General features: G+C 32.4%; 16 protein-coding genes across 22 annotated transcripts; 7 read left to right on the top strand and 9 right to left on the bottom strand.

Annotated features, from left to right (window-relative positions):
- Positions 1-37767: 37767 nt before the first annotated feature.
- LOC102606669 (T-complex protein 1 subunit gamma) lies at positions 37768-42617 on the bottom strand. Of its 2 annotated transcripts, none has more exons than XM_006464126.4 (14): positions 42456-42617; positions 42091-42338; positions 41867-41928; positions 41634-41706; positions 41441-41508; positions 41241-41310; positions 40933-41001; positions 40765-40836; positions 40378-40451; positions 39313-39975; positions 39113-39238; positions 38874-38978; positions 38612-38686; positions 37768-38422 (listed from the first exon to the last, which is right to left on the bottom strand). In XM_006464126.4, the coding sequence occupies exons 2-14, from the start codon at positions 42113-42115 to the stop codon at positions 38231-38233; spliced, it is 1674 nt and encodes a 557-aa protein (XP_006464189.1). In that variant the 5' UTR covers positions 42116-42338; positions 42456-42617; the 3' UTR covers positions 37768-38230. The 2 variants fall into 2 exon arrangements, with proteins under 2 accessions (XP_006464189.1, XP_024955222.1); XM_025099454.2 differs by having other exon boundaries at positions 42091-42346; positions 42456-42564.
- A 2135-nt stretch (positions 42618-44752) lies between these two features.
- Positions 44753-61863, bottom strand: LOC102606974 (uncharacterized). Of its 2 annotated transcripts, XM_006464127.4 has the most exons (21): positions 61288-61861; positions 61046-61108; positions 60533-60879; positions 60342-60441; positions 60183-60260; positions 59998-60057; positions 59767-59871; positions 59121-59231; positions 56814-56855; positions 56548-56661; positions 56292-56470; positions 55439-55728; positions 55234-55355; positions 55033-55075; positions 54848-54939; positions 49161-49209; positions 48312-48382; positions 48038-48157; positions 47018-47118; positions 45557-45602; positions 44753-45024 (listed from the first exon to the last, which is right to left on the bottom strand). In XM_006464127.4, exons 1-21 carry the CDS (start codon positions 61453-61455, stop codon positions 44974-44976), a joined length of 2352 nt encoding a protein of 783 aa, XP_006464190.1. In that variant the 5' UTR covers positions 61456-61861; the 3' UTR covers positions 44753-44973. The 2 variants fall into 2 exon arrangements, with proteins under 2 accessions (XP_006464190.1, XP_024957971.1); XM_025102203.2 differs by lacking the exon at positions 45557-45602 and having other exon boundaries at positions 61288-61863.
- A 438-nt stretch (positions 61864-62301) lies between these two features.
- LOC102607472 (uncharacterized protein At5g08430) lies at positions 62302-72340 on the bottom strand. The gene is made up of 9 exons (XM_006464129.4): positions 72177-72340; positions 71161-71967; positions 69953-70065; positions 69147-69206; positions 67943-67993; positions 67216-67286; positions 63384-63628; positions 63086-63130; positions 62302-62822 (listed from the first exon to the last, which is right to left on the bottom strand). The coding sequence occupies exons 2-9, from the start codon at positions 71819-71821 to the stop codon at positions 62401-62403; spliced, it is 1668 nt and encodes a 555-aa protein (XP_006464192.1). The 5' UTR covers positions 71822-71967; positions 72177-72340; the 3' UTR covers positions 62302-62400.
- Positions 72341-78787: 6447 nt separating this feature from the next.
- LOC102607968 (potassium transporter 7) lies at positions 78788-85373 on the bottom strand. The gene is made up of 10 exons (XM_006464131.4): positions 84801-85373; positions 84410-84638; positions 84051-84299; positions 83860-83910; positions 83418-83678; positions 82620-82672; positions 82354-82468; positions 81870-82124; positions 80006-80528; positions 78788-79644 (listed from the first exon to the last, which is right to left on the bottom strand). The coding sequence occupies exons 1-10, from the start codon at positions 85077-85079 to the stop codon at positions 79122-79124; spliced, it is 2538 nt and encodes an 845-aa protein (XP_006464194.1). The 5' UTR covers positions 85080-85373; the 3' UTR covers positions 78788-79121.
- A 4358-nt stretch (positions 85374-89731) lies between these two features.
- LOC102608254 (zinc finger protein STOP1 homolog) lies at positions 89732-91050 on the top strand. The gene has a single exon (XM_006464132.4). It carries the CDS (start codon positions 89864-89866, stop codon positions 90857-90859), a length of 996 nt encoding a protein of 331 aa, XP_006464195.1. The 5' UTR covers positions 89732-89863; the 3' UTR covers positions 90860-91050.
- A 3208-nt stretch (positions 91051-94258) lies between these two features.
- LOC102608544 (SUN domain-containing protein 3-like) lies at positions 94259-97782 on the bottom strand. The gene is made up of 5 exons (XM_006464133.4): positions 97542-97782; positions 97197-97308; positions 95641-96905; positions 95453-95538; positions 94259-94529 (listed from the first exon to the last, which is right to left on the bottom strand). Exons 2-5 carry the CDS (start codon positions 97297-97299, stop codon positions 94298-94300), a joined length of 1686 nt encoding a protein of 561 aa, XP_006464196.1. The 5' UTR covers positions 97300-97308; positions 97542-97782; the 3' UTR covers positions 94259-94297.
- A 5667-nt stretch (positions 97783-103449) lies between these two features.
- Positions 103450-110126, top strand: LOC102608832 (probable LRR receptor-like serine/threonine-protein kinase At5g10290). 5 transcript variants are annotated; one of them, XM_006464134.4, is made up of 14 exons: positions 103450-103703; positions 104064-104125; positions 104303-104391; positions 104467-104578; positions 105126-105258; positions 105396-105467; positions 106165-106308; positions 106418-106489; positions 106591-106656; positions 106823-106893; positions 107006-107146; positions 108008-108349; positions 108865-109259; positions 109549-110126. In XM_006464134.4, the coding sequence occupies exons 4-14, from the start codon at positions 104500-104502 to the stop codon at positions 109861-109863; spliced, it is 1830 nt and encodes a 609-aa protein (XP_006464197.1). In that variant the 5' UTR covers positions 103450-103703; positions 104064-104125; positions 104303-104391; positions 104467-104499; the 3' UTR covers positions 109864-110126. The 5 variants fall into 5 exon arrangements, with proteins under 5 accessions (XP_006464197.1, XP_006464198.1, XP_024953305.1 ...); XM_006464135.4 differs by lacking the exon at positions 104064-104125; XM_025097537.2 differs by lacking the exon at positions 104303-104391.
- Positions 110127-115398: 5272 nt separating this feature from the next.
- On the bottom strand, positions 115399-117458 carry LOC107175907 (uncharacterized). Its single transcript, XM_015527841.1, has 3 exons — positions 117076-117458; positions 116813-116961; positions 115399-115973 (listed from the first exon to the last, which is right to left on the bottom strand). The coding sequence occupies exons 1-3, from the start codon at positions 117456-117458 to the stop codon at positions 115399-115401; spliced, it is 1107 nt and encodes a 368-aa protein (XP_015383327.1).
- A 1220-nt stretch (positions 117459-118678) lies between these two features.
- On the bottom strand, positions 118679-119087 carry LOC127898906 (uncharacterized). The gene has a single exon (XM_052431411.1). The coding sequence runs from the start codon at positions 119054-119056 to the stop codon at positions 118679-118681; it is 378 nt and encodes a 125-aa protein (XP_052287371.1). The 5' UTR covers positions 119057-119087.
- Positions 119088-122477: 3390 nt separating this feature from the next.
- Positions 122478-125285, top strand: LOC127898905 (protein FAR-RED IMPAIRED RESPONSE 1-like). Its single transcript, XM_052431410.1, has 4 exons — positions 122478-123424; positions 124523-124625; positions 124862-124930; positions 125199-125285. The coding sequence occupies exons 1-4, from the start codon at positions 122478-122480 to the stop codon at positions 125283-125285; spliced, it is 1206 nt and encodes a 401-aa protein (XP_052287370.1).
- Positions 125286-129333: 4048 nt separating this feature from the next.
- On the top strand, positions 129334-131114 carry LOC102610100 (tyrosine decarboxylase 1-like). The gene has a single exon (XM_052444166.1). It carries the CDS (start codon positions 129353-129355, stop codon positions 130892-130894), a length of 1542 nt encoding a protein of 513 aa, XP_052300126.1. The 5' UTR covers positions 129334-129352; the 3' UTR covers positions 130895-131114.
- Positions 131115-145835: 14721 nt separating this feature from the next.
- LOC107176344 (uncharacterized) lies at positions 145836-146174 on the bottom strand. The gene has a single exon (XM_015528729.1). The coding sequence runs from the start codon at positions 146172-146174 to the stop codon at positions 145836-145838; it is 339 nt and encodes a 112-aa protein (XP_015384215.1).
- A 3443-nt stretch (positions 146175-149617) lies between these two features.
- Positions 149618-152431, top strand: LOC102620806 (protein FAR-RED IMPAIRED RESPONSE 1-like). The gene is made up of 4 exons (XM_052431409.1): positions 149618-150564; positions 151663-151765; positions 152008-152076; positions 152345-152431. The coding sequence occupies exons 1-4, from the start codon at positions 149618-149620 to the stop codon at positions 152429-152431; spliced, it is 1206 nt and encodes a 401-aa protein (XP_052287369.1).
- Positions 152432-156479: 4048 nt separating this feature from the next.
- LOC102609509 (tyrosine decarboxylase 1-like) lies at positions 156480-159372 on the top strand. The gene is made up of 2 exons (XM_052445106.1): positions 156480-157171; positions 158097-159372. Exons 1-2 carry the CDS (start codon positions 156499-156501, stop codon positions 158975-158977), a joined length of 1554 nt encoding a protein of 517 aa, XP_052301066.1. The 5' UTR covers positions 156480-156498; the 3' UTR covers positions 158978-159372.
- Positions 159373-174769: 15397 nt separating this feature from the next.
- On the top strand, positions 174770-176690 carry LOC112497549 (tyrosine decarboxylase 1-like). The gene has a single exon (XM_052445105.1). The coding sequence runs from the start codon at positions 174780-174782 to the stop codon at positions 176319-176321; it is 1542 nt and encodes a 513-aa protein (XP_052301065.1). The 5' UTR covers positions 174770-174779; the 3' UTR covers positions 176322-176690.
- Positions 176691-204860: 28170 nt separating this feature from the next.
- On the bottom strand, positions 204861-206323 carry LOC102627389 (transcription factor MYB93). The gene is made up of 3 exons (XM_006464192.4): positions 206143-206323; positions 205906-206035; positions 204861-205813 (listed from the first exon to the last, which is right to left on the bottom strand). Exons 1-3 carry the CDS (start codon positions 206273-206275, stop codon positions 205069-205071), a joined length of 1008 nt encoding a protein of 335 aa, XP_006464255.1. The 5' UTR covers positions 206276-206323; the 3' UTR covers positions 204861-205068.
- Positions 206324-218773: the final 12450 nt, after the last annotated feature.

The raw sequence follows: 218773 nt of genomic DNA, 5'->3' as shown, positions 1-218773 counted from the left end.
CCTAAACCCTAAACCCTAAACCCTAAACCCTAAACCCTAAACCCTAAACCCTAAACCCTAAACCCTAAACCCTAAACCCTAAACCCTAAACCCTAAACCCTAAACCCTAAACCCTAAACCCTAAACCCTAAACCCTAAACCCTAAACCCTAAACCCTAAACCCTAAACCCTAAACCCTAAACCCTAAACCCTAAACCCTAAACCCTAAACCCTAAACACCCTAAACCCTAAACCCTAAACCCTAAAAACCCTAAACCCTAAACCCTAAACCCTAAACCCTAAACCCTATACCCTATACCCTATACCCTATACCCTATACCCTATACCCTAAACCCTATACCCTATAAACCCTATACCCTAAACCCTATACCCTATAAACCCTATACCCCATACCCTATACCCCATACCCTATACCCTATACCCCATACCCTATACCCCATACCCTAAACCCTATAAACCCTAAACCCTATAAACCCTAAACCCTATAAACCCCAAACCATAAACCCTAAAACCCAAAACCCTAAAACCCTAAACCCCTAAACCCTAAACCCTAAACCCTAAAACCCTAAACCCCTAAAACCCTAAAACGCAAAAACACTAAACCCTAAAACCGGAAAACCCTAAACCCTAAACCCTAAAACCCTAAACCCTAAACCCTAAAACCCTAAACCCTAAAACCCTAAACCCCAAAACCCCGAACCCCGAACCCCGAACCCCGAACCCTAAACCCAAGCCCTAAACCCTAAAACCCTAAACCCTAACCCCTAAACCCTAAACTAATTTTACCATTAAACATTTAGTTAATTGGAATATGAAGTTTAGGACCGCCAACTTCATATTGTAATGCTCTAGTTAATAATTAAAATTTTATTAAGTTAGTGATTGTAGATTTCATGTTAACATTAGAAGGGTGGAATTATTTTAGGTTCAATAATAATGGTTTCATGTTATAGTCAATGATTTTAGGTTAAACATTTAGAATATTTTTAGTTAATGGTCTGTAAATATACGGATGTGATGTTTCGGGTTCAGTGTCGTACTCAAAGTAAGACTGTAATATACTTTGTTCTCTAGTATATAGTGATTATACATATATCAATGCATACTAAGTTAAACTCTATTAAAAAATGCATGGAACAAGCTCGTGGATGGTGCAAGGTTGTATTGCATTAAATTACTTTTCATGTTACATAAATATAATATTGTAGTCGACGTTATTATCCTATATTATAATAACTAATAAAAATGATTATTCAGTTTCTTATAATATAATAAGCTTAAACTATATAACAACATATTGTAATATTTAATTATTTATTAATGGTTTAGTATTACGTTAAAACATTTCGCAAGCCAATAGCCTAATATAACTATTTGTAGGTTTAATTAAAAAATGAATAACAAACCCCGCAAATATTAATGCATCTAAAATAGTATGAATTTAATTTGAACGGTATTATATAAACTATAAATATAGCATAAAATTTAATTTGTTAAATAATACAGTTCATAATTATTCGAAAACAATGATATATCATAATACAATTCAAGATAATGCAATATAGCCAAAAAAATTATGTTAATAGTCCACAGTGCTTACAATTGAATATGTTGTAATGTTAATTGTAACTGTCTCATTTTTATTTTTTTAATGATTAAATACAATAACATAAAATTAATATATTTAAAAATGGATATTATATTTCAATAATGATTTCAAATCTATTTGTTACTATGAAAATAATTAATGGACTATGAATTGTAGGAATTGAATTACATAAAATATAGTTACTCTAATTACTATCTTATTCTAAAAAACAAAATTAGAATTATTTTTCTTTAAAAAATGCTATAACTTTAAAATCCAGCTTATTTGCCAAAATCTTCCCATTTTTTGGTTCGCCCTCCACAAAAGGGCTTCAAGCCTGTTGATTAGGTTGCCCAACATTCTAAACAAAACAATTCAGCCGTTGTTCCATCCATTATCACTTCTGGACATATTAAATATCATCCATTAGATAAGATTTTAACATATTCAGTGGTTGAGATTTTGTTGACTGTAAGTTACATTTAACGTAACTTAGGGATTGCCTACAAAAATGAAGCTATTATAATGAATGATATGCTAACATATAATCGAACATAATGGTAATAACATATGCTTTGTAATATTACATTATTGTTCCATTAGTTTTTTGTTGATTATAACAGTTACCAACTGTAGTTGTTCATAACAATAGAAACAATTAGTTCATCAATAAGTTTTAATAAGATTATTCATCGTTTTATTATTCTTCCATGTATACAGCATGTGTGTTAAGATGGACCATGTGTACATAACACCAGCAACGATACAATGGGTCGTTCGTACATAACATTCATGCCAAGGATACAATCGGCCATGGGCCTAACGAGAGAGATGGCAAGGATACAATATCTTCGTTGTGTCCACGACATTGGCATAAGCACAAAAGTGGAAGCAATATATCATTGTCATGAAGGAAAACGACGTTGTTTATGTACAGTGATGTTATCTTAATAATAATAAATCGATAGGTAAGACAAAATGTCTATATCTGTAGTCATTAATATCGAAACCGTCGTCCACCTCATTGTTGTTGCCAATTCGAAGGTTGAGACGATCTGCAGCCATACGTGCTTGGGAGTGCATTCTTAAATTCAGGCAAGTGAATCGCTAGTCCGTTTTTCTTATATACCCAATATTGAAGTGTAAATTAGATTATTTACCCATTTTTTACAGAAAGGGTTCCATTTCTAGGGTTTCCATTGTGGGGTTTACCTATGGTGCAACCGTGGTACCATACCACAGTCGCACCATAGCTGAATCCTCAATTATGCATATATGCGTATATTAATCGATTACAGCCCGAAAAAATTGTTTAAACTCGTTTATTCGGTATTTTTGTGCAATCCAGTATATTGTTGATTAATGTTATAATTTTGATGTTAATTTCAACGGTAATTTAAACTATTGCATGTTTGCTTGCAACAAAACATCAGCTCTTTCTTGGGGATTATACTATGATCATTTGGTATGTTCTGCTTGGTGTATGTGTGTGGTTGCGCGTGTGCAAATGAAAAATGATTTCTGAATAGCCAATTTTCGTCATACAAGTGTATGTATGAATATACTTCGTTGCTGGCATTGAAATTATTTTGTTTTGTATTTTCGGCAGAATTGATAACTAAAGTTTTATGATGCGTGGTTTGAGATTCAGTGGTAGGAATATTAAGAAATTCAAGAGAGTGGCACATTAACGTGCTGTGGATAGAATTAGCACCTTACCCTACTTACTCATGTGCCATATTCTTTCATACATACCAACGAAATATAAAGTGGCAACTTGCATTCTATCACAAAGGCGGAAGCATGTATGGACTTCCCTACGAAATCTTTCGTTTAATGATAGGCTTTGCATGAACCTTGAGAGTTCCACCCACAGTACAATTGCAGGGTTTGCTGAATTTGTGCATACAATTTTCCGTCGCCCCGACCTAACAAAGATCGCCAAGTTATTTATCCATTGTAGTAGACCGATTGATTTTTCGAGTTTGAAAATTTGGATCACTTCGGCACTTTTACAGTTTGTTGGTCAGATTGAGCTGTATCTTGGGCAGCAAAGTTGCATTGAGTTACTGGACCGAATTGCCGCTTCAGAGACACTTGAAGTTCTTAAGTTCCAATCAGATTGGGTGATTAAAATTCTTCTAACTGGATACTGTTTTCCCAGTCTAAAGGTTCTGCATATGTACCTACTACATCCGGAAAACAACTTCACGAAGAACATCATACTCAATTGCCCTAGGCTGGAAGATCTATGTATTAAGGCTATTTTGCCACTTGCCGAGGATAAGCTAAACTTCCTCATTTCATCGTCTACACTGAAGAAGTTTGTCTTGACTGTAGCAGTAGAGGATTTGTTTTTAATCAGATCGACTACACAGTGACATCACAACGCCAAATCTGTAATGTCTGCATATTACTGCTGACGTGTTGGGACAGTTTAAGTTACACGATGTACATTCCGTGAATGAAGTTAAATTCGTAATATCTTATGGGGAATTGGCACAAGGCGATCCGAACCATATGGTATGGCTTCTAAAGGGTGTGACTGCAACCAAGTCTCTGACTGTATCTATCGGCATCGTGTCTGTAAGTATGCCCTATAAAGTGCACTTCGGTACATGTGCTGTGTATTGATATGGCCATATCATTGATATTGTAATCTTTGTCTTTCTCATATCAAGCATGAAGACGAGATAATATGCTCATTATACTTGGGTAAAATAGTTTGTATCCGTTATTATGGTCGACGAAGTAGGAAAAAAAGTTTAGAAATTCTAGTTGGCACAACAAAGGCCACTACTGATAAGGTTTATTTGTATAACGGTTCATTAATAAATTTAACAGCATAAGTTCTGTTCTATGTTGACAGGCCCTGAATTTATGTTACGAGAGCTTCAAGCCCTCCTTCCCTAATTTGACAGAGTTGGAAGTGACAGTTGGACCATTTGGATGGTGAATTCTGCCAATCATCCTAAAGAGTTCACCGATGTTAAAAACTCTTGTCTTACACAAGGTGAGGGTGTCATGATCGTTGATGGCGTTCAACTGTTTTTCTTACTTTAAGTCGTGAGTTTATGATATCTAACTGCATTGCAACCTCATCATCTACACCAACTAACTACGCCCGCATTTGGAATATGTAAAAGAATATTGGCGCAACTCTAAAAAGATCTAGAGGTTGGGAATTTAATAAAACTATTTTTTGGCTCCCACTGTATCTGTTTATTTTGTAAATAAAAGAATATTTAAGAGGCACTGACAAGTAAAAAATTGGACGAGGTTGCATGATTATGTTAAGGGTGAACTAATATGGCAGTTGAGAAACAATTTTTATACCTATGCCAAGCATAAATAAGCAAAACTTGCATAACTTCAATCCATCTTTGAGTTCAATTAGTACAAAAAGCATTGGACTAGGACTACAAGATAAAATGAAAATTTCAGGTCCAGGCCAAAGTATCAGTATCATAAAATATGCAAAGTTCAAAGGAGACGTTATTTCAGCTAACACCATGCACCGATATAATATTTCAGGAACAACCGCTAACAGAAAAATTAAAAATTGACGGCAATGTAAACTCATAAATGATAAAGTTCAGTAGTGAGACACTACGACATCCACAATGGAAACTTGATTGTTCTATGCCAGCAACAAAACATGAGTTGTTTATCAGTGACGATTGTCAGTGGTTGATTATGTTTTTTCGAATGATGAACTGCAATTGTCAAACCCAACGTTTTTGCTTTTCGAAAAGCATAGATGTACTTATACAATAGAACGTCAAAGCAAATCCGGCTAATGGCGGCGACCATGGCCCATTTGGCTCGCACTCCAAAGCTGCTGTAAGCGTTTTTTTTCAATCGCTTCATAAATTGAATGGGCTTCATCGTTAAGACGCCATCGATGCTTCTCAGCCTTGAAATGAACCTTGTCCTTCAAACAGTTGAAATTGTATCTCATGAGATCTATCACAATGTGTGCCCTCTCACTATCTGAATCAAACTTTATCTGAATGAAATGCACAAACACAATAATTATAAGGCGGCAAAAATTGCTCCAATATATAAATATTATTAACGGCATGGGTTATAGCATTGAACAGTTAAAAATTTTACGCACCTCTGCCTGAGAAAGGCACGACCAGATTTGTTACATATACTGGCATGTCTGGTATAAAGTTAGATTACGAACTCGCTCATGTTTAACCTTCCCGATAAATAATTTGAGCCACAATGCTACAACGTCATCTCAATGAATCGTAGCTACAGGAACATCCGTCAATCGGTAGATTAATGTAATAGCAAAAGTAATATTTGACACTTCCTTTTAAAACAAAGGAGGATTATTTGTAGCAACAGTGGTTCATTTATTTATTTATTTACTTTTGCGAGAAAGTACACTCCATTGGCAGCTAGATTGGTAACTCACCGCTCGTTTGCATTCAACAACGAACATTTATGACTTCATTGCACTGGGCAGTGGATCTCATATCTCCACCCGCATTTCATATATTAATACAACCAATAAGTGCCAGTATGTAAAACCATGGTTCACCGGAACAAAAATCTACTAATGATTGCAAAACCAGTGTGAAATAAACTGACAGATAACATCAAAATTAACTAAAAACGAGGTTTGATGATTGCTTAAGTAAATAATGCTTACTTGCTTACACGAACCAATATGCGACGGGTATAAATCACCACTAATAAATTGTTTAACACCAAAAGTAAGGTCGGCGAGGTCCCCACTAACGTTATCCTGTAATTGTACAGTTTATAGAACATCAATGTTATCATATCCCAAACAAAAATTGTAGGCAATGGAAATAATAGGTTGCCAAACTTGAAAACCAAATTTCGTTTAAACTTGTAAATGTAATTGCAAGCACAATTTCTCAACTGACATGCATAGTACACAGATGCACCATACTGAATGAACACACGAAATTTTATGTTAAATTATCCCTTAGGGGATAAAATTCCAATATTGCAATATAACAGATAGTCCTTACAACAGAATACGCTGGCAAAAAAAAGCTGAAATTACACTCGCTTTCGTAGATAACAATTCTAAGACAACAGAAACAATTTGAAAAGTATGAGTATTAACACTTTCATGTAAAGGGTATCAACTTCATTCAACATATAAAAAAAATAACAAAAACATCAGACCCCATTAAATTCCAAGAGCAATCATTATTCATATATATTATTCATACAAGTACAACACTTGACAGAAGGTGGTTGTACCTTCACATTGATTGTACTTCTAGGAGATAGAGATATAATATCATGTCTGATGATGCAATTAAAGTTCGTCTTAAAAACTATTTCCCTGCGATGCAAATTCTATCATCAAGACATTTTTGCCACATTATTGATTTCCTACAATTAAGTTCGTTTATTCGAAGCTCGAACACAATCAAGTAACTTTTTATATGCATGCAAGTATTAGTTCAACGTCATAAATAATACGTTACCCTTTATTCAAATTTTCATCCATGCAGAAGTTAATCAATATATCGTCATCAGTACTCAAAGGTCTTCGCATCAGATATAGTCCAACCCGATAACGTGCTCTGCCTGTGCCTATCTGAATAAGTGGTGACTTTGGATGAACTACATTCCTAATCTTTTTATTCGGTTCTAAACACTTCTGCACCACAGCAGGTGACCAAAAGAGACATGTCGAGCATCAATTTGAGTGGAGCACTTAAGAGTTAATCAACTAACAACCTTTCTAGTCAAATTGTTGGCTCCAGTAGCATGCTCTAATTAGCTGCATACAAAACACAATGAAAGTATATTTTTCTAGTATGGTCATCCTACTCTATTTTATAGGTTTCACTCTAAATGAGTGGAAAACGACATCATTAGATAAACAGCAAGTTATATGCAACATGAAGCCAACCGTGATAGGAGCTCTTTTCTTATCAGAGATAATGAGTAGATGTTCCAGTAATATTGGATTTTTAAATTTTATAGTAGTTTCTTATGCACTTAATTTTTTTTAAGATTAATCTTAAGTGACCATAAATTGTTGACCTTGAATGGAATGCTTGAATTATTTAATAAAATAAGAGGTGATAGTAGAGTGAATAATGAGTGGAGGTATGTGATGATTGTGGTAGGGGGGAGTAAGGGGAGGGGAACTTGAAAAAGTAAGTAAATCTAATTTGAGATCAATGCTGAGAAAATAAGAAAACAAGAGAAAAGTATTAAAATACATAGAATTTAAAAATCCTCATATTGTTGGTTTTGATATTGAAAGCCAAGCAACAATGCCCCAAGTACGAACCATCATCAACATGTACTTGTTTTTTTTTAAGATTAATCTTAAGTGACCATAAATTGTTGACCTTGAATAGAATACTAAAATTATTTAATCGGGTAAGGGAGGAGTAAGGGGAGGGAAACTTGACAAAGTAAGTAAATATAGTTTGAGAGGAATGATGAGAAATAAGAAAATAAGAGAAAAGTATTAAAATATATTGAATTTAAAAGTATCTCTATTGTTGGCTTTAATATTGAAAGCCAAGCAATAGGTTGTGCATGCTTTAATGTCAGCTATGACTTAAGGAAAATGAATATGCAAGATGTATGTAGAGATGTAATAGGTGTAACAACGTTTTTTAATAGTGATTTGGGTCATTATATTAAAAAAATTAAAAAGAAATGTAATGTGCAAGGGTGATTACTTAGTGTTCCACTTCTACTAGCTAAGAGAAATAGAACATGTTTAATCGATTTTGAAGATGTAAAAGCTTTTTTTAAAAATTGTTGATGAAAGTACCATCGATGAAGAATAATCTTTCGTATAAAATTTACTCAAATAATGGTCATATCCAGTGTTAAGTATCTAAACCGCAAAGTACAATTAATAAATGATAAGAACATATGGTAAAGATGATATGTGAGGAAAGGATTAAGAGCATAAATGTTTGAAGCTACTGTATACTTTCCCAACCATTGTTATATTTCCAGTCTTAAACAATTGCAAAAAAGTGCAGTTTTAAAAAACAAAACAGCAAAATGTGTTCACTGCTGATCATCTTCTCCATCGTCTTGCCAATCGTCTTCTTGATAATCCTTCACATAAATTTTTTCGCAAATAATCCTGAAATTGAAGACATTATGTTAACAAACAACACGCTAATAAAAAAAATTGAAGAGTAGACCGTATAATTAAAATGTGCTTACATAATAGTCTTTTTTCTTGCATTCCATTCTGCATAACCTATCATTAAAGAATATAAATAAGTACTGACAGTTCATCAGTGAATACATAAGTAAAGTATAAAGATGATTTTACCAGTGATGTCTTGCAAGTAGCATTCCATCTGCATAATTGAAGCCTTCATATGCGCACTGTCTGTCTTCTCAAAGTCTGCAGTGCACTTGTTACGAATCACAAGATCCCTAGGACGGAGATGTCTACTTCTTTTGGATGAGAGATGCTCATTCGTGAACGCAAAGTGATTATTCCGCAGCGACTGTACTTTCTTCAATAATTGTACAAATGCCTTTATATCTCCAAAATTCATTGAACATTCTCTATTTCTTTTAACTAGGAGAAATGGAACACTGAGCAACCACCCTTGCTCATTGAATTTTTTTTTATCTTTTCAATATACCAACCCAAATCACAGTTAGAGAAAGCCGCTAAACCTATTACATTTATATATACATTTTCTATGTCCATTTTTCATAAGTCCTGAGTCACAACAAAACACGAACAGCCTGTTTTTTGGCTTCCATTGTCAAAGCTAACTATGTGTGGATTTTTAAATTCTATACTTTTTAATAATTTTCTCTCATTTTCTTGGTCTCTCAATATTCCCTTAAACTTATATATACTTCTTTTTTCCAGTTCCCCTCCTCCTACGCCCCTCTCATCACTGTCATCACCTCTTTCCCTCTTGAATAATTCCATTCTTCCATTCAAGATTAATGGCATGTGGTCCATCAAAATTAATCTAGGAAAAAAAATTCAAGTGTGTAAGAAACAAAAAAACAGCTAAAAACAATGGCAAAAAATAGTTCTCTTATACATTCTTTAGTATTTTTCTAATTTTGTCCTTAGTTCAAGTATTAGAACATTAACGAAAAAACAGCTAAAAAAGAGAGCCACTACTAATTTTTATATAGTCAAGATTAATTGAATGAACATTAAATTATTTATTTTCTTAGCTTTTAGATCACTAATATCACATCAATGAGGTCCTTGGCTGCTAATCATTCCAATAAAATAAGAAATGATCAATCTTAATAAGGAGCCTTAATCAAATGGGCATTGATGTAACCATTGAACAATCAAATGGGCATTGATGTAACCATTGAACAAACCCAAGGCCACAAGAAAAACAACATGATGTGTTGTTATGTGTGTGTGTGTGTGTGTGTGTGTGACGGAGAGAGTAGCTTGGAAGTAACAATTTGACTTTTTCTTTTTCATTGTCCTCAAAACGCAGTAGCAGAAAACAGAGTGAGGCAGTAGATAAACTTTGAAATTTTTTCATAGACGTATACTTACTCCTGTACGGCTTTATCATAGGGATTGACATGGTAAGACGGGAAGTACTCCTCTGGTTTCTCCTGACATGCTGATAGACATAGTGATTAGATTATAAACATAATGTCACATGGATTTAACATATTAATAATTCAAGTACTTACCATGTAATAGTCGAAGAAATAATTTAGGAGAATGCCGGGTGAATCTCTTTGCCAAGTAAATTGTCAATCTGCATTAAAATTAAAAAAATTTTGGACTCACTCAAAGTTGCGATAATACATAGTTTCAAGTAAATGAAACAATATACAAATCAAGTGAAAATGGACAAGGTATTTAAGAAAAGAAACAAAGCAGTGTTTTTAAGTAGCATAGAGAGCAGATATAGCAGATAAATTATACATTACAATTATCAATTTTGTAATTTTATAGATGCTAATAAAAAAAATTATTTTGAAAAGTAAACATTATAATTAAACACAGTATAATATCCATGAACAGTGACGTATGCCCCAAGTACGAACCATCGTAAACATATTATAAGCCTCTTGGAGTATACGTCCTTGTTCATGTATACTACATTGTGTTTAATTATGTTGTTTATTTTTCAAATTTTTTTTATTAGCATGTAATTTGTTAACATAATGTCTTTAATTTGTTAAAAAAATGTTTAATGGATTATTTGAAAGAAAATTAATAAGAAAGATTATTCTTCATCGACGGTACTTTGTTCCACAATTTTAAAAAGCCATTTACATCTTCAAAATCCAGTAAACATTTTTTTATTTCTCTTATCAAGTAGAAGTTAGATGCTAAGGAACCGCCATTGCACATTATATTTCATTTTAATATTTTAATATAAGGACCCAAATCACTATTAGAAAAGTTGTTACACCTATTACATCTTAACATATAGCCTGTTGTAAACTACCATTATTCACTAGTGTTTAATCTACAGCTTCTTGCAAGTAGCATTCCATCTGCATAATTGAATCCTTCATATGCGCACTGTTTGTCTTCTCAAATTCTGCAGTGCACTTGTTACGAATCATAAGATCCCTATGACGGAGATGTCTACTTCTTTTGGATGAGAGATGCTCATTCGTGAACGCAAAGTGATTATTCCGCATCGACTGTACTTTCTTCAATAATTGTACAAATGCCTTTATATCTCCAAAATTCATTGAACATTCTCTATTTCTTTTATCTAGGAGAAGTGGAACACTGAGCAACCACCCTTGCTCATTGAATTTTTTTTTATCTTTTCAATATACCAACCTAAATCACAGTTAGAGAAAGCCGCTAAACCTATTACATTGTTATATACATTTTCTATGTCCATTTTTCCTAAGTCCTGAGTCACATCAAAACACGAACAGCCTGTTTTTTGGCTTCCATTGTCAAAGCTAACTATGTGCGGATTTTTAAATTCTATACTTTTTAATACTTTTCTCTCATTTTCTTGGTCTCTCAATATTTCCTTAAACTTATATATACTTCTTTTTTTAAGTTCCCCTCCTCCTACGCCCCCCTCATTACTGTCATCACCTCTTTCCCTCTTGAATAATTCCATTCTTCCATTCAAGATTAATGGCATGTGGTCCATCAAAATTAATCTAGAAAAAAAAATCCAAGTGTGTAAGAAACAACAAAATAGTTAAAAACAATGGCAAAAAATAGTTCTCTTATAAATTCTTTAGTATTTTTCTAATTTTGTCCTTAGTTCAAGAATTAGAACATTAACGAAAAAACAGCTAAAAAAGAGAGCCACTAATAATTTTTATATAGTCAAGATTAATTTAATGAACATTAAATTATTGATTTTCTTCGCTTTTAGATCACTAATATCACATCAATGGGGTCCTTGGCTGCTAATCATTCCAATAAGATAAGAAATGATCAATCTTAATAAGGAGCCTTAATCAAATGGGCATTAATGTAACCATTGAACAATCAAATGGGCATTGATGTAACCATTGAACAAACCCAAGGCCACAAGAAAAACAACATGATGTGTTGTTATATGTGTGTGTGTGTTTGTGTGTGTGTGACGGAGAGAGTAGCTTGGAAGTAACAATTTGACTTTTTTTTTTCATTGTCCTCAAAACGCAGTAGCAGAAAACAGAGTGAGGCAGTAGATAAACTTTGAAATTTTTTCATAGACGTATACTTACTCCTGTACGGCTTTATCATAGGGATTGACATGGCAAGAGGGGAAGTACTCCTCTGGTTTCTCCTGACATGCTGATAGACATAGTGATTAGATTATAAACATAATGTCACATGGATTTAACATATTGATAATTCAAGTACTTACCATGTAATAGTCGAAGAAATAGTTTAGGAGAATGCCAGGTGAATCTCTTTGCTAAGTAAATTATCATTCTACATTAAAATTAAAAAAATTTTGAACCCACTCAAAGTTGCGATAATACATAGTTTCAAGTAAATGAAACAATCTACAAATCAAGTGAAAATGGACAAGGTATTTAAGAAAAGAAACAAAGCAGTGTTTTTAAATAGCATAGAGAGCAGATATAGCAGATAAATTATGCATTACAATTATCAATTTTGTAATTTTATAAATGCTAAACAAAAAAATTATTTTGAAAAGTAAACATTATAATTAAACACAGTATAATATACATGAACAGTGACGTATGCCCCAAGTACGAAACATCGTAAATGTTGAATGTTAGAAAATGCATATTTATAAAGGAGAAAACCGTCATTTTACATTTCAAGTCTTACTAACAACCCTTACTTTTATGTATTTAACCTTCTTGTTATTTAATTACATGTGTTTTATTTTAATGAAGTATTTTATGTATTTTAGGGGCATCATAGTCATTTCACAATAAACGAGAAATCAGATGGCAAAACGGACATCACTTTTGAACTCAGGACGGTCGAAAACCTTAGGAGGAGCATAAAAGGAAAAATGACACTGTTCACTTGTACGCATATCAGTGGACGAAAAATCTCGCATACGGTGCATGCATCACACAGGATTATTTTCAACCAAACCGCGTTACTGTTCATCCGGGTCAAACCGCGTTACTGTTCAAAGACGGGTCAAACCGTGGACTGTTGACTGATGACGTGGCGCAATCCTGAGCGTCCAAACTGTTTTTAATCCGATTGCCATGATTTACTCCATGTATCTATAAAAAGGGGGCCTCCCCCCCTAATTTGATATCTCTGAATCCATTTTTGGGATCCATTTTCTGTAATTCCCTCTCCATCTTGTATTTTCTTCGTATTTTAATAAATTCCCATTTTGCCCCTAGTTCAACTATGAGTGGCTAATTTTCTTTCAAGCTTGGGTTGAAGGTGAAGTCTCAACATGTGTCATGGGCTTAATTTGGTAAATTTATTTTCTCTTCCCCTCTAATTTTTGTGGATGTTTTGACTTCTCGTCGACAAATAATAATAGTCTTGTCTAGATACCGCCTTGGTTACACCGGCTCTCTAGTATAAGGTTATTATTATTTGGCACGATAAGCCCTTAGCACCATATTGATTAGAGCGTGGTTCATGAGGTGTGGATTCCCCCCTCATGATTTAATTGGCATTAATACGGATTATTTAGCCCATGATGCATGTTGATACGGATCCAGATACCCAAGTACGTCATTTCAATAGAATTCTCTTCAATTTCTTCTCGCCATTTCAATACCAATTTTAGAATTTATTCTCGCCATTTTAATTTAAGTTGTAGCATATTTCAAATCATTTCCACCATAATTCCAACCACCCATTTACAAAATTAATTCTATATATAATTAAAATCCACCTCCTCGTGGGATCGACACTCGTCACCATTGATCTACACTACAATAGATTCGTGCGCTTGCGAGTACATTAAAATTTGCACAACAATAAACATATTATAAACCTCTTGGGGTATACGTCGTTCATGTATACTACACTGTGTTTAATTATGTTGTTTATTCTTCAAATTGTTTTTTATTAGCATGTAATTTGTTAACATAATGTCTTCAATTTCTGGATTATTTGAGAGAAAATTAATATGAAATATTATTCTTCATCGACGGTACTTTCTTCCACAATTTTAAAAAGTCATTTACATCTTCAAAATCCAGTAAACTTTTTTTATTTCTCTTATCAAGTAGAAGTTAGATGCTAAGGAACCGCCAGTGCATATTATATTTTATTTTAATATTTTAATATAATGACCCAAATTACTATTAGAAAAGTTGTTACACATATTACATCTTAACATATAGCCTGTTGTACACTACCATTATTCACTAGTGTTTTATCTACAACTTCTTACAGCTTCTTGCAAGTAGCATTCCATCTGCATAATTGAAGCCTTCATATGCGCACTGTCTGTCTTCTCAAAGTCTGCAGTGCACTTGTTACGAATCACAAGATCCCTATGACGGAGATGTCTACTTCTTTTGGATGAGAGATGCTCATTCGTGAACGCAAAATGATTATTCCGCATCGACTGTACTTTCTTCAATAATTGTACAAATGCCTTTATATCTCCAAAATTCATTGAACATTCTCTATTTCTTTTATCTAGGAGAAGTGGAACACTGAGCAACCACCCTTGCTCATTGAATTTTTTTTTATCTTTTCAATATACCAACCCAAATCACAGTTAGACAAAGCCGCTAAACCTATTACATTGTTATATACATTTTCTATGTCCATTTTTCCTAAGTCCTGAGTCACATCAAAACACGAACAGTCTGTTTTTTGGCTTCCATTGTCAAAGCTAACTATGTGTGGATTTTTAAATTCTATACTTTTTAATACTTTTCTCTCATTTTCTTGGTCTCTCAATATTCCCTTAAACTTATATATACTTCTTTTTTTAAGTTCCCCTCCTCCTACGCCTCCCTCATTACTGTCATCACCTCTTTCCCTCTTGAATAATTCCATTCTTCCATTCAAGATTAATGGCATGTGGTCCATTAAAATTAATCTAGAAAAAAAAATCCAAGTGTGTAAGAAACAACAAAATAGCTAAAAACAATGGCAAAAAATAGTTCTTTTATAAATTCTTTAGTATTTTTCTAATTTTGTCCTTAGTTCAAGTATTAGAACATTAACGAAAAAACAGCTAAAAAAGAGAGCCACTAATAATTTTTATATAGTCAAGATTAATTTAATGAACATTAAATTATTGATTTTCTTAGCTTTTAGATCACTAATATCACATCAATGGGGTCCTTGGCTGCTAATCATTCCAATAAGATAAGAAATGATCAATCCTAATAAGGAGCCTTAATCAAATGGGCATTGATGTAACCATTGAACAATCAAATGGGCATTGATGTAACCATTGAACAAACCCAAGGCCACAAGAAAAACAACATGATGTGTTGTTATATGTGTGTGTGTGTGTGTGTGTGTGTGACGGAGAGAGTAGCTTGGAAGTAACAATTTGACTTTTTCTTTTTCATTGTCCTCAAAGCGCAGTAGCAGAAAACAGAGTGAGGCAGTAGATAAACTTTGAAATTTTTTCATAGACGTTTACTTACTCCTGTACGGCTTTATCATAGGGATTGACATGGTAAGACGGGAAGTACTCCTCTGGTTTCTCCTGACATGCTGATAGACATAGTGATTAGATTATAAACATAATGTCACATGGATTTAACATATTAATAATTCAAGAACTTACCATGTAATAGTCGAAGAAATAGTTTAGGAGAATGTCAGGTGAATCTCTTTTGCTAAGTAAATTATCATTCTACATTAAAATTAAAAAAATTTTGAACCCACTCAAAGTTTCGATAATACATAGTTTCAAATAAATGAAACAATCTACAAATCAAGTGAAAATGGACAGGGTATTTAAGAAAAGAAACAAAGCAGTGTTTTTAAGTAGCATATATAGCAGATAAATTATGCATTACAATTATCAATTTTGTAATTTTATAAATGCTAAACAAAAAAATTATTTTGAAAAGTAAACATTATAATTAAACACAGTATAATATACATGAACAGTGACGTATGCCCCAAGTACGAAACATCGTAAACATATTATAAACCTCTTGGGGTATACGTCGTTCATGTATACTACACTGTGTTTAATTATGTTGTTTATTCTTCAAATTTTTTTTTTTAGCATGTAATTTGTTAACATAATGTCTTCAATTTCTGGATTATTTGAGAGAAAATTAATATGAAATATTATTCTAATCGACGGTACTTTCTTCCACAATTTTAAAAAGTCATTTACATCTTCAAAATCCAGTAAACATTTTTTTATTTCTCTTATCAAGTAGAAGTTAGATGCTAAAGAAAAAGCCAGTGCATATTATATTTTATTTTAATATTTTAATATAAGGACCCAAATCACTATTAGAAAAGTTGTTACACATATTACATCTTAACATATAGCCTGTTGTACACTACCATTATTCACTAGTGTTTTATCTACAACTTTTTACAGCTTCTTGCAAGTAGCATTCCATCTGCATAATTGAAGCCTTCATATGCGTACTGTCTGTCTTCTCAAAGTCTGCAGTGCACTTGTTACAAATCACAAGATCCATATGACGGAGATGTCTACTTCTTTTGGATGAGAGATGCTCATTCGTGAACGCAAAGTGATTATTCCGCATCGACTGTACTTTCTTCAATAATTGTACAAATGCCTTTATATCTCCAAAATTCATTGAACATTCTCTATTTCTTTTATCTAGGAGAAGTGGAACACTGAGCAACCACCCTTGCTCATTGAATTTTTTTTTATCTTTTCAATATACCAACCCAAATCACAGTTAGACAAAGCCGCTAAACCTATTACATTGTTATATACATTTTCTATGTCCATTTTTCCTAAGTCCTGAGTCACATCAAAACACGAACAGTCTGTTTTTTGGCTTCCATTGTCAAAGCTAACTATGTGTGGATTTTTAAATTCTATACTTTTTAATACTTTTCTCTCATTTTCTTGGTCTCTCAATATTCCCTTAAACTTATATATACTTCTTTTTTTAAGTTCCCCTCCTCCTACGCCCCCCTCATTACTGTCATCACCTCTTTCCCTCTTGAATAATTCCATTCTTCCATTCAAGATTAATGGCATGTGGTCCATTAAAATTAATCTAGAAAAAAAAATCCAAGTGTGTAAGAAACAACAAAATAGCTAAAAACAATGGCAAAAAATAGTTCTCTTATAAATTCTTTAGTATTTTTCTAATTTTGTCCTTAGTTCAAGTATTAGAACATTAACGAAAAAACAGCTAAAAAAGAGAGCCACTAATAATTTTTATATAGTCAAGATTAATTTAATGAACATTAAATTATTGATTTTCTTAGCTTTTAGATCACTAATATCACATCAATGGGGTCATTGGCTGCTAATCATTCCAATAAGATAAGAAATGATCAATCTTAATAAGGAGCCTTAATCAAATGGGCATTAATGTAACCATTGAACAATCAAATGGACATTGATGTAACCATTGAACAATCAAATGGGCATTGATGTAACCATTGAACAATCAAATGGGCATTGATGTAACCATTGAACAAACCCAAGGCCACAAGAAAAACAACATGATGTGTTGTTATATGTGTGTGTGTGTGTGTGTGACGGAGAGAGTAGCTTGGAAGTAACAATTTGACTTTTTCTTTTTCATTGTCCTCAAAACGCAGTAGCAGAAAACACAGTGAGGCAGTAGATAAACTTTGAAATTTTTTCATAGACGTATACTTACTCCTGTACGGCTTTATCATAGGGATTGACATTGTAAGACGGGAAGTACTCCTCTGGTTTCTCCTGAGATGCTGATAGACATAGTAATTAGATTATAAACATAATGTCACATGGATTTAACATATTAATAATTCAAGTACTTACCATGTAATAGTCGAAGAAATAGTTTAGGAGAATGCCAGGTGAATCTCTTTGCTAAGTAAATTATCATTCTACATTAAAATTAAAAAAATTTTGAACCCACTCAAAGTTGCGATAATACATAGTTTCAAGTAAATGAAACAATCTACAAATCAAGTGAAAATGGACAGGGTATTTAAGAAAAGAAACAAAGTAGTGTTTTTTAAGTAGCATATATAGCAGATAAATTATGCATTACAATTATCAATTTTGTAATTTTATAGATGCTAAACAAAAAAATTATTTTGAAAAGTAAACATTATAATTAAACACAGTATAATATATATGAACAGTGACGTATGCCCCAAGTACGAAACATCGTAAACATATTATAAACCTCTTGGGGTATACGTCGTTGTTCATGTATACTACACTGTGTTTAATTATGTTGTTTATTCTTCAAATTGTTTTTTATTAGCATGTAATTTGTTAACATAATGTCTTCAATTTCTGGATTATTTGAGAGAAAATTAATATCAAATATTATTCTTCATCGACGGTACTTTCTTCCACAATTTTAAAAAGTCATTTACATCTTCAAAATCCAGTAAACATTTTTTTATTTCTCTTATCAAGTAGAAGTTAGATGCTAAGGAAAAAGCCAGTGCATATTATATTTTATTTTAATATTTTAATATAAGGATCCAAATCACTATTAGAAAAGTTGTTACACCTATTACATCTTAACATATAGCCTGTTGTACACTACCATTATTCACTAGTGTTTTATCTACAACTTCTTACAGCTTCTTGCAAGTAGCATTCCATCTGCATAATTGAAGCCTTCATATGCGCACTGTCTGTCTTCTCAAAGTCTGCAGTGTACTTGTTACGAATCACAAGATCCCTATGACGGAGATGTCTACTTCTTTTGGATGAGAGATGCTCATTCGTGAACGCAAAGTGATTATTCCGCATCGACTGTACTTTCTTCAATAATTGTACAAATGCCTTTATATCTCCAAAATTCATTGAACATTCTCTATTTCTTTTATCTATGAGAAGTGGAACACTGAGCAACCACCCTTGCTCATTGAATTTTTTTTTATCTTTTCAATATACCAACCCAAATCACAGTTAGAGAAAGCCGCTAAACCTATTACATTGTTATATACATTTTCTATGTCCATTTTTCCTAAGTCCTAAGTCACATCAAAACACGAACGGTCTGTTTTTTGGCTTCCATTGTCAAAGCTAACTATGTGTGGATTTTTAAATTCTATACTTTTTAATACTTTTCTCTCATTTTCTTGGTCTCTCAATATTCCCTTAAACTTATATATACTTCTTTTTTTAAGTTCCCCTCCTCCTACGCCCCCCTCATTACTGTCATCACCTCTTTCCCTCTTGAATAATTCCATTCTTCCATTCAAGATTAATGGCATGTGGTCCATCAAAATTAATCTAGAAAAAAAAATCCAAGTGTGTAAGAAACAACAAAATAGCTAAAAACAATGGCAAAAAATAGTTCTCTTATAAATTCTTTAGTATTTTTCTAATTTTGTCCTTAGTTTAAGTATTAGAACATTAACGGAAAAACAGCTAAAAAAGAGAGCCACTAATAATTTTTATATAGTCAAGATTAATTTAATGAACATTAAATTATTGATTTTCTTAGCTTTTAGATCACTAATATCACATCAATGGGGTCCTTAGCTGCTAATCATTCCAATAAGATAAGAAATTATCAATCCTAATAAGGAGCCTTAATCAAATGGGCATTGATGTAACCATTGAACAATCAAATGGGCATTGATATAACCATTGAACAAACCCAAGGCCACAAGAAAAACAACATGATGTGTTGTTATATGTGTGTGTGTGTGTGTGTGTGTGTGACGGAGAGAGTAGCTTGGAAGTAACAATTTGACTTTTTCTTTTTCATTGTTCTCAAAACGCAGTAGCAGAAAACAGAGTGAGGCAGTAGATAAACTTTGAAATTTTTTCATAGACGTATACTTACTCCTGTACGGCTTTATCATAGGGATTGACATGGTAAGACGGGAAGTACTCCTCTGGTTTCTCCTGACATGCTGATAGACATAGTAATTAGATTATAAACATAATGTCACATGGATTTAACATATTAATAATTCAAGTACTTACCATGTAATAGTCGAAGAAATAGTTTAGGAGAATGCCAGGTGAATCTCTTTGCTAAGTAAATTATCATTCTACATTAAAATTAAAAAAATTTTGAACCCACTCAAAGTTGCGATAATACATAGTTTCAAGTAAATGAAACAATCTACAAATCAAGTGAAAATGGACAGGGTATTTAAGAAAAGAAACAAAGCAGTGTTTTTTAAGTAGCATATATAGCAGATAAATTATGCATTACAATTATCAATTTTGTAATTTTATAGATGCTAAACAAAAAAATTATTTTGAAAAGTAAACATTATAATTAAACACAATATAATATACATGAACAGGGACGTATGCCCCAAGTACGAAACATCGTAAACATATTATAAACCTCTTGGGGTATACGTCGTTGTTCATGTATACTACACTGTGTTTAATTATGTTGTTTATTCTTCAAATTATTTTTTATTAGCATGTAATTTGTTAACATAATGTCTTTAATTTGTTAAAAAAATGTTTAATGGATTATTTGAAAGAAAATTAATACGAAAGATTATTCTTCATCGACGGTACTTTTTTCCACAATTTTAAAAAGCCATTTACATCTTCAAAATCCAGTAAACATTTTTTTATTTCTCTTATCAAGTAGAAGTTAAATGCTAAGGAACCACCATTGCACATTATATTTCATTTTAATATTTTAATATAAGGACCCAAATCACTATTAGAAAAAATTGTTACACCTATTACATCTTAACATATAGCCTATTGTATACTACCATTATTCACTAGTGTTTTATCTACAACTTCTTGCAAGTAGCATTCCATCTGCATAATTGAAGCCTTCATATGCGCACTGTCTGTCTTCTCAAAATCTGCAGTGCACTTGTTACGAATCACAAGATCCCTAGGACGGAGATGTCTACTTCTTTTGGATGAGAGATGCTCATTCGTGAACACAGTGCGCATATGAAGGCTTCAATTATCACAGTTAGAGAAAGCCGCTAAACCTATTACATTGTTATATACATTTTCTATGTTCATTTTTCCTAAGTCCTGAGTCACATCAAAACACGACCAGCTTGTTTTTTGGCTTCCAATGTCAAAGCTAATTATGTGTGGATTTTTAAATTCTATACTTTTTAATACTTTTCTCTCATTTTCTTGGTCTCTCAATATTCCCTTAAACTTATATATACTTCTTTTTTCAAGTTCCCCTCCTCCTACGCCCCCCTCATCATTGTCATCACCTATTTCCCTCTTGAATAATTCCATTCTTCCATTCAAGATTAATGGCATGTGGTCCATCAAAATTAATCTAGGAAAAAAAATCCAAGTGTGTAAGAAACAACAAAACAGCTAAAAACAATGACAAAAAATAGTTCTCTTATACATTCTTTACTATTTTTCTAATTTTGTCTTTAGTTCAAGTATTAGAACATTAACGAAAAAACAGCTAAAAAAGAGAGCCACTAATAATTTTTATATAGTCAAGATTAATTGAATGAACATTAAATTATTGATTTTCTTAGCTTTTAGATCACTAATATCACATCAATGGGGTCCTTTGCTGCTAATCATTCCAATAAGATAAGAAATTATCAATCCTAATAAGGAGCCTTAATCAAATGGGCATTGATGTAACCATTGAACAATCAAATGGGCATTGATATAACCATTGAACAAACCCAAGGCCACAAGAAAAACAACATGATGTGTTGTTATATGTGTGTGTGTGTGTGTGTGTGTGTGTGACGGAGAGAGTAGCTTGGAAGTAACAATTTGACTTTTTTTTTTCATTGTCCTCAAAACGCAGTAGCAGAAAACACAGTGAGGCAGTAGATAAACTTTGAAATTTTTTCATAGACGTATACTTACTCCTGTACGGCTTTATCATAGGGATTGACATTGTAAGACGGGAAGTACTCCTCTGGTTTCTCCTGAGATGCTGATAGACATAGTAATTAGATTATAAACATAATGTCACATGGATTTAACATATTAATAATTCAAGTACTTACCATGTAATAGTCGAAGAAATAGTTTAGGAGAATGCCAGGTGAATCTCTTTGCTAAGTAAATTATCATTCTACATTAAAATTAAAAAAATTTTGAACCCACTCAAAGTTGCGATAATACATAGTTTCAAGTAAATGAAACAATCTACAAATCAAGTGAAAATGGACAGGGTATTTAAGAAAAGAAACAAAGCAGTGTTTTTTAAGTAGCATATATAGCAGATAAATTATGCATTACAATTATCAATTTTGTAATTTTATAGATGCTAAACAAAAAAATTATTTTGAAAAGTAAACATTATAATTAAACACAGTATAATATACATGAACAGTGACGTATGCCCCAAGTACGAAACATCGTAAACATATTATAAACCTCTTGGGGTATACGTCGTTGTTCATGTATACTACACTGTGTTTAATTATGTTGTTTATTCTTCAAATTGTTTTTTATTAGCATGTAATTTGTTAACATAATGTCTTCAATTTCTGGATTATTTGAGAGAAAATTAATATCAAATATTATTCTTCATCGACGGTACTTTCTTCCACAATTTTAAAAAGTCATTTACATCTTCAAAATTCAGTAAACATTTTTTTATTTCTCTTATCAAGTAGAAGTTAGATGCTAAGGAAAAAGCCAGTGCATATTATATTTTATTTTAATATTTTAATATAAGGATCCAAATCACTATTAGAAAAGTTGTTACACCTATTACATCTTAACATATAGCCTGTTGTACACTACCATTATTCACTAGTGTTTTATCTACAACTTCTTACAGCTTCTTGCAAGTAGCATTCCATCTGCATAATTGAAGCCTTCATATGCGCACTGTCTGTCTTCTCAAAGTCTGCAGTGTACTTGTTACGAATCACAAGATCCCTATGACGGAGATGTCTACTTCTTTTGGATGAGAGATGCTCATTCGTGAACGCAAAGTGATTATTCCGCATCGACTGTACTTTCTTCAATAATTGTACAAATGCCTTTATATCTCCAAAATTCATTGAACATTCTCTATTTCTTTTATCTATGAGAAGTGGAACACTGAGCAACCACCCTTGCTCATTGAATTTTTTTTTATCTTTTCAATATACCGACCCAAATCACAGTTAGAGAAAGCCGCTAAACCTATTACATTGTTATATACATTTTCTATGTCCATTTTTCCTAAGTCCTAAGTCACATCAAAACACGAACGGTCTGTTTTTTGGCTTCTATTGTCAAAGCTAACTATGTGTGGATTTTTAAATTCTATACTTTTTAATACTTTTCTCTCATTTTCTTGGTCTCTCAATATTCCCTTAAACTTATATATACTTCTTTTTTTAAGTTCCCCTCCTCCTACGCCCCCCTCATTACTGTCATCACCTCTTTCCCTCTTGAATAATTCCATTCTTCCATTCAAGATTAATGGCATGTGGTCCATCAAAATTAATCTAGAAAAAAAAATCCAAGTGTGTAAGAAACAACAAAATAGCTAAAAACAATGGCAAAAAATAGTTCTCTTATAAATTCTTTAGTATTTTTCTAATTTTGTCCTTAGTTTAAGTATTAGAACATTAACGAAAAAACAGCTAAAAAAGAGAGCCACTAATAATTTTTATATAGTCAAGATTAATTTAATGAACATTAAATTATTGATTTTCTTAGCTTTTAGATCACTAATATCACATCAATGGGGTCCTTGGCTGCTAATCATTCCAATAAGATAAGAAATGATCAATCCTAATAAGGAGCCTTAATCAAATGGGCATTGATGTAACCATTGAACAATCAAATGGGCATTGATGTAACCATTGAACAAACCCAAGGCCACAAGAAAAACAACATGATGTGTTGTTATATGTGTGTGTGTGTGTGTGTGTGTGTGACGGAGAGAGTAGCTTGGAAGTAACAATTTGACTTTTTCTTTTTCATTGTTCTCAAAACGCAGTAGCAGAAAACAGAGTGAGGCAGTAGATAAACTTTGAAATTTTTTCATAGACGTATACTTACTCCTGTACGGCTTTATCATAGGGATTGACATGGTAAGACGGGAAGTACTCCTCTGGTTTCTCCTGACATGCTGATAGACATAGTAATTAGATTATAAACATAATGTCACATGGATTTAACATATTAATAATTCAAGTACTTACCATGTAATAGTCGAAGAAATAGTTTAGGAGAATGCCAGGTGAATCTCTTTGCTAAGTAAATTATCATTCTACATTAAAATTAAAAAAATTTTGAACCCACTCAAAGTTGCGATAATACATAGTTTCAAGTAAATGAAACAATCTACAAATCAAGTGAAAATGGACAGGGTATTTAAGAAAAGAAACAAAGCAGTGTTTTTTAAGTAGCATATATAGCAGATAAATTATGCATTACAATTATCAATTTTGTAATTTTATAGATGCTAAACAAAAAAATTATTTTGAAAAGTAAACATTATAATTAAACACAATATAATATACATGAACAGTGACGTATGCCCCAAGTACGAAACATCGTAAACATATTATAAACCTCTTGGGGTATACGTCGTTGTTCATGTATACTACACTGTGTTTAATTATGTTGTTTATTCTTCAAATTATTTTTTATTAGCATGTAATTTGTTAACATAATGTCTTTAATTTGTTAAAAAAATGTTTAATGGATTATTTGAAAGAAAATTAATACGAAAGATTATTCTTCATCGACGGTACTTTTTTCCACAATTTTAAAAAGCCATTTACATCTTCAAAATCCAGTAAACATTTTTTTATTTCTCTTATCAAGTAGAAGTTAAATGCTAAGGAACCACCATTGCACATTATATTTCATTTTAATATTTTAATATAAGGACCCAAATCACTATTAGAAAAAATTGTTACACCTATTACATCTTAACATATAGCCTATTGTATACTACCATTATTCACTAGTGTTTTATCTACAACTTCTTGCAAGTAGCATTCCATCTGCATAATTGAAGCCTTCATATGCGCACTGTCTGTCTTCTCAAAATCTGCAGTGCACTTGTTACGAATCACAAGATCCCTAGGACGGAGATGTCTACTTCTTTTGGATGAGAGATGCTCATTCGTGAACGCAAAGTGATTATTCCGCATTGACTGTACTTTCTTCAATAATTGTACAAATGCCTTTATATCTCCAAAATTCATTGAACATTCTCTATTTCTTTTATCTAAGAGAAGTGGAACACTGAGCAACCACCCTTGCTCATTGAATTTTTTTTTATCATTTCAATATACCAACCCAAATCACAGTTAGAGAAAGCCGCTAAACCTATTACATTGTTATATACATTTTCTATGTTCATTTTTCCTAAGTCCTGAGTCACATCAAAACACGACCAGCTTGTTTTTTGGCTTCCAATGTCAAAGCTAATTATGTGTGGATTTTTAAATTCTATACTTTTTAATACTTTTCTCTCATTTTCTTGGTCTCTCAATATTCCCTTAAACTTATATATACTTCTTTTTTCAAGTTCCCCTCCTCCTACGCCCCCCTCATCATTGTCATCACCTATTTCCCTCTTGAATAATTCCATTCTTCCATTCAAGATTAATGGCATGTGGTCCATCAAAATTAATCTAGGAAAAAAAATCCAAGTGTGTAAGAAACAACAAAACAGCTAAAAACAATGACAAAAAATAGTTCTCTTATACATTCTTTACTATTTTTCTAATTTTGTCTTTAGTTCAAGTATTAGAACATTAACGAAAAAACAGCTAAAAAAGAGAGCCACTAATAATTTTTATATAGTCAAGATTAATTGAATGAACATTAAATTATTGATTTTCTTAGCTTTTAGATCACTAATATCACATCAATGGGGTCCTTTGCTGCTAATCATTCCAATAAGATAAGAAAGGATCAATCTTAATAAGGAGCCTTAATCAAATGGGCAATGATGTAACCATTGAACAATCAAATGGGCGTTGATGTAACCATTGAACAATCAAATGGGCGTTGATGTAACCATTGAACAAACCCAAGGCCACAAGAAAAACAACATGATGTGTTGTTATGTGTGTGTGTGTGTGTGTGTGTGTGTGTGTGTGTGTGTGTGATGGAGAGAGTAGCTTGGAAGTAACAATTTGACTTTTTTCTTTTTCATTGTCCTCAAAACGCAGTAGCAGAAAACAGAGTAAGGCAGTAGATAAACTTTGAAATTTTTTCATAGGCGTATACTTACTCCTGTACGGCTTTATCATAGGGATTGACATTGTGGTAGGGGAGAGTAAGGGGAGGGGAACTTGAAAAAGTAAGTAAATCTAATTTGAGATGAATGTTGAGAAAATAAGAAAACAAGAGAAAAGTATTAAAATACATAGAATTTAAAAATCCTTATATTGTTGGTTTTGATATTGAAAGCCAAGCAACAATGCCCCAAGTACGAACCATCATTAACATGCACTTGTTTTTTTTAAGATTAATCTTAAGTGACCATAAATTGTTGGCCTTGAATAGAATACTAAAATTATTTAATCGGGTAAGGGGGGAGTAGGGGGAGGGAAACTTGACAAAGTAAGTAAATATAATTTGAGAGGAATGATGAGAAATAAGAAAATAAGAGAAAAGTATTAAAATATATAGAATTTAAAAGTATCTCTATTGTTGGCTTTAATATTGAAAGCCAAGCAACAGGTTGTGCATGCTTTAATGTCAGCTATGACTTAAGGAAAATGAATATGCAAGATGTATGTAGAGATGTAATAGGTGTAACAACGTTTTTTAATAGTGATTTGGGTCATTATATTAAAAAAATTAAAAAGAAATGTAATGTGCAATGGTGGTTACTTAGTGTTCCACTTCTACTAGCTAAGAGAAATAGAACATGTTTAATCGATTTTGAAGATGTAAATGCCTTTTTAAAAAATTGTTGATGAAAGTATCATCGATGAAGAATAATCTTTCGTATAAAATTTACTCAAATAATTCTAAAATTAAAGATATTATGTTAACAAACTAGATGCTAATAAAAAAAATTATTTTGAAGAGTAAACATTATAATTAAACATAGTATAATATACATGAACAGTGATGTATGCCCCAAGTATGAACCATCATAAATATACTATAAGCCTCTTGGGGTATACGTCATTGTTCATATATACTACACTGTGTTTAATTATGTTGTTTACTCTTCAAATTTTTTTTTTATTAGCATGTAATTTGTTAACATAATATCTTCAATTTCTGGATTATTTGAGAGAAAATTAATGTGAAAGATTATTCTTCATCGACGATACTTTCTTCCACAATTTTAAAAAGCCATTTACATTTTCAAAATCCATTAAACATGTTTTATTTTTCTTATCAAGTACAAGTGAGACGCTAAGGAACCACTCATGCACATTATATTTCGTTTTAATTTTTTTAATATAAGGACCCAAATCAATATTAGAAAAAATTGTTACACCTATTACATCTTTACATATAGCCTGCTGTATACTACCGTTATTTGCTAGTGTTTTATCTACAGCTTCTTGCTATTTTCTACTACTATTGTGTCAACTGTTTTTTGACACTGTTTGTGTTGCTATTTTATAGTAGTTTCTTATGCACTTGATTTTTTTTAAGATTAATCTTGAGTGACCATAAATTGTTGACCTTGAATGGAATGCTTGAATTATTTAATAAAATAAGAGGTGATAGTAGAGTGAATAATGAGTGGATGTTGGTGATGATAATGGTAAGGGGGGAGTAGGGGGAGGGGAATTTGAAAAAGTAAGTAAATCTAGTTTGAGAGGAATGATGAGAAAATAAGAAAACAAGAGAAAAGTATTAGAATATATAGAATTTTAAAATCCTCATATTGTTGGTTTTGATATTGAAAGCCAAGCACCAGGTTGTGCATGTTTTAATGTCGGCTAGGACTTAAGGAAAATGAATATGGAAAATGTATGTAGAGATGTATTAGGTGTAACAACGTTTTTTAATATTGATTTGGGTCATTATTTTAAAAAAATTAAAAAGAAATGTATTGTGCGAGAGTGGTTACTTAGTGTCTCACTTCTACTATATAAGAGAAATAAAACATGTTAAATCGATTTTAAAGATGTATAGGACTTTTTAAAAAATTGTTGAAAAAAGTACCGTCGATGAAGAATAATCTTTCGTATAAAATTTTCTCAAATAATCCTGAAATTAAAGATATCATGGTAACAAGCTACATGCTAATAAAAAAATAATTTTGAAAATTAAACATTATAAGTAAACACAGTGTAATATTCATGAATAGTGATGTTTGCCTAATAATTCTATAAAATGAGAGTTATCATAGCACTTTTAGACTTAAATTAATATTAGTTAGAGAGTAATTGATGTGATTCTATTGAATTTTTGTTACATTTTGCATAAATATTCATTTTAATTTCGTCTTAATGAGTTTTGCTTAATTTAAAGTAATTCATGCTTAAATTGTGTGCATAATTATAAGTTTCCATAAGCTTATAATTCATAGAAGGAAGGTCGATGCAATAGACTTGCAAAAATGAGGAAGAACTTAGCTAGAAAAGAATTAAAACAAATCTGGAACAGTGCAGTTGTTGTAGCTGTTTCTATAGCAACATTACTATAGCCGTTGTTATAGTAATCCTAGAACAACGACAGAGAAAATTTTGCGTAGGATACTTACAAAATTGTGATTTGTAGTTTCCTAATCTGATTTATGTGTACCTTAGGCTATTGTTTACCCTAATTTTCAATTATATAAGAAGTACACATCATAAAGAAAAGAGGGAGCCGTCACCCAAGGACAAAAACACAAAGAAATAAAAGAAAAACAAGATTCAAGAGAGAGATTAAGGGCTGCACAAGAGGAAAAATTACAGAGATCAATTGGGAACTCAATCCTTCTTATTCTTCTCTTGTTTTCTCGTTTTCTATTTATTTATGGAGATTGTTTCATTGCTGAAACTTTGATCTTTTTTTTTTTTTTTGCAAATCATGAACTAAATTTATTTGTAGTTGAGTGATGAACAATCTTAATGGTTTATTAACTGAAAATATGTGTTGCTGCATGTTTACTGTAGCAGTTTGTTTTGATAGTATTTATTTTATTCGTTATTTCGATTGATCACCCATTTAATGATACTAGCTAATAAAGAGCCACAAAAGGGCCTATCTTAGTAGAACATATTAGAACAATACTTGATTCTAGATTGAATTTTCTATATTGAGTTTTACTTGAGTCCTAAAAGGGTCATACTTGATTTAAGATTAGTGATGAACTAGACATAAGGATTCACCTTGTAGGGTAAATAGAACCCAAGCGTGTAATGCTATATCTTATGTTGGCATAGCAACTGATCACTGTTAGGTTGCACATAGATATAAGATATCCAGCATGCGACGGCTGAGGATACATAAGGATTCTGCCCAGTGCTGTTGCAAATGCTGTAGCAACTGAGCCAAATATTAGAAAAATAGTCAAGACCATTAGGAGAGTTTATTCACTCAACTACTTTATATTCCTATTGATTTTATCCTTGAGATTGACATGATATTAGAGTAAACATTTTACTTAATACTTTATATTCCTATTGATTTTATATCTATTACATCTCTACATACATCTTCCATATTCATTTAAAAGATATTAGAGTAAACATTATAGTTAAACACAGTGTGGTATACAGAGCAATGGTTGGGAAAATATATAGTATCATCATACATTTATGCTCTTAATGCTTTCCACAATGATTAGATATTGAAATATGAACGAGACATTATGCAACCCACTTAATTTTAAATGATGTCATTTTATTTTTTACTTAATACTCATCATTTCTGCAATCATCTATGTAACAATGTGCCTAAGTGATCTTATATACTCTACTTATATCTGAGAGGTGTGTATGCTTAAGTTTTCTTTTTTTTTGTTTGGGGTAGGGGATAATGTGTGTTATAGCCTTAGGCTTTGGGGCTTGAGGAGCAAACTTGAGTCTTTCTCCGGAAAAAAAACTCATTTTTTCCCTTAAAACAATCTTTGAGTCGGTAAGAGTGTACCTAAGTAGTGCCCTGCCACCGTCGAGAAGGTTTTATAGTTTTTTGGAAATTTAACTAAACACTAAGTTTTAGGACCCAATTTTGATAAGTAAACATTATAATTAAACACAGTGTAGTATACATGAACAGTGGCGTATACTCCCAAGTACGAACCATCATAAACATACTATAAGCCAATTAGATTTTTCATCATTTAGCACTATATTTTTAGTTTTAAATCAACAAACATAACTTTTCTTTAGTTACCAAATAGATGCATTCAACAAAAACTACTTGCATGCATATTCCATTAGGGTAAAACTCTTATATTTTACTTTCAAGTTGAAAATATTGAACACATAAACTTAAGAAATATCTTATTTATAAGAACTCAAAGAGAACATTCATGTGTTATGTACAGTACAAAGATGGTTAGTTAGTGTTCCACTTCTATTGAATAAGAGAAATAAAACATGTATAATTAATTTTAAAGATGTAAAGATTTTTTTAAAATTGTTGAAGAATAATCTTTCTTATAAAAGTTTCTCAAATAATCTGAAAATTGAAGATATTTTGTTAACAAACTACATGCTAACAAAAAAAAATTAAAGAGTAAACATTATAATTAAACACAGTGTAGTATACATGAACAATGACGTATACCCTAAGTACGAACCATCATAAACATACTATAAGCCTCTTAGATTTTTGATCATTTAACATTATATTTTTAGTTTCAAATCAACAAACAACTTTTTTTTAGTTACCAAATAGGTGTGTTGAACAAATACTACTTTCATGCATATTTCATTAGGGTAAAACTCTCATTTTTAACTATAAGTTGAAAATATTAAATTTTCATAAACTTAAGAAATATTTTATTTACAGGAATTCAAGGGGAACATTTGTGTATTTTGTATGGTACAAGGGTGGTTAGTTAGCGTCTCACTTCTATTGGATAAGAGAAATAGAATATGTTTAATGGATTTTAAAGATGTAAAGGCTTTTTAAAAATTATTGAAGAAAATACCGTCGATGAAGAATAATATTTCTTATAAAATTTTCTCAAATAATCTTGAAATTGAAGATATTTTGTTAATAAACTACATGCTAAAAAAAATTAAAGAGTAAACATTATAATTAAATATAGTGTAGTATACATGAACAATGACGTATACCCCAAGTACGAAACATCATAAACATACTATAAGCCTCTTAGAGTTTTTATCATTTAGCATCATTTTTTTAGGTTTAAATCAACAAACACAATGATAAAAAAGAGATGAGATTAATGGGATGTCTGCCACTAGAGTTTAAAATGTCTGCCACACCAATGGGGATTCTCAAACTCCAAATCAGACACATCTCTTTTCAGAAGAGTTGATAATCAGATTATACTTCTTCTAGTATATGTTGACAACATCATTATTATAGGCTCAAATCCTTCTTGAATTGATCAAGTTGTTATCAATTTACAATCTACATTTGCTCTAAAGGATCTTGGGGAGCTTAACTACTTCTTGGGAATTCAAGTCACCAAGAATTCTGCTGGTCTACTTCTCTCTCAGTCAAAATACATTTCTGATTTGCTCACTAGAGTGAATATGCAGGAAAGCACTCCATGTTCTACACCTATGGCATCTGGAGTTCATTTAACAAAGGATATTGGTCAACCATTACCATATGTTACCTTATACAGAAGGATGGTTGGTGCTCTTTAATATGTCACTCTTACTATACCTGAAATTGCCTTCACAGTTAACAAACTCAGTTAGTTTCTTAATGCCCCTTCTGATGTTCATTGGCAGGCCTGCAAACGAGTGTTTAGATATTTAAAAGGCACTATCAATCTTGGTCTTTAATTCTATTCTTCAGGTTTTGTTAATCTTGAGTGTTTTTCAGATGCTGACTGGGCAGTAGATAAGGACGATCATAAGTCCATTGTTGGTTATTGTGGTTACCTAGGTTCTAATCCTGTTTCCTAGTGTTCCAAAAAGCAAGCTGTTATTTCTCGTTCCAGCATAGAGTCTGAATATCGTGCTCTTGCCATGGCTGTATCATAATTGTTGTGGATGAGGTCACTCCTAATTGAACTACAAATTGAGTTTCTTTCCCCTCCTATTATATGGTATGACAATCAGAGTGCCACTACTTTAGCCAACAATCCTAAATTTCATTCAAGAACTAACCATATTGAGCTTGATGTCCATTTCTTGCATGAGAAAGTGGCAAACAAAAGCTTACCAATACAGCATGTCATGATCAAACAACTGATATACTTACTAAGGCTTTGCCATTTGAGTCCTTTCACTATCTTCGTTCCAAGCTCAACATTCTTTCTACTGTTGAGCTTGAGGGGCGATGTTAGAGTATATTCCAGCACGCTCCAGATTGTCCCAACAAGTTCTAGAATAATCGAGATGCAGTTGGTGATTATTGTTAGCTCAGCTGAATAGTTAGTTATCAGTATGTGTGAGTATTTGCCAGCTTGGCATTTAGGTTGTTATAAGTTGTACAGGTGTCAAGCTGCTATTAGTTAATGATTAGCTGAGTTAGTTATTCAACTTTGTATAAATAACTAGCACTATATCCTCACGACGATTGATGAAAAGTTTATAACGAAATTCTTCTTCATTTACTTAATACTTTCTCTCTGTTTTTCTTTTCTTCCAAACACGTTTACTCTGTCATTTTTACACTAGTGCATACTCATAGTCAAGGCTTTCAATAAGGCAAACATTGGCACCAACAATGGCAATCTAGGAAGTGGTGTTGACCCTTCTAGACAGAAGTTGTTGGGCGTAAGTTTCAGTACTCTCCTTCCAATCCATAAGTTCATCATTTTCAATGTCATGACAATGAACATCTACTCCATGATCCCACTGTTTTCTCTATCCATATTCAGTAATTAGTATCTATGTCCTCCTCTCTACTCTACCTGCAAGCAACAACAACAGATTCACCAAAACTAAAGATAGTTAATTTGATCGAATTCAAAAAGAAAGAAGAAGACAAAACAAAATAGGAATAGAGAAAGAATCAAAGAAAGAAAGATGAAGCCAAAACATAACAGGAACATAGAAAGAAAGAAAGTTGAATGAAAGTATAAGTGTACAACGACAATACGTTGATGTTGTATTGTTGTGCATGTCTGTCTTTGTCTAACTAAAAGTGAAAAAGGCAAAATGAAGGAAGGATGAGGAGGGAAGGCACAAACCCGATTAAACTCACTGATATATTGTTCTACTTCTATAAAGAGAAGAAGAGTATCGAATGAAAAGTTGTTGTAAAGTTCTCAATAATACACATGATCGATTAATTGGTCATTCATATCAGACCCTTATCCAGCCTTGTGAAGATTGTTAACAAAAATTATGTATTTATATTATTGTTTATTCACACCAATGAATGAACCATGTACATTGTTATTATCATTATTATTTTACCTTTCTTCTTTTGGAAATCTATGGAAATTACTCTAAATTAAGATAATGGACAAAATGACCTAATTTAAACTTTACTTACTAATGTAACTTGAAAAAAAATAAGAAAAAGACTTTTTTACACAATAATGCTTCTTACTTCTACGTAAGACATAAATAATGTAAGTCGATAGATATTATAGTATACTGTTTATTGAATAAATGTCTTCATAATTAAAATTATTATTCTCTAAAATCATTCTTTTAGGTTTAAAAAAACAAGTAGAAGAAGAATTTAAATTATGCATTTTATGAATTAGTCTTAATTTTGATTTTTTTTTAATTTTCTTTTTTTTTTTTTGGCTGCTGTGTCTAGGCTAGGTCTGGCCACTAATTTTCAATGTTACCTGTTAGTGCAGTACACGTGATTCTTTCTTGACCATGCTCCATATAACATTATGATTTTCATGCGAGCAATTTACTTTTTATTTTATTGTGATATCTGCTGATGTATATGCTTAGTTCTCTTGTAGTTTCTTCTTAAAAAAATCATTATTATTATTAACAATAATTATTTTGAATAATAATAATAATCATAATCATAATCATAATCACAATTATTATAATAAATAAGGACAATAATTAACTAAGGTCATTTTAGTAACTGATAATAATTCATTCCGATTCCAAGACAAGGTAAACACATGAAAACTATTATTATTATTATTATTATTATTATTAATGATAAAATTATTATGATTAATTAACATATTAATGTTAATATTATTATTAACATTATTATTATTAACAATTATTAATAATAATAATCAAAATAATTAAAATACAAAATAATAATTATGAAATAATTCAGGATTTTTTAATAACTTGAAATAATTTAACTCATTCAAACATTAATTTTTCCAACTCAAGTAAACAACTTATTTTGATTCTAATTCTATCTCATTTCAATTCCCGTTTAGTAAATGCATCATTAATGTAATTTACTAAAATTTTATGTTACTAAAATAACCTTAATGTAATTTACAATTGTGGATAATTTAATATAACTTAATGAAATAATAATAACTCTTTACACACAATCATCTTGTCTTCAGCCCTATTTTTATATAATTTGACAGAGTGTAGCTCAATTCCTTTTATTTATTTATTTATTGGTGACTTGAGTGTAGCTCAGTTCGCAATTTACCTTCTTTTTTCTTTAATTAAATAATAGAGAAACAATCAAAAAATGACGTGTGTATCTTCTATATCTTCTAATATAAAGCTACGTAGGAAATGAAATGGGACGGTAGTGTTACTAATATAATGAAATTATATTGACATTTTAAATTTTTTATCAGATGAGAGTCCTAAAACAGCACCTTCCTTTCAAGTCATTTGCAATTTTGTCTCAGTCAAAATTTTGTAGTTATTTATTTATTTATTTATTTTGACATAGGTGACGTAGTTATCTTAGTCTCACATATGACATATGTAATTATTTAAATGCAGAATAATTAAATAGATTCTCAAATGAAAAAATTATTTTTTCTTTCATCATGAATCCTGGAGGTGATAGCTTACAAAATAAGGTTATGCATTTATTTTATTAAGGCATTGGTTATGATAGAGTTATTCCACTGTAAAATAAAATAATGACTGTCAAATTATAACCGCATGTGCAGAAATAATAGTAATAATAAAATTATTATTATTAAAATAATATTAATACAATAATAATGATATTAATAAATAACAATGATGATGATGATGATAACAATAATATTATTATTATTATACTAATAATAAATAATGCACCTATTTATAAATATTATAAAACTTCTGTAGGGACTAAAATGCAAAGTAGCAAAACTTAATTAAGGGTAATTGAAAATCATGAAGATTCAATAGGGATAAAATGGGGAGGTCAAGGAATGAAAACTTAATTCTTTATCCCCGAATCAAGTTTTTATTCCTTTATCCCAAAAATATGTGGATCCCATATATTTTATTTCTACTGTTTCTTTTACTTCGACAAGTAAACACAATTATTTTCATTTTGAATTTTGAGTCTCTAATCCTACAAGTAAGTATACCGTAATACTATTATTTATTCAGGGTTCAATTTTTCCTTTTCCTATTTTTCAGGAGGTGGACATAACTTAAAATCAAATTTGATTTAATTTACAAAGTTATAATATCTAAATTTGTGTTGCTAATACACTCACTTATGTGATATGTTGTCATATCTTTGTTTTGCAATGTAAGATGAAGTGCAAGATACACTTTTACATGCATGACAAAATACAAGATAAAGATTTTTATACATTAAAATGCGTGAGATGGAGGCTATCATGTATGGTAAAGTGCAAAATAAAGATTTATGTGTAAAACGAAGTGTAAGATGGAAACTTGTATATTTGATTTTCTAAAAAGTTGAAAACGAAGCATTTATTATTCAAGGGATTTTTAGTCTTTTTATTGTTAACGGTTCTGGAAAATATGATTTTAGTTAAGGGATCGAGACTCATGGCAAAGGGTTGAATATCATCCTTTTCATTCTTAATTTCTATTTGCTTTTGTAGCCATCAGTCTGTCAACAGTGAATGGCCATCTTTTGTGTCAAGTCCAATTTCTTTGACAAAATATTAAGTTACTACCCAGAGTAGACAACCGCAATTTTCGTAATAGAGCCATTTTTAATGTTATAAAAAAAGGAAAGGAAAGAATGTTATAAAAAAAGGAAAGGAAAGAAAAGAAACTAATATCTATTGTAAATTAATGTTAAATATGAGAATCTATTTAATAATAATGGTAATTTTTTATTCAAATATATAAGATTGAAAGCATGTTTCAAATTGCATCAAATTATTAAATAATCTTGTACTAAAAATATGTTTGGTAAACGGGAAAAAGTCATTTTCATCTTTAGGATTTCATGCAGTAGCCTTTTTCATCTCTACTTTTTAAATAATAATTCAAAATATCCTTCTGGTAACTCATTGTTGGTTTAATGCCGTTAACTAACAGTTCATTGAGGGCAAAATAATATTTTCATTGAAGTGATACAAACTATATTAAAATAATTTTTTTACACAATTAAATAACAATATAAAATATTCAAAATTCATTAATTTTTTCTTAAATGAAATCAACAATGAAATAGTTTGATATAACTACTGAATAATCATCATAAAGAACAAACTGTAATTAACACAATATCTTTAAATCATTAAAAAAAAACTCAAAAATACAACCAAATTTTATGTGCTTGCATGTGCTGAATATTTTCATAATCTTCAACTAATTTTTATTTTGAGTTTTACCATCACTCTTCTTTGACTGTTATTGTCTCCCCAAGTTCTGACTAGGGTTGGTAATGGGACAGGATAGGATGGGATTTACCAATCTCAGTCCTATCCCGTCTATGCAAGTGGAATAAAAAAAATGTCTCATTTCGGTCCCTATATTTTTTTTAGGACAAAAATATGTCCCAATCCCGTCCAAAAAAAAAAGATAGAATCCTGTGGAATCCCATCTCAATTGAAAAAATTCTCATTCATAGTTGGCAATGAGACAGGATGGGACGAGATTTACCAATCCCAGTCCTGTCCTGTATATGCAAATGGAATAAAAAATTGTCTCACTCTCGTCCCTATATTTTTTTGTGGGACAAAAATATGTCTCAATCCCGTCTCAAACGGGATGAGATCTCACAGAAAAAATTGACATCCTTAGTCCTTACCAATTACCACTGTCTCCCCAAGTCTGCTCATTGTGCAATTAAATAGTATACTTATACAAATATGAAAATTATGATTATTTTTTGTACTTAAATCTAGAGTTTATAGGACTTTCATACCGCCAAAATAGAGAGAAGCACAAAACAATTGCTTCAAATATAATCTTTTCATCTTTTCAATATTTATTGTTTAGAGAGATTAGATAAAAATCAAATTTACATATATGTCAAACTTTTATTTATTTTTTCTAATTTTCTCTTTAATGAAAAATCTTTTTTTGCTCTCAATGAATAACTAACAAACAACATTTAACTAACAGTAAATTAATAAAAAAATATTTTAAGCGATTATTTAAAAAGTAAGAACGAAATAAACTATCGCATGAAAACCTAGAAATAAGAAGGCTTTTTCCCTTAGTAAACCAAAATTGTTTTGCATTGACTTTTAAAAGTAACCTACAATAACTTTTCAAAATTTGATTATCAACCAATCAAATTCTAAAACATAAATTACTAAAAGTGTCCCCAATGAAATTATGTAATTTCAAAAGTACCATCCACAATTAAATCAAATAAATAAAAAATATTAAAATACATAATTTGATGGAAGAATAAAAATGGCGCTGCTCTTTGTTCTACTGCAACTCCCTCTTGTTCTAACCGATCATATCTATTGGCATTCATGCACAGAAAAACGCACAACTTGAAAAATTTAAACAAAAATTAGGCTGTGCCTACACAACACCTGAGAGTAGTAATAGGAAAAAACTTATCCAAAAACAGGATGTCCAAAAGGGGGGAAAAATACAAAGCATATCACAACTTCCCAGTTTGCCTACAATGGCTAAAACATCGGCGCAATTGCACAAAATTTGGAGGAAAAGCTCAGCAAAATCATTGGACCGCCAGCAGAACAAGAAGCCAACATTTTTTCAAATAATTTAACTGCATAGTCAGTTAACAGTAAAGTTGTCTAGTCCGGGAGTATTTGCTCACTGTCTGCATCTGCCTCCGTCTCAATCTGAGGCTTCGATGGAGTTTGGCCTGACCCAGGGGCCTGTTTCTTCTTAATGCCACTGACAATGTCATCAATCCTCAGAAGCATGCAAGCAGCTTCAATTGCTGTCTTAAATGTCTGTGCTTTCACATTATATGCATCCCAGATCTGTCGAAGAATAAACAAACTCAATTAAGTGCTAATGTAGTTAATTCCTATTTACTGGACACCTAAATAAATTGTCTTGTTACCCACATGTGGTAAGCTGGAGAAAACTTATAAGAGTGAAATAATAATAATAATAATAATAATAACAACAGAAATATGGGGAGAATTGAGCGACCATTGTATTCCTACCTTCCTCTCTTTCATGTCAGAAATTGCACCAGTGTTTCCATCTATGCCGATCCATGCATTTTCACCATTAGCGTGCTGAAGTAATAGTTTCATAGCAACAGAATCAAGATGGATCAGCATATATATATATATTGTTTTTAAGAAAAATCAAGTGATGCTGGAACACGAATCAACCTAGCACAACAAAAGAAAATAGAAGAGAACCCTATGCTTTTACGATTGAAAATATGTAAATGCAATCACTTTCCACATGGATTCATACTTTTCCTTGCAAGGCAGTCATGGTCCGAATTACATTAATCCCACAATTCTGAGCCAAAGTTCTTGGTATAGCCTCAAAAGCGATAGCAGCAGCTTCATAAGGCCACTGTTTTACAATGACGAAACATGGATGTCAGACTAATGAACAACCAAAAAAGGTGGAAAAGCCACTGCATAGTTTACATCTAATAATCATTCAATATATGTGATGAGAGAAAAATTGATAAATGAACTGCTCACCTTTTCGATGCCTTCGATTGAGGAACTCTTTTGTTTTAGAGTGGCAGATACTGTTAATTCTGTAGCCCCTCCACCAGGTACTAGTTTTGGATTCTTGATTATGTTTCTTGCCACAGACATTGCATCCTATAATAAAAGCAGGCATCAGAAAAAGATATCCACAAGAAAGGATAATTTTAAACAAAAGCTCTTTCAAATACCTGCAAATTTCTTTCCACTTCATTCAGGAGATCCTTACTAGCACCTCTTAAGAGTACAGTACAAGCTTTTGGATCTTTGCAATCAACAATGAAAGCAAAGAATTCATCACCAATTTTCTTAACCTCAAACAGCCCAGCCCCAGTACCAACATCAGATTCCTGCAATTCATCTGGTCTGTTCACAATAACAGCACCACATGCTTTGGCAATTCTATTATTGTCTGTCTTCCTTAGCCTCCTAATTGCACTAACGCCAGCCTTGCTTAGATAATGGCATGCAAGATCACTTAGCCCCTTCTCTGTAATTACCAAGTCTGGTTTAAACTTCAGAATCTGCATGCAGAGGTTTTCAATGTATTCCTCTTCCATTTTCAACAGGACTTCCCAGTCTTCTTCCTTAACCAACTCAGCATTTGTTTGATTCTCTCCTTTCTTGTACTCAAGGGGAGAATCAAGAAGGATAATACGGGGGTTGACAATTTTTCTTCTCATTTTCCCAGGGGCAACAACATCTTTGTTGAACATAACTCCTTTCAGAACCCTAGAATCTTCCAACTGGCCACCAGGAACCTTCTCAACTTTAATGTACTTCTTAATATCCACCTCTCGCAACCCTTGGCCAAGGTCAACACCAACAGTAGTGGTGGCATCAATTGCAAGATCCTAGTAGTAAACCAGAGATGCAAAAACATGTTAAATTAAGTAAAAACAAATGTTAGAGCAAATATCTGAAAGAAATGGTCAGTAAAATCGCTGCTTTCCCATTTGATTACTAGAAATTTTTCAAAACAATACCAGCATAAGAATATAGTTTCAAACTTTGCATATGCATACGTATAAGGAACTAACATACAATTGAAAACCTAAACCCTAAACACCCATAAAACAGGAAAACAGGAAGATGCAACAGATAAAGAAACCACAAAACCAGTGTTTTCCTCTTTAAGCACACAGATGATAAGCAGAGTTGACTACTCATTAGTAACAAGTAGATATGGGGGGAAAAGGAAAAGGGGAAAAGCACAGAACCAATGACATAGTCCTTATTCTAAAGCAGATACTTACAGCTATCAGATCCCCAAATTGGCTTGTGAACTTAGTTCCAATGCAACTCTTGACCAGGCCCAACATTGTTGCACCTGCCATCAAAATAAAAATCCTTAAACAACATAAAATTAGCCAAGATTTCAAAACAACACTCAAGCTCGCCCACCTAAAATTAATTTTACATCTTCCACAAAAATAAAATCTATAGATACTCTTAATGGATTTCAAGGGTTAATCAAGTGCAAAAAGCCTCCAAACCCTAAAACATTGGCAACCAGAAATCCGATTGTTCGCTATAGAGACAATAGTAAAAGATGCAAATCACCTTCAACTAAAAGCGCATGCCAAATTACAGAGAGATTCAAATGTTGTAAAATCAAAAGGGAAAGTACACAAGAAACTTACGATCATTTGTATCAATGGGCATTGCAATTTTATCAAGCACAGCAACAGCATCCTCCAAAGCCTTATTGTAAGCTGCAAATCAAAAAGAACTTACTTCATGACCTCCACGATACTCAAAAGCAAAGTTTTCATCAACAGTAAAATCAAAAATAGCAGTAGTACTAGTACCTCGGCAGATGACTGTAGGATGATAATTCTTGTCAATGAACTCTTCCGCAACATGAAGCATCTCGCCAGCTACAAGTTTGTTTAATTTTAAGAAATAAACAAAATCATTTTAGGATGTGTCAGCTAACTACACAGATTACAAGGAAGTATAGAATATGCATTAACAATTAATTACGGCTAAGCTGATGAACATACCAAAAGTTGCACATCAGCCAGAACATAAATTCTTTTAAGCCCCACAAAAAAAAAAAAAAAAAAAGGCCAGAATCCCGCATAAGTATCCACATTTCAGTGAGTTAAGAACTTACCTAGCACAATGACAGATGTTGTTCCATCCCCTACTTCTTCATCTTGAGTTCGACTTAACTCAATCATTGACTGTCAACAATCACAATCATAACATTTCAGAAGAAAAAAGCAAAAATTCAGTAAACCTAGAGAAGCCCCAAAAGATACTGTTTTTCCAAACACATAATGGAAGGTTAATCAAAGCAGAGGGAGATCATGCCTTAGCTGCTGGATGTGCAACATCAAGCTCACGAAGAATAGCATTTCCATCATTAGTTACTACAATCCCTGTTAAAGAAAAAAAATTAAAATAACCTAAATAATATTCTCAAACAGGACAGAAATAGGACAAGTACAAGCATTGTTGTTAAATGAAGATGTGATTTATTTTAAAAGAAATGAGTAAAGACTACCTCCGCTAGCATCAAGTAGCATCTTTAACATGGACCGGGGACCCAATGTTGTACGAATGATATCAGCAACAGCCTGTTAAACATTACACGAAAGATTCAACATCACCAAAATACCAGACAGAACAGCAAAAAAGAAAAGTTCCAAAACAAAAACATGGAACTAGTTACAAAATCCACTAAAACAGAAAAATAAAAAAGAGCGAAGAAAAAGTCCAGATGGAGGTTGGGGTTACCTTGGAAGCCTGGATATTGGCATGGTGAACCTTGGTTCCGGATTCACGCTTCAAGGAATCCTCTGTTCATTTCAATCAATAATAAATCAAATGCAAGGGCTTTTACATTAACATAACAAATAAAAATTAGCTAGCTTATACGCATCACGGATCACGTAGAAAAGTAACAGACGAATGTGAGGAAGGAAATTTAATTTTTAAAGAAAAAGAAAAAAAAAACTTACTGAGAACGAGAACTGGAGAGTGCATGATTGTATCAAGTAATAGATAAAACCCTAACTACTGATACCAACTCAACTCTACAAAACTAAACTCAGGGATCTTTTTCTTTCAAAGTAAAAGTGAAGTGAGACTGTTTAGCTTTTGCTGTTGTTGAAAGAAATTCCTCGAACCCTCCTCGTTGGCTCCTTTTTCTTCTTAAATGTTTTGTACCGAATATGCTCTTTAAAACCCTTTATTATCAGCAATAGACCTGAGATACTTTAAATTTTAAAAGCCAATAATTACACCAAAATACAAAGTAAATAACTAAAGTAGCCTGCCCAAAAATCAAAAGTAGTTTAGAGAGCGCCAGTGGTTCAATCCCTACCTTAAATCTGGGTTGGAAACGCGGACTGCTTTTCGGTATCCTGTAACTGGATTCGTAACCCTGATTGTTGGAAGCTTAAAAAAATTATTCATTTTTTTGCAATATTTAAATGAAAAAGAATAATGATAGAGTCACGGATACTATTATACAGCATTGTACAAATTAATATTATATATTACACATAACTCATCTAATTTATTTGTACCTTCTATATTTTTAATTAATCAATTATATCTTATCATATCATTTTGTACCAAATTATTTGTAATTTTTGTGACTTTGGGTAAGGTTTTTGGTTTGTTCTTAGAAATTGTATTTTTTTTTTTTTAATTTTTCTATTGACACTTTTCTTTTTCTTTTTTATTTTCTATTGACACTTTTCTTTTTATTTTTTGAAATGCATTTATCTCCAATTTTTTTTCTAATTTTCTTTTAGGATTCAGATGGGAAAACCCAGAGCCGGGTGACCCTTATGTTTTCGAATCAGGGACTCTTTAGTCATTCCAGTTCCTATCTTTAAATAGGTAAAATTATACAAGGCCTTCTGACCCTCTGTATTAAAAAACATAAGAGCATAAGAACATCTTCAAATGCCTCTATAAATTTTACTTTTCAAATACCTATTTGTTTACCTATGTGGTAAATAGAAGAATAAAAAAAATGATATTCTCCAAAAGACTCTTCAAATAGAAATAAATTAATATTATTTTAATCAAATAATTATTTTTTTAAAGGAAAAGTCACTAGCAATTAAAGCACTTCTTTCTCTTTCTTCAATGAAAAGTAATAAAATATAAATTGAAGAGGGAGAAATTAACTCTCTAAATTTGAAGAGAGAGAATTAATTCTTATTTGAAGAATTTTAATTGGAATATTTTTTAGAGCTTTAAATATTAATATAGCTCTTCAAATAAGTAATAAAATCTTATTTGAAGAGTATTTTGATGATGCTCTAAAATGGCAAAACTTCCGTACATCAGCTGTACGTTAAAGCTATAAATTTTTAGAACCTTAAAAAAATTTATAATTACAAAAAAGTCAATAAATTTAAAAGTTTTATTTTAAACCCCAAGCTACCAGGCTACACTGCAAGTACTTCAATTTTTTTGAAGTTTTCCATTTATATTTATAGCAAATTTAGTATCAAGTTTCTATTTTATCTAATTAAATCTCTAACTTATTTAATCTTATATTTATTGAGTTTTTATTTATCATATTAATGATTTTTTACTTTAATATATCATGATCTTTAATCTTTAAGTCTTTTATTAATTGTTTAACTTTATTAATTTTTTTACTCATTTGATCTCCTAACTTTTTAATTTGTTGTATGTCTTCGTCATTAAAATTATTAATTTCTAGTATTTCATTTTTTTCTATATCATTTATAGATAAATTTGGGTTTCATAATTTATTTGATAAATATGGTGAAATTCAATTTAATTGATTATTTCTCCACATGTCTGAATCATTGATCAAATCAAAGGATTGAAATCTTTCATATGAAAATTCTCTTTGTGTATAGCTAAAATGTGACAATTTATTAGTTCTTAGATTTTGCGAAATTATTAGAAGTTCTAATAATTTATTCATGGTACCATCTTTCTAGTAATTTATTAGAGTCATAATATATTTATGACATATAATATCTCTCATCTAAATTTAACATCTTGAATTATATAAAAGAAAAAAATCTAGTTTATATCTTAAGAGAGACAAGAAATTATAAATGTAGATGCAAATATATATTTAAATCTTTATAAAAATATAGTAAAAATTTTAAAATATTTTAAAAATAGATAAAAAAGAGGTGGACAACAAAATCATTTAGTTATGAAAAATTAATGAGGATTTATTTGAAAAAATAAGTAAATATGTGATTCAAAATTAAATTTTCTGTAATAGCCATTACACCCATACTTTGTTTTTCGTTAAAATTATTTTCGTCCATTAGATTAAGAAATACCAAAATCTAACAGCTCATGTGTATTGGCTGTTTGTTACAGCTGATGTAACGTAAGCCTTGCCACATAAAATAACCAAAAGAAAGTAGAAACGAAAGCGCTACAGGATAAGGAATCAATTGTGTTGATGCGACCCCGTAAGAGAACTAAAAAGGGTTTATTTGAGAATTAGATCGCAAAGGGTTTATTTGAGAATCAGATCGAGCTTTGCGATTGGAATGCATGCTTATATATACAGATGAGATCACTTCATCGTTCAATTCCTGTGCTGTGTGTGTTCCTTCCCAAAAACTTCTCATGTGCGCACAAATACAGAGAGAGACAGACAGAGCATTGAGAACCAGAAACGAAACATTATCACATGGAATTGCAATTACAACTCGAGCTGCCAATGATGAATCCTCAAGCAGCCAATGATGAATACTAATTATAGTACAAAAAGCCACTCAGGAGATCAAGGCAGCAGAACCAATTTGTGACCTATGTAATACAACATCATCCAAAGCCAATCTTCTTCCTAGAGCTGGCATACATTTACTAATAAAATGCCTGCATCACTTGTGAAAGAATAGACCCTTCTTCCTTCCTTTCCTCCTTTCACCAGCCTGCAAAATTAAGGGAAACCATAAACATGCTTTTCATACTGCAATTTGTTTCGTACTGCAAAATTAAGTCCAGAGCATGGAAAAATAATATCTAGAAAACAAACCCCCACCAAACCTAATATTCTTTCTTGTTTATGCGAGGAAGAAAGGATTTGAGCATAAATCTTTTCGTCTAAGCAGATATGACATCAAATTGATCACATGACACCACATACATAAATGGCACAAGGATATACGAACTAGAAATTTATGTTAGGTTAATTTATCCTAGCCTCAACATATAAGCAAGGCAATTTGGAGTTACACGCAACTATGGTGTACTCACTCAATGATAATCTATTTTGAAAAAAACAGCAAGAACATGAGGTGCTGAGAAAACAAATTCAAAGTATTTTGATTCCGCGCAGAAAATTTAACATGTATAATTTTTTCTATATCAAATGTCACCTATAAATATAATCAGAAGCCAAGAGAGTCTCATGTTAATTTATATAGAAAGAGAGGAAAACGGTTTAGAAGTGAAGAATTATACCCTTATGATAAATAACCTCAAGGTGAGCACAATTGTATCCCTTGAACTGCAAAATAGATAAATAAATAAATGAATAAAATGATAAAATGGAGCACAGTGTTACATAAAAAAGGGTCCATAACGAAAATCCATAAAACACTAGTCACGCCTTTAAAGAAAAATGAAAAAGCCTTTAGATTTAAGGTGTTTGAAGTATTTCACGTTTTTTAACGAGTCTGTGTACGCGTGAGATACAACATTTTTAAACCTTAGGGTTGAAAAAAATTTTAAGAGGAAGTTTCCTTGATCTTTCTTCACCAAATTATGTACCGAATTGGGTGGTTTACTTTTTTATCAATGACCTCCCATCCCATGATTTCTCTGTCTGAATTATTGTCCGCCATTACTATCAGTCAGCCACAATTATCTAGTTCCCAAATCTGAACTGTTGTTCCATTTTTTTGCTTCCTGCCATCTTGTTTACAGAAGATGAAGTCTTTTAGGGTATCTAGCATGATTTTAAAAGCGGCGTTTTCAGAAATCATTTGTGAAAATGAAAATGGATTTTCAGTTGGTGTTATGCAAGTTGAAGAACATGTTTGATAGTTTTTTTTTAAATAATCTATACTTTAAATAAGTAGTATTGTAAAGCTGAAAAAAACTAAAACCATCCCATATCCTTTCTGAAAATAAGTAAAAAGGCTGTGTTTTAGTGAAAAATTGTGCTCCATTTCCAAAATACATGTTCTAAGTTGTTTCTGTTTTCAGAAACAGAAAATTGTTGGAGAAAACATTTCCTAACAGTACTTTGTATCATGTTCTAATCCATTCGAACAGGAAGGCACTCTACTCCCTCTCTCGGTCACTCTCTCTCTATATCCTTCTCTATCTCTTCTATCTCTCTCTCCATCAATCCCAAAAAACTAGGCCATCTCATGTAAACTTGTTTTGCTCATTCCTGATACCAACTTAAGCAAACAAACTTAGCCCCTCTCAAGTAAGTATAATTTATTTATTTCTCCAATTTTACTTGACACACCCGGTCCAATTCCCTTTGCAAGCCGAAGCAGAAATTGAATCCCCTTCAAGGTTGGCATGAGGGGGTATTTATCTCTGAACATTTTACGACAATGAAAATCTAGCCAACTAAACTATCGCCATACAGAAACAAGATGGTAATTAATCGTTCAAACAAAAAGAAGGGGAAAAATATAAAAAGAACATCATGGATCCAATGCAAGCTTGAGTACTAGGGATTAAGATACAAAATTTCATAATTCAGGAAATTATCTATCCAAGTGTAGACACCCTCTCTATTAAAGAAGAGGGCAGTTCAAATTTATCAGAAATGGAATTGACCTAACCTTTGCATAACTATTAAAGGGCAGAACTTTTTCCGTCATCACAGACTATTACTTTTTAGAATTATCTCCATCCAATGCATCAAGCTTATACATAAAGTACATAAAAATTTGAACTTACCAACTAACATCAGTTGTACTACCATCCGCTCGTAAGAGATGCTCACTGCCATTGGAGCCAATTATGAAGAACTCCGTTGGGTTTCCATAAGGAATTGTAACCTACAAATTGATCCAAAAAAGGGTAAGGGGCTGGGCAAAAAGCTTCCACACCAGAGTCATGACTTCATCCATTAATGGCTCAAGACAAGACATAGTGTCCAAATTAAAAAAAGAGTGAAAAAGGAGGAAGAAGAAGAAGAAGAAGACTCCATTAAATTATAAACATATCAAGAATTCATTAAGTCAATGAGAGGATTCGGAGTCTAGTAAGTTGATTTCACAAGAATCAAATTATGTGCATGTATTAATGCAGAGACGACCAGTGACTCCAAATTAGTACTTAGGAGCATTCCATATAATCCATACATTTTCAAAATAAAAACTATCCTTTCAGGAAAAAAAACATACAAGCTGCATATGTGATGCTGCATAAAGCTAGTTTCAACAGTTTACGGTGCTATTACAAATTTTGATTTCAGCGTTTCTTAGCTATTATCACAGAAAACGTAAAATCATATTGTATTCACACAAGAAGCATTCTATCCAAGGTTCGATTTTAAGGAGATCCTTAAGACAGGAAAAAGATTTTTTTAAAAAAAATTTTTCCTTTATCTTTGTTTATTTATTTATCTTTGGGGAAGAGGGGGGGGGGGGGGGGGGGGGGTTAAGGGATTCATATACTAGTTCTCTTTGCTTTTCATGTAATGATAAAGAAAGCTACAAGAAAATCAAGCTTTAACTTGCCTCAGCTATGAAAAAGTTCAACCAAGCCTAGTATTTGACAGAGATTACATGCACTGTTATAAGTAAAAGGACTGTAAAACATTAACTGCATTCCACAAATGGGAGAAACCAACAAATTCTTCCACAATGTAACATGCTCAATTACTTGTTTCACATTAAAGAAAAAGAAAAAATTATAACGTAGTCAAGCTCCAACTACAAAACAATCAACTAATATTTAAATACGAAATCTTACAGTTGTGGTCGGTGAAAACTTTTCAGTGATTACAACACCACTGGGCCCGCTACACTTGATGGTAAAAGCTTCTCTCTTAATGGCCAATGTTGCCGGTTCCCAAATATCAAGATATCCAGTCTGTAACATTAAAAGCATATAAGTACTCACCATGCCTCTTAAGATGTGGAAACAGTAAAGGAAAGAAATTAAGACTAGTTTTCCTCCAAGAGATTGGTTATCAAACAGAAAAACAGAATATAGAATTTGGTCTTTCTTTAAAAATAACTCATACCGACAAGGAAACTTTGAATGATGCATGGCCACTATAAAGAGTCTTTTCTATGTGGTTCTGCATCTCAGGGTCTGTGAAAAGGAAAGGAAAAGAATATATATCCATTTAACAATATTGCAATATGTGATGCCCAGAAAGGACAGTGAATATGAAAAATAGATTAATCACACAAAAATTTGAGTCTAGATGCATAAAAAAATTAAAAAATTTAAAAAAAATTCAATCCAGTCGATGGAGAGAACATTTAAGTAAAATATGGTAGCAAGAAGCTGTTTTTCCTATTAAGGAAAAAATACGGAGAAGGCAATTTCTTTCATAGAAGATGGGGACAATTTGTACTCTAAGCGACCTCAATTTAATGGTTTTTTTTTTTCACCTCACAAACCCACGCCAGGATTTGGTTCAGTGTTCCTTGCTATCAACCCAAAAACTCGTGAAGCAATATGAAGTGCAAATATAAACAATTTTACACACAGGAATGAAGTAAGCTGATAATCTCAACCTAGTCAACAATCAATCCAAACCTTGGAATTTGAGTGAAGGAGTAAAGAGGTTGGGTTCATAACTGAAGTGTAAGATCCTAACAAATAGTGACAGCAACTATAGGCTTCAGTCTTTTGTTGTTACATTTGTATCATCTTTTGTTTGTCAGTAATGCAGTAACAGTGAAAAAAACAACTGATATGAAAGCAACGCTGACAACTGACTTCAAATTTGCAGTTTCCGTAAGGGATTTGCAAAGTTCTCAATTTTCAAACTGTATGCACGGTGATTAAAGTTGCCAATTGTGAAATGTTAATACGTAAACATACAACTGAAAACAGTAGAAATGGCAGCATAATCACTTACCACAAGTGATCTTTCTGTTTTCATTGGCAAAGACCCTTACAAGATCTCCCTAGAATCACCAAAGAAGCAAGTTATATAGAAATAAGAAAGTAAGATACTATGGCCACAATAGCTTTTGCATGTGAGAAGTAAATTGTTGTAACACACTAAAGAAAAATAGTCTGATCACAAAATTTATGCCACTATCTTTTATATAGTAGGTTCTTGTCAAATGGAAAGAGAGGAATTAAGGAACATTAAATACCTATTCATTTTTCAGTATTGTTCACAAAAATAAAGACAAAAACTATTTAACATGCAAGTTATGAAATCAAAAGAAGAGAATTAAAAATAGAGGTTCAATGGTTTCACTAAACATTCTGCACACTGCTATAAAGAATAAGATGGTGATTACAAGTAGAACCAAAGAAAGCACGAATGACAGTCACCAGCTGGGACTGTAATAGGGGATTCTGAGGAGGATTCTGACGACATTGAAGATGATTTCTATTGTAGAGCAACGAGAGGCAGAAATCAGTGCAGGATGAAGATCTGGGGTTGCAAAGACTGTTAACAGAGGAAAAAGAAAAGCACGAGGGCCAGAACACCAGGTCAAATGTTATAAAGTATCAAAGAAAGGGGAAAGGCAAATTAGGCAATTCAAGTAAGCTTACAGGAAATGAAGGGATACTGTCATGTCAAGAGGAAGGAAAGAAAGAAAGTTTAGGGGAATTTTTGGCTGAAATGGACCTGGTTCTTGTGTCGAACAAAAAGGAAGAATCAAGGCCGGGTTTTGAAGTATGATTAAGGAGAAGTTGAAGAAGGCAGCTATAGATGCTACAATTTTACAAGAAACAAAGAGAGGAGATTGACAGAAGGGTGATAGGATCATTGCGGAGAGGGAGATTCATAGATTGGGTCTATCTTCCCTCATCTGGGAAGGATGTACGAATTGTTGTGGCGTGGGATGCAAGGGTATTCAAAGCTGAAGAATCTCTTCTAGGGGAATTTTTTGTTTCAGTAAAAATTCAGAGAGCAGGGAACCAAGATTGGTGTCCATCTGGAGTAGATGGGCCTAACAATACTAGAGTTAGAAAAAGTTTTTGGGATAAACAGGCTGGTTTGGATGGAGTTTGTAGCCCGATATGGTGTGTAGGGGGAGACTTCAATGTGGTCAGATTTCTGTCCGAAGAGTCTTGGGGGTAGAATTACTAAAAAATGGAGGATTTTAATACGTTAATTCTCAAATCTGGATTGAAGGATATAGAGTTATTTGGTGCTAATTTTACATGGTCTAATCTTTGCTCTGATCCTGCTTGCTGTAGCTCAGACAAATTCTTGTTTTTGCCTAGAGGTGGCAAAATCCTCCATGGGTTTGGAGCCCCACCCCAAATGGGGAAAATTTTGAATAATTTTTGGGGAATGGGGTGGGGAGTGGGAGAAAAATAATCCCCAAATTCTTAACGGGGTAGGGTTTGGTTTTGTACTCCCCACCCCAATCCCCATTATATATAAATATGTTTTTAATTCTTATTTAATAATTTTTATTTTATCAACTATAATGTCAATTAATAATTTTTTTATTTTTATATAATATAAACACGATATGAATAAAAGAAAATCCTATAATATAATTCTTTTTCAACTCTAAAACATTGTTATGTTTTCTTTTCTCTTTTAAGATGCTGCTCTCTTCAAATATTTTTCAATTTTGATAGCATTTTAAGATATTGTTTCAAACTTCTAGAGATTTTTTTAAAATAATTTATAATATGATAATGATTTTATTTAAGTCTCTAATTTTTAATTTACTAAAATCATGTATTTATGCCTACTATAAAATAGGCAAATGGGGAATGGGGTGGGGATGGGGAAATCATTCCCCACACGGAGATTTCCCATCCCCACCCCACTAAATTTATTGGGGAATGGGGTAGGGAATGGAGCCAAAAAAATTTAATGGGGTGGGGAATGGGGTAGGCCTCCCTACCCCCACCTCACTCCATTGTCATCCCTATTTTTGCTTGAGTGAAAAGGTCGGCTGTGTTAAACAACCTACTTGGCCTAGAGTTACTGTAACACCCTAGGCAAATCCCACATCGGCAAAGCACGGGAGAGATGTTAGGTTTATAAGGGGTGATCCACACTTTAATTAGTAAGACGCGTTTTGGGGTGTATCGGCGCCCCAGAAACAAACCCGTGCGGGCCTTGTTAAGGCTCAAAGCGGACAATATCTTGCCAGGTCTAGGTTGGGTCATGACATTATGGTATCAGAGCGGCTCCGGGTATCCTCTTGAGCGATGGTGGGGCAAACCTCAACGAGAACGTTGAGTCCCTAAGGGTGTGTGTATGTAACACCCTAGGCAAATCTCACATCAGCAAAGCACGGGAGAGATGCTGAGTTTATAATGGGTGACCCACACCTTAATTGGTAAAACGCGTTTTGGGGTGTATGGGCACCCCAGAAACAAATCCGTGCGGGCCTTGTTGAGACCCAAAGCAGACAATATCTTGCCAGGTCTAGGTTGGGTCATGATAGTTACATCTGATCATTATCCAATTATCCTCGACTCCAATGTGCGAAGTGGGGACCTGTACCGTTAAAATTCAAGAATGTGCGGCTCCATCATCATCAATTTAAAAGCAGTACTGAGAAGTGGAGAAAAGAGCAGTTTGAAGGCTTCAAGGGGTACAAATTCATGAGAAAGTTAGGCTGAAAATGAAGGAAGAAAGAAGTCTTTGGCCATTTAAAGAAGGGAGAAGGCAAAATTTGAAAGAAGAATTCAAGAGATTGATAGATTAGAAGAGTAGGGATTGATGAGCATTAGCCTTTGTAGTGAGAAGAGACAAACCAAAATTAATCTGGAAGAATTGTTATTTCAAGAAGAAGTTGTGTGGAGACAGAAATCCGAGGCATTATGGGCTAAATAAGGGGACAAAAATACTAGAATGTTCCGTAGCATTGTAAATGGAAGAAAAAGCAGAAATCTGATTAGAAAGCTGGGATATTGTGAAGGCAATATTTTTTAAGATGAGCTGGTGTAGAAGCTGAAATAATCAGATACTTCTCTGTTTTGTACTCAGATGGAGGAGTTTCGAGGCCTTTTATTGAAGGGTTAAACTGGGTTCCTATTAAGAAGGGCAGACAAGCTGGTTGGAGAGAAGATTTGACAAAGATGAAATTAAAAAGGCAGTGTTTGAACGCTGCCCATATAAGGCTCCGGGTCCAAACGGTTTTTCCTTGCTTTATTCCAGAGTTGTTGGGATACAATCAAAGAAGATGTGAAGAAAGTTTTTGATGATTTTTATGACAAAGGGACTATCTATCAATAAAATCACCAATGTTACTCACATCTGCCTAATCCCTAAGAAGAAAGATTCCATCGAGATCTCTGATTTTCGACCTGTCAGTCTAGTGACAAGTCTGTACAAGTTAATAGCCAAAGTTCTCCCTTTGGTATTCAAAGAGGTGCTATCTGAAACTATATCCGATGCCCAGTCAGCTTTTGTTAAAGGGCACCAGATTGTTAATGCTGTTTCGGTTGCTAACGAAGTTGTAGAAGATTGTAGGAAGAAAAAAAAAGCGAGGATGGTTATCAAAATTGATTTTGAGAAACCTTACCATCACTTATATTGGAATTTTGTTGATCTTGTTTTTCAAGCAAAAGGGGCTGGATGCAAGTGGAGGCGATGGATAAAGGGCTGCCTACAATCAGTAAACTTCTCGGTATTCATAAATTGAAGGCCTAATGGAAAGTTTGGTTCGTCTAGAGGAAGCAGACAAGGAGATCCTCTATCTCCCTTTCTTTTTACTCTGACGGCTGATGGTTTGAGCAGATTGATGAGTAGAGCTGTTGAAGCCAGGTTAGTTAAGGGTATATCAGTTGGCAAAGACAAGGTTGAGGTCTGAGATGATACTCTTTTCTTTTCGGTGGGTGATGAACAAGCAATTGCAAACTTTTTACAAGTTGTGGACAGCTTCAGTTTGATTTCTGGCCTCGAAGTCAAGATGGCCAAAAGTGTAATAGTGCGAATTAATTCAGTTGAGGATAAAGTCAAAATCTTAGCAAATAATTTTGGGCTTACAATGGGAAGTTGGCCTTTGAATTAATTAGGGATAGTTTTTGGGACCCAGAGAATGAAAAATTTGAAAAGAGACTTGGGTGATGAAAAAGGCTGATCTTTCCAAAGGGGGAAGACTCACCCTAATCCACACCATACCGTCAGCCATTCTTATTATTTTCTTTCTCTTTTCAAAATTCCCTCCGGAATTGCGAAAAGAATTGAGAAGATGATAAGAGACTTTTTGTGGAAAGGTTATGAAAATGGCAATGGATCTCATCTTTTCAAAATTCCCTTCGGATAAGGTTGCAAGGCATAAAACAAGAGGAGGTTTAGGAATTGGCAATGTGGAAAAGGAAAATAGAGCTCTCTTAGCAAAATGCTTCTCAATGTTTCCCTTGGAGAGGACCTCCCTTTGGCACTTGGTTATCCACAGCAAGTATGGAATTCATCCAAATGGATGAGATGCAAACATGGCTAGGAAAGAGTCCAATAGAAGCACCTGGAAAGCTATATCCAAAGAGTACCACACGTTTCTTAGTTTTGTTGTCTTAGAATTGGGTACTGGGAAGGCTATTCATTTGTGGGAGGATAAATGGAGGGGTGATGGTTTTTTGTGTGAGAAATTCCCTCACTTGCACATGTTATGCCTTTCTATGAATATCTCAATTTTCTCTAGCATGGCTTTCTCTCCAGCCACTATGAATCCGAATTGGAAGTTCAATTTTAAATCAAATTGAATGATAGAGAGGTTAATGAACTTGCAATGCTGATGTCAAATATTGAAAATATCAATATTGATAAACTGGAGGAAGACCAGAGGAAATGGAAGCCAGAAGCCTCTGGACAATATACTTGCAAGTCATATTTTGAGAAGCTGCGCAATGATGATCAGCTGGAGAGTTTTTACCCTTCAAAATGATTTGGAAGGCTAGCATAACCCCTAAAATTCAAGTCTTCTTGTGGGCCTTGGCACAAGGAAAATTAAAATCTGGACAAGTGATACAAAGAAAGTTTCCTAATTTATGTCTCACTCCTTGGTGTATGATGTGCAAGACAAGTGCAGAAACTTCAAATCACCTTTTTCTTCACTGTTTTGCGGCTTCAAAGTTGTAGTACAAGTTGTGCAGAGAAGCTGAATCCAAGATGTACAATAAGTTTTCTTACTCGTCCCTACACATTAATTTTCTATTCTGGAAGCAGAATGAAGATTGTGGTAGGCTAGGCATGTTAAAAAGCAAAGAGCAAAAGGTGTATTTACTGTCTCTAACGTGTTCATCAACGGAAACAAAGGTCTGTATCACTATATAGATGTTCTTCGTGCTTCATAATAGGAGTCTTGAAGTTAACTCTACAACAGGCCCAAGAAAAATTGCAGGATTATTGTAGAAAACTTGCAGGAGTCTGAAAGCAATGTCAATATGTTTAGCTAACTGGAAAGATCTTGAACTTATTTTTTGTTAGCACCAAGGCTTGTTGTGGGCAACTCTAATATTAACACTACCTAATTTCTTTATATGTTTTCAAATATTTACCAAATTCAGGAGCTGGAAAAAATTAAGATATTAGATATACACAGATGCATAGAACATACAACAGATTGGAAAGTGCAATGAACTATCAATAATGCGGCTAAGAATTAATACCTTACGCTTCCGATCATCCAAAGGCTGCACTTCTATAGCAAGATATGTATCAACATCATCAGCAGTAATAAGATAGTTTGGCTGCTTTGCTCCTGTCAATATAAACAGCTTGAGACGCAGATTCTGTGACAAGAGCAGGAACAACAATGACAGGAAAATATCATAGATAACAATGAGAAGGGTACCCTCTATGTAATTAACAGATCCATCTTCCAGATGTCGTACCCACTGCCAATGCAATAAGCAATGCACAATCATGTAATTGATATAAACATCCAAAAAAAAGGATTGCTCATTACGAAGCAATTCACAGCATATTCAAGAATTTTATATTAACCAACTTCGCTAATCCACAAGACACAAGAGCATGGATGTCGTAAATGCACCTCAAAATTACAACTAGTAGTTCCATTAATAGAGTATCCGCATGCCTGGAGTTGTCGTCCTGGAAAAGCTTCTCCCGAAATTTGAAGGCCCTCTATAGCTGGCAACGGATCATCATCTGCGGCTGCATATAGCAGATTTTACAATTAGACATAGCCAACCAGTGCTACTATCAATACTAAGCTTTGAAGTACAAGAGGTCATTACCCTCAGAAAATGAGGAAGAGGGTTCTTCAAGAACAGGTGGCAGGTAAGGAGAATAAGAGGAATTGGGATCATCAAGTGTGGTTGTGTAAGCAGAATTTCCTGAAGCCCAATTGGATGAATGATCTCTCTCATTCTGGTTCTCCACAGCATCAGGTTCATCCATCTCACTGTTGCTGACAGGAACACGAAATTTAACTTGCTTATTGGCAGTTTCTTCACCGTACTCAGAAGCATGTACATCATCACGAGTACCAATAAGCTGCGCAGGTATATCTTGGGTAGCAGAATCCCTGAAAAATGACCAGGTCTCACTATCAGCGCATTCATTCAGTAAATAGATAAACACCATAAGCATTCCATAAAGCCAAATCTTGTATGAAAGCAGGATAAGCATCCAAAAGAGAACCGTGGACAACAACAAAATCAACTCTCATCCATCTTCATCTCCTCATATTTATTTCAGCTCAGCAACTTGAGCTGATTCTTCACTATAAATGTGGAAGTATAGGAAATCTTTTATTTCTAATTTCAGGAGACAAAAGCTAATACTAGTGCTCGTGGGAAAGTATAATTGAAGCAGCAGAGCACAATATCTGGAAGATTGCAACTGAAAAGGTCTAGCAGTTAATTTTAAGCAAGACTAAAAATTGCCAGTTACCATATATGGGAGAACTATGATGCCAGTATGAAAAGTATATCAGTTCCTCATGTTAACATGAACCTTTGAACAATGATTCATTCATTCATGCCAATGTACATAAGGATCCAATGAAAACAGAACCCACCAACAAATGCAGATGGTTGTAATTTGACATTCAGTTCACAGTAGCAGTCTCCATTTGACCAGGCTCACCTGCTTGCAAGAGGTGAATGCCTTCTCATGTCATCAACCAGAGTTTTCCCGATACCACCCAACTCACCCTGGTGGTGACCCAACAAATCCCAATCTGTGGTTGCTTGAGTCTCAGAGTTTGCTGGTATCTTTCCATGGGAATATGTTGGCTGCGCTACCAATTCAAGCCCCATTTTGTTCTGAAAAAGAGGAAAAAAATTAGAGGAAAATTACTATGAGACACCAGGAAAATATGTAGAAGACGACATGAGCATACTGAAGTATCCATGGCTGCAGTGGTAGAATGAGATGGGGACTGTGGAGCAGCATTAGAATGGTTCATATCTGAACGCCACGGTGCTAATTGATACTGTGACTCCTTAAGTTTTGACTGGGACCAGGGAAAGAACATTATCAACACAATCGATTCATTGTGGAAACAAAAAGTAATGCTGCATAATATATCACACTATCATAAACCAAACCAGCAGGAGCGAGACAAGTGATAAAAAGTTATTAACAAACCCATTCTGCATAAAGTACCTCAGTAAGTAAAAGCTTCTCCTGCAAATGCTTAAACAGAACCTGCAAGAGTAAGAAAGTCCCCGATGGTAAAATATCACGCATGTGACATAGTAAAAGAAGAAGCAGCTTTATAACAATAATTTTAAAAAAAAAAAATTCTGAATTAAAGCTTCCAACTGGATAATCTTTTTTTTTTTGTGTGTGTGTGTGTGTGGAAAAGAATGAAAAAGAAAAAGAAAAAGAAAACAAACTTGCAGAATAATGAATAAACAAAGTCCACAAGCATAACAATAATTTCCTCTAAATTTCCTTCTTACGAGAAACAAAATATTTTCTCCACATATTATTTGGCTGACTCAATCGTTTGTTTTCCTTTTTCGATAACCAAAGATCACCCAATGCGTGCCCCAGGTCAGAAACTAGGACTACTGTCCAACGATTAAACCTTAGTAGTTAGGAAGTCCAAGCAAATAAAATATCCCAAAAAAGTCTAGTCTCTGTGTTAGAATTCAATGATGATCATATTTGACCACTCCAAGGGTTACTATGTCATGTTAAAGACACTTACTCGATCACACCACATAACCCCACTAAAGTCTTCTCTCCAGTCTCTTAACCTCCAAGCCAGACTTCAGAAAATTATGGGAGCATAAAAGTACAACAGCAGTTATGGAGCTTCCAATTGGATGGTAGTGCAATTCTAACCACAGTCATGAATCCTGAAAGTTAATAAGTTTTATTTGGAGAACTTTGTTTCTTCTCTTTTTTAGCACTTCCAATTCCACCCAAAATTTGCAAAAGGAACTCTACCCATGATACCTGGATAAATTTACCACCTCTCTCAAGCCTGTTATTATCTTCATCGCAATCTCTCTTATGTAACTTGAAGGAACTCTTCGTCTCAAGCTACTTTTGGCCTCAATCCTGTACAAAAAAACTCGCCTAGCTCTTTTCACATAACTTTAACGGCACATTGCCGATGTTTGCTCTTTTCGCTATTAGCTATGATGTGAATACAGAAAGCCACAAGTCTGACTAGGATAATTTTTGCTCTGATAACAAAATCGATGTAATCTAGGGCTAAAATAATTGGACCTGAATGCAAATCGAACCAAGGCTGGAAAGTTGCGAATCCCAAATTGTGGATCAATTATAGCAAATTGCTGAAGAAAATAAAGAAAATGGCTTGAAGATCAGAAGTTATGAGGTTTAAAACCAACTCTAAGACTTCAGCAAGAATCTATCAGTTTAAAACTTAAACTCTTGGACTTTTGTTTGACTCAAAATCTGATATTTGAAAGGCTCTTAACAGCATCTCCTTATATGAGCCTGCCATTAACAACTTTCAGTTAAAGCATAAACAAACTAAAGTCTAGACCAAAATTCAACCCGATAAACTTATCCCAACTCTTGTCTTAATTATGCTATAAAAATGATCGTAGCAGAAGTTCAGTCATTAAACCTAAAACTACGTTTAGAAACTCTAATTTTAATCCTCAAGACACCAATTAACAGCCACAAACTTCTGCTCGGTCTTTAGCATCTAGGATACCTTGATCTGTATGGATTTTGACAGCAACAGTTTGTGACCACTTAAAGAAGTACACAGCAAAGTAATCAACACCACAAGTGTCTTGAGAAAGAGATGGTATCAGCAATACTCAAGTACAGAATCAGGGGAATGAAGTGCTAATCTCCAGATTTTCATTTTTCTTAGAAGGCGAGGTGTTCAAAGAAAAATAATGGATAGATAATGAAAATAGTTTCTTTGGGACAGAGAAATGATTGAAAGAAACTTGATAACTTTCTTGAACAAAGTGACGAAGGATTACATGTTTCTTTGGGACAGAGTTAACTTCTGATCTATCTCCTTAGAGTTCAATGATATGACTTTTTTTTTCTTTATTTTAATTAATTGGGAGGTAACTATGTGTAATACCAATGGGTAGAAACTAAGATCTCACTAGATTCGTAGTTTTTGGGCTTAGGGCTCTTTTGACTTTCTTTGTCGACTTCTTATTCCTATTCTATGTACATTTCCTACATTTAACATACGAATTTTGTTTCTGAGCAAAAGTATACGAATTTAGTCATAGCCTCACAAGGATTCTAGGTATCATGACACATTAAACGATTCATCAACACTAAAAACAGACAGATCTAAATATCTAAAGTTTGACTTTAGGATTCAATCATTTCAATAGGAAGCAAAATTGTGTGGGAGGCTACAAAAATCAGTTAATTGAAATAAAATCTTCCTTAAAAGATAACATATTAGAAGGCTAGCTACATTACAGAAACAACTTAAAACCATCTGATACAAACCTTGACATTGCTGACAATGGAATAAGCATCAACAACTGGTGGCTGCAGAGAGTATTCTGCAAGGAGAGGCAACAGAGACTGCACAAATGTTGTTCTTTCTTGTTGTGCAGCCTGAAGAAAAAATGCTGAATCTCAGAATTTGCTTCAGCTTCTAATTAATATGCATATGTGATTTTAAAAATGATAATCATACCCATGAAGTCAAGTTTACATTTACTAGTTGTTTATGATAATAATTATCTTAAAACTTCTATAAATATCTTACATTAATTTTTAATTGTTTATAAAATAAATATTCTGCCTAACATAAAAAGTACAGGAAGTCTATCTACCACAGTTAATAATGAGACTTTTACTACAATAGTATGCCAAAGGAAAGTGAGTACAGAAGGGGACATGCATTCTATTTTAATCCAGCAAAGTTAACATTGTTCACATAAATATAAATGGTCATCCAAAGGTGCATAAAATAACATGAATACCAAGAATTGTGCACGTAGTTGACTAAATTGACAATCACAACAATTTAAAAAACGTATTAAAGAAATTGGAAAATCATTTCATAAATTCTATCAACGCATACAATATCAATCTACTTGATATATGCAGGAAATATACCAATCTAAAGACTAAAGAGTAAATGGACCTGTAGTTGGTATGTGAGGTGGATATTCTCTTCAATTATATCTTGTCTATATGAAAGAGCTTTTGATGCAGCATCAACAAGGTCTTGCTGTTGTTGATCAAAGGCCTAGTTGCACGAAGTCCAGAAAAACTTATGATTAAACTCTGAACAAGCATAAGAAAGAGGAAAGGAAGAAGAAAGAACGGCAGCCTGGCAGGTGGAATAATGAAAGCTAAAGAAAGGCCTACGTACCAGACGCATGTAAGCAATGCGCTTTTCAAGAACATATTTTTCATTGCGTATTTGTGCTTCCTAGCAACATATATGTGTTATTAGCCACTTCAACTAAAAAGAATATTATGAGAAGAGAAGAGAAGAAAAAAGAATCAAGATATGTTACTCCTGGCAGCAAGAAAAACTGTCAAAACATAATTTACCTTGATAGAATATTCAGAAAGATGTTTACGTAACTGCATAATCTCTTCTTCATGCTCCCGAATCTTAAGAATAAGGTCCTAGCAGATGATAGAATTTGTTCATTAGAAATTAAAGCTTCAAACAGGAAAAGCACACCATCCAGAGCAATTTGATAATACCTGCTTCCACAGGCTTCTAGGATTATTTACTTCAGCCATTGGCATCAGGCCTTGTCCAGACAAATTAAACCGTGGATCATAATCCCCATCCATTTGGTACCTAAGAGAAGAATATTGTCTTAAGTTGTATGATCCTTCATAAATGTTGATTCAGTAATATACAATCAACAGGTGTACTTGATGTTAGATACCTGCTAGGCGAAAACGATGTTGTAGACGGTGAAGATAACTGAGAGGGGCCCGGAGTATCTGCATGTGCTTGCCCACCAGAAAGTACCTTCAATGTTCCATTGTTCTTGTTGCTCTCAGTGTGAACGTCAGAACGGCTTTGCAATGCAGCATTTTCATCAGTTGGTTTCAAATCTTGATGGAGAACCAGTGAACTGGATGGATCATCTGCAGAAGCGTAGCCCATGCTTTTGATTCTATCTTCTAGGTTATTGACAGAGGGAAGTGACTGATGAACTTCATAAGGTCCACGGAAACTCTCTTTCCAAGTATCAATATTATGTCTTCGACCAATTGATTCCTCTAATTTCTGCCAAATTTCATGGTTCATGAAATGAGAACAAAATATGAAAAATATTAATTAATTGCATCAGATAAAACAAGTCAGCTTTATAAAAATAAATGATAACAGAAAAAGGAAAAGCCGTTGTCCAGCAGCTACAATAAGAAAACAAAAAAAAACAAGAGGGACATACATATTTCTCGAGTTCCTGAATTTTTTTGTGAAGCTCAGTCCTCAGTAAATTGTTCTCTTCTATCTGTGAAAAAATAATCAAACCATAGCTTATAACAAACATCCAAATGATTTTTTTTTTTTTTAAAGAAATGACGGAAAGCTTACCGCTATATACCACACAATACATTACAATTAACTTAGTAAGAAAGCACATTGAAATTAAGAAAGAACAAAACAGAAAAGGAGAAAGAGGGAAGATACCTGTTGTTTGATGGTGGCCTCAGCGGCTTCGACAGCTTTCATAACCTGAAACAAGCTGTCGTTGTTGTTGTTGTTGCTGTTAGAGTTATTATTAGAATCATTACCTTTATCATTTAGCGCTAATCCCGAAAACTTATCAGCTAAATTGCCACCGTGACCGTTCTCCATTTCTCTTGATAAGCTCTCAATCTCAATTGCGGTCTCAGTTCAATTCATTGCATGTGATGTAAGAGAGAATACCTTTCTACTCTACTAACTAATATAATTATCGCAATTCGCAATCATAATATGTATAAAGAATTATTAAACAAAAAAAAAAAAGAAATACTGGCTTTTAAAGGAATTCAAATGAATAAATGAAACCCTAAATGATGAGTGAGTGAGTGTGCGTGTAATTTAAGACAGAGAGAGGAAGGAGACACCTTTTTTCTCAATTAAAAAAAAAAAAGAAAAAATATTTTTCGTGCTCGAAGCAACGCGTGCGTGACTTCTTCTCTCTTTCTTTCTTTTCTTTCTTTGGTCGTCTCCTCCCAGGTCCCAGCAAATCAAATTACCTTCCTCTCTCTTGCGCCTATTAGTTTCCTTTTTCATTTTTTTTTAATTTCCATTAATTATTCTCTTATTTTTATATATATTTTCTTATTTTAAAAATATAGCCGTACCAGTTTTTTTTGTTTACTCTTTAAAAACTCACTTTATTTCTCTCGGGTAATTATTGCTGTTGGATAATTAACGAATGATATTTGAAAAAAAAAAAACACAAAACAAAACAAACAAGACCCCACCCTTAGGAGAAAAGGACTGCTTGCTCATTCTGAATGGTATACTTAATGCTACACTTCCCAAAAGAGAGCAAATCTCATCACTAAAAGCTTAATTTTTCTTTCTTTCTTAATTTTACCATCTTATTTTTCCCAAGTCAATATTATTCCAAACTCAATGGATTCGTCATCTCCAGCTCCAAACACAAAATTAGAAGAGTAACTATTTCAGTTGTCAAATTTTGATTCCCTGTAATGAAAAGTCTCCAAAATTTTATTCACAGATTTCAATTTGTATGTTACAGAACAACTTGCAACTCTTTTTGACTACTAAAATCTTTATCTTCCAGAATTAACTGGGAAACGACCCCTGAAGAACATCAGATAATAATACAGCATTCTCTTGGCCCTGATCACTCTTCCAAACCTTGAAATCTGAAGGAAAATAATCATCATCCCACCAACGTTTTAGCGATGCAATAGAGAAGGGGCCCTGTATATCTCCTTGGGGATCTGTATAATGCCAAGCCAGGCATCGTAAGTCAGTCTCACGCGTCTGATTATCACCTCTCAGATCATCATTTTCTTCTCCATCACTTAAATCAATCACCTGCGTGTCTGCCAACCCCCCAGATATCTTATTATCCTCAATTTCCACAAGGGGCGTTACAACCTTGCTCTCACTTCTCCTTTCCGTCAGTACCTTTTGTGGTTCTGCAGCAAACTCAAAATGCAGCTCGTTCTCGGCAACAAACTCAAGATGTAGCCCGTTCTCTGCAATAAACTCAAGACACCGATCAGCAATAATTATCCAGAAATTAAATTAGTATCAGTCATATACAGTAACCCAGTAGAAAGGCTGAAAAGATTCAGATCACAGCAGTTATAACATAGGAGGAACAGGAAAAGGAATATTCTTCATCTTGTCTGCTATAAGACAAAATCCTTCTTTGTAAGCAATTTGATGATTTCCCTTTAATATTCCTTCCTCAATCTGATCCAGAATGAATCTGACTCAGAAAAAGATGATTATTTACCTTTTTCAGTCAGCTGTTCTGACTTCGGCAAGGCAGCTTGGATCCCTACAGAAAACAAACAAATACCAAATCAAGACAGGCACACTTGTACCTCAAAACAAAATGTAATTTTGCCACTGTGATAACTAATCCATTATCTTTACAGTACCATAGACATATCTGTGAATGTGTCCAAACAAGTGTTTCTGCACATGCCATGCACAAGCATAGACATGCAGTTAAAAAAACCTTCAATTTCGGGGACAACTTCATGGAAAGAAACCCAAAAGGAAGAGCAAACAAACGGTTAATTATGCACCTGCTGATCCTGTACTAGGAAATACCAATGGTAATCGAGTGGCATCCACTGCAATATCACCCTCTGAAGGACCATTGGGAATTGGTATCAAAAACCCACTATGTCCTTTTTCTGTATTATCAGGGCTCTCCAGTGGTAAAGCCTCCAGTTCTTCATCTCCAATAATTTTTGGAATTTCGAGCAAAAGTCGTTCCTGTTCAACCGGAGTCTGAAGCAACTGTCTTCTTTCCAGGTACTCAAGGAGTGTAAAGGCTCAACAAATTAAGGAACCCAGAACAATTAACTGCTGGATTAGTTTCAGTTATGCACTTACAAACAAGACCATCACTCGTCGTTAATATACGAAGCTACCATGATTATTTACTTTTCTGGCACAAAAGCATGCCACTCAGAGTAATCATAATAATGGGAATCGAAACATGAGCTCAGACCTCCAATAATGAACCAATTTTTATTTTCAGAATAAGAACTGATATTTATACTGCAAAAGAAGGCGACAGAAAACAAATAACTTGCATTTGTCTCCCTACAATTTTTTTTTTATTAACTTGCGTGCATATGTTATAAACTGAGATGACAATAAACAAATAACTTGCATAATTGTAGGTACCGGTTTATAAGGGAATCAAGCTTTGCCACGTGTCCCTCCAAACGATGAGAGGGAATTCATTCCGCAGACATCATACCCGAAATGAGTTCCCCAAGCAACCAAAATGGAAATAAACTTAGTAAATGGGAAATCTAATGACTAAAACTGGAATGATCAAACCCAGAAAAAGGACCAGGAATGTAAGAAAAGTAAGAACTGGGCACATATCTGGAAAGCATGTCAGCTTCATTACTTTAGCCAATAGGCACGTGCATTGGTCAAATAAGATGATGCATGTCCTTTGGAATAGGGTTCAGGACAAACCAAGTCACCAAAAGACTACAAATAAAGACCTATAGAACACTGTTCATCCAAAAAGAGAAAAGCCTTTATCTCTTCTCTAAGTTTTCCATTTCAGCCATAAACATCACACTAACTTGGGCACCAGAGTGTCTTTTGCAGGTACTCGCCCATTCGCTCCAAGAACAATCATGTAGGAAAGTTCTCCAGAGACTACAAATTCATCAAGATAAAATCTCAATTCCTTCAATTTGCATCACTAAGATTCCCAAATATCAAGGAATGCTCCCTAAACCATACAAATGCATTCTGTTAAACCTCCATTCACTGATAAGATGCTCATGCCACTCAGCATGGAAGACAGGAAAAAGGTGTCCTCATTAAGTTTTCAGCATTCTTCCACTGTTGCAGAGAGGAAAAAGTAAGCAATCCTCCAAACCAAGAACACTAGTTGTTAGGAATGCGAAGGCAACATGCAAAAATATGGATGACAGATAACAAAGCCCTTTTCTTTTCTCCTCATCTCTCTTCCCCTAATAAGTAACTTTAGATAAAGAGATGCACCTAGGATTTTTGCATTTTCGTGTGTAGAATACCTGTGTCTCAATAGCTGGGTGATCTACAATAAAATTTCATCCCAAATGAAAACAAAAATTGCAGCGATTGCTACCCAAGCCCATTCAATTAACAGAGAAAAGAGACAGAAAATATATACATACAAGTATGTATATAATAATTTTCCTATCAAGGATCCCACCATATTGAAATAGGGGTGGGCAAATAACTCAACCCGATCCTATCTGACCCAATCCGAACTAATCGAGTTCAAATCAGATGTGGGCCCTATCCAAACTAATGACATAAATTAAAGCTAAACTGTAACAGTAAAGCAAAATCCCTAACCTAAAGATTTCAATTCAATCAAAAGAAAGCACCAGTAGCCTCTTTTTTTCTTTAATTCCTTTCCTTCACTCATTTATTTCCTTCTCTTCAGATTCCAAATTCTTTAATTTCATAAAAAAAGCACGGCAGCTGCCTGTCCCTAAAGTTTGGCCAACCCATCCACCATTCGTGGTTCAGCCACCCACACCTCCCAAACCCAACAGGCAACAGCTTCAATTGGCATCAATAAGCTCCAATGTCCACCTTTTGGCCACTCAAAAGCTCCACCTAGCCAAACTGCCAATCATTATCGGATCCACCACAACATCCTTGCTAAGCCGCCAATATCGTTCATGGCAATTTTCTTCTCTCATTTGTTTCCACTTTTAGAAGTAAAATCGAGTAAAATATATTGTGTGTGTTTTAGAGAGAATGAGAGATGAAGTCCAAATCTTGCTTAAGTGAGGACAAATTAACAAGGATTGCTTGTAAAATGCATTTTACAGTCGTCGAAGTTTTATGATTTTGGATTTTGCAGCTAGGTCAACTTCTTCCTTTCGAGTTTATGATTTATGAATATCTGATCCAATCCGAATTCAATCCAAACTTTTGACCCAATCGGATTCAGATCCAGATCAGATCAGATTTAAGAGTCAGATTGAATACGGATGACTTTCTTCCTAACCTAAACAATCCAAAATCTGATCAGATTGATCCATACCCAATTTTGCCCACCCTGATATCAAAGTCAAGGACAAATTAAAAGACAAAAATCCACAGACTCTAATGCAGTGTATTTTGTCCTGTAGTATATTAAAATCCGTGTTATTTTGTCCTTTATCTTGTCCCTGACTTTATTCCTGACTGGAATTATTTTATATATGTATAAAATTACTCAAATGAAAAGAAGCAAAAATCATTCAATATATTTACATATACATAAAAATTTTTCAATCAGGAATCCAAGACCATATTACTGTCAGGGGCACACTAAAGAACAAAAGAAACACAGACTATGGTGCAGTATGTTTTGCCCTGTAGTACATTGAAATCTGTAATTTTTTTGTCTTTTAGACTGTCCCTGACTTTAATATAGTTAGAGATCCTAATTGTAGTATGTTCCCTTACATACTGCATTTGGCTATAGGAAAGATGCGTGAGAAATACTTAGGAAGGACAGCCCCACCAAATAGTGACATGGCGGGACTGTCCAACCAAACTTTTCCACCTAAAGGAGAGTTTTTAATTTTTAAATGATGGGTCTTTAAAATTAAGGAATGTTTCCCCCGTGTAGCAAAGTTTTGATGGACGGTCCTACCATATCAACACGGCGACATAATGGGACTGTCCTACCTAAATTTCTGTCAAGATGTGGACCCTAGAATAACTAGTTCTAGTTCTTGCAGGAAGATACATACTGCAAAATTCTCATCCTGCAATTTTAATGGGAAGTGCACATTTCCTACTAATGTTTCTTACAAACTAACACAAAAGAAATTTACTTTTCTTGATAACTATTTGTGCCTTTGTTGACAAACAAATGCTGACCAAGAGCCAGTGAACCTTAAATATTGCTCGTTCCTCCTCTAGCTAAAAGCCTAATCCAAAAGGACCAGCCGAAATCTCAAACCAGTCTTGAAATTCACCCTTTCTTCCTATGCCTAAAATCCTGAATCCAAACCCAATACCCAAGGCTGCTCTTACAGACTTTGGCATCCAGTTGCAGGCTCAAATATAGCATTTTAAAACATACATTCCCAATTGAAAAGCAAAGAATACTACTTTTGAAAACTTTGATTCAAAATCATTGCAAAATTTACAACATGAAAAAACATTGTACTTTTACTTCACTAAGTTGCGGTAAAACTTTTTAAGAATATTGCTTTGACAACTTGTCAAAGCAATTTTTAACTAGATCTACTTTTCCTAACAATTTTTAGTCATATTCACAATGTGTCTAGATGAAAAAGGATCATGGCAGTTCTTGTACTAGTAACCAAAAACAAACAGACTACACATGTATAAACAAACTAACCATTGTACACTAGTTATTGAGGATATTCTTTGCGCCATCCCTTTACATTGGCTCGGTCAATGAGCTTCTGCAGCAAAGCAAGTTCCCTCACAAGCCACTGAAATGTTACACAGCACAAATAAAGGATGAGAAACCTTAAGTTAAAGCCAAGTCTGGATCACATCTACGAGTGACAATGACCAATATATTAAATTTATGCCAGCAATTTGCAGTTCATGCTAGAATTGAAAATATACAAATAATCTTCCATAATACAAAACTGTTAATATAAGTGTCAGGGCACATTTGATGTGTTAAAAGTGAACAAGCCATTTTATATCTAACTAATCATAGACGTGGAAGATAATAATAAATGGAATGAATAGAAATATAATGGTAATTCAGGTCTCTAATGCTCAGCAACAACAATATCAATAAAATAAATTAGAAATAAAATTTGAAAAGGAAAAAGGAAAATAAAAGTTCTTCTCTCTACAGGGACGTGTCAACTCATTGAACAAATACAAAGATATGGAAGTACAGAAAAATGTTATTAATTACTTGTTAAAAGCCAAGAAACAGATTGTATTTATAGAAAATAGAGGTTTACACAAGGTGAACAAGATGTCCAAAGAAGGGTTCCAAAAATCTTCTAGCTAGCAGATCAGAAAAAATAAATAAAAAAATTCAAAAGGCATTTTCAAGCAATACCACAGGCCGAGCCAAACTACACAAAATGAACCTAAAATTAGTCAAACTACACAAAATACATACATGTTTTGTTATATCCTCATGCAAGATTTGAGTCTTTTCTTGAAGTTCCACCTGGAAAAGATTTGAAAAGTACATTAATAAAGAATAACTTATTAGAGAAAATTCACTCAATAGAAAAAAAGTTCGCCAAGTAGAGGTGGAAAACCAGAACACAAATCACTGCAGACTTTTGCCCGTGGTAAATCTGCAATTCTTTTTCCATGAAAATTAGAGCATTTAAACATATGTATTTTTATATAATAATAAATAAATAAAATAAAAACACAAAAATTATAACATACGAGCAAGTAACTGAAAATAATACGTTATATATTCTCAATTTTTAAGATGTAAAAAGTAATTACAATAATTTTTTCAGCAGAATGGTTGATTATAGGCATTATCATTTCAATAAAGACTCTACAAAGCAAAATGCATACTTTAAACGAAACCTTTTTCATTACATATGGGAAAAGAGTTATATTGTCTTTGTCTCACCTAAATGACACTCTAGGCTAGGTTTACCAAGTCACAAGCCTTTCTACCATAAAAGCCAAGCTATGATTTATCCAAACTTTCAATAATCAGATTCTTACCGTCAAAAAAAAAAAAAGAGTATTCAAAAGGACAAAAAACATAGAATCCCCAAAATAAACTTTAATCTTTAATCAAGCATCAGCATCATATGGATCAGATCTCTTTTAATATAATGAAACCTCACATAACCAGAGTCAGCCCCTAGTTAAAATCTATAAATATCATTAGAGAGCATTCCCTTGTATCATTGCACAGCTCTTCAACTTATATCTGTTTCCCAAACCCACAATTGGAACACATAATGACGTAGACAAGTAGAACATGCTGTAATTTTTGCACTCTCAAATGAAGGTAAGCCACAAGGCTAAATCAGTTCTACCAAAAACCTTGATGGGCATCGGTAAATCTCTTAATGGCATGCCAAACTGTCTAAAATAGGCGCATGCTTTTGATGTGAATACAAGCACAGCCACATACTCTACAGTTTCATAAATAGGCAAATAAACATGCCAAAACAAACCAAAGTGCTGTAAGCTTTCTTGTGCATAGACTACAGAAAATGATAACCTGGACGTCCTGATCATAAGTTCTTTCTGTTACCGTAAAAGCATAAGGAATGTGATCATTAGAAAAGATATGGAGAACAAAATAATGAATAGTTACGCATAAAAAGCAGTAGCGAACTTACAACAGTTGGCCTCTTAAGCAAACCATCTTTCACTCTCTGGCGCAAATCTTCACATTCTTCCTACAAACAAGAAAACAAATTGGGAATGCTGACAAGATATATCCACACACTAATAAATATACATTTTTTCTTGTAGGTGATACTAAAACAGAAACCAAATTCAAACCAAATAATGGACTTAGACAGGCTTTTAGTTGCTAATAAATGTTTCAAATAGCTCAGTAAGTGGCCTTATATAAGAAGAAATCATCCAGCACGAAAACAAACGCAACCAACAGCATACATTGTTCAATTTCTGAACATTAATCATACACCATTTACGGTGTATGATAGCAATAAAAAGAACCTACATGGTATAAAGGCCATTTTGAATTTCTTATTTATTCCTTGAAAATGAAAAAATTTCCCAAGATGAAGAAAACAAAATTAATTCAGTTCGAATAATTTTCATCACATGCACATCCTCGAACCACGAATATGTGCAGTTGCTGTTCCAATTTAACCCAAAAAAAAAAAAAAGCATTTAGGAGGAAATATTGCAGGTGCAATTACACTTTATCTTCACAGTTAGAAAAAGATAGTACTACCACAGGGGCAGAGGAGATATATCTTTTCCAAACAACTCTTAAAAACTTTACAAACATGCTTCAGCATTAAAGGGGAAGAAAGAAGGGGCATAACATCTATCAACATTTAAAAAAAAAAAAGTAAAAATCTGAATAATTGTTGCCTGGTAACTTTTTGGCTTCAGATCCATGACTATTCGGAATCAAAATAAATTAGCAACAGCCATATATGAAGATTACCTCAGAAAAGTTATCATCCGAAAGTGTGGCAATCCGAATATCTTTGACAAAATTTGAAACTTTAAGAAGTATTTCTGTACTCTTATCATCAGTTCCAGGGACCTTTTTTGTACCTAGACAATTGGTACTGAAATCATTAAATGTCAACTATCAAAGATAATAAAAGAACTGAAGAATTAGAATCAAGCTGATCATTATTATAATTGTTAACCTTCTCGTATAATTCAAAAAAGCTTTCTGCCCAAAAACAAAAAGACAGTCACATAAGCAAAAGTCTTTTGGAGATATTGTGTCAAGGAAATTTTATGGGTTATTTAGACAGAAAAAAATCAAATGATCTTTTAAATACACAAGAGAAGAAAAATCTGCATTTTATGGGATAGGTGCAGTACTTAGGTTCTCTATAGCCTTCAGTTTCCAACAAATTTGAGAATGTCCTATTCTTTTTCAATATTGACAATTAGCAAATAGTATGTTACTAGTAGGAAGACTCTTCTGTTTGGTTATTTCTTCAGTTTGTAATTGTCCTTTAACTATTCTCAGCAGAGTTCTGGTACAAATCTTTGTACAATCCGCTTCTAGCATTTTCTGTTTCTTGTAAATAAAAGGGCGACAGAGGAGAAGAAGAAGTATTATATCATTAAATGAACATTTAACTTGAAGCCCTAAAATGTCATCATTGATTTTTTTAAGTTTTAAAGCATATTTTGCCACAATACACACAGAACAGCTCACTTTGTTTAAGCCCAATAGTATCTAATTCAGCTTGAAACAGTACCCCTCAAAACAAACAGTGTCCATCATAACACAATGAAGCTCATCCAAATTGCAGGAATTTGATGGCACGTAATGAACTCTGAGCACACCCATGATAATGAGTTTCTGCATCGCCTCCTTAACTTATTTCCATAATCTGCACTTTAAAATTATCTTTCTCATGTAAAAGAAGTGACACCCCTGCATTCTGAATCTCCCATTGTAGCTACTATGTCAGATGAACCCAAAATCCCGGTTCCACCTGAACTAACCACTCGGATTCTCAAGGCTTTGTTGGCCCAAATTCTACATTAATTACTACTCTCAAAGATTAAACAAGTTTCTTTGTTTCCAATCCAAAGGTAAAAATGGATAGAGCAAAATGGACATGGTATATCAGAAAAGTAATGATTTCAAATGAACAGTTACTGAACAATAAAACATCAAATTACCTATAACTTGCAGAAGCTGGTGAGAGTTTTTCTGAAGGTAATCATTAGGATCTGATTTGACTCTTACAAAGCTTCCTACTACTTTGCATTCAAAAGTTTCAGAATCCTTGAGAAGATCCTGAACCAAACTCCTTTTTAAGTATACAAGCTTTATGTTATCAGGAACTATGGCAGCCCAACAGCTTTTGGGAGTTTCCAAACATAATTTCTTCAAAGGGACTTTTCTACTTTTTTGTTTTTCAGAGCTGAATAAATTATTCTCCTCATCTGAACTAAATAAAAAATCATCATCTGATTCAAACTGGTTCTCAGCATAGTGCGCTTCCAGCAGATCATAGATTTTAATTCGGAGAAACGATTTCTTTCCAAAAAGAGAAAGAAGCCTCTCATCAGAAACAACCCTCTTCTTCTTCACTGAGTGAACCAGTTTATTCTCATTAACATATTTATTAATAATGTCAGTGACATCATATCGAGAAATCTGTTGGGCGGTATCTTTACCAAGTGATTGAAGAAATTCAATAAGTGGTATTGATCCCCAACCATCAAACTTGACTTTCTTTGATCTGCCCCTTCGTTTCAAATTAGTTAGCTGAGGACTTAGTGGTTCATCATACTCTGGCACCCAAAGAAATGACTCTTGATCTGCTTTACTACCCATATTATTAAAGCATCAAAATTTTACTAATGGCAGCACACCCACAATGTTCATATTTTCAATTGAGCATAGGAAACGAAAAATTTCCTGAAAAGAGACAACGAGTCATAGGGCCACTAGCAACCACCAAGCAGCATTCCAACTCAAGTCTGAGAAATTCCAAAAAGAAAATGAAAATTAAGAAAAAAAAAAAGAAATTTAAAAATAGCATGCAAACACCGAATTCGAAAAATGATGAACTTTGGTGTCCAACATCGAAAAAAAAAAACAAGAAAACTTTTCTAACTTCAAACCCTAAACCTTCAAAATAAATAAAACCAAAAATAAAATAATAACATAAAATAAGGCGAAACCGTACCTTACTTTCTATTTGGCTTGATCATCAACGGTATCAGTGTAAGACTCTGAAAAACCGCTCATGCTACTGAGAGAGGGGGTCGGGGTAGACGACTCCCAACGTTACCAAATGGTATTTTACAAATTTAGCCTTATCCTTAATTCTGCCTAAAAGAGTTGCTTAGTTTGTAAATTAATCAATAATAAAAAACTTACAGTAACAACAAGTTATTAACAAGATATTAAGGTGGCGTTTATTTTTTAACTTAATAACTTAAAGTGATTTAATTTAATTAATTAAGTTAATTAGGGGTGTTTATTTTTATAACTTAATGAGATTTTTTAGATAATTTTGACTTAATAAAATAAGTTAATTTTTTTGACTTTTTACTTAATGGAGAAAGCTAAATTAAGTCAATTACATACTAATATCAAAAATATCCCTACTTTATAATTTATTTTTCATGTCTATTTCAAAACTCACCCATAAATATTTACCCCACATAAAAATATTACTGTTTTTTCTTTCTTATATTATATACGATAAAATTTGAAATTTATGGTATTTTATATATTGAAATTCTAAAATAATTATGTATTCACTTGAATATAATTTTACTTATAAATGTTAAAATATTGTGGTATTTAATATATTATTTATTTGACATTCAAATTTAATAAGGATACAGATGTAAAAGTACATATTTTCATCTTTTTTAAGTTGAAAAAACAAACAACTTAATACTAATTTTTGAGATTCAGACGAAAAAATAAACATATTATTCAGATTCAGACATTCAGATTTTTTCAGAATTCAGACTAATTAAGGTCTATTCAGATTTCAGCCAAAAAAACAAACGCCACCTAAAAGTACTTTTATTTACTCTAAAATTATTTTCGTTATTTATAACACGTGGGCCGTTTAATTTTTATTATTTATTTCTGTCTACACTTATTTCTTTTATGTTTTATTATTATATTTTTATAATTAGTTTATTATGTTATCAATTTAATTTTTTATAATAATTTTAATTTATATAGTTGGTTTTATAATACTGCCTACATTGTTATCATTTTGTTAATATGTTATTATTATTTTAATAAAACATATTTAATTTAATTGATTATATGTTTGTTTAACCTCCTATAAAAAAAATAAATTAAAATTTGTTTTTTCACATATTTGCCTTTGAATATTATTGTTGTACCCTGAAGTTTACAACGGAAATGAGGTAATGAGAACTTCAAATTTTGATCTTATTAAAAATTTGAAGTTCTAGTTATGATTTTAAAAATTAAAACTTGAGATTTCTACATATTTTATATTTTTGTTATATTTACATATTTAATATTTATATTGTAATACATATTTCTTTTCCTTTAATTATTAATACAAGGTTTTTTAAAATAACGAATTTCAGGATTCTACAAATCCCTGCTCTTGAAGTTTCTAGAAGAAATTGTCTTTCTTAAGTGTTAGATGCAAAAAAACACCTGAAGTTATTCGCCTAAAAGGCACTATAAAGGAAGAACATGAAACATCTTCATAGGAAAAAAAAATCAAAAGTCAAAGATTTTCCTTCACCGTCATTTATTTTAGAGCCTAAAATCTCAACATATGACGGTAGAGGATCCATTAATTTTGTGGAATAACCTCAAGAACATATTTGACTACCAAAATGATATTTTCCTTCAAAAAGCTAGACACAAGTGGCTAAACCTGAGGTTACAATACTATGCAATAGTCTATAACTACAATTCTGCTTTGTTCCACATCACTTCAGAACTAATATTGTGTAGTGAAAAAATTAATGATCAAGATATGTTTTAAAAGACAATTTTTACTATTCATACATCAAATGTTATCCTACAACAACACCAAGAGCGTCAATATAGTAAATACTTTGAGTTGATAACATTTCTTTTAATTGTTGAACAAAACAATAGGCTTCTAAAAAAAATCATGAAATAAGTCTAATTGGCTCTCAACCATTCTTCGAAGCAAATGCAAATACACATATAAAAGCGAATGCAAATACACATATAAATAGTGGATGTAATCAAGGAGGCAAAAAAGGTCATGGTAATTAACTTTGTGGTCTTCATAAGCATTCAGGACAGCTGAACAACAGAAATAGTCGCCACAAAAAATGAAACATCTGTGAGAGGCATAGTAAAGAAAATGATGCAGGAGGGGAAAATGTTAGATATGATGATGAACAAATTTGTTATTGATATAGAGGAAAAAGACATCAGTTGCATATCTACAATACAAACAAACATTAGTAGACCTCTATTAAGCATTCAAGAAACGAAAAAGAAAAATTGAAACTAATTTAGTCATTAACTCAGATCTTGTTGACCTAACTTACCTTGATATCTCTGACTTGTTTGAAGATACAAGTGGTAAAATCGACCATTTAATTAATGATAAAAATGTCTACATTAATTAAGTTTTTATTATTATGTTATAATTATTAAGTTACTAATATGTTCAACTTTTGTATTCTTTTTTTTATATCTAATCTTGATGTCTAACATAAACTTTTGTTTAATATAGGATTACGGATTTTAGAAAGAAATTATCTATTTTGGAATCAAAAGTTAAGGATGTATGCTTGGCTAAGAGTGAAATCATACAAACCATTCTTTAAGAGAAAAAATACTTCTTGGAAATAAAATTACTCGACAAAAAATTAAATGCTATATCTAGTCTTGTAGACCTATTAGAAGGCTCTAGAAGAGCTACCCTCTTATTAACAAGTGGAACAAAACTAATAATCCAAAATGCTTTAAAGATATTTGCCAAAATGGATATCATATTATGACATTAAATGAAAATAATGTGGAACATCTGTGCATTACTAAAAATTGTCTCAAGGAAGAAATACATATAAGAAAAGCTCAAAGCATTCTCATCAAGATTATATTACGCAATCATAAATGCAATTCAAAGCTATATTATGATGAACTAGAAGTTCACAAGTCTAAAAATATTTATATTGTGACATGATCGCCTTGAACATCCGAGATCTACAATGATGCGTAAAATTATTGAAAATTTTTATAGATATCTATTAAACACCAGAAGATTTTATTGTCCAATGGGATTGTTTGTACCATTTGCTCACAAGGAAAATTTGTGATTAGACTATCCCTTTCTAAAATTGGTCATTAATCTCCGTTGTTTTTACACAGAGTTCAAAAAGATATATGTAGACTAATCCAGCCACCTAGTGGACTATTTCATTATTTTATGGTTTTGACTGATATATCTACACAGTGGTCACATGTCTATTTATTGTGCATACTGAACATTGCATTTGTAAGATTACTTGCCTAAATTATAAGATTAAAGGCAAAAATTTTAGAGTATCCAATCAAAATCATACGTCTAGAGAATGATTGCGAGTTTATATTTAAGACATATGATGACTATTGTGTATCAGTTGATATTGATGTTGAATATTCAATTCCATATATACATACACAAAATAGATTGATATAATCATTGATAAAACAGTTGCAATTAATTGCAATAACTTTACTTTAGCGTACAAAATCACCAATATCTACAGGGGGTCATGCTATTTTACATGTTGTGGCATTAGTTCGTGTTAGACCCACTGCTTATTATTAATATTCTCCATTATTGCTTGTATTTGGTCAACAACCTAACATTCCTCGTCTACGCACTTTTGGTTGTGATGTGCATGTTCCTATATCACCCTTTTAACGCACAAAGATGGGACCTTAAAGACATTTAGGAATTTATGCTTTCTTCAACTCATCTTCAATTATTAGATATCTTGAATCCCTAATGAGTATCTTTTCATTGCACATTTTCTAGATTGCCACTTTGATGAGACAACTTTTCAATCAATGGTGAATGCAAAGCCTCTTAAAGTAAGCCATAAATTTTCCTAAAACATTTTTACTTTGTCTCATTTAGATCTTCGTATTAGTCAATATGAAGATGAAGTACGAAGAATAATACATCTACAGCAATTTGCAAATCAATTACTAGATGGATTTACGAATACAACAAAAGTAACCAAGTCATATATTCCTACTGTTAATACAGCAGCCTGAGTGATTGTCCTTGCTGAACGATCAAGTGTAAAAGTAGCCAATGAGTTATTTATTACATAAATATGGTAAACCACTTGGTTTTAAAGATAATGTTTCCTAGAAGAGAAGAATAAAAAATCAAGATTCTATTAAAAGTTGTGCTCGAGTTATAAATATACCTACATTGTCTGAATCACCAGTTCTAAATGAATTCATAGTCCCAGAAAAGGCACAAGTTATTGAAGAGACAGTAACTCCCAAAAAGGTATTTATACAAAGGAAATATGAGATTGTAATGAAATAAACATCGAAAATTTATTTTCATTTACAATAGCTATTGACATTACAAATGATTTTGAGCCCCAAAATATCGGTGAATCTAGACAAAGGCATGATTGGCCTTAAAGGACAGAAGCAATTCAAGCATAATTGACTTCTCTCGCTAAACAAGAAGTTTTTAGGCTTGTTGTCCAGACACCTAAAGATGTCAAGCCCGTTGGATATAAACGAATTTTTGTAAGGAAATATAATGAGTACAATGAAATCACTAGATACAAAGCGTGACTAGTTGCACAAGGTTTCTCGCAAAGACCTAATATTGATTATAAGAAAATGTATTATCCAGTGATGGATACTATTACGTGTCGATTTTTAATTAGTTTAGCAATCTCAGAAAGATTGAACATGTATCCTATGGATGTAATGATTGCATATCTATATGGATCACTTAACACTAATATTTACATAAAAATTCTATAAGGATTTTAAATGTTGAAATGTATAAATAAAAGGATCGTAATTTGTGTTCAATCAACCTACAATGGTCCTTATATAGACTGAAACAATTAGGATGCATGTGATACAATCGTTTAAGTGAATATTTGACTAAAGAAGGATATAAAAAGGATCGTATTGCCCATGTGCATTCATTGGAAAATCTGAATATGAATTTGCAGTTATAGCAATTTATATTAATAGCATGAATCTAATTAGAACTCTCGAAGAACTTCTAAAAACAGTTGAATATTTAAAGAGACAATTTGAAATGAAAGATTTAGAGAAAATAAAATATTGTCTCAACCTGTATTTTAAGCAAAAAAATAAACAAAGTACTTATCCATCAATATGCTAATATTGAAAAAACCTTAAAACTTTTCAATATAGATAATACTCATTCACTAAGCAATCATATAGTTGTTAAGTCTCTCGATCCTAAATGGATCCATTCTGCCCTAAAGAGGATGATGAAGAGATACTTGATCCAATGGTACCATATCTAATTGTAATTAGTGCTTTATTGTACCTAGCTCAATATCCAAGACCGGACATTGCATTTTCTTTAGATTTTTTAGCGAGATTTAGCTCAGCACCAACACGACGACATTAGAATGACATCAAATATATCTACCAATACGTTCACAGAATAAGAGACTTAGGGTTATTTTATTTAAATGAGCCAACAGAGAATCCTAGTTTTATTAGTTATACAGATGCATGCTACTTCTCTTATCTCTGTAAAGCCCATTCACAGACAAGATATGTTTTCACTTACATTGGCACGACAATTTCATGATAATCCACTAAGCTTACTTTCATTGCCACCTCCTCTAATCACTTCGAGATCCTTGAGTTATATGAAGCAAGCATAAAGTGTATTTTGTCGCGGTCTTTTATCTATCATATTAAAAGCATGTGCAATTTGACTTCCACAACAAATGTTCTAACAATTATTTATGAAGACAATACTACTTTTATTACTCAAATTAAAGGAGAATACATCAAGGGAGATAAAACTAAATACATTTCACCAAAATTCTTTTGCACTCATGAACTCTAACAGGATAAGAAAATTAATGTCAAGCGAATACGCTCCACTGATAATTTTACTAATATTTTTACTAATGCTTTGCCCTAATCAATATTTGAGAAGTTAGTTCATTGTATTGATATGCATAATAAATTAAATTTGATATATGATTTTTGCGAGGACATTTCATCAGAGGGAGCATATCTTTCACAAAAGAATTCTGTAGTAACAAAATGATAAATCCAAGAAGAATTGGTCTAAATGGTGGCTTCATATTTTGTGAAGAGAAAAGTCCCATATTAAAAAATTGATATCCCTCCATCCGTTGTTGCACCTGTAAGATACTTAGTTTGTGAAATAATCAATAACAAAAAGCTAATGAATAATACGCTAGTAACAAATAACAAGCTACTAGAAGTATTTGGTTTTATGCTAAAAAAAATTCTTTAGTTATAACAAAAATATCGCTAGCCAATTTTAGAGTTTGATTGTTGATCACTAGCAAATAACAATACGCATTTTGACGCCTTATCTCACTTCCTCAAGCTGTCCGTTTGAAAGACGTATCAAGTTTGCAAATGTGAGTTCATTTTTCAAGAAATTTGAAAGAGGAAGCCAGCCAAACTGCACATCGCTCGAACTCAAAAAAAATATATATTACGTCTTGGTCCCAAGCCCCATGCTATTATTTTACTAACTCTGTGTGCTCGGACTCGGAATAGCTAGGCTATAAGAAAGTCTATTAAGAACAGATCTTCCCAAGTGGACCTACATTTTGTGGAAAATCACATTCACATCGATTCCAATGGGTAATTACATGAGGCAATTTCATATGCACCTGTCGGAACAGTTAAAATGAACACATGAAAGACAATATGAGATAAAACTGCAAAACTTCCTGATCAATGAGGAAAACTTTCGACGATGGGCAGGTCTAAATGGGCGGGCATTATATGTAAAAAGAGGTAAACAAGCTTTGTAAGGTCATGGGTGTGCCTTGCAGGAGCATGCCATGGTAAAGACCCTCCAAACCTTAAATGCCCATATAGTGATTCAGATTTGCCAATTTTCTAAAATCAGAATCAACCATCAAACCATGTATGTCATTCCAACCTGCATGAGATTCGAGTGGGGTACGCTAAGATTTGCAATCCCTCTTCTGCAATTCTTTCTTAAGAAAGCATAGAAGTAATTTATAACTAGCTTCTTAATAAACCATGAATCCTTTCTTGCTCTAATGTCTCCATGACCGAGAAGATAAACAACCCCAGACTCTTTAGCCTTGCGAATAAAAGACAGCTCCCTTTCCAGACTCTGTTCAGAGTCTGCAGGCAATTCAGGCTTCACCTCTTCGGAGGTGCTTGGTTGCGAAATGGGCTCATTTTTTTCCTTATATTCAGCCAGGAGAGGAGCACCAAGTGAGTAGACACTTCCATTAGGTGCTATGAGAACTCTCGAGCAAGATAAATCATCCTCAGAGTCTATATCATCGTCTCCATCACTCTCCAATGACCGTTCCTGTGCTTCCCGACGAATGAATTTCTCAAGGCTCTCAATCAGCAGCTGCTCAAATGTCTGGTGATTTTCTTTGCGAACATCTTTGTAGCCATACCTGTTACAAGTAGTAAAATTCAATATTTAGGCCAAAGATTGAAGAAGGGAAAAGTACTATTTGAAGAAGGGAAAAATACTATCATCCCATGAATGTAATGTATATAACACAGGTACTCACTTGGACTGAATAATAATTTTTTTTTAAAAAAATACAAAGATATATGGGAGCAAGTAAACAAAGGAGAGGCACAGTTAGCCACTTAATATTTAACAGCAAATTCCTTTCTCCATATCATTAAATCATTTGCTACTCCAGTTGGAGATAAGGTTATGGAATAAATGGCCAGCTGTACAAGCATGTGAAAGACACACTCATACAGAAAACAACAGCTCTAAATTTGCAGGAATTGAGCATTTACCTGGCAATGCAACGAAATATGTGGTAGCTTTTGGGGCAGACTCGACGGAAGAGGAACCTTTCACTCTGAGGCACTACAGGAACTGGAACATACTTTATACACACAAATATAATCATCGAGTGGATTGCTGGAAGAGTGGTGAGAAAATGGCCAAAGATTGCGGGTATTCCCTTAACCAGCTCGTTGTAAAGCAAACCAATTCCTGGAGCTCTAATTGTCCCTAGGTTGCAGCCTAATTCCCGCATCAAATCCATAGACAGTTTTTGCTTAACTTCAGTTTCATACTTAAGCTTGCTTCCATAGTTCCAGACAAACATTATAAAAAACATAATTATGGCAAAAACCAGAATTATCCAACTACCATCTCCAACACTCCACAAAACTGAAGAGAAAAATGTCAGTTCAATCCCCAAGAAAACAACCACAAAACTCAGCACAATAACAATATTTATCTGCCATATAAGAAGCATAACAATTGTCACCAAAACTGTTGTCATCATCATGACTCCCAGCTCAGCAATACCTGTTAAAAGAATTCATATCATTAATTTATATTCTTGTATATGTTACAGAAAAAAAAAGAGAAGAAACAAAAAAGGAGAATAAAAAAGAAGAATCAATATCAAGATCCACTCATGCATTCAGTTTAGTGACAAGGTCTAGTTGCCATCTTATAAAGATGGCACAACTTGTCCATAATTTCTGTGTAAGACCACAAAATAAAGAAATTATTTGGACAAACTTACCATAAGGCATAGACAATAGAACAATCTGTTTAGTACATATCAAAAAACAGACAGCATCTACTCATCATGGCAGCTAAAGGAACTACAATCAACGAAAAATAAACATCTATCATTTGCTTAAAGTTCAAAATGTAAGAAAAGCTAGGCTCTCTCCCCCATTCACATAAACAAGTACTTAGAAACAAATAAAAGAAAAGGTACCACCCAACTAGCTTCAAAGTCATGACAATTTACCGATGCATCCAATAGCTTGCCAAACCATCTCTTGGCAGTCAACGAGCTGGAGTTTGCCTAAAGCCAGCTTACCAAGATTATGTTTCTTTTATTCAATCAGTTAAACTTTGATAACTACAGCACTTTTGTCAAACATTGAATAGTTATAATGATATAGGGAAAAGATAATATGTTCATCACTGTTAGCTTCTTTAAAAAAAAAATAAATAAAAATAAATTGTTGTCTCATTCACTTGATACAGTTAACTTGAACCATCTATCCTCCCATTTTACTAACCTTATCTCCACTCCCATATACTAATTTGTTGCATTAAAAAAGAAAATGAATCATTTGATAGTATTAAGAGTTCATAACTATTTTCTTCCAAATGAGATATGCAATATTTGACCAAGTCTTTAGCAATAAGCTAAACTAACATCAAGTACTTCTATGAACAGACAAATTTGTGCACTGTAACCAAGATAAAAGCATGGTCAGTGAATCTATAGCTGTAAACTATCAGAAAAAAGTGTCAAACACATTTTTCCCCTCCGATAAACAAATATGCAAAAAAGAGACATACATGTATGTACTGTTGGATACACAAAACAAGCCCCTTACATAAACAAGGTAACAATCAAACCAAAGCAGACTGCTAAATCTAGCATCAACAGGTAGAAGTCTGGACAAGGAAATAGTATGGTTCATGAATTTACAATAAACAGAAAATATTGTCTGGAATATCAGCAAGTTGAAGCATCCCTCAAGATCCCACATTAACACAAACAATTGGCAATTTGCAGAAGATAGGATTTGCAAGTAAACAAAATCAAAGCACCAACAATGTATAACACGAGATGCATACAAAAATTGTGAACCCAAAAAAAAAAGGAGGAAGCAGTACCATAAGCATTTCCCATCTCAGTGTTGCTTGAGATAGAGCAGACGAACACCAGGCAAACAACCAACAAAAACCAATTGATGACTGGGATATAAATCTGACCCATAAATTTTCGTGAGGTATGAATGATTTTAAGACGAGGGAAACAACCAAGAGCAGTTGATTGTTTTATACAAGAAAATGTTGCTGTTGTCATTGCCCGACTGGCAATCAGTGCAGCTATGTTGGCAATGAGAAGGACAGGCCAGAAAGCACCACCTGCAGCCATAGAAGAATTGCTTAACACAGACCTCCTGCTTCAAGAAGATAATAAGAAAATAGTCCCAAAATGACGAGGAAGACTAAGAAATCCCGGCATCACAGATAATATCTAAGATCCCATGAAATACATCAGGAAAACAAAAATCCTATAACTGCAAAAATTTGTCCCATTTTGAAAGCAATGAATGGATCTCCTTGATTGGCGGAGATAACATGTTAAGCTTACTAGGAATTGATGAAAAGAAAGATTGCTCAGCTCCAGCATGGTTATCCATAAGGTAAGCTGCTTGACCAAGATAACCCAACAGAAGACAAGGTAAAACGAGAAACACGAATGTAAGCTGCAAACAACCACTATCAGATGAATCAGAGATACAGCTATCAGAACGCCACTAAAGAAAAGAGCAGCAGCAAAAGTGCTGAGATATAACAAATCAGCAAAAAAGTGTAACAATGCTTAATCCATCTTTTTTTTTTTTTTGGCATAATTACCTGAACCGACCGCACTGAAAAATAACAAAGATCTGCAAACATTGCCTCAGAACCTGAAATGAAATCAATAAGCAGAAATTGTAAGGGTGAAAGAGATGGTTTAGGATTCATGTTTTCAACCATCAATTTCATATTTCAATATCGTATTGGAAAACATGCAAACACTCTTCATATTAGCATTGATTGTTCATCAGACACATTAGTGCATCAGTCCATACCGTGTTAATATGCAACTAGAAAAACATCAGCTCACATGGAGAATATTTGGCAACATATTGGTCCGACATATTTGTCATAAGTGGATGCACAAATATTGCAGCTCATGTTTGGCACAACAATGTATTACCAGTATAGACTTGGAGAGTGGCAAGACTGAAATCTAGCCAAACCAGTCATAAGATTTTTCCAAATTGTCCTTGTTGATATTGACACCATGTTCTAACTTAAAACCGGGCTCCATTACATTTCAATCTTGGTGATCCAGGTTTCCAACATGAATTTATGTCTTTATGAAAACTAACTCTGATAGTTTCTGCTTAGAGACAAAAATTGGAGCAGTTGATGCAAAAAAAAAAAAAAATACTCATATAAATATTCTCTTCAAATTAAGTTCCTTTTAAGATTATCATCAGAAGCAGGCCCTTAAGTTAAAATTCAGAGGGCTCCAGTGGCCAGAGTAATCAAAAATTAAGAAATGCCGCATAGGTGATGAAATGTCCCTCAATGCAACAAATCAATTTAAAAATCATATGCATACGACAAAATATAGCACGAATTTCATCTGGATTGCTATTTTACCTGTTGCACAAAGAATACAGCCCCCAAGGGCATACCAGGCCTTAGTTGAGTTCCTCTTGAAGAAGTAGTATATGTGAACGGGATTAAATGCCCTCCAGACACTGCTGTCATATTTGACAAGGTTGTAAATTCCAATGCCAGCAAGAGAGCAAAACCATACAAATAAAGCAGGGCCTACAGCCATTCCCACTTTGCTTGTCCCAAACTTTTGTACACTAAACAAAATTACGAGAAAGGCAACTGAAATCATCACCACTTGATCTGCATCAAAAATAGAAAAAGAGGAAGCAAAAATAATCAACTCAATAACGTAGCTAGTTTGCCTTAACTACATTCTGCAGATGAAAGATCAAAAGCAGCTCAATCAGGAAAAGAGGGGCAAATAAATAATTGAACAAGACAGAATTTGACACCAGAGATTCGGTTGAGGATATCAGATTACCTTGGTTAATTGCACCCACTCCAACCTTTAGACCACCAACAGCTGACATTACTGCATGTAGAAAATAAACATATAAAGACCAACGCACAAATGCAGAAATCCGTCAAGACTACATATTTCCTTTTATATAGCTTGTGGCGCTGCTAAAAGCAAAAAGCATAAGGAGAGAAAAAATAAAATAAAATAAAAACCTGACATTGCCGGCGTAACAACCCCATCAGCTATCACCATAGAAGTACCAGCTAGCACTAACATCAGAAGCAGCCGTTTAAGAGTCAGTGAAGTCTCGAGTCTTTCCTTGATTTTTAGTGATCTCTCGAGTTCAGGGGATGGCACCTTAAGTCTGAAGCTTGATATACGGGCATCAGAAGGAAGCTGATTTGGGAGAAGACTGACTTTAGCATGACGACAAATCAGCGAGTACAATGCAAAAGTACCACCTGCAAAGAGTTAAAGTAGGGTTCACACACACATTCAATAGATCACAGTTGAAGAGATGATGAAAATAAAATTGAAAAAGGAAGTTAATAAGTTACTACATCCAGCATACCTTCACCATCGTCATTGGCCCAAAGAACAACAAAGACATACTTCACGAGCGGAATCAAGATTAAGGTATAAAGGACGAGAGACAATGCCCCAAGAATGTCTTCATTATCATTAATAGGTGCCTTGCTGAACATCACATCAAAGGTATACAAAGGACTCGTTCCAACATCACCAAAGACAACTCCTAGGGTCTGAAAAGCGAGTATTATTTTCCTTCCCACACTAAATTCCTGTAGTTACACTTACAAAAATCAAAACACAACATAATAAAAATTACAGGAACACAGAGATGTGATGATAGATCAAGGGGTCACATAATTGAAAATAATCATCAAAGTAGCAGTGGTAGTATTGGCGAAAGAGAAAGAAAACAATGCAGATTGCAGCAGCACCTCATAGTCATTTCGTAGAGCGCCGGGGACTTCAAGAGCTTCGACATCAAAGGAGTCGATGCGGGGCCCAGTGCGAATCAGGCGTTGTTCGCCATTGTCTTCGTCTTCGGAATCGCCTCCAGTGCGATGTCCGGAATCACCATCCTCTACTTCATCCTCATCCTCATCGATCTCCGATTCGTCGTCGTTTTGGAACACCCACCTTGACTCCGTTGAGTCCATTGATGACAATCCCACTCCATTAGTGGCTTCCAATCCACCACTTGTCTCTTCCGCCATTACAATTTACACCGTCTCGCTCTATGTCTCTTTATCGATTCCAATTCCCAATTTCTCTCGAAAAGAAGATATTATTCTTATAATAAACAAAATCACTCTTAATTAACGCATATTTTTTTTACTTTACAACCAGATTGAAGATTTTAGGGTTTTTCTTTCTGTCTCCTTTTTTTTCCCCCAATTTCAGTGTAGAAGAAGAAGGATAAAACCCATCACGCACTCGGCACAGGGAGAATAGAAAGGGAAACGTTGCGTGTTGTTGCTTGTGTTTGTTTTGTGCGTATCTTCGAAAATTAACTGTTGTTGTTGGTTAACTGCGACATTACTTTGCTTCCCTTGAGAGGCAACACCGTAATTCCAATTTTGCCCTCCTTGAAAGTTCCTAATACCGGCATACCGCGGTCAAACTAGTCCAACTGTCGAAAAACTGAATATTTGGCCATGATCAGTTAAATCAAATACAATTCCCTTACGTACATCCATTAATTTCTGTCACAGTCTCAGTTAATTTGTTCAATCTAAATCTGTCAATCAAATTTTGTTGCAGAAATAATACTTTCTTTTAATGGAATAAATGAAAAATAAACTTTGATAACTGTAAACTTCTTAATTAGGATTTTGTATATCACCTCCATGATGCGCAATTGTCTAAGGTATCGTTTATTTTTTGGATTGGATTGGGAATTTTGGGGAGTGGAAATCCTAGGATTTGGAGTGTGGAGTGGGAGTGGGAGTGGGTTGTTTACTTACACTGGAATGGAAGTATGGAATGGAGATCAGAATCTAATTTATATGTTTACTTTGTTTTGGATTGGGAGTAAATAGTTTCAAATTACAATTTTATCTTTATTTAAAGAATTATAATTTTTAATTACAAAACTAATAAAAAATATATTTAATGAATAATATTTATTTTATTATATTTGTAAATTTATTATAATTATTAATATTCTTAATTATGAACAATAAATTATTAATTGTAATTTTAATATAAAATGAAATGTTATTTTATTTTATTTAATATAATTATATTAAATTTATTATTATATAAAATAATAATATAATATTATTTAGTACAAAATTAATATTTTCTTAGAATAAAGTATTTATTATTATTATTAAATAAATATAGTACTATTATTTTTAAAATAAATATAATAATATTATATTTATTAATTCTCTATTAATATAATAATATTATTTTAAAATAATTTTAACTTAGAATCAATGTAAATTATTATTTAGTTAAATATAATATTATTATTTAAATAAATATAATATTATTATTTTATTTTATTAATTATAAAATATAAAATAAAAAAAAGGGTAGAAATGGGAGAGGTGGGAGTGGATTCCCACTCCCACTTCCCACTCCAAAAATAGGTGGGGTCCACGGAGTGGGACTCCCAATCCCTCCTCATTTTAAGTAAGTAAACGTTGGAATAGGAAGAATTCACATTCCTCACTCCCACTCCAACAAATAAACACAACATAAGAGTTTTAGCAAAAGTTAAGAGACATTACAACGGTGTCCGAAGTGCTTTTAGTTGTGGCTATCAAAGGCCAAGAAGTGCTTAATTATTTGTAGGAAAAAGTATTAATTGTTTTACTTTTTTCTGTCAGGAATTGTGAGAAGGAAAAAATAAAATAAAATAATATAGCAGTTGAATTTGATGACAAGTTCCTCGGGCTTGGGCTTGTTTTAGGAAACGAACATCTTGGGACATGGTGCAGGAGTCCAGATACTTATGATAGTTAGCCCCGCATTATATCTCATCACTCTCCACTAATCATTTTATATTAACATTTATTTTATCATTATATGAAATGACTTAAAAAATTAAATAATTTTTATAACACCTAATTAATTTAATTTTTTAAATCTTAATTTCTTTCAACTTTTTAAATTATTATTATTTTCTCAAATATTGTATATTATATTTTTGTAATCATGGAAAAATAAATTTACAATACTCAATTGAAGATTATGAAGAAGTTTCAATTTTTTTTTAATGGTTATGGCAGTGATGGATAAAATTTTTTTTAAAAAAAAGAGAGATATAGTGATTATAAGATTTTTTTTTATTATGAGATTTTTTTATAAAAAGAAATAGATTTATAAGTTTTATGTGGTGGGTGCTTAGAAAAAAAGATAAAAATTATAATAAGGTAAATTCGGGATTAGGTGCAGTATGTTAAGAGATAAAGATTAGTTTAAATTTTTTAATGGAATTAACTGGCAATTAGGAGGTGGTGAGATATAATAAGAGATTAAATCTTACCTCTTACCAACTCATTGCATATTCTTATTTCTTAGGCCCATTAAAAATATTGTCTCGTATCCCAGGAGCCTACTTTAGAATATGTGAACGAGATTTTCTTTTTCTTTTTTTGTGTCAATACTAACATATTATAATCATATTTAGTTTTGATATATTTATAATTAGACATCTATGAAGCTATCAATTATATAGTGCGGCACAACCTCAATTTTTATTCTTATTAATTTAATAGAGTGCTACATTTACTCTATTTACAAATTTGTGGAAAAGAAATCTACTGTTATCTAATTATATTGAGAGAGAGAGAGAAAAAAAATATCAATACAAAGTTGAGAATAGAACTTATGCACTCATGGGTTAGGTGTCATGGACTCAAGACTTTTATTATTTGACATATAGACAAGGATCCTCTCCTTTATCTTATGTTTTTTTTTTAAAGCTATTTGAACCCACCAAATTTATGCCTATATTCATTCTAAAAAATAAATTCATTATAAAAAAAATTCAAAATCTCAAAATTATCTTTCACTAATCTTTTTCTCTCTATCTCACGACTGCATAGTCTCCCTTTACTTTCACATTATGTAAACTAAATTCTCAATTTTACTCTCTTTTGGCAATCTAATATGTTAAAATCAAACTCTGGTTTTGATATATTTATAATTAGATGTCTACAAAACTATCAATTGTATTATGTGACACAACCTAAATTTTTATCTTATTAATTTAATAGAGGGATACGTTTTCTCTGTTCACAAATTCGTGGAAGAGAAATCTACTCTTATATAATTATATTAAGAGAAAAAAGAATCTCAAATAAGGTTGAGAATAGAACCTATGCACTCAAGGGTTAGGTGTTAGTGGATTCAAGACTTTTATTATTTAATATATAGACAAGGATACTCTCCTTAATCATTTATTTTATTTAAAAAAATTTATTTTATGAGGCAATTTGAACCCACCAAATTTATGTCTACACCAATTTTAAAAATAAATTTATTATTAAAATTTTAAAATTTCAAAATTATCTTTCACTCATCTCTCTATCTCTCTATCTCACAATTACGCAGTTCCTCTACTTTCATATTGCCTTTATTAATAAATCATAGTCTCCATTTCATGTTTTCTATATCTAAGAATTTATTTTCTTGATATTCAGTAGCTTTTGTTGTTGGTAAAGATTAATTTTTTTTAATATTCATTACTTTTATGACTGAAAAAATTTGGTGATTTTCATTTTTGAATGATGAATTTTGAATCTTTTAGTTTATGATAGCCAATAATAAAACTAATTATTTTTTATTTGCAATTAAAAGAAAATACATGAAGAAATTGATGAAATAAGGAATTGAGAATGAGAAAAGAAAAAATAGTTAATTAAGTAATTTTATCAAAAATTATTTTAATAATAAAATTCTTAATTAAAAAAAAAGATATAGAGAGAAAATTAGTGAATTCAAATATTAACATTTTCATCTTTTTTTTTTCCGTCTCTCATAATTTAATGAGTGAAAAGATTAAACTTTATAATTAGTAAGATTAACTTTTATAATTATTTTTTCGTCATTTTATTTACAATTAAGCCCAAGAAAGAAAAAATTAGTAGAGGTAATCCTTGATTATATAGTCACGTTATTTCGTCAATTTTCCTTTTGGTTTCGTAAGCACAAACGTCAACAAATAGTGTCAAGCTCTTCAACTTTTGAACTTTTGAAACATTTCAAAAAAAAAAATAATTTCATCGTCGAGTTAGTTTTTATGAATCTTCTCAATTCTCATGCAAAACCAAATATGTAGCAGACACCAAGTTAGACTGACCAACTTTATAATGCTATTTCCATTTTAGAAAAACATACAAAATGAAAGCCAACTTAGTTGCAACACAGGACAGCCGCCATCCGGACCCACTTAGTGGCAACATAGGACAGTCGCCATATGCACTTACCTTGCAGAAGAATCTGTGTGGGATTACTCCGGCAACTTGGCATGAGACAGTTTACTACAAAGTAGTGGATCACAAGGTTCATCGACTTTTCAATATTAAAATTGAGACCCACTTTCATCTATGATTTTATTTTGAGACCCGCTGCTCTATCACATAACAAAACATTAATGTATTGCCTCCCACACAAATTTTTCTCATTTCACACAAATCACATAACCTTGATTTGTATTTGAATTTTTAAAACATTTTAGCTAGATTAAGTAATTCGTGTTTAACCTGCAATTCGAGCACCTAAATCTTCTGGAGTTGAACCGAACCTAGACGCGGATTTTGCCAGCTCTACTAAGGCCAATATTCAAATAGGACTAAGTACAAACGGCAGGGTACATTTCTGTTAATATGACAACGCTATAAATTTAAGTGTAAATACGTAAAACGTCATGGGAGGTCCCAAGAAATTAGCCGCAATAAAATAATTATGCAGGTCAACAGAGCTGAAATATCATCAAAATCAGTTTCTGTCTCGCTCCGTTGTTTTTAGCAATTCCGGAATACAAATGTCAAATCCCGACGAATCTCGTCCGATTCGGCCGGAATATCCTGTACAATACACCGACCCGCGTATTCCGCTCACGAATCTCTCGGCCGTACGCACGAGAATGGAATCGCTGCAGCAGTTCTTATTGGAATCGATAAACTCAAACGCTCTCATTAGTCAACATCAAATGAACATGGTCTCCTCGGAAATCGCCTCAGCCATCCACCAAGTTATCGTCAACGGTTCCGCTTTACTCGCCTGCTCGCCCCAACAACCAACCCTTCAACAGCTTCCCCCAGATCCCAAAAACCCGGAAACCGGTTCAGAGCATGATATCGAATCGGATTGCGAAATCGTAGAGATAGATGCGGTTGAGTTGCTGGCTGAACACATCCACTTTTGCGATATTTGCGGTAAAGGGTTCAAGCGGGATGCGAATTTGAGGATGCATATGCGAGCTCACGGCGACGAGTTCAAGACGCCGCAGGCTTTAGCCAAACCCGAAAAGGGAAGCGTTTCGGGGCGAAAAACGAGATTTTCGTGCCCGTACGATGGTTGTAACCGAAACAAGAAGCATAAAAAGTTTCGGGCATTGAAGTCAGTGATATGCGTGAAGAACCATTTCAAGAGGAGTCATTGTCCGAAAATGTATTCCTGCGATAAGTGCCACAAGAAGAGTTTTTCGGTTGTATCGGATCTGAGAAGTCATTACAAGAACTGCGGGGAAAGCAGGTGGAAGTGTTCGTGTGGGACGAGCTTTTCGAGAAAGGATAAGTTGTTTGGACACGTGGCCTTGTTTGAAGGGCATATGCCTGAAGTTGAGGTGGATGAGAAAATGAAGCATCATGATCAGGATGTTGTTGTTGTTGGCGATGATGATGACGACGATGAAATGGTGGATGATATCGATGATGATGGGTTATCATCATTTGAAGGGTTGCTTGGTCTTGATGGGTTTGGTTCATTCGACGATTTTTGCTTGCAAGATGTGTTGGGGGACGGCGGGTTCAGCTAATGCTAAGAGCAACGTACTTCGTTTTGGTAACTGAAATGATTAAAGGTGGGGTTTTGTGATTCGACTGTTATTGTATTTTGTTAATTCTTTGGATTACTTTTGAAAGACTTGCATCGTATAGGGATTTGATTTCTTTTTGTTTCTTTTGATGACTAGAAGAAATAAAGTTGTATCATGATGTTAAATTGCCATGGCATTAGTCTCATTTCCATCAACAGAATAGTTTGTGTCATAAATTTTTAGGAATCAAATTCTGAAGGGTAGCGCTTTTCGGAATGCCTTTACCGTCACATGCATAACTTGCATCTTTTTGGTGATGGAGATTCAGTTCAGTTCATATATACAGTACAGTAATTGTTAATTCCATATTTCCATTAAGCTAGAAAATGACTTTTTTAGAATCTATACTGCTGAGACCTGAGAAACAGATGCCAGTAATTTATCAGCAGAGTTTTGAAATAAAGATCAATGAAGTATGAACTACTTCAGTTCAGGGTCAGAAAGAAGTGTTATTTTTTTCTCCTTTTTGGGTATCATGGTCATAATATTGTTGAAGGATGTATGAATGGAAGGAAATAGTGGAAGAAAACCGTGACAAATGGTGGAAGCTGAGTAATGGAGGCGGAATATATGACCAGGGATGGCAATAGGTTAGACATCGGTTGAATCTACTATGTTTCAAATTCTATCTATAATAAAAATTGAGATCCGTATCCGCTCCATATCCATAATGGATTTTAAAACTCAATCATAAAATAACAATAATTTTGTTAGAAAGAAAAATAAATACTAGTATGTATTGGTAACAATTAAATTATATAATTTGTCTAAAAACATTAATAAATATTGTAACTTTTGCTTAGGGGTGTTCGCGGATCGGATTTTACGGATTGAACATCAATCCATATCCGATCCATGATTTTACGGATGATAATTTTTCAATCCAATCTAATCTACGGATTGATAAAATTCAATCCAAATCCAATTCATACATCTGCGGATCGGATGCGGATTTGACTCAATTCATATCCAATCCATACATCTGCAAATCGGATGCAGATTTGACTCAATCCATATCAAATTCACCATTTTGCGCATTAGTTTTCGAATTAAAAATTTTTAGTTCTCTCCAACTAATGAAATAAAAAAAATCTAATATAAAAATAATTTTGCTACCAATTAAATTTAAAATTGAATAAAATTTAAATAAATTAATTATTTAAATAAAGCTAAAATAATACATTTAAAGTTTCAAAATATAACACATCAAGACTAATTATTCAAATAAAGCTATAATAATGCGTTCAAAGTTTCAAAATATAACATACCAAGCTTAATTGTTCAAATAAAGCCACAATGAATTGAAATGGCGAAGTTTTGGAAACCAAACACAGTCTGATCCTTCACCAGGGCTGTTGCGCCTGTCGAAAAGTGGTGATTACGGAGCCGTCCACAATGGGAACCAGGAGAAGCCATACGGGTGGCGATCTTGAAGGTTGTGATAGTGAAATTGTTCAGCTAGAACTAGTGAATGTGAAGTGGCTCGATGAACTTGGGAAAGAAGATGGCTTACTCTCGCCGGAATCGCGCGGTCAATGTCCTTCAAATCTGTGTCGAGAGTGTATCCAACCAGTATTGAGTGTTGCTAGTGTGTGTGACGGCGGGAAAGTTTAGGATTTTTTGTTTGTAAATTGTTGGTGACTTGGCGTTATGTTACTTTGCTTTTGCTAGTGCGTGTGACTTTACTTTTATTTTATTTTACAATTTTTACAAGTTATATTTGTATATTTGATTATTTAATTATTTTTCATTTTATATTATTATTGGGTAATGGTTAAGATATGTTATAGTGCTTATGTAACTATGTAATGTCACATTTATAATTTTTTTAAATTAAATTTATAATAAATTTTTAATTATATATATATATATATATATTTTTTTTTTTTTTGCGGATTCACGGATTTCTGCGGATTTACAGAAGTAAATCCATATCCAATCCATCGACTGCGGATTTTTAAATTTTCAATCCACCAATCCATGGATTAGATTTATACGGATCGGATTGAGCGGATCGGATTGGATTCTGAACACCCCTAGTTTTGCTTTTACACCGAAACAAACAAATAATAATAATAAATATATATATACTTCAAATTTGAAGTTTGAAGAAAACGTTGCATTTGATATTATTACTTGCTATACCCGTGATTTTTTTATGAGGGGAATAGAATACTTGAATACTGTTGTAGCCTAATGCGTACTTTACTACTTTTCTCCATTCAAAGGTACGTTACGTACGTATCTACCTGCTATATACATATGCATATATATATATGTGTGTGTGTGTGTGTGTGTGTGTGTGTGTGTATAAATACTTGGAACTGCATGCACCAATTTAAAGTTGTATCAGATTAGAAGTGGTAGCTCTGAAAGAAGTTTTGCCAAAAAAATTAAAAATATATATATAATTAGCGCAATCTATGAATGATGTTGGTTTCATTAGAAGCACTAGCAATGACAGGAGCGGATTATGTTGAATGGGGCATGGATGCTGAAGAATGGGAACGAGACGATGACTTGACGCCACCACATTTGCTTGCTGAAGAAGAAGAAGAAGAAGAACATTCGGCGTTGCCATCAACCCATTTTTCTGAAGATGAAGATGATTGTGATAGTATTAATATTTTTGAGACAACTTGGTTGTTTTCAAGTAATAGTGCTGGTGATCGAAAGGATAGTGAAGGAAGAATTGTGGGAGAATGGGTGAGGTTAATTGTGAAAGCCGTCATCAAAATGTTGACAATAATTAATTGTACCTTGTGAGGATATATCTCGACTCCAGTAGTAATTTGTTAAAAGCTCTTTTGAGTTCATTTTTAACTCATGATCATGTGTGTACATAATAGCCTTGCAATTTTTGTTGAAGAGATTAAATGGATAGAATGCTCCCAAGAGTATGTATTGCATTTAAATTGTTTATCATTTTCCGACATCCTTCAAGGTTCAATCTTCCATTTGAATTCTTATGAGAATACACATGTATTGATCTGTGTGTTTATTTATATTAGGTACTTTTGAGTTCATTAATTCATTTACTCATGAGAATCATCAAATGATCAATAACCATGTGGGTATCAGCATATAGAAGCTTTAGTTGCGGTATTAAATGATAACTCGGAGCAGATTTACTAGCTACCAGGTAATGAATAAGAAGAATATACAAGAGAAACTTGGTGCTCCAATCTAGAATATACAAGAAACAGAGCTAAAGCTGTGAGAAAATAAACAGAGAGAAATCTGGAAGTGCTATTCCGATCCCAGATCATGCTCATCTTAATGTATGCTTCTGAAAAATAAAGATAGCAAAGCAAACATACTATGATAACCAACTCTGTATCAGCAGAAATCTATCTCAAATTAGTTCATAAATCTCCCCTACAACAAAGAAATGATTGCAATCGTGCCAAAACTTAAGAGCACAAAAATCAAGGCAAAATTAGTCCTCAAAACCCTCTTGAATTCTTGTTTTCCCCTACATACAACTCTCATCGTATCTACAAATAGCTTAACGGTTGCTAATGCACTACAAAACAAGCTTATCAAAAGAACAATGATTTCCTTATTTTCCATGTGTACCTGATTATCCAACATCCTTTCTGCCGTCATTCTGCAAAGCAATAAGCGTTTTGTCAGAACAAGAACACTCTACATGCTTGCTTGCAGTCAACACAGACAACCCAGCAAGTGTAGAGAGATAGAGAAAACTAAGAGGGAAGAGGTGAAGATAAAGCAGAAATGATAAATAGAAACAAAAATACAAGTAACACAAGATACCATCATGTGCCGTCTGTGAGTAATAAGCTTGTTATATGGGTGTGTTCAAAATATTTATGTCTCATTGACGCAAGCCAGGCAACATTTTTAATGTCGAGTCTAACTTAGGGTTAGGTGAGAGACCCCAAACCAGAAAAAATTAAACTAGGCTGAATTGGCCAAAGAAATTAGGTACTCGTATGTGCTTAGACTTCGTGAATTGTGATAAGACCAGCATAAGTAAGCATGATGATCAACTAGGCTTAACTCAGTTTAACCCTTTTGATCAAAGGTGTGTCCCACCTAGCATGAGTGCATTCCACCCACCCATCCCATGATGAGGAATATCTGCGCCGGCACGTTCATAGATATAGTTATTTTTAGTTTGAAGTACAACCCACAATAGATTAAAAAAAAAAATTCAAATCAAGAAGCATGATCTAGTTGGATAAATAATTGGCCCTCATCAAAGCTTCAGAGGCAGCAGAAGGCAACAATTATTTTGGGCCAAATTCAAAACCACTCAAATGTTGTTTAGTCCTTATGAATTCATGCCTAACTCTTTTACAGTTAACATCACGGGAATTTGTAAGACTAGAAACATAACTCTTAACACTCATTAACCTGCACTGCTATTGTCTTAGATTTGAAATTACTGGCCTCAACAGGTTTGATGAACTGCTTTGTCTACAATCAATTTAGCAAATACCAAGCAATACCTAGTTATCAAGTACCAAAAAGGATAAACAATATGCATCCAAAGTAAGCATCAGTTACCTGAGAAATGCGTTCTCCCTCTCTAAAATTTCCATTTTTGAGGAAACCAGTGATTTCCAAGACATGATATCTTGAATGTTTTTCCCCTGCAATGACAACAATATGTAACCTAAAAATAAAAATAAAGCACAGATGCTAATTCATTGAGTAACTCAAGAAAAGGATGACGGCATTGATGATTCACTTACATTGATGTCATTCTTATCACCAAGATTCATCAAATCTGATCTTATGTCTTTTAGTAGTGCACCCTTCTCAGCAAGTTCCTTCTCAAAATCAGTGAAAATACTCCCATACCTTGAGTTTAACTCTTCCAGATATTGCTCCAAGACAGACAAACTCAAATCCAGTGATCGCACCTTTTGCATTAATATTTTAAGAACAGAGTCCCCTGGCATCCTGCTGACAGGCGGCTGCCGCAGTTCTCCAACTGGATCACCCATGTCATTGACAGGAGCATTGTGTTTTGGTGCAGAGTCATCGGGAGCAAATCCGCTGTCACTTTCCTTAACAAGATTTTGATGCAGACCATCGAATTGAGAATTTGTCACCTGAGAAGCAATTGTCCTCTGCTCCTCGGTTGATTCCTCTGTTGCAAAGAAATTATCTTGAACAGAGATCAAATCCTCTAGCATGTGCTCAACAGCATCCACTCCATACACTTGCAAAGTACTCAGAGTACAGTAGAATTCTGAGCCATAATGGCTAAGCAAAATTAATTTCAGATAACGCACCCACTTCGGCTCCTTAAGAGTGAACCTCTGGGCTTGTTTTACATTTTTGGCAGTAAAATTCCCAAGTAAAACCCATGATTCGGTTGGATAAGCCAAACTACCAAATAACTCAAAATCCTTCAACTTGGAGGAATGATGCTCAAAACTTGCAATCTCAATGGTATCTACTAAAGTTTCCTCAGAAAGTTCTATGATCACGAATTTTCTTTCAGCAGAGCATGGATTGCGAAGGTACTTGTCCATGTCTTTACCCAGGATGTTAGATGCCCCCTTTGCTTCCTTGTTGACAGCCAAGACCTTAGCTCCCTTTGAAGCAGAAGCAAAATTATATTCTTTCCCACCAGGCTCTACTCTGAGGCCAGCTTGGTGAATTGCAGGCTTTCCCTTGGGATTAATTGCTTTATTTTTGAATTCATCTAAACGTACTGGAACATCACGAATGAATCTATCACTCTTAGGTATATCCTTTGCAGATCCGCCAGCCAAACTAAGATTCTCTGACTCAACTTGCAAATTGACTGTTGTAGTATAGTTTTCATATTCTTCTTTAGACTGCTTTTCACAGCACGAGTCTTTTGTATCAGCTCGTCCAGAGTATGGACTCCAATTCCAATCCGCAGCAGAGAGACAGCACATATCATCTCCAGGCAAAAGACCTTTGATAAATCTGGGCTCAACGTCTAGCCAGCATGTCTTATTGTTCGGAGTCTCCGATTTGCCTGCACCAAGTATTAGAGGGAATAGCTGATTGGTAAACTGGGAGCACATTGACTAGAATTCAAACAAAGAAAATCGTGCATCAGATGACTGCACATGTTAATCCACTTGCCAAGAGGACACAGAGTGTAAGCTATTAAAAAGTGAGAAAGCATTAGATCCTATGTAGCCTCCAGCACTAATAAAAAAGGAAATAGCACTAGCAATATTTGTTATATAGCCATTGTCAAGCATCAACTAAATGGTAAAATAAGTTAACGAGATTTGATTAAATTAGGAAAAGCAAAGCATACCTCTGCAAGCATGAGCAATGGAAAAGAAGAAGGAAGCCCAACAAAAGAGAAGTAGCAGATTAAAAGCTTTTCTCCCAAGAAAAGCTTTACGAGACCTCTGCATTGCTCATCACTGCAAAGGCATATATCTTACATATAGTTATATAGATCACAATAAATAAATAAATAAATAAAAACCAAGGGTAATCCATCAAATCATAACAATAATAAACAGAACCCAACCCAAGCGAGAACAGGATTTGCGTAAGCATTATTCGTGTTGAAAATTTGAAATTGAAACTTAGTAAAGAGACAAATTTGCAATTGCACCAGTTATTAAAGAGAGAAGTAGTATTTAGTATTTACCTGAATGGAAAGAGAGCGAAAAATCGATGATCTGCGAAATGGAGTAAAATTAGGGGGTCGGCTTTATTTCTTAATTCCAGTTTCAGACACGAAAGCAGAGGAGACGTTTTTGGCTTTGGACAAAAACTTGTTTGTTTCATTTTTGTGTTTGATTGTTCGTAGGTTATTTATATGCCGATGCGATGTTTTCATTTTAGCAATGGAGTGATGTAATAACTGAACTAATTTTGTTTTGGCACCAACAAATAAGCGTTAAGAAAGATAAGAGAATCTGTTTATGTTTGTGGCGTGGGTCTGTCACTGCCTGCCACGTGTTCGCCAAATTGGCATGGTGAATGTTGTGGTGGTTGAGTCTGATTTGGTAGTGGAAAAGCATATTATTATTATTATTACTATTTTAGAACTGCTTTAAAGTAACTGAATTTCTAATTAACTATTTTAGAGCATATTTTTATAATTATAATTTACACAATCAAAATTATAATATATTTTTTATTATTTATCACTTTATATATATTGTTATAATTTATACTTTACCTTATAGCAGCTCTAAAGTAGTCATTGCCTTATTGTTATCGTTATTATAAATTTTAAAAAATATTAGTTTGTTCTATGAATATGATGTTGTCGACTACCTAAAAGACTGTTTTTAGACAGATTTTGAGGGTAGAAAAAGGTAAACCTATCTAGAACAATGAATTTGTGTATTAAGGGGAAATATGTTACCTCACTAGTTTGTTGTGTACGGTGTTTTTGAAGTTCGGAAGAGTTGCGAAGGGAAGAGGGAAGTGGTAACAGTGGTGAGAGGTTCAAACCAAGAAAAATATCTTTCCAAATGAGATTAATGCCTACAAAATAGTGAAATAAAAGTTAGAGGTGAAGTCAGGGTACCCCGACGTTTACACTCCAACGCTCAAGTTAGCAACTCAGGTTTTTTTATAGAAAAGAGAGCTTTGTCAGCCCTCTGTAAATCAAGGTTTAAGGTTGAAGAAAATATATTTTGGAGAGTGTGAGTGTTCGTGAGTGGATGAGAACATGATTGAGAATAAAACATAGACACCTTTATATATGGAGTACTTCAGCTGCCACGTGGCGTATCTTTTTTGGCTATTGGCTATCCATTTTCAGGCTTTTCATGTCTTTTTATATTTTTATGATTTTTGGGCCGTTATGTGCATGCTTGGGAATCAAGAAGGCGTTCACGGCGTATCTCATCCTTTGGAAACGTGGCGCACGCTAGAGAGTGGTCTAGGGTACCTCTGCAATGGTTGTCGGGTAGGCGGTTGAGGACCACTGTCCTTGGGACAGTGTCCTTCACTTTTGGCAGAGGTGGCAGGCGGCTGTCCCCCCCCCCCTTTCAGTACGACGTTTTGGTATTTAATTCTAACAAAATTAAATATTATCCTTCAAGATATGGAGACATTTCCCATGGCGGACCTTTTTTAGAGGATTCTCCTGAATCATATTTGTCGAGTACCTCAAGTTATATGGAGTACCTCGATCTATGTGGGGTACCTCGAGTTACTCTCGAGTTATGCGGAGCATCTCGAATTAAGCGGGGTACCTCAAATTATGCCGGGTACCTAGAATTATACCAGAATTATTTTGTTCATCGACACGTGGCGTTCTTCTACCTTTTCTATTTTTCCCCCAAACAGACAACATATTTTGATTTTGTGGCAATTAATTTAGATGGTATTATTATATTCTATGTATCTAAATGTTCATTTTCTAATAATAAACATACATGTCATATTGCTATTAGAATATTGTTAGCTCATTATTGACCTTTTCAAAAATTATCTCTTATTCATATTTTCTTTCTACTTTAAAAATTTTATATTTTCTCTCTCGATTAACTCACTGGGCTTCTTGAAATCTCAATTTCAATCTTCTGACCATTGATCCCCCCCCCAAAGTAATTCAAATTCTATTTCTTTCTTCCTATTACCATTCTTTTCTTTTTATTCATCTTAGATTTGTTATTTCAAGGATAAATATGAAAAACCAAAAGAAATCTTTATAGTTTTCATGGATAGTGAAAAATGATTGATATTTTTTTTTTCTTTTATATGGTAAGTTTTTCTTTTCCCAATTTATAATTGTTGTTTTGAAACTGATTTTGAAAAGTTGAAATTGAGAGACAAAGTTTGAATTATCTACAGTAAAATTGAGCAATTGTGAGAGAAAGGGAAGAAGGACTATTAAGTAATTTTATCAAAAATCATTTTAAAAATGAAAACTTAATTTAAATAAAGAGTTTAAAAAAGAAATTTGTGAGTTCAAATATCTACACCCACTCTAAACGTACTCCATTACAAAAATTTTAAAATTTCAAAAATGCTAATAAAACCGCCGTAATAACGAAACAACCCTCATATCTCACATGATGATAGTTAATTACTTATTAAATGTCCTCATACTTGTCTAATAAATTATAAATTATTTTTTATCATTGAAATTCTTAGTAATTTTAATTAGTTTGTCTCTTGAATTACGGAAACAAGACGGTTATTAAGATTTTCATAATCTTATTTGAAGGACAAGACTGAAAATTTGAATTAATCATCGGTGAGAATCCTATAATGGCTCAACGATATATTCATATACATGATATAATTTAAGTTATAGAAGAGGAGCACAGGCGAGACAGTTATATATATATTTTCAAACTTGTTAATCTTGAATTTCTTTTGTCTTGTAATGTGTTCAAATTCTCTTATGATGTAAGCTAAATTTGATCTTTTAAAAATCTATCGATATGTGGCGGTTACCAAAAGCAAATATAATGGTTTATGCTCGCTTTTGTTTTGTTCATTGGCATTGCTAAAGATGAGAATAAGCTCCTCCGGAGTCTATGGAAGGCAACAATGATGGCAATAAGTAAAGTTAGGGGTTGAATTAATGGTCCTTAGGTTATGCTAATATCTATAATTGGTGTTGTTAATTTCATTGCCATCACATGTTAATTTCCTTTCATTTTGATAAGCTTTTTCAATCATAACCATATGGAAAACTATGAACACGTATAAGTGTATGTGTTCTTAAATTTTTGGAACATAAAAGGGCATTCAACATCCATGGGTTATGCACCCTTAACTTAAAAAGGTTAACAGACTATAATTGATATGTCGTTTAATCTATGAGCGGCGGAAAGTCATTGAAGGTAATCCTTATGTCCAGTATCTCTTAGAATAGAGAATGAACAAATGAAATATTTAGGCAATCTCTATAAATAAGAAATTATATTTATCTGAGAGATTTCTCTTTCTTATTTTTGATTGGGATAACCCCTAATTTTTACTCAGATTCAAACGGGTTTTTTTTTTTTTTTTATAACAAAAATTATAATAACAATTCTGCCCTTAAAGGAAAATTACACAAATGGAATACTGTATGCTGCAAATCTTCGATTATTTTATAATTGTGGGTTTAAATGTTATTTTTAACACAATGTATCGTTTCAACGTCTTTGAGATACAAATGGTATAAAATAGAAACGAATAATTTGTTTGGCGTTGAAATGGCTACTATGAACCAGCAATTGTTTATGGATATTATTAATGACAATGAAATTTACCAGAAAAGAATCCACAGTCTTGTTAGATGACAAAAGGATTCATCCGTTCATTAATTATGTATTAAAAGACCAATTAAATCAATGAAGAATTGGAGTATAAATAAAGTTGGGGGAGGGGGAATTTATCAATTTCCACTCTACATATTACTTATTATCTCTTTACTCTTCATTCTGTGTCATGTATGTATTTCAACTAACGATAATAATATTTACACACACATGATCATGATCATAAATAGTGAAGGAATAAGGAGCAATATTTTGAAGGTCGGGGCTCCCAAAACTTTTATAGAATTGTCAACCTGGAATCGAGTTTGGCCAAAACAGGATGGTCTTTCTTTCTTGCCGGAACACATTTATTATAACTAATAATTACGACTTTTGTGGTGCTTATGAGATTGAGATGGAGATGGTGGGAGCACACATGTCGGGTGGGTCTGACAATTGACGATTCCGCTCGCTCTATATGAGCAACAATTAAGAGTGATTACTATTGGTGAACTGATAAGTCGCAGCTCACATGTGATTACTTACAACTGCAGCTTGCAAGCTTCACGTTGGCTGCTTTTTGAGTGTTTTTTAACCACTTCTTAATTATCCTTTCTTTTCTTCGACGACTAATTATGAATGATTTATAATGACCCATGCACGCACATACATACGGATGCTTCCAACTCATTTTCATGTCTAACGCCAACGCTATTTTTAGTCAAATATATACAATTTATTTTAAATAGAGGGTTTTTGTAACTTTTTCAAATAAAACTATTTAAGTAGAGAGGTTTACCAACTCTCTCAATGCGGCCATGATGGCTATGGTGCTTACTTGTTCACCATCTCAGGTTTCGTCGTCAAGAATTGTTGGCACCTAAACTGCAAGCTACAAGAACAGACACACACACACACACACACTTTTCTTTATTCAATAAAGGTATACCCTTTTTTTTTTTTTTAAAAAAATAGAGGTTTTGTTAATAAAACTTTTACAAGTAGATTTTTTTTTTATCAAAAAAGAAAAAAATATATGTAAAATATTGTAAATGATATTTTAGATATTTAACATTTTTAAAAAAATTGTAACCTCTACACCTATAGGCCTAAAATTTAAATTTATATTAGTAAAAATAAAATAATTTATTTAATTCTCAAAAGTTCTACTCAAAAAAATTAAAAAGAGTGTATGCAATTAAATAAGTATTTATATCTATTAGATAAGTCAATAAATCATGCTAAACAGTGTAGCAGACGCTAAATTAAAGCATTCATTGTATCTTCTTTCTCTCTCTTTTGGAAGCAGTAAGCAAGAAAAGAAAAAAAAAAAGTTATTCGTTATTTGTTTCTTTAACCAAGCAATAAAATAAAATTACAATATATGTGAACAAATGTTCAGTTTGACCAAAATCAAAACTATGCAATATAAATAATCAATGACGAAGACCAAAGGCAAAAAGGTGAAGCCACATATGCGACCATTAAAATGTTCTTTTTTTTTTTAATGAATTATTGTTGAACGAGTGTGGGAAGATCTTGTAAGATCTGTATCACATCAATAACATTGGTCCCTTACAAAATTTTAATGTCATGTGGATGTGGGCCAAACATTAGAAAACTGAAAACTTGAGAATAATGTGGATATTTTTTTTATTACAGTCAAGATCTTGGAACATACTCTACTTAATGTAATGCTTATTAGTTGATCATTTAATTATTTGTTTACTGCCCCCATAAATAATAAAGGTGAAATGAAAGTTCGTTGAATTTTTATAATCGTAGAACACTACTTCAAATTTTAGTAATTAATTTTTATTTTTTGAAGGGAAGGTTTGGGGGTTGGGGAAGACAAAGTTAAAAAAAAAAAACTCATTTTTTTTAAAAGAAGAATTAAAGTGATTAAAAGTACCGAGATTTTTTGTTTTTGTTTTAATTTTGACATATCTAAACAGATTACAAAATTAAACTTAGAAGACAGAGATAGTGAAAGCACTATGAATTATGAGGGAAATTTGTGGTGTAATTATAATACTGTGCTATAATTATATCCGACCATTTAATATTAATGAATCTTACTAATTTAAATATATCCAACGACCGAATATAATTATAACACGGCGCCACAATTGTACCGTCGCCTGATCCTAAATTATGCCGCCCACCTGAAAAAAGTGCAAGTGGTAGCCAGCCACAGATAAGGATTAAGGATTGAGGAGGTAAGAGTGTAATAAAATTAATTACTATTTACTTCTTTTATTTCTTTCTCTTTTTCTAAACTAAATTAATTAATAATAATAAATAATATTTCCACGATTCATTCCATCTCAAGAGTCAAAAGCCTCAGAACAACCTCACCACCAATAAAACTTCACTTCTAGTGGCCAAGGAGAGCAAAAAACAAATGGACAGAACCTTCTCTTAGGCATTTTTGCTGTTATAATAATTTGTTGTTCTTTTTTTAATGCTCAATTGCTCATCTTCTTCAGCAGCCAGCTCAAACCCAAGAAACTCGTAAAGCCCATTTGAAAAAATGAAAATGAAACTCCCTTTCTTCTTTTTCAGCTCACATCTGATGATTCCACTCTGAAAAGGTACTTGTGCAAATTTTTAATCTTTTTCGGTTCTCATCTTGATTTGTTGTTTGCCAATTCTTACACTCCACACGATCTTGCTTTCTGTGTCGGTTGATTTCTTGTTTGTTTAAGGTTCTGAGTTTTGTTTGATTTATGAGAAAATGATGAAAAAACAAATGAACCTTTTGATTTCTGGATGATGCCCAGTAAAGCAAATACAGATTTTGCTTTAAAAGGTGGGCAATATTGATTTTTTTTTTTAATTTTTGGATGATTCCTATTGAAGCAAATACAAGCTGGTGAAGACTTAGTTTAGTTTACTATTCCAAGAATTATGTTCAATTTCTTAGTATTTAAGTTGAATTTCTGCTTTATCAGCTTTCGGGACCCCATGTGCCTGGGTGTTTCTAACATTTGTGGCAAGAGAAGCTTGGGCGACGGTATATATAGTCTTGTAATTTGATATTGTTCACTGCTAAATCCGTTATAACCAATTTTGCAATTACCTAAATGATGGTAGTTGATGGTTGTTTCTTTAATTTGTCTTTTAACTGTCAAGTTATTTCTATTAAGAATACGCTCACCTATTATGCCCCTTGTAAATTGCATAATGACAGCTAAAGACTGGTCAAACTCTTGTGATGAGTGAATTGTACGAGAGATAAACCTCTATGAGATTGATACATATGCTAATGCTGCTATTCAGGTGCTTGTTTGTCATCATTATTCAGGAGTCTTGTTGTTTTTCCAAATATGGATCTCAATTATGTGTTTGTTGCAGATCACATGTTTTGTTGTATTGATCTTTGGGTTGATGATGAAGAGCGTGAAATTGGTCCTTGTTGCTATAATATTGGATTGCTTGCATTATTTGGCGCTGTCTGATTATCAAGGTATTATTCATTTCTCATTTAGAAATCATGGATCCCAACAGCATATAGATATGTCAAGTATGGTTACTGTGATCTTGACATTATCGAGGTATGATTCATGTCTCATTTGTTTGCTTACTGTGATCTTGACATTTTCCAGGTGAGGTATTTTTGTTTGTTTTTGAAAATGATATGATGTTTCATATAACAATGTAGTCTTAAAAAGAGTGATAGAAGGACAAGAAGTGCTAAATTTTGCTGTATAATTATTTGCTTTTAAAGGTTACGTTTAGTCTACAATTAGTTCTTAGCAATTGATACTTTTGACCTACTGGAAGAACTTTCATTTCACTAGATTGAACAAGAAGATAGCTTAGATTTGAGCTGAGATATTGTTCTTTGGGCAAATTGAAATGCCTGTTAGGTCAGTATGGCAGGCAGTTCACTGTTCCTAAAGAGATGCTCCTGATAGATCTTCTTCTTTATTGTTTGAAATGTTTCAGGTTTTTTGATAATTTTGATCCTGATTTACATAATGGTTGGCTAACATTCTTATGTTCTCTTTCAGGAGATGCACTATTTGCATTGAGGACTTCATTGCGTGTTCCAAACAATCAGCTAAGAGATTGGAATCAGAACCAAGTTAATCCTTGCACTTGGTCAAATGTCATTTGTGATAATAGCAACAATGTTGCCTCTGTGTAAGATAATCTTAAATTTCATTCGTATGTCATTTGTGCATACCACATTATGTTATTATTTGCACTTTTTTTTAACCTCTTCTGAAGATGCGCTTCCTGCTTCTCTCTCTCTCTCTTTCTCTCTCTCTCTTTTGCAGAACATTGTCTTCCATGAACTTTTCTGGAACCTTGTCCCCAAGAATAGGAGTTCTGAGGACTCTTTCAACACTGTACGTATGGATTATATTGGAGCAATCAGTGTATAATTTGAGTTATAGTATATAGTTCACTTGCTTCATTCATTTTCCTGAAGTGGTTATTTTCAGTTTCCAAGTTGTGAAAACTCTTATTTTGTTATGATGCTATGCCATCATTATGGCTTTAAATGATCTCTGTTTTTGTTTGCTGCATTTTGTCTATTTCGGAGGTGACTGCATATATTCCACAGGAGTCAGAACATGTTGGTGTAGCCTTGGAATTCTTTCAGAATTATGGGAATATGTGATCTTTACTGTGCCATGAAACTAGACTTTAGAAAATGTGGCGTGTTTGTTCCTCTGATGGACGCTAACATGTGTTATAAAGGTCTCTGATGCTCTCTTATCATTGCAACTTCAGCAATAAAACTGATGAATAGTTCTAAATTCTAGATTTCTTTAGCAACAACAGAATATGATTGAAATATAGTAATTAGAAAGAGGTATGCCTTAATTGCTAAGATCACTGACGAACAAATTAGATTGCTAATGGGGAGGAAAATATAAACTTTATCTGTTTTTATTATTTATGGGAGAGAAACCTTTTGAGACTCAGTTATGGCTTTGTATGAGAAAAGAATGACCAGAGGAGATGTGTGTCTGTGTGTATTTGCAACCAAGATGTTTTTGAATGTATTCCTAACATATATAAGAGGCATTTGTATTGCAGCACATTAAAAGGAAATGGCATAACTGGTGAAATACCTGAAGAGCTTGGTAATCTTTCAAGCTTGACAAGCTTGGACTTGGAAAATAATCGCTTAGTTGGAAAAATACCACCTTCCCTTGGCAATCTTAAAAAGCTTCAGTTCTTGTAAGTGATTCCATCAATAAAAATTTTAGTTTTAATCTATATGGTTTTTCTTCACTTTTTTCATGATCTGGCACAAAAAGTCTCGATTTGTTTTTGATCGTTGAACCAGGACTTTGAGTCAAAACAATTTTAGTGGGACCATCCCTGATTCACTCACAACTCTTTCAAGCTTGATCAGTATGTAAGTTATACCAGCACTTAAAATTGACTTCTGCTCAAGTGTAAATAGATTTATCCTCTTCCCCATTGTTTCTGATTACATATTTGAACCTATTTTTGCAGTCAGCTGGATTCGAATAATCTCAGTGGTCAAATTCCAGTGCATTTGTTCCAAATTCCAAAATACAAGTATGGACAACTGTTATTAGTATTATTTCAACAAATAAAAGTAGTCAGCATAGCATACTGTGAATATTTCCTCTTTATTATTTTCAATAAATTTCTTTGGATTTGTTCTTGCTATCTCACTCATTTATTACCGGCACTAAACTTCGATTTCGTTGGCTTTTATCAGTTTCACGGGAAACAACTTGAACTGTGGTAAAACTCTTCCACATTCTTGTGAATCTAGTAGCAATGATTCAGGTAGCATGGCTTGATGTTGGTAGTGCTTTTATACTGTGGAAGATGTTTTCTAGAGTAGAGCCATTAAATCTCTTAGGCTGTCTAGTTGCTGAGTGTTTCCTTATATTGACAGGGAGTTCAAAGAAGCCAAAGATTGGAATTATAGTTGGAATTGTTGGAGGACTTATAGTTCTTATTTCTGGAGGCTTACTATTTTTTCTGTGTAAGGGTAGACATAAAGGCTACAAGCGTGAAGTATTTGTAGATGTTGCAGGTTGGCATTACTCTTCACTTTATTGATATGGATGGAAAGGATTCACTTTTCTTTAGTTTTGCCCCTTTTTTTTTAAATATATATTTTTAATATTGTTGTTCGCATATCTCAATGACTTGAAATTTTTTTTGATTGTCCTGGTGATGAACATTGTAGTTAATCTTTGCTACCTCAAATTGCCTAGATGTTTATAATATTTTGTAGTTCATATCATGACTGAGATCAAACACTTTTTTCCATGACGTCTTTGACATTAAATCATACATACAATCAATTATTGGAGCATGTTGTTCTAGTTTCCCTGCGCTCTTGTGAGTTATATTGTTTATCTTCGCTCGTTTAACATGCTAACAGTGCATGGAAGTTCGTCTTTGGGTTCAATTTGCAATTTGCTCAGTCCACAGACCGGAAAGAAATAGTGAGAAAGCATAATAGGGGAGAAAATGATCATGTTTGGATCATAAAGCAATTCTTTTTCTGACTTCTTTTACATGATCCCTACCAAAAGGCTGAATATTGCCCCAGTAGTAAATTGGTTTTACTTTTCTTCGTCATCTCAGTAGATCTTGACAATAATTCAATTTAAATCTAAGTCAGTAGATTTTATTGTTTTAGCCGGTGGTTAAAATGTGATTGTGAAAATTGTTAACTGCAGCTTATGTGACGATTACTGTGGAACATTGTAGAATCCAAATCACCGTGATCATATATTTGACCATGCAATAATCTCCTTAAAAATGTTAATTTGAGATTGTTATAAGTTACCCTTCATGACTTGGTTGATACATGGGTTATGAATACGTATAACGTGGTTCGTTAGAAAGTTTGTATTGGAAGCTTACTTTTGTATCATGATATCAGGTGAAGTTGACCGAAGAATTGCATTTGGTCAACTGAAAAGATATTCATGGAGGGAATTACAGTTGGCTACAGACAATTTCAGCGAAAAAAATGTCCTTGGACAGGGAGGTTTTGGAAAAGTTTATAGAGGAGTCCTTGCTGATGGCACAAAAGTTGCTGTGAAGCGATTAACTGATTTTGAGAGTCCTGGGGGAGATGCTGCTTTCCAGCGTGAAGTTGAAATGATAAGTGTAGCTGTCCACAGAAATCTATTACGACTGATTGGATTTTGCACAACACCTACTGAACGTCTCTTGGTGTATCCATTTATGCAGAACTTGAGTGTAGCCTATCGCTTACGAGGTATTGTTCTCTAAATCATTGATATTTGTATAAGTTTTTCAGTGCAAGTGGATCAATTAGTATTTTGTTTTCAAGATATCACCATTTGGTGTTTAATCTTATTATGGCTGGAGTGTGATGTCTGTCTGTCCACTATTATTGTACTGTAAGTAAATGCGTTGTCAATCACCCTATTGTCCAAGATATCTTGAGGCTAGAGGGTTGGAAGTAGTTGTTTGTAGCTTATGCAGAACCTTCTCTTCATTTTGGTTTGGTATTATAAAAAGGTTGATAAGATAATACTGGTGAAAGAGAAAATTATGAAATTTGAATTAGTTATGATGCCCCTGCTAATTTATCTTTTGTTCTTACTATTAATATGTTTTGTTCAGAATATGCCATGGAGAACACAAAAGCCCAAGACCAGTATTAAAACTCTTTTTTTTTTTTTTTTTCCTTGTAATATTTAATTTCAGTTTTCAACACACTTTAAGTGGCTGTTGTGATGGTGCCTGACTAATTTATGCATTGTGTAGAAATTAAACCTGGAGAGCCTGTTTTGGACTGGGTTACAAGAAAACGAGTGGCATTAGGTGCAGCACGTGGCCTGGAATATCTTCATGAGCATTGCAATCCTAAGATCATACATCGGGATGTGAAGGCTGCAAATGTATTACTGGATGAAGATTTTGAAGCAGTTGTTGGTGACTTTGGATTGGCAAAATTGGTGGACGTGAGAAAGACTAATGTGACAACTCAAGTTCGTGGGACAATGGGCCACATAGCTCCTGAGTACTTGTCCACTGGGAAATCATCAGAAAGGACAGATGTTTTTGGTTATGGGATTATGCTTCTGGAGCTTGTAACAGGTCAAAGGGCAATTGACTTTTCACGTTTGGAAGAAGAAGATGATGTCCTATTGCTTGACCATGTAAGCTATATATGATGGTTCGCCATCTTGCTTTGCATGCTTTCACTCGTTTCTTCCTTTGTGCCTTCCAATGATTAACTAAAGAAATACATGAGTTAAAATGTTTGAACATTTAATATTTGGTGAGACACCTTTTTCACTTCTTTGGCATGGACCCTTGACTACAGCTTGGGACTATTGGCCCTTTTGTACTTTAAGAGACCGATCTAATTAGCTATATTTTTCTTACCTTAAAAAAACCAATGAGTTCTTATTCCTTGCATCATACTGTGCTTATTTGTTTTTGAAGGTCAAGAAGCTAGAGAGAGAGAAAAGGTTGGATGCTATTGTAGATCGCAACCTTAATAAGAATTACAACATCCAAGAGGTGGAGACAATGATTCAAGTTGCACTGCTCTGCACACAAGCATCACCAGAGGACCGTCCAGCAATGTCAGAGGTGGTGCGGATGTTGGAAGGAGAGGGTCTAGCTGAGAGGTGGGAAGAGTGGCAGCATGTGGAAGTTACTCGTAGGCAAGAGTACGAGAGGCTGCAGAGAAGGTTTGACTGGGGGGAAGATTCTGTATACAACCAGGAAGCAATTGAATTATCTGGTGGAAGATGAGGTAACTATTTGGTTACATCATACTAGGTTAGCTTGATGTTTATCTTTCAGTTAACAAGCCTCGATATTTTTGTATATGATATGTTGTTTGTACCGGTTATTGTATTTAAATTTTGGTGGTTGAGCATTCTTAAGCAATCCTCAAATCAAAGCAAAGTCCCTACCTTCTTTTGTATCTTTTTTGAACCAGATTGAAACCCCAGTCTATAGGAGAGTCTCATTGATACATATTTGAAACCAGATTGAGTATGCTTAGTCTGTTATCTTGCCTGCTGTTCTAGCTTTGTTTGATTTTTGTGGTGAGTAATCAGCATAATGAAATATGTTTGCGGGATGTGCATTTGGACTGAACTGAGACACAACGTACAGACTTATTGAGTTAGAAATAGTGAGGAGCACCATCCCATTAACAATTGACACGATACTCTTAAATCATAGTGGTGAAAACTTTTCCGTACGTCCAAACTAACGTACATCCCAATTGGTTCTTTACGAATTTTTATGATAATTAATCGATTATAACTTTCTAACAATTTTGAAAGTGCTTCTATCAATACAATTCAGCCTGTACACACCAATTTATACGTCTATCATTACATAATTCCGATCTCTACAAACTTGATCCATCATCATCATCATTATCATGGTTATTATTATTATTAAATTTTGAATTATTTGTTTGTGAAATGATAAATTTCAAAATACTTCCAAACAACTGTAAATTTCAACTTACCTCAAATTTTTGTTCAAAAAATAAGGGAAAAAAAGAGGGTGGGTTAATGAAAATTGTTTTACCTTCTTTATAAAAACAGGTGGTAAATTGAATTTTACAATAAGTTTGGAGATATTTTAAAAATTATCATTTCACGAGTGTTAAAAGAAATTAATCCTTATTATAGGGATGATGATATATGTACTCTTCAAATTGTGCCAGGCTATGCGTACTTTAAAAAAATTAATTATTAAAAATTGACATTATTTTAAAAAAAATTCCAAATAAGAATAAATTTGAATAATTAACCAATTAAATCTTCACTATTATGATTACTAAGTCATAGTAAAACTAAGAAAAAACCAATCTAAATTATTTATGACATGATATATCACGAAATTTTTGGCTATGAAACTTATGTTATTTATATCATGAAATTTATTGGCACTAAGAAAGATCTAATTGATTAGCTGATTAAACTTTTTTCCCTAATTTAAGTTTTAAAAAATAATGTGAATTTTTTTAAGCAATTCTTTAAAATTGAATGGGGTGGACTTCCACAAATTACAGGGTGGAAATATCGTACCCTTAATGAAATCATAATTCTGGTTCCTGTAAGCCATAAACTAGCCGTCTTAAAGAGACAACATTTCTTACTCTTTCAAAATAATCTAGTCCTCAAGATTGGAATTCTAGCCACCCTCCCTTAATTAGGAATTAAATTTGTAGAAACAAACAGATGAACAAATGAAGAAAAAATTGGGAAGAGAATTAACAATGTTTATCTATTTTTTGTTATAAATAACAAGAAAAATAACACTAAATTACAAGAATTAAAGAGTTTCGAAAAGTACTGTAAAACATGATTCTTCATTGATCCACTTATTGATAGAAAGGCCGAGCTGCTGCTGCTTCTATAATTACGCACACATGACAACAAGAATTCAAATGTGGTGATGTCAACAACAACTTTCTATTATAACTTAGGTTAATTTAGGCCATGATGTAAGCTTGATAAATAGCCAGCATGTATCCTTCATCATTAATTATAAGTCATAAGATTCTGCAGTTACATTACTTAAGGTACGTGGCAACACGGCATGCATTAATTCAACTCTGGCATGCTTAATGCTTTGAAAATCAGAATACCCTATCTTTCTGTGCGAGAACCTCCCTTGAGTAGAAGCTACTTATAAAGTCCATTACGCACTTGGAGCTTTCCAATAATGTGCCGTGTGGATAATTATCTGAAGACTGAGGACAAGTTCTCCCCGGAGTCGGGCTTCATAATTATTATTCTATTTAGTTTTGCCCTAATTAGAGCTGGTAAAACGGGTCACTGGGTCGTGTTTGTGTCGTGCTAGCTTCGTGTCATGTTAAATTTAGGTCGACCCAAACCCGACACGGAAAAATAATCGGGTTACCCAATTACCTGCTTAATATCTATATATTAAACAAAATTTACATCAAACATTTACACACTGTCGTACATAAATAATTTATCGATATTATAAAATGTACATATGTACTAAAATATTACACAATTACACAATTGAAATTTTAATTATATATAAAAATAATATTATATATCAATATTATAAAATATATATGTCTAACAATATTTTACATATTTACATTATTCAAGCTCTAAATGTATCTAAAGTTTTATAAATAAAATACTGTGTTTATATTCATCTTTTCAAAAAATAAAAATAAAAGAGAGAATCATCTCTAATATTTAAGTATTGATAAAAAGAACCTATAAATTATTTTAAAATAGAAAATATAATCGGGTCATTGATCGGGTAAATGAGTCAAGAACTTTAACCCTAACCCGACACAGAAAAAAATCGTGTCAACCCAAAACCAACCCATTTTATAATTGTATTAAATTTGACGACCCATACCCATTTATCTGTGTCGTATTTGTGTCGGGTAATCGGGTCGTGTTAAATTTTAACAGCTCTAGTCCTAATCGTATAAATGGTTTACCCAGTTTGGGCCACTTACTAACATGTTGGGTCAGGTAAATTAAGGTACATACAATAAATTGATTTAAATACAACTCCTGAATTGAATTAATGAATTCTTCTGCCAGTGGAGGGCAAAATCTTGTTCTTGTTATATTAAGCATATTATCATGCAATGCATGCGCCTCCATCGTGACCAAAATCTTTCAAATATTATGTTGACTGTGTGTGAGAGTGAGACGAACCTTAATTGTATGGCATATGTACGTAATTATTTAGGTTGAACTGATAGTAAGAAAAATTAAGCTAGCAATTGATATCTGAGGACTCGACTAATTTTGCGTTTGTCTCAATTAGCACAATGACAAAGAACGCAGTCTGAAAATTGATTCCAAAGAAAGAATCATATTAACTAAGGACCAAACACCACTACCATGCATATTCATGCATGTTGCTGATTAATTAACAACCATTAATCCTAACAATTTTAGCTAATTATTTAATACGATGCATGCTTAAATCCCTAAATTGATGATTAATTTTGTTTGATAAATTTAATTAATTTTCTCTTAAGGTTATGCGTATTCTTCAGTATAAGTAAGATCTACAAACAAAATTTAAGAGTATTTCCATGCTAGTAAAGTACTATATATTCCAATATTTTGTTTTTTGACATAAAAATATGTATCTCATTGAACCACAGAAAAATTATAAACGCTCTAAAAATGGTTATCGTGCAATACAATATATCCATGCCAAACATTTACATTAAAACAAATTAATGAAAAAAAAAAAAACAAATTAGTGCTCAACAAAACAAAATCCAAGACACATTAAAACAAACGTGGTAGCTAGCTAGCTTAATCCCCAAAGCTGAATCGTATTCTGGTAAGTGCGGCTACTGATTTGAATAATTAATGGGTATCCATCCTCGCAATAATCAACAGTTTAATAATGGCTTTCACCAACATGATTACCACCATGGCCATTTCATTTTCTCCCCTCATTGATCTTCCATCACTGGGTATTTTGTCACAATCTATAGCAACGGCGCCACTTAAATTCCTAAGAATTGCTTTTAGTGATGCAAGCAGAGTGTACCAACCAAGCTTTCGTTTATTATTGCTTGAATGAATTCGAAATACAGAGCTATTGTAGTTTATATAGAGACAAGAAAAATAATGACAGCTAGCAAAAGAATATTATATGGAAAAATTGGAAAACTAATTTGTCAGAATGGCAATCATGAGCCAATCATTTTAAGTTTCTAGAAGGTTCAACTTCTCCATGCTCATGTACTGATATTCTTCAACATAACTGTTTTGCCACCTCAATAAATCTGACTCATCTTCCATATCAGCTGGCTGCAGATTACAGTAGCTTAGGTGGCATGCCAGCTTGGCTTCAAGGTCAATCTTTGACTCCTCACAGCTGCTGTTTTCAACACCCTCTCTCAAACTCAAGGCCTTGTCAATGACTTTGAGTTTGCTTCTAAAACAGCTAAACCTGTAGTGTGGTAATGGCTTGGTCAACACATCTGCAATTTGATCATTGTTGCTAACATAGTTTATTTCCAATTCTCCTTTAGTAACTTTGTCTCTGAGAAAATGAAGATCTATCTCAAAATGTTTTGTTCTAGAATGATACATTGGGTTTGCTGCTATAGCTGCTGCACTGGTGCTGTCACTTAGGATAATTGGTACATTTTCAACCTCCATCTTCAACTCACCAAGCAAAGAATTTATCCATGTGATTTCAGTGCTACATAGAGCCATTGCTCTATATTCTGATTCTGCCGTGGACCTTGCAACTATGCCTTATTTTCTCAAACTCTAAGCAACTAGATTATCTCCCAAGTACAAACAGTATCCACTTATGGATCTTTTGTCATCTTGATCAGTTGCCCAATCTGCATCTGTGTAGGCAATGAGATCCAAATGCTTATATTTTTTGAAACTTAGACACATATTCATTGTGTTTTTTAGATACCTCAGCACTCTTTTGTATGCCACCCAATGCGGCTGTCTGGGATCAGACATGAACTGACTGAGCTTGTTCACTGAGAAAGCAAGCTCTGGCCTAGTCAGTACTGCATATTGCAGGCTTCCTATGACATTTCTATAGAGTGTGGGATCATGAAATCTATTCCCAACATCCTTCTTTAATTTCTCAAAAGTGCTAAAATGTGTCTCTATTCCCTTACAGTCTGTCATCTCTGTTTTGGCCAGCAAATCTTGAACATATTTTGCTTGAGAAAGTAGGATAGAGTTTTTTCCCCTGAGAACTTGTATCCCAAGAAAGAAACTTAAGTTTTCGAGATCCTTCAAAGCAAAATTTGTATTCAGATCTTTAATCACTTCCTCAATGCCTTTGCTGTCACTTCCAGTGATTATGATATCATCTACATATATGAGCATGATAACTATCTTTGATTCAGCTCTTCTGAAAAACAAAGATGTGTCACTCCTGGAGTTTTTGAATCCCCAAGAGCTTAAAGCACCTTTCAGTTTATCAAACCATGCTTTGGGAGCTTGGCTCAATCCATACAAAGCCTTTTCCAGTTTGCAAATGTAGTTTGGCATGTTCCTGTCTTTAAAACCTTCAGGCTATGGCATGTATACTGTCTCTGTCAAGTCACCATTCAAGAAGGCATTGTTTATGTCCACTTGCCTAAGCAACCAGTCATTGTTCACAGCCATGGTTATAATGATTCTAACAGTTGCAACCTTAATAACAGGGCTGAAAGTTTAATTGAAATCAAGTCTTGGGGTCTGCAAGAATCCCTTTGCAACTAATCTGGCTTTATACTTATTAATAATGCCATCTGAATTTTCCTTCACTTTGTAAACCCACTTATTTCCAATTAGCTTGCAATTTTGGTTGTTTGGTATCAAGGTCTAAAGTTTTATTCTTCATCAATGCATAATACTCATCCTCTATTGCCTTTTTCCACTTGGGATCCTTTAAAGCATCTGAGGTGTTTTTAGGAAGTAAATGTTGTGTTTTGCTGGAAACCTGGTACAACTTTGGTTTGAAAATACCAGCTTTGGATCTTGTTACCATGGGGTGTGAAGGCAAAGCTTTTTGTGTAGGAAGGTTTTGATTGTTTGTTTCTGTGATTTGAGGTGGATTGTGAGTTGAAGGACTGCCTGATATTGTGTCAGTATCATTTACCTGTTGCATTTCATTTTGAACTGGACTTGGGCTACATTCTGTGTTTCCAGTAGTGCCTAGAGAGTTGCTATGAGCTGTTGTCACTTGTGTGAGGCTATGAGGACTATTAACAGAAAATGACACAACTTGAAATTTCTCAAGTAATGCAACTTCATCGCCCTCCTTTACTGACTCTTGTTTCCTAAAGCTAGAATCATTTTCGAAAGGAAAAGAGTTTTCATTGAATTTGACACTAGTTGAGATATAAATTCTACCTGAATTACTCATACAAACATAACCTTTGTGAGCACTGTTGATTCCCAATAGAATGCATTTGGAGGTGTGGAAATCAAATTTATGTTTGTTGTATGGTCTTAGAAATGGGAAACACTCACAGCCAAAGATTTTAATTTGTGTATAATCAGGTTTAAGAGAGTATAATAATTCAAATGGTGTCTTATTCTTGAGCACAGGTGAAGCAAGTCTGTTAATGATGAAGGTAGCATAGCTGAAAGCTTTTTGCCAAAATTTTAAGGGCATTTTGGCTTGAGTAAGTAGGGCAAGTCCAGTCTCCACAATGTGTCTGTGTTTTCTCTCAACCTTGCCATTTTGTTCATGCAAGTATAGACATGAATGTCTTAGAGCTATTCCCTCTCTTTTCAAATATGATTTAAAGGCTTTGAATTCTCCTCCCATGTTTGTTTGTAGTGCTTTGATTGTTATGTTCAATTGTTTTTCAATATGATTTTTAAAGGTAATGAAAGTGTTAAGAGCTTGAGACTTTGCTGTTAAAGGAAAAATCCATGTGTATCTTGTTTTGTCATCAACAAAGAAAATGTAATATCGGTGTCCATGAGTGGAGAGAATTGGTGCTGGTCCCCAAAGGTCTGTGTGAATTAGTTCTAGGGCTGTCTTGGTTTTGGTTCAGTGCTTTTGAATGGTTGTTTTGATTGCTTTCCATATTGACATGTAGAGCAAAATGAAGGAACATCATCTTTATTAATTTTGCGCTGATTACAAGATAGCAAGGTATTTTTCAAGACTGATGTACTAGGGTGTCCTAGTCTGGAATGCCACAAATTAATTTCTTCAGCAGCTTGTAAATTGTTGCTACTTGACTCATCAGTTACATTTGACTCAACACTGATTTTGATAAACTCATCACTCGAATTGAAAGACAACATGGACACTGGACAACTAATGTTGTTTATTGACTCTGACTTTGAGAAAACTGAAAACAAAACAGCATAAGGAATTTTGTTCCTGCTAAAGATAGCCAGTAAGTGCATCAGCTCATATAGCCCATCTCTAGCCACTCATTTCACCAGAATTTTCCCTTGTCTCTTGTCCTTAATAAAATAAACATAATTTTGAAACTCAACATCAATATCATTGTCATGCAGTAATTTAGAGATGCTAATGAGGTTTTTGGTTATGTCAGGCACATATAATATATCAGTTAAGGCAATGTGCTTGTGTGGATCATATTTGGGCAAAGCAGAGTAACCAATATGACTGATCAAAAGTTTTTCACCATTACCAACAGCTAGTTTATTTTTACCTTGGTATTCAGAGTTAATGCTGATGTTTCCAAGAGTGTTAGTCGCATGATTGGTGGCACCACTGTCAAGATACCAAGCTCCACTACTTTGACCTTTAGCTGTAGCAACATATGCACCCCTCTGCTCTCTTCTTCTGTTGGGCTGTGGCACAAAGTTTTTCTTGAATCTGTGCCAACACTCAGCTGCTGTGTGCCCCATTTTCCAGCAGATTTGACATGGTCCTTTTGGATCAGAACCATTGTCATCAGCCACTACTTTTCCTTTTTCCCTTGTCTTGAGGGTTCTGATTGGCCTGGCTATTTGTGGGATTGTTTTCAGGGCTTCTAAAAACTATTTCAGGCAGCTGTTGATGGGCAGCTCTCTCACTGTTGTTCCAGCTTCTTCTTCCATTCCTCATTTGTGCATAGTTTGCTTCAATAATTCTTGAGCTTAAGTTTTTCTCAGTTCTGTTTTCTTGACTCAAAAGCATGCCATACACTTCTGATATTGAAGGACTCTCCTGCATTGAGTTGATGTTAGTAACTACTGAGTCATATTCTGGCTCCAACCCAGCGAGCACACACATGATGAAATCATCATCATTCATACTATTCCCTGCAGCTTTAAGTGAGTTCAATAAAGTTTTCATTTTAGAGTAGTATTCATGAATGGTTGATGAACCCTTTTTAGTGGTTTGAATTTGAGTTCTGAGATGTAGTATTCTTGCTCTTGTTCTAGCACCAAATTGGTTAGCTAGAGTTGTCCACACCTCACAGGAGGTAGAACAATCTACCACAGTGCCTAAGACTCCCTCACTTAGTGATGATAGTAGCCAACTTAGTAGGATATGATCCTGTTTCTTCCAGATCTAGTATTTAGGGTTAGGTGTAGTTATGGTGATTCGATTTGGTCTAGGATTCATAAAAGCTTTAGGAGGGCAGACATGGCTGCCATCAACAAACCCCTCAAGCTCATTTGCTCTAATGCTGGAAGTTGCTTTGAGTTAGTTTGATTGGAGTAGTAAAGATATAAGTGTTGCCAGTGATGTGCTAGGTGGGTGATGCACTCATTTGTGCTGTGTTTCTGGTATTAAGACCTGGATTTTGTAGTTCGGTGTTTTGGTTTTGATTTTGATTCAAATCGTCTGGTTGATCACTTGAATCAACCTGCGTTGGATTAACATTTGTTTCATTGTCACTGCTGCTTGGCATAACTAAAAGAAGGCTTTGACACCAACTTAAATTCCTAAGAATTGCTTTTAGTGATGCAAGTAGATTGTACCAACCAAGCTTTCGTTTATTATTGCTTGAATGAATTCGAAATACAGAGCTATTGTAGTTTATGTAGAGACAAGAAAAATAATGACAGCTAGCAAAAGAATATTACATGGAAAAATTGGAAAACTAATTTGTCAGAATGACAATCATGAGCCAATCATTTTAAGCTTCTAGAAGGTTCAGCTTCTCCATGCTCATGTGTTGATATTCTTCATCATAACTGTTTTGCCACCTCAATAAATCTGACTCATCTTCCATATCAGCTGGCTGTAGATTATAGTAGCTTAGGTGGCATGCCAGCTTGGCTTCAAGGTCAGTCTTTGACTCCTCACAGCTGCTGTTTTCAACAGCGCCAACAGTGTCATTATCTTCAGAAAAATGGCTTGCCACGCTCAAATATTCTTCTTTTTCTTCTTCATTGGCGAGCAAATGCGGCGGCGGCTCCAATTCAATATCCTCCCGCTCCCACTCTTCTACGTCTATGCCCGATTCATGATAATCAGCTCCTGCCATTGCTAGAGCTTCCACTGAAACTGACATGATCGATTATGCGTGCAAATTATAATGTTGTGTTTCAATAGATATTTCTTTCAGAACTTACTATACTTGACTGTGATGATTTTTTTGATATATATATATAGCAACAATAATTTAGCGCGTGCAAGTATATCTACATGCATGCATGTACAGAAAAAATAGGTATCTTTGAATGGATCGAGAAAAGTAGAATATGACTCAACGTAAAAAATCACGGGTAACATGTAGACAAATTGCTACTTTTAATTTGATTTATCTTTTTAATCATTAAGTTTTGAAGAAGACACGTATATATATATATATATATTACTTGTATAATATGTATGTGCATGCATGATACATTGAAGAGAAAGTTAAAGATTTTTTTGAATCGATCCTACGAAAAGTACAAGCGTATATAAATCCCGTGATAATTGAATTGACCAAACAAATACTGTTTCAGCTTAGTTGACAAAAAAAAAGAACAAACAACAAGGATTTAAATTTTAAACGATTCAAGCCATGACGAAAGCTTTATTGGCTCACGCCAAGTCGTCCATAACACTCATTCACTACAGTACAGTAGACGTCAATTACTCCTTCCAAATTTTTATTGTCATTCAGTCAAGGACTTTAATCAAACAAATTTAATTGAATTTTGTAGGATTTAACTTTCTGCCTTTTTAGTTTGTTTCTATGAACAATAAGGACTTCCTAGTCGTTCAAGTAAAAAATAACTTACTTTTCCTAGAACAAGTTTTTTTTTTTTATTAATATAATTTAAAAAATTGAAACAATATAATAATCGAAACTATGTTTTCCAATTTCAAATGGTAGCCTCTTTCGATAGGTGTGGCAGTGCTTCGTATTAAAGTGGCGTGTCATATCAAAATTTGTATATCCAAACCAAGCTCATTAGCATATTAGATATTTTATTAGTCTTTATGTTTGATGTTAAATGTCCGTTTAGACTAAATATTTTGCAAAATAGGTTAAGTTATTCCGATCATTAGTTATGGTATGTATGGTTAAAACATTTTTTCTATTTGATTTTACAATAACACCTTAGAATGCTGACTAATGTAAGATGTGGGACCAAGCAATTGCTATAGTCTTGAAATAATCAATGAGACCAGAAAAAAGAAGAAGAATTTAAATTTACTAAATTAACTCTAAAAATAATAATATAGATGAAATTTAGAATTTAGGGAATTTTTCTTTAAAAAAAATTATCAAGTAAGTTCTTATTTGAGTCGTATCTTGTCTTGAGTTTTTTTTTTTTCATGTTTGAGTTTACTTAGTGCAGTCGGTTTGCTCAATTGTAAATAGAATTTTTTTACGTCAAATGTTTAATATATTTCTCAACAAAAGTTTTACTTCCCATGCACGGAGATTATTTGAAGTCTTATATGCAGGATTGTTTATACACTCAAAGACAAGGCTATGTATAGAATAATCGGAAAACAAAATAATTACAGGATTTTAAGAATATTAATTACTTGCACATATACGATTAATTGAGAAAGGTAAAAATGGGCGCGGGCAAGGGACAAAGGCGATAGTATGCTTCTTCGGCCTGATTTCAATAGCAGGATGGGGTCTTGATATTTCTGGTAGAGAGGCAACTTAAAAGATCTTGAACGCCAACAGCTGGCAAGCAAAATTGAAACCCCCACAAATTAAAAATAGCTGATTATATCATACATCTAGTTTGCCTATTGAACCGGATGGAAGCAACCAAATTCTGATAATGCTAACCAATAATCATCATCTGGGCAAGAAGATTTTGTAAAGCAAACAAGGAGGACATACGTAGCCCTTGGCGCTGCTTTTAAAAAAAATTAAAAATTAAAAATTAAAACTATAAAATAAAAATTAATTAATGGTATGCAGTGAATATGATTTTTTAATAATAATTTTAACAAAATAATAAAAATGTCATAACTTTTTTATTGTACAAGTGTTAAATAAAATCAACTTAACTTTTAAATCACTGCATTAAATATTTACCAACACATTAATACTGTAATTAAAAATTATAATCGCTCAACCACAGCACCACAAAGGATATATATCAATTGTATGATATGAGGTACTTGTCAGATTCATCATCACCAACTTGTAACATATATATTTTCGGGTACGTTGAAGTCGATATATAATTTGCGGAAGGCCTTTGAATTGCCTGCAGCTAGCACGTGCATCAAATCAAAAGCATGTTGATTCCTCATCATCTTCCCAGCGGATCTTTATCATACAATCATGCAGCTAGGTTATGGAACAACAATTCATCTATCTTAACTCTAAAGGATATTAATTGTTCTCTATTTTCAATATAAAAATAAATAAGATCTTCCTACTAAATATATATGTATTAGTCAAAGAATGTTGCTATTTATTATCAATTTATAAATAAAAAAAAAGTTTTCCTATTTAATTGGCAGAAGCTTAATTTGAGAGGTTTTTTTTTTTTGGAAGGTACTAGCAATACGTCTACTAAATCCACACGTTTATATCATGGCTTAGGTTTGTACTTTTATTGCACCCAAGAAAGTCAAAAATCTCGTACAAGAAATTGACACTCGTAAATAATTTATCAACAAAACCGGCCGAGGTGCATGACATTGATTGGTCGGTTTGCCTACCGTGAAGGTATGAGAATAGTGGGTGGAAAAGTATTTATTGAGTTACGGAAACAATGAGACGAAATTGTTATGGGTGGCTTCCAATAAAAAGTAAAAATAAACACTTGTCAAATTTGTAAAGAGCGAGTGAGTGAATCGTCCGAATGGGCGACTGACCGTAGCACTCCTCTTCCAACATTTCAAGTATCACAGGTTAGTTAGGTCTGTTTTTAAATATATTTACACTTATTTGTCATTCACTTTTTTGTTCAAATACTAAATTGTCCTTATCTTTTTGTAAAGTTTCTTCAACACACTACCTTTTCACCTGCTCCTTAGTTCTCACTTTTAACAGCACCATACGAATGGAGAGCACTGGTGTGTGAAAGTTTTAAAATCAAAATATAGTCTCAGCTGCCACAAACGAGTTGTTTAGTGAAATTGATTCTAGTGAATTCCCGGTAAATTTACTTAACTTTTCTTTTTATAAAACAACATTTTATACTATCACCTAAATTACATTAGATTTTTTATTATTTATTTAAAATTAAAAATACTATCATTTTTGCTATATATATTAGCTGTCATGATGATTTGTTATTGTTAATGCATAATAATAGAAGAAAAATTGTGTATTTATTTTCTTTTTATATTACGAAAATTATTAAGTTAATTGGTATTTATTTATTAAAGAACTAATTATTTATAATTGTGTTTGAATAATCAGTAAGTTTATATGAAAATCAATGCTTGCATTTATAATGCAAATTATTTATACACTATTGTTGTTTGCATTTTTCTTTTTGTATCTTTAGGTAGTCATGAATTTACAGATTGATTTAAATACAAATTTGGATGAGTGCGGCAATGTGATTGATGGAAATGTGGTGAATGAAAACACGGTGGATGATAAAGATGGCAAGAATTTAGAGCCTTATACTGGGTTGGAGTTTGATACACAAGATGATGCATATTCTTTCTATCTAAGGTATGCTAAGTGTACGGGGTTTGGTATCTCAAAGAAATCCAGCCGTCGATCAAAGTTATCGGGAGAATTTATTGATGCAAAGTTTGCATGTACAAGGTATGGAATAAAACGGGAATCTACTGCTATCAATCAACGACCATGTTTGAAAGTAGATTGCAAAGCTTTGTTGCATGTCAAAAGAAACTCTTGTGGCAAGTGGTATGTTCAAAATTTCATAAAAGAGCATAACCATGAACTTTATCCTAGTCATGCACATTATTTTCCATGCCATAGAAGTATTGCATTTTCCAATACACATAGCATTAATATGTTGCATGCAGTTGGTGTTGGTACAAATAAGATTTTTGCTGCAATGGCCAGAAAAAATGGTGGATATGAAAATATTGGGTACACAGAGAAAGATATTAGAAACCATTTGGATAAAGAACGTCGACTAGCATTAGAATTAGGTGATGCTAGAGCAATGCTTAACCACTTTACGCAAATGCAGGAAGAGAATCCTAATTTCTTTTATGCAATGGACTTAGATGAAGAACAGAGGTTAAAAAATGTTTTTTGGGTGGATGCAACTAGCAGAGAGGATTATAAGATTTTTGGAGATGTTGTTTCCTTTGATACTACATACATTACAAACAAATATAAAATGCCGTTTGCTCCTTTTATTGGTGTAAATAATCATTTTCAGTCTATATTACTTGGATGTGCATTGCTTGCGGATGAGACTACGTCGACATTTGTTTGGTTAATGCAAACATGGCTGAGGGCTATGGGTGGAAAGCATCCAATTGCTATATTAACTTATCAAGACAAAGCTATGAAAGCAACCATTTCTATTGTCTTTCCAAATTCACGACACCGGTTTTGTATGTGGCACATATTAAGGAAGATTCCTGAAAAACTTAGCTATGTGATAAAAAAAGATGAATCTTTTATGAGGATATTCAATGATTGTGTTTACAACTCATGGTTGGAGGAGGACTTTGAGAAAAAATGGTGGAATATGATTGGAGAGTTTGAGCTTGAAGGAAATGAGTGGCTAGGATCATTATATGAAGATCGCAAGTTTTGGGTGCCTACTTACATGAGGGATACATTCTTTGCTGGATTATCTACAACTCAACGGTCCGAAAGCATCAACTCTTTTTTTGACAAATATGTTAGCAAGAAGACATCATTGAAAGAATTTGTTGAACAATATAAAGTGCCTTTACAAGATAGACAAGAAAAGGAAGCTTATGCAAGTTTCAGTACATTGCATAAGAAACCGGTGTTAAAGTCTCCTTCACCCTTTGAAAAACAAATGTCCAGAATCTATACACATGAAGTTTTCAAGAAATTTCAAGTTGAAGTTTTAGGAGCATCAGCATGTTTCTCAGAACAAAAGCTGGAAGTTGGCACAATAAAAACCTTTGAAGTTAAAGATTTTGAGAAAAATGTAGCTTTTATGGTGAATTGGGAAGTAAGGAGCCAAGAAATTAATTGTTTGTGTCGATTATTTGAGTATAATGGATTTCTTTGTAGGCATGTTCTATGCGTTCTTCAATCCCTTGGTGTTTTTAGTATTCCACCTCATTACATATTAAAGCGATGGAGTAAGAATGCAAAGAGTTTGGATTCTACAAGTTCTACAAGTAATATTCCAAAGGGAATATAGTTCAAAAAACAACGTTTCGACAAGTTATTTTATCAAGCTACAAAATTGAGTGAGGAAGGCTCATTATCCAGTGGGAGTTTCAATATTGCATACTGTGCATTACAAGATGCATTGGAAAAATGTATAAGGGTGAATCGTTCTCTCAAAGAACATGAAGTTGAATTGGATGGGGCTTACAAAGTTGACAAGGAAAATATTGATGGTAATTTGTTGGATGATATCTCAATACTTGATCCACAAATATCAAGTACGAAAGGAGCTCCTAAAAGAATGAAGAAAGGAATTGAGAAATGTAAGAAAAGAATACTCAACACCAATTCGAGAAAGGTTAATATATATATATCTGTGTGTGTGTGTATTGTTAATGACACATTTAAATTATTATATTTTTATTTATTAATGATAACATCTTTTTTTTTCAAAGGTTCTAAAGAATGTTGGGACCAAAAATTCCTCTCAAATAATGGTTTGTTATATAAAAAAATTTATGTTACATTTCTTTTTGTAGTTATTAGAAATTTATTTATATTTAATAGCTTCAATTTTTCTATTTTTAATCCCAGGAACATTCAGCCATAAGGGATGAGAATGTTATTGATCTTTGTGATACACAAGATTGCTTGCAAGAACTAGTATGTTACCTATATTATTTTATTTTTTACATATATTATATTGTGATTTATCATATATTAATTTTTTGTATTTATTGGAACTTATATCGAATAAATCTAAATTGTCCAATAGGAAAATTATGCATCTTTGAAGAATTTTTCTGGTGAATATTTATCAGATGTTGGTTATAAATCAACAATGTTTAATGATGGTAATACCTTCTTTAAATATTTATTGATTGTTATAATTTATTATTAATGTTTTTATAACATTTATTTATGTGTATAGGTTGGAATATATTCAAACAATAAGATCTCTGGACACTTTAAAATTATAAAGAAGCTTTCAAGGCAAAGGCAAGGTTTTGTTCTCTAATGGAGAATTGTTCAATCCACAAAGAAGAACTATTTTTGTGATCAATGTTCTTTGAAAAAAAATTGTGCCATTGGAAGTAATTGTAAATTTTGTTGATTGTTCCTTTTTTTGTAATAGAACTGTACTCTAAGAACTATTTGGGACAATGAAATTTATAAATTGAAATTGTTTCAATTGAATAGTTGAGAGTGCAGGGGTGTAATAGTTTGGGTTGTATGATTTTTTAGAATTTTTTACTAGCAAACAAAAAGAGGAGGGCAATTTCGTGTTTGAACAGAAAAGTGAATGGCAAATGATAACATCATTTGTGGCAGTTGAGACTATATTTTGATTTTAAAACTTTCACACACCAGTGCTCTCCATTCGTATGGTGCTGTTAAAAGTGAGAACTAAGGAGCAGGTGAAAAAGTAGTGTGTTGAAGAAGCTTTACAAAAAGATAAGGGCAATTTAGTATTTGAACAAAAAAGTGAATGGCAAATAAGTGTAAATATATTTAAAGTAGTGGGTGGAAAAGTATTCATTGAGTTACGAAAACAATGAGACGAAATTGTTATGGGTGGATTCCAATAAAAAGTAAAAATAAACACTTGTCAAATTTGTAAAGAGCGAGTGAGTGAGTCGCCCAAATGGGCGACTGACCGTAGCACTCCTCATGTTGGAAATAGTTCATTTTATTTCATAGGACCTCACTTTGTTAGCTGTAACGTACGACCACCTAAAAGTTAGGTATGATAAGAGTTTATTGTACTATGTAATAATGTAGCCGACTGCCTTGCAAATTTCGGGCTTAATTAATTGCTTGGATTTAACTTGGCAGTAAAAGGTTCTCTGATTTGTGCTCTCAGTTGCTTAAAAATATTGTAATTATGAAATAAAAATTAATTAATAATAAAAAAACAAGAGTAAAACATTCTTGTTCTTTGACAGCACTAATCGAAACCCCTCGACATTTTAAAACACTTCTAGATCCCCTTGAACGTCAAAATTTTTGCTAATCTTATCATTTTACCCTTAATAGTCATTTGAAATTGAGAATATGAATGCTTGTAATTGTTTAATTAATTGAATAATTTTTTAATCATAATTAATTGAAAAATTAAATTTAAAATTATGAAAAAAGGAAATTTTGATAATTTTTAATTAATTTTAAAATGTTTTCAGAATTTATTAAAAAATTAAATATATATTCATAATTTTAATTTAACCTCAACTTATTATTCTCCAAAAGATAGTCTGTGTAATTAAAATTTTCAATTAATTTTAAAAAAATTCAGAATTAATTACAAAATTATGACAATTCCCTTACTTTTCTAATAAATTTACATTTAATTTTCAGTTAATTATGATTTAAAAATTATTCAATGAATTAAATAATTAAGCATTTTCATATTCTCGACATCAAACAACGACCATGGGTAAAATAATAAGATAAAAAAAAGTACTTGACACTTACGAGAATTTGGATGTATTTTAAAATATCATAGGGTTTTGATGAGTTTAGTCAAATAATACGAGGATTTCGCTTTTTTTTTTCCCCCTCATTAGTAGTATTTGGTATTTTAAATAATACTTTTAACAAAAATATTAAAACTATTAAAGTTTTTTCATTGTAAAAGTGTGAAATAGAATCAACTTAGGGCCGATTTAGTAATGTTGTAGGTTTTAAAATAATTACTATTAGTTGTATTGTAGAAGTAGTCAGTTGTGAAGAGAATCAATTAAATGTTCAGTAAAATTTATTTTTGAAAATGTTGTAAGTTTTAAAAGCAGTTGTATGAGTTTAGTAAATTTTATTATTAAACTATTGTAAGAATGTAAATAATTGAATTGGACATAATACTGAATAAAAATTATTTAAATATTTATCAACATATATATAAAATATTTTTATTTTATACATATAATAATTGATAACTAAAATAATTTTTTATATTATTAATTTTATTTTTTTATTTGGCCATCTCAAAAGCAGATTTTCAAAATCTACTCCTTTTCTTTTCAAAATTTACTGTTTGATAGGGTGATTTTGACAAAAGTGATTATTAAAAAAATTTGCTAAACACCAAATTTAACTTTTAAATTTTTAAAATTATTTTTGAGCCTCCCAAAAGCAATAATGAGTTTGTTTACTTCTTGGATTGGGGAATGAAAATGAGGAACGAGAATCATTGATAATGCTTACTTACCAAACGAATGAGAATGGGCAATTAATTGACATTTTTACTCCTTAAAGAAAATAAATTTTTTTACTATTTAAATATTAAATAATAATAATAAATAATAATATTAAAAATTATCATTCTAATTAAAATTTTAGTAATAAATAAGATCTTCCTACTAAATATATATGTATTATTCAAAGAATGTTGCTATTTATTATCAATTTATAATTAAAAAAGTTATCCTACTTAATTGGCAGAAGCTTAATTTGAGGTTTTTTTTTAAAATTTTTTTGGAAGGTACTGGCAATACTTCTAGTAAATCCACACGTTTATATCATGAATTTGGTTTGTATTTTTATTGCATCCAAGAAAGCCAAGAATCTGGTGCAAGCATTGACACTCGTAAATAATTTATCAACAAAACCGGCGGAGGGGGTTTGGCATTATTTGGCATGACAAATTGGTCGGTTTGCTTATTGTCAAGGTAACATAAATGTGTTATTTATTTCAACAACAGATCTAACAAAAACGTGATAAAAAAGAGTTTATTTTATTTCATAATATTTCCACCAATCCAAAAAAAAAAAAACAGTTTATTAAACTGTGTAATAATATTGCCGATTATCTTGCATTATATTAATACTTGTAATTAAAACCTTCTTGGGTTCTGTAGAATCGTTGGTTCGAAGGTTATTAAATTGGATTTCAGGATTAACCGGCTGGCTGCTTACTTTGAGGATGAGGTAACATCTATAGTCTTGAGGAAGTTAATGTCTTTACGCAAATTATAAGAATCCTCGTATCTTATTTGCGCAAGCGGGTAGCCGCTCTGTCAATTAATAAATTTCAGTTCAGATATTTCTAGTAAATTTATGTTTTGAATTGCCTGTGACAGCGACAAATCTACCTAACTATCCATTCTACCTTAAAAATCAAATTCAAGCATCTGGCCTGAATGCGGGGTAGTCATTAATTGCGTTCGTGAGTCTTTACTGGCCCTTTACTCAAATAAAAATATAAGAAAATTATCATTACATCATCTCTATTTTATCTTATCTTCATCCAACTATTGTAAAATTTTAATATATTTTCTGCACCATTTTTTTTTTTAAATTTGTATCAATTAATCACTTTTGCACTAACGCCATTAAATAATTTAAACGAAATAATAATTTTACCCCTAAATAAATTAAAAAATTATTTTATCTTATAAAAGTATTGAAAAATAAAAAAATTATAATTATAAAAATACCCCTAATTTTAATAAAAAATAAATCTCAACTAGAGGTGCTTAGCTGATTTTTATTATATTTAGATTTTGCAAAAAATTTAATAATTATTTTTTAAAAAATTATAATTTTGTAAAATTTTAATAAAAAAACTGAATTTATTTATTAAAAAATATAATTTCGCAAAAGTTTATTAAAATAACTGAATTTATTTATTAAAAAATAAATCTAAAATTTTAATAATTTAGGGGATTTTTATTATATCCAAAAATTTTGCAATTATTATTTGTAATTATATTTTTTTTATTAAAAATAAAAATAAAAATTTTGGGATTTATTTTTATTAAATTTAGGATTATTTTTATAATTATAATTTTTTTTATTTTTCAATTTTTTTATAAAATAAAATGGTCTTTTAATTTATTTAGGGGTAAAATTTACATTTCATTTAAATTATTTAACGGTGTTAGTGCAAAAGTGACTAATTAATACAAATTAAAAAAAAAAGTGGTGTAAAGAATATGTTATAATTTTGTGGTGGTTGAATGAATATAAAAAAAAATAAAAGTGGTGCAATAATAATTTTCCAAAAATAAATAAGATAAAAAGCTACTATAAAAGCACCCACTAGCAAGGAAGTAAGTGAGAGCTGGTGAGGCATTTTCCATAATTAAAATGGGAAGTTTCGGTCTCTCAGCAAATAATATTACACACGGCACCAGCTTCTCAGCAGATTTAGAGCCAAAGAGCTTCTCTGACGAATCGAAAGCTGTTATCGATTTCATTGCTGATTATTACAAAAACATCGAGAAATACCCTGTTCAAAGCAAAGTAGAGCCTGGTTATTTGTCAGCTCGGTTGACTGACACAGCCCCTCATTCCCCAGAGTCATTGGAGGATATTCTAAAAGATGTCACCGACTGCATCTTACCTGGCCTCACTCACTGGCAAAGCCCCAATTTCTTTGGTTATTTCCAAGCAAATGCAAGCACTGCTGGCTTTCTTGGTGAGATGCTTTGTTCGGGGTTCAACGTGGTTGGCTTTAACTGGCTCGCTTCTCCGGTAGCAACTGAACTCGAATCCATTGTGATGGATTGGATGGGGAAAATGCTCAAGCTTCCTTCTTCATTTTTGTTTTCCGGAACAGGTGGTGGTGTCTTGCACGGAAGCACTTGTGAATCCCTCGTTTGCACTCTGGCAGCTGCAAGAGACAAAGCATTGGAAAAACTTGGAGGAGGCTTTGACAACATTACTAAGTTGGTTGTTTATGCCTCCGATCAAACACATTTCGCTCTTCAGAAATCTGCCAAATTAATTGGTATCCCTCCAGCAAATTTTCGGCCTCTCCGCACATCATTTTCAACTGAGTTTTCGCTGTCACCAGATACGGTTCGTGCTGCTATCGAAGACGATATCAAATCTGGCTATGTTCCACTTTACTTATGTGCTACTGTTGGGACAACCGGTGCAGGAGCGGTGGATCCCATTGAGGAGCTCGGAAAAATTTCAAACGAATATAAACTGTGGCTCCATATCGATGCTGCTTACGCTGGTAGCGCTTGCATTTGCCCTGAATACAGGCATTACTTTAATGGAGTTGAGCTTGCTGATTCAATCAGCTTGAATCCGCATAAATGGTTCCTCACTAACATGGACTGCGGTTGTTTGTGGGTCAAGCATCCTCGTTTCCTAGTGGATTCATTATCCACTAAATCAGATATTATGAGAAACCGATCACCAGCTAGCAATACTAGTACTAACGCTGCGCCTGTTATTGACTATAAAGATTGGCAAATCGCTCTTAGCAGGAGATTCAAAGCTTTGAAGCTATGGACTGTGATTCGCAAACATGGCTACTCTGGCCTTATGTATCACATTCGCAGCGATGTGAGCATGGCTAAGAGATTTGAGGCAATGGTCGCCAGAGACGAGAGGTTTGAGATAGTAGTGCCTAGAAAATTTGCACTGGTTTGCTTCAGGCTGAAACCGAAGCGAGAATCCGAGGGCTCAGAATTGAACCGTAAGCTGGTTGATGCTTTGAACGGAAGTGGAAGGGCTTTCTTGACACAAGCAATGTTGGGTGGTGTTTATGTTATACGCTGCTCCATCGGAACCACGCTCACTCAAGACCGTCATGTCGATGATTTATGGAAGCTCATTCAGGAAAAGGCTGATCGGCTGTTGTCATTGCAGGAGCCGGAGCATGCAAGCCGCTAATAATCTCGCATTGGTTAATTTAATTAACCAATGTAATAATATATATAATCATTCTTAGATCGCGGGCATACATATTTTTTTAAAATGTGAATTTTAGGATTTCTCAGACTGTTGTCAAATATTTTTATAACTGCAAAATCATTTTCAATAATGTGAAAGCATTTGACAACAGTAATATAAACATCTGCACTAGAGAAGGATTCTCTCTCTATATATACATTGGTATATATGTGTATGCACGCACTGCTAGTTGGAAACATCTGCATTCCTCCTTCTATAAATGTACTATCGTTATAATCCTTCTATAATCCTGGCTTTTCGTAAAGCTTTTTCTATGGTACTTCTAGCCATGGTTGTTGCAAGGCATAGCAATGGATATATAGAACTCTTTGCCTTGCCGCCCTTTCTCATGTTAATCCTAGATAAATAAACAAATAAGTAAATATGGTAGGAGATATATATATATATATATAAAGAGTCCTTCTCAGGCTTTATGGTGAATTAATTGAACACTAAATCTATTAAATCATATTGCTTAGTCTCTTTGTCCCTCATCTCTTTTGTTTTAATTGAACAATATTATAGTATTATAGTGTGTGTGTGCGTGTAACATCTTTCTCTCATTATATACACAAAATGGATCTCATGCGTTGATCATCACGATAGTACTGAGCTTTTATAAATTTTGTGTATTACAATATATTTTTTCTTTTTTTGGTGAAACCTCGGCACAAGTAAAGGGAATCTTATGGATAACTAGAAGGGAATGCAATATATGGAAGGAGGAATACAAAAGAAATTGGAAGTGAAATTAGGAAAGTTTTGGAAAGAAATAAGGATTCAAATGGAAGTTTGAACTATGATGGCCGGTAAATGAAAAGCAAGCTAAAGGCAATTCTTGTAATCATTCTGATGCCTTATCCAATCTCTTCTACACTCAAAGCTATTATTTATGTATAGGCGCGTGTGATAATAAAAATTCTAATGGGGTGATGTCGTCAACAAGAGCTTTTAACAATATTTTTTGTTGATTTAAGCCACGATGTAAGCTTGATAATATTAAGATGTATATAATTCTTCATCAGGTCATAAGATTCGGCAACTTGACATTCAGTTTCTTCACATGTACAAGCAGACTGTGAAGATAAGTATTTAATTGAAGGTCTTGCTTTAAACTTTCAAAAGATAAGTATTTTCCAAGCTAGCTAGGTTCGTCTCACAGTCAACAAAAATTTTCAAAACTCTTGATCCACTCACGAGAGTGCATGCATGATAATATTTGCGTAACGTGGTTTGACAATTAGGAACCAGATTCTGCTTTCCAAAAGTTTTTAATTCAAGAGTTTTATCCAAAAGTTATATTTAACTCGATTAATTTTATTTTGCCTTAATTAAGTGAACCTCGATCAACATTAATATTATGTCATCTTTGAACCGTACCAGAGACTGTACGTACTTTCTTGTCAAAATTCGCAAGGTTAATTAGCTTAAAATTCAAATGATATTAAAGTTCCTCATGTCTTCACCACTAAATGCTCGTGAATTTTTATAATTTCTTGGCTTCGTGCTCCAAGATATCACGAACAAGTGTCAAAAATAGTTATTTCTTCTAACATTTATTGATATCCAATCAATAATGATGCAAGCCTGGTAATTGACTTTTCTATTCATGGTTATAATTGAATACTAGAAATTGATTAATTTGTGTCTTTCGGTGTATGTTCCTTTACCTATTAGATTTGAGTCACGTGTATCTCTCTCTCTCTCTCTCTCTCTCACCCTTTTCTTTTTCTTTTTTTTTTGACAAAACCACCAAGAGATGAGGGATTAGGTGAGACTCCCACAAATAATATAAATTAGTAATGAAGCAAATACATAAGAAGGGGAATATAAATCAAAGTCTCCTAAAGTAAATGTAAATACAGAAGAATAAAATCATCAAAGGAAAAAAGAAAGTCATCAGTGCTAGTGTTTAACATGAGGAAAAGCATGCGCATCCAAACAAAAAATACTAGATAGGGATGGCAATGGGGAGGGAAGGGGAGGAGACCGACCTCCTCGTACCTATCCCCGATATTTTGCATATATCCCCGTCCCCGTCAAAATTGCTTAAGGGAATTTCCGTCCCTTCCCCGAATAATAATAGGGGATCCCCGAGGGTCCCCGATCGCCGAATTACTGATACATTTTTAGTTTTTTATTTTAAGTTAATCATATTAAAATAAAAAATAAAAAAATTGATGATATATCTTACATTAACATTAATCCATTACAAAAGTCACATTACAAAATGTAAATCACCATAATAATTATTTTGGTCAATCTTCATAGTCCTACAATACAAAAAATAGAAATTACTTTTATATTAACAATGAGATAATTGAAATAGATATAGATATTTAATCAATATTTCTATAAAAGTATTTACCTTTTGCACCTCCTGCTCTTGTTGTTTTTCCTCGAGGAATGTGACAAATTTAGAGATAGCCTTAGGTTTCAAATCTAAAACAATAAGGGAAATTATCATTGCACCACCTCTGTTTTCTCTTATGTTCATCCAACTACCACAAAATTATAACATGTTCTCTACACCACTTTTTTTTCAAATTTATATCAATTAGCCACTTTTGCACTAACACTGTTAAATAATTTAAATGAAATGACTATTTTACCACTAAATAAATTAGAAGTCCATTTTATTTTATAAAAACTTTGAAAAATAAAAATATTATAATTATAAAAATACCCCTAAATTTAATAAAAATAAATCCCAAAATTAAGATTTTTATTTTTTAATAAAAATATGATTAAAAAAATAATTGCAAAATTTTTGGATATAATAAAAATCCCTAAATTATTAAAATTTTAGATTTATTTTTTAATAAATAAATTCAATTTTTTTAACTAAATTTTATGAAATTATATTTTTTAATAAATAAATTCAGTTATTTTTATTATAATTTTGTAAAATTATAATTTTCTAATAAAAATAATTATTAAAATTTTTGTAAAATCTAAATTTAATAAAAATCAGCTGAGCACTTCTAGTTGGGATTTATTTATTTATATTAAAATTAGGGGTATTTTTATAATTATTTTTTTATTTTTCAAAGCTTTTATAAGATAAAATGGTCTTTTAATTTATTTAGGGGTAAAATTATCATTTCGTTTCAATTATTTAACGGCGTTAGTGCAAAAGTGGCTAATTGATACAAATTTAAAAAGAAATGTGATGCAGAGAACGTGTTAGAATTTTGTGTTGGTTGGATGAATATAAATTAAAACAGAGGTGGTGCAATGATAATTTCCCAAACAATAAAAATAATATAAGTAATGTAACTTCTAAGTGAAATTTTTAATAATTATATAATATAATTACAATGTAAAATAAATTCATACCGCCATTGTAAGCTTGTAGCCAACTTTGACAACACATTAAACCCTTCAATGTGCTTGAATGAAGCATGTTATGGAACTCTATCACTGGAGCTAAAAGCTTGATAGAAAGCAATGATTATAATTGAAATTGACAAAATATCTCTAACAATATGTGCCAGTATCAGATACCTATGGGTATTTGTTTTCTATCAACTCAAAATATTTAAATCTTCCATCCGTGGGATAATTTTCTCATCCAAATATTAATCTAGTCAATTAGGCCCAAAAGTATAATAATATAATTATTTTGATATTTGTTATTTATACTAATATTTAATATTTTATAATTTACATTTTATTGTTAATTTACTAATATTTTTTTTTAAAAATAAAAATAAAATAAAAATTAAAATGGGGAAATGGGGAGGGGATAGGGATTCCGTTTCATCCTCGTCCATTCCCCGAATAAGAAATTGGGTAAAAAAATTGTTCCCGTAACCTCTTCGAAAGGAAAAATGACTGAGGGTCTCCGTCCTCATGGGGATATCTGCCATCCCTAATACTATATAGGCCTATAGGAAGATCCTCAGAAATATGTATCTCTTATTTAATTATCTAAAAATTAATACATGTGCGCCAAAAATTCTAACAAATTAGATAATATTCACCAATGCAGTAGGACTCAAAATTTTTCCTTGAACATTTATGAAAATTTTGAAGAAGGTTTATGTATACAGTGACGTTCCTATATGAAACAATCTAATAGACTTATGATATGTATTTTAATTTTTTTTTCACACTTATCGTGATTATTCTTAAGTTTAAAGTGGGACGAAAATTCCCTTTGACATGTTATGGTTTAGTCCAATGCCTCAATACATCATTATACATACAGAGTTTGTAAAATATCCATACAAATCTTTAGATATCAATTTGTTAGGAAATGTATATCTTATTGATGGTTGTCGAAGCCAGCAAAAATAAATAAATGCTCTAAATAAATTGTGTATAATGATTGAGCAGGGTCGTGTCCACAGAAATCGGTAATTATTTAAATCCTTTTAAAATGTAAAATGCAAAATGGGGGAATTGTTGACAATAACAAAAATCAAATTAAAATAACAAGAATGCAAATTAAAATTGTAATTCAAATTGGGGAAAACTCTGATTGAAGGAATTAACTCAGCTTGATTCGACTATTGATCATTGATTCAAATATAAATCATTACTACTTATGAATAGACCGGTTATAGCTACTGAGACCCTCTAATAGCCAATCTCTCCTTAACTAGTCGATAACCAAGGTACGACCATTGGTTATTTCCCTAATCAATAGACAAACCTAGATACAATCATAGGATTTAATTAATTGACAGCCTGAAAAACTAGAGAGACTCAAATCTTAATCAACAAACGCATACGATGATTCATTTAAATTAGATTGTTTATTCTCATAACACAACACACTGCTATGTTATTTGTCACAAACATTAAAATCTTTATACAATGAATCTTTTAATTGACAATAAATTAAGTTAATAATTAAATAGTGGCATATTATCTAATTAACAAACATAATCATGACAATAATTTAGGGAATAAACAAATACCCAAAAAGTAATAAAACAATTAAAGCATAAGAAAAATCTCACAGTAGTGACGAATCAAAACTTCATTAACATTCAACCAGAATAATAGGTTTAGTTCTTCATAGAGAGAAGAAAAAAATTTAGATCTAGGGTTTCTTTCTTTTTAAAAATCTCCTCTTTTGACAATAGATTCCTCTATTAAATTCTCCTCTAGAGTTTTTTTTAAAAATAAAATACTAATATCTAAAATATTATCTAAATATTAAATTCGTAATTACAAAAATAACCAAAAAGACAAAACATGTTAAAATAAAAACTGCAGGTCCTTAGTTGACAGCACGTGCCCACGCCTTATCAACAAAGTTCTTCTGAAGCTCATAATTTCTCCAGGAAAACAATCATCCTTAAACATCATCTTGTAGCTCAATTTTAGTACCAATCAATAGAATTGCACATACAAAAATAAAACATAAGTAAATCACTATTATTAAGCGCAAAATATCGATATTAAGGGAAATAAACAATGCAAACTAGTGCATGAACTGCACTCTAACACTTATTTTCTAATAAGGAATTTCAATGATATTTTTCTATTTAATAAGATTCCTATTTAAGGAATAAGTAATTTTCTATTTGGGATTTGACTTATTCAAGGAGGGGTACAACTACTATAAGAAAAGGAATAGTTCTCTTACAAGAAATAATCACTATATATAAGAGGTAAACCCTATCTTACATGCATGTAAGATACATTCCCCTCACATGAATAGTGCATGTGTGGGACCCACATACATTCATGTGAGAGGAATGTATCTTACATGCATGTAAGATAGAAGGACCCTATATAAGAAGGTTGAATTCACTTGTTAGTATAGCATAACAATCAGTTTTGTGCTGGTAGACAGTTTCTAGTGTGAGAGAAATGATAGATCTATTGAGAGATTGGATATTATTGTGGTTTTGGATGTGAGAAAAATACTAGAGTGATTGTAATAGTTTTTCACACAATGGATTTTTCTCGTTGTTCTTGGTGGCCCTGGTTTTTCTGTGGTATTCGAGTTTTCCATGTAAATTCTTGTAGTGTGTGATTGGTTTTACTCTCCATCTATTTTCTATTATTATTTATTTGATGTTTTTGCTTGAAAGATCTTGGGTGGAATTATAAATTCCCTAACAAGTGGTATCAAAGCTAAAGGTTGATCTACATTACAATTATGTTTGCAAAAAAAATTTGAAATCTAGCGAGAATTGAGGTTAAATTTTTTTATAGAAGAATCAATTTTGGCTTGTGGCAACTTTAAGTCAAGGATGTATTAATTTAATCTGGGCTACACAAGGCTTTAAAGGGTAAACCATCCCCTGTTTCTAGTAGCAACTCTAGGAAATCTGTTATGAGCAACGAAGAGCTGCAAGTGCTATACGATTATGTCTAGCAAAGAATGTTTTTGCAAATGTAGGAGAAATTCCTTCAACAAAAGAGCTTTGGAAGAGGCTAGAAATTTTGTATTAGACATAGAGCATTTTTAATCACTTGTACCTCAAAGAGCAGTTTCACACGCTGATAGTGATTGAAGGTACAATTTTTTTTTATATAATCTTAGTACTCTCAATGGCATCGTGACAGAAGTAGAAGTGATTAGAGTTAAAATTGAAGACAAAGACAAGGCGCTTAGGCTATTGTTCCCTTTCAATTTCCTGCAAGCATTTATTGCTTACTTAATGTATGGAAATGAGACTATGGATCTTGAAGAAGTTATTAGTATTCTACTTTTAGAAGAAAAAAGGCTAAGTTGTAGAAGTAATAGAGTTTCTGATGATTCGGCATTGATAGTTGGTAATTAGAAGAAAAATAACTCCAAAAGAAAGGATTCTGCTAGGTGTAAGACACTTTAAAAGAGATTATTAGAAAGTAAATAGAGTCAATTCTGCACGTGGCCCTAGGTTAGTAAATGAAGATACTTATAGCATCACTAGTGAAAAGTCTATCATCATTCTGGGAGATAATAGTTCCCTGTAATAGATGATGAAGACATCCTCATAGCAAGCCGATAGTGCCGAAAAAGAGGATGTTTTACTACTAGAGGGCCTACAAGATTTGTGCACAAGGCATGGTTTGACATTTATGCAATGTGTGGTGGATTTTTTTTTTCTTTGTCGATGACTGAAGACTCTCAAGGAAGCCAAATATGAGAGTGGGTGTTTTCAGCAAAATAATCGACATGTATCAAATATTTGTACTTTAGATATGGTGGAGTATGATAATTCTTAGTATAAAGAATTATGCATGCTGGATAGAGAATAAGATTTTACCCATAATGGAGTGATTCTCATAAGCCTTATGTGAGTGTAGTTTTGGTGGAGTAAAGAAGGTGGAGACGACGTGGTTGTATGAATACACGGTGGATCATATTTTGTCACTAATTGAAAAGCTAGCCAAAGTGGAGATTGTTAGAAAATATGTCTTATTTTTCATTAAGGATTTCCTAGAATATTTTGCTCTTTAGTAAGATTCCTATTTAAGGAGTAACTAGAATATTTTCTCCTTTTCCCCATTTCTCTAAATTCCATTTTAAATTTTGCATGATGCTTTTAATTTTGGGCCTAACTTGTTCCATTTAATTAGCGCCTGATAAAGATACATATTCAATTCGGGTCAATTCATCAATCTTTTCCCTATAATACACTTGCTAGACTTAGTATAAATGCAATATCTCACATGCAAACCCTTCAACAACAACAAGTATTGTCCTTAATTTTTTTTTATGTGATTTCCCTTGTACATCTCTTTGACATAGTAATTAACAATCTCTCGCTTTTGAAGAATCACAAAAGTTTACGGTGTAATAGTTGTCTTCATTTGGTAATTCTTTTAAATCACTTACTTTTTTTCAGTTTCTATTATTGTTGTGTTCTGAGTTTTACTTGTACTGACATGTTTTAAATATTGACATGCATGGTTTTACTTTCGTTTTTGTTGCATAGACTCTTCTGGAATAAATTTTTTTGTTCTAATATATACTTTTGGTTGTTCTAATATGAAAATGAAAATTTGAAAAATATGGATGTTGCATGTTTTGTTGGCTTGCTGAATGTGTACATGTAAGTTAGATTTGTTGGCTTGGTGAATGTGTACATGTAAGTTAGATTTGCTGGCTTGGTGAATGTGTACGTGTATGCTTTATTGGCTTGTTGAATGTGTACATGTATGCTCTGTTGGGTCGCTGAATGCTTACATATATGCTCTGTTGGGTTGCTGAATGCGTACATATATTTAAAGTGACTCTAAACAAATAGAATATAGATTTATTTTGCAATTTGTATTTTTTAATTTAAACCTAAAAGTTTGGAGTTATTTGTGCAATTTAAGTAAACTTATTAAACTAACAACATCTAACAAATGAACAAGTAACAATACATATTATGGACAAAACTTAGATATTCTGTGATAGATTGTCTGATGAGTATAGTGATGGGGTTGATGATTTCTTGGAGTTTGCCATTCTTAATTTTGAAAATAGAATGTCAATTAGATGTCCTTCTAGCACTTGTTGTAATATGGAGTTTTTGAGTCCTCAGCAAGTGAGGCTACATCTATTTAAAAAAGGTTTTCTAGAAAACTATTTTGTTTGAAATTCGCACGGTGAGGTGGACCGGAAACCTACCTCTGTAAAATGCCAAGACCAGCCACAAAATCAACGTTTTAGATGTTCGGATTATAGTGATGTAGATGACATGGTTCATGATGCTTTTGAGCATTGTGATAAAGATCCTAGTTCTTTTAATAATGTGCTTGAAGATGCTGAAAAGCCCCTATATCCAGGTTCAAATCATTCAAAGTTATCGAGTCTAATGAAACTGTACAATATAAAATGACTTTATGGGTGGTCTGATAGTGGGTTTTCAGTTTTATTGGAAGTGCTTAATGAGATATTGCCAAATGATAATAGTTTGCCTAAGTCCATGTATGAGGCCAGAAAAATAATGAAGCTATTAGGCTTAGATTATGAGAAAATACATGCATGTCGAAATGATTGCATTCTTTATAGGAATGAGTTCGAGAATCTTAGTGAATGCCCAAGGTGTGGAGCATCTAGGTGGCAAATAAGAAAAGATGGATAAAAAAAAAATTAGAAAAGGGGTCCCTAAAAAGGTGTTATGGTATTTTCCTATAATTCCTAGGTTGAAAAAAATGTTTCAATCACCACAAACTGCTGAGAACTTAACATGGCATGAAAATAAAAGAATTAGATATAGCAAGCTTCGCCACCCAGCAGATTCACCAGCTTGGCAGTTAATTGATAAGAAATGACATGATTTTGCCCAAGAGCCGAGAAATCTTCGGTTCGCTTTATCATCTAATGGGATTAACCCACATAGCACACTTAGCACTACTTATAGTTGTTGGCCTGTTACATTGATAACATATAACCTTCCTCCGTGACTGTGTATGAAAAGGAAGTTTATGATGTTTTTTGTACTGATATTTGGCCCTAAACAGCCTGGAAATAACATAGATGTATACCTAGCACCATTGATTGAGGACTTAAAAACCCTATGTGATGTAGGCGTCGTTGTGTTTGATGCTTATAGGAAACAAACTTTTAATTTACGAGCTGTGTTGATGTGGACAATTAGTGATTTTCCAGCTTATGGAAACCTGTCTGGGTGTACTGTTAAGGGGTATTATGGTTGTCCAGTTTGTGGGATAAACACATGTGCATGTTGGCTACCGCATAGTCGGAAAATGTCATGTATGGGTCATAGGTTGTTTATTGAAAATTCTCCTAGGCCTTTGTCTAGTACAAAGATCTTAAACTTGGTGGCTGACATTGACACCAAGTTTGGGAAAAAGGTCCAAAAAAAGTGAAAACGGGGTGAGGTTGAGGGTCATAATAAGGGTAAAGGTGAGGGTGAGGGTAATGGGGATGTAGCTCAGTTACTGTACAAAAAGAGATAAATCTTCTTTGATTTAGTATATTGAGAACATTTGTTAGTTCGCCATCAACTAGATGTGATGCATATTGAGAAAAATGTATGCGAGAGCATCTATGGCACATTACTCCATCAACCGGGGAAAACAAAAGATGGAATTAATGCTAGAAAAGATCTTACACATCCAGAGCTTAGAGAAAAAATTAACAAAGCATTTATTGCATTAGCTCCTGATGAACAAAACAAAGTTCTGCCCCCTGCCCCGTACACTTTAAGTAAGAAGGAAAAAAAAAATGTTCTATGAAACCTTGCAAAGTGTCAAAGTTCCTAATGGCTATAGTTCTAATTTTAGAAATATTTTTTCAATGGATGATTGTCGTCTTCACGGGCTTAAGTCTCATGAATGCCATACCTTGATGCAACAACTACTACCATTAGCAATTCGAAATTATTTACCTCAAAATGTCAGATATGTCATAATCAGGTTGTGCCTCTTCTTTAATTCTTTGTGTTCTAAGGTAGTAGAGCCCAATTCTCTAGACCAATTGCAAAAGAACTTAAAATCACCTTATACAATTTAGAACAATCTTTCCTAACTGCCTTCTTCGATATAATGGTCCATTTAACAGTCCATCTAATTGATGAAGTTAGATTATGTGGCCCGGTTTACCTTCGATAGATGTATCTATTTGAGAGAGAAATGAAACCTATAAAGGGTTATGTACGCAACCGATTCCGTCCTGAAGGTTGCATTGCAGAGTGCTATATTGCTGAGGAAGCACTTGAATTTTGTGCTAAATACCTTTCAAATTGTAGTTCAATCAGACTACCTACTGGTTGTCTAATTGATTTTACAGTCGAAAGACCACTCAGAGGTGCAAATATTAAGGTGATTGATGGCCCTACATTGGCGCAAGCGCACCGATGTGTTTTGGTGAACACCCCCGAGATTCAACATACATAGAGTATGTGACTGAAAATTTGAACTTCTTTTTCGTTAATTTTTTTCAATTTTATTAATTCTGTTGGTATAATTTTAGGATGCATTTGACTTTATTCCAATCAACGCACCCTCGTTAATTAAAAAAGCCTTCATGGTTGCCAACCGAGCACTCCCGTACGTTTGCTGATTGGCTAAAACAAAAGGTTAAATTAACTTCATTAGATCTAATAAAAGTATTAAAGTAAAGGCACACAAACTTTTCTCGTTCAACTAATTATTGTGATTTTATTAATTGAACAATAGGTAACAACTGATAAAGCAAATAATGTAGCGGTTGATGAAAAAGTATGGTGGCTAGCAAACAAACCCCGCTCAAGCGTGGTTACATATGATGGCTACTGTATTAATGGTTTTAATTTTGCTACGAGAGATCGGGACAGCAACCGCATAACACAAAACAGTGGCGTTTATGTGGTTGCTAACACTTTACAGATTTCAAGTTCGAAAGACAAAAATCCTCATTCTGGGGATATGCCTTTTTATGGGGTTGTTAGTGAAATTTGGCAGCTTGATTATCTGGGGGTTAAGAACGTACTTTTCAAGTGCGATTGGGTAGATGATAGAGGGGTTAATGTTGATGAGTTAGGGTTCACTGTAGTCAATTTAGATCGAATAGGCTACAATCTGACTGTTTTATTCTAGCTGGTCATGCAAAACAAGTGTTTTATGTGAAAGATCAGTTAGATAATAGTAAATCAGTTGTTTGTTCAGTGAGCTCAAAATGTAATTATTCAAATGAGGCCTTGTGTGATGGCATCGATGAGTATACACCATTATCCAACAATTTTTCAGAATGTAAGTTAGGTTTGGGTGATGAGGAGTTTGTGTAAGATTAGTTGTTGATGTTTTTCTTGTAAATATTGGTGCGGAAAATGAATAATCCAACTACTATGCATTATTACCACTACTTCCCGTAAGTCACCAACTAATTTGTTTTTTATTATTTTATTATTATATTGGGATATTAGATTGGTATCTAGTGCACTCATCCACTTTTATGTATTTGCAGGTTCGTTGGAGACATGACAGAAAAAGAGGAGCCAACATATGATCCAGATCTAGAAGGAAGACCAAGACGAAACCTTACAAAGAAGAAAGACCTGCAGAGAGGAGCTAGTGACCAGATTGAGGTTATGTACAATTCCTACAGACTTCTAGTTGGAAAAAAGAGAAACGATCTGAGGAACTACATTGGGGTGATTGTACGGGAAAGAGTTCCAATTATATATGATGATTGGAGGAAAGTGCCACTAGACATCAAGCAGACGTTATGGACTCATTTTCAGGAAAATTTTAAGTTGAGTCTTAAGGTGAAAACCCAAGTGTTCAAGTGGATGGAAATTGCATTAAAGGGCTTTAGATGTAAGTTGGCCAATGAATATATTCTGCCCAATGCAAACAACTTGAGTTCACTGAAAAATCCCAGTGCTGAGTGTTAGAAGTAATATTGAGTAAAACAAATAATATATTATAAATTATCAACTTCTTAGACAGCTTTGGTAACCGTTGTTTGCTATGGTGATACAATTTATTTGCATGTTCTTCAGTTTTGATGTTAATCGTAACAAACTTAAAAATATATGTTTTTATTGTGTTGTTTTATTTTAGGACAGATTCTAAAATATATGAATACATTTTGTTCCTTTATTTTTTAAGTTCAAGGACTGTGATGAGTACACTATGGACAATCTTTCGCAACTTCGCGATCAGTGGGCCATGTATGTTGCAAAGTTACTTGTAGCATACAATAATGAGGTAAATTATATTTTTGCTTGTAAATATCAAAGAATTGATTTTTGTAGCATAGTAGCTAATTGATTCTATATACTGCAATAATATGTGGGAAAGGTGAAGGGAAAGGTGAAGGTCAAAGAGATGTACTGATTGTTTCCTGCAAACTGTCATTATGTGTTCATGTAAATATTTGACATGTTTTCAAACAATATTTTAGATATTTGTATTACTATTTTATTTGATACCTATTTAAATGTTAGTAGGAATGTTATATACTTATATTTAATTATTCAAATTCGTACTTTAATTTAATTTGAATAGATTTTCTTTGAATACCATTATTTGATTGGCAAAACTAAAAGAATAATGAAAATAATAGAATAATAACAATAATGTCAGCATCTTTTCTTTGAAGCCATTGATGCTAAAAAATGTTTCAACGTCATAATATTAGTGATGCTATAGTATTACAAATTGCTGACACTAAAGTATTAGTATTCGTTCATTCTATCATGTCATCTCCCCAGCGTAAAACAAACTATTGAAGTGTAATAATTGTTAGTAAATACTATCACTATAGTGTCATAATATTTGTGATACTATGGTGAAAGTAACTTTTAACAAGCAATCATTATCAGTAATTACTAATACCATAGTGTCATAAATCTAGTAATACTATAGTAATAGTAATCACTGACACCACTTACAAGTGTCACTATTTTTCTGACTCTCAGATTACTGTCACAATTAACAAGTGTCAGTGAAAGTAATTTCTGACACTATTCTAAAGTCAGTAAAGACCATTTTTCTAGTAGTGGCAGCTGTTCCAAACACATGTTTAAGGTGCGTTTGAAATTGAGTTTGGATAGCTGTGGCTTAAAAGTTACATCACTAAAGTGTTTGGTAAACACTAATTGCTGTAACTTGAAATGTATGTTGATATGATTTTTCACTTGTATAATAAAAAATCTATTATATTTTTAATAATTGTTGTCAGTTGTATAATAAAAAATCTATTACTAATTGTGGTAACTTAGAAGGTATGTTGATATGATTTTTCACTTGTATAATAAAAATCTATTATATCTTTAATAATTTTATAAAAATTATTATTTAAAATTTACATTTACTATATATTACTAACTTTTGTTTCATAGTTATAGTTTTTTTTTCTACTGCAGTTGTAGCTTAAAAGCTACAACACCTCAATCCCAAACGCACCCTTAGTCACTCAAGTAAAAAATATGTTTTTTGAGAACAAATTTTATTATTATTATTTTAAAACCCATTATTAGATATTCCACAACCTTGACATTCAATTTCTTCACATGCACAAGCACACTACTATTATCGAACTTAATCATTATCCTTTTCATATTTTACCATTATCAAACTTATGATTTTCTTTTCTTTTCTTTTTCCTCATGCTGCCGATGCAACTACTTACACAAAGTTCATGAATTGATCACTAAAAAAAAAAAATAATTAATCATATGTTTGATTATAAGTTAAAATAAATTTATATATATATATATATAAGAGTGAAAATACAACCACAAACTCATGTAAAAATTTATTTTTGTATAAACTGATTTGATATTAATTCATTGGTTGAATGGAAATACAGAAGAATAAAAACAATTCATGTGGACTAAGAAATATTTAATTCAACCAATATAATCATGCCACATTAATTAAGAGTTTGTAACTATATTATTACCCATAAAATAATTTAATCGTTTGTCTCAATTAGCATAATGGCAAAGAATGTGGTCTGAAATTGATTCCAGAGAAAGAATCATATTAACCAAGGACCAAACTCCACTACCATATTCATGCATGCTGCAGATTAATTAACAACCATTATTCCTATCAATTCTAGCTAATTATTTAATGTGATGCATGGTAAACCCCTAAATTGATGACTGATTATTTTTTGTTGTTGATAATCTTAATTAATTTTCTCTTAAGGGTATGTTTATTCTTCAGTATAAATAAGATCTACAAATAAAGTTTAAGAGTATTCCAATGCTAGTAAAGTACCATGCATCCCAATATCTTGTTTTTTGATATAGAAATACGTATGTCATTGAACCCTAGGAAAATTGCTATAAACGCTATAAAAAATGTTTATAATGCAATACAATATATCCATGCCAAACATTTACATTAAAAGAAATTAATGAGAAGGTTCAAAAAAACAAAAATCAAATTAGTGCTCAACAAAACAAAATCCAAGATACATTAAAACAAACGTTGTATCTAGCTTAATCCCCAAAACTGAATCAGATTCTGGTAAGTGCGGCTACTGATTTGAATAATGGGTATCCATCCCCACGTTAATCAACAGTTTAATAATGGCTTTCACCATTACGATTACCATCATGGCCATTTCATTTTGGCCCCTCATTGATCTTCCATCACTGGGTATTTTGTCGCAATCTGCGGCAACGGCGTCAACAGTGTCATTATCTTCAGAAAAATGGCTTGCCGTGCTCAAATATTCTTCTTTTTCTTCTTCATCGGCGAGCAAATGCGGCGGCGGCTCCAATTCAATATCCTCCCGCTCCCACTCTTCTACGTCCATGCCCCATTCATAACAATCAGCTCCTGCCATTGCTAGAGCTTCCATTGAAACTGACATGATCCGATTATGCGTACAAAGTGCAATGCTTTGTTTGGAATATTTCTATCAGAAATTTCTATGCTTGACAGTGATGATTTTTTTGATATATAAAGCAATAATAATTTGGCGCAAGCAAGTCTTTATACAATACAGAAAAAATAGGTATCTTTTAATGGATCGAGAAAAGTAGAATATGACTCAACGTAAAAAATCACGGGTAACATGTAGACAAATTGCTACTTTTAATTTGATTTATCTTTTTAATCATTAAGTTTTGAAGAAGACACGTATATATATATATATATATTACTTGTATAATATGTATGTGCATGCATGATACATTGAAGAGAAAGTTAAAGATTTTTTTGAATCGATCCTACGAAAAGTACAAGCGTATATAAATCCCGTGATAATTGAATTGACCAAACAAATACTGTTTCAGCTTAGTTGACAAAAAAAAAGAACAAACAACAAGGATTTAAATTTTAAACGATTCAAGCCATGACGAAAGCTTTATTGGCTCACGCCAAGTCGTCCATAACACTCATTCACTACAGTACAGTAGACGTCAATTACTCCTTCCAAATTTTTATTGTCATTCAGTCAAGGACTTTAATCAAACAAATTTAATTGAATTTTGTAGGATTTAACTTTCTGCCTTTTTAGTTTGTTTCTATGAACAATAAGGACTTCCTAGTCGTTCAAGTAAAAAATAACTTACTTTTCCTAGAACAAGTTTTTTTTTTTTATTAATATAATTTAAAAAATTGAAACAATATAATAATCGAAACTATGTTTTCCAATTTCAAATGGTAGCCTCTTTCGATAGGTGTGGCAGTGCTTCGTATTAAAGTGGCGTGTCATATCAAAATTTGTATATCCAAACCAAGCTCATTAGCATATTAGATATTTTATTAGTCTTTATGTTTGATGTTAAATGTCCGTTTAGACTAAATATTTTGCAAAATAGGTTAAGTTATTCCGATCATTAGTTATGGTATGTATGGTTAAAACATTTTTTCTATTTGATTTTACAATAACACCTTAGAATGCTGACTAATGTAAGATGTGGGACCAAGCAATTGCTATAGTCTTGAAATAATCAATGAGACCAGAAAAAAGAAGAAGAATTTAAATTTACTAAATTAACTCTAAAAATAATAATATAGATGAAATTTAGAATTTAGGGAATTTTTCTTTAAAAAAAATTATCAAGTAAGTTCTTATTTGAGTCGTATCTTGTCTTGAGTTTTTTTTTTTTCATGTTTGAGTTTACTTAGTGCAGTCGGTTTGCTCAATTGTAAATAGAATTTTTTTACGTCAAATGTTTAATATATTTCTCAACAAAAGTTTTACTTCCCATGCACGGAGATTATTTGAAGTCTTATATGCAGGATTGTTTATACACTCAAAGACAAGGCTATGTATAGAATAATCGGAAAACAAAATAATTACAGGATTTTAAGAATATTAATTACTTGCACATATACGATTAATTGAGAAAGGTAAAAATGGGCGCGGGCAAGGGACAAAGGCGATAGTATGCTTCTTCGGCCTGATTTCAATAGCAGGATGGGGTCTTGATATTTCTGGTAGAGAGGCAACTTAAAAGATCTTGAACGCCAACAGCTGGCAAGCAAAATTGAAACCCCCACAAATTAAAAATAGCTGATTATATCATACATCTAGTTTGCCTATTGAACCGGATGGAAGCAACCAAATTCTGATAATGCTAACCAATAATCATCATCTGGGCAAGAAGATTTTGTAAAGCAAACAAGGAGGACATACGTAGCCCTTGGCGCTGCTTTTAAAAAAAATTAAAAATTAAAAATTAAAACTATAAAATAAAAATTAATTAATGGTATGCAGTGAATATGATTTTTTAATAATAATTTTAACAAAATAATAAAAATGTCATAACTTTTTTATTGTACAAGTGTTAAATAAAATCAACTTAACTTTTAAATCACTGCATTAAATATTTACCAACACATTAATACTGTAATTAAAAATTATAATCGTTCAACCACAGCACCACAAAGGATATATATCAATTGTATGATATGAGGTACTTGTCAGATTCATCATCACCAACTTGTAACATATATATTTTCGGGTACGTTGAAGTCGATATATAATTTGCGGAAGGCCTTTGAATTGCCTGCAGCTAGCACGTGCATCAAATCAAAAGCATGTTGATTCCTCATCATCTTCCCAGCGGATCTTTATCATACAATCATGCAGCTAGGTTATGGAACAACAATTCATCTATCTTAACTCTAAAGGATATTAATTGTTCTCTATTTTCAATATAAAAATAAATAAGATCTTCCTACTAAATATATATGTATTAGTCAAAGAATGTTGCTATTTATTATCAATTTATAAATAAAAAAAAAGTTTTCCTATTTAATTGGCAGAAGCTTAATTTGAGAGGTTTTTTTTTTTTTTTTGGAAGGTACTAGCAATACGTCTACTAAATCCACACGTTTATATCATGCCTTAGGTTTGTACTTTTATTGCACCCAAGAAAGTCAAAAATCTCGTACAAGAAATTGACACTCGTAAATAATTTATCAACAAAACCGGCCGAGGTGCTTGACATTGATTGGTCGGTTTGCCTACCGTGAAGGTACGAGAAATGTCTCCCCGCATGTGGGGCACTTTTTCAAAAACAGACCTAACTAACCCGTGATACTTGAAATGTTGGAAGAGGAGTGCTACGGTCAGTCGCCCATTCGGGCGACTCACTCACTCGCTCTTTATAAATTGGACAAGTGTTTATTTTTATTTTTTATTGGAAGTCACCCATAACAATTTCGTCTCATTGTTTCCGTAACTCAATAAATACTTTTCCACCCACTATTTTAAATATATTTACACTTATTTGTCATTCATTTTTTTGTTCAAATACTAAATTGTCCTTATCTTTTTGTAAAGCTTCTTCAACACACTACCTTTTCACCTGCTCTTTAGTTTTCACTTTTAACAGCACCATACGAATGGAGAGCACTGGTGTGTGAAAGTTTTAAAATCAAAATATAGTCTCAGCTGCCACAAACGAGTTGTTTAGTGAAATTGATTCTGGTGAATTCCCGGTAAATTTACTTAACTTTTCTTTTTATAAAACAACATTTTATACTATCACCTAAATTACATTAGATTTTTTATTATTTATTTAAAATTAAAAATACTATCATTTTTGCTATATATATTAGCTGTCATGATGATTTGTTATTGTTAATGCATAATAATAGAAGAAAAATTGAGTATTTATTTTCTTTTTATATTACGAAAATTATTAAGTTAATTGGTATTTATTTATTAAAGAACTAATTATTTATAATTGTGTTTGAATAATCAGTAAGTTTATATGAAAATCAATGCTTGCATTTATAATGCAAATTATTTATACACTATTGTTGTTTGCATTTTTCTTTTTGTATCTTTAGGTAGTCATGAATTTACAGATTGATTTAAATACAAATTTGGATGAGTGCGGCAATGTGATTGATGGAAATGTGGTGAATGAAAACACGGTGGATGATAAAGATGGCAAGAATTTAGAGCCTTATACTGGGTTGGAGTTTGATACACAAGATGATGCATATTCTTTCTATCTAAGGTATGCTAAGTGTACGGGGTTTGGTATCTCAAAGAAATCCAGCCGTCGATCAAAGTTATCGGGAGAATTTATTGATGCAAAGTTTGCATGTACAAGGTATGGAATAAAACGGGAATCTACTGCTATCAATCAACGACCATGTTTGAAAGTAGATTGCAAAGCTTTGTTGCATGTCAAAAGAAACTCTTGTGGCAAGTGGTATGTTCAAAATTTCATAAAAGAGCATAACCATGAACTTTATCCTAGTCATGCACATTATTTTCCATGCCATAGAAGTATTGCATTTTCCAATACACATAGCATTAATATGTTGCATGCAGTTGGTGTTGGTACAAATAAGATTTTTGCTGCAATAGCCAGAAAAAATGGTGGATATGAAAATATTGGGTACACAGAAAAAGATATTAGAAACCATTTGGATAAAGAACGTCGACTAGCATTAGAATTAGGTGATGCTAGAGCAATGCTTAACCACTTTATGCAAATGCAGGAAGAGAATCCTAATTTCTTTTATGCAGTGGACTTAGATGAAGAACAGAGGTTAAAAAATGTTTTTTGGGTGGATGCAACTAGCAGAGAGGATTATAAGATTTTTGGAGATGTTGTTTCCTTTGATACTACATACATTACAAACAAATATAAAATGCTGTTTGCTCCTTTTATTGGTGTAAATAATCATTTTCAGTCTATATTACTTGGATGTGCATTGCTTGCGGATGAGACTACGTCGACATTTGTTTGGTTAATGCAAACATGGCTGAGGGCTATGGGTGGAAAGCATCCAATTGCTATATTAACTTATCAAGACAAAGCTATGAAAGCAACCATTTCTATTGTCTTTCCAAATTCACGACACCGGTTTTGTATGTGGCACATATTAAGGAAGATTCCTGAAAAACTTAGCTATGTGATAAAAAAAGATGAATCTTTTATGAGGATATTCAATGATTGTGTTTACAACTCATGGTTGGAGGAGGACTTTGAGAAAAAATGGTGGAATATGATTGGAGAGTTTGAGCTTGAAGGAAATGAGTGGCTAGGATCATTATATGAAGATCGCAAGTTTTGGGTGCCTACTTACATGAGGGATACATTCTTTGCTGGATTATCTACAACTCAACGGTCCGAAAGCATCAACTCTTTTTTTGACAAATATGTTAGCAAGAAGACATCATTGAAAGAATTTGTTGAACAATATAAAGTGCCTTTACAAGATAGACAAGAAAAGGAAGCTTATGCAAGTTTCAGTACATTGCATAAGAAACCGGTGTTAAAGTCTCCTTCACCCTTTGAAAAACAAATGTCCAGAATCTATACACATGAAGTTTTCAAGAAATTTCAAGTTGAAGTTTTAGGAGCATCAGCATGTTTCTCAGAACAAAAGCTGGAAGTTGGCACAATAAAAACCTTTGAAGTTAAAGATTTTGAGAAAAATGTAGCTTTTATGGTGAATTGGGAAGTAAGGAGCCAAGAAATTAATTGTTTGTGTCGATTATTTGAGTATAATGGATTTCTTTGTAGGCATGTTCTATGCGTTCTTCAATCCCTTGGTGTTTTTAGTATTCCACCTCATTACATATTAAAGCGATGGAGTAAGAATGCAAAGAGTTTGGATTCTACAAGTTCTACAAGTAATATTCCAAAGGGAATACAGTTCAAAAAACAACGTTTCGACAAGTTATTTTATCAAGCTACAAAATTGAGTGAGGAAGGCTCATTATCCAGTGAGAGTTTCAATATTGCATACTGTGCATTACAAGATGCATTGGAAAAATGTATAAGGGTGAATCGTTCTCTCAAAGAACATGAAGTTGAATTGGATGGGGCTTACAAAGTTGACAAGGAAAATATTGATGGTAATTTGTTGGATGATATCTCAATACTTGATCCACAAATATCAAGTACGAAAGGAGCTCCTAAAAGAATGAAGAAAGGAATTGAGAAATGTAAGAAAAGAATACTCAACACCAATTCGAGAAAGGTTAGTTAATATATATATATCTGTGTGTGTGTGTATTGTTAATGACACATTTAAATTATTATATTTTTATTTATTAATGATAACATCTTTTTTTTTTTCAAAGGTTCTAAAGAATGTTGGGACCAAAAATTCCTCTCAAATAATGGTTTGTTATATAAAAAAATTTATGTTACATTTCTTTTTGTAGTTATTAGAAATTTATTTATATTTAATAGCTTCAATTTTTCTATTTTTAATCCCAGGAACATTCAGCCATAAGGGATGAGAATGTTATTGATCTTTGTGATACACAAGATTGCTTGCAAGAACTAGTATGTTACCTATATTATTTTATTTTTTACATATATTATATTGTGATTTATCATATATTAATTTTTTGTATTTATTGGAACTTATATCGAATAAATCTTAATTGTCCAATAGGAAAATTATGCTTCTTTGAAGAATTTTTCTGGTGAATATTTATCAGATGTTGGTTATAAATCAACAATGTTTAATGATGGTAATACCTTCTTTAAATATTTATTGATTGTTATAATTTATTATTAATGTTTTTATAACATTTATTTATGTGTATAGGTTGGAATATATTCAAACAATAAGATCTCTGGACACTTTAAAATTATAAAGAAGCTTTCAAGGCAAAGGCAAGGTTTTGTTCTCTAATGGAGAATTGTTCAATCCACAAAGAAGAACTATTTTTGTGATCAATGTTCTTTGAAAAAAAATTGTGCCATTGGAAGTAATTGTAAATTTTGTTGATTGTTCCTTTTTTTGTAATAGAACTGTACTCTAAGAACTATTTGGGACAATGAAATTTATAAATTGAAATTGTTTCAATTGAATAGTTGAGAGTGCAGGGGTGTAATAGTTTGGGTTGTATGATTTTTTAGAATTTTTTACTAGCAAACAAAAAGAGGAGGGCAATTTCGTGTTTGAACAGAAAAGTGAATGGCAAATGATAACATCATTTGTGGCAGTTGAGACTATATTTTGATTTTAAAACTTTCACACACCAGTGCTCTCCATTCGTATGGTGCTGTTAAAAGTGAGAACTAAGGAGCAGGTGAAAAAGTAGTGTGTTGAAGAAGCTTTACAAAAAGATAAGGGCAATTTAGTATTTGAACAAAAAAGTGAATGGCAAATAAGTGTAAATATATTTAAAGTAGTGGGTGGAAAAGTATTCATTGAGTTACGAAAACAATGAGACGAAATTGTTATGGGTGGATTCCAATAAAAAGTAAAAATAAACACTTGTCAAATTTGTAAAGAGCGAGTGAGTGAGTCGCCCAAATGGGCGACTGACCGTAGCACTCCTCATGTTGGAAATAGTTCATTTTATTTCATAGGACCTCACTTTGTTAGCTGTAACGTACGACCACCTAAAAGTTAGGTATGATAAGAGTTTATTGTACTATGTAATAATGTAGCCGACTGCCTTGCAAATTTCGGGCTTAATTAATTGCTTGGATTTAACTTGGCAGTAAAAGGTTCTCTGATTTGTGCTCTCAGTTGCTTAAAAATATTGTAATTATGAAATAAAAATTAATTAATAATAAAAAAACAAGAGTAAAACATTCTTGTTCTTTGACAGCACTAATCGAAACCCCTCGACATTTTAAAACACTTCTAGATCCCCTTGAACGTCAAAATTTTTGCTAATCTTATCATTTTACCCTTAATAGTCATTTGAAATTGAGAATATGAATGCTTGTAATTGTTTAATTAATTGAATAATTTTTTAATCATAATTAATTGAAAAATTAAATTTAAAATTATGAAAAAAGGAAATTTTGATAATTTTTAATTAATTTTAAAATGTTTTCAGAATTTATTAAAAAATTAAATATATATTCATAATTTTAATTTAACCTCAACTTATTATTCTCCAAAAGATAGTCTGTGTAATTAAAATTTTCAATTAATTTTAAAAAAATTCAGAATTAATTACAAAATTATGACAATTCCCTTACTTTTCTAATAAATTTACATTTAATTTTCAGTTAATTATGATTTAAAAATTATTCAATGAATTAAATAATTAAGCATTTTCATATTCTCGACATCAAACAACGACCATGGGTAAAATAATAAGATAAAAAAAAGTACTTGACACTTACGAGAATTTGGATGTATTTTAAAATATCATAGGGTTTTGATGAGTTTAGTCAAATAATACGAGGATTTCGCTTTTTTTTTTCCCCCTCATTAGTAGTATTTGGTATTTTAAATAATACTTTTAACAAAAATATTAAAACTATTAAAGTTTTTTCATTGTAAAAGTGTGAAATAGAATCAACTTAGGGCCGATTTAGTAATGTTGTAGGTTTTAAAATAATTACTATTAGTTGTATTGTAGAAGTAGTCAGTTGTGAAGAGAATCAATTAAATGTTCAGTAAAATTTATTTTTGAAAATGTTGTAAGTTTTAAAAGCAGTTGTATGAGTTTAGTAAATTTTATTATTAAACTATTGTAAGAATGTAAATAATTGAATTGGACATAATACTGAATAAAAATTATTTAAATATTTATCAACATATATATAAAATATTTTTATTTTATACATATAATAATTGATAACTAAAATAATTTTTTATATTATTAATTTTATTTTTTTATTTGGCCATCTCAAAAGCAGATTTTCAAAATCTACTCCTTTTCTTTTCAAAATTTACTGTTTGATAGGGTGATTTTGACAAAAGTGATTATTAAAAAAATTTGCTAAACACCAAATTTAACTTTTAAATTTTTAAAATTATTTTTGAGCCTCCCAAAAGCAATAATGAGTTTGTTTACTTCTTGGATTGGGGAATGAAAATGAGGAACGAGAATCATTGATAATGCTTACTTACCAAACGAATGAGAATGGGCAATTAATTGACATTTTTACTCCTTAAAGAAAATAAATTTTTTTACTATTTAAATATTAAATAATAATAATAAATAATAATATTAAAAATTATCATTCTAATTAAAATTTTAGTAATAAATAAGATCTTCCTACTAAATATATATGTATTATTCAAAGAATGTTGCTATTTATTATCAATTTATAATTAAAAAAGTTATCCTACTTAATTGGCAGAAGCTTAATTTGAGGTTTTTTTTTAAAATTTTTTTGGAAGGTACTGGCAATACTTCTAGTAAATCCACACGTTTATATCATGAATTTGGTTTGTATTTTTATTGCATCCAAGAAAGCCAAGAATCTGGTGCAAGCATTGACACTCGTAAATAATTTATCAACAAAACCGGCGGAGGGGGTTTGGCATTATTTGGCATGACAAATTGGTCGGTTTGCTTATTGTCAAGGTAACATAAATGTGTTATTTATTTCAACAACAGATCTAACAAAAACGTGATAAAAAAGAGTTTATTTTATTTCATAATATTTCCACCAATCCAAAAAAAAAAAAACAGTTTATTAAACTGTGTAATAATATTGCCGATTATCTTGCATTATATTAATACTTGTAATTAAAACCTTCTTGGGTTCTGTAGAATCGTTGGTTCGAAGGTTATTAAATTGGATTTCAGGATTAACCGGCTGGCTGCTTACTTTGAGGATGAGGTAACATCTATAGTCTTGAGGAAGTTAATGTCTTTACGCAAATTATAAGAATCCTCGTATCTTATTTGCGCAAGCGGGTAGCCGCTCTGTCAATTAATAAATTTCAGTTCAGATATTTCTAGTAAATTTATGTTTTGAATTGCCTGTGACAGCGACAAATCTACCTAACTATCCATTCTACCTTAAAAATCAAATTCAAGCATCTGGCCTGAATGCGGGGTAGTCATTAATTGCGTTCGTGAGTCTTTACTGGCCCTTTACTCAAATAAAAATATAAGAAAATTATCATTACATCATCTCTATTTTATCTTATCTTCATCCAACTATTGTAAAATTTTAATATATTTTCTGCACCATTTTTTTTTTTAAATTTGTATCAATTAATCACTTTTGCACTAACGCCATTAAATAATTTAAACGAAATAATAATTTTACCCCTAAATAAATTAAAAAATTATTTTATCTTATAAAAGTATTGAAAAATAAAAAAATTATAATTATAAAAATACCCCTAATTTTAATAAAAAATAAATCTCAACTAGAGGTGCTTAGCTGATTTTTATTATATTTAGATTTTGCAAAAAATTTAATAATTATTTTTTAAAAAATTATAATTTTGTAAAATTTTAATAAAAAAACTGAATTTATTTATTAAAAAATATAATTTCGCAAAAGTTTATTAAAATAACTGAATTTATTTATTAAAAAATAAATCTAAAATTTTAATAATTTAGGGGATTTTTATTATATCCAAAAATTTTGCAATTATTATTTGTAATTATATTTTTTTTATTAAAAATAAAAATAAAAATTTTGGGATTTATTTTTATTAAATTTAGGATTATTTTTATAATTATAATTTTTTTTATTTTTCAATTTTTTTATAAAATAAAATGGTCTTTTAATTTATTTAGGGGTAAAATTTACATTTCATTTAAATTATTTAACGGTGTTAGTGCAAAAGTGACTAATTAATACAAATTAAAAAAAAAAGTGGTGTAAAGAATATGTTATAATTTTGTGGTGGTTGAATGAATATAAGAAAAAATAAAAGTGGTGCAATAATAATTTTCCAAAAATAAATAAGATAAAAAGCTACTATAAAAGCACCCACTAGCAAGGAAGTAAGTGAGAGCTGGTGAGGCATTTTCCATAATTAAAATGGGAAGTTTCGGTCTCTCAGCAAATAATATTACACACGGCACCAGCTTCTCAGCAGATTTAGAGCCAAAGAGCTTCTCTGACGAATCGAAAGCTGTTATCGATTTCATTGCTGATTATTACAAAAACATCGAGAAATACCCTGTTCAAAGCAAAGTAGAGCCTGGTTATTTGTCGGCTCGGTTGCCTGACACAGCCCCGCATTCCCCAGAGTCATTGGATGATATTCTAAAAGATGTCACCGACTGCATCTTACCTGGCCTCACTCACTGGCAAAGCCCCAATTTCTTTGGTTATTTCCAAGCAAATGCAAGCACTGCTGGCTTTCTTGGTGAGATGCTTTGTTCGGGGTTCAACGTGGTTGGCTTCAACTGGCTCGCTTCTCCGGTAGCAACTGAACTCGAATCCATTGTGATGGATTGGATGGGGAAAATGCTCAAGCTTCCTTCTTCATTTTTGTTTTCCGGAACAGGTGGTGGTGTCCTGCACGGAAGCACTTGTGAATCCCTCGTTTGCACTCTGGCAGCTGCAAGAGACAAAGCATTGGAAAAACTTGGAGGAGGCTTTGACAACATTACTAAGTTGGTTGTTTATGCCTCCGATCAAACACATTTCGCTCTTCAGAAATCTGCCAAATTAATTGGTATCCCTCCAGCAAATTTTCGGCCTCTCCGCACTGAAAGAAAATGAAATAAAGTTGTTTGGTTACTAAGAAAATGAATTGACAATTCTGGAGATATTTCCTTAACAAACTTTGATTCTTATTTTTTTTTACTTAACTATTGATTACAAAGCATCACCTATTTATATACAATGCAATCACGGTAATCATCATTTAACTAATCCAAAGACTAACTGTAATCAAAGCTAACTAACTTCAGTACAATGCACATCATGCTTACAACCATCTTTAACTAATCTGCTGAGCTGTCAGCTGAGCTGGCACTGCTGACACACTTGCCCTGTAACTTGCTCTGAATTTTTTTCATCTTAGTCTTCACCTTTTTCTGTTCAGCATAATGAGCTGCTCTAACAGCCCCCCTCAAACTCAGAGGACAGAGATGGACATTGAGTTTGGACCTCAAGTAGTTGAACCTTACAAATGAGAGAGGCTTGGTCATTATGTCTGCAATCTGTTCTTCACTTGGTACATAGTGAATAATCAACTCACCAGCAAGAACCTTATTCCTAATGAAGTGCATATCAATTTCGATATGCTTTGTTCTTGAATGATACACAGGGTTCTTTGCTAGTTCAGTGGCACTAATGTTGTCACACCATATGATTGGCTTTTCTATGCAACTTATTCCCAACTCAGAAAATAAGGATTGTAACCATGTCAGCTCTGCACTTACTGATGCCAAAGCTCTATACTCACTCTCGGCACTTGATTGTCAATTCATTTTCTTAGTAACCAAACAACTTTATTTCATTTTCTTTCATGGTATCAGAGCTAACTAACTTCAGTACAATGCACATCATGCTTACAACTATCTTTAACTAATCTGCTGAGCTGGCAATGCTGACACACTTGCCCTGTAACTTGCTCTGTATTTTCTTCATCTTAGTCTTCACCTTTTTCTGTTCAGCATAATGAGCTGCTCTAACACGCACATCATTTTCAACTGAGTTTTCGCTGTCACCAGATACGGTTCGTGCTGCTATCGAAGACGATATCAAATCTGGCCATGTTCCACTTTACTTATGTGCTACTGTTGGGACAACCGGTGCAGGAGCGGTGGATCCCATTGAGGAGCTCGGAAAAATTGCAAACGAATACAAACTGTGGCTCCATATCGATGCGGCTTACGCTGGTAGCGCTTGCATTTGCCCTGAATACAGGCGTTACTTGAATGGAGTTGAGCTTGCTGATTCAATCAGCTTGAATCCGCATAAATGGTTCCTCACTAACATGGACTGCTGTTGTTTGTGGGTCAAGCATCCTAGTTTCCTAGTGGATTCATTATCCACTGAATCAGATATTATGAGAAACCGATCACCAGCTAGCAATACTAGTACTAACGCTGCGCCTGTTATCGACTATAAAGATTGGCAAATCCCTCTTAGCAGGAGATTCAAAGCTTTGAAGCTATGGACTGTGATTCGCAAACATGGCTACTCTGGCCTTATGTATCACATTCGCAGCGATGTGAGCATGGCTAAGAGATTTGAGGCAATGGTCGCCAAAGACGAGAGGTTTGAGATAGTAGTGCCTAGAAAATTTGCACTGGTTTGCTTCAGGCTGAAACCGAAGCGAGAATCCGAGGGCTCAGAATTGAACCGTGAGCTGGTTGATGCTTTGAACGGAAGTGGAAGGGCTTTCTTGACACAAGCAATGTTGGATGGTGTTTATGTTATACGCTGCTCCATCGGAACCACGCTCACTCAAGACCGTCATGTCGATGATTTATGGAAGCTCATTCAGGAAAAGGCTGATCGGCTGTTGTCATTGCAGGAGCCGGAGCATGCAAGCCGCTAATCATCTCGCATTGGTTAATTTAATTAACCAATGTAATAATATATATAATCATTCTTAGATCGCGGGCATACATATTTTTTTAAAATGTGAATTTTAGGATTTCTCAGACTGTTGTCAAATATTTTTTTAACTGCAAAATCATTTTCAATAATGTGAAAGCATTTGACAACAGTAATATAAACATCTGCACTAGAGAAGGATTCTCTCTCTATATATACATTGGTATATGTGTATGCACGCACTGCTAGTTGGAATCATCTGCATTCCTCCTTCTATAAATGTACTATCGTTATAATCCTTCTATAATCCTGGCTTTTCGTAAAGCTTTTTCTATGGTACTTCTAGCCATGGTTGTTGCAAGGCATAGCAATGGATATATAGAACTCTTTGCCTTGCCGCCCTTTCTCATGTTAATCCTAGATAAATAAACAAATAAGTAAATATGGTAGGAGATATATATATATATATATATATATATAAAAGTCCTTCTCAGGCTTTATGGTGAATTAATTGAACACTAAATCTATTAAATCATATTGCTTAGTCTCTTTGCCCCTCATCTCTTTTGTTTTAATTGAACAATATATATAGTATTATAGTGTGTGTGTGCGTGTAACATCTTTCTCTCATTCTATATACAAAATGGATCTCATGCGTTGATCATCATGATAGTACTGAGCTTTTATAAATTTTGTGTATTACAATATATTTTTTCAATTTTTTTGTTGTAGATGGTGTCATAATTGTTATAACATTATTTTTTAGTTAATTTAAAGAAAAATTTTAATAGATTTATGACTTTATTAATATGTATATATGTGTGTATATAAACTAATATCGCATACAAAGGTTTATATAAAATTATCATGAACCCACATAATTCAAAAAATAAAAATTATCACTTTTTAGTTAAATAAAAATAAAAACATACTAGCGAACTCAATATGTTAATATCATTTTAATCTCATACTAGAGGTGACAAACTCAATCAATCCAATGGATCCAATCCAACCCCATTTAACTTCGATAGGTTGATGGTATGTTTACTTACTACCAATGGGAATAGGAATCCTAGAATTGGAATCGATGATGCATTTACTTCCAAAATCGCGTTTACTTCTATTCCCATAAATAATTTTTTCCCCCAACTAAATTTCCTAATGCCCATTTTATCCTTAATTTAAATGATAATTAAAATTTAAAAATAATGAAAATAATAATAATAGTAATAATAAATTATAACTATAAAAATATTTGAATAAATTCTTCATTGTAATTATAATATTTTCATAAATATAACAATATAAGAATAAAATAATGAAAAATAATTATAATTATAATAATATTTAATAAATAATAACATCAACAACAACGAAAACTTATTATTATAATAATAATTATAATAATATCTTCACAAATAGTAATGAAGAAGAAGAAGAAGAAAATTATAATTATAATAATATTTTTACTGAATAATAATATAATAAAATAATAATAACTTATTATGATTGAGTTGTAAATTAGAAGCAAAAAGAGTAAACAAAACAAAAATTTACAAAAATAACATAAAACTTGTAAATTGATATTAAGTGTGAAATTAAACAAAAAATGTGTAAATCACATCGATGGAAAATTGGGTAAATTGATGATGAAGTTCTAAATTGCGAGAAGAACTTGTAAATAAAATAAAAACTTTGAAAAATGACTTAAAACTTGTAAATTGACATTAAGCTTAAAATGAAACAAAAAATGTGTAAACCACACATAAAACAATTAAATTAATGGAAAAGAGAGTAAACAAATAATGGAGTTATAAATTAGAAGAAAAAAGGGTAAACAAAACAAAAACTTAGAAAAATAACTTAAAACGTGTAAATTGACAATAAATGTAAAATGAAACAAAAAATGTGTACCACACATAAAATTAGTAAATTGATGGAAAATTGGGTAAATTAATAATGGAGTTGTAAATTAGAAAAAAAAAAGTGTAAACAAAACAAAAACTTGGAAAAATGATTTAAAACTTGTAAATTGAAAATAAATGTAAAATGAAATAAAAAAACGTGTAAACCACATATAAAACTAGTAAATTGATGGAAACGTGGGTAAATTAATGATGGAGTTGTAAATTAGAAGAAAAAAAGAGTAAACAAAACAAAAAATTAGAAAAATGACATGAATCTTGTAAATTGAAAATAAGTGTAAAATGAAACAAAAAATTAGAAAAATGACACAAATATTGTAAATTGACAATAAGTGTAAAATGAATTAAAAAATGTGTAAACTACACATAAATTTAGTAAATTGATGGGAAAATGAGTAAATTAATGATGGAGTTGTAAATTAAAAGAAAAACGAGTAAACAAAATAAAAACTTAGAAAAATAACATAGAACTAGTAAATTGACATTAAGTGTGAAATTAAACAAAAAATGTGTAAACTACATTGATGGAAAATTGGGTAAATTAATGATGAAGTTGTAAATTGCGAGAATAGTTTGTAAATAAAAAAAATTTGAAAAATGACTTAAAACTTGTAAATTGACATTAAGCATAAAATGAAACAAGAAATGTGTAAACCACACATAAAACTAGTAAATTAATGGAAAAGAGGGTAAACAAATGATGATGTTATAAATTAGAAGAAAAAATGGTAAACAAAACAAAAACTTAGAAAAATAATTTAAAACGTGTAAATTGACAATAAATGTAAAATGAAACAAAAAATGTGTACCATACATAAAACTAGTAAATTGATGGAAAATAGGGTAAATTAATGATGGAGTTGTAAATTAGAAAAAAAGTGTAAACAAAACAAAAACTTAGAAAAATGATTTAAAACTTGTAAATTGACAATAAATGTAAAATGAAATAAAAAATGTGTAAACCACACATAAAACTAGTAAATTAATGGAAACGTGGGTAAATTAATGATGGAGTTGTAAATTAGAAAAAAAAAAGTAAACAAAACAAAAAAATTAGAAAAATGACATGAATCTTGTAAATTGAAAATAAGTGTAAAATGAAACAAAAAATTAGAAAAATGACACGAATCTTGTAAATTGACAATAAGTGTAAAATGAAATAAAAAATGTGTAAACCACACATAAATTTAGTAAATTGATGGAAAAATGAGTAAATTAATGATGGAGTTGTAAATTAAAAGAAAAAGAGTAAACAAAACAAAAACTTAGAAAAATAACATAGAACTAGTAAATTGACATTAAGTGTGAAATTAAACAAAAAATGTGTAAACTACATTGATGGAAAATTGGGTAAATTAATGATGAAGTTGTAAATTGCGAGAATAATTTGTAAATAAAAAAAATTTGAAAACTGACTTAAAACTTGTAAATTGACATTAAGCATAAAATGAAACAAGAAATGTGTAAACCACACATAAAACTAGTAAATTAATGGAAAAGAGGGTAAACAAATAATGAAGTTATAAATTAGAAGAAAAAATGGTAAACAAAACAAAAACTTAGAAAAATAACTTAAAACGTGTAAATTGACAATAAATGTAAAATGAAACAAAAAATGTGTACCACACATAAAACTAGTAAATTGATAGAAAATAGGGTAAATTAATGATGGAGTTGTAAATTAGAAAAAAAGTGTAAACAAAACAAAAACTTAGAAAAATGATTTAAAACTTGTAAATTGACAATAAATGTAAAATGAAATAAAAAATGTGTAAACCACACATAAAACTAGTAAATTGATGGAAACGTGGGTAAATTAATGATGGAGTTGTAAATTATAAGAAAAAAAGAGGAAACAAAACAAAAAATTAGAAAAATGACATGAATCTTGTAAATTGAAAATAAGTGTAAAATGAAACAAAAAATTAGAAAAATGACACGAATCTTGTAAATTGACAATAAGTGTAAAATGAAATAAAAAATGTGTAAACCACACATAAATTTAGTAAATTGATGGAAAAATGAGTAAATTAATGATGGAGTTGTAAATTAAAAGAAAAAGAGTAAACAAAACAAAAACTTAGAAAAATAACATAGAACTAGTAAATTGACATTAAGTGTGAAATTAAACAAAAAATGTGTAAACCACATTGATGGAAAATTGGGTAAATTAATGATGAAGTTGTAAATTGCGATAAAAACTTGTAAATAAAATAAAAACTTTAAAAAATGACTTAAAACTTGTAAATTGACATTAAGTGTAAAATGAAACAAGAAATGTGTAAACCATACATAAAGCTAGTAAATTAATGGAAAAGAGGGTAAACAAATGATGGAGTTGTAAATTAGAAGAAAAAATGGTAAACAAAACAAAAACTTAGAAAAATAACTTAAAATGTGTAAATTGACAATAAATGTAAAATGAAATAAAAAATGTGTACCACACATAAAACTAGTAAATTGATGAACAATTGGGTAAATTAATGATGGAGTTGTAAATTAGAAAAAAAAAAGTGCAAACAAAACAAAAACTTGGAAAAATGACTTAAAACTTGTAAATTGACAATAAATGTAAAATGAAACAAAAAACGTGTAAACCACACATAAAACTAGTAAATTGATGAAAACGTAGGTAAATTAATAATGAAGTTGTAAATTATAAGAAAAAAGCGTAAATAAAATAAAAACTTGAAAAAATGACTTAAAACTTGTAAAATGACAATAACTGTAAAATGAAACAAAAACTGTGTAAATCGCACATAAAACTAGTAAATTGATGGAAAAGTGGGTAAATTAATAATGAAGTTGTAAATTAGAAGAGAAAAGAGTAAACAAAACAAAAAATTAGAAAAATGACATGAATCTTGTAAATTGACAATAAGTGTAAAATGAAACAAAAAATGTGTCAACCACTCATAAATTCAGTAAATTGATGGAAATGTGAGTAAATTAAACGAGTTGTAAATTAGAAGAAAAAAGAGTAAACAAAATAAAAATTTAGAAAAATAACATAGAACTTGTAAATTGACATTAAGTGTGAAATTAAACAAAAAATGTGTAAACCACACATAAAACTAGTAAATTGATAGAAACTGGGGTAAATTAACGATGAAGTTGTAAATTACGAGAAGAACTTGTAAATAAAATAAAAACTTAGAAAAATGACTTAAATTTTGTAAATTGATATTATGTGTAAAATGAAATAAAAAAATGTGTAAACCACACATAAAACTAGTAAATTGATGGAAAGTGTATAAACAAATGATAGAGTTGTAAATTAGAAGAAAAAAAGTGTAAACAAAACAAAAATTTTAAAAATGACTTAAAACGTTTAAATTAACATTAAGTGTAAAATGAAACAAAAAAATGTGTAAACCACACATAAAAGTAGTAAATTGATGAAAATGTGGTAAATTAATGATGGAGTTATAAATTAGAAGAAAAAAGTGTAAACAAAATAAAAACTTTAAAAAATGACTTAAAACTTGTAAATTGACAACAACTGTAAAATGAAATAAAAAATGTGTAAATCACACATAAAACTAGTAAATTGATAGAAAAGTGGGTAAATTAATGATGAATTTATCAATGAATGCCATCAAGTTCATCCTTGACCAAAAAAGGACTGAAGGGTCTTCTCCTTTATCAAATTACTGTCCAGAATTGTCCCCTTCTTTTTTAATGGATTAATTAAATTTACAATTTACCTTTCAAAAAAATTATAAATTAATTAATTTTTTAACCTAACAGTACATTGAAATATTTAAACCCTTGAATCATGATGAAACAGGAATGAAAAAGAAAGAAAGAAAGAAAGAAAGAAAGCTGAATTCGCCCCCACCCCTCCACAGGGTCGCTTGTTGTGCACATGATTTTGCAGTGTACTTGTTTTGACAAAAACTGAAAACTCTGTTTGGTAAAATTGAGTACAAATGTACAACTTCAGAATTTCGACAATACATACTGATCGAACCTGCTATTTTATTCTACTGCACTACCACATGGTTATTTTATTTTTATTTTTTAACCCTTTTGTATCTCATTTCGATTTGTGATCTCTGTTTGGCAAGTTTGATAATTTTTATTTTCTTTAGAGAGAAAAAAAAATAATTGGAATCTTATATGGAAGATTCGGAATTCGAAAATTTATGTCAATTTTGGAAAAAAATTTAGTTGAATGAATTTGTACGGTTTCATAATGTCTTCAAATAATTAAAGCATAAGCATCTACTAATCGTCGTCCTTCAAGCACTCCCATGGTGATGGGACGAAATGAAGTTAATATTCATATCGTTTGGTTTTAGCATAATCTTTGAATCGCAATGAATCAAATCCTGGAATCCACCAATCTTTGTTCATATTTAGCGATTGGATTATTATAATGTTTACTTATAGAATCTTTCTTGTAATATATCGAATAAAATAAAGTTGGAGGAAGAAAAGTAGATTTTGACAAAATTACTATAAAGCAAAACTTGACTAATTTTAAAAAGAATGGTCTAAAAAATGATTGCGAATGCTGTAACCTACAGCATTATGCATTGTCATTAGAATTTGTTGACTAATATTTATTTTCTGGTGCATAATTATGGGGTACAAAATACGATTAACGAATCATAGTTGAATCCTCTAAAAAATATAAACATATATACAAAATCATAGATTATAAATCATTTTGTTTTAAGATCAACAATACTACATATCATAAATGGTATCTTTAAATATTCTTCCCTCATGAAGAGATTTATTGAAATACAACATTGATTTTATGATAAATAAAAAATTCTTATATTTTTTAGACAAGTTTAAGAAGTACATTTAAAACTTTATTGCAATGCATTAATGAAGCCTAATAAAGATGAATCAACATAATGTTCGCTCTTTCACACAAACTGTAAAGTGAGTATAGTCCTTTGATGGGGGATAAATTAAGGAGTAATTTTCGGATACCTCCCCTGAGGTTTACCCCTGCTACACTTAGAGAGAAAGTATGAATATATTGACATATAGCACCCCTAAACGTATATAAGCGTTAGGGAGCCGTTTGGTTTGACAATAAAAATACAATAATGCTCTTCATTCTACAGTGCAAGAACTGGCAATTGGTCTTACCTTATAGAGTTGTCAAATCATCCCTTGCTTCTTGGCGCCAAGTGCATAAGAACAAAGACAAGGCTGATATTATACTCTTATAATAACTTAATTTGACAATAAACAAATGACATAATGAGACAAAATTCATGTGATTGCTGGAAATGCTAAGATCCCCTTAAAAAAATGTATTTACAGTTGAATTTAAAAGCAACAAAGCAAGGCTGATTTAAAAGCAACAAAGCAAGGTTGATTTAAAAGCAACAAAGCAACAACTCAATTTAAAAGCAACAAAGCAAGGTTGATATTATCGTTAGAACAACCCAACGGTAATATCAGCCTTCTTGAGCTGTATTTAAGAGCAAATAACAGTCATTTTTTGCCAAGATTCACCACTATCTAATGCTTGTTATGGATTCAGCAAGCTCACAACAAACAACAAGATCCAACAACCGTGAATGCAGAGGATGGAGGGATGAGATTAATGGCAACCTCATTCGATTTGCAAATAAGATATGTAAGTGCAACAGAAGAGCAAGTGTGAAGATTTTGGAATCGGATGACAACCCAAACAAGCTATATTATTGCTGTATGGACAGCAGACATGGCTGCGACTACTTCAAGTTCTGCATGGCATCCTCTAATGATTTCAACAAAGATGAAATATTTGAAGGTGTAGGAACATGTCAAGCAAATTATGAGTTGTTGCTGAACATGCAAAAAGAGTTGACAGATTTGAAGTTGCTGATGCAAAAAACACATAAAACAATGGGGAAATGCAGTGGTATGAAAATATGTGTCCTGAGCATGTTCTTTTGCATTTGTGCTATTATAGTTTTAATAGTGGGTGTAATTTTAGCTGCAAAGTAGGCATTATGTAACATTGACAGCCGCTACCAGCCATTAAAAAGAAATTGGAAGGGAGAAATATTTTACAGCTTTCCAGGAAACAACATGACATGAGACATTTAGAACATTACAAGCTCTAATCAGTTGCTCATTATCTCATTGAAGTTTATTCAACTCCAAGCTCACTTAACTCCATCTCAATATCATCAGAACATTAAAACAACAAGCAACCGCAATAAATTTAAATCAAAGCATAATATATAATATGAAATATTGTGCAAATTTTAATGTACTCGCAAGCGCACGAATCTATTGTAGTATAGACTAATGGTGACGAGTGTCGATCCCACGAGGAGGTGGATTTTAATTGTGTAGAATTAATTTTGTAAATGGGTGATTGGATTTGTGGTGGAAATGATTTGGAATATGCTAAAACTTAAATTAAAATGGCGAGAATAAATTCTAAAATTGGTATTGAAATGGCGAGAATAAATTGAAGAGAATTATATTAAAATGACGTACTTGGGTATCTGGATCCGTATCAACATGCATCATGGGCTAAATAATCCTTATTAATGCCAATTAAATCATGAGGGGGGAATCCACACCTCATGAACCACGCTCTAATCAATATGGTGCTAAGGGCTTATCGTGCCAAATAATAATAACCTTATACTAGAGAGCCGGTGTAACCAAGGCGGTATCTAGACAAGACTATTATTATTTGTCGACGAGAAGTCAAAACATCCACAAAAATTAGAGGGGAAGAGAAAATAAATTTACCAAATTAAGCCCATGACACATGTTGAGACTTCACCTTCAACCCAAGCTTGAAAGAAAATTAGCCACTCATAGTTGAACTAGGGGCAAAATGGGAATTTATTAAAATACGAAGAAAATACAAGATGGAGAGGGAATTACAGAAAATGGATCCCAAAAATAGATTCAAAGATATCAAATTAGGGGGGGAGGCCCCCTTTTTATAGATACATGGAGTAAATCATGGCCATCGGATTAAAAACAGTTTGGACGCTCAGGATTGCGCCACGTCATCAGTCAACAGTCCACGGTTTGACCACGCGGATGAACAGTAACACGGTTTGGTTGAAAATAATCCTGTGTGATGCATGCACCGTACGCGAGATTTTTCGTCCACTGATATGCTGCCACGTCACCATCAACAGTACATAAGAATTTTAATCCAACAGGATCGTGACACCTCATCAGTCAATGCCACATCATCGGTCAATGCCACGTCATCATCCGTCTATGTGAACAGTGTCGTGAACAGTAACGTATACAGTACCGTACACGTGAATAGTACCGTACATGTGAATAGTGCCATTTTTCCTTTTATGCTCCTCCTAAGGTTTTCGACCGTCCTGAGTTCAAAAGTGATGTTTGTTTTGCCGTCTGATCTCTCCTTTATTGTGAAATGACTATAATGCCCCTAAAATACATAAAATACTTAATTAAAATAAAACACATGTAATTAAATCACAAGAAGGTTAAATATATAAAAGTAAGGGTTGTTAGTAAGACTTAAAATGTAAAATGACGGTTTTCTCCTTTATAAATATGCATTTTCTAACACTCAACATGAAACCACAAAGCATGGCCATATGGATAATTGGCATTCCAGCAGAAACTCAGTTTGAACATTCATTCTTTGGTTACAACTCACCGAGCCTTTATAAATGACAAAAGCACAGCATATAAATAAATATAGTTATATCTCTCATCATAGTTTCATGTAACTAAGCCAAGACAATCATAATCTCTACGTTTCAGCAAAATATAAATCAAAAGAACTCAAACCTATATGTTAGGTGAGTAACAGATGATACACCATCTATTGATGCTCTGGAAACTTCAAAGGTGTTGCATCATCTAATCCCCTCAAAAAAATAGAGTATAGGGTCATATATGTGCTCTGTCTTGTCACATACTTTTAGCTCTATGTTCTTGAATCTGCTGGATGCTTTAACTTTAGTAATCATTCTTGAGTCAAATGCCCTGCAAGCATATTGCATATTCAGTATAAAAACCACAAAATTAAGAATATTAAGTAACTTGAAATGTTTCCAAAATCATTATTACCATTATCATGGGCAGATGACTGCGTTTGGCCAGATGGATTCCCTAAATCCTGTGAGTTGGTCTTACTAATTGGTGCCTAGAAAATGAAAATTAGTGATTAGTTCATAAATCATGTGTTTGCAGCAGTTTTCATTAAGAATAATTCCAATACATTTGTTTTACCTTGCCCTTAACCCTTTTCTTAGCCCTTTTCTTCTTATTATCACGAGTTGCCCTTGAGCAAGTCCTCTTGTTATGTCCCCACTGGTCACAATGAGAGCACCTCAAACTTGAACTTCGTTTAAATGTTGAAGATTCATCTGCTTCTTTCCTCCTTTTAGTTTGAGGTCTGCCAGCTGATCTTATGGCTGTAGGTGGCTGCAAATTGTCGTGAAGTTCAAGTGGCCACTTTTTTTCATCTGGAATTGGTGTAAACTGATGTTTGTATGTCCCAATAAAAGCTGTTTTTTTCAAATATGGATGTATAAAGTCTTCTACAGGGTATCTCTTTGCATCTATGCAACAAATGGCATGTTTGCAAGGAAGTCCAGATATTCCCCATTCACCACAGTCACAATTCTTTTTCGGCAAATCAACAATAATAATCTTTGTCACATCTTCAACTACCTCGAAAGTTTCATTATGCCCAAAAATAATAGATAATGATCTTGTTGCTAGTCTTCCCTCAACTATCTTTCTTCTCACAACTGGTGGTAGCTCATTATTCCATCCAAGGGCTGCCTCATGCCTTTTGTGAATTAAACGCATAATTTTCCTTCGTATCTCCTCAAACATCCTCACAATTGGCAAACCTCTGTAGTTGTTAATCCAATTATTAAAAGATTCAGTCATGTTATTAGTGACATGACTGCATTTTGTGTGTGGGGAGAACAAATGCTTTGCCCAACATGCAATGGGAATTTTCATTAGCCATTCATAACCATCGGGAGTTATATTCTTCAATTCTTCCATATGGGAATGAAAGTCAGCAGCACTAGAACTCCTACAGGCCCTCCAGAAAACTTTTTTCAATAACAACCCAGGAAACTTGTTCTTGAAGTTTGCATAGATATGTCTACATCAATACCTCTTGAACGACAGAGGAAATACTCTTTCTAATGCATTGAGGATACCTTTTTGCCTATCACTCATGAAGCATAAACCTTCACCACCATTACAGCCGACTTGATCATATAATTTTTCCAAAAAATACAGCCAAGGCTCATTATTCTCGGTGTCAACTACACACATAGCCAAAGGATAAATTCCATAGTTTGCATCAATGCTGACAGCGGTTAGAAGTACACCTTTATACGGTCCTTTTAAATGACAGCCATCAACCCCAATGAATGGCCTGCACCCTTTAAAAAATCTTCTTCTACTATTGTCAATACAGAAGAAAAACCTCTTGAATTTGGGAAATTCAGCACCACCAATCCAATCCCTTTCAATAGAGACAGTGGAACCAGGATTGGAATTTAACAAAGCATGCATGTACCTAAATAATTTACTATAACTAGTCTTATGGTCTTCACCAAGTAACTCAAGTGCTTTCCTTTTGGCCCTGTACAACCTCTGATTATTGCATTCAATTCCATATCTCTGCATCAAAGCAGCAGCAATAACAAAAATCTTGATTTCAGGATTGGCCTTGAACGGATGTAGATATGTGGCTGCTATCCAATCTTAAGTTGCCTCATAATTGTCATCAAATCTAAGACAAGTGTGTTCAGGGCAGTAAGTTTTAATATGAAATGATCTCCTGTTCCAATTAGGGCTTGCGTGGATTCTCCAAGTGCAATTTGGTGCAGCACACACACATGTCACCCTTGTTTTTTCATTCTTTAACCTTTTCAGTCTGGATCCATTTCTAATTGCAAATACTTTCAACACTTTTCTGAACTCCCACACATTGACAAACAGTTGTCCAGGCTTTAACAATATCTCATCACCAACAAAATTAAATTGAAAGCCACCTGCATTTTTTTCATATTTAATGCAATTTTGTTCTTGGACAACATCTTCATCTGACTCACCTCCACTGTCATCCCCAGATTCATAGTCATCAAGATCATTACCAGGTGGATCAGTCTCATAATCCTCTTCATAATCATCTGGATTAGAACCAACCAGATCAGAATCATGTGGATCAGTCTCATAATCATCTTCAAATTCATCTACAGATGCGTCATAACAATTATACAACTCTTCATTTCCACTTTCCACATCATTATTCAATTGCTGAGTGCACTTATCTGCTGAACTTTCAACCTTATTTATATCTTGAAGCACTTTCGTAGGAGTCACTGCAAACCTAGCCCAATTGTACCCCTTTACTCTAAGTTGTTCAAATGCCTCTAACAAGTCTTTGTCAGTCAAAATTGCTTGCTGCTCAGTCTGCCAAGGAAATATTACTTGAACCTTTATCCCATTTGCATTCCTAATAGGATGACCCCAACAAGCATCCCTGATATCAACCCATAGTTTGTGCAAGCTATACTGCTCTGGAATAGCTAAACCAACAGAAAAAACTTCACCATCTATCACTGCCTCAATGTCAAAGTATAGCAAGCTGCATAAACAATGACAAAAATAACTAGCTTTTACAAAAATATATGGATAATAGTAGTTCACAGAATGCTAAGCTCTGATGTTACATAACTAATGAGTGAATTAATGCTATTATTATTAGTATTTGGGCATATTGGCCATATACAAATGTGTAAATCTCAGTAACTTTGCTTATGATACAGTGTTAAATTCCTAAAATCAAACAAGAATATAAAAAATGCAATAAGCAATCCTTTCAATTTTGCCAATTGCAGCAAGTTCCTGAAACTGGCATATGAACCACAGACTTTGGCTAGTCGCAAGTATTACATTCTAGCCTTGTTAAGCTCTTTGTACCAGCCATATGAACCACATATTCTGATTGTGTACTCATAAAAACTTATTCTAATTATCATTATTTCTTACAGTTCGAAAGAACAAGCATTAACTAGAAAGAAAACATCCCAACATTGTACCCAAAATATCTACTCTATGCTTGCCGAAAGAAATGATGGAATAATATCTCTGAGTTCCAGCCCAGGCCTTGCCATATTTAATTTTACCTTCTCTTATGACAAAGCCTAAACCTCTTATACAAGTTCTAAACAATTACGGCATCTTCTACATTAGCACATTCACCATCCAAATAAGAACTGAACATAACAACACATGCAGGGCAAACAAAATCACAATTACATAATAAACAAACAGTTAATCATAAAAACGAAAAAAGTCATCAGATCGAAACCAAAAATTGATTGAAATTCAAAATGTCCAGCGACAGCGACGAGGACGAGCTACTCCAGATGGCGTTGAAGGAGCAAGCGCAGCGCCGCGCTGCGTCGTCTACAACACTCCGCAGCCGAGAAAAGTGGTGGCAAATTACGTTCAGCAACCGAAATCGGTAGCGACGCAGAAGGGAGATCGCAAGGGAAGAAGTACGAGGAGGAGGAAGAGTTCGAGGCGGAGATGCTGAGCATTTCCAGTGGAGACGAAGAGTTCAGTAGAGATCGAGGCTTAGTCGCTAAAAATAGAGCTAGAGGAAGAAGAGATGACGACGACACGTGGAGAAAAGCTCACTAGTCAACTAAACTAGCAGCTTATTGAATAGAATCCCAGAATAAATTAAACCAAAATTAAGCTTAAAGATTTTATGGAAATACACACGTGGTGCGTTTTTCATTGATTGACTGCTCAGATGCCGGTTATGGCTGGAATTTAGTTTTTGACATGCTTAATCTCAGAGAATTTTTCTCATTGTATCTTTTAAGTTCATATAAGTTGAAACCAGTGGGTATTATATGGGAATGAAAGTCAACCCATGAGAAGAAGTAGAGATGGGTCGCCTCAACCCATGAGAAGAAGTAGAGATGGGTCGCCATCCCCTTGGTTTTCATTGTGTTCCATGCTTTGTCTGTGCATTCTGTATGTACAATGCTTTCGTTCAGCAGCCATTGTGCAGGATGCAAGTGTTTAGTTTAATCAATTTACTATTTCTTAACCATTTAAAAATTGTAAAATTTTATAATTACGTTATCACCCTTTCAAACCAAACGGCTGCCTAACGCTTATATACGTCAGGGGTGCTATATGACAATATATTCATACTTTCTCTCTAAGTGTAGCAGGGGTAAACGTCAGGGGAGGTATCCAAAAATTACCCATAAATTAAGTGAATGATTTGCCATTACTCACTCGCCATAGCCATTGCCCATTGGCCAAGTAAAGGTCAGTTCAAAGTACAGGAGCAAAAAGATGGTACACACTACATACAATAAAAGCAGTTCAAAAAATAAGAACAATAATAAGAATAATAATAAATCTCAGACACGCTTGAATGAATTATTAAGAGGTAAATTGGTGAAAAAGGGGAAAAAGAAGAACGAAAATGAAGAAGGACAATGACACGTGGCGTGGTCATCGAGAAGTCAGCCGCGCCAGCTGAGGGGCAAAGGGCAACGCATTGATTAATTACAACATTAGAACATTATTACATTATACAAATCACACGCCCGCTCTCAGACCACGACACGTGACCCCGCCTGCTCTCTCTCTCTCGAGCGGGTCACTCAACTCGCATTCACCAACTTAAAAATACGAAGTGCTTTTCCCCATCTTCCCCCACTTTGCTTCTTTCAGCTTTAGCTTTTAGCTTTTCTAACAGCAAACAAACCGCACACTCCCTGGACCACTATTTCTTTCTTTCTTGGCGATGATATTATTCACCATAAAATTTTTAGGCGGGCTTTGCTTTTCAATTGTTAATTATTATTATTTTTTTTAATCCAATGGCTTATGAGAAAGATTGGTTTGTTTGGGTGGATCATTAGTTTAAGATTGGCTTCTTTTTAACCGGCAAGTGATTGAGCATGGAATTGCGAGCAGCTGACAAGACTTTGCCCTGAATTTGTCATGCCATTTAACAATTAATAATATTTTATTTCTCTAAATTTCTTAGGGCTTATTGGGGTCATGGGAGACATTACCATGATTTGGAGAAGAAGAAACATGGTACAACAACCACAACCACCATTTTCCTTAAACTCCTCAATTATTTTTATTATTTTCACTTTAAATAATCAAAAACCAAGCCAAGGCATGAGCATGATCTGCTTCTTTTTTTTTTTTTCTTGTGTCCTACAATTCTTTTGCTTTTTTGCCAACTTGTAAAGCATTAGGTGTCATAAAAAGCAGTGGACGCATCATCTTAAGCCTTAAGTTTTGCCTTTCGAGTTCTGTTCTGTGGGTGTAATAGTCTTTTTACTTGTCCTTTCAAGTCAAATATTTTTTTTTTCCCCCTTCTCTCTTCAAAGCGTGCTCTGGGGATTCAATTGGATTATGTTCGAATTTTGTACCTTTTATAAATTTTTTTTTTTACAAATCCAAAATTTTAATAATTTAGGGGATTTTTATTATATCCAAAAATTTTGTAATGATATTTTTTATTAAAAAATAAAATTTTTAATTTGGGATTTATTTTTATTAAATTTAGGAGTATTTTTATAATTATAATTTTTTTATTTTTAAAGTTTTTATAAAATTAAATGATCTTCTAATTTATTTATAGATAAAATTGTTATTTTATTTAAATTATTTAACGGTGTTATTACAAAAGTGATTGATTGATATAAATTTAAAAAGAAAGATGATGTAGAGAGCATGTTATAATATTGTGGTGGTTAGATGAATATAAGGAAAATAGAGGTGGTGTAAATGATAATTTTTCAAAAATAAATAAGATACAAAGTAGTATAAAAGCACCCACTAGCAAGGAAGTAAATGAGAGCTGGTGAGGCATCAATAATTAAAATGGGAAGTTTCGGTCTCTCAGCAAATAATATTACACACGGCAGCAGCTTCTCAGCAGATTTAGAGCCAAAGAGCTTCTCTGACGAATCGAAAGCTGTTATCGATTTCATTGCTGATTATTACAAAAACATCGAGAAATACCCTGTTCAAAGCAAAGTAGAGCCTGGTTATTTGTCGGCTCGGTTGCCTGACACAGCCCCGCATTCCCCAGAGTCATTGGATGATATTCTAAAAGATGTCACCGACTGCATCTTACCTGGCCTCACTCACTGGCAAAGCCCCAATTTCTTTGGTTATTTCCAAGCAAATGCAAGCACTGCTGGCTTTCTTGGTGAGATGCTTTGTTCAGGGTTCAACGTGGTTGGCTTCAACTGGCTCGCTTCTCCGGTAGCAACTGAACTCGAATCCATTGTGATGGATTGGATGGGGAAAATGCTCAAGCTTCCTTCTTCATTTTTGTTTTCCGGAACAGGTGGTGGTGTCCTGCACGGAAGCACTTGTGAATCCCTCGTTTGCACTCTGGCAGCTGCAAGAGACAAAGCATTGGAAAAACTTGGAGGAGGCTTTGACAACATTACTAAGTTGGCTGTTTATGCCTCCGATCAAACACATTTCGCTCTTCAGAAATCTGCCAAATTAATTGGTATCCCTCCAGCAAATTTTCGGCCTCTCCGCACATCATTTTCAACTGAGTTTTCGCTGTCACCAGATACGGTTCGTGCTGCTATCGAAGACGATATCAAATCTGGCCATGTTCCACTTTACTTATGTGCTACTGTTGGGACAACCGGTGCAGGAGCGGTGGATCCCATTGAGGAGCTCGGAAAAATTGCAAACGAATACAAACTGTGGCTCCATATCGATGCTGCTTACGCTGGTAGCGCTTGCATTTGCCCTGAATACAGGCATTACTTGAATGGAGTTGAACTTGCTGATTCAATCAGCTTGAATCCGCATAAATGGTTCCTCACTAACATGGACTGCTGTTGTTTGTGGGTCAAGCATCCTAGTTTCCTAGTGGATTCATTATCCACTGAATCAGATATTATGAGAAACCGATCACCAGCTAGCAATACTAGTACTAACGCTGCGCCTGTTATCGACTATAAAGATTGGCAAATCGCTCTTAGCAGGAGATTCAAAGCTTTGAAGCTATGGACTGTGATTCGCAAACATGGCTACTCTGGCCTTATGTATCACATTCGCAGCGATGTGAGCATGGCTAAGAGATTTGCGGCAATGGTCGCCAAAGACGAGAGGTTTGAGATAGTAGTGCCTAGAAAATTTGCACTGGTTTGCTTCAGGCTGAAACCGAAGCGAGAATCCGAGGGCTCAGAATTGAACCGTGAGCTGGTTGATGCTTTGAACGGAAGTGGAAGGGCTTTCTTGACACAAGCAATGTTGGGTGGTGTTTATGTTATACGCTGCTCCATCGGAACCACGCTCACTCAAGACCGTCATGTCGATGATTTATGGAAGCTCATTCAGGAAAAGGCTGATCGGCTGTTGTCATTGCAGGAGCCGGAGCATGCAAGCCGCTAATCATCTCGCATTGGTTAATTTAATTAACCAATGTAATAATATATATAATCATTCTTAGATCGCGGGCATACATATTTTTTTAAAATGTGAATTTTAGGATTTCTCAGACTGTTGTCAAATATTTTTTTAACTGCAAAATCATTTTCAATAATGTGAAAGCATTTGACAACAGTAATATAAACATCTGCACTAGAGAAGGATTCTCTCTCTATATATACATTGGTATATGTGTATGCACGCACTGCTAGTTGGAATCATCTGCATTCCTCCTTCTATAAATGTACTATCGTTATAATCCTTCTATAATCCTGGCTTTTCGTAAAGCTTTTTCTATGGTACTTCTAGCCATGGTTGTTGCAAGGCATAGCAATGGATATATAGAACTCTTTGCCTTGCCGCCCTTTCTCATGTTAATCCTAGATAAATAAACAAATAAGTAAATATGGTAGGAGATATATATATATATATATATATATATAAAGAGTCCTTCTCAGGCTTTATGGTGAATTAATTGAACACTAAATCTATTAAATCATATTGCTTAGTCTCTTTGTCCCTCATCTCTTTTGTTTTAATTGAACAATATATATAGTATTATAGTGTGTGTGTGCGTGTAACATCTTTCTCTCATTATATGCACAAAATGGATCTCATGCGTTGATCATCACGATAGTACTGAGCTTTTATAAATTTTGTGTATTACAATATATTTTTTCTTTTTTTGGTGAAACCTCGGCACAAATAAAGGGAATCTTATGGATAACTAGAAGGGAATGCAATGTATGGAAGGAGGAATACAAAAGAAATTGGAAGTGAAATTAGGAAAGTTTTGGAAAGGAATAAGGATTCAAATGGAAGTTTGAACTATGATGGCCGGTAAATGAAAAGCAAGCTAAAGGCAATTCTTGTGATCATTCTGATGCCTTATCCAATCTCTTCTACACTCAAAGCTATTATTTATGTATAGGCGCGTGTGATAATAAAAATTCTAATGGGGTGATGTCGTCAACAAGAGCTTTTAACAATATTTTTTGTTGATTTAAGCCACGATGTAAGCTTGATAATATTAAGATGTATATAATTCTTCATCAGGTCATAAGATTCGGCAACTTGACATTCAGTTTCTTCACATGTACAAGCAGACTGTGAAGATAAGTATTTAATTGAAGGTCTTGCTTTAAACTTTCAAAGGATAAGTATTTTCCAAGCTAGCTAGGTTCGTCTCACAGTCAACAAAAATTTTCAAAACTTTTGATCCACTCACGAGAGTGCATGCATGATAATATTTGCTTAACGTGGTTTGACAATTAGGAACCAGATTCTGCTTTCCAAAAGTTTTTAATTCAAGAGTTTTATCCAAAAGTTATATTTAACTCGATTAATTTTATTTTGCCTTAATTAAGTGAACCACGATCAACATTAAAGGTTTTGTGTTCAGAATGATCAAAATTTTGCAAAGGCATTAATAATTATCCAAATTAATAAATTTTTCTTCTTATGTCTCAAAAACCTATCTTAGTTAAAAAACTATGTTGACTCTCAATAGTTTTATTGCCTTTACCATTTTACCCCAAAAATCAAACTTAATAGTTTTTCTCCTAGTGGTCAATAACTGGCTACTACGTACCTACACAAAGTTCAACGACCGATCAAAAAATAATAATCATAATTTTGAATTTTTGATTCAGTAAAAGCGACCAAAAACAAATTAACAAAATATTTTTAATGGTGGGAAGTTTCAGTGGTTTTGATATATGAAAAGTGAAAATGATTTGTTTATTGAAACAATACAAAGGGTTCTGCTAATTTTCCCCTAATGTTGGTTGATGTTTTTTCATATTAATTGTGAAAATTAAATTTTAAAAAAGATTACTGTTAAAGAAAAATGTGATTGAATTATTTTTTTTTCTTTTTGAAAGTAGAGGGTCCAAATTAATTTTTATCCTTCTACCTCTCTTAATATTTGAATTTAGATTATCAGTTAAATAATAAACTGTTTAAAAACCACGAAGTTAATCAATTCATCTAGATTATTAGAATTATTTTAGGCATTTTTATGATTCATCGCAATTGTAGTGTCTCTATCTTGATTTTGCATTTTGATTTTGTGAATGCTAACAATATTAACCAAAAAAGTAAAAGACGTTTTTAATTCTCAGTAATAACATGACAATTAAGAAGGTCGTCAATTTAACAAATAAAGAATGATATTCCACAAAAATAAAGGAAAATGATAATTAAAAAGAAACAATAAAAAGCATGGAACTGTTGGTTAAGCCATGAATCTTTTCCTTATCTCCATCGTTGCAGTCACCAAAACCCCCAAAATTGCCTTCACCGCCATGTTTATAAACCTCAGCATCTTCTGAATCTGATGGGCAAAATTTGTATGACAGTCACCATCATCTTCATCGATATTATAATGATCAGCAAATAAATGCGGTGGAGGCGGCTCCGAGTCCTTGAGCTTCCACTCTTTGATATCCATTCCCCGTTCATCACAATCAACTCCTGCCATTGCTAAAGCTTCTATCGAAACACACATTTTTCCTTTTGTTTATTTATTTTTTATATTAACTAACTTGCTTTCTCTCACAAAGATTGGTATTGTATTTATAGCGTGAGATACACGTGACGTGATAATTAATATTATGTCATCTTTGAACCGTACCAGAGACTGTACGTACTTTCTTGTCAAAATTCGCAAGATTAATTAGCTTAAAATTCAAATGATATTAAAGTTTCTCATGTCTTCACCACTAAATGCTCGTGAATTTTTATAATTTCTTGGCTTCGTGCTCCAAGATATCACGAACAAGTGTCAAATATAGTTATTTCTTCTAACATTTATTGATATCCAATCAATAATGATGCAAGCTTGGTAATTGACTTTTCTATTCATGGTTATAATTGAATACTAGAAATTGATTAATTTGTGTCTTTCGGTGTATGTTCCTTTACCTATTAGATTTGAGTCATGTGTATCTCTCTCTCTCTTTTTTTTTGTTTTTTAAAAAAACCAAGAGATGAGGGATTAGGCGAGACTCCCACAAATAATATAAATTAGTAATGAAGTAAATACATAAGAAGAGGAATATAAATCAAAATCTCCTAAAGTAAATGTAAATACAGAAGAATAAAATCATCAAAGGCAAAAAGAAAGCCATCAGTGCTAGTGTTTAACATGAGGAAAAGCATGCGCATCCAAACAAAAAATACTAGATAGGGATGGCAATGGGGGGGAAGGGGAGGAGACCGACGTCCCCGTACCCATCTCTGATATTTTGCATATATCCACGTCCCCGACAAAGTTACTTAAGGGAATCTTCGTCCCTTCCCCGAATAATAATAAGGGATCCCCGAGGGTCTCCGATCGCCGAATTACTGATACATTTTTAATTTTTAATTTTAAGTTAATCATATTAAAATAAAAATAAAAAAAATTGACGATATATCTTACATAAACATTAATCCATTACAAAAGTCACATTACAAAATGTAAATCACCATAATAATTATTTTGGTCAATCTTCATAGTCCTACAATACAAAAAATAGAAATTACTTCATAGTCCTACAATAAAAAAAATAGAAATTACTTTTATATCAACAATGAGATAATTGAAATAGATATAGATATTTAATCAATATTTCTAATAAAAGTATTTACCTTTTGCACCTCCTGCTCTTCTTGTTTTTCCTCGAGGAATGTGACAAATTTAGAGATAGCCTTAGGTTTCAAATCTAAAACAATAAGGGAAATTATCATTGCACCACCTCTGTTTTCTCTTATGTTCATCCAACTATCACAAAATTATAACATATTCTCTGCACCACCTTTTTTTTTTTAAATTTATATCAATTAGCCACTTTTGCACTAACACTGTTAAATAATTTAAATGAAATGACAATTTTACCCCTAAATAAATTAGAAGTCCATGTTATTTTATAAAAACTTTGAAAAATAAAAAAATATTATAACTATAAAAATACCCCTAAATTTAATAAAAATAAATCTCAAAATTAAGATTTTTATTTTTTAATAAAAATATGATTAAAAAAATAATTGCAAAATTTTTGGATATAATAAAAATCCCTGAATTATTAAAATTTTGGATTTATTTTTTAATAAATAAATTCAGTTATTTAACTAAATTTTGCGAAATTATATTTTTTAATAAATAAATTCAGTTATTTTTATTATAATTTTGCAAAATTATAATTTTCTAATAAAAATAATTATTAAAATTTTTGTAAAATCTAAATTTAATAAAAATCAGCTGAGCACCTCTAGTTGGGATTTATTTTTTTTTATTAAAATTAGGGGTTTTTTTATAATTTTTTTATTTTTTAAAGCTTTTATAAGATAAAATGGTATTTTAATTTATTTAGGGATAAAATTGTCATTTCGTTTCAATTATTTAACGGTGTTAGTGCAAAAGTGGCTAATTGATACAAATTTAAAAAGAAAGTTGATGCAGAGTATATGTTAGAATTTTGTGTTGGTTGGATGAATATAAATTAAAACAGAGATGGCGCAATGATAATTTCCCAAACAATAAAAATAATATAGGTAATGTAACTTCTAAGTGAAATTTTTAATAATTATATAATATAATTACAATGTAAAATAAACTCATACCGCCATTGTAAGCTTGTAGCCAACTTTGACAACACATTAAACCCTTCAATGTGCTTGAATGAAGCATGTTATGGTACTCTATCACTGGAGCTAAAAGCCTATTCGAAAGCAACGATTATAATTGGAATTGACAAAATATCTCTAACAATATGTGCCAGTATCAGATACCTATGGGTATTTGTTTTCTATCAACTCAAAATATTAAAATCTTCCATCCGTGGGATAATTTTCTCATCCAAATATTAATCTAGTCAATTAGGCCCAAAAGTACAATAATATAATCATTTTGATATTTGTTATTTATACTAATATTTAATATTTTATAATTTACATTTTATTGTTAATTTACTAATAATTTTTTAAAAAATTAAAATAAAATTAAAATTAAAATGGGGAAATGGGGAGGGGATAGGGATTCCGTCTCATCCTCGTCCCTTCCTCGAATAAGAAATTGGGTAGAAAAAATTTTCTCGCCCCTTTCCTGAATAAGAAATTAGATAAAAAAATTGTCCCTGTAACCTCTTCGAATGGAAAAATGACTGAGGGTCCCCGTCCTCATGGGGATATCTGCCATCCCTAATACTATATAGGCCTACAGGAAGATCCTCCGAAATATGTATCTCTTATTTAATTATCTAAAAATTAATACATGTGCGCCAAAAATTCTTACAAATTAGATAATATTCACCAATGCAGTAGGACTCAAAATTTTTCCTTGAACATTTATGAAAATTTTGAAGAAGGTTTATGTATATAGTGACGTTCCTATATGAAACAATATAATAGACTTATGATATGTATTTTAATTTTTTTTTTCACACTTATCCTGATTATTCTTAAGTTTAAAGTGGGCCAAAAAATTCCCTTGACATGTTATGGTTTGGTCCAATGCCTCAATACATCATTATACATACAGAGTTTGTAAAATATCCATACAAATCTTTAGATATCAATTTGTTAGGAAATATATATCTTATTGGTCAAAGCCAGCAAAAATAAATATATACTCTAAATAAATTGTGTATAGTGATTGAGCAGGGTTGTGTCCACAGAAATCGGTAATTATTTAAATCCTTTTAAAATGTAAAATGCAAAATGGGGGAATTGTTGACAATAATAAAAATCAAATTAAAATAACAAGAATGCAAATTAAAATTGTAATTCAAATTGGGGAAAGCTCTGGTTGAAGGAATTAACTCAGCTTGATTCGACTACCGATCATTGATTTAAATATAAGTCATTACTACTTATGAATAGACCGTTTATAGCTACTGAGACCCTCTAATAGCCAATCTCTCCTTAACTAGTCGATAACCAAGGTACGACTGTTGGTTATTTCCCTAATCAATAGACAACTCTAGATACGATCATAGGATTTAATCAATTGACAGCTTGAAAAACCAGAGAGACTCAAATCTTAATCAACAAACGCATACGATAGTTCATTTAAATTAGATTGTTTATTCTCATAACACAACGCACTGCTATGCTATTTGTCACAAACATTAAAATCTTTATACGATGAATCTTTTAATTGACAATAGATTAAGTTGATAATTAAATAGTGGCCAATTATCTAATTAACAAACATAATCATGACAATAATTCAGAGAATAAACAAATACCCAAAAAGTAATAAAACAATTAAAGCATAAGAAAGATCTCACAGTAGTGACGAATCGAAGCTTCATTAACATTCAACCAGAATAATAGGTTTAGTTCTTTATAGAGAGAAGAGAAAAATTTAGATCTAGGGTTTCTTTCTTTTTAAAAATCTCCTCCTTTGACTCCTCTCTCTCTTTTCCTCTAGAGTTCTTTTTAAAATAAAATACTAATATCTAAAATATTATCTAAATATTAAATTCGTAATTACAAAAATAACCAAAAAGATAAAACACGTTAAAATAAAAACTGCAGGTCCTTAGTTAACAGCACGCGCCCACACCTTATCAACAAAGTTCTTCTGAAACTCATAATTTCTCCAGGAAAACAATCATCCTCAAACATCATCTTGGAGCTCAATTTTAGCACCAATCAATAGAATTGCACCTACAAAAATAAAATACAAGTAAATCACTATTATTAAGTGCAAAACATCGATATTAAGGGAAGTAAACAATGTAAAACTGGTGCATAAATTGCACTCTAACACTTATTAACACTTATTTTCCTATTTAATAAGATTCCTATTTAAGGAATAAGTAATTTTCTATTTGGGATTTGACTTATTCAAGGAGGGGTACAACTACTATAAGAAAAGGAATAGTTCTCTTACAAGAATTAATCAGTTTTGTGCTGGTAGACAGTTTCTAGTGTGAGAGAAATAATAGATCTATTGACAGATTGGATATTATTGGGGTTTTGGATGTGAGAAAAATACTAGAGTGATTGTAATAGTTTTTCACACAATGCATTTTTCTCGTTGTCCTTGGTGGCCCTGGTTTTTCTCTAGTATTCGAGTTTTTCATGTAAATTCTTGTAGTGTGTGATTGGTTTTACTCTCCATCTCTTTTCTATCTATTATTTATTTGATATTTTTGCTTGAAAGATCTTGGGTGGAATTATAAATTCTCTAACAAGTGGTATCAAAGCTAAAGGTTGTTCTACATTGCAATTATGTTTGCAAAAAAATTTTGAAATCTAGCAAGAATTTAAGTTAAATTTTTTTATAGAAGAATCAATTTTGGCTTGTGGCAACTTTAAGTTAAGGATGTATTAATTTAATCTGGGCTACACAAGGCTTTAAAGGGCAAACCATCCCCTGTTTCTAGTAGCAACTCTAGGAAATCTGTTATGAGCGACGAAGAGCTGCAAGTGCTATACGATTATGTCTAGCAAAGAACGTTTTTGCAAATGTAGGAGAAATTCCTTCAACAAAAGAGCTTTGGAAGAGGCTAGAAAATTTGTATTAGACATAGAGCATTTCTAATCACTTGTACCTCAAGGAGCAGTTTCACACGCTGATAGTGATTGAAGGTACAATTTTTTTATATAATCTTAGTGCTCTCAATGGCATCGTGACAGAAGTAGAAGTAATTAGAGTTAAAATTGAAGACGAAGACAAGGCGCTTAGGCTATTATTCTCTTTCAATTTCCTGCAAGTATTTGTTGCTTACTTAATGTATGGAAATGAGACTATGGATCTTGAAGAAGTTATTAGTATTCTACTTTTAGACGAAAGAAGGCTGAGTTGTGGAAGTAATGGAGTTTCTGATGATTCGACGTTGATCGTTGGTAATTAGAAGAAAAATAACTCCAAAAGAAAGGATTATACTAGGTGTAAGGCACCTTAAAAGAGATTGTTAGAAAGTAAATAGAGCAAATTCTGCACGTGGCCCTAGGTTAGTATATGAAGATACTGATAGCATCACTAGTGAAAAGTCTATCATCATTCTGGGAGATGATAGTTCCCTGTAATAGATCATGAATACATCCTCATGGCAAGCCGATAGTGCCGAAGAAGAGGATGTTTTACTACTAGCGGGCCTACAAGATTTGTGCACAAGGCATGGTTTGACATTTATGCAAGGTGTGTGGTGGATTTTTTTTTTCTTTGTCGATGGCTAAAGACTCTCAAGGAAGCCAAGGAAACCAAATATGAGAGTGGGTGTTTTCAGCAAAATAATCGACATGTATCAAATATTTGTACTTTAGATATGGTGGAGTATGATAATTCTTGGTATAAAGAATTATGCCTGCTGGATAGAGAATAAGATTTTACCCATGATGGAGTGATTCTCATAAGCCTTATGTGAGTGTAGTTTTGATGGAGTAAAGAAGGTGGAAATGACGTGGTTGTATGAATACACGGTGGATCATGTTTTGTCACTAATTGAAAAGCTAGCCAAAGTGGAGATTGTTAGAAAATATGTCTTATTTTTCATTAAGGATTTCCTAGAATATTTTGCTCTTTAGTAAGATTCATATTTAAGGAATAACTAAATTTTCTAATTGGGACCTGACTTATTCAAGGATGAATTCAACTACTATAAGAAAATAAATAATCATTATATATATAGGGGTTGAGTTCATTTGTTAGTATAGCATAATAATCAGTTATTTAAAAGTAGACAATTTCTAGTGTGAGAGAAACTGTAGGTCTATTAAGAGATTAGGTGTTATTGGGGCTTTGGTGTGAGAAAACTACTAGAATAATTGTAATAATTTTTGACATAGTGAATTTTTCTTTCGTCGTCCTTGGGGGCCGTGGATTTTTTTAGGTATAGAAGTTTTTCACATAAATTCTTGTGTTGTGATTGATTTTATTCTTTATCTATTTTTTATCTATTATCTGTTTGATATTTTTGCTTGCAAGATTTTAGTGGGATTAAAAATTCCCTAACACAATTTTATTTTAAATCTATATTTATTTATTTTACATATAATATGGCATTTTAACCTGACTATGCTTGTAATAGAAAAACAAAAGAAAAACCTAACCCAACCTAGATCACTTTTTAAAAATTAATTTTCTTTTTCATGATGACTAAAACTGTCAATATTGTATTCTTTTGTGATTAATTTTGAAATAGAAAATTATTTTTCAAATAAAATTCACAATGAATTTTCAAGAGGAAGAAATAAATTCATTGTATTAGTTTTTAATCAATCTAATAGACTTATGGCATGTATTTTAAATATTTTTTTGCACTTATCTTGATTATTCTTATTTTATTTTAGAACTTTTTTTAAAAATCAATATAGTGTAGTCTTTAATCATCAAATAGTTCGTTTTTATAGGATATATAACTTTGTAAAAGGATTAGTTAATAAATTGAATCTGCTTTGTGGTCGGGCTTCCGATCCTTGCAGTGATTTGTGATGGGAGGATAAAATTTCTTTGACTCGTTCCAAATCTAAACCCATCAGTGTTAGAATTGTCATGTTTAGCAAATCCTGAGAAAGGCAAAGCTTAAATTAATCTTTTAACCCTCACTTTTTTCAAGATTCGAATTGAAGATGACTAATTAAATAAAATTATTTGTTTACTCCTAAATTAATATGGATATAATTTTAATTTTAATTAATCTAGATATAATAATTTTTTAGCATCCGTGCTTTTGGACAGACTTACTAGTTCTTAATATATATATGTGTGTGTGTGTGCATCCGATTGATCCACAGGAAAGCTATTAACGCTCTGAAAATTGTTAGTGCAATATTATTATTTATACACTAAAACAAATAAAAAAATAACCAAAATTTATTGCTTAACAAAGATTTCCAAAGTACATAAAAACAAAGATGAGATGTTGCTAGCTACTTAAACCAAAACTCAATCAGATGCTAGCACTTAAACTAAAGCAAAGATTTTTATTAGACGATGAGTATAATTTCCTCACGATTTACCTCACAATTCTTCCCTCACTAGCCTTTTTATCAAAATGATGGACACCAACCAACAGTACTAATTGCATTATTATGAGAATCATCTCCAGAAAATTGGCTTGCAAAACCAAAATTTTCTTCATCTTCTTCTTCTTCGGTGCAAAAATTGCTTATCACCCACCGTCACCGATTATTCTAGGTTTCGCCTTCGAGATCGGGAATCAGTCATTTTCATCGGATTAATTTCATCAGTTTTAACTTATTTATTGATCTATTAGCTCAGAAGTAGGTATCTTTATGTACCCATATTATGAAGGAACAAAAGCAATTCCCTTTATACAAGACCCTCCCAAAAACCCCACTTAACGGAAAATCATTAAACATTCACTAACCTTAACATCTTCTTATACATCACATTAATTCTAGTTAGTATTATTATTTTTTTTGTTCAATGATTGAAAAACGATTGGTGTTTTTCTCCCAAAAAAAAAAAAAAAAGGTGTTTCATGCATATGAAAAAAGGGTTTCCGGAATGTGTTCCAAAAAGTGCAGATTCAGCATGCTCCCAGATATTGTAATATTCATGCACATTGATCGGCTAAACTAGCTTTGGTGAACAATGCAACTAATGTATGGCTGGGATCATTTCCAGAAGATATTACTTACTTTGTTGAATGAATAAAATTATAATTTTTTTATTAAAAAAATAGCAACAGTGGTCAAAATTAGTCGATCCAATTAAAACCTTTTGATCTTTTTTCATTCCCTAAAATGACCTTCTCTAAATTTTCTCAATTAATATATATATATATATAAAGTAATTTTCTGATTAGGAATTTTAAAGTGCGGGAAAGTCCGGAAAAGCTTTAAAACCATACGGTTTTAAAGGTTTCCCGCACTTTCCCGAACTTTAAAATTCCTGACTGGAACATTTCTCTCTCTCTCTCTCTCTCTCTCTCTCTATATATATATATATATGTGTGTGTGTGTGTGTGTGTGTGTGTGTGTGTGTGTGTGTGTATGTGTGATTAATGATCAAAATTCCAGAAAATCTTTTAGTAACTGATGATCACCGATAATAATCACAAATTGCACCAAGATTTATCGAGCCGGCACGAGCAACAACAGCAATTTACGTGTGCTTATTTAGCAAATATAATCATATAATAATATTCAGGCACTGCATGGATTTTCATTTTTCAAAATTTTCTTTTGCTTTTGTAATCATCATTTTTTTAAAAAAAAAAAGCTGAAATTTTCTTTTTAAGAGAAACTTTTTTCAAACTAGTTTTCTTCAAATCACCATGCAATTTTGAAAAAGCTCCAAATACTTCATCATAAGAAGGTTGTTCATTTACCTTATCAAGCTCAACAAATGGCCACCTTCTAATACCATGAGTGCAAGATTTGATATCTCACGAGCATGCTTCACGATGGAAGTGTCATCATCACCATTATCACATGCGGCTACCATTGCCTTCTTCTTTTACTTGAATTCTTAAGAAGAGGGCATTGCGATCTTATTTGACCCAACTTTTTGCATTCAAAAGAAACAATTGCCTCATTCCCTTTCTCCACTTTAAGGTTTTTTTTCCAAAAATCTTTAAAGTTTCTTCTCTTGATTGCTTCTTGAAGAACCTTCTAAACCTTCTAGCAATTATTTCAATGCCTGCATCTTCAAAGTCACTCACATCATCATCACTATCAACTATAAAAACATTTCAATGCATTTTTTTTTATATCTTTTCACTGGTATGTAAACCAATAAGATCAGCAAAAGATGAGTTATTGAGATCCTTTGCTTCTTCAAATGCTGCTCTTTTTGGTCTCCACTCTTTCGACAAAAACATAATAACTTTCTTCACTTTTCTACTTTAGTAAAGATCTTTCCAAGTGCTCTAAGAGAATTCGCAACACCGGTGAATCTAGTGTACTTATGATGAACAGTCTCATGTGACTTCATTTGACACATCTCATATTACCTAGTGAATCTACTAATTTTAGACTCCTTGACTTGATTTGTTCTCTCATTAACAACTTTAAGCTTGTGAATCTACTAATTTTAGACTTCTTGACTTGATTTTTTCTCTCATAAATAACCTTAAGTTTTCTCTAAATTTCACATGCATTGGTATAATCCAAAACTATATGAAATTATTTCTTGTCTAGGACACAAAATCATGTATTCATAACTTTATAATTTAAAGACGTCTTTCTCTTGTCCGTCTCACTCTACTCACTTGAAGGTTTTGGACTTTCTTTTTCATTTTCTTTTTCCCTCCCAGGAATGAATAGTCCATCACAAACTATTTCCTATATTTCATAGTCTAAGGATTTTAGATAGATTTGTTAAAATAAGCCCAACACCAACTATTTCCTATATTTCATAATCTAAGGATTTTATATAGATTTGTTAAAAGAAGCCCAACACCAACTTTCATTTGTAAAGCCCAAACTAATAAGCCTAACTCATGAAAGGCTCTATGAGTAGGTATGGTTGGTGTTAGATTTAAATTATTGGTGGTAGATGTGGTAGATGAAATTATTGGTAGTAAGTGTGGTAGGTGAAAATAAATAGTTATTAATTTTTTTGTAATTTTTTATTTAAATGGTTTAGATTTGTTCTCATGTATTGTAAATATCACTTTGTATCATTTGGTTATACATCAAGTGCAGAGTGAAGAATTAGAAGAGAGAAAGAAGAGTAAGTTATGAGTGTGGTAGTGTCCCTCTTGTAAAATATCAATAAAGTCCTTCAATTTAGCAAAATTCTTCCATTACCCAAATAGTTTCAATTTTGAACCGTTTTGTCCCCTTAATTTTCAACAATTAGTATCAGAACCAAGTTAGATGGGGACTACTGTAGCAGCGCTGTCGAAAGTTCAGTTAAAGATTATCGTGACAAACTATAGGGGTATAGCAAGGATGATTGAAGATCGTTTGGTGGAGCTTTATTGAATCGTGAGGTGTTTGAAACTCTACCAGTTTGTTGGTGAAGATCGAGTTTGCTTGGAATTATCAAAGTCTTGCAAACACGATAGGTGACCTTTAAGCAGTTAAAAGAGACAAGAAGCATAGCAACCAAAAGTACAATATGTGAGTAACATTGATGAAGTCTTATTTACAAGGCCACGATCTTTGGGGGATTGTTTGTACTAACAATGTGAAACCACCAACTGAGAAGGTTGCTTTGAAAAAGTAGAACATCAAAGCTGGGAAGGCCATTTTCGCCATCAAGGGTACAATTAAAGAAAAGATGCTGCAACACATAAAAAAAGGTTAAAATGCCTAAAGACGCTTGGGACACTTTTGCAATTATTTTTTCAAAGAAAAATAACACACTGTTATAACTTCTAGAGAATGAAGTACTGTCAATTTTACTACGAAACATGGCAATAGATGAGTACTTCAACAAGGTAATGTCCTTATGCTGTGAAATTTCTGAGTTAGATCCTACAGCTACAATTTGTAAATTTAAATAAAGAAAATTGTTGTCTATAGTTTGAGGTTCGAGTTTAGGAGCTTTCTTATAACTGTCCAAGGTTGGCCAACTCAACCAACCATTGAGGAATTTGAAAAAAAATTTACCGATTCAAGAAGTGATTGGTGAGCAAATAAGTGAGGCCTCAATAAAGAATAACGAGAAAGCACTCTTCACTGATAAAAAAAAATATTGATTCAGACGACATAGTGTTAGAGGGTTTAAAGGAGATTTTGATAAGTCAAAATATCATTAACGAGAAGGTAGCTCACAAACAAGGGGAGTACAAAGGAATCGCAACAATGGTGACTAATACTAGCCAAACAAAAAGTTCAAAAGAAATTGGTACAACTGCAAAAATAGGGGCTATATGCAAAATATTGCTGGTCTAAGAAAAAGTTCAAGGGGAGTAATGTTGCCACTTCCAATCAAAAGAATGATAATGACAAAGAACGGAAAGTTAAAGCATTAGTCACAATCGAGGAAGAAAAGCTAGCTTTTGCAGTCATAATACCTGGCCATATTAACTAAGAGAGCAATTGGATTATTGATTCAAAGTGCTCAAATCACATTATTGGGGATAGAGAGAAGCTACATGACATGGCTGAGTACAAGGGAGGTCATGTAGTAAGGACATCAAATAACTCGCGATTACCAATAGCTCATATTAGCAGCACAGTTTTAGCACCTCAGTACAATCCTCAAAAAGTGGCGCTTCAAGATATGTACTATATTCCTGGTATGAAGAAAAATCTATTATCAATATCAGAACTAACATCTTCAGGCCATTATGTTCTGTTTGGTCCTCAAGCTGTCAAGATATATCAAAATCTAAAGATCATAGGAACACCTACTATGGAAGGGCGAAAAATTAAAGTCATTCTATGTATTGTCAGCAGAGTCCACTTATGTTGACAAGACTCAAAGGAATGAGACAATACATTTATGGCATGATCAGTTCGGAAATGTTAGCTATCACAAGTTGAAAATAATAATAAACAAGTTAATGCTCAAAAGGTCTGCCTCAACTTGATGTAAGAATAGACACGGTGTGTGCAGGTGTTAGTATGGCAAAGTTCATCAACTCCCATATGAAGAGTCAAAGTTTAGAATAAAAAAACCATTAGAACCGGTACACTCTGACGTGTTTGGGCCTGTTAAGTAATTTTCTATTAGTGGCAAGTGATATATGGTCACATTTATCGATGGCTTCTCCAGGTACATATGGGTTTTCTTTATAAAATAAAATTATAAGACTTTTTCAAAGTCTAAAGAATTCAGAGACATAACCAAAGGAAATGTAAAAAACAAGGCTTATTGTTTACAACCAGACAATGAAGGAGAGTATACATTACATGATTTCTCCCAGTATCTTCGAGACTATAAGATACATCATCAGTTCACTTGTGCTAATACACTACAACGGAATGGCGTAGCAAAAAAAAAAGGCATTTATATGAGATCCATCAGAGTATAATACAAGTGACGAATATACCAGGAAGATTTTGTACCGAAGCTATGAAGACGGCAGTTCATGTGATCAATATACTTCCTCAACCAAAACTACGGTTCATATGATCTTACAAGAAGCTGTGGAATGTGAAGTCTACAGTCAGCCACTTTCATGTATTCTATTATGTGTGTTATGTCTTAATGCCAAGCCATTTATAAAGCAAATATGATAAGAAGATGATTCGTTGTATCTTTGTCAAGTAATAATAGCCAGAAGAAAGAATGGAGTTGTTATGATTATACCAGTGGACGGTACTATAAAACACGAAACATGGTGTTTGACAAAGCATCTTCGTGTTAGTCTTCATAAAAAGAAGAGTTAGCAAATTCAAAAGAAATTAAAGATCAAATGAAAGAACGAATTACCGAAATTCACCTCAGCCAAGAAGAATCTGAAGATTCTAATGATCCAAAAGATGATAATATCGAGCATGATGAGGTGCAAAGTCCTTAGAAGACAGGAGTTCACCAGAGCCCTATTGAAGACGAGAAACCAAGTAAACTAAAATTAAGAACTCCTGAACCTTAACTTAAAATATCCAAAAGAGTAAGAAAGCCAAATCTCAGTTACACTTATGGAGGAGTGATTGCAGAAGAGGACGAAATAAAAGAACTTTATATGTTTAAATAAATAGTAGAGAATTCTCATTGGATCAAGGTGACAGAGGAAAAAATCGCAACACTGAAGCAGAATCAGACTTGGAATATGGTTCTAAAACTAGAGGATGTAAAACCAATATCTTGCAAGTTGGTGTACAAGATTAAGAAGCACCTAGATGGTTAAGTGGAAAGGTACAAAGCTCGATTAGTAGCTTGAGGATTCTCACAACAATATAGGCTAGACTATGATGAAATGTTTAGTCTAGTGGCAAATATCACAATAGTAAGAATCCTACTTGCACTTGCAGCCAAGAAATGGAAATGGTGACATATGAATGCAAAAAATGTCTTTCTACATGGAGAATTAGATCGAGAGATTTATATAAACTAACCAAGAGGATTTGAGAATAAAGCTCATCTGGAGTATATATGCAAGCTGAGAAAGACACTTTACGGTTTAAAGCAAGCACTAAAGGCATGGTATGATAAGATTGCTGAATTTCTAACTCAAAATGGTTATTCAATAGCAATGTAGATTCTAGCTTGTTCATGAAAGTTGGTGAAGGAAAGTACGTGAATGATTTGATTTATACTGGTAACGACGAAGAGGGGATTCAGCAAACAAGATAGAACTTATCAACTCATTTTTATACGAAAGAGATTGGTTAGCTTAAGCACTTCCTTGATCTAGAAGTGGATCAAACAAAAAAGGGAATATTTCTTTACTAACAGAAATATGCCAAATACTTGATGAAGAAGTTTGGAATATTGAAATGCAAGCCAATCTCAACTCTAATGGATGTCAATGCAAAATTGTGCACACATGAAGGTAAAGATTCATAAGATAAGATGATATATCGACAATCAGTAAGTAGTTTAATCTATTTAGCATTGACTTGACCAGACATATTATATGCATTAAATGTAATAAGTCGGAACACGCAAAATCCAAAGAAGCCTCACTTAAAAGTAGTTCAACGATTACTAAGATATGTGAAAAGTACAATCAACTATGATCTATTATACAAGAAAGGTGAAAAGTTGTAAGCTGACCGGCTATTATGACGCTGACTACGCTAGAGATCATGATACAAAAATATCAACTACTGCGTACATTTTCAGAATTAGGTCTAGATTAGTTTCTTAGTATTGTAAGAGACAACTAACTATATCACTATTAAACACAGAAGAAGAGTATGGAGTAGCAGTGATAGTAGCTCAACAAAATATTTGGTTGATGTAGTTGATGAAAGATCTACACTAGTCGATAGATTATGCAATACAATTGCATTGCGATAATCAATCGACGATTAGCTTAGTAGAAAATTTAATTTTCCATGTTAGAACTAAGCATATGAAGGTGCACTAACACTTCATCAGAGAAAAGGTCTTACAAGATGAAGTTGAAATGTGATATATCAAGGCAAATAATCAAGTTGCAAATTAATTTGAATTATTGGTGGTAGGTGTGGTAAGTAAAAATAAATGGTTATTGATTTTCAGTGAGGCTATTTAAACCCATCAAATTTCTTTGTATATTAATTTTAAAAAATAAATTCATTAGTAAAAATCTAAAATTTAGAGATCTCACAATTGTCCTTTACTAATCTCTCTCTCTCTACCTTAGAATTGTATATTCTTCTCTCTTTATTCTCATATTCTGTAAACTAAACACTCAATTTCACTTTCTTTTAAATTTATTTTTTTGGTCCTTCTTTGTATATTATGATCTATATTTTATGCTTTTTATACATATGATTTTGTTCTTGATTTTCATTAGCTTTTGTGTTTGGTAAAAATTAATTCGTAAATTCATTAAATTTCATGGTTGTTAAAAATTTGTTGATGTGCCTTTTTAAATTGTGGATTTTGTTCCTATTAGTTAATGATATCAATTATTTGTAGTTAAAAGAATATATCTAGATGAATTGATGAAAATTTTTGAAATTGAGAAGAAAAATAAAAGAAATGGTTTATTAAGTAATTTTATGAAAAATTACTTACATAATAAAATTCTTAATTAAAAAGAGGGTGTAGAGCGTAAATTTGTGAGTTCAAATTACCTACGCTTAATTTTTTTATAATTTTTATTTGAATGATTTAGATTTATTCTCCTGTACTATAAATACCACCTTGTATCATTTGGTTATGCGTCAAATGAAAAGTGAAGAATTAGAAGAGAAAAGAAGAGTCAGTCGTGAGTGTTGTAGTGTCCTTCTCGTAAAATATCGATAAAGTCTTTTAGTTTAGTAAAATTCTTCTATTACTCAAATAGTTTTAGTTTTGAGCAATTTGGTATTTTCAACTAGATTTTCATCATAGTTTTCCAGTAAGAGCGCAATCATTATCATAAAAAAAATGGGGGTGGTCTAGTTGTGGATTGACCTTCAATAAAGGTTAAACATTTTGGGTTATCATAAATCTTTTACTCTTGACGGTTAGGTCTTAAGTAGAGAACCATGTTCCGATACTGAATATAATTCTAACCAAACAACTTCGGGGAGGAGGTGAATTGGATTTTTAAAAAATTCTTTAATAACAACACCGCAATCCAACACCAGCGACTACAACAATCCAACAATAACAACACCCATGACAACAAGTAAATTAAAAAGTAGGGAAAATAAACACAATGATTTTTAGATGGTTCGGAAAATCCACCTGCGTTTATGCCTCCAAGCAAACCAAAAATGAGGTTTTCAATAATACCCAGTCTTATATCCTGAGGCTCCAAAAATTACAATTGACTTGAAGATGTCTATATATGTCTACAAATTGAAAGTGTACATCTCACACCTCTTCTACTCAAGTGTTTCCATACTTACAATCACTTAATTTGAAGTTTGAAATGAAGCTTACAAAGAAGAGCCCTCAAAAGAGTATATTAATAAGTGATAGCCCAATGATGAATTAATGTATGTAAGGAAATAAAAGCTCAAGAACGCTTTAAATGATCAAGTTTTAGCTCAGCAAAGATTACGAATACGAGTTAAAGTTGGCTTTTTATAGATAGATCAAGAAACTAGCCATACTCTTACAAATAAGACATTATGTGCACAACCGAATCACCAGTAACTTTGAAGCAAATAGCCGCTTGCTGACGTGGCATATTACTGTTGAAGTAGATTTGAAAAATTTAAGCCCAAACGGATCACCGCTAAAAATAAGTGGATTGCAGTTTCAAAGACAAAATATACAAGCCAGTAATGGATCGATGACCGCTAATTCTGAGGTGGATGACCACTAATTTTGATTTCTACAAGTTTCAATACTGTACTAATCCTGAAAAGTACTGGTTAATGGCAAAAAGTTAAATTCAACATGAGTAACGCTTAACGTTGTCACTCTTCCTATTAAGCCGTGTAAAAGTTCCTTAATTTGGGATTGCAAGGATGTTGTCTTGGTACGTACGATGCAGTTAACTAACAGTACAGACGTTACCTGCCTGCCATCTTAATTATATTTGGTCGAGTTCTATTCCTGCAAGGTTTAACTCCTTGTTGCAACTAAAAGACTTCCAAAAGAGGACAATTTAATTTCAAAAAATGTGATATATATTCTCATGGCCTTCGTTTGCGGACTCTCTGTCATTCAGAATCTGATTGTCTAGATCACATCGCATCTTCGCGGGTTGGTCTTTCAATCTCTCGATCTGTTTTTGGCACCCCTCTGCACGTTACCAACTCATTTTGCGATGTTTGGCTATCAATTTCCTTCTAGCACTGTCACCTGGCTTGCTTCTTTATAATTTTCGCAATATTTGGAAGGCTCATAAGAAAATTATCTTTCAAGATAAATTAATATACTTCACTTCTCGGATTGTGACTTCCTCCTTGATTATTTCTTGCCAGACATATGTTGATTTTAGGACAATTAATGGCTTAATTGCAGGGAGATTCTTTCTCAAATGTTCTTGTATTCTATCATGAAGGACATTTTTTAGCGATCTTAGGCCTAAGTTGCCACCAGTGTGCTTGGTTTCAGGACACTCCTCCTTTGCATTCAAGATGCAATTTTAAAGATAAATGGGGGCTTCCCTCGTTATCGATTCTCATAAGTTGTGTTTGGACTCTTACAGAAGATCCCCCTCAATGCAAGAGTGCTTGATGGACTTGCTGTAGAAGAGAGTGCGAAGTTCAACAGAACCTGTGAGTGGCTTTGCTTTGTCTGTTGATGCTGCAGTTGAGCGGGCTGTTGAAGTCCAGCAGCTAAGCCGGAGGCATTGCAATTTATAATCAGGCATTTATTAAGATGTTAAGAATTTATCTGACTTTTTTTTTCCCAATTATTAGTAAGTTGGCTTTCATAGTCTTCTGCTCGTGTTGCTTGGCTAAAGCATCTCCAGCAGACTCAAATTTATGTAATCTTTGTTTTCCTGTTTTTCTGAATTTTGTTTTGTTAAAAAAAAATGCTTAACGAATCATCAATAACTACATGAAAACTCAAATTCATGTAGAAGCATAGACATAGTTATGGTTGATGATATAATTATTAATTAATTTGTACTTGTACACACATATATATAATAAAACCTCTCAATAGTAATACTCTATATAGGAATAATCTCTATGTACTCACAAAAAATTCTTATCCTAATTTGGAGCAGTTATGAATGAGAATATACTCCAAATTATAAGTTTTAAGTTTTTTAGATTCCGTACTAAGTAGCTTGCCTCTTCATAGTAATCATTATTTGTATAATGCAAAAATGGATCCTTGTTTTTCCTTTTTTGACTGAACCCCTTACTTTCTTCTATATTTACAATTTATTAAAATAATTTCTTTTTTCTCCTTCTTTCACCCCTCACCTTTACAATCTTCCAGATTTTTCCCATTTTCAATTAAACATATAATCAACCAATTACAATCAATAAGAAAGAAGTTGACAAGCTATTTCTTTGTCGCCTTAAAATTCATTTGCTCTATAATACATAAGCAATAATGAATTGAGATTTTTATATAAAAAAATCATATAGATGTTTTTTTTATGCACACTCTATTTATCATCTACAATGAAATTAAGATATAAGTAAATTGAATTTTTTTATCTTTTATTATGTGTATTCTTTCCCTTTTCTCCACCGTGTGTCTCTCCATTTGCTCTTTGAATAATCTAACCTAAGGCTTTCCAATAATTGGTTTATTGTTATTACTTTTACAAGTAAAACTTCTCTTTATTATGGCAATAGGTTTATTTTTTCAAGGAAAAAAAAATATTTTCGCAAATGACCAAAAGTGAGAGCCTTGACAAAAATTCATAACTCATCTAGCATGTTTGGTCTATAATTATTACTTGTGAGAGTAAGTATTGTAACATAATGATGATAAATTCATGATTAGTGATTCTTACTAAGAGTGTTCAGAGAGAAAGAAGTTGGCGCAAAATTTTATAAACTTTGACTTTTTTAAATTTTCACCAAACAATAGGGACTGCATTATTAATAAGCAAATAAACACACTCATGCCCTTTGAAACTACTTTTATGTTAGATCTAATGGTGGTAGCGCAAAAAGATAAAAAGAGGGGTATGGTGCACCTATTGCACCGTACCCGGATCCTGCAAAAAAAAAATATATGTAAGTGTTTAACATGGAATAAAACATTTTCTATTTTTTTTTAATAAAACCCACAAAAGGGTGAGGAAGTTAGATGGGACCCCTTGCCTATAGATTGAAAAATAATATAAGGAATTACATTTGGAGGGAGACAATAAAACATAGACCAAAACCTCTAAATAAGGGAACAAGCACAAACAACAAATGGAAAAGTAGCAAAAGCAATAAAAAGAATAAATAAGAAACTAAAGAACTAATTAATGCAATCACCCAAAGAACTGCTTACGATACTTGCTACCAGTAACTAATTTTAAACCTTTCCTAGAACTAGAGGTATGCGGGCCAATATTTTCTAAAATTGTTTAAGACAATGATTAATTGTTTAGAGTTATTACCAAGTTTTAAACTTATAGGTATATATATAATATCTCACTAGTATGGACACATTCTTGTTGAAGCCAAAATATTTCTAACTTCTCAAGCATGTTTAGAGCTTCAGGGAATTGATATGCTCCATTATTTGTATTTATTACTACATTATCTACACTAAAACTCTATTTGGTATTGAGGTATTGTAGAAAAAAAGTTATAATTATAAAATAAAATTTAATTGTATTCAATGAATATGGCCTTCAAATAATAATGTTGACAAAAATAGTAAAGATGATATATGTTTTCTTATCATAGAAATAGTGGACAAAATCAACTTAGTTTCCAAATTAGTGTTTACTAAGTACTTTAGTTTTGTAGTTTTTAAAATTAACTACCCAACTTCAATACCAAACAGGCTAAGTCAAAATAATAAAATTTTAACTAAAACTTTATTAAGTTATAACCTTTTGGTAGAAAAATTAATTGGTCCCATCAATATGACTATAGAGAGCTTTTATTGTAATTTAATGATTAAGGGTTAAAGAGGTTGACAAATTAGCCCCATAAACCTTGCGCAAAATGTGGACACATCAAGCACGCTGAAGCTACAGAAACAGAACGAAATCAACGACAACGGAGGCTCTAACTGGTGTCCTCAACGTTATTATTAAGAGTGTTTGTTCAACATTAATGGGGTTGTAGCCGAATGCGGCATGTCATGAATTTCTAAATTTAAAGATCTGAAATAATTGATCAGAGATACTAGTGAGAAATGAGGCTGACAAAATCGAAAGGATGAAAACTTTCATTCTTGACTTGGCAAATATATGAACAAGCAAGTGGGCGTTTACCCCACATTACTATCGATTCAAAGTCAATTGTCGCAACAACTCTTACACATTTTTGGTATACTAAATTTAGAACATGAAGCACTTTTTGATTATAAGAGAAGAGAATGCAAGTTAGGTAGTAGAACAATGATGGAATTAATATAAAAACATCAAATTTGAGGCCGCGCCTCTAACATAATAACTGTAAATGAGCACATAAAATTTGCATAGAAAATGGTCAAAATTTCAAGGAGTTTCTTAATCTAGCCTCGAAATAATTCTGCCCCTGCAGGATATATTTTTTAAGAGATGAAACAAATCTGTTAGAGATAATAAGTCCAAAGAGTTTAGTTAGCTAGATATCTAAAAAAAATTGAAAGAAATTTGGAAATCATAATATCGTTTTAATAACCAAGATAAGATATTAGTTATAGTCCGATTACTTTGGTGTCTGGTAATTTGATTTTGATCTCGTGCACAGAGAACACGATAGTGTAACATTCAAGATATATATCTGCTGGGCATTACAATGATGTTAAATTTACAAGATTTTAACTCGTTTTACTGAATGTATTAGTTATTAGTATACTCTACTAGAACACTTTTATTGGTGTAAGAATAAATGGCAAAGTGAATTAACTTTAGTCATAATCAAATTAACAGAAGCACTATAGGGATTAGGTGGCTAACATGAGCCTAATATTTTATTGGAAATTTTGACTTCTGGGGAGATGAAATCTAGGCATATGTTAAAGTTAATTAATATTTATTTTGACGTAGGTTTTGACAAAGCGTACATCACGATACTTTTAATCATGTATAGTTCCATTCATAATTTCAACAGTAGCTAAAAATATTGGTTACTAAACAGAATTTAAATATCGACCACTTAGAGTCATTTGATTTCCATTGCAAGAACATACACCCAACTAGCTAATCTCTTATTTCCTGTAAAAAAATTAAGGAAAAGAAAGTGCTTTGACATATATATCGTTCAGATTATTTAAATTGGTCAATAAGTAGCAAGAATGATTATTAATTTTTGAAATAATAAATTACTTATAAGGAAAAGTACAGAAAGTTTACCTATTCACCAACCCAACTAGGATGTAATCTCATTAGGTTATGTCTTTCTCTCGTAAATAATCTTGCCTAGAATTTACCACTCATCTAGCTAACACAAATAATAAATTTTTATTAAAAATGATTATAAATTTACGCATATTGAAAGAAATAAAATAAGGTGAATTCAAACGTGAGAATGAAATCTGCATGTGATTCCTATCAAATGATTGGAATAGAGTAATTGATAATTTATAAAAGAAAAAAAAATCAAATTATTAACTAGACTAATAATATAAAATAATTATCTAAATCTATATTTTTAATTATTATGAACGAGTAAAAACTTTTATATTAAGAAATGGATACGCCTCAAGGGTTTGACTGAATGATTTTTAAGTTGCTTGTTTTTAATTGATCATTCATGTTCTAATTCCAACAAAGATACAAGCTTAAAAATTAATCTGGGATTTGCCCACACCCTATGAGAAAACAGATATTCATATTACAGTAAAATATTTCTATAGTGATACTCTATATAGGTTTAATCTCCATATAGTCATAAAAAATTTTGGTTCTAATTTGGATCAGTTATAAATAAGAATAAACTTCCCATTATAATAAATTATACGTCTTTTAGATTTCATCTTAAATAACTTACCTATGATCGACATAATGATAATTATTTGTATATAGCAAAAAGATATATGTTATATTAAAGGCATAATATGGAATAAAATACTTTTTAAAGTTGTTTGATATAATGATTTATTCTTTAGAGTTACTATGTTTTTGTGCTTATAGGCTTATAGGTACATAATAACTCTCTAGTATGAACAACTCCTTACTGAGACCAAAATATTTCCTACTTCTCAAATATTTTTAGAGTTTCATAGAATTGAAATATTCCATTAATTAATTTACTTTTGTATTATTTACACTAAGTATAACTAAATTAAACTAATAATTTTTTAACTGAATCCCCACTAAGTTATAACTCCTTAAAATAATAACATTAATTTGTCCCAATATTACGATTATAAAGAGATTTTACTGTATTGATGTTATTTTAATATATTTTTTACTTAAAATCTTGTTACAAATTCTCATTCATTAGTCTCATATAATATTATAATGTTAGCTGGAGAAGGGGAATGAGTTGAACATACTAAATACTACTTAAAATCTTGAGTCCAATTTTATATTAGATATTATATGACTTTAGAGGAGATGAAATCTAGTTATATACGTATATATCTGTTAAAAAGTTACTATATTTTGTTGCTGGCTTTGACGAAGGCTGTAGTATTATTTTGACTTTTGATACAGTTTCCATTCTTAAATTTCAACAACAGCTCGAAATATAGTTTACTAAACAGGACTTAATAGACCACTCAGAGATATCCAATTTTCGATTACAATCGGTCGCCAATTGGCAGGAAATGATTCGATACATAATTAGTGATGTTTGATTAATGAGTACGTTAATTGTGAGATATATTATTAATTGTTACAGTCAATCCCTTGTAAGAAAAGAGAACAACCAACCCACCAAGTAAACTAGGAATACTCTCCTTAATTTATTTTCTTTTTCACCAACAAAGTGTTGGCTCCGCTGGCAATGGAGTCCCTTTAAGTGGCTTGATTGGGTTTGCTCCCCACTTCAAGTCGCAGGGAAGTCGCCTTTATTGGGAGAACCTGTGACTCTCGGTTCGAGCGGGGACTTCTAGTCTGGGTTGTGGTACGGGCTTAAAGGTGCCTCCCACAGTTGGAGCCATCCCTAGGATACATCGTGGTCAAAACCAAAAAAAAAAATTTCTTTTTCAACTTTCACTTTTGGCACATTGTTGTTATTTTTACACTTGCTATTTAAACCAAATAATTTATTCATTCCCATGTTTTTGTAAATTTATAATCATAACATTCACAATACTACTGCGCCAATGTTTGGGTTTAATTACTAATTTTTGGGTTTAACAAAAATATGGCTATGTCAAAATTTTGACATCAAAGGAGTCAGGAGTATTATAATAAATGTAGGGGATATACATATGTGATATAAAAAGCTGAAAACTATTGGAGAAAAATATCAAGTTCCTTTCCTTAATTTTAATTTTATTGACTTTTTCAATATACCTTGGATTTGGTCGAGCGTCCCATCTCTATGAGTCTTTGACACAATGGCGTATTGACTCTCAATTTGTAGAAATCTGGTTAATTCTTCTGTTGGAGAAATTGCATACTCAGCCATTACTGTTCTTTATTTTTTTAAGAGAGTTTCCGGCAGGAGGCTATTCCGGTTAGGCAGAACTTTTCTTCTTTTATTCCCCTATCTTATTGCTGAGAGTTGAGATCCTAATCCGAGAGTTGATTTTTTTATTTTTTATTTTTAAATGAATCTCTGCTAGCGAGGCAATTTTATTAAAACTAAAGAACAATATACTCCTAGTCGAGACAGATGCCTTATCCCTCAAAATAATTAAAAAACTACAATAACAAAAGAAGATTTAAAAATGTAGACAACAAAACAAGAAAAAGTAGAAAGAACAAACTTAAGCAAAATGATAATTAGTAAATTTATTAGCATCATTAATTAGAAAGAAACTTAGAAATATCTTGTGATGGACCATCCCACCAAATATAAGCAGAGCACTTTAATCTTAGATTTGCCAAACGATGGGACACACAATAAATTTCATGAAAAGAGTGGCTGATTTTGAAGTCCATCTAACTGAGAAGACGACAACAATTCAACTAATGATATGGCAAGATCCAGATAACTCAAGTGACTTACTATTAAAAAGATGTATATCTGAAATGGAAACATTTTAGGAAACATTTTACCCTTAAAGTTGTCCGACCCTTATTGTACACGAGCTGATCAACCACAAACATCTTAGCATTATAATATGCTGAATGAACTCCTACAGGAATGCAATAATCCCCTAGAAAGGATCTGCTAGAATCCCAAAAATACCCCACGTACCGTAGCACCTGCTGGTTTCATTTCAACCGAGCGTTAAATGATGTAAAAGGAAAAAATATTAAAAATGAAAAAAAAAAGAAAAAAAGTATAGTTTAATGGTAATGGTAATAAAGTCATTCATAATTATAATTTGTTACGAAACTAACTCTCTCTCAATATTGGAAAGGCAGCTTGATCCAAATACTTGCATAATCTCCCAATTTAAGTAATTGTCACTCTCTGAGGACGCATCATTACCTGCCGGTTGATTTTTGAGGGATTCGCGATTTCTTATTTTAACAAAGAAAGAAAATATCATACTCAAATGCCAATTAAATATCACTCGTCTCTCTCTTTGAAATATATTTGACTTCGATTTTCGAGGTCGAAATTCCTCTCAATTTGAGACAAAGTTTACTTCTTTTCATAATTTCTTTAGTTCATCAAACTTGATGGAATGATATTCGCTCCAGCAGTGGGCTTTCTTTCTCATGCATGAAGCATTCGACATATGACAATATCATGAAGTATATATCCCAAGATTAACACATTTTCAATTGAAAATTAATGTAAAAAGATTATGTGATGGTTAATCTTAATAAAGCTCCCTCGTTATATTGATGTTCATTAAAAGAAAAAAAAACTTGTAAATTTTTTTTTAAATTGATATATGAAAGAATCGTATTAATAATGTCTGTAATTATGATTTATGATTTATATCCCCGTATAATTCGGAATCTACTAAGTCCAATGTCTCTTGTGATCATAAAACCCTATTAATAACATATTTAGGATATCGTCCATTATCGACCAAGATTCCTAAGGGCTGAGGTATTAATTAAGAAAAGCAAAAGATTCAATTTCCTTATGACCTTTAAAATCACTCATTTACGTTGAAGGAAAAAGGCCATCCAAAAAAATTTGGATGAAAAGACTAAAATATTTTTTTCCTAATGTTTTTATTATTTCTAATAGTTGTTCTTCACATTAATTTTTTTAAAGTACTACAAGTAATATATTTGACAAATTTTAGGGGAAAAAACACTTCCAACTTTATTTTTAAAATTAATCTAAGAAGAGAATATCTATATTATACTTGATTGATGGTGTTTAATCAATAAACATTCTAATTTTTACTTGATGATTAGTGATTTTTTTTAATTAACCTCTGAAAAGATGAGAAAAAATTATTATAGCAAAAATGAGCTTTACCTCTCGAGATATCATCTTAATTGGAATACTTAATTACAAATTAATTACCATTAACCTCTTCATATGCAGTTGAGTCAAAATTAATTAACTCAGAATCCTGGCAATCTGTCGAATATGGAATGGATGCTTGGCTGGTCATAGAATTCTAATAGCTTAAATTTGTATTAATTAACAGCTCGGGTCCCTCTCCTATCATTGCGAATCATTTTACGTCACTTTTTTTGACATTAATGCTTTTGTCAACTCTCTGTTTCCATGCATATATACATATACAATTAATCGCATATATAAAGCATATGAATTTTACGTTTATTGTATTATGAATAATTATTAAAGGCCAGGCCTTTAACAAGACAGCGATAGAAATTGAGTTTGGAGCCACTTCCACTGGAGTGGTTGGATCCAAAAGGTTCGGTCAATGCCTTCATCTTAGCTTACCCGCATCATACATTAAACTATGTATTTACTAATTAATTATAAGTGTGCTACGTTAAAGCATATCATGATATGTTATTAATTTCATGTGTGAACAGCAAGACCTGTACAATATTATTCCCTTCTTTTTCCTTTTTTTTATTTTTATTTTTTTCCTCCCCTTGCCTCATTGTAATTGTCTGTGAACTTCTGTTTGTTTTCAGAGAAAGAAACCATGACAACATGTAATGTGAAAAGTTGAAACATATAAGTAAGAGGATTGCTGAAAAAAAGGGGGTAAGTTTTCAAGCATTTTCTTGGCAATTTTATACATACGTTTTCAACGAAGACCAGTTAAAATGTCAACAAGTTTAAATAAATTTCCTCATAATATTTAGAAATTGCCTTACCTTTTCTTGGCAATTGAATGATACATAATGCATGCAAATGTTCAAAGACGATTCCACACTTCGGCCAGAAGTTTCTCTTGAATTCACCGTTAAAAGAAAAATGGAAAAAGAGAACAAATCATGAATAAGTAATGCAAATATGTTATGTTTAGCTATCTAATTTGTATGATTAATCCAAAAGATATTAACATGGCTTCAAAAACATGCAAAATTATGTATTTGCAGAGCAAAATGATATAATGATATATGATACATATAATAAACAAAAGCTATTTATATATATGTTCATATTAATACACATTAATTAATTAAGATTCAAGCGAATGTGCAACCCCAAACCTGCAATTTCTCAAACTCTCTAAACACTATGCAATCTCATGAAACAAAGGGTCTTCAAGAAGGAGTTCAGGCCAAACGGAAGGGGCAGCTACAACTGATCCTCCATAGCTGCTAGAAGTACTACAGGCGTCTACTAAGTTGTTGATAGATGACTCGGTTAAAGGCGGCGGAGCCATGGAAGGAGGAGAAGGGGTTGCGGAAGAAGCAGCAGCAAGCTGCTGCCATGGAGATTTAGGCGAAAAGCTCTCTCCTTGGCTCAACAATGGGAACTCAGCACCATGAACTGTATTATCAGTACTATTTTTGTTCAATGGTGTTTGATAGCTACAAGGAACTTGTAAATCTGGCATATGAGAGAAAGAAACTGATGGGTTGCTGAGATTTTGAAGAGAGGCAGACCCCATATCCCATTGAGTAGATGATGAAAGTGAATTAAAAAGATTAATGCTATCAATATCAGTGAAAGCTGATGATGAGCTATTATTTAAGCTGTTTGAGCTGGAGGGTTGAAGAAGATATTGCAAATATTGAAGCTTTGTCATTTCAGCTTGTAATCTCACAGCTTGCTCTTCCCATGTGTGATTCTCCATAAGCTCTTTTAGGTTAGCCAAAGCTATAAGATGGGGCAAGCTTGAGAATACATCAGTTCGCGGTCGGTGAGTCATCGGATCAAACCCCATCTGGATAAGCTTCTTCTTCAGATGAGTGTTCCAAAAGTTCTTGATTTCATTGTCAGTTCTTCCGGGTAGGTGGCCTGCAATTGCTGACCATCTAAATGATAAAAGAAAAAAATAATTATAAGTACACGTGCATAAAGTAAATTTCAAGATACAAAAACGAAAATTAATGTTAAAAAAAATTACTTGTTGCCAAGGATGGAATGGAGATTGAGAATTGTTTGCTCTTCTTCTTGTGAAAATTTTCCTCTCTTGATATCAGGCCTCAAGTAATTTGTCCACCTTAATCTACAACTCTTCCCACATCTATTAAGACCTGTAAAAAAGCAAAAACATAAAATTGAGACTTGAGAATAAGACATAAAGTGGACAGAAAACAGTAACTCTAAAATCTTTATTGATCATTTTGGATATATATGGTACCTGCAAGTTTTGGGAGAGCTCTCCAGCTACCATGGCCATGTTTTTGAATGTATTTGACAAGTTTCTGATCTTCGTCGGAAGTCCAAGGACCTTTCTTTAGGCCACTCTCATCACAACAAGGAGACCTTCCCATTTTCTTCTTCTATATATCTTATTTTCCTCCGCTAAAAGATTTGTTTGCCTCCTTCAAATCCAACCATTAACTGCAGCTTTCTATTTATATACAGTGACTAGCCACATGCTCCCTTGTATATGCCCAAATTAAAGGTGACGTGCTACCTTCCCATTTGCTATACCAAAACAACTGTACCCTTTTCTTTCTTGAATTTTCAACTACACAAATTTTTAATATTCATCGATTTTGTTTTTGAAATTTATTGTCTTTGAATAATACTTAATAAATTTGTAACTTGTGGACCCCAGTTTTATGTTTGTATATCAGCGACCTACAAACATATTGAATCCAAACGGTCTAATATGGAATTTCATCTTAAATCGAATAACACCCGCGGATCATTGCATGAAATAAGTTTGCATGAGCCAATACAAATTAGATAATCATTTAATTTGAGTTGTTGATTATATAAATGGTGTTTACTTGTAGTATCCACATCAAGTGATATACATGAAATTGATTAATTGATGATACAAGTTAAGCTTACAATAAATTTTAACATGAAATCATTGAATTATGTGGTTTCGAGCTGCATGTTATGTGTTTTTAAAGTATATTCCATAAATTAGCTACTAAACACATTTTGTGTATTTGATTACCTAACAGTTGAGATTATGGGAGAAATCTATTTTTTTAAGTTGGGACAGATCAAGAAAATATTATGATATAAACAAATTTTATCGAAATCAATATATACCACTTACTTTTCTACTATTAATATCTAAAAACTTTCTTAGCACAAAAAAAATTGAAGGAAAAAAGGGATAAAAGCTCATTTAGTCCCTATATTTTAATATTAGTGCCCATTTAGTCCTTATATTTTTAAAAATATCTCGAAATATCCCTGCCATTAAAGTATTGATACCCCTACCGTTACTTTTTATTTCTTTTGCCTTACTTTTACGATATTATCCTTTTATAATAATTTTTTTGGACATTAATAAAAAGAAAATAATTAAATTATCAATTTAACCCTAGAAAATAAAAAAAAATTATATTAATTTTTTTGCAAGCACCATTTGCACAGTTGGTAGTTTGCATACAATTTTTGACAATTTAATTTTTGAAAATTAAAAATTAATATAAATTTTTTTTATTTTTAGGGTTAAATACTTAAATTGGTAATTTAATTATTTTCTTGTTATTAATGTCCAAACAAAAAAATTATTATAAAAGGGTAATATTGTAAAAGTAAGCCAAAAGAAATAAAAAGTAACGGTAGAGTTATCAATACTTTAACAACATGGATGTTTTGAGATATTTTTAAAAATATAAGAACAAATAGATACTAATCTTAAAATAAAGGGACTAAATGCGCTTTTACCCAAAAAAAAGGGCAAATGGATCATTTATTTGATAATTTATCTTGGAAATATAAAACAAATATTTATTATAAGAAATATGTTCAAAAAGTAACAAAAGTATAAGAAAAATATCTTATTATTAATTTTTTATTCACATCGAAACATACATGTCTTATTTTTATTCTTTAAATTTTTATTTTAATTTCTATTTATAAATTTTATTTAATTTATAATAAATATGAATAAAACTGTATTTAACAAAAGGGTGATACTGTAAAATTATATTGTTAGGGGAAAACTGACAATCTCCCTTTTGATATGAGCAGTGGCAAAGCTAACAACATATTTTTAGGTGGGCTGAATTTTATTTTTCTAATTCAACGCTTTTCTATTGTATAAGATAATTTTAATTAATAAGAAATTAAAGATACCTCTAATAAAGTGAGACATTATAAGTCTTACTCTTCCAAAATATTTTTTGTAAAAGTCATTTGAGATTATTTAGATAATATATTTACCCCTCAAATAATGAACTTGGATAAGAATGTGATGAAAGTTGAAGAGGCGCCACAACTAATTAATATAAAAGTTCTTATATAGGTTTGAATAAGGGTAATTTTGATTTAAATAAAAGAATTCATGCGTGGGACAATAATGTAAATATTGATGGGAAAAAATATTCCACATCAAATTACATTTGTTATTGGGTTAATAGTACAAGTTTGAGCACTAATTTTTCAATGGAAAAAATCTGAGAAAGGCTAACAAAAGGAACTATAACATTGTAAGGTAAGGAAAAGAATAAAATAATCAATTAACACTATAGGATCACATGGCAATATAGTTCATTCTGTTTGCACTTTGTCAGCCTTAGGTTTCTTATTACTTTTCTATAAAGTTTAAGGCAATTCTCCACATTTGAACTAGTTTTAAATATGAGTTAGGTTTCACATGATATTAGAGCCAAACTCTTATACAAGTGGAGTGCACCTACTCTACTTTTACAGCATAACAAAGATAGGGTAAAAAGATTGTTTGTACATGGTGTTGGGTGTTATGAAATATATCTCACATCAGTTGATACTATTTAGTTAAGACAATCTTCAACTCTTAAACTAACTTTTGAGTATGAATTAAGCAAGTGCCCTTTTATGTGTGTGTAAGATCTTTAAAAAGAAGATGTTAATGAAAAGAGTAGAATATATAAGTGCACCTGCTCTACTTTTACCGCATAACAAAGATAGGGTAAAAAGATTGCTTTGCACATGGTGTTGGGTGTTATGAAATATATCTCACATCAGTTGATACTATTTAGTTAAGACAATCTTCAACTCTTAAACTAACTTTTGAGTATGAATTAAGCAAGTGCCCTTTTATGTGCGTGTAAGATCTTTAGAAAGAAAATGTTAACGAAAAGAGTAGAATATATAAATGCTCGATAAGGTGGAGAATCAAAAGGGCAATATGGGGTTTTCAGTCGAACTGTTAAACATATAGCACAGTTTGATTATGATGATTAAGATAAGGCTTTTGTTATGTTACATAATCATTGGATTTTCATCCAACGGTTGTGAAAATAACATAATTTTTTTTATCTTATATTTTCACAATCATGTATATTACATGATTACGTAACATAACAATCTCCTTAAGATAAATAGTACACGTACAAACTAAAAATAAAAGTCAGCATCAAGGAACAGGTGGCACGTCGTCGGTGGTCAGAAGAACCCATTCCATGCACGCAATAAATGTCTCGTCACTCATTGCATGGCTGCTCATATTGTTTTTTATTAATATTAATATTATTATTATTATTAATATTAATATTCTGATAGGCATATTTTTATTTTATTAATCATATGGGTCATCGTTCAACACACACACACACACACACACACACATGGGTCCTCACTCCTCACTCATTCGGTTTGTTTATAATTCTGGCCATCGCCCGCACAACCAGCTCCGCTTAATTAGTTCCCCCAACTTAACTAGAACTAGGGTTTCGTTCCTTTCCAGCAGCTAGCTCCTTTGCAACCGTAGTCCCCCCACCAATCACATCGTTCCACATCACCGTAATAAGCAAAGCAAACGGAGAGATTCTTTATTCAAGTCTAAATGACCAGTTCTTTCACGCAGGCTTCGTTTACTTTTTCTGTTAATTTCCAAAAAGTTTCATGAATGATATTGATCTAATAACAAAAAGAAAAAAGGTACGTTGACGGATGGACTGTCAATCCTATGAACATATGTCTATTAATTAGTCGGCATATTTTAGAACTACATTGAATAATTATGTATGTATTGTACGTATTAGATCGATCTAATTACTTAAGTTGGTGGACATATAAAGAGAAAATTTTCTATAACATAAACCCTCTTAATTAATTTTTATATATAGTTTTAGAATATTTGGCATAAAATGTACTAATACGAATATTGCTTGTAATTTGTGATCATAAATCAATTACCAATTAGTGTATGTTAAAGCTACAACGCGTTCATGAGAGGGAATAATAATTTGCTCCAACAAGGTGGCCAGGAACAACAAAGGTGGTAGGAATAATAAATAATAATAGGGGCCTCTAATTAAAGTGTGTGATGTAATATATATAGGTAATGTGATCGTTGTTGTTGTCTGTTTCCGTTAATTTCCCAATGACGTCTCTGCTAAATGTTAAAACGTAGAGCCTCTTTCCACGTGTGCTTGATGATTTTGCATTTAGACCAAACGCATTTCTCATAGGGCAAAATTTCTATGTGAGAGGCAAAAAGATAGAGACACATACAATACATCTTTATTTTAACTTAGTATAATGTATAGCTATAATGGGGATATATATATATACGCTTACAGTCATTTTCTAAATATAATTTAGAACTACATTGTAGCTAGGTTATATTGTTTAATCTGCTTCAAATTTGTACTTTAAAATGTGAGGACATTCTAAAGAGATAATATCACAAAATGTGAGAATATCTCTTGAGCTAAGTACTTAAGTTTAGCGTAACCCTTAACTAATGGTGAATTAAAATTAGTTTTTGACTATGGCTATTTGAGTTAAATCCTTAAACTTTTATATGGCTGAAGTGACACCTGCTCAAGATGAGTTAACATCCCAGTAAGAAGTGCCTCTATATGCAACATAATTGGAAACACAATTATATAATCTCCACATCTCCGATCTACAACATGAATATTAATAGATGCTGTTGATCGTGCATCATGTATTTAGATTCATAAATTACTTAACGCCCTATATAATTGTCGACAATTAAAGTTAAAAAAAAGCCAAAAAAAGAAAGGAAAAAATAAAAAGAGATGATGATAGAAAATAATTAAACTCACAGAAGGATGCCGACATGGGATGGAAGATAGATGTGATATGTTTGACCAAAGAGGGAGATGGTTAGAGGGGAAGTTGGTGAAGCAAACGCTCTAAATTTCTACCATCTTTTAAAACCCAACAAGACATTAATCCTTCCTCTTAATTACACGAACATGAACCCCTTTAGATGTTTGGAATCCGTCAATGGCATTTTAATTTGTTTGATTCCTTTGTCCTTTTCTTCTTTGTCCACTACTATACTCATATACGTATGTACAAAGTTGATTTGACAGAGACCGATCGTAGATTTTTCACCCTTCCTTCTTGATCGATCGAGGCAGATACAGTCATTCGTACTTGTTCATCAAAATTAACCAAAAAATGCTGCATCCACATGGCGATATATATAAACCAAATAATTTGTTCTTGTTCATCAAATTAACCAAAGAATTTCATGTGGGGATGTAATCTTATTGATTGAAAGTTAATTGAATATAGAGGAAGAACTAATTAAGATATTTTTTTTAGTTAAATAGGTTATTTATATGCTCACCATGACTTAGTATGCTTAATGCAGACTGGCTTAATTTTACTCCACAATTTACCATTTTGTATTAACAAAACCTTCAAATTATAAATGTTTTAACGCTTAAATGCTTGACACAAGCACTCAATATCAACACCATGCATGCCAATGGAGCGAAATCTAGCACAAAAATGCACAAAGAAAATAAATTGAGAGAAAAGAAAGACAAAAATACCTATTCGTAACAAATATCCTTTTGAATCAAAAGAACGAATGCATTATGACATATGGCAATGATAATAACATCATTATAACGAGCAAATCTGGAAAAAGAATCCTAAAATTATAGTCATTTGATTATTTAATTTTTTGTGTAATTAAATTAAACTCTTGTGCCATTTTGAATAACATGAGTGGAAATCCAATACTATTTCTTAATTTCTTTTCGTTTATACATGCATGTTACATAGTATATTTGTATATATGCAAACATACAATGAGTTGTGTGATTCATGGCCATAGAAATTCTCTCTCACGAACATCTGCACAAAATAAAGTGGAAATTCGACGTTTTACGATCTTGGAAATGATTTTTGTCATTCGAAAATAATTAACAATAGCATAAAACACTAATCTGTATTTTTATTTCGTGCGGACGTTCATGAGAGAGAATGAATCTTGGTGGCCATATATTGATATACATTAAAGAAGATCGAGGGTCCATTTATTTCTTACATCACAAGCTGCCCTCTTTCAAACCTAAACTCTAAATTAAAAGATGATCAACATCAATTGCCAGGCCAGCCGTGCATATATATGTATAGTCAAAGGACCATGGACGATCCAGGGATTTATGAAACTATGAATCTTTTTTTTCTCCCTCACTTACCTCATTTTCCCTCCCCACAAGTTTTACTCCTAAAATAAACTCAATTGAAATTAATTAATCAAACCGTTATCACCTTCTTCACGAAACCTAGCGACCTTCTTAGTGAAAGATTTTCACAGAGAAACAAAAACAATAACAAATACAAAGATTGCTTCTTCAACTAGGGTTCCTTGTCGGGTGGACCACCCTTCTTCACATCAACATGAAGCAGGTTTAATTATGAAATTTTGAGGCTAAATGATGTCACCCTAAACTGTATATTAATTTTTAATGATTATTTTTCTTATTAGAAAATATCATAGTTTAGTGTCAGCTAAACAACTGATTTGCTTGCTGTGTCAAGTTTCTACCCAATACATCTAAACTCGGACTTTCTTTGCTTTTCATGCCACGTATGTGATCTATGTATCTTTCCCTTTCCATGCAAAATGAAAAACTAGTCCCTATTAATATTTCTTTAAATTTCTTGAAGAGTATTCATATAGATCTTTGATTTGCTTCGTAGAATGATCTTGATCAATAGCATATTACTCGATCAAAGTTCTTTAGAAAATTTATCGAAATGACCAAATATTAGAGTTGATAAAAAAAAAACCCAAAAAAAGAAAAGAAAGAAAGAAACTTACTCGGTGTCTTCCCTACTTTTGTATCTAAAATGCTCCTACTGAAAAATATTGTATACCGTGATCATTAGTGCTGATCTATAGTGTTTAACGCGAGAATCAAGCATAATTGGCCTATCTATCACTCAAGACAGTATTGATCAGCACCATGTATATAACTGACAAGCGTGATTGGCCTATACTAGAATTTCCTATTTTGGCCACTAAACTGGGCAAATATTAAGTGATAATTTTTTGTAAATAGACTCTTATTTTGGGTTATTTTAAAAAAAAATATATTCGAAGTTATTTTAAAGCAAAAATTTAAAACTACATATCAGTTATAGTTTTCGAAGTTTTCGAATTTGTATTTTAAACGAGCAGTTGCCCGATCCTCATCATGGCAAACAGAAGCATCAAATTAAATGGGATCGATCAAGCATCTTTCTATATGTGCAATATGTGGCTTATTAGGAGAGAATCTATTGACCATGATGATGAGTTTGAGCATAATTATTAAAGAAAGCAATAAAACAAAGGCTTAATCAACTGGGATTTTCTTTCTTTCTGATCAATGACGGTGACAGTTACTCTCAGTATCGTAAGTGTTCATCAATAAACAATTATACAAACTGCAACAGTTAATTAATCATACTAATTAATATTAAGTACTCGTATTACGTCTATTACACGTGAATAGTATTTGTGAGAGCAAGCATCAAACACCAACTTCACCATTTTTCAAACTTTTCGTGACTCAACAACCCTAATTGAAAGCTCAAAATAAAAACCCAAAAAAACAAAAAAACAAAAATCAATTGAAGTGGGGTCTCAAAATCTATGCTAATTTCATCGTATCTTTACCGTTTCAATGATAATTACGTATGGAAAGGTTCACTTGCTTTTGTGGTGCTAGGGTTTTGAAACCCTATTGGTCTTGACTCAAGTGCCCAGACAGTCATTCCCTAATTAACTATTAGGGTTGTCTGTTTATTACTAATTTAGTATAATTAATTTAAGAACAAAGTTAGTATATCATTTCTTCTAAATTGACAATAAGGACGTGGAGCGATCGATTCGAAATTATTATAATTTTAATTAATCAACCAATGTTATTGATGTCTTCTTTGTTACTCCTCATAGCATCTAGCTAGCTAGTTGGCTAATTTTCTCAACTGTTATGTCCAACATTATGGAATTAGAATATAATATGAATTGATGGAGAAGTAATCATCGATAAAATATTACAAGATTTGATGATTATTTATGTTCAAACTCACTAATTGATCATTAATTAATTATGTTCTTCTTTTATCTTTGTTTTAGCCATCAACTACTACGGACGTCTTATTTGTTGGCTTAACTTCCATCGGTAATGACATCATATTAACAGCTAAGGACAGTGAAAGATAATGAAATTGACAGTTGCTTACTGCATATATTATATGCATCTATACAAACTGCAAAGCACAGCTTAATTAATTAAAATAATACTTGCAATTAATAGTTTTGTGCTCATTATTAATCCACCATTATCTCAGGTTCAGTTTCCGAGAAAATTGCAAAGATGATAAAAACCTGTCGTCAAAGCTTAATTAAGCGAAATTCAAACTTTAAACTTCTTGTGCAATCCTAAATCATCTTATTGGTTGAATCAATTCATTTCATTGAAAATTATAAAAATACATAATCCATACATAATCTGAAAATACTAAAATGTTCTAATATATGTATATATGTTATAAACGAAACAAACTAAGCATCAAATAAACTTATTAAAATGCATACACCTAAGAGTCCCCCCCCCGGGAAGATAAAATATTCTTACAGTAAAAGTTTTGATAAATCTACTAATAAACATAAAAATAAACCAAATTACGGCGGATATTGGTCAAAGTCTACATGCTCAGTAATTAATTCTTGTTTAATTAACATAGCGAGTATTCTCTCATGATTTGATATTGTACTGAGCAAAATTAATTCAAGTGGTGTTTGGTGGTTAATAAATGAAAGAAAACAAAGACGTTACATTTTACCCAAATGCTCTTACTAAAATACACACGTCATATGATCCTTAAAGGCTTAGGAGAGTTCAGATCGAAAGAGTATCCTAATCCAATAAATTAACCCTTAATTTCATATCATTGATACACATACGGCACACTTAGAGTGAGAGAGAGCTACAGTCGTTTAATATTAATGTCACGACCGATTAATTATTGTAAGTAGCTACTTAGTTACGTGACTAGTCTCATCAATTACACAACTAATATTTATCAATTATCATCATCTACTACGTCAGGGCACTTAAATAATCGATTGATCTACACGAATTCATATTCTCTTCGTGTGCAAGTTTTAATAATATCATGCATTATTTTACAGTTACTATATTTTTTGTTGTTATATTAACGCGTGCACTTGTCCTATTATATTATATTTATCTTCATAAAATTTATAGATTAATTCATATATTATATCCACTAGACATAGGCAATTTGGCTTTTTGTATTGAAAAAAAAAAAATCTATGAACGATTGCAATAGTTTTTTTTTTATACATTAAGTTGTTTCACATTATATTCCCGAATAAAGATGTGTGTTTGTGTGTGTGTGTTCAGATTTTTATAGTGCGAACATCAGCAATTATTATTATTATTATTTTTTAAAGAGTAATGATATAGCTATAAATTCTTATATAAATTTATTTTGTATAAACTAATGTGGCATGATAAAATTAATTGAATTAAATATTATTTTACCTACATGATTTATTTATATTATTTTATATTTTCATTCAACCAATGAATTAATGATATATCAATTTGTACAAGATAAATTTGTATAAAAATTTATGATTGTATCATCACTTTTTTTTAAATAGACGGCGTTAAAAGATTAAAAAAACTTATATGAACTACACTAGAATTTATAATTTACTGATTTGGGGGCCACAAATTGACAACCATCGATGGACCCAATCCATTAAATAACCCGCTGGAAAAACCTAACTATTTCCTGGCCTCATCCGGCAATAGCAAATGAAAGCTGACTCAGATTCTAAACGAGGCTTTAACCCAAATTAAAGGCCCATTTAGCAAGGCCCAATTTGCAAGAAAATTATGCCAATTCAAAGCTTTTCCTAAAACAAGACAAATTAAAATGGGTGCACAAGCTCGGATCAAAGGATTAAGGGCGATGCCATTTATTGTTACAGCTGTAGTGTTTGACACCGTGTTAACGACGGACCTTTGAAAAGAAATTATCTATCTACAAATCTAGTCAATTGGTGGAATAGTTCGAGCGTTTACTACGCATTGCTTAGAAATTTGAGCCAATTAAAATGATGATTAATTTTAAAACAGAAGGAAACAGTGACAGTACATTACCAAACCTTTTTATCTCGTGAAAAGATATAATCTTTAAGTTATAATTACTGTTGTAAAATAAAAAAATATAATTATAAAATAAAAATTAATAATATATAATAAATATAATTTTATGAAAATTATTAAAGATATATTAGACTTTTCATCGTACATATGTAAAATCATATCAACTTAACTTCTAATTTATAGTATTTAGTGTTTACCAGATACTTTAGTACTATGATTTTTAAGTTACAACTATCCAACTTTAGTTCCAAATATAGTCTTTGTCTAGAACAACAATTTTCAAAAATATCCAATCAGGCACAACGAACAGACATTAATCACACCTCAAAATGTTTAGCTTCAACATGAACAGTTGATGTTCAAGAATCACTCGGATATAAAATCAGCTCAAGCTCATTGCAAACATCTAAATGCAAGTAATATATCTGAAAACAAGACTATATATATCACCAAATTAAGAAGAAACAAACTTGCAATTAACTGGCAAATTAAAGAAGAAGAAAAAGAGAAGAGAAGAAACACATACCTCATATTAATTGCCAATTCTGTAAATGTCAGTAAGGGTTGCAGGCAATATGCAGAAAACAGTGGAATAAGGAACAATACTTTTAAAGAGAGATTAAGAGGGCTGAGCATCATACATCCCGCCGTGTTCACTATATATAGGAAGAGGACGTGGTATCAAAAAGATGTACAGTTTAATAATTTAGTCAAAGCTTCAGAAGCTGCAGCTGCATGGAGTTGCTGGAGATCTAGACTTTTAAGAGAAACTATGGCAAAGATGAAGATCTGTTCCATGCATTTGTTAACTGATTGGCCCCCTGGATATTAAATCTAATGACAGAATCCGGTCAAACCTTTGAAAGTGCTGTGTGTGAAGATGAAGATCACATGGTGGGAGTTGGTAAAGATTATTAGATATATATTTGATAAACATTGACATTACTAATTGCGGCTAAGCTGGTTCAAAGCTAGGTTACCATGAGGTCACCCTCACATACTCTGCCATGAGCTCTCCTTATTGGTCTCCCACATCAACAGTCGATTAAATGCAGATGTTTAGCTTAACCGAACCCCGTGTAATAATTGATATATGTAAGTTCTCAACACCTATCATGGGTCATAAATAAAAGAAATGATGATGTTATTCACATTATGGTAAATAACACAGTCGTTTAGTATTCGGCTCTATGAAGTGGCAAATGACCCACCAGATCAAGTTGGCAACTATTTATATAATACCAAAACTAATATCATAATGCCAGCCCCAAACTTTGACAAAGATGAGACAGATAAGTCTATTCTTGATGAAATCAAACTTTCATTTCATATTTGCTTCATTTCATATGTGGGGAGAACATATCAGACTTGGATCTTTCGCCTTTCATTAATCCATATTAAGCAATAAATTACGGTAACAACTCCTGCGTTGTCGTATCGTACCGTCAAAGGATTTTTTAATTGAGATGGTTGTGGTATATAAGGAAGGGGAAAGTTCGCATTTATAATGTCAAAGGCTGACAATGAAGTCAAAGTTTCACCAAACTGTCTGTATCAACAACAGCAGAAAACTGCCGATGATTTTTGGAAATTTAAAAAGATTAAATGTCAACTGATCGAGAGAAGCAAAACAAAACAAAGTCCTTCTCCAGGACAAACTGCAACAGCTGTTCTATTATTTGCTCTCTGGAAACATAATTTTCTAAACACAGAGTGAATTGTTATACCAATCCACGCCCATTATCAGTAATTTCCAGGCCAATATAATTAGCAATTTTCCGGGTAAGAATATCCTATCATAACCAAACCTGGAAAAGTGCCATTCAAATGTTAAATCACTTCCAAATTTTGAGGATCCATGGGAATATGAATGAGTAACAGAAAGTGGGATAGGTAATAGTTATGATTACCCAAAAATTTGTCATCCCTAGCTCTATGTCTTAGAAACAGACTGAAAGAATAGAAGTTCACATAAACTTCAAAGGGAAAGGCCTAAGTGATATAACTCTTTAATTGAAGATACTTTTATCTCCAAAGAGACCACAGATTTTCTACAACCTAAAGTTAGGTGTACCCTCTCCATTTATGGCCTAGTTGTTCTCAATCAAGTCAATATGAAATAGCTGTAACAGTGGCATGGATTGTGCGGTTGATTAGAGGAAGATGCTACCTACCCATGTTGCAATAAAGGTTTTATTAACTAGATTCAAAATCCATCCTTGGCACAATAAACAAAAGAAACCTATTCATCAAAAGAAAACAACTCTTGGCACAAGGATGCCTGAACTTAAAAATTGATAATGGAATGGTAGGATGGATACTATAATTGTGTAACATGTCTCTTTTAACACCTATCAAATTTAGCTCAAAGGACAAGTAGCAAAACATTTGAAAGATGTAAACGGGCTC

This window comes from Citrus sinensis, chromosome 7, assembly GCF_022201045.2.
Source record: "Citrus sinensis cultivar Valencia sweet orange chromosome 7, DVS_A1.0, whole genome shotgun sequence".
Lineage (NCBI taxonomy): Eukaryota > Viridiplantae > Streptophyta > Magnoliopsida > Sapindales > Rutaceae > Citrus > Citrus sinensis.
Note: the sequence above shows the minus strand (reverse complement) of the source record. Positions and strands in the feature narration are given on the sequence as shown.

Excerpts from the sequence above, each read along its gene's own strand:
- LOC102606669 (XM_006464126.4), bottom strand. The coding sequence starts at position 42,115 with ATGCACTCTCCAGTTCTCGTTCTCA. Across the intron at positions 41,707-41,866 it reads CCAATATCCAGGCTTCCAAG|GCTGTTGCTGATATCATTCG; the intron begins GTAACCCCAACC and ends AATGTTTAACAG. Across the intron at positions 41,002-41,240 it reads AACATCTGTCATTGTGCTAG|CTGGCGAGATGCTTCATGTT; the intron begins GTAAGTTCTTAA and ends ACAAACTTGTAG.
- LOC102606974 (XM_006464127.4), bottom strand. The coding sequence starts at position 61,455 with ATGGAGAACGGTCACGGTGGCAATTTAGCTGATAAGTTTTCGGGATTA. Across the intron at positions 56,662-56,813 it reads AGAAGCTTTTACTTACTGAG|TCAAAACTTAAGGAGTCACA; the intron begins GTACTTTATGCA and ends CCCTGGTCCCAG. Across the intron at positions 45,603-47,017 it reads AGTACAACTGATGTTAGTTG|TTCAAGGGATACAATTGTGC; the intron begins GTAAGTTCAAAT and ends TCTATTTTGCAG.
- LOC102607472 (XM_006464129.4), bottom strand. The coding sequence starts at position 71,821 with ATGGGTAGTAAAGCAGATCAAGAGTCATTTCTTTGGGTGCCAGAGTAT. Across the intron at positions 70,066-71,160 it reads CCAGCTTCTGCAAGTTATAG|GTACAAAAAAGGTCCCTGGA; the intron begins GTAATTTGATGT and ends CCAATTGTCTAG. Across the intron at positions 67,287-67,942 it reads ATGAGGATATAACAAAACAT|TGGCTTGTGAGGGAACTTGC; the intron begins GTATGTATTTTG and ends GTAACATTTCAG.
- LOC102607968 (XM_006464131.4), bottom strand. The coding sequence starts at position 85,079 with ATGGCGGAAGAGACAAGTGGTGGATTGGAAGCCACTAATGGAGTGGGA. Across the intron at positions 82,673-83,417 it reads CTGTATTCTTTGTGCAACAG|GTTCTGAGGCAATGTTTGCA; the intron begins GTAAAATAGCAA and ends ATTTCATTTCAG. Across the intron at positions 82,469-82,619 it reads TTTCAGTGCGGTCGGTTCAG|CTTACATTCGTGTTTCTCGT; the intron begins GTAATTATGCCA and ends GGTTGTTTGCAG.
- LOC102608254 (XM_006464132.4), top strand. The coding sequence starts at position 89,864 with ATGTCAAATCCCGACGAATCTCGTCCGATTCGGCCGGAATATCCTGTA.
- LOC102608544 (XM_006464133.4), bottom strand. The coding sequence starts at position 97,299 with ATGCAGAGGTCTCGTAAAGCTTTTCTTGGGAGAAAAGCTTTTAATCTG. Across the intron at positions 96,906-97,196 it reads CATTGCTCATGCTTGCAGAG|GCAAATCGGAGACTCCGAAC; the intron begins GTATGCTTTGCT and ends TACTTGGTGCAG. Across the intron at positions 94,530-95,452 it reads AGGGAGAACGCATTTCTCAG|AATGACGGCAGAAAGGATGT; the intron begins GTAACTGATGCT and ends ATTGCTTTGCAG.
- LOC102608832 (XM_006464136.4), top strand. The coding sequence starts at position 104,500 with ATGATGAAGAGCGTGAAATTGGTCCTTGTTGCTATAATATTGGATTGC. Across the intron at positions 106,657-106,822 it reads TTCCAAATTCCAAAATACAA|TTTCACGGGAAACAACTTGA; the intron begins GTATGGACAACT and ends GGCTTTTATCAG. Across the intron at positions 108,350-108,864 it reads TGTAGCCTATCGCTTACGAG|AAATTAAACCTGGAGAGCCT; the intron begins GTATTGTTCTCT and ends TGCATTGTGTAG.
- LOC107175907 (XM_015527841.1), bottom strand. The coding sequence starts at position 117,458 with ATGGGGCACACAGCAGCTGAGTGTTGGCACAGATTCAAGAAAAACTTT. Across the intron at positions 116,962-117,075 it reads GACAATGATATTGATGTTGA|GAACAAAATTCCTTATGCTG; the intron begins GTTTCAAAATTA and ends TATCTTTAGCAG. Across the intron at positions 115,974-116,812 it reads AAATGTAACTGATGAGTCAA|GTAGAATTTATATCTCAACT; the intron begins GTAGCAACAATT and ends TGAGTAATTCAG.
- LOC127898906 (XM_052431411.1), bottom strand. The coding sequence starts at position 119,056 with ATGTCAGTTTCAGTGGAAGCTCTAGCAATGGCAGGAGCTGATTATCAT.
- LOC127898905 (XM_052431410.1), top strand. The coding sequence starts at position 122,478 with ATGAATTTACAGATTGATTTAAATACAAATTTGGATGAGTGCGGCAAT. Across the intron at positions 123,425-124,522 it reads AGGGCTATGGGTGGAAAGCA|AATACTTGATCCACAAATAT; the intron begins TCCAATTGCTAT and ends GGATGATATCTC. Across the intron at positions 124,931-125,198 it reads AAGATTGCTTGCAAGAACTA|GTTGGAATATATTCAAACAA; the intron begins GTATGTTACCTA and ends TTATGTGTATAG.
- LOC102610100 (XM_052444166.1), top strand. The coding sequence starts at position 129,353 with ATGGGAAGTTTCGGTCTCTCAGCAAATAATATTACACACGGCACCAGC.
- LOC107176344 (XM_015528729.1), bottom strand. The coding sequence starts at position 146,174 with ATGTCAGTTTCAATGGAAGCTCTAGCAATGGCAGGAGCTGATTGTTAT.
- LOC102620806 (XM_052431409.1), top strand. The coding sequence starts at position 149,618 with ATGAATTTACAGATTGATTTAAATACAAATTTGGATGAGTGCGGCAAT. Across the intron at positions 150,565-151,662 it reads AGGGCTATGGGTGGAAAGCA|AATACTTGATCCACAAATAT; the intron begins TCCAATTGCTAT and ends GGATGATATCTC. Across the intron at positions 152,077-152,344 it reads AAGATTGCTTGCAAGAACTA|GTTGGAATATATTCAAACAA; the intron begins GTATGTTACCTA and ends TTATGTGTATAG.
- LOC102609509 (XM_052445106.1), top strand. The coding sequence starts at position 156,499 with ATGGGAAGTTTCGGTCTCTCAGCAAATAATATTACACACGGCACCAGC. Across the intron at positions 157,172-158,096 it reads AGCAAATTTTCGGCCTCTCC|CTGCTCTAACACGCACATCA; the intron begins GCACTGAAAGAA and ends CAGCATAATGAG.
- LOC112497549 (XM_052445105.1), top strand. The coding sequence starts at position 174,780 with ATGGGAAGTTTCGGTCTCTCAGCAAATAATATTACACACGGCAGCAGC.
- LOC102627389 (XM_006464192.4), bottom strand. The coding sequence starts at position 206,275 with ATGGGAAGGTCTCCTTGTTGTGATGAGAGTGGCCTAAAGAAAGGTCCT. Across the intron at positions 206,036-206,142 it reads AGCTCTCCCAAAACTTGCAG|GTCTTAATAGATGTGGGAAG; the intron begins GTACCATATATA and ends GCTTTTTTACAG. Across the intron at positions 205,814-205,905 it reads CATTCCATCCTTGGCAACAA|ATGGTCAGCAATTGCAGGCC; the intron begins GTAATTTTTTTT and ends TTTATCATTTAG.